General features: G+C 42.5%; 1 protein-coding gene across 1 annotated transcript; it reads right to left on the reverse strand.

Moving 5' to 3' along the window:
* Window positions 1-4,321: 4,321 nt before the first annotated feature.
* Tnni3k (TNNI3 interacting kinase) lies at window positions 4,322-220,498 on the reverse strand. The gene is made up of 25 exons (XM_057793011.1): window positions 220,459-220,498; window positions 219,740-219,848; window positions 209,276-209,361; window positions 208,025-208,122; window positions 201,437-201,547; window positions 163,903-164,001; window positions 160,308-160,446; window positions 155,698-155,842; window positions 155,516-155,620; window positions 149,248-149,342; window positions 148,477-148,626; window positions 133,191-133,277; window positions 132,628-132,684; window positions 131,609-131,701; window positions 131,458-131,515; window positions 131,161-131,355; window positions 130,367-130,471; window positions 87,321-87,373; window positions 86,973-87,025; window positions 84,039-84,171; window positions 66,715-66,824; window positions 44,851-44,910; window positions 41,271-41,440; window positions 6,976-7,055; window positions 4,322-4,398 (listed from the first exon to the last, which is right to left on the reverse strand). Exons 1-25 carry the CDS (start codon window positions 220,496-220,498, stop codon window positions 4,322-4,324), a joined length of 2,508 nt encoding a protein of 835 aa, XP_057648994.1.
* Between the last annotated feature and the right edge of the window lie 10,518 nt (window positions 220,499-231,016).

Genomic DNA, 231,016 nt, shown 5'->3' on the forward strand with positions numbered 1-231,016 from the left:
TCTGCTGGTGTGATCTCAGAACTAATCACATACTCTGCTGATGTGATCTCAGAACTAATCACATACTCTGCTGGTGTGATCTCAGAACTAATCACATACTCTGCTGGTGTGATCTCAGAACTAATCACATACTCTGCTGGTGTGATCTCAGAACTAATCACATACTCTGCTGGTGTGATCTCAGAACTAATCACATACTCTGCTGGTGTGATCTCAGAACTAATCACATACTCTGCTGGTGTGATCTCAGAACTAATCACATACTCTGCTGGTGTGATCTCAGAACTAATCACATACTCTGCTGGTGTGATCTCAGAACTAATCACATACTCTGCTGGTGTGATCTCAGAACTAATCACATACTCTGCTGGTGTGATCTCAGAACTAATCACATACTCTGCTGGTGTGATCTCAGAACTAATCACATACTCTGCTGGTGTGATCTCAGAACGAATCACATACTCTGGCTACTTGAGAGCCTCACAGGAACCCTGAAGAGTAAATGTGAGTATCACTAGGCTAAAGAGCGAAAAACAAACAACAAAACAAAAACAAAAACAAAAAAACCCTGACTCTCCCACGCTCACACACCTACTCCAAAGATCAATGGGACTCTGCAGCTGGTGCTTATTGTTTAAGGCAGAAGGGAGAGACTGAGGGAGAAACTAAGGAAGAAGCGGAGAGAGGAAGAGAAAAATGGAAGGAAAAGAAGAAGAAATGAGAGAGGGGGACAGGGAAAGAGCAAGAAAGGGGGCAGGAAAGAAGGGAAGGGTTCCAAAGAGAAAACTGAGAAACTCTTGATTTTAGATGGGCTGTCTACTGTGAGCATTCCTTACAACGAGCAGCCACACTTTTCTCTTTCCTAGGGAAATGTCAACTTTGGAAATAATTTAATCCAAATATTCAAGCTGTTGGAATGGCTCTCCATGTTGCTGTGGTACCATGGTTCACAATTATAATTAATGGAACATCTTCCGAGAGAGCTCAGTGCTGCGTGCACACAGAGAAATACATAATGTGCTAAGCATACAGAAACATGAGCTCCGAGGTCCATTTCTTACAAGCAGAGATGGGAAGCAATTAGTGAGACAATTTTCAGCAAGAAGGGAAAAAAGTACCCGAAGAATCTTGTTTTCCTGAGACATGCCTGAAGATGAGCCTCGGGCCCCATTAAGGGTGTGGTAATGAAGAGGGCTTCGGAGCCACCGGGTGGCTGTGTGGAAAGGTTTTTCCTTTTCAGGAATCAAGATGCATTAGCCTCATTATTTGCAGATCCTTGTCAAGACAAGAGCAGGGGGAAGCAGGGACATAACAGGAGACGGGAGGGGGAGGAGGAGGCCCGGAGGAGACAAGAACTGGAGCTGAGTCTTTTCTGGACAATTCCAGTCAAAAAGAGGGGTATTTCAGGAGAAAACAATACCCCACACCTGGGTATGACCTCTCCAGTGGAAACAGATGAAGGCATGCCTGCTCCTACCTTGTCTCCAGCACGTCATTCCAACACCATCCATGGTACCGACTACACAGCTTGTCATTCCACCTGCTGTGTTACAAGCCTCCCCTGTCCACCAGATCTCTTTCCAGTTCAGTTATTAAAGACTAGGCCCTAGACTAGCGTAGGCTGGAGCGGGACTTGTTGTCTAGAATAACCCCTCCAAGGCAACAGAGAAGGACTTATGGGCACAGCTGCTCCCTAGCTAGTGCCCATTTTCTCTCCTGCATCTTTCTTTCTCAGGGTTTATGTATAAGCAGTCATCTTTGCTTCCTTGGCTGTGTTCTTTAAGAGCCCTTGAGAACATGTTTGAGGGGACTCAGTACCTGTCACTCTAGAATAATCTAGTGGGAGAATGTAAAGACCAATGACTTAAAGGCATCAAAACCACTGGACTTACCAAGGTTATAATTTATACCTTTGGACCTGCACTGGGTTAGCTGTAAGCTGACTGGGGCTCATAGGGGCTAGAGATTTTGCTATCATAGGTCATAAAAGACAGTCCAAAGGATTTCAGACGTGGGGCTGCTGGTTTTCTTTAATGAGAATTGCTCTCTAGAAATATACTTTCAAACAGCAGGGAGAGCAGAGCCATCAAGGGTCGAGCTGCATGGCTATTCAAGGAGTTTTGTCTGAGTTCATATTAGCTCAGAAGGAGTAGATGCTCCCGAGAGCAGTTCCTCAGAGGCAGCTCTCAATCTCCAACTTGTCTTCTCTGATTTTAGGACAGGGATGATTCTATCTTCCAGGGCACATGGAGAAATACTCAGAGACATATTGTTGTTTAAATAGGGTCTTGGTATATTGTCCAAACTTGCCTCAAACTTACAATCCTCATATCTCTTTACCCAATCCCTGCCTGTGTGCTGGTGTTTACAAATGTGTGATCATTACTTGGAGACAGTTTTGAATGTCATGATTTGGAACAGGTGCATCAGCTGGTAGTTTCTGAGAGAAATACAACTAATGGGAGGTGGGTGATAGATCTATAGGTAGATCAATAACAGAGGATCAATAGATGGACAGACAGCTAATAGGTGTTTAGATAATTAGACATCTATGTGATAGATTATTGATAGATGGATAAATAGCGAATAGATGATAGATAGCTGATTAGATGATAATAGGTTATTGATAAATGGTGGATGATGTTTATCCTTCAAAATTCAAGGTATGCATATCTGTGTATATTACACAGATATATAGATGTATAGATTTGTGCATGTTTGTATATATGAAATGCATGCATCTATGTCCTATATTGTGTCAGCTCATATAATGGCAGAAGTTGAAAAGCCCTGAGATCTGCTAACTTGCTGGTGGGGAATCTCTGGTAATGCAGATCAAAGGCCTGAGAGCTTGAGAGCCCAGGGTGCAGATTCCGGTGTGACTCTAAGACCCTGGACATCAGGACTGCAGGTTCCTTTCCTCACTGCCTGCTCTATTCAGGTCCTGGTGGACTGCAATGCGCTAACTCCCATCTGGGGCAAGCTGCCTTGCAGTGCGCTTCAGACCTGATTCTTTCCAGACCATCTTCATGGACAAGCCTGGAGTTACTGCTTAACTGGGTATCTACATTGCTGACTCAGTCAAACTGACGCAAGGAATGAGCTATCACGGGAGCTGTTCTGACTTCACAGCAAACTGCAAGCCTGCGGCAGTGCCCAGACCAGCACCTCACAGAGAGTTAGACTGTCCAGAAACAGTATGAAGCTCAAAACCCCTTGATTTAGAATATACCAAATTCTTCTTGGCCAATTCCATTTTTCTTGCTGTCCTCAAAAGCAGTAATTATTTCTGGAATTTCAGCATTTCCTGTCTCATATGTCTCCTTTTCTCAGTGGCTGAGCACCTTTATCTGATGCTACCCAGGCTTGAACCTCTAGCATGGAGGGCAGATCCCCTATTTCTTTTATTTATTTAAACTTCCATTTTATCTATTTCTGAGCGTGTGAATATGTGTATACACATAGTGTAGCTTGAGTGTGGAGGTCAAAGGACAGTTCACGGGAATTGGTTCTCTTTCCTTGACATTTGGCTCCTGAGGATCAACGCAGGTTTTCAAGCTTGACCAAATTGCATTCATCCACTGAGCCGCCTCACCAGTCCAGGTCTCTCGACCCATGTGCGTCAAATGCTTCACTTCTTGTCCTTGTGAAATCTCGCCTGGCATCAGTGCTGATTTCATAACTAGTGCCATTTACGACGTCTTGCTAGTAACTAACACTAACAGGTTGCTCAGGCAAAACCCAGACAGATAGCGAGACCCAGGAAAGAAGCTAAAGAACCACACACTTTATGTTTCTGAGCTTTTTTTACCAGTCCTTCTGAAAGGAGATACATTCAGCGGAAGCCCTGTTGGAATAAAACACACTTCCAAACCAATGTTCTGGAACACCAAAGAGCCTTTAATCACAGAATGAAGACCAGCAGTGATATCATGAGGTAAGGCGATCAACAACATTGTGAGAGACCCAGCCAAGAGGCTCAAACAGAAGCCTGCATAGTTTAGTCTAGGATCACATCTGGATCACAACCAACCCTGATACCTACACAGACTTGAATCACTTCCACCAAGCAACGACGGCACCTTATATCTCAAACTAAGAACAATGCCTCATGCACAGTCTGTATTTGCTCTGTGGTGCTTCGTGCTTGGTGCAACTCAAAGCCCGCCCTGCAAAAGGGAATTAAGTGAAAGCAGAATAAACGAGGCGATTTGAAGAGACCCCGGAGAGCAGAGCATGGTAATTGGCAGTGAGCCGGCCATGGGTGGACTCACTGCTGTCAGCCTGTGGGAAATCTCCCCGTAGGTGTGTGTCAGACATGTCAGCCACTGTCCTCGAAGCTGCCACTGCTCTGGCGGGAGTGGAAGTGCATTGGGCTCATGGGATCAGACACGTAGCCTGCGTCAGAAAAGAAGTTCAGTTGTTACTTCCTGACCTTCTCGCACACCCCCCCTGCTTATATTAACCATTGAACCCAGCCCTTCGCGACTCTGGAACTGAAGACTGGACTAGACTCGCCAGTGCTGCTAAGATTTAAGATGGTAACATGGTGCTGACACCAATAGATGTCCGTGACAAACATCTGCCTTGATGGCACCGGGTGGTAGTCAGTGTTTTGAATTTACAGGAGAGCAACACAAGCTTCTGGAAGGAAGCCTGTCATGAGGGCAAAGAGCACAGGTTTTGTGCCAGGCAAACATGTTGTAATCATGGGTCCCTGATTGCTGTCATTTGGATATTTGTCAGCTGAAACCTGTCTGAGCATCAGCACCCTCGTCTGTAAGTGGGAGAAAGGGTAGTTCCTATTGCCAGGCTGCCGTGTGTATCTGAGAACTGGCAGTCACTCCGGAGCAGGGAGTTTCTCCCTTTCCACGTTGGTATAGGACCACCCACTACTTCTGCAAAATGGGCAGTTTATCAGTAGCTGCCGGTGGTTTATCAATAGCTGCTGGTGGTTTATCAATAGCTGCTGATGGCTTTGCTCCTATTGACATCCCAGTTATCTGAGCCAATGGATTACTTTTCAGCCATGTAGCCATATGCATTGAGTACACTGACTTTCAAAGGGAAGATATCTGTCAAAATCTCTTAGAAGGCATGCATGACAAACTCTTTTGCAAGAAAATGTTGCTGGCACTGGTACTTCTGAACATGGGCCCTCTTACTCTCCTCTGTGAGGACTTGACCAGGTCAGAGTTGAGGGCCCGTGTGTCTGTGTGTGTCTGTGTGTCTGTGTGTGTGTGTGCATGTATGCATACTCATATGCGAGCACGCGTGAGAGGGCATGTGTGTTGGGAGGTGAGATGTGTTAAATGAGAGAAAGCCCACTCACATCATTAAATCTTGACTGTCAGTCAGTAAAACAGAACCAACATCTTAGCATGAAAGCATCTTTTTTTTTCACTCGGCACAGAGAGAAAGATGTGACGCTGTGACACCTGGAGCACATTTGCCCCTGAGGAATCCGTTACTGTCCCGGCCGATTAATCTGTCCCGCTGCTGACAGGGGCCGTCTGCATGTTAACATACAACGTGAGAGCAGAGCCCTTTCCTCAGAGGTTCTCAAGGCAGCCGGAGCTCAGTGCATTGTGCCCAAGCAGAGGATTTCCCTTTGTTTCTTCAAGGCTTTCCAATGACTTAGGTAGCAGTTCTCTAAAGATGAGGTGCACAGATTCCATGATGTAGGGTCTCTAGGTACTAGTAGCAGAGAAGCCAGTGTTCTTCCTGAAACATAGCTCTGGGAACAAATGCTGTGTTCAGTCCTCCAAGCAATCAAAGGAAGTGGCCATGAAGAAATGGCTCATGTTCTAATATTTAGATTAATATAGAGCCTCTCTAACTTAAAGACATTATAGGATATCATGGCTCTGGTCATGCTGATGGTAGTTAAAGTAAAATGATAAGATATTTCTAGTAGGAAATATTAAATATATCATGCGTATCTATAGGAATTCTCAATCTATTCAAACACGCTGATGTAGCTAATGGTAAAAGATTCTGTATTTTCCTTTGCTTCCAGAGGCCAGCATCAAACTTTTTAAATTAATTATTCCAAAGAACTGTATTAATTCACCATGGAGCAGTCCTGTGAGACAGACCCAGACAGCTCTCCTGTGCCTCTGCGCCAGCTGTTTGAGGGGTTGGATGGATTGCTTTAGACCCTGTGGTGCTCAGCTCACAGGGAAGAACTTTCCTTTCTGTTCTTCTCCCTGCACACATTGAGGTGGGCTCAGAGACCTGGGTCCAGGGTAATGACGGCAAAGGGTTTATGATGCCAGCAGAGCCACAGATTATTTACATGTAGACCTATATCCTCTTAAGACTTCATTGCGCACAAATTCACACACAGAATCTCTGGACCCTGTATACACTTTCATACAGACATATGTTCATATACATTTAGGATATTCTTTAACATGTACACACACACATCACACACACACACACATCACACACACACACACACACACACACACACACACACACACAAACGAGTTTTTCTGTATGTTTGCCTGCAGACCAGAAGAGGGCATCAGACTGTGAGCTGCTGTATGGATGCTGGCAATTGAACTCAGGACCTCTGCAAGAGCAGTCAGTGCTCTTAACCGCTAAGCCATCCCTCCAGCCCCTGGGTATTCTTACTTATACATACACACATAACCTTGAACTCACATACACTCACACCTAATGTGTACACACTGATGCTCTCACTTATGCACACTCACACCTGCATGCACAGCTATGCTCACACACACTGTGTACACTCACACTCATGCAGAGTCTAGCACACTCTATTAAGCTTAAAGATAAACAAAGAGTTAAAAGATGTCGGTATTAGAGTTAGAATTTGTATAGTATTTTTAAATTACCTATGGCTTCTGGTTATCACAAAATACAAAGTTTTCTCCACCATTAGTACCAAAACGAGTGACTGCCACCTCCCTAAGAGTGACTTCCTGGATGTGCGCCACCTACCGTATTTGTCAATGGTTGAGTATTGGGTAGTGCTGTTTGTTTCCTCCAAAGACAGGCCTGGACTGGAGTGTGTCCCCACACTGGAAGAAGAATGGGACACTGCTTTACATGAGGATGCAGGACTCAGGAAATATCAAAAAACAGAAGTCAGTCACCCAGCAAAGATCCCAAAAAATCTCAACAAGATGTCTACATAATTTGGATTTATTTATATATTGTTTGGGTTAAGCTCAGATCTGTTGAGTAAGTTAGATAAGCCTTGCCCTCTTCCTCATAGGTTATGGTTGCCAGCAGTTTAGCCTTGGGTGTCTCTGTTTATGTATCTGCACAATAAGAGAAGACATGAATATTTCTATCATCTTGTTTTAATGGTACGATATATGTAAACAGAGACTGCTCTTACCTTCCTGGCTGCCCAAACCAAAATAATCACACAGAAACTATATTAACTACAACACTGCTTAGTTTATTAGTTCAGGCTTCTTATTAACTAACTCTTACATCTTAAATTAACCCATTTCTATGAATCAATGTATTATCACGAGATTGTGCCCTACTGGCAAGGTTCTAGGATTTGTCTCCTATGGCAGTTACATGATGTCTGCTTGACTCTGCCTACTCTCTTCCTCTATCTTTTCCAGCCTGGCTATTTTCTGCCCTGCCATTGGCCAAAGTAGCTTTATTTGTTAACCAACAAAAGCAACACATATACAGAAGGACATCCTACATCAGATGTAAATAAAACAGTACTGGAATCTAGAGGTAACCAATACTGCAATCTTTACTTAAAAGCAACCAAGGACATTAATGTCTTAGTAGGTCTATACAAATGCAGCACTATTATGAAATACTAATGGTGCAGACCTGAGTTAGTGTGTCCATGCAGCTCTTACCTCTGGCCTTTTAACTCACTCTGCATCAGTGCATCCCCACCCTCCCAGTGTCTCAGAAATGAGCCTTCAGAGGCCAGGTGTGTCTCATCTGAACTACATCGAGGCCGGGTGTTCTCATCTACATCCCAAAGCCTGCACGCTTACCTGCTCCTCAGGAGTGCATGTCCCTCAGGGTTCCCAGATCCTCCTCTCTCCCCCAATTTCCACTTCAGTTTGTTTAAGAGGTGACTTCCTCCCCGGTCCTGATCACTGATCCCCTCTGTTGCTCACTGCACACACTGCATATCTTCAGGGTTTGCTGCATTCATTTGGTCTTTATTGTTCTCAGAGCAGCTGCCCTGGGGAGCGCAGAACCTCCCCCCAACTCCATCCCCGGGTCCATAGCAGAACTCTTCATACCATCAGCTCCCTCGTCCCTTCCCTGGCTTTGGTCACTGGAGTCAGAGTCAGCCAGTGCCATCGCCAAAATTTCTGGTGTGTACTCCATAGTCTCTCATTGCAAGCAGGGCTAATTTACAAATACCACCATATCCGCATCTCTCACTCTTCTAGCAAGAAAACCTCTTTCTCCTCAGGACTTCCGCAGTTCTCTCCTAATTGGTCTCTCTGCTTACACTCCTATGTCTGAACGATGCGTTCTGTCCATATTTTCCATAGTGTTCATTTCAAAATATAAAGCAGGTTAAGGCAACTGCCTGTGTAAGCTTCCCAGTGAAACCCAGGCTCACTTGGGACACAATGCAAATGCTCTTCTGTCTTCACTAGAGTCTGCTGTCTCCTCTCCAAAATACTTCCTACCTCATTGCACCCCCTCTCCCTGGAGCGCTCCTGTTCGTTACCACCCCAGAGTCTTTGCCTCTCTAACTCGCCCTCAAATACTCCCTCGAGAGCCAGATCCCGATGCTGAGCACCTGTCTTGCCTTCACCTAAGACTGGCTCCTCTGTCATCCAGACTTCATGTCACTTGTCCCTTTCTGAGCCCCTTCTCTGATGGTTATTTCGAAGTAGCCAGTCTCCTGCTGTGGTCACTCCATTTCATGATGGTCTTATTTATTTTGCAACTTGCTTGTTATCTGCTTATGTATACACTGATGACTATATCTTAACTATATCTTATGTGTACACTGACAACTATATCTTAACTATATCTTATGTATACACTGACAACTATATCTTAACTATATCTTATGTATACACTGACAACTATATCTTAAAGAAAGGACTAGTTTCTTATTTCCTGCTGTGACCACAGCCCTCAGAGCAATCTTGGCCCACATGAGAAGATCAACCAACAGTTCTTTTTTTTGGTTTTTCGAGACAGGGTTTCTCTGTGGTTTTGGAGCCTGTCCTGGAACTAGCTCTTGTAGACCAAGCTGGTCTCGAACTCACAGAGATCCGCCTGCCTCTGCCTCCCGAGTGCTGGGATTAAAGGCGTGTGCCACCACCGCCCCGCTCAACCAACAGTTCTGAAGAACGGAATAAACGAATGAATTCTTAAATGATGCTTGCCACTCTCTCCTTCGTTCACTGAGTGCATCTGTAGCAAAACCTTAGCCTGTCCCTGCTTGCCCCGGGCTTTGAAGAGCAGAGGCTGGAGCCCTCTTCTGTTCCTCTCTTTGCCTTCTTTTGCATTCATTGGGTCTTGTATCCACCATTCCTCAACAGCCTCCCCCATCAACTCAAGTTCAGCCACAGCGACTGGTGTTGAATTTTCAAAACATCCCCAAGTATCCTATTCCTCGTGGCTCTGCCTTAGCTACTTGCCCCACTTACGCGAGTGTGATGACAGGTCATCGCCCTCGACAGAAAGCAGGGCGCAGTACTGCTAGGACTGGGCGCTGTATGCTAGACCGCTGGCGTTACATCCTGCACCTTTGCTTTCACTCTATTGCAACAACCGACTGGGGTCTCAGTTACGCATCTCTAAAGTAGGAAAATAACAAGACTTATGTTGGGAGGTTGATTGTGAGTACTGGCTAAAGTCTTTCAGTGCTGCAGTGCTAGGAAACACTCAGTAATGATTGCTTGAGTTTAGTATCCATCCAAGTCAGTCAGTTCTGTGAAGACCTCTCGAGACGCCCTCCTCCACTTCCACACCCTTCAGTACACAGCACTATACTCACAGTGCTACTGTGAGTCTGCCCTGGTGTAGAATTGCCTGTAGTAATGCACTATTGAACTCAGTTACATAGAGGAGAAGCAAGATCCTGTTCAATGCTGTACTCTCACCAGGCATCTTCAGTAGCTCACAATCAAAATGAAAGTGCATTAAATAAAATCAAGAGCTTCAAAAGTGTTCCTTCAGAGAAGTCCGAGCGTTTGGTATGTCAGCTCACTGTTAACTGAAGATCTGCATCTCCAGCCTCACCTCCTTAAACTACAGAGAAGGATGATGTTGTAGAGGGGGGGAATGGTTACAGAGAGGAAAAAATACTGGTTTAAAGCATGACTCAGTTTCATCTCAATTAACATTACATAGTAAACAGCCATAATTCTGGTCAACAAACTGTTGATTCATTTTCCAAATGAAATTTCTTCTCTCAGTGTTGGTAGCCTCCCTAGGACTGTAGCTCCCTCGGAGCAGTGTGTTCTCGGCAGTAGTCTTGGCAACAAGACGGTAATAGGGAATAAATACTTTATCACCAAAATGGCTATCTGGTTTCCCTTGAACAAAAGCCTGTCTCTAGGATGCCCTCGGTGTTCAGTGGCTGAATGTAGTTCATGCCTGGGAACTTAACCTTCCCCAGGAGTGCCACACACAATGGCACTGGGCTCCATTCTAGGATGACAGCCAGATGGATGCCAAGCACACCCAGGTCAAACAAAAGAAGAAACTAGACCCTGGTGAATGGCTCCATGCACATTCCACTCTCAGCAACGGTTTCACAGATCCACAGAGTTTGGGGCATGTGTCAGGGCTTGGGCTAAGTAGTGAACACAAAACAAACAAACAAAAGAGCAAGGCCCCTCCAGTGAGGCAGCGCCCAGAGCAAATGCCTGCGACCGCGAGCCCACGGCAGGTAAGGCGAGCACTGGCTTCAGAGTGTTCCGTTGGTTTCTGTTTCTCTCTGCGTTGTTTGTATTTTGAGGCAGGATCTCAGGTAGCCTGTGCTGTGCTATGATTTACAACGTAGCTGAGGATGGCTTTGAATCTGGACCTTTCTGTCTCTATTTTGCAAGTGTCTGAATGATAGGCATTAGTCACACGTGCAGTTCGTAGCAGTTCAGTCATCACTGAAACTAGGAAGCCTTCTTACGCTAAAAGATGCTATGTCTGTGCACATATACATGTATCTGTGTTTGTATGACTAGGAAATCCCATGTATATTCTTTGTGAGTATGAGGTAAATTTTTGTCTTATAAAAAAAGAACAAGGTAGTTTTAAGACTCTGTGTGTGTGTGTGTGTGTGTGTAATATGATATGATGCCATCTGAGCACGCAACAATTTCTCACTTTGGACCAAACAATTCACATACATTCTGCAACTTGCACAGGCTCAGCTCCCGCTGTTGGCTGAAATAAATGTGACAATGATGCCAATAACAAGACACTATGCAAAAATTATTATCAACTGAAAAATAAATTGAGATATGTGTAAGGCCCCAGAGCCATGGATAACATACAAGTATCTGAAGATGGAGCACATCCCAGCAAGGGTCCACTTCCAGGGCATAGATTATAGCGTCTACTGACTCAGGACATGGGTTAATGGACATTATTGTAGGCACTGCACCAGACAGGCAGGACTAAACTCCTGCATTCTGTACACTTTCAAAATGGCTTAGGTTACTATGGGCCACCAAAGTTGAACAAGAACAGGAAACTACATAGATTTGTTGTATGGTTATGACAGAGAGGAAGGGGAGGCCCTCAGTTAGAACACACAGCTGGCTTCCAGCAGAATGGTTGGACAGATTTTCTCATGACTTGGCCAGTAGGAAAGGGAGACTTGTCTCAAAGGACATGAGATTCGAGGGAATTGTAGTGACTGACTATTCAGAGGTAACTTGGTGTCTGTACCATTCCCTGTGGGTGAGCCTTACGCAGCATGGATAGTTAAATCAAAAGTCAGAAAGCAAATTCAGCTGTTCACAAGGGTTCCTAATCATTCCACCCTGGGAATGTGAAAGCCAGGGCCGGAGCAGCTGTTGGGGCCAGGTAGGAAGGGTTTCTCTGGAAGTCACCGAGGGATGTCTCTGTTGTTCTGGTCCTTATGTGCTCAGAAGGGCTTCGTGGATGACGTGGACTCAAAAGAACCCGGCACGCTAGAGAGTTGAGTGTGGTCATAGCTCCCACGTAGTCAGGAGATTTTGATCTTCCTTATCAGAGTGTGCTCTGACTCTCAGTCAAGGCTGACTGGCTTATTTTCACACACACACACACACACACACACACACACACACACACACACACAAACCTCACAGTGTACCTGGCTATACACTGAATGTGGTGTTTGTAGTTTTTTGTGTACATAGTTCATTTGATCCGTGCCACCTGCCGGAAAGGTCTTTCTCCATTTCTGAAGAAGAGCCAGACTGCCACCATGATGAAGGTGAGCAGTGTGCGGTTTCACAGAAACCCACCATTGCATCTGACGGCCTGGCTATGTCAGGCTGTCTCTGAGGAATGCAGGAAGGCTTTGCAAAGGGTTCTATAGATAATTTTGTGTATATTCATGTTGCAGTGATTGAGAGGTGACTGGAGGGACCCCCTAAAACCAATACTAAGATATCTCTTTACCCAAAAGGTGTTTGATAAGCAAGGTCCAAGAAGAAATAAGAGAGTATTGTCTGAACAGACAGGCATCTCTCCTGTCAGCTCTCAGTAGTCAGGGGATGAGCCAGTGTCACAGTGAATCCAAATGGCCCCATTTGGAGCCTTCACAGTAGACAGAGCTCTTGCTCCCAGACCACAGCCTGCCAAATGCTTTGGTATCAGAGAATGAATCCCGATTCTGGCTATGGTATCTCTTGAATTCTCAGAATATCTCCTAGAGCCATAATTACTTCTGACTGTATGACATTCCAAAGAGACTGCAAAAAATAAAAACAAAAATAAAAACCTTTTTTTTTTTTGTTATTGCCTTCTTCTTTGGGCAATGCCTGTAGCTTTTGGACTATGATTTGGTGAGTTATGATAAATGTATACTGTTATTCATGGCTTAGATGTAATAATGGAATTTTAAAAACAGAGTGAAAGACATAGAACACCTAAGTTCTACCACAATGACTAAGAATAACAATCACCTATGCTTCTCAAGGGCTCTGCTGACTGCACACACTGCTCACTGCTTAGCTGGAACAGTTTGCTGAAAGCCCCCAAGGCATCGGGGAAAGTGGGGACTTTATCTCCACACTAGGAGATGGAGAGTCAGCTCAGATGCTCAGATGACCGGGACCAGTGCTCAGGGTTGGCAAGAGGCTGAAGCAGAGCTTGAATAAAAGGCCTTCAGAGCTTCAAGCCAGACTTTCCCTGGTAAACAGTCTACTTAACTGCAGCATAGACCAAACAATTCTATCACCTAGGAACTCACTGACAGTCACAGGCAAGTACCCTTTGTCCTCACAGAAAACGGAGAATCATCTTCCTTATGTCTTGCTCTGATTGATTTTTCTGAACACCATTCTTTTCCTCTGAACACACCCATGTACCTGTTTCCTTGCAGCAATGTTAAAACATGAGGTACATGCATATACACACACACACACACACACATATATGCACGTTCACCTATACACCCATACACACATGTATGTACACAATACACACTCATACACACACATAAATATACACATACACAAATATACCTGCACGGACACACAAACACAAACACACACACACTGATCTTTTAAAATTCAGTGTTTATGACTCCCACACACACCCCTTGTCTCGGGTAATGTTCAAGGCTGCACACACGAATTCGTGTTCCTGTAAATAGCTCGGGCAACACTGAACAACAACAGGAAAAATCATTACATGCTGCTGTGATTAAACACTCCAGGCCAAATAGTCTTCTGTCCTAATTGGTCCAATTAGGTTTTATGTAGCTAACAATGCCCTCGGGCTACTTGCATCCTGGAAGAATTAGCCATTTGGACTTCACATAAGACGATGCCATCCAGGGCCTCGCAGCTTTGCAAATGTTTTTTGTTTTTGTTTTTGTTTCTTTTTTTTTTGTGGTTTATTGGATCTTTTTGCCATCTGTCAACACTGTGTTCCTATGCGAGGTTATTGGTACAAACTTCCTGGCCAGGAGCACTCCTGTGCACTTCTCCAAGGGGAATACATCCAAAATAGGAGTCACGTCTTTCCCTCAAAAGGAAACCCACTCAGATAACTTCTATCCCAGTTTTAGTTGGTTGACACCAATCTGAAAAACCATTTCAAAGAAAAGGCAGAGAGACGGCAGCTGAGCAGCTGAGTTGCTAATAAAGGTGTTTAGCCTGAAATCAGTGCTCGCCATGGAAAAGGCTGTGAGGGGCTGGCTGAACCTTTTGGCATTTAGCTGGAAACAAACAGCTAGTTCTATTTAAAGAGGATATGCCATAAGGGATAAATGCCTTGCTCTGCTCGGCGGTGTCTTTTCATGCAGCCCATATTTCCTCCTGTGCAAAGGGTAAGACAGCATTTCTATCAGAATTGCAAACACCTTGGCCTAACTTCGAAACAGTCTAATTATACTTTTATTTGTTAATTTATCCATTAACTTCAACATTATTTATTTATTCAAGCCTTTATCCTGGCTGTTTTCAAAGCATTGCTTTGTGTTTGCCAATATTCTGTATTTGAGAATGTCCTAAATTAAAACAAATTTATTGCTGCCGTTATATAAAATGGACAGTCGCCTAGGTATTTATGGAACCAAATGATCAGCGCAAAATCTCTCCTGCAGGAAAATCAAACCCATCAGTTTTCTTTCAGGGGGAAAACAGTCCCAGTCTAGAAAGGCTTGGCGACCAACCAGGCCAGGGCTCTGCTTGAGCCATTAGGCAAATGTCCAAGGTCCCACTCAGCTTCCCTGTTTTTTAAAAAAAAGTAATTAGCCAAAGAAATATGAATAAGGAAGGAGCTCCAAATATGCAATCAATCCTTGACAGTGACTGAATCACCAATATGCTCAGCAGTGACCGCACTCGCCAGCTCTCAGTTCACCTCCAAATTCTATCTGGTGTGTGTGAGTTAGAGATGCCAAGCACAGGGCAGGTCCAGGGCAGGCCTTGACTGCTAAAAACGAGAGGCGTCTTTGAAATTTAGCAAAAGCCTCCCCTGCCCTACACTCACTACCATCTTTAAAATAAAAGAAAAAAGTATATTTTATACCTCAAAGATCTCGGTAGCACAGCAATCAAGAGCCAACTCCTCTCGGCCCCATTTTTCCAGCACTTAATTTTACCAAGAAGGAAATTGAGGTCTTGAGAGGTGAGGTGGACTCTCCATGTTCCTCCAGATTTGGATTTCAATAGTATAGAGAAGTCAGGACCTGTGATACCCAAGTCCTTACCCTCAGTGGTGGGCTTGATCCTGAAGTAGAAAAGGGAAACTGACGTTGCTGAGTTGTGGCTCTGGGCCAAGCACACCGCCAGATGCGTTAAATACAGCAGTAAATTTACCTAACAATCTGCTTCACACGGAGGAAACTAAGTCTGAGAGAGAGTAACTCATGGTCAACCAGATAACATCCAAATCTCTGTTATCTCTGCTTCATCCTATGCTCTCTCTTTCTCTCCCTCCATCTCCTCTTCCTTTCATTCCTCCACCCTTTATTCCCTCTCTTCTTCTCTCTCTGTGGTTAACACCAAGCAACGCACAATGCTGGGGCCGAGACGCACCCTGCAGACACAGACATGCATGTGTTGGACGTGGCCTGTGACAGCTGGTGAGGGAAATGCAGACACAGCCAGCCAAACTCCAGCACAGGGGGAGGTACCCTGAAGTGTGTCCTGCCTGCCAAGACGGAAAGGGGAGAGCGTTTGGGATGGGGACTCACAGTCAGCTGAAGGAAGGGCTAGGCAGGCATGTCTGGAAAGGCGTAGGCGTTCTATTTAGAGTGAAGGATTTTACGCCCTCTCAAGTACAAGGAAAGGCTGCAGCCGCAGTTTGCTGGGTTTGTTCCCCCGAACAGTGTCAACTGTAAGTTGCCAATCAGATTAGCCACCAACAACCAAGAATTTAAATGTACAGCATTGGTCCCTCAGACAGGTTCTAGACTGCGTTCTCAGCTCATACTCATGTTTTACTGCTTATCTTGATAATGGTCCACGTTGTAAAAGAATCTGACTTGATTTACACATTGCATTTAGGTGTTGGTTTTCTTTCATTGCTCTCGCTCCGTAATGATTTCTCAGTCCTAGCCTGACACCTGCTCTTTCTCTAAGCTCTTGTTTCTTTTCAGTGGTAGAAGTTTGAAGGCAGGTTCCTGGTGTTGACTGCACATGGGTGAAGGCATGGGTTTCCGGCTGTCTTCTTGGCAGTCAATTCTAGCAGACAGTGAGAGTGAGCACACGTATGTGAAGGTGTTTGGACTGTGTCCCTTTTCTTAAGTCATAGTTGACATCTCCACTTCCACCTGTATCTAACAGCCCGCCATCCTTTCCAGCTTTCTTTCTTCCCACACTTCTCCTTTCTTTCCCAAGAAGAAACCCGTCTGCCAATTATGTAGGTTGATCTATGCTCCTGAGTACATGCCCCTCCTCTTCCTCGGCACACCATGCAGGAGTTTGCACCATGACACTGCATTTCCTCACCTGGGCTCTGGTACCCCACACACATGTAGATGCTTTCCTTGTTCTCATGATCCAGTATCCACTGGCCTCCCCTGCCCTCGGTGGTTTCCTCCCCATTCTCCTTAGACCCCTAAAACTTAGCGAGACCCCAGCACTGCAATGCCATTTTCATTACCTGCATGCCAGCTCTTTGCATCTGCCTTCACAGATGCCCTCTTCCCCACACTCTTGCTCAAAAATCCCCACATGGTATGCATTGCTGTGCAGATGTTCTTCTCATGCCACGTGGGCCCACGACTGTCCATCCTTCATGCCTATCCTGACCCCTTCTTGGGCTCCGACCTTGTGTGTGGCTACAGCTCCCACTGCCCATCTCACGGATGTTCTGCCCACTGTTGGGCTCTGATTTCCACATCAGCTTTCTCTCCCATAGAGCATCCTTGCTCGCCAATCTTGGGATCCAGCACCATGGAGGAGAAACCCCAGTGTCCTATGGGAACTCTGTTCTATGTGTGCCAGCCAGTGGCCACCACCTCTGATACCATTCTTATTGTCCTTACAATCTTCTTAGACTGTCCCCTTCCTCCTTTGCTACTGAGGAAGCTGACCTAGCTCAGTCCTGCCTCATTTCTTCTGGATCAATTCCATCTGCACTTGCTGTTCCTTTAAACTGGCCCCCCATTGTGGCCAAACAACACCATTTCCATGAAAGAAGCACGTTGCTCATCTTTCATTGCGTTGCTTCTCATGAAACAGAAATGTTAAGGATTAAAGTGTGGGTGACCCTGGAGAGACAAGAGAGACACGTGGCTGCTGTGCATAACTTAGTGTTTATATTAGACGTGAACAGATCCCATCCTCACGTGACTCTCACTGCAAACCTTTGACGAGAGTGTGGTTTTTGTCTTTGGCCTTGGGCTGCTTTTATTGTTACTCTAACAGAAGACCCAATGTGAGCAGCATTGGGGGGAAGGGTTTATTGTATTTCATGGATTGAGGGTGCCATCTGTCATGCAAAGGTGTCATGAAAGTAGCTCTCAGTGCACCAGTGTGAATTAAGATGTCTTGATTATATCTGGGTAGATTATCAAAGAAATAAAAGAAAATCCTGGTGCTCAAACATTGTCTTTTTTAATTCCATGTAGGATCTTAGCCCATGGAATGGTGCCACCCCCACCATCTGGATGTGTTTTCCCTACTCAATTAAAAAATCTTTCTGAAAATAATCTCAGACACACTCAGTCAAGGTGACATGTCCAGTTATGCAGGCAATGAGCATAAGCCACTACAGCTCTACCCATGAGAAAGCTGATCTTTAGAGATATCAACTAATTTTCCTGGACCTCACAGCTTACAACTGATAGAACTTGAACTTGAACTCAGGCCTATCTGAGTCCAAGCTGTCAACCATTTCTTTAGACTATGGATGGTTACATAAATTAAAAATAATAAAACCAATTTTGTCAATGGAATATAAAATCAGCAAGTAGCAAGGCACGCACTGAGTGGCTGTTTCTTCCCCTTCTGGGTGGAGGGAAGTTAAAAGCACATCTTTGTTGAGTTTAGATCCCTGGTTTCCTCTGTGTAAAGAAATTTCATGTTCTTTTGTTCTTTATGACAGGCCAGTCCTAATGCAAAGTGTTTGAAACTCCCTAAACTCTTTGAACAAGTGGAACATTGATCTTCACAAATCATCTGAAACACCTAAGGGAGATTAAAAATTACAAGCAATGTGTGTTTTTGTTTTTGCTTTAAGTGGATGTACACCAAACCACTGGGACCGTTTGCCTCGCTGCACACTACCGACGCTCTCCTTTCTCCTCTGAGCGTTCTCTGCTCTCAGATCCTGCTTCAGATCCCGCTTCACAGCGGCCTGGCATTGCCAGGGTGCCCTGCCACGCTGGTGTTCTCCTGCATTCATACAGGGCTGATGACCCCTTTAGTATGATACGCTGTGACACCTCTTGGAATCCTGGGCGATCCAGGACACTCCCTGCAGATCCTACCGCTACCCTGGCCATCTGGTACACAGTGCTGGGTGGCCTCTGCTCAGTTAGATCTTGGTGGCTGCTTTCATACTGCTGTGCACAGAGCCCTGAGAGGTGGCACACCAGAAAGACTACACCTTTAGAGCAGAGGCTGCCGTTTGTTAGGTGTCCACGCATCCTTGGCGTTTGGGGTCTGGAACAGAGCTCACACGCTTACAAAGTGACATTGGTTGGGCTGAGCTTTCGGTTTTTTCTCTAGTCTCCTCTTTTCTGTATGTTAAGCAGCAGGTTGGAAATATGATAGCAAGTCAGACTGAGCTGGGCTTTCAGCTGCAGCTTCTCCATTGTCTATGGCGTATCTTCCTAGGCCTCACTTTTCTCCTCCACACCACAAGGACAATAGGATCACCTATCTCTGCGAGGATTATACTCAATAGTTTATGTGTAATGAACTCAGAAGAACACATGACACACAGTGGGTACTCAGCAAACAGCAGCACAACACACAGTGGGAGCTCAGGGAGCCCTGGATATCGTCAGGGTGAGCCTTCCCAGCCACTCTACCTGTGATCACAAGCTCCATCTCTTTCTATGCTCTCTTACCCCACCACTGGATTAGAACACTACACAATTCATTCGTCAAGGTTTTGTTTGTTTGTTTTTGTTTTATGTTTTGCTCTTTCTATGATAAGGTCTCAAGTATTTCAAATTAATTCTCAATCCTTTATGTATATGAGGACGACGTGGATGCCTCGTCTTCCTGATCCTATCTTCCTAGTGTTGGGATGACAGCCTTGTACCAACACACCTGCCTTATGGATGTGCGTGCCAGGCTGGGGAGCCTGGTGCCAGGAATCAAATCCAGGTTATCGTGCCCAACTTAGCTGCATGTAGGGCCCACACAATTGACTAAAAGATTATGTCAGCTCATTTTGCACTAGGACAAAATCTTCACGTGTCTCAAGCACTGATGCATTTGATGTGACGTGAGCAGCCGAGAATTATAAGACCTTGATAATATTTTTGTTAAACAGATGAACAAATTAAGAAATAGTTATAGCCCCAGAACTAAGAAAAATGGAAGATCTTTTATGAGCCTCATTCTAGAGGATATTTTATAGTCATGTGCTAATAGATTGCCTGATATTGTTTTTGCAACAGGAAAGATTGTGTGTAGGTCTGTCTTAGTTAGGATTTCTATCACTGCAAAATGACACTATGAACATGGTAACTCTTAGACAGGAAAATGCTTCATTGGGGTTGGCGTATTAGTTCATTATTATTTCAGAGGCTTAGTCCGTTATCATCATGGCAAGAAGCATGGCAGCATGCAGCAGACATGGTGCTGCAGAGGTAGCCGAGAGTTCTACATCTGGGTCAGCAGCAGCAGGACAAGATCTGTGAGCTACTAGGCCTGTCCTGAGTCACCTGCTGCTTCCAACAAAGCCACACCTATTCCCGCAAGGCCACACCTCCCAATAGTACCACCCCCCCCATGGGCATACAGGGCCATTTTCACCCCAACTACCATAAGATCTGATAGGAAGTACCCAGTCGGCCCAAACCCAGCAAAACCAGTTGGATCTCAAGGCAAGATGGAGTCCTTGGTGTGAGGAACAGAAGGTCTTCTAGTGGTCAATGAAAGAGCCAGGGCCCCTCTACTCTGGCAGGTCTACCGAGGCTTGCTGTCTTTGTGTTGTCCAAATTAGCACAAGCTGTCCGGTCACTCTCAAAGCACTCCACACTCTCTCTGCAAATATCATATTGACCATGTGTTCTAAAGACTTCTCCTGTACAGGAAATCACAAAGGATTAAGAAGCAAAAAACATACATTTGTGTGTGGCTGGTCGTGACAAGCCTGCCGCTAATGACACACACTTATTGGTTGAATGCGGCAGGCACACCTTGCTCAGAACTTTGCAACTCACTGTAACTTGTGGGGTTGCCCTTTTCTCTTAGAAATATGGCATAGGTGACATAGAAACCTCAGAAGTCCCATGTAGAACTCCACACCTTTGTATAGCCACGGGATTCATGAAAATTTCAGATAGGTTCGTGTCTGTGAAGCATTTTGAAATAATAATATTGATCTCACATGGTACTTCTTAGTTTCCCCAACAGAATGGAACATGGTATTGTGTTAATGATGGTTTTGCCCAGGAGGGAGTTGTTCGAGGACAGATCATGTCAGGTGCCTGAGGAATGCTGCAGTGTGGTTCACTGTTCACCAGCTGCACAGGTTGTTGGGTTACAGGATGCCTTGTGATGGGAGGCCTGCGATTCTTAGTCATCTGGGTTTTCAGTTTGCAGTCTGGAAGGCGCATCTCTTAGCTCCTCAATATGGGCTTCCAGAATCTTTGCAGGGACAGGCTTATATTTTACATGCCTGACTCTGGTCTTGAATTCCCTCTACAGGCAAAAATTCTCCCAAAGCTAGGGGCGTAAGCAAAGTGGATGATGGTTCAGATCTGTGGAAGTCACCACCTTTAGTTCAGACTTGGGTTATCAGTACCCCCAAGGAAGTGGGCAATACCTTAGTGGGATTTTCTTCCTTAGCCATTATACTCAGGCACACACAGTTCAGTCACGGAGACAAGTACCTCTTGCATTATTGAACCACTTGGGAAAAGATAGATTCCACTGCACAATTCTTTAAGACAAAACACCCTCAGGATGCATCTGTACTGTGGAAGAGAAAGTCATGAATCTCTTACTGACGATATCCCCCAGCCACCTCTCAGGAAGTGTACCTCTCACTGTCTCTTAATGTGAGACCCAGATCTGAAAGGAAGTGGTATCTAGGGACTTGGTAATCGGAGCTATGGCACGTTCCCATAGGAACGCTAGGCCCTCACTTCCTTCATTTATGCAGGCTTACAGCAGCTGCCGCCTTTGGATTCTGGCTCCAGGAAGCGAAGGCAGCAGATCCGAGCGCAGAACCTCCCTGACTGTCTCTCTTTGAAGCCCTTGAGTCCTCAGCCTCCTATTTGTATTTGGCCCCGATTCATCATGGGTCTGAATGCTTCACCTGCACTATCAAGTTTCCAATAGAGCCTAAAACGGATTTCATTAAAAAGGAACAAACACTGGCCAGCCAATCTCAGCATGGCAACTTTGCAAAGAGAAAAGGCCAGGGAATGGGGCTGATGGTAATTATTTCCTGCGTTCGATCACTGGAGGATATTAATATACATATGTCCCTCTTTTTATTTTGTTTTTTTTGTTCTACCAGGGCATCAGCCACCTGCTTGGAAGATTAACAACGGTTGGATGCAGACCCAGAATCATTGGGCTTTGGAGAAGTTATTATTCATTGCAGGAATGACATTATGAATAGACTAGCATGGCTTTTAAAGAAATCCTGACGTATTCTCTGAGATCAGAGCGCTTCACATTTAAACAGAATAGAACTAAAGACGCGTACTCACTCTCTAGCCGCCGGTTCCTTCAGCAGGGCCTCTGGTCTTTTATTATAAAACTCATCATGCTTTGCCGAAATAGTCTGCCCACACTGTGAGGACCGATACTAGGTCTGTACTGTTGATCCGTTGGCCTGAAAACCACTGGGGTTTTAGCAGTCACTTTTTAGATGAAAGAAGGGAGAAGGGAAGCAGAGAAGGGGTTGTAGAAATGGTAGAACTTGGGAGCTGTGGGGATGGCTCAATTGGTAAAAGTTTGCCTTGCAAACATGAGCGCCTGAGTTTTCTCCTCAGAGCTGGGCATGATGCACACCTGCCATCCCCAGCACCCTGAAGGTATAAGCAAGAGGATCAGAAGTTCAGAGTAATCCTTGGTTATGTAGGAAGCTTGAGAACAGTCTGGGCTCTGTGCGACTAAAGATTAATCAATCAATCAATCAATCAATCAATCAAACAAAACACTAACCTGTAAACACAGGGAGGGAATGGAGGGGAAGGTGCAAACAGAGATGTAGAGACGGCTGGCAAGTCTATATTAATGCTTAATGATTCTTCTAGCCACACAACCACAAATCAGACTGCTGTGCTTGATAGGTCCTTTGGAGTCATGTGACCAGTTCATTCCTCCAGCTCCTTGGGGTCAACGTTCCCCAAGGAACACTGTCATTCTAGCTGGGCACCACTAGGTGGGTTGTCTCCCCTTAGCCCTTGAACATACTTCTGCAGACCCATCTCCTAAATCCAGCACTGGAAATAACCCAGCTCCTGCACAGAAATTAATGCAGTGTTGTTTTGGGCACTGGTGCTCAGGGAGGATTTCTCGATTATCAGCCTCAACCCCCAACCCCATGAGTAGGCTGTAAATACAGTTTCTAATTCCTTCACCCTGCCAGGCCCTAAACTTGGGCAGTAGGCCCAGTATTCTGTGCCTCAAGAGACTGTCAGGTGAGACCAAATCATTCTCATGTTGACAACTATTAGTTTTGCCACAGACCTTGACCTCAGGATTTAGATAGCTGAACTTAAAAATCCTTCTCGACTCACAGCCTAGTCTCAGATCCTCTTCTTGTACCCTGGCTAAATTCCTTACATGACTCACTTTCTAAACCTCAGCTTCTTCATCAATTGGTAAGTGAGACTGGTTCACATTGCCACTGGAAACTGAACAGAGCCCATCTGGCAGAGTGGTTGACCACAGCGCCTACATTTATGGAGCCTTACTCTAAGCCCACTGTGGTACCTCTCCTTAGCATCCCTGTACTGATACACAAGCCTGTTCTTGCAGTTGGATCTGTAGACCAACTTCCCATTTCCAGGGAAGGCCTTCTACCCCTAACATTGTGCATTGTGAACCTGTGGGCTCAAGTCCTTGATGTGTGTCGGTGAAGAGTGGATGCAGGAAAGTCCTTGACAGTAATTAAGCATCTTGGGGAAGAAGCTCTGTAGGTCTGTGTGAACTGGATGGGGTGAAAATTCTAATGAAAGTTAATGAGGCATTAACTTACTCTCTGACCTGAGAAAATAGGATAATTCAGTTCTTTTATTCCCATCTGTAAAATGGGATTAATGTTATTAACCTCCTTTAAAGGAATTACACCTTTAGATAGAAGACACATTAAAAATTATACTCAGTATGGAAAGGGATTCCCATTACAGATAATGAGTAACACCTGCCAAACGAGGGGCAGAAGGGGAGCAGGCTATTAATAATCTCTACCATCAGAGCTGAGATGGTGATCTTTTTGTTTGGTTTAGAATGGCTATAGTGTTTCTGTGCTGTTCTCCTCGTGGGAACCCAATGCAGCCAATACTGTCTCCAACAGCTCTGTTGAATTTGGACAGAGGTTCCCAAAACATGGCATCTGTTGTAGAGTTAAAAGTTAACAATTTTATTTATTTATTTTTCTTTTTGGATTTTCGAGACAGGATTTCTCTGTAGCTTTTTAGTTCCTGTCCTGGAACTAGCTCTTGTAGACCAGGCTGGCCTCGAACTCACAGAAATCCACCTGCCTCTGCCTCCCAAGTGCTGGGATTAAAGGCGTGCGCCACCACCGCCGGGCTAGCAATTTTATTTTGGAGAACTAACAATAAGGCCACTTCATCTCTCTAGAACACAGTGACCCTGAATAGTTCTATAAGTAAGTTGCCTTAACTGGTCAGGGGAAGACTGTCTATATTGATTTATAGACTCATAGGTAGCAGGAGAGTGTAGTGTTTGAAGCACTGGTCCATACTCTTCATCATTACTAATTACTCTTTCCCACCCAAGATGCACACTGATTTTTTTAAATAATGTCCTAAAAACAACACACATCCTTTCTGGATTTAGGCAGACTGGATAACTCCAACTTACACCTAGGGTCTATTTCCTAACTCTCCTGATCTGGTTTCCAAACTTAGTCGTAGAGTGCTTGTCTAGTATGCTCAGAGCGCTGGATGTGTTCTTTGCAACTGGGAATTGGGGAGAGAGAGGGAGAAAAAGAGAGAGAGAGACAGAGACAGAAAGACACAGATGCACACATACATGCAGGTAGATGGGTAGATAGATGATAGATGTGATAGATAGATAGGTAGATAGATAGATAGATAGATCTAGATAGATAGATAGATAGATAGATAGATAGATAGATAGATAGATAGATAGGCAGACAGACATACAGACAGACAGATAGAACATGTCTCTGCCAGGTAGCTGAGAACATTTAACAAGAATATGTGTAACGTATAGTAGTCTTAAGTTCTACTTAGCGTTTCCATTTCTGATGACCGATGGGCAGAAGAGAGAAGAGTTTTAACTCTATTAGAGGGAGCCGTTCTGCTCACGCTCCTCCTATGTTCCAATTCATTCTCACAATAGCGAGCAGTCCACAAGGTTCATACATGCCTAGCAGCTGCTTGAAGGTGCCATGGGGTCCCTTCAGTATGTCAGCTTGTGAACCTCTGACAAATACGGAGTTAGGTAGGGAAATATTCTAATACATCTGCCCCTGGCATGCTGGTCAGACTGCACTTATGAGCTGGTATCTCATCCTTGTTGGCAAAAATAAACAAGGACTTAAATGATCTGGCTGTAACGCTCCATAAAATCCGCATTCCTGCACTCGACTCCATGATTCATACAGAAAGCTGCTATTTCGGTGTGTCTGGGTGAATCTGCCTGTGCAAATGTCCAGAAACCTTTGAGAAAATCGAGGAAGCATGGTTATCATTAACTGCCTGACAGTCTTTCCCAGGGAGAGCGGGCAGGCACTGCCGCACCAAGATAACTTTATTTAATTAGTTACTGGAAGATTATTTATTCGCTTCGTGAAACAATGGGCTGTCAGCAGTGGATTCTCTCAGCTCCTACAGATGTGTCTGTGGCTTCTGAAATCTTTACACAGATGCGTCTGAAATATGCTTTCAGGTGTCCTTTATGTGAGCATTTGACAGGATAATAGAATTAGATTTGCTGAATTTCACCAAACTCTGAAGTAATATGTCACCAGCTTCGCTTACTTTTCAAAAAATATTTCTCCCTGGTAATGCTCATCAATCTCGCTCTTCAAACCCTAAATGCGAGACTCTGAGACAAAAAGGATGACTCCATCAGTTAAGCAGCTGACAGGAAGTTAAATAGCGAGCCGTCCTGTGTGTGGTAACAACTGCTCTGGATAAAAGCAGCCTTGCTTAGATTCAGGCAAGAGTAAGGGAGAGGAGAGGAGAGGGGAGGGGAGGGGAGGGAAGGAGAGGAGAGGTACCGAAAGCATGGTTCTTTACGCGGGTGGAGGATGGTTAGGAAGGTCTTGTTGCACGAACGTGGAGAAGAGAGTCCTTTGACTTTCAGCAATGGCCAATGCTCCTGTCTCCACTTTTCCAGGAGCCACTCTGATCAGGATAGTTATTTCACCGGATTAAAGAGAGAAGTGATGTGGCCTCAGTTTCTGAGTCTCAGGGTAACTGCGCAACAAGTGTTGGCAGAGTGAGCAAACCAGAGACCTTTGTATTTGCGATTAACCAGCTTCTCCTCCCAGCACCTCTGCTGTGATCTCAGGCCTGTCAGGGGAGCTTGTCAGTGCGCACAGAGTAAGCACAGCGTTCTGTGGATTCCAACATCAGAACTCTTTGATAGAGGATTTGTTAAGAGTCCAAAAGCCAGCATCAGCCTTAACGTGTCAACTGCGATTGCTTCATGTGTCATGAGGGGCTTTCAGTGCAGTGGCAAAATGCATCATGGATTCCTGTGATAAGAAATTTACCTGGAGGAGAGGCAGAGAAGCCAGTTCAAGGAACTCACTACCACTCTCTCCCCTCCCCCAGTCAGGAACATATTAGTGGGGAGTTCTCCTGGGGCCGGGCATGCTGCAAGGAGCACACATCTTGCTGGAGAACATGTAGGGAGATCTTTGTACATGGGCTGCCCTGTGAGCAGCAGGCGCCAGTTACTATGTTCAGTGAGCCCTGGATGAGAAGGTGCCACCGGACAGGTACTATCCTTGGCACTAAAGGATGGGAATGCCTGGGTGGAGATGCCGTGAGGGCAGAAGCACCATATGACTGAGGTGCTGGGCAATGATTTCAGTAGGTCCTAGATTCACCAGGCACATTTCACTGTGGGAATCAGCAAATGATAGGCTGTAAAAATTGGCTAAGTTATTTCTTTTCTTTTTTTTTTTTTAAAGGTGGCTGGCCTTTTATTTCTTTTCCCTTGTTATTTAAAGAGGGACGTTCGTTAACAGCTGGCTTTCTCAATGCGATAGAGGTGATGGACCAAAAGTCACTTGGCTTGCCCAATTCTGGGAGACAATGCTGTGTTCAAGGTGTACATCAGCTCTACTTGAGTTACTGTATGCCATCTGCATTGCCTTGTTCCCATCCCCCGGTAACTTATGACAGCCACTGCAACACAGCTGCTGGACCCAGGGCTCTGAGTCATGCCGCAGAGCAGTTTCAATGATGACCCCCGCCTGCTGTATCTGGGCCATATTCACATGGGTACCTGTTCCTTGCCTGGGTGGACTGAGATCTTAGTGGCCAGTGAAACTGTGTGCATAAGCAGCAGCTCTCTTCCTTTCCTTTGTCCAGGGATGCAAAGCAGTGTGGTCTCCTCTTGTTTCTACCTCCGCTCATGTTAAATCTCTGCCCACAGTTTCTGCCCTAACTCTATAGCCCTCCAGTCCCCTCACATGGCTTCCTGTCTCTGTGACTTTGCCTCAACGCTCATGCCTCTCTTGCTAATTCTCCCTAACCCTTTCTAGGCCATCATGAGATCATACCCTTGCTTCTCTGACACCTCAGTAAACCATGAGTCTCTCCAGGGCTGGAATGATTGATCATGTATCATTGTCTTCCCAGTGTCTGCTGAAGAATATAACATTTAGCAGGCACTCAGAAGGATGATAAGCACCGATGCTAATGTATCAGTGTAGCAATCTTACAGAGGGCAATGGAATCAAGTAGATGAAGGGGCAAGAACAATAGGGAAACACACAGGTATGGTTGGTGTTTTCTCATTTATAAGTAATAATAATGATGATCTAATTATTTCAATGAAGAAAATATAGCCAATAAAGGAGGATATATGATAGGTATATATGTAGATTTTTCAAGAGATTACAAAAACCCAGCCCATCCAAACACCAGGGTGTCTGGCAGATAATGCTGTGAATCTCGAAGGAACTCTGTATGTATTTGTGATAAGTGATTAAAATCCATTCACTCTCCAATTCTAGCTGTATTTAAATTGCAGACAATGTTCTAGACAGTTGTCTTTTTCCTTGAGGTAGCGATGTCTCTTTATTTATTTATGTGTTTATTTAACTAAATGTATACAAATGGATCTCATTAGCTTTGAACAAATTGCAGCAAAGGGGTTGGCTTGTGTCTTAGAAATGGCTCAGTGGGTAAAGACATTTATCGTAAGCCGGACGTAGTCTAATCTGATGTGGTGGAGGGAGAGGACCAACACCACAAGCTGTCCTCTGACGTCTTCACGCACACTCTGGTGCTCACACATGCATACACCACACTCACACACAGACATATAGATACACATACACACAGGCACACATATGCACGTATGTACATGCAAACACACACTCCACACACACATGCACATATATGCTAAATGCATGCAGATTTTAGAAAGAAAGGTGTTAGCCCAGCTTACTAGTCCGTAATGGGAATGGGCTCAAAGGAATGCTGTAATGTTTCAAATATATTTTTATTCATGTTTTAAAATGTAAAGTATGCCTTAATTTATTAATTGCCCTTAATAATTATGTAAACCTGTTAAACCTTTGTTAATCTCAGACTCACTCGTCCCTTACAAAGGAAAATAGCCATGCTGATGCAGAAACAACAGAAACTTTTCATCAACCTGAAACTCAGTTGGCGGTTGCTACCGCTAGCCACACACACTCTACCCTGTAATGTGTGATGGGGAAACCCAGCAGCAGACATCCTTTCTACTTGTTTCATATTCCTCTAATTTATTTTGCTATCTGTTAGCTGAGTTGGAAAAGAGTCATTTTTCCATGAATAATAAAGGGGACTTTGGAATCCGATAGAAGAGACCCATTTGCTTGAAATCAGTATATTTAGGTGGCTTCTCTTTGAGCATCTGACATCTTTTCCATCTTTGTATTGGCTTTCAGTGGGCACACCCGCAGAAATTAAGTATGCGCCACTGCCCTTCAGTGTTTTCTCTCCTGTCATGTGCTGTATCAGTTGGCCTTACAGACACATGTCACATGGATGTGCTGAAGGGAATTCAGTTAGAAACATCCTCTACTAAGAAGGCAGAGATAGTTTCCAATACAGGTACACCTGGGATTGGGACTACTGAGTGGGGGAAGTGAGTTACGGGGAGAGAGGAAGGTGAGGTGCATCCTAAATACATTAGAGACTGGACTGGCGCACCTGCAGTTTTAATGCACATTGACATACCACATGGCTAATACTTGTTAAGGTGCTGGCTGGGACCAGCTCAGTCTCTGAGGATGTCTTTCCACTGATTTCCTCAGGTGTTATAGCTGCTGCTTGGGGGCCACACTGTGAGCACCGAGTGTGCACTCAAGCGGGTGCTGGCACCCTGCAGAGGAAGGGGTCAAGTGAAGGATCAGTATGGGCGCAGTCCTTGGGTATCCCACTACAGCAGCTCAGCAAGGATGGAAAAGCCCAGAGATTTTGGAGTCAAGCTGATTCAGACTCAAACCATGGCCCTGCCGTTTGCTAGCTGTGAAGCCTCCAGCAGATCTCTCATCCTTTCTGCCTTCAGCCTGCTCATTTGTGGGGTCCTGATTGATGGTTCTTACCTTGTGGAAGAGCTGTGGTTGGCAGTGTTACAACTAGCCTACAAAATACTCAGTGTCTGAACCACAGTTAGTGATCAAATCAGACAATAAATCTTCTCCTTCCATGGTCTGGCCAGTTTGATGTTACCATCCGTGGGCATAGCGTAGCTATTCACTCCTTATCTCTCCCAGAGCTGGGCAACAACCACCTCTACTGAAAGGAGCGGTTAGAACACTCTCTAGGAAGTAAGCAATTGATTACTATCAGGAAGCAAAGCAGATTTCAATTGTTCACTGCCTTTTTGGAAAAGAATATCCGGAAAATGTCTATTCATGAATTTTTCAGACTTATTTGCGATTGAGACCCTTCCCACATCTGCTTGTTAATACAGGCATCCAGCTAACGTCACAGAGATAAACAGCAGATGCCATCCCTTCTCCCATAGCTAATACAGAAACTGTTTCCTTCCTGGGTCCAGGATGTTTTCTGATAGCTTTAATTGCCGTCATTTAAGTAGAAAAAAAAAAAAAAACAACCAAAAACACAGGATCCCATTATAAAGAGATAATAAGAAACAATGCCTTTTGAAATAACAAACATCTTTTTAAAATAAAAGCAAGGCAAAGGAAGAAAAACTGTCACTGCTGCTGTTCTACAGGGGTTAGGCTCAGTCTGCACGGAAGACAGGAAAGGTGGAAAGAAAGAGAATCTGTGGAAAATTAAGGCTGTCGCTCTTGTGCGGTGCCATTGTGTGAGCAACTTCAAAAATCCATTTGGAAATCATGGCTCTTGCATTGCAGTCATTACCGAGACACCAGCATCACCCACTTATTACCGCAAACATAGCAACAGTTGCCATGTGAGCAAGAGATCTGCAACACAAACAGTGGAGACAGTGCTGCAGGGCGGGGCCGACTGGTGTGGGGGCTGAGGCGCAGAGCGCAGCACCACCTGTATCGGTTTAATGAGGCCGGCTGCTCCCTCTGGTCCTCGTGCCGTGCCCTGTCAGACATTTCAGGAGAACAGAAGCAGTCTCAGAAAACGGCATTTTGGATTAAACCTTACAACGGTGGCACACAAGCAGAAGCAAAGGCAGAATCCTGCTCTGATGTGCACGCGGGCGGACCCGTAGCCAGGATTTCTCTTCGTTTGCGGGAATGAAGCCCTCACAGGATGCTTGCCATTAGAAAGTGGGTCCACTTGTTGCCGTCACAATATGCCATTCCTCCTAATTGAAAATGGAGAAGTCTGTCACCATTTACTTAGCAGTTTGCCTCTGGCAAATCTTCACAGGTTCCCTTCATGTGCCTGGGAATTAGTTAATTAGTATTACAAAGCGCATCATGAGAAACGGGCCCTTCAGGTTACCAGGGAGGCCCTTTCAGGCTGCTAACAAGCTTGCCCTGGGACAGGAAAGAGCGGGAATGGAAGCAGCAATGGCAGAACAGCACAGCCGAGGAGGCATGGCTGCTCTCTCTCAAGTGAGCTGTTGTAACCTAAATGTGCCACTTTCTCGCTCTTTTCATGCAAATCTTTTATGTGTGGCAATAAATCCTGGTCCTTAAAGCTTTCTTTTTAAGAGGTGCCAATTTTACGCACGCTGGGGCTTTCTCCCATCTTCCCTTTTATTAATCTCCCATTCTCCCTGCACTTCTTCTGAACAGGATATTTTGTTTGATATTCTTTCTTTGACATTTTTCACAGGGAAAGGTTGTTCCAATCTAAGGGTGGTTTTTAAAAGTCAGGGACGGGATTGACATTTTTCACACACTCCTTAGCTTTGAGCTGTGTGCGGCTTTTAGGTGGGAAGTCTCCAGTCTCTCTGCTCCACTCCCTGCAGTGCCCCCAGTGATGGCGAGATGGCACTAGTGAGCAAGCCGCCCCACAAAGGAGACTAAGGCGCCCGCAGAGGGTTGGCATGCAGGAGCCCAGTCTCCCTGCAGCAAAGCAGAAACACTGAGGGCTGAGGGCAGCAGTTGGCACTGTGGGGTCTTTATTTCAGTTGGGAATTGTTGACAAATGTCACCGTGGTACTTTGTAGACAGGATACCCAGGGCTGCGCCAAACGAAAAGTATTTATGAAAATATTAAGTGACTTTTATAATACAGAGAAATTTTCTGGATTTGTGGACGTTGATTGAAATATTTTTAACATCTGCTTCTTTAATTTTTGTTTTACATCTGTGCTTATGCATGGATGTGCCCTTTTGTGTTTGTGCCTTTGTGTGTGCCGCTGTGCATGACCATGGTGCATGTGTGGAGGTCAGAGGACAACCTCAAGTTTGAGTCCTCATTCATACTTTGAGACAGCTTCCTTTATTGTTTGCAGCTGGCACTTACATATAGTAGGATTGCTTGCCTGCACACTTAGGAAAACTCTCCTGTCTCTACCTACTGTCTTTCTAAGAGCATAGTGCTAACAGATAAACACTTGGCTTCAGGCTTTTATGTGGATTCTGAGGATAAAAAGTCAGATCCCCATGTTACTGGCCAACTCTCTTCTCCCTCGTACTTTATTTGACGTCAGGCTCATGACAAGGAGGCACTCAAACTTACACAGCAGGCTGCATGGCTTCAGGTTTTCTGTTAGTCCCATACTCCATGAAACCAGAAGCATTTCTGCTTCCATTAATTAGGAAAATTCATGGACAACTGAAAAATATTTGAACTTAAAAAGAAAAAGATAAAAGGAGCAGCTGACAGACATGCTGGCACCTGCTTAGATTCTGACTTCTCTTTGCCATTTGTATTTTTGCTACTTCAGACCCTTAATGAGCTGAGTGACTGACCCTGAACAAGTGAGTGTCATAAAAATTATATACTCCAGAGATGACAAATATCCAGGGAAAAAAATTGCCTTGCCCCTAGATTTAGGCGTGTGACATCTTACTCCCCTCATTATACAATAGGGAAGGGGGAGCTTCACAGAGGCATGTGTCCAGATAGTCCTTCTTCTTGGCACCATGGGGCTGGCTGAAGGACTGCAAAGGCAATAATGAGATGCTTAAATAAGCACTGAGCTTCCATGAAAAAGCTCATTAGCTGTGCTTTCAATCAGCCATCTTGGAGCAAGATAAAGACCATTTTTGAAAGTCAATGGCACTGTCTTTTTGTTTTCACAGAGTTGTAAATCTCCATGTGATTCGTGTGCAGCCTCAGTGCTAGGTCCTGGATCCCACTGTGTCTATGAATGAGGAAGTGCAGTGCCTCCATTCCCAAGAGTGAAAACCTTACCAGAAAGACAGTAAGTTTCAGCCTAAAGATTGTTGCTGTTTCTTCCAGATAATGCGAGTGCTGTAGAGGGGTTGTTGGAACAGTGCACATTCTTAGTGCGAGAAGAGGCCTGTGTGACAAAACCTCAGTTCAACAGAGAAATTCCGTTACAGTAGTGTTATCTTCTAAATTAGCCCATATGTGCCCTTCTGGTTGTCAGATTCCTAGAAGGCAGAACTGCTTGCTATGCTCTGATTAGAGCTTGCTGCTTTTCCACATGAGGCTGATTTGGAGCGAGATAGTTGAGGACAATGAAGGGACAGCGTGAGTGCTGGAAAGAGGGCTGAGTGTGTGGAGCTTTGATCCTGTTGCGTTGACAGGCAGCTGATTACAATGTGTCCCTAGGTGGTAAAATGAATTAAGACGGCCAATGTCAGAGTTAGTCAGCAAGGAGGCAACTTCTCTGTGAGCAAAAGTGTGGACTCAGTGACCCAGGTTCCCCTGCATCTGGCCGACTCTTCAGTGGTAGCCCGTTCAGCACCGCGGACAGCTCCTCGCAGAGTCTCAGGGATCTTTAAAGTAGTTGGAGCCTTTTGACCAACTTCAGTCTTAAAAGAAGCAGAAGCCCCCATACAGGCCCAGGTTCCAACATGAACTTATTTTTCCTATGTTTAATAGTTTCATATCCAGTTTCTAAAACTATATGAGTCTCAACTTGTTTTCCTTGAAGAGCGGGGACTGTTAGCAATACTTCACAAGATTGTAATTAGATACCATTATCTTTATGGGAGGCAGCCGTGCTCACTTAGCCATCCCACAGTAGGTATTTAGTACTTATTTGTGCTGGACACTGTCCTAACTAATGCAGCACAGCATTAAAGAAGAGCTGTTTATGAACCAAAATGCAGACCAGAAAAACATTTACACAGACCAGAAAAGCAAATGGCTGGCTATTTTTATCTGAAGTTCTTATTGATTCTTATTGGCCTCAAAGCTGAAATTTATTGGTTTGTGTGTTACAGACACAACATTGACCAAAGCAAGGTAGGCGGTCAGGTGCTAAACACCTTTTAAAAGAGCTATAGTCCTAGGGCTAGAGAGATGGCTCAGAAATACCAATCTTCCAGGGAACCTGAGCTAGATTCTCTGCACACAGGTTGGGAAACTTACAACCCACTGTAAGTCTAAGTCCAACATTTCAATGCCCTCTTTTGGCTTCTTTGGGAACTTGCACATACATGTTATACAGTAAAAATGATACACACATGAATAATAATATTAAAATCTTTAGAAGGTCTAAAGTCCTCAAGAGAAAACCAAGGTTAAGAAAATTAGGAAAAGTAAAATCCACTCTACACAAAAGATGTAGAACCCGAGTGCTCTATTTTTCACTGGGCTCCAGGGAACATGAAAAGAAAAACCAAATAGAGCCCAAAGCACCATCATCACACACATAAAAAACAATAGAATGGGATCATGAACAGTGATCCTGGGTGTTTGTGTCTAAGGATGACAAAAGAGTGAATCAGTTTGTCTGTGAGGTGGCCCACCCAAAACAAGAGGAAGAGAGAAAGAAGTCATAAGCTTTAAATGCCCGAAGAACATACGCCCATAACAGAATTAAGAAGTCCAAAGGCGAGAGAAACAGGGCAGGCAGGAAAGCCAAGAATCCACAAAAATAGCAATGCGGCCAGAACATAAAAACTGAAAAGCATAAGATAAACATTTTTAGGGGGAAAAGAGCAAACATGTCTAGAAGGAAAAGTGCATTTCAAAACTGCCTGGCAAAATTTTAAACAGCAACAAATACAATAGAAAGAAGTTGGAAAGAAATTGAGTTGAAAACAGGCAAGAAGACAGACAGAGCTATTCAGAGAATTAATGATATTTAAATGTGAAAAAAAGTTGCCTAAAGTGCAGCAGAGAGTTGAGGGACAAAAGTTATAGCCTCCCCACAAAGACATACAGAGACATACTTGATTCACTCACAAACATCTTAGACATTTGTAGTTGCACACCCTCCTGACACATATGTCTGTGTGTATATGCCTACTCTATTTGCACATATGTGTTCTAATTAGACATATTTTAAATACACTACATGACATACATCTAATGAGGGTTTTCAAAAAGCATAAAGACATGGTGAAACAATGTTATCCGTGATGGTTGAGAATCATACAGAAGTTCTGAAATCTACCAGACTTTGGCATCTAGGAGTCAGCAAATATCAAGGAATAGAAATAATACTAAACCATCACAGTGCCACTTGAGTGAGACATTGGAGACAAGGAAAAGCTTCAAGGTTAGGAAGGGCAGGGCAGAAACAAAAGGTAGGTAACAAGATTTATAGATGAAATGTTAATAGTGACAGGAACCTGCTGAATACTGGAGTCCTGCATCCACAGAGCATCTACCTCTAAAGAGAGAGGGGGAAAGAATCGTCCCACGTCTGGATTAATACATCTACTTCTGTTACTCTAAATGACACATCTGAGGAGGGAAAACAGGATGAGGAGATAGATCTGACAGGTCAGAGCCATAAATAATAAAACATACATCTGACTAAGTTTAAAGAAACCACAGATTCACAGAACAAAATCAATGTATGGATTTTTAACAGTTACGATGACATAAAAACATTGGAAAGTAAATACATCAATGTGAAGGTAAGCTGGCAGAGAGATGACTTGGCAGGTAAGAGCACACAGTGCTCTCCAAGAGGACCCAGGGTAAGTTCCCAACAGCTACATGGGTAACTCTCCGCTGCCAGTAACTCCATCTCCAAGGGGTTCTGATGGGCTCTCCTGGCCATCACAGGCAACAACACTCATGTGTACAACCCCACCCCTGCCCCATGTGCAAGCATATAATTAATATTATATCTATGTAATTCCATTTATAAGGAATGATTTTAAATCATAGCTGATCTGTGGGTTTTTGTCTTCCATGAGGGTAGTAAACATAGAGATCATGGTATATTCTATGGATTATATTAAAGTTCATTTAAATCAGTGCAAAGATGTACCAGCTGAATGATGGAGACTCAGCATGGGCAGGACATCAGGTCTGCTCATGCCAGTCTGTGAGTTTGTACACTGTCTTCAAACTCTTCTGTGGTAAAAAGATGTGAACTGTTTATAAAGTAAATATGGAATAGTGAAAGCAAAAGCAAAGATGGGCGACAAAGAAGGAATGGGTCTATAAACAGAAGCTCCTGACCCACCCTGTCCCACAGCCATTCAGTCCCAAAAAACACACAGTGGCTTATAGTAATTACAACACTTTGGCCAACAGTTTAGGCACATTCCTAGCTCTCTCTCATGGGTAGAAATCAACCCATTTCTATTGATCTATGATTCACCATGAGGTTGTGGCTTACGGGTAAGTTTCTAGCATCTTTGTCCTTCAGCAGCTACCTAGTATCTCCTTGACTCTGCCTTCTTTCCTCCTCTACCTCTGCTTGGGTTTCCCACTTTGCTTTATTCTGCCAAACCAGCTTCCTTATTAACAAATGGTAAGAAAACGTATTTACAGCATTCAGAGGGAAATCCCACATCTTACAGGTAGAAAGATTCCTACAAGGGCCTCTGGCTCTTAATTATTAAGTCTTAATTATTAAGACCATTGGCTTTGGCACAGGGATAGAAACTTAGCTCAAAGAAACATAAGAAGCTTAAACTAGGCCTATGTAAATGAAGACCCTTAATGTAAAATAAAATAGGTGCCATAGGTCATTTGGGAAAGGGATGTCTGTTCTTACCTGAAAAGGGGGAGTGTGGAAGAGAGTGACCGATCTATAATCAATCATGCTCTCATGCTTCCAGACTCTTCTTCCTGCCTTTTCACCAAAATATTTTTTTTTAGCCACTTCAGTGCAAGGCAATTTATTTTAGAAAAGACCCATAGTATGAATATGCCAGGCAGTTTCCCCTCTCATGTTTCCTAAGTGGCAATTGTCCTGATAGAAGGGTTTTGCTGATTGAATGCTAAATGCCCCCCCCCCCCAATAGGCTCACATATATGAACATTAGATTCACAGTGGTGGTGCTGTTTGAGAAGATTGAGGAGCCTTTAGGAGGTGGACTAAGGTTTTGCGACTGTGTAGTTCATTTAAAAATATAATGTATAATTAAGAAATATAGGTTAATAGTCATCTATAATAGTCAAGCTTAGAGCCGTGTTAGTTAGGTTTTCTAAATTTATAGAGACACATTTCAGTTAAGTATTCTTCAGATATTTCAAAGACCTTAAGAATATGGCATTTAAAATGTTTTAAGAACTTAGGACTTTTTCATGACGAGACACATCTGCTCCTGGCAGCACCAATCTACTTCAAGAGGAATATGGGCAATGAAGAGGCTCCTTATGGAGTTGGTTAGCCATTTGAGCAAGAAACTGCTCTTGCCTGGACTACTTGATGTTATATTGAATGAACTAAACATGCAGGACCCACAGAGAAATGTCTGCTGAACTTGCCTAAATATGAGACAATCTTTCAGGGTTCCTGATTCATGAAAGAGTCTGCTAGACATTCTGAAAGATACAGAAGAAAGTGACTGGCAAACTGCCAATATAAGCAGAACTGTCTTTGAAATTTCCGGCTTCATAGAAAAGTCTGCTGGATACTATGGGCCTGTAGGCTGAAGATGGATGCCCCAATGGTACAGAAGAACTTTGGGTCACTGTCCAGGTAGTGAGATATTTCTGTCAATTCTAGAGTTTAGGAAGTTGCTTACAATGAACTTATTGTTTACTTAAATAATATTATATCCTTCTGGAGTCTTTGATGAAATTGAAGAACTTATAGTTTTCCTTAGATATTATAAGAAATAAAGTAGATATAAATATTGTAACTGTAATTCTGATTGATACCTGTTTTGTTATATGTAATTTTACTGTGTTAAAGTCAAAACCTTCGTTTTTATTTAAACAGAAAAGGGGAGGCAATGTGGGATTCCCCTCTGTATGCTGTGAATACCATTGGTTAATAAAGGAACTGCTTTGGGCCTAGAGCAGAGCCATAGTGGAACAGAGCTAGGTGGTGAAAACTAAACTGAATGCTGGAAGAAAGAAGAGCAGAGTCAGGGAGAAGCCATGGAGCCATTGGAGACAGACGTGCTGAAACTTTGCTGGTAGGGAATGACCTTGTAGTGATGCACAGATTAATAAAAATTGGTTAAATTAATATGTAAGAGTTAGTCAATAAGAAGCTAGAGCTAATAGGTCAAACAGTGATTTAATTAATATAATTTCTGTGAGATTATTTTGGTTCTAGATGGCCGGGACAAACAAGCAGTCCCCTCCAACATTTTTTCAGGAAATTTTGTGAAGGGTCACTTTGAAGTTTGTAGGATTACCCCAAATTCCAAAATTTTAGCTCTAGCCAGTAGTACCTTTAGCCATTAAGACTACAATAAATGCTTCATATGATGTCTGCAGAGTAGAGTGCTAAGGAGAAAGGAGAATGTGGCCACTCAGCTCAGAACCACTGGGATACAGGCTGAGAATGTGTTAGCTAATGACGTGAGCACCCAGGATGAAGCTCCACCCACTCTTGGAGGTAATGGAGAATCACTGATGGCTTCAAAGCTCTACCTGAGGAATCACACGCTGGTGCAGAGGGTGAGAGGGGTGTGGAGTGGTCACAAAAGGAGAAGGGCAGGTCACAGAGTGGAGGAACTGACCCACGTGTTCATTTCATGAACCTATTGAAGTGTACCATTCCGGTATGCTAGGACAGTTATGTGTGAATTGAGACTTTTGTACATTATGTGAACATTGTATAAGTTAAAGTATGTTCTGAGTACACTAGGAAAGCTATTTAGAGGTGTCCTTGGGTGGGCTCTTTTGTATTGCTGGAAATTAATCCCAAGGGTGTCTATTTCAGAGCACTGGAATCTGGGTCCCCCGTGTCTTCTCCTGGACAGCTGACTGTGTCGCAGTTCTATTCTCGGAGCTCAGCCCTACACAAACACTAATTGGTTTTTGCATCTGAAAGGTTGTTCATCACTTGGTCGCTTCTAAATTTAACGTGATGTAATCTGCGCACAAGATGGGAGATTTCAGACCCCGTGGGAGGAGCAAGTGCCACATGTCAGGTTTCTAAATATATCTGGACACGAAATAATTTAAAAGAGGCAGAATTTCAAGAATGGCTTCCTTAATCTCAGATTTTACCCGATCTATGATTTTGGTCAGAATTAGTGATTTCCTGTTTTTCATGAAGGAAATACCTGACACACCTTCCCACCTTGAAGTTTAGTTTACACAGGAAAAGATAGTAACAATAACTAGAAACAAGTATGCATACAAACAATGGAAACACACATCAAACCAACAGTTACCAAATTCCATCCTCTTGGCAACTGGCATCATGACTAAAAGTGTGTGTAAATTCACTGATTAAATGCATTCCTAAGAGACCCAGGTCTACACAATTATGGAAACCACATGCCGAGCCTTGTACACGTTTTTCAGAACACAGTGAAATACACAAAATTACAGTTTCCTGTGTAATTGGGTGAGTTACTTAGGAAGCCCAGTGCCGAGACTAAATAGCACGAGGACTCAATCATCCTTTAGATGATAACCAAGACAAAGGGTGCAGTGCGTAGCCTGGTGTGGTTCTCTGTGGTCAAACTGTGATGCTGGCAAGGTGTCCTCTTCTATGTGTGCCGGCAGTTGCATCTCCTTCCCACAGAGACCCTCAAGTAAAACCATGCTTCTCTCTTCAAGCTTTATAGTCTTTCTTTTTTTCTGTGTTGAAGCTATCCAGAATCTTCAAGGTTTTCTGCAGCCTAGATGCCACCCTGATGGGCTTTAGCTGGCCCTAGGCACTGGTCCTTTGCAAGTTTCATAGGTGATTCTCACACGCAAAGTCGAGAACCACTCTAGGCAGCTCACCCCATGGCCCTGCTGGTCTGAGTCCATCAGTTTCTGTATCCTTGGGCTCTTTTACTTTAAGAACTGACTCTTGCCCATCCCCTTCCTCTCCTTCATAAAAACAAAAGCTGGAAAAGCAGACTTGCAAGGACTCCTTGAGTCCATTCCTTGATCAACTTCCAAAACAAACTGGGAGAAGTCCAGAAAACACAAGCATTGGCAAAACATAACAAGTTTCTGGAACCCGCTGCCTCCCTTGCCAGGGGAATTCCGAAAGCACGGCAAAGGCTCTTGTGGGAATCCAGCTCAGCCTCCCCTTGTTTCCCATTTACTCAGGAGAGTTGCTTATACTTCCTGAGCCCCGGTTTATTCATCTACAAAAACTGAAAGGCCTGCCAATTAAAACTTAATTACATGACTGTCAAAGTGTTTAAAACAGTGTCCGGCACTTCACAGGTGTTTTGTGACGGCAGATGTTTACACAGAAAGTGAAGAGACAGAGCCCGCTCCCCGATTCCACTCTGCATTGCTAATGATCACCACGTGGTGAGTCAATTTATCCCATTTCCATTCTTTATCTGCTATACAAATATTTGTTACATAATGGCCTTATGTCAATCAAACTGCAAGATAGTTGGATGTAGTAATGCATAAAAAATACATGATTCTTCTCTTGTCTCGTTGTGTATTTTCATTGAATGCTTCACTAGGACATTCATATTACAGATCTCAAACAATTCATGTGGCTTTCTGGGGGTGAGACGATCAATAAACTATCCTTCAGTTCACCAATGCTGCAAATGCTCAGGGAGGGAAAAGAAGCTAAAATAGAGTCCTAACCCACCAGAGAGGGGCAGACAGTGGCAAAGAAGCCGTGGAGTCTGTGTGAGGGAGCTGCGCAGAGAACCAGACCAGGCTACGCACTGATGAGTCCTTAGATTCTTACTGTATGGAGAAGCCAAGTTCTTCCATCCAGTTCTCCACACCTCCTGTGTGTTTCCTGTTCTGTGCTGCTGTTGGTATTTGATAGATCATTCTCTCCTCAAATTTATAGGCTGAAGTTCCAACATCTCACTTGGCTTCACTGAAAACAGGGTCTTTGGGGTGGTAATTAAGATGAATTAGATCTGAGGGTGGGGTCTGGAATTAGGAGAATTGATGCTTTTTATAGGAAAGTTCTCCAACACAGAGAGGACCAGAACCCAATCTTGCATCTGTAAGGAAATATACCCAGTTATTGAGTTATTGAAGCCATTTTTATTCCATTCCAATCATCATATTAGTGAGGCCATACCAAACAGGGACTCTGTAGATGTTTGCAAGGTTTATCCATATTGTATTTCTTTTTGTGGCTGAATAATGCCCTACCACATGGGGCCTCCCAACATGTTGTCTCTCCATCCTTTGATGGACAAACTCTTATGAACAAGGTTGCTCTAAACATTTGTGTGGAAGGTTTCTTTGAACGTCTCTTTCCAGTTTTGTGGGGGTGTATCCCAGGAGTGGAGCTGCTGAGCTGTGGAAATGCTTACAACTCTGAATGTCTGATGCTCCACAAACAAGACTGTTTCCAGGTTCATACAAAGAAATCCTTTCTTGAATTCTACAAGACCACCCCTGAACAGTGCAATGATTCAGATTCGCTTTGCCACAGACATTTCTGTTGATGCTAGATCTCACTGCTATTACTGATAACTTATAGAAGAACCTAAACTAAAGAAGAGTGAAAGTTTACTTTTTTTTTTCACAATGTAAGGAAATTGAGATCAAAATTCTCCTTCATTGTTTTCCCGAGTGCTGTTCAGGCTCCTCTAGATAGCCACCATCCAGGTGACTTTCTCAGTCAGGAGTTGAAATCCGGGTTCACAGTAAGATCCTTGGTGACAACATCACTTACCTTTGGGACCAGGCAGCATAGGACCTTGCATTAAGGGCATATTCCAACTCAAAACGGCTCCGTAAAGCTGCCACGTGGCTCCGGCCAGGCCCTCCCCGGCTCACCAGGCAATCAGAGGAAGAGGAAGGTGACAGGGAACCACTGCTGTTACTTGAGGCAGGAGACATGAGCTGGATGGAGAAGGCATGGAAGTCCTTGTTTACTAACTCCAGCAGGCACCTGTACTGGGATGTTAGAGCTCGGGGCTTCTACACTGCTTCTAGCTTTTCCCTTTGATCTCTGCTGCTAAGATCTGCTTACATTGATCTACTTTTTGCCCATTTCTATTTTGATAGCTGGCCTTATCCTTATTCCTATCTTCCTCAAAGCACTGTAAGCCCAAAATGAATTTATAAAATGTCTGTTAGATGATTATTACGTAATGATCTAAAGGTTTGCCACCTTCTTCACTGTGGTAATAGGAACCACCAGCAGAACTCCTTCCAGCTGTAGCTAAATTGTTCCCCGTGATGCAACACGGTTTACACACTAGTGTCCTTCCCTATGGCTGTGATAAGACTGCTCTGACTAAAGCATCTTATGGGAGAGGGGTTTTGTTTCAGTTCACAGTTCGAAGCCCAGCCTATCTTGGTAGGAATTCAGGCAGCATGCTCTTGAAGCAGCTGTAAGTTTGCATCCACAATCAGGAAGCAGTGATAACACATTCTGCTCAGCTCACTTGCTCCACTTTATACCTTCCAGGATCTCAGGCTCAGTCTGGGGAATGGTTCTGTCCACAATTAAAACGGGTCTCCCCATGTCAATGAACATAATTAAGGTAATCAAGACAATCGCCCGGAGACACACCCAGACATCCATTTCCCAAGTGACGTTAGATTCTACACATTTTGTGAGATGGAACATGGTTTGATATCTGGTGAATGTTTTTCCAAAAAAGAACAAAGCCAATCTCATTGCTAACTGATGGTCCTTTAGATGTTTGATAATAGCCCTCGGGCTCATGGTGATTTCCTCAACCTTCAGGCAAAACTCCTTGGTTCCTCCAAATGCTCTTCATAATATACAATTTCCACTTTTTGCCATTCTGATTGCTCTCCACCACAATGCAGGTGGCAGCTTTCATTATTCTCTAAAGGCTGAGAGTTCAATTGGGTCCTCTTTTGTTTGCTCATCACAGAGGGGAGATGGTCAGATCTTTTGTTCGGCAACAAGAGAGCGTCCTCATGCCATAGCTCCCTTGAGCTTATCATAGCACTAGCACAGTGATCTTGAGGCCATGTCCCCAGGTCCTCCTTTGACTATTGTTTCTATGGCTCTGAGAAGAACAGTATGTTATCCCTTTCAAATTTATTCTTGTTAGACATGTGCTATTATTTCCTTTTCCAAGATATTCTAGATTCTTGCCTTCAAATGTTTTCTAGCCCTCTCAACATTGTCACATTTGCCAATGTGGCCAGCAGGTACCCTTTAACCCTGATGTCAGCTTGATGGAAAAATTGAATAGAGGGAGGACAGAGCCCTATGGGATCCCACAAGCCTGGATCATTAGTTAATGTTATCTGTCCAGTGAACTCTCTGCATACAAATGTTTTATCTTTCTCCTAGGGAAGAGTGTTCCCAATGTCCTGATCAGTGGGACTGACCAAACTTGTTTTCTAGATCCTTTCATTGTCTCTGTTTTGAGGTATCTTACTTAAGGGTTTCTATTTCCACAAGGAAACATCATTATCACTAAGAAAGTTGGGGAAGAAAGGGTTTATTTTGCTGTTCATCATTGAAGGAAGTCAGGCCAGGAACTCAAAAGGGCAGAAACCTGGAGGCAGGAGTTGATGCAGAGGTCATGGAGGGATGCTCCTTCCATGGCTTACTACTCTTGGCTTTCTTGGCCTGCTTTCTTATAGAGCCTAGGACCAAAAGTCTGGCGATGGAACCATCCACAGTGGACTGCCCCCCCTCCCCCATATCAATCACTATTTAAGAAAATATCTTGGATCTCATGGAGGCAGTTTTCTCCATTTAAGTTCCTTTCAGATAACTCTTGTTCCTGTGCCATGTTGACATAAGATGAGTCATCACGAGAGGTAATTCCTATTCCCATCTAATGATCTACAGTCCTAGACTGGGAGCTACCTTGTCTGGTTGAACTTCACATTCACATAAGAGGTACTCGGAGCTCAGTCTCCGAAGGTGTCTTGTAATAGTCGAGTCCTCTAGAGGATGCTTTTGTCAGTAAGCAGCCCTGTAACCTAGACAGCTACTCTCCACAAAGCCATAACTTTCTGTGTGTCAGAAGGATGCCTCCCTCTCAATGAAAGGCTTCCTCTCTGGGAGACTTTGTGAAGAATGAGATAGAATGACTAGTGCCCGTCATCCTGGAAGCATTTCCCAATAGAGCAGGTTCTAGGGACTCTGAGCTGAGATTTATTTTAAGGAGGGAAATGTTTCTTGTGGAAGGCTCTTGTTGTGCAGACTCAGGACGTGTCTCATGGCTTTGTCCTTTTCATGTACATGGGCTACAAATCTGTGTAAAGTCCTTACCTCCTCCTGTGCATTTGAAACATATTATTTTTGAATGGGTGCTCTTGTTTTAGCTCTTTTTTTTTGCCTATTTTTCAATGCTATCTCATGATCAGGTATAGCAAATTAAGGCAATTATACAGAAAATTAAAACAAACAGCTCCTCGATATTAAGGGAATATTTTCATTAGCATCCATTACTCTGTTACTCTGTGTCCTGCTATATGACCATGCGGTCCAGCAGATTTGTGTACTGTTTGAGGTATTGTTTCCTTCCTTTCTGAACAAGTGGACAATGGCACAGTCTTCTATCTGGCTCATCACTTGTGTACAAATTTGTAAAAAAAAAATTATTAGATATTTACCTTTAGATATATTTGTTATAGTTATAATTTTATAGCTAAAATTTTAAAGATTCATTCTCTCTCTCTCTCTCTCTCTCTCTCTCTCTCTCTCTCTCTCTCTCTCTCGTGTGTGTGTGCCTATAAAGACCAAAAATTTATTGGATACCTTGCAGCTGGAGCTACAGAAAGTTGTGAGCTGCCTGATGCAGACCCTCAGATCTGGATTCTGGTCCTCTGAGAGAGCAGTACCCACTCTTAGCTACTGAACCAACCATCTTTCCAGCTCCCATTCTTTTGATTTGTTTTTTTACATATCTATTTTTAAACTCAGCATCACTGCTGCCATTCTCTGGCCTGATTATTTTAGAATCACAAAAATTCCATATGAATTCGCCTCTGCCCCAAAAGAAGGAGCAGAAAATGTTCTTTCCAGGGCCTTTCTTTTTCAGAAGAGCACGTAAAGGAGTCACGGGACCTCCTCCTCCTTCCCAGTGAGCACTTGGCGTGCTTTTCCTCATCTGCTTTTATTTGTGTGCTTAGTTGGGTCCTAGCGCCTCTAAGACACAGTCTCTGGCCCTGATGGTTCTTTTTGGGTGACACCGGGTCCGATTTTATATTTTGATTGTGTTGATTGTGAGCCCAGGCTTTAATGGCTGAGCCATCTCTTCAGTCCTCGAGCCCTTTTTTAAAAACAGACTTCTCAGAAGGTCAGCACTTACCTCCACGTTGCACAGACATTCCTCCAGCTTCCTCACGACTTCAGAAAACTCGGGTCTTCCCTGTAAAGCAAGAAAAGACTGTTCTTCTTCCTTAAGAATGAAATAAAGGAAACTCTTTGGGTTTGAAAATTGAGTATTTGCATTTGTAAAGAACGAGATTAGCAATAAAGTATATTTTTATTTAAAGTGCACTTGTATTGAAGGGCTAATTGAATGCTCATTTACTGTTCGTGGAGGGATGTTTAGTCTTTCTGTGATAAGAGTTTTAAGTCAGAATTTGGAACTCCATTCAGATAACAAAACAGTGGAAAATCTTTAATTAGCTTTGCATGTTTTTAAATGGCAGGGTTTCTTCTTCAAAATGAAAGAATAATTGAGAATACTGAAAATTGTTAACTCTCCTGATGCCTGACAATATGCTGTCCACATCCCCGGGGAAAGCATCCCTGCCTCTCATTTTGTAATTAGCTTTTACTTTGAGAAAGACATTTCAGATTTACAGCTAAGGCCAAGGTAGAGACTTCACAGTGATGCCCTACTTTTGAGTTTAGACTTTTGACTTCAAAACCTGACATGGAAGATATTGGCTATTATGAACTTCAAAGCCATATAAGTTCAGTTAAGTGGTTATTGTGTCTTTTTATATTTCAAACCTTGTTTGAGTTCCAAGAGATATAAAAATGAATGAGGACCTACAGGAAAAATTCTTGAAATCTTGGAAAGTGTTGGTTTCCTTTAAAGAAATAATATGTTTCCTTGTGCGGGATACTAAGGACTGTGTACCCCACCACTTCTCCCTTTATGAGAGTTTCACTGCCGGGAGGGGAGAGGTCGATTGATGGTGCAGGCTCAGCAGCCAAATAATTTAGAATCTTAGCAGAACAAGGGATTCTCCCTCTCTATCCCTCCCTCCCCCAGGATGACTTTCCTCTAGAGCCCTCGCTAGCAAGCGGGAGCTGCTCTGTACGGAAGTTCTGCTCCTCTGAGCTGCTGGGATGGTAGCAGAGTGGCTGACCAGCTATGTCCTCCTGGCTCCCTTCAGAGCATCAAATTATCACACTTATCACACAGACAGTCTGCTTTCCTTGAAGTTTTAAAGACTGGTTGACAGTCAAGCTCTCTACAGCATATACCCTTACGTGTACAGGCAGAAAGTTCCCAGCACCCAGGCCTTCCCCAGTGAGTGTACCCTCTCCGTTCACATGGTCACTCTCTCTGGAGTCCTTTGTCCCTCAAATACATCTTTTCAGTTGACTTGAAGCCATCACTGTTTTAGGCTTGGTCCCTTGGTTCTCCTCTTTCTCTCTAAATTTTAATGTTCCCCAGGACAGTTATTTTGAAACAATTTGTTGACAAATTGCAGCCTCGTGTCTGTAAAGTACAACTCCTCGTTTTCTACCTCAATACTATTTCTGAGCACAAGTCCACACATGCAGTTGTGTGTCCTTAGTCTTTTCCATTTCAGTCAGTGACAAATGTGTCTACCTATAAGACTCTAAAGCAGAGAATAATCTTTGACTTCTTTCTTCACTGGGTTTGCATCCAGTGTACTGGGAAATTATACGGTTTCTCCTTCAAAGTTTATACAAAACTTCTATGATCAAAGTAGCTTATGCTATATAAACCTACCTACAGATAAATGCTGTAAGCATGTCCTGGTAAGAAGATACCAGGGCATGGGCAAAATAGGTAAAACCTACAAGACTCAACAGAGAGGAAGGACCAAAGGAAGTCTTATGCTTTTGTTCTTTTACTAACAGCTTTTATTCTGAGGATGGATAACCTAAATTCAACACAGGAATTCATATTGCTATAGTTGTTTGTTTGAGTAACTAGAGAGCAGAATTCAGGTCCATCATAATACGTTGTCCATTGCTGTATAACAAATGATCAAGAGTCTCTAGCAAAATGTATGTTTTTTTTTGTTTTTACCTTGTTTCTATGGGTCATAAGCCCAGCTCAGATTAGCTTGGTCCTTTCTTGAGAGTCTCATCATAGTGAAATTAAAGTGCTGGATGCCATTGAGACTCTTACTTGAGGTTCACTGATTACATCAAAGATCATTGACAGTTGGTAGAACGTGTTTTCCTATGCTTGTGTGACTCAAGTCTTTGCTTTCATATCGTATTGCTCAGGAATGGCCCTAGACTTTCAGAGGATGCCCACATCTGCCTGATATGGGTAGTTCACAAGATGGATGCTTGGTTTTCTCCTGGCCACCATGTGTTCATATCCCTGAGTGTTTCCTCTGTGGCCAGCTATAAATAATTGCTGTGCCCGAGTGGGTAGCCCCCACGGGACAACCTTCCTCTGTATATAACAGAGGAGAATCATAGATACAGCATCTCCTAATCTTCACATACTCTGTTCACTCTCCTGGAGAGGGATATGTGTGTGTGTGTGTGTGTGTGTGTGTACAACAGGTGAGAATGTTATGGGTGGTTCTGGAATCCTGCCTATCACAAGGACACAGTAGAGATCAAAGGGATCCTAGGGGAAATCCAGTGAACTGTCGAACTGTCTGCATAAGCTCTGGACTACATACATGGGCAATCTTCTGCTGCACAGTAAGGCCACAAGAAATGGGCCGAGGTTATATTTACAGCTCATAAGGCCTTGTTCTGGGTATTTTCTCACAGAACAACTGTGTGACTTTTATGCTCAGCCTAGAGAAAACCGCCACACTCTGCAGATCCAGCTAATAAACTGCATCCTTCTGGCCCAAGTGAGTCCACAAAATAGCTTCCCATCTTCTACTCAATTTGTCTTGATCTTCCTTAGAGCCAGTGAATACATATCAACTATAGCTATAAGGGATTTTGAAAGTGAGCAACGTTTTATGTGTTCTTGAAGATTTAGCATTGTCTGCCAGACTGATTTGAGTTCACTTTTGTAAAGTCAAATTATATCATTAAAATAAAAATATTCTTTTTTAACCTACCTACCTCTCTACTGTCAGAGGCACATCCGGTCCTGCTGACATCGTTCAAATCGTCTACTATTAGTGAGGCTTCTCTGCATGTTTAAAAGTATGATCCAGAAGCAGTCAAGGTAATCACTTAAGCACGCACCTCAGAACAAGCAAGCTTTCTCACTAAAGCCTGTAATCATGCCCCATCTCATTTGCATAAGTGAAGAACAGCATCCTGGCATTCTTCTCTAAGGTAGCAGCCTGTCATGTGATCTCTGACCCTTCCTTCTCTTGCACAATCCTATCTGGCCACACACAGCCTGTATGGGGCTCACCACATCCAATCAAAGCATCTGACCTGTGCAGTCCACCATACCCCTTGTGTGTGGCTAAGTTGACCCTCATATGGATGCCGTCCACCATATCCCTCATGTGGGGTCACTACTCCACCCTGTGTGTGGTACACCACACCCTCACGTGCAATCAGCCACACCTCTCATCCACATGGATTATGTGTTTTCGTGCTCACCTGCTTATAACATATGTCACAGCAGAGGACAAATGTCCAATGAGGCAGGACTCCACCTACATTCACAGGATCAGGGCCTTCTATCTGAACAGTTCACTAAAACTCTTACTGAAACAGGGATTGAATTGATAATGTCCACTCCACCTTTATGGGTGGTCGGTTCACTCCACCCTCATGTATAATACACTGTACCTCTCATGTGGGGTACACCCTATGTATCATCTACCACACCTCTCATGTGCAGTCCACCATATCCCTCATATGGGGTCAATTCCATCTTCGTGTTAAGATCCCTACACGCTTCTTGTGGGACCTACCCTACCTTTCGTGTGAGGCCCACCACGCCTATAATGTGGAGTTCACCATACCTTTAAGGAGTTCACACTTGTCTTTCTCCCCAGAAGAATTTCCTGTACCTTTGCTCTCTATAGCAGTTTATACTTAAGGGTCACTTTGCCTGAGAATCCTTGTCTGCCTGGTTAGTGCCCTGGGCTGAGCCTTTGCTGTTGCTTTTGTTCCACGGCATCATTTAGTATCAGGTGACCTGATACGTGATGTGGGATTCCCCTCTGTATGCTGTGAACACCATTGGTTAATAAAGGAACTGTCTTATGCCTTTGATAGGGTAGAGCAGAGGTAGGCGGGGAAACTAAACTGAATGCTGGAGAAAGGAGGTGGAGTCGGAGAGAAGCCGTGTAGCCCTGACAGAGCTGGACAGAACTTTACCTGGTAAGCCACAGCCATGTGGCAATACAAACATATTACTAGAAATGGCTTAAATTAAGACATAAGATCTAGCTAATAAGAAGTTAGTGCTAATGGGCCAAACAGTGATTTAATTTATGCAGTTTCCGTGTTGTTATTTCAGGATCTAGGTGGCTGGGAAACGAACAGGTGGCCTCCTACTGCAGATTTTATTTTCATGTTCACTTGCCTGCTGCTTTGTCACACCATAGTACGCTCCCCTGTGTCTCCATTCCCAAAGTACAAAGGCCATGATCTACCTGGGCCGTGAGTTTCAAATATGTGCCAAATTTCTTATTGAGCCAATAAATAAATTAATGATTTTATATTTTATTTTGTTCTCAAACTATTACATATTTAAGGCCTTCATTACAGACTGCTTCTGTGTTTTCCACCGAGAAACTCCTTTTAAGTGTCCCCTTTGAAGGGTGCTAACGTTTCCCTGGGGAAGCTGGGAAAGGCAGCATCATGGCGAACTTGAACATTTATTGCATTTAGAGCCCCTCATCTAACTCTGTGTGGCTGATAGATATTTTTTGTTGCTGTTGTTTTTATTTAATACAGGAAATGCAGAGAATATGAAAATGAAGTGATTTATGAATGGTACCATGGCTGGGCAGTAACATCTGAGTCCATTTCTGGGCAGAGCTAAGGTCTTAGTCCAGCTCCATTAACTCTCCCTCCATGGGCATCTGGGTTTGCAGCTGTGTAAGGCTGGGAGCCTGAGACTCTTCAACCTGGGAGACATCATCAGCTTAAAGCCTTGGGTTCGCTCCTCTCCATGTGACTCTTATCACACTCAGATCCCCTTTCTCTACCTCAAAGTAGATGCAGAATTAAAAGAAATAAGAAATAAGGCGATGTTTTGGGCAGAAGTGCTGCATCCTCTAAAGAGCTCTGCCAAGAACCTAAGCAACCAATAACAGGAATTTATGATCAAATATGGTAATAGCTCCCTGTAAACTCAAAACACAGTTGTAGCTTTCTATGTTTGCAAGGACACGGCGGTGCTCTTTAAGAAGCAGCCACCATCAAAAAGCTGAAATCCAGGTGGCAGGCACCATCACTCTCAAGGCCACCACATTCTGATGGGTCTTCACTGTGCTCTCTTTTCAGGTGGATGGCTCCTACTCCTTGCCTTCATGTTGTGGGCGACAGTGTCCTCCCTGCATCCCGTGTGGTGTGCACCCAAGATGTAACCGTGTCACCAGTTAACTTACACAGTAGGTAATAAGCTCGTATTGCCACATAGCAGCGAGTGATGTTGCCATCAGACTTCCTGCCGAGACTGCACTATGCTGTGAGAACCACTCTGAGGTCATCCAGAGGGGGACACCCTCTGAAGAAGCAGGCCATCCCTAAGGGACTTGTAACTTCTTACTTTCTGTCCCTAAAGGTTAGTACCTTCAGGATCAACTGAGATATTTTTATTACAAAAGAATTATCTGCCACTCCTAAAGCTACATACGTAAAAACGAAGAAACAAATTTAGATTATGGAAGCTGAGTTTGTCCGGACTTTGTGTGGATTTGAACCTTACCACCAACTGAAGGAAATGTAAATGATTCTGAATCCTGACCTGCAATGTTCAGCATTCATACGATTAACCAATGTACCAACAAAACCGATTATTAACAAAGCCCATCTCATTTTGAAAGTCTGGTCGCTCTCTCGCTCTCTCTTTTTATCAGTGGTAAATGAGCTGTAGAAATGCTAACAAGAAGTGCTGCCTGTGTTCATTACATATTGCTTGCTTAAGTCAACAATTTAATAAGACACCTTATTAACAAATTTGAGGAGAATGTGATTTACATCCTGATATTCATGGAAGGGATAAACAAGCTATAAGCTCTGTCAGTAGAAAATTTTCAAAAATGAGACCAAGTGAAGACAGAGTGGAGGAAGGTAATTTCATTCGTTTCTAAAATCCCAAGACTGTCTGGGAATTCGGAGGTAGCCGCTCTCATCCTGTTTGAAATGGGGGAGTTTCCTGTCAGTCGGAATGTGAATCGTTCCTGGTCAGTTCCTGGAAGCAGCCACGATGTGTCCTCATCCCATAAGCAGACTCCCTGGTGCAAGATGCCCTCTGCTTTGGGATGTGCCTGAGAGATGGCAGAGTTGGTGCCCCCTCCCCCCTGCATCCTTGCTCTTCCATGTAACCTCACTCCCAGGATGCCACCCAATGTGCGGCTAGACTTCCTGAACACAGAGTCAGAAAGGGGCTGGGTGGTGTTTGTGTCTCCTAGCTGAGGAGGGGTAATTGAGAGACATCAGAGCTTTCTCAGCGAGAGTCTGAAATCCCCAAGGCACTGGGCACCCAACAAACAAAGAACCTCCCCCAGGTCCTCTCAGACATGGCAGTGAGAGAGACAAAATGCCAAACCGGCCAGAATTAATAGAATTTAAATAATCGATAACAGATGCTTTAGAAAGTGCCCTGATTCAAGCTTCTGTGTGCTGTCAGGAGAGAGACAATTCTTCCCAGACAAGGCTAGCTGGCTTTGTCTTTTAGGTTTTATCGCTTTGTTTCAACCATGCAGTCAGAATTTCCCAGGAGGACTGGGATTTGCTTCCTCTATGGCTGGTGCTTCCAATATCACCCTCAGACTTCCTGGGGACAATGGGCTCCTTCATTCTCATGATCCTATCGTCTGCAGTCAAAACAACTTCAGCATGATAAAGATGTGTTAGAATGACTCCTGATGGCAATGCATCTTCATTGAGTTAAAATGCTTTGGTTACTAATGACAGAGCAGCCATGGCTCAGAGGTGATTATGGGGAAGGATTTCACAGTTGGAAAGCTTGAGTGCCACCTGTCAGCACAGGATGGACCTCATTGGAGGGAACAGATATCAGACAGGAAGCCAAGATGGCCCCTACCTTAATAAGAGTCCTGCTGACACATCCCTGGCTGTTTGGAGAAACTCTAGATATGATCAAGTTGACATCTGATCTAGTTAGCCCGCAGCAAAAAAAGAAAAAGGAAAAGAAATGAAACTGAATTCCTCTCCACTCCCCGCACATTTATGTTGGGGAGGGGGGATAAAGCAACTTATTTGACTTCCCAGCATAAACATCCAAGCTCTGGGCTTGGGGTGCAGCTCCACAGTCAGGACTCAACCCCAAGGGAGGCCTGAAAAGCCACCTTCAAAAGAACTTCAGTGTGGGCAAGCCGCCAAACCAATTAAGTCCGCATAGTGAGGAACACATGGGTTTGTGTTCCTTAAATGAGCATGTTTCCAGGAACAGCGGAGAGAGGTAAAATCCACCATTGTTACGGCCAGCTTTCCCCAAACTTGCAATGGTTTCCATCTTGCTTCTTCCCATCCATGTGACACATCTCCCTTTGTTCCTTCCTTGTGCACATATCTGCTTCTAGCTTCTACTTTCTTTCCTACAGCAGCCCCTGATCCTTACTGATGGAAATCTCTCCAGCCTTGAGAGCACCGACCTGACTCTCCTGGCTCACCTGGCCCTGCTCTCTCTGAGCAGAAATGCTATCTGTGGAATTCAGGAAGATCCCCTGCATGGGGTCACCATGCTGTGGACCCTGTCGCTGGGCCACAGCCACATCCCCTGTTCTCTGTCCGACCACATCTTAGCAAGCTGGGAAGCTTGCAGGTCCCGGTGCTGAGTAACAAGGTCTCCTGCACCCTGAGAGCAGCCTGGTTCAGGAACACCAAGGCCCTGAGCAGACTCCTGCTGGATGGAAATCAGATCACTAACCTCACACAGAGTTCTCTTAGAGGCGTGAACCTTCACAGACTTAGGCATCTGGACTTATCCAACAATTTTATTTTCTTTATTGAGAAGGATGCCTTTCAGTCTCTACCCCAACTGCAGGAAGTGGACCTTTCTAGAAACCTGTTGGCTCACATGCTGGATGCCTTTACCCCCCTGAAGCACCTAAGCCTTCTGAACTTGGAGGGGAACCAGGGGAGCTGTACCTGTGACCTCTACCTGCTTGCGCCTTTTAAGAAATTTCATTAAGTCTCCGCTTGCAGGTTCTATAATACGAAGGAACTAAACTGACAGGTATCCCCTCCGGCTATGGCTGCTGCAAAGAGCATGCTGAGACTGTCTGAGACCAACTGTGACTCCAAGGGTCACAACCTCACTCTGGCTCTAAAGGACAGGCGTGCCCTCCTTCCGGGGCAGGACGTCGCTCTGATGACTGTGCTTGGCTTCGCAGGTATAATACCAGGGGAAAGTAGCCCCCTTCTCTCGCCCCTCTAGTGTGTATCCTTGGAGTACCTGAATCCTTTCTCCAGCAGCTGGGGAGAGCGGGTGGGTTGTGGAAGGGAGAGGTTGGTGAAGGGGGTCTCAGCAGACCTGGCACGAGCTGCAAGCACTTTCTGTTGAAGAACAGTGCAAGGCAAAGACAGGGGCCTGAGAATGAAGAAATCTGCTCTGGGTGTGATTAACATAACCTGGAATAACTAACTTAACTTGTTACTTAGACTTCCTTTCAACATGGCTGTGACATGGGATAACCAATCACCAGACAGCACTGGAGTGTTTACTAGGACCCTAGGAAAAGTTTCAAGGACCTGGTGAGCAGCAGACTCTTCCCTTGGGACACTCCCATCTAGGCACGTTGAGAGATGATAGCTCAGCGAGTAAAGACACTTGCTTCCGTGTCTGATGGCCCCAGGCCTGTTTTGCAGGACCTACATAGAGTTGTATGGCTTACTCACCCAATATTCATTCTCTCTCTCTCTCTCTCTCTCTCTCTCTCTCTCTCTCTCTCTCTCGTGTGCAAAGTAAGTATTTATAATTTTAAAACATTACACATAAGTGTGGAATTTTCAAAGACTAAAGATGCTATGTTTAAAATTTTCCAGTGGGCTTTTCCAGAACCACAAGAAGGTGTCAGCAAGGCAGGTGTAGGCACCTCTTGTGCAGAGTGTGGGGCGCAGTCAGCGAGTACTGAAGCCTATGACTCTGCAGCTTTGAACCCTGTCTGCCCCCAACAAGCTGTATGACTTAGAACAAGCGACTGTGCATAATTGGCCTGTTTTCTCTTTTGGTGGCAGGCTCTGTGTTCTTTGAGCACTCGCGTTTCTCCACCTCTCTCATATCCTCGGCCCAGGCCGACAAGAGGGTAGCTAACCTCTCAAAGTTTAAGAGTAATGGAATTTTAAAATGCTTCGGCTATCATGACTTGTCAGACGAATGATATGCAGTACTTTCATTAATTGAAATTTCTTGAGCTAATTTATCTCTCTGTGTGTTTTAGAATGATCTCAGTGCATGGTGAAAAGTTTACATAGGGCAATGAGGAACATGTGTGTCTGTGATTCTGGTTGTGTGTGTGGGCACATGTATCCCTCCCTCTGTGTGTCTGTGTGTTTCTAATTCTCTCCCTCTGTCTCTCCCTCTCTTTCATCTCCCCCCTCTCTCATCCTCTCTGTCTATGTCTGTGACTGGGTGTGTGTGCATCCCTCTGAGTGTGTCAGTTTATGTTTCTGTGTGTGTGTGTCTGTGATTGTACACACACAGTGTTCTAAATCTGGAGAACAGAGGCCCACCAGTGGAATCCAAGGCTGAGCAGTAGATCCTTTGCTATAAATCATTATGTGAGCAGAGGTTCCAGGTGAATGAATTGGGTACCAGCTGTTTGACTTCTGGTTGTACTTCTAATAGGAACCAGCCAATATAGTGACCACCCAGACTCAAACTCCTCCAAAACTCACCAGAAAAACAAATTCCTTTGAGATCTGTATAACAACATCAGTAATATAAAACTCAAAGCAATTTACTACAAATGACAAAACATCACAGTAGCAGCAAATGTTCCCTGGATGTGCCCGAGTACCCAGTGGATAGCTGACAGGTGTTCCAGAGGAAACTCAGGCAGCTGCACAGCCAAGTAACAGGTCACAGGGATCAGGGGTTCAGGCTGGATTGGGAGGTATCAGGTCGTATGGCATGAAGCAGGCATGAAGCTGCGATGTTCATGGCAATGCCTGCACAACTTCCCACGTTCCAATGAATGTTCCCAGCTTTAAGAGGAGGGGTCCCGTGAGCACTGGCTCAGCCTCTGCCTATAGTGAGTTTCAGCACAACACTCTGTAGGTCGCCGCTTGGGGGTCCCACAACACGGTATCTTCTAGAACTATTTTTAGAACCAGACACTTAGAAATGTGTTTTGAAAGGGAACGGCTCTTTATCTGTATAGATGGGCTTAAGTTCTAAAAGATTCCAAAATCTTGTCAAAAATAGCAGAAAGCTTAAAATATATAGGTCACCTCTGGTTCTGAAGCACTAAAATTCTCACGAAGGTGTCCAAACAGAATTTAAGGGTTGCTTGTCTTTCATTGCTACTAATACTGGATCACTGGCATCTGTCTGGATTTTCTATGGGTTCTGGGGGACCAAACTCCAATCCTCACACCTACATGGCATGGACATTATCCACAGAGTCAGCTCCCCAGCCCAGTTGGAGGATTTTTGCCTGCAATTTCGATTCTCTTTAATTTTCATATATAACAATGTTGCCTGACATCCCCCTTTTCTATCAAGTCCAAAATCATGTACTCATTAATAGTGTCGTTGTGAAGGCCATGAGACACGTGCAGCCAACTGCTTAATCTCAGCCATAACCTTTATTTCAGAGGAGGAACTGACTTGCTCAAAGTCATACAGCAAGAAGCAGACCCTCAGTCCAGCCTTATTGGTCCTGGGCCTTCTTTCTTTCTTTCTTTCTTTCTTTCTTTCTTTCTTTCTTTCTTTCTTTCTTTCTTTCTTTCTTTCTTTCTTTCTGTGACAGTCAACACATGCTTCTGCAGTACCATCCTTGTGCCTGGGTTTTAGGCTTTGGGGTTAGGGTGATAAAAAAGACTAAAGATTCCTGTGTTTGCAGAATGCTTAGTTCTAGCAGAGGAGGCCAAAGGGGGACAGGCAGAGTGAAGGCAGCATGGACACAGTGACCCACTGTGTCATAATGTCGGAAACAAAGGAAGTGTGCATGGTTGGCAGTTGGGGACTCAAGTAACTAGGTGGCTGGGAATGCTATTCATCAAGATGGGAAAAGCGAAGTAGAAATCAGAAGAACTTTTCCCAGCACTGCAACCAAGGGTCTCTTTCAGCTCTATGCAGAGGTCAATCTACATCTACCTACATCACAATAGGACAATGCCAGGCCCTCTGAAACTATCTATCTTCCCTTTCAGCTCACAAGAAACACAGAATCCTTTTATAATATGAGAGAAAACAAAATTAAAACAAAACAAAAAAAAATCACGTTGCCAGATTTTGAAAAAACAAAAACAAATGAAAACCTAAACACACAAAAAACAGAACAACATTGAGGAATTTTGAAGGTACTGATTTAAAGTTTAAAGGACAAAGAAACCAAAAAATCAGAGTGAGAAGGTGCCACAGTAAACATGGCAGAGACTGAAGTGCTCCTTAAGACAAGTGAACGCTGGACGTATCAAGCTTGGAGTAGGAAGACAGAAAGACAGAAAGAAATTCAGGCAAGGGAGGAGTCTGGCCTTTCTACTAGTTGGCTGCCAATGGTGATGGGTCTTCAGGACTGGGTAAAATAAGCCAAAGGCATGCGGGGTCAGTTTGTCATTGAGGATTAGGGTCCTGATACGTTCAGGGTATCTAACAGCTATCATTTTTTATTATTTATGATTACACGAAAAAGGTAAACTAAGAATTAAAATTTCGTTTTCATAAGCTGAAAATAACCCTTTGGTGTTGGATGAACTACAGCCCTACCTAAGGGACTTCAGGTGTCTTTACAGTTGTTTTAAATAATGTCGTGTATATATGTGTTGTGGTGTAAGCCTGTATGTGTGTACACGGAGGCTAGAGGATGATGTGGGGTGTGGTACTCTATCAATCTTTACTGTATTCCCTTGAGACAGGGTCTCTCACTGAACCTAGAGGCAGGCTGGCAGCCAGCAAGCCACAGTGGTCTTTCTTTTCTGTGTCCCATAACTCTGGTGTCACGGTGCACATGAGGCCGCACCCAAATTGTCTCATAGTGCATGGAATTTGCACTCAGGTCCCTCTTACTCAGGGAATCCCCTCCCTGACCCTATAATTCCTAAGATACAAACTGAGAAGTAGACTGAAGTAGTGTAAACAGCCTCGTCTGGCGTGATGGTTTCCCCGTGGTGACGGGTGCCTTCTATACCTTCGCCTGTGTGAGAGCCACATTTCTCCCAGGATGCTCGTCTAATGGTCTTTCTGTTTGTCACAGGAGTCGTTGGTCTCACATGTGCAGGGCTAGTCATATTTAACTGGAAACTCCAGCAAGGCAGAGCTAATGAAGGCACATCCAAAAACCTTCGCAGCAGAACCCGCGATGAATCCCGGTGTGCTCGTGAAGACAGAAATAGCTGTGCCGTGGGGTGCTGTAACTGCCACTTAACTCGGGAAAATGAGACAGAGGTCATGCCCCATGTGGGTCTCAGAACAGAAATACCACATAGACAGGAAAGCAGCCATCAAGTAATGCTAGCCTCCAAGTCCACAGCCCTGGATGCCTCCCTCAGGAAGCTCAAAGGGAGAGACCATGGTACAGACAGCGCTTGCTCTTGCCTGAGTGATTCACTGCTACCGGCAAGATGCTTGGGGCCTCCTGGAAACAAGAAATCTCTTTATGATTCAAGCTTAGTTACAAGATGTCCAATGACAGCCAAAAAGCTAAGCAACCTGAAACATGGAGAGGTCCAGACTCAAATCCTGCCACAACACGGAACAAGAAAAATAGGTGAGCTTGTCAGTTAAAAAATCCCACTGTGCTTAGTTTCTCAGGAGAGAGACCGCTTTTCAATTTCTCCAACAGAGAAGGGCTGTAAAACTCACTTTAGTCTGTTTCTTCCTTTTCTGAAGATATAAAGGTTCTGGGAGTGTGTGTGTGCGCGTGTGTATGTAAACACACACATGTACATATGTATGATTGTATGTGTATAAACATGTACATGTCTGAGTACCTGTGTGAGTGTGTATGTGTGTGTGCATGCACACACATGTGTGCAAGCCTATGTGTCTCTGAGTGAGAGTGTGTTCCCGTGTATTTAGGCAGTGTGAGTCTCTATGTCTGAGTACCACATCTGGGTGAGCTGTCCGCTGCTCCTCCTCATCCTCTGGAACTGAGCATCCCTCCCCTGCCTGGAAAGAGAATTTTGAGCCCCAACACCTAAGGAGGGTTAAAAAAAGAAAGAGAAGAAGCCTCTCCAACAGGAGTATTGCTATGATTTATGAGAGGGTGGTTACCAGCATTCATCCCAACGTCCTCTGAGTTCTGATGCCAATCTGCAGTAAACAGCCTACCCAGAGCGTGGCATTTGAGAAGAACGGCCTCTTAACGCCAGTGATTCATTTCAGGAATGATGTCAAGAAACTCACTTTGCTTGCTGAGCTGTCAAGGATGATAGCTTCTCAGTTCTGGGAAAGCCAGTGCTTAATTCACTGTCCCACATTGAGAGCCCAGTGAACCTGGCCGTGACACCTACCTGCTGTCCAAGGGCAATGCCAATACTTAGGTGGAGGCAATGAATCTAGCATCTTCCTTTCCTTCCTGAGTTCTGGGGCAATGCTTTCAATCCCTGCAGTGCAAACTTACAGCTGCTCAGGAAGGAGGCTCTGCCACTTGTTTCGTGGTTTGGACGAAGCAAGGTTTTCTGTTGGAAAATGAATGACAGAGGAGCCAGGGGATGCACTTACTGTAGGAATCTGGCCTTAAGGCTGGATTTGGGCACCACAGGATAAAAATGAAACTATATTTTATTTCCTATGTGGCACAAGGCAGACCGTCAGTTTATCTGACTGCATTTCTTGCTGGTTCCTTGGTTTGATTCTAGACAAAGATGGCCAAGAAAAAAAAATACAGCTGCCATAGAAATCAGAAAAGATTGGTTTTACTTTATAAGAAATAACGGCTCAGCTTTTTCATTTCCTCTTCGCAGCATCCAAGGCCTCGCTTTGTATGCCTGAGGGGAAGTTCTATACACAAGGGGACATGGCTCGTTAACCCTCTGTAGCACTGTCTCCTTGCTTCACATGGGACCACAGGTCTGTCATGTCCATGGGGACCTTGAGGAGACAGACACCTGCAGTTCTGCAGCACCTTGGGGTGGGAGGGAAGAAGTCAAGCAAACAGTCAAGGCTATACTTGGTCCTGAAGAAAAGTCTGAGTTTATGCCTGAATCATGGGACTTCAGAATAGATTCCTGGGGTAGAGAAAGTGGCTAGGTGGCATCTTGTTGAATAGGTTGAAGGTTGGCCTTAGGGTGTGCGACACTCTAGCCTGGAGCTTTGCCCTAATAGAGGGAAATTTTTCCTTTCTTTTTATCTAACTAAAATGATTTCATGAAACAAGTGAAGCCAAGCTGGTGAGGCATACTTCTGTTCATTGTGGGTAAGAGTCAGGTAGACGGATCCAAGTCCTGATGCATCACTGGGGAAAACATTCAACATCTAAATGCCTTCCCCTGCCCTTAAAAGTCACAAGAGGACAGCTCTTCTGTCATAGACCATGGCTCCTGTGACTATCAAATGAGATAGCAACTGTGTAATATTTAACATTCCTACTAGTTCTTCCTATGAACACAACCAATATTAGGGTTTAATTGATATTATTGAATGTGTATAATTGATAGTATATTTACATATGCCATTTAAAAGTCACAGGCAGATATTGCTACCAGATAATATACTAAATTACCTACTTATTAATAAACCTTTAGTGGATATTGCATTAAGTTGCAGGAAGTAAAATAAGGTATGGCCGTCTGCCTTCATTAAGGCAACAAGCATTTCTTTTTGTACTGTCTAGGTTACTCTGAGTCATGAACATTGCTTAATATTTCATATACATTTTTCCAAATTTATATTCTAAAATGGAAAATGAATAATAAAAACTTAGTATGCCATTTGAAAAAGATTCGGATGTCACTCATCTTCAAAGCTAACATAACCATAACTCAATCTAAATATGAGTTAATATGAATGTCATTTAATTCCTAATGCCACAGTTTCTAAGTCAGCATCACAGCTGATTGGCAAATGACTCCAAAGAATACCATTGCTAACACACCAAATAGCCAAAGGTCCTCTTTGGTGTTGGCAGGAAATTAGGAAACACCCAGAAATTATGATAATTAGAGAAATCATCTCACAATTTTCATAAGGTTCCTAGGTCTTAACTTGTTAGGATACTACAGCTATGCCCAGTGGTAAATTCCTGTATTTATTCTTTAGCAGATGCGAGCAGTGGCACATTTGGAAGCAGATATGTGACATCCGTGTCAACTTTGGCAAGAGAGAGTCTCGGGAAGCATTTAACAGACAAATCATGGCAACCTCCAATAGGAAAAGGAGAGAATGCAGCACAGCTTCCTGGACAGAGCTCATCCTCCAAGCTATGGGAGCCAGAGGAATATGCTGTGGGAAGGATTTCCCACAGACACAGAGGGGGATGTAACGGTCACTATGGCCTCTTAAAGCAGAACAAGCCTATAGATGTCCATCCTAGCTCTCCTCTCACCTGCAAATGTGTGTCCTGGGATGAATTTCACGATTGTATGAAAGAGAAGAAGTCACATCACAGAGCACGCACCAAGTCGGAGAAAGAGCAAATCCGAATTAGCCGAGCAATAGAAAAATTCCTCAGGACTCAGGGGAACAAAGACAAATCAAAGCTGTCTGCAAAAATCAAGAAGTTGTGTTCTACAAAGAGGGTTAAATTCCATGATCCTGATTTAGTTGGGGGGAACAGGTTGGTAGTGACAGCAGAAACACCAGCCTCCAGGAGACAGCTAGAGAGTGAAAGTCTTTACCCGACTTTGTTGGATCTCAAAAATTGTTCCAGCCTGGAGGAGACCAAGGAACCAAGAGGATGGCTTCCAGAGCAACAGGTTCCGAAAAAGAAGAGACTCAAGCAGTTCCATCTGAGTGAGAAAGGGAAGGGACAGAACTTAAGGATAAAGTTAGATCTTCACCCCTTTGTAAAAGCTAGGGTACACCCGGAAGAAACCCCACAAGAACTCCCCAAGAAACATAAACAAACAGGGTTACGTCCCAAGAAAGCAGCCAGAACTTCTGAGAGAAAATTCAAAGCAACACCCATGTCTTTTGTTAGTTCTCAGCTGCCAGACAGGCGCAGCCGTGCTAAACTCACTTGTTCAAAGGTGCCACTGGAAAGTGCCTCACAGCAGACCCCTTACCAGGAAAGGAATGGCCTCCACGGAGCTGACAGCTTATCTGTAGACCACGTGAGCTCTGTACAGAGTGGGTGCTGTCCGGTGGGCCACATTCCTAAGGGAAGTTCATCAACAGTGCAGCAGTCTACTGCCAGGATTGCTGAGCACCAGAGCACCCTCCCTCCCTTCTCAGCTGTGCAGATGGAAAATGTCACCCAGCTACAAACGGAAGCTACGGGTCCCTCTGCAGCCTGTTTGAGAAATGAAGAGGGCAGTGTTTCATCGCCTCAACATGCGGCTACGGAAACTACTGACCATGTAGTAACGGTGTTGACTCAGTGTACCCACCAGGACAAACTGAAGCTGAATGAGCTAAACCAGTTCACTGTGTCCCCCAGTTACCAGGTGATTGACACCTTCAGGGGGGATCACAGCTTAGGTAAAAATCAAGCTTTACAGCAGGAAGAGCAAAAACTAAGTCACAAACAGCTTGGAAGTGAAGAAAAACCATTAGTGAGAAAATCTAAAATATTACATCAAAGTGTGGAAAGTCGTATTATGGATGGGGAAGGAAACGGCGGGGAAAACAAGAGCTCTTGCATAGAGGATTCGGACTCCTCTCCCGCTGCCTGGATACAACCCCACAATAACCTGCCACTCACGAGGCCACAATCTATTCCACACCCCGAAAGAGCAGAACTGGTCAAGGAGATCTGCTCATCTCCCACTGGGAGGCAAGAAGGCAAAGCTGACACTGAAAATGCACCACTAGGAGATAAACATGGGGCAGCACCAGGAACACAGGGACGGATGACAGAACAGAAACAAGCCCTCGAGGAGAGAAAGACAGATTCTAGTTCAGGAACTCCTATGACACAAACGGGTACCACAGATGAAAAGCAGCAGCCAAGGGAAGGTAGGGGGAAGGAGAAACCTACATCGTGCTATCCCGGCTATGACAAGGAGATAGTTTCCGTTAAAGACTTGAGTAAAGGCAAAACCAGCGCAGTGCAGAGTGAGGTAGATTCTCCTACTCTCAACTATGAGTCTTATTATAGAGACCTTGGAGATAAACACCCAGATGTCGGGGCACGTGGGGCAATGCTGGGACAGTGGGGATGCCAGGAGTTTCTTACCCATCATGGGAGTTGAATACCACTCATTCTGAGGCAGGAAACGGGGTACCTCTAGTTCCTAACAGAGAAAACAGAACTGAAAACCCTGCTTGCAAAGCTGCATCACACGCACCATCTCCAGGAGACTCTGATCCACCACCTTTAGAAGTAGAGGGTCAGAGACAGCAAACAGTGTAACGTGCATGTCCTGCACAGGCTGCCTTCTGAAGGATCAAAAGCATATCTGGCCATTGTGTATGCTGAACATGCACTGTTTAGGGCATAAATGCTCAGTAATTCTTCATTTCCAGTGAAATAGAAGTTCATAGTCAGCTACAGTACAAAAATGGAAGATAGAGCCAGGAGAATGTTCCCTACAATTGAGTAAACAGGCTACTTCAGGGAATGGAATGATGAAAATCTTCGCCTAGTCTTAGAAAATTGACCAAAAAATCCCTCAAATGAATGAAAGAGTCAACATGAAAAGGACATTTTGCATGTGATGTATATTTTATGGAAATTGTTATACACGTCTCAATTAGTGCTATTACAATTTTGCTTTCTACACCGATGATTATATATTCATGTGTGCCTGATCTGTTTTCCTAATTAGGTATAATGAAAATTCAGCTATGTTTGTTAATTGTACTGCAGAGTGGTAAATTTTGCCCATTTGTAATTTCTCTGTCGATAATTTTCTTAGAGAAGTCTTTAAAAATCTGCCATTCATCTAAGAGAAAAAAATTGAGGGTTTCCAAGTCAACTGTAAAATTTGAAAAATCCTCTAAGTCCAGAAGAGGGCGATCTCAGCTTCTTTCCTTTCAGAAGAGCAAACAGGTTTCAGAAGCAACACAATGGCTCAAGAACAAAAGGAATTTTAATGAGCTTTATTGCCAATTGTTATTAATATAAGGCTTTGAAAACCAAATAACCCATTAACATGGATCTTTGGAGGTTTGATCTCTCCAGTTGAGCTTGCTGCGCTGTTTGCTGAGAGCACCCTCCTTGCAGAGAGACCAAATGTGCACATAAACACTGGATTCGTGAGCAATCGTGAATAAACCTCTTTGTTGCAAGTCACATTTACCTGAAAACTACAGGTCTCGCCAGGCAATTTATACTGATAACCCAGTAAGATGTTCAGCCCTATGCATTCACAGATCAGAAGACATTCTTCACATTGTCTGGTGGGGGTAGGGGAAGACGAAAGAGAAATAAGTGTTTTCTTTCCCATCTTTCTATCTATCCCAGCCTCTGTGTCCTTTAAGCTATATTTGATATTTATAATACCAAACAGACTTAACGGATTGCTCAGACCTTGCAAACTCTGGTGTCCCACTTCTGTTTCCCGTATGGCACTGACAGCAAATGATGAACCGTTCTAATTTCGAAAGTCCTTCACCCGCTTCCTCTGTCTTGCGGAGAGTCAGACATCTCTGGCTCTGCTTTTGCCCTCTCTGTTTCCATTTGGCCTTTCTACCTCGTTCTAGTCCCATGACATCCTCCTGTCTCTCCAGATACCACTTCATGGTGGGAAGCACCTCTGAGGTAAGAGAAGCATCTGCCTTCCTGTAGGGTTGGTTTCCTCTGTTCTGACTGACAGATGGAGGGAGATGTTTTTGCATCTCTATCTTTCATTTTCCTAATGTTTTAAACATCCTGTCTCTGCCATGAAGCTTCCTTAACTTTGTTCTCTTCCCTTGTTGTCACCAGTGCTCCAGCAGTGCAGGGGCTAAGCCTCCCTTCCTCCAGGCTGCCTTTCAGAAGGCAGCAATGATACCCCCTTGTACACACACCGCCTCCCTTCCTTAGGCTGCTTCCTTTGCAATAGATCTCAGCTTTGCCTTAGTCCGCTGAGTCCCCATGGCAACCGCACAAGTGCCTGTTAGAATCAGCCAGATCACAGTGCCAGCAGCCCCTGGGCTGTTCTGACCTGAGAACATTTCTTTAGTTTTCACGCTTCAGATTCGTCTCTCCTGGGCATGAGCTGCTACGGTGCTTGCTGAATGTGCAATTTCAGCTTCCATCCTAGGGATGCTCATCCTGTGGGATGGGGACGGGGTCCGAGAATCTCTGCTTCCACAGACACACTGGGTAGGGTGGATAGTGTGTTGTGAACTCTAAAGTTAATTCATGAACAGAGTTACATGGAAAGGTCTCAGTAAATGACGAGAAAACCTTTATACCCAGCAAGTATATTTCTAAACAAAATTTCTGTTATATAATATTCTTAACATTCTAGAGCCAAATATAAATTTTCTACAATTCCATGTATACATTCATATTGCGGTTTCTGAGACAGGTCTGCATTACAAGTTCCAGGCCAGTCATGATCACATAGACCCTGCTGATGTGGAATTCCCCTGTGTATGCTGTGATTACCATTAATGAATATAGAATCTGCTTTGGACCTATAGCAGGGCAGAACTGAGCTAAGTGAGGAAAAGTAAACTGAATGCTGGGAGAAAGGAGGCAGTCAGAGAGAAGCCATGAAATCCCACTGGAGACAGACGCCAGAACTTCAGCCAGTAAGCCACAGCCACACAACGACATACAGATTAATAGAAATGGGTTAAATTAATATGTAAGAGTTAGCCGATAAGAAGCTAGAGCTAATGGGCCCAGCAGTGATTTAATTAATACAGTTTCTATGTGATCATTTTGGTTCAGGGCGGCCGGGACAAACAAGCAGCCTCCTTCCAACACCCTGCCTTCAAAAACAAAATAAAACATGCGTCCTTGTGTTTATGGTACTAACTGGAAATGCCTTAGCCTGGCTGGACACTTAAGCCAGTACCAGAGCCTTTGGAATATTGGGAGTTTGAACTGCGCTATGTTAACAAAGTAACTGAGGGTGAAGTTGAAGAGGAGCAAGGGGAAAGTGGAAATGATGTCTATACAGATCTCATGTCTGAACATCTCAAAACTGAGTATGAAAATGAAGAAATGGGCAGGATAACATGGCATTAGTCTTTTACACCTCAAAACCTTTAACCCAGTGGTACCTGGGCGTTAGCCTGTCAGGGCTTCAGTGTTGTCAAGATGAGCAAGCTCTTCATCTCTTTGCTCACAGTGAGTTTGCACATTTTCTCTTTCCTGGAGAGATTTGGTTCTCTCACCAGCCCCTTATCCAGTGAATTCTTGTCTTTGGATTTTGATCTCTTCCCAAGTGTCACATCTGGGAAGATTTCCATGACTCACACTATCTCTCTGTACCCCAACTCCCCGAAATTCATTTGGTGTGCATCTTAAGATGCACCAGGACCAAGACCAAGACCAAGACCTAGACATGGAAAAGAGGTTCCCACAGAGGCCTTTGTCCGTTTTCTCTACAGATATTGTTTTTGAGCATTTGTAACACGTGGTTCTGAATGCTGGGGTTATAACAATGGACAAGACAAGACTGAACAAACAAAACAAACTCTGCTCTTATGATGTCAACCAGTTATGAGATGATTCTAAATTCAACACAACACACACTGGATTGAATGGCCAGAAGAAGATGTTGTCCTCTGAGACCCTCAGCATATATCCTGTGCAAGCTTGCGCTTTTTCTCTAAAAATTTGTCCATAACATAGTTGGTTGGACAAGGAACTTTTGGCGTTGCCTTAAAAAAAAAAAAGACAAACGGTACCTTTTCTTTTAGATATCTAAAGTGGGTCTTAATCTATCTGTCCTTTGGGGGTATTTTCTGAAACAGTAATAGTTTGCTTTCTTGGGGAGAGGCTTAGGAAGAACAAACAAGGCTGTTGAAGAAAAGACGAGATCAGAGGAGCTGTCATGAACAGTACCTGTCTTCTGGTATTTACATCTGAGTATCTTAGAACCCAGCTCACTATTCTCTCAGGGAGACCCATGATGTCTTGACCAGATCTGAGCAACTGGGAGAAGACAGGAGCAGAGAGATCCATAGGCATTGCTGCCTCCTAGTGCGAGAGAGGCGCTCTATACTTTGAGAACAAGCACGGGGGCCAACAGCTACCCGTGGCTGGTGCAGCCAGATTTAGGTAACTGCTGAAAACCTTGTCCCCTGGAGTCTCCTGCAGGCTGGCTTCATCACGTGAAAAGCCAGCTCGAGTCCGACTTGTGCCAAAGCTTTTTCTCTAGAAAAGACTCCGCGTGGCTCACGCCAATTGAACTGCAGCTGAAGAGCCATGTGTCTCCTCTCAAACCCTGGTCTCTCTTCTCCTAATCAGCTGTGAGCAATAGCTCAAAACCAGAGAGCAGCAACGCAGAAGTCCAAACTGCTCAAGCCTCCCAGGGGCATTAAAAACACAGGGGCAGCTCAGTGTCCCCACCGCACTGTTCTGGCACACATTGGAAAGTAGGTGTTGGAGCCCCAGGCTGTGACACGCTTTGAAACATCACACATTTTCTAAGAGGAAACAAAGTCACTCACTTCGGGACAGGCGTTCCAGCCCCGCATCAGCAGAGATGAGATGGGCTTGGGGATGGAGTAGCCGATGGGAGGTCTGATGTGGTGGTAAGCCATGTCTGCCGCCGCAGCCGCTGCAAAACAAGGATGCAAACTTCACTGACCTATTCCAGAAAGGCGGAAAGAGACAAGACCCATCCGAAGGCAAGGACCTCCAAGCTGACTTCCTACCTGACCAACGAAGAGTAGACAACTAATGCTAACTTTACATTTATTATTTCCCATCCATTTGACAGTTGGGTCTGTGTAGTGAGCAGATGGAATTCATGGAGGAATCGGGGAGCAAGTACTCAGGCTACCTGAAGTACACAGATGTGCACAATACTAGGAAACTGACTGGAACCTGGGCAGCTCAAACCTCCCCAGTGCCAGGTCAGCAAGTGGGGAGAGGAGTCTGCCTCCAATCCCGACAGTCTGAGTTTGATTCCTGAGATCCACGGGGTAGAAAGAAAGAATTGTCTCCTGCAAGTTGTCCCCTGACTGTCACATGTGCTCCATCTCATGCTCATATGCTATTTATTCACACAAACTCATAAGTGTAACAATTTTCAAGGCTTCACAGAGTCATACACACAGGTATTTAATGCATTTGTGTTATGCACCACAATGCATGGGTTACCACTAGACTTTGCATGTTTGGGGGCATCTGTACTGATTAAGAAAATTATATATTAGGTTTAATTGTTTTGTTTATTTTTCCAAGGCAGGGTTTCTCTTTGTAGCCCTGGCTGTCCTGGAACTCTCTTTGTAGAGCAGGCTGGCCTTGAACTCAGAGAGATCCAACTCTCTGTCTCCCAAGTGCTGGGATTAATAGCATGTGCCATCACTGCCTGGCTAAGTTAAATATTATTATTGATATAAGAACATTGAAATTTTGGATTTTAATCCTGAAAAGCTACTTGTTGGCTCACTGCTTTGTGACTCTCACCCACGGTTACAACTGGAATTATTTCCTGATGGAATCCCCTTGTTCTTCCTGGGAGGCTGGCTTTCCAAGTCGTGCTCACCTCAGACTCTGTACCACGGGGTTGTGTTATGGGGATTTCTGATTTCTCTGTGTTTCTCTCTTTTTAAGCACTGATTGTCACACTGTCTTTTATATCAAGCATCATGGTACAGACATAAATTCAAGGCCTCTTGACAGTCATTCAAAGCAGGTACTAATGTCTGAGCCCAGGACAAGTTTATAATTTTTATCCTTTAAATAATAATTCATAGCTTTTATTCCTGAGGCCACCCTTGGTTTGATACATGTGATAATAGAAATGATAACACATACTGCTCTGTTTGAGGCTTAAAAATGGGCCACTCCAGAGGGCTGAAAGACTTTAAGTTATTCTACACCCTGACTCTAGAATGTGGTGATGGAGCATGGGCTTATATCTTGTGGCTTTGAGATATAACTCCCAACAAGTGCATCTTCTGGACCAAAGTTCAAGTCCATGTTCACTGAATTCTGTTTATCCATCTAATTCCAGTAGATCTAGTGAAGTTACCCTCCAAGTAACTTAAATTAATCACTTTTTGGATTATTATGAATCAAGACCCAATTTTACCAATTGTAAAATTAATTTTCATTATTTGTAGAAATTGAGAAAATTAAGGGAATTTTATATAGAAATATATAGGAAATATAAAATGCAACTATTAAGGGGAAAAAACCTATTCTGTTCATATAATGAGTTAAAGTGACTCGAGTCACCTCATGCTGAAGCTTTAATTTAGGTTCTAGTATTGATTATAGAGAGCAATTCTCTGCTTTGCTCTGAGTCTGGAAAAGCAATTACAGGTGAAGGATCTTTCTCAAAATATTTGTTAAACTATTTGGAGAATTTCTCCTCTTTTCCATCTATGATTGAGCCTATGTTGACATGTGATTATGTAGTTCCTTTTTCATAAATTAAAGCATTAAGCAATTAAGCATTTTCCATATTATTAAAACTATGTGTTAACACATTTTAATGACTGCATTTACTGTAAATTACTTAATCACGTCTCAATTTTAGGTTATTTAAAAATTTTCAAAAAATATTTTTAATGGGGATTTTTGTATATTATAGACCAGACATGGTATATTAAGGGGTGAAAATAACATGCCAAATGACATGAATACTTTTTTGACTAGCTCATATTAATAAGCTATTTTCTAAATAGTTGTATTAACTAGTGCTCTCACTAGTGAGTCTAAAGGATGGTCATTACCACCACCATAGAGAAATTTTTTTTTTAAAGCCAGCTTCCAAGCTCCTTGCTGTATAGACTGTTCTTATTTATCGAACCATCCTTCTGGGTCCTCGAGTCCCTTTGTTGGTTATTCTGAACTATTTTCAGTTCCTCCAAGGATCAAGAAAGTCAGAGCCACCAAATCAATAGTTTCTTACTCATCATTAATTTTTTTTGTTTCTTTGTTTGTTTTTCTTATTTATTTATTTATTAAAGATTTCTGCCTTCTCCTCGCCACCGCCTCCCATTTCCCTCCCCGTCCCCCGATCAAGTCCCCCTCTCTCATCATCCCTAAGAGCAATCAAGGTTCCCTGCCCTGTGGGAAGTCCAAGGATCACCCACCTCCATCCAGGTCTAGTAAGGTGAGCATCCAAACTGCCTAGGCTCCCACAAAGCCAGTACGTGCAGTAGGATCAAAAACCCATTGCCATTGTTCTTGAGTTCTCAGTAGTCCTCATTGTCCGCTATGTTCAGCGAGTCTGGTTTTATCCCATGCTTTTTCAGACCCAGGCCAGCTGGCCTTGGTGAGTTCCTGATAGAACATCCCCATTGTCTCAGTGTGTGGGTGCACCCCTTGCGGTCCTGAGTTCCTTGCTCGTGCTCTCTCTCCTTCTGCTCCTGATTTGGACCTTGAGATTTCAGTCTGGTGCTCCAATGTGGGTCTCTGTCTCTGTCTCCTTTCATTGCCTGATGAAGGTTAATATTCAGGAGGATGCCTATATGTTTTTCTTTGGGCTCACCTTCTTATTTAGCTTCTCTAGGATCACGAATTATAGGCTCAATGTCCTTTATTTATAGCTAGAAACCAAATATGAGTGAGTACATCCCCTGTTCCTCTTTTTGGGTCTGGCTCACCTCACTCAGGATAGTGTTTTCTATTTCCGTCCACTTGCATGCAAAATTCAGGAAGTCATTAAGGCACAGATTCTTTGTTTTTCAAGACAGAGTTTCTCTATGTAACCCTCATTGTCCTAGAACTCGCTCTTAGACCAGGCTGGACTCGAACTCACAAAGATCCACCTGCCTCTGCTTCCCGAGTGTTGAGATTAAAGGTGTGTGCTACACTGCCCAGGTTATCATTAATTTTATGAATAAAATCTGTTACCCAATCACTGGGTCATTCTGACCAAGCACCAGGACATGCCCAGAAATCAGCCCAGTAATCATGAGCAAGTCTCCTGGTGGGGGGAGCGAGACTGTGCTCAGAACGGGTTAAACTGATGCCTCAACCCCACAGTCCTTTAGAAGTCTCATATTCTGAGATCAAGCAGGAGAGTAATTTATTTGCTTCTTGGTAGTGTGTCTGGGAAGTCCATTTTGATGAGCGAACTTTGATTCTTTACTGTTCAAAGCAGGTTCTGGAAGCGTTTGGAGTCTCTCTGCTCTCCTTTTGGTTGTGAAGGTGCTCATTGTCACCTCCGCAGGAATATCCGCACTGGGCTCCAGGGTTGGTCGAAGTCTTGCCTGGGGAATCTCCTGGTGCTCAGATCCGGGAGGATGAAGGTCAGCCCATTCATCAAATACCTTCTTTATTGTTATAGAAACTATGTTAATTGATTCATGAGAATGTTGGATTCTGCTTTCGAAAAGAAAGCTTTCCATGCAAAGAGGGTAAAAACAAATTTAAAAACGAAAGCAACCATTAATTGTGTAATTATTTTTAAAATTTTACCTGAACTAATGAATTTCTTGAACTATAACTAACTTGCACTGTACAGTGTTGTTTCCAGACCTCTCTGCAGTGTTGGGAATATCCTTCTGCACTGTACAGAGCTGCTCCTAGACCTCTCTGCAGTGATATAGGATGTCCTTCTGCACTGTACAGAGCTGCCTCCACGACCTCTCTGCAGTGATATAGGATGTCCTTCTGCACTGTACAGAGCTGCTCCCAGACCTCTCTGCAGTGATATAGGATGTCCTTCTGCACTGTATAGAGCTGCCTCCACGACCTCTCTCTGGTGATAAGGATGTCCTCCTGCACTGTACAGAGCTGCCTCCAGGACCTCTCTGTGGTGATAAGGATGTCGTGCACTGTACAGAGCTGCCTCCAGGACCTCTCTGTGGTGATAAGGATGTCCTTCTGCACTGTACAGAGCTGCCTCCACAACCTCTCTGTGGTGATAAGGATGTCCTGCACTGTACAGAGCTGCCTCCACAACCTCTCTGTGGTGATAAGGATGTCCTGCACTGTACAGAGCTGCCTCCACAACCTCTCTGTGGTGATAAGGATGTCCTGCACTGTACAGAGCTGCCTCCACAACCTCTCTGTGGTGATAAGGATGTCCTGCACTGTACAGAGCTGCCTCCAGGACCTCTCTGTGGTGATAAGGATGTCCTTCTGCACTGTACAGTGTATAAGCAGTAGACCCTTAGGCACTGAGAAACTGAATTTGTAATCTGGATGGTTTCAATTAATATGTTTTTTTAAAATTTATTTAGTATGTATACAATATTCTGTCTGTGTGTATGCCTGCAGGCCAGAAGAGGGCACCAGACCCCATTACAGATGGCTGTGAGCCACCATGTGGTTGCTGGGAATTGAACTCAAGACCTTTGGAAGAGCAGGCAGTGCTCTTAACCGCTGAGACATCTCTCCAGCCCAATTAATATGGTTTTTAAAGAGCCATGCTCACTTGTCTCCATATTGAACAGCACTATTGTAGAAAATAGTTTTCCCCACTCACATTATTTTAAGTGATGAGATTTAAACATAATAATATTATAAGTCAGCCCTGAGGGTCTCTTCTACCAGAGAGCCAATTAGAGGTCTCAGATTGTTCTATTATAGCAACACCTGCTCAAGATAGAGAATATACGGACGCAGTTCATTAGTGTTATCTCTAAAAACTGGTCACATACAACCAGTGACAACCCTCTTCCACAATTCCTTCATCAAAAAGTACTTAGGGTCCTGTTAAGACCACTCAGCTGGTAAAAGCTCTTGCCACACAAGTCTGGTGACAATTTAAATGTCAGAACCCAGAATGGGAAGACAAAGCTGATTCCAGGAAGTCCCCTGATCTCCACACAGATGCCAGCACTGCCCACTGGCACCCACACACACACATGATAGTAACACGTAAAAAAAATCAAAAGACATAGGTTAGTCTCTATGGGCGTGACAGTCTAAGTAGAAACATGGTATTGTTGTCTTCAATAAAATATGATAAGCAAATGGGCCATTAAGAAATTAATCACGCATTCACCAATATGTTCATGTTTCGGTTGTAAGTTCTATGATATGGCTTGTCTAACCAACTTCTCCTCTGTGGAATCTGTTGTTCTGGATGTCGGCATAGATGTTCTCTTGGATTCTTCCTAATCTCTCCTGCAGCACCTCACACTATGGTGACACCTCCTGAGCCACACTTCATTGCCTGCTTATATGTCTGTTTCTGCAGCACAGTCACAAAGCTCCTGAGGTCAGGGACTACATCTCCAGCTGGTGCGTCAGAGAGCATAGTGTAGTATGTGGCAGACAGTAAACACTCAGGAAGTCACAGATTAAGTGGACAGAGGTGTGAGGAGTCAGGGTGACCTCACAAGAGCTTAGTGCAGCTCCCTTGGACTCCCCAACATCTGATGAATGCATGGAAGGATGGGCTAATGTGAACGATTACTAAACCCATCATTATGCTTCAGAAAGCCCAATGCCTAGAATCCAGAGGCATTGTGGGATGTATATTTTGTCCAGCAGACTATTAAATTGTAGCACAGGCGTGTGAATTGTTGAGACCTTGTGGAAAACTCACTCAGTAATCTTTTATCCAGAACCTTTGGTGAAGGCTTCTGCAAACAAGCATCACAGCCTGTGAAGAAATGCCCTTCATGGGGAATTGGAGGCTGGACTCTAAGACTGGCTTTGTTCTACACTCCCTGGGAGGTCCAATTAAGCAGTTTGTCTCAGCAAAAAATAATTTTGCCAAGCGTGAGTTTCAGCAGGGAAGAGACAGTTTGATGGGGACAATGATTTGCTCAGGGCCTTGACTGTGCCCTCACTCCCATGTGACATCCATGCCTGTCCTAACAAAACCCAAAACAGGTTTTAGTCCTCACTGACACCTATCTGAGGCACCCAGCATGATGCTGGCTCCCAATAAGTGCTAACAGCCGATGTTATTGATAACAACAAACCTGAGAGTTTAAGCAGTCCTTTGTAATCTGAACCTAGAAGGCGAGATGATACAACACCACCGATTGTTTATGGCCTTATTTAGATCATGAGGTCTTTCAAAGGTCGTCTTTGGGTATGAAGAGAAAGTCAAATGTTCCAGAGAGCTACCACAGATTTCAAGTCTACAAGTGCCTTCTGTACACCGGTTCCAGCTCATGTGGCGCACGGCCCTGTGGCAGGAGTGGTATCACAGCCTCCCACAATGAAATGAATCATCTCTTTCTTATTTATGCTTAATTATATACTGGATTCCGAACTCCTAAAATAATCCCTCATTGACTTATTTTGTAAAATTAAACAAAACATTTCTGTTGTAAGGAGAAAAAAGGGATCCGAGAAAGGAGGCCTGCATGAACACAGTGGACCTGAGTTCAAATCCCCAGCGTCGTGTAAAAGCTGCACGTAGTCACACATTCTTTGCAGTTCCAGTGTCGGGTAGGGCAAACTCTCAGGAACTTGCCTGTCACCCAATCTAGGCAAAATAGTGAACTTTAGTTGCAGTTAGAGAGACCCCGTACCAAAAACAAAACAGAGAATGGTTGAGGAAGACACCCAGGGTCATCCTTTGTCTTCCATGCACGTGTGTACAACACAAAAACACAAATATGACACACACACTATACATACACACACCGTACACACATACATACACACTATACACACCACACACAAACTATGCATGCACACACCATATATCACACAGCACACCATAGACACACACATGCATGCAACACATAGATTCATACGCTATACACACATACACATGTATGCACGCACACCACACCGACACCATGCATCACACACACACAACAAACACACCACACACACCCATCACACAAGCATGCACACACATACCACATACACATGCAGACAGACACCACACACACATGTACTCACACACCATAAACACATATACATATGCGCATATGCATACACATACCACACACTACAGAATCCATGTATGCACACACCAAATAAATACACATATACATATATGCACATACCACATACACACTGCACACCACACACACACACACACAGTGGGGTATGGGAGAAAAAAGAAAGGAAAGTAAGTATCTGTCAGTATTGACCAAGATAAAGTTTATAGGACATTTTTAATTTTAATTGTGTGCATATGTTCTTCAAAGTGCAGCTGATTGCATACCATCGTTTCTAACGAGGCAGGCTATAGTCAAGGCAATAGCGTTCTGCAACCCAGGAAGAGCTGAGACACAGTCTTTGTTAAAGTTGCACTTTTCAGCAGCATTTGCTGGAGTGGGCAGGACTGGCGGGGCTATGATATTGCACTCCTGGAGTGTACTGTCTTGGTGTGGGTTTCTATTGCTGTGAAGAGACACCGTGATCATGGCAACTCTTATAAAGAAAAACCTACAACTGGGACTGGCACACAGTTCAGAGGTTTAGTTCATAATCATCATGGTGAGAAGCATGGCAGCATGCAGGCAGACGCGGCGCTGGAGAAGGAGCTGAGAGTCCGGCAGCAGAAGGAAATTGTGCCACGCTGGGCATAGCTTGAGCATATATGAATGACCTCAAAGCCTGCCCCCACAGTGACACACTTCTTCCAACAAGGCCACACCTCCTATTCCACTCCCCTATGGGCCACACATTCAAATACATGCATATATGGGGCCATTTCTATTCAAACCACAGCAAGCGTGCCTTAATTTTCGAAACATTCAATAATGTCATTGCCCATCTCGGTGCAATCTCTGTCATCAGAACGGAGCAGCAGAGCGTTATTGTCAGCTGCAGCCATGCCAAGGTCAGCAGCTACTACACCAATGCGATTCTTCCTGAGATGCCAGCAGTGAGCAGCTGGCTCGCCTCATTTCAGTGATAAACTGATGAAGATTAGCATGGCAAACATGGGATTTATCCCACTAGATTACCCCTGCTACATGTCCATACTATCAGTGTGCTTATCCAGTCAGATTATTATATTCAGGACGTCTTAGGATCCAGATCATGTTGAGAGATGGACATAGTTAACCATTATTGAAAGAGGCGTGGGAAACTCAATGAATATACATGTGCAGCCCGTGGCATAAGCATGTCTCTAAGTAAGCTGCCATTCATATTTTTAAAGGCTATGTGTGGGACATCCCTCCCCCAGGTCCATAGGCTGATTTTAGTTTTGAGATTTCCAGCTCATGATCCTGAATTAAGCTTTCGCTATGAAATCTCTCCCCAAACTTGGCTGCAATGAATTGTCAAATGTTTTCAATTTGCTGTTGCTTCCCAGACCTAGCGAGAGCTCAGCATCAAGGAATCCAGGGCAGAGTCACATTTCCTTGTGAGCCAGGTGGCACCATGCTGGAAAAGAAAACAAAAAAGACTGTTCTCTGGACTCAAGCTGAGATGTCACGATCTGCATGGTCACCTGGGTAGCTGGGACAACATAGGATTAGGTAAAGGATGTGTTCCTGGGTTAACTGATCTGGCATCCTTTCCTTGTTGCTTGTGATGCGTTAGAGAAAACAAGCCCAGAAGAGAAATCAAATTGGGGAACCGGGTGTTGATGCCTTTTTACGATCGCATCCATAGCAGCTCTTCCTTCCAGGTGAACAAGCCCCTCATCATGCTCAGCTCACTTTCTGCTAGGCTCAGCATCTCAGCTGTTTCTTTCTCTAATGGTCTCTCTCTCACAGATCTTATGTACATGGATATGTATATCCTATCTAATGGTCTCTCTCTCACAGATCATATGTATATGGATATGTATATCCTATCTAATGGTCTCTCTCTCACAGATCATATGTATATGGTTATGTATATCTATCTAATGGTCTTTCTCTCACAGATCATATGTATATGGATATGTATATCCTATCTAATGGTCTCTCTCTCACAGATCATATGTATATGGTTATGTATATCTATCTAATGGTCTCTCTCTCACAGATCATATATATATGGATATATATGTATATCTATCAGGCACCTTCGACATTTTACTCCCCGCCCCCATTCCCACCTCAATCAATTGGACAATTTTTGCTCACACCTTCCAATCTTCTAAGCCAACCTTCCCATTTCCATCCAAGATACCACTCCAGTTAGACTGTTCCAGATTCCTAAAGAAAAGCTGGTCTGATACTTACTCTGATCTAGCCTTTGCCAACTAATAATAAAGAACAGTCTAAATTCCTTCAAAAATCCTTTGTTGTCTTCCAGTGTTTGTATGCATAAGACTTCTGGCACTATTAGTTTGGCTTGCTCAAGGGATGACAGATAGATCACAAAATGCTGTATCTGGGTATGTCACAGTATTTCCAGATGAGACTAGCATTGTGACAAACAGATGCAGCAAAGACAATCCACTCTTGCTTCAGGCAGGTGTCACCCAGTCCGCTGGGAGTCCAAGAAAGTGAAAAGGCAGAGGAAGACAGGTTAGCGTTTCCTTCTGAAAAGGGGATATCAGTGCTTTCTGCCCCTGGACATCAGGACTTGGGTTCTTGGACACATAACCTGCTAGACACACAGTTGTCCTAGTGCTTCTCAGTGGTTTGGACTTAGATTGAATCACATACTCGCTTCACAGAGGGCAGATGGCAGACTGCGGGACTTTGCAGAATTCAAGATCATGGGACCAAAGTTCCATCATAACTTTTCTCCTGTTTATTTTTTATCTCAACTATCAATGTATTACTTATCAATCATCTACATTATATCACCTTCAATCAAATGAAATCTATCATCTATTAGTCTAAATCTATCAAGCATCTATCATCTATCTATCTATCTATCTATCTATCTATCTATCTATCTATCTATCTATCATCTATCTATCTATCTATCTATCTATCTATCTATCTATCTATCTATCTATCTATCTATCTATCTATCATTATCTACTATTCTTTCTACCGATGGACATCTCTTATTGATTGATTCTATGTCTTTAGAGACCATGACTTATGAAGGGCTTTACCATATGTCTCCAACTTTCCTTAGGTAGCATGCGTTTTGTAAACACTGTTTTGTATCCTCTACTTCCTCCCTACTTAATTTCTGATGCCTTTGTCACATGTCTGGACCTTGCTGACCCTGCTTTCTGTTGGAATACCTGCCTCTTATCACTTCCAGTATCTATTCCATTGATGAGAAGTAATTTTGACAGATGGAATTCAGGTGGGATGTGGTCTCAGAATCCTTTCCACTCTTTCCTCCTCTCAGTCTGGTCAGGAAACTCCTCCAGGAAACGCTCTTAGTTCTTTGGAGTTATGATTTGAATCTGAAGTGCCCCCCCCCCCGACTCGTGTTTGGAAGCTTCTTCCACAGCTGGTGTGCAATGAGGGAAAGCCTGGAAAAATGGAGTACAGCTGGGGGGACTGGGAGAACTCATGAGGGATAACTTTAAACGTTAGAGCCTGGCCGCCAATTCTGACCTTGCTCTCTGCTCTTGCTTTTCAACCAAGTAATCAAGCTCTGACACCTATTCTACTGCCCAGCGCTGAGTCACCGTCCATGCTGTTCCCAGCATGCCATGCACAGAGCCAGATGTCCATGCCTTCCCCATCCTGAGAGCCTAAAATCCTCTAGAACCATGAGCTGAAATAAATCTTCAGGCTTTTTTTTTTTTTTTTTTTTTGCTCAAACGTTACTGGCATTATCTCATTATTTGCTGCTCTCTCCCTGGGATTGATTATTCTACCGGGGTATTTTTTGGAGCCCCCTCCTCACTGTGAGTAGTTTGAAGGCAAAGAAACACTTGGATCCTCTTTGCTGTCTTATGCTGACAAGTTCCTGGCCCACAAGGAAGCAGTAGGAAACTTGCAGCGGGTGCTGACTACCGCCAGTCATTGTTCCCGCCCTCTGCTTGTTGAAGGTTATAAGATGTGCCTATGTGGATTCCTTTACATTCCTGCAGCACCAGTTGAGAAAGCTTTCCTTCAGAAAACTAAATGGGTACGAGCATTTAAAATCTCTTTGACATCTAACGAAATAAATGATCTGAATCAGTTCATCTAATAACAATGAGCCTACACACCTGTGCTGCCTGACGCTCAGTGGGATCTGGCAGCATCTGGGAAGTAGCTGCCTTTGGAGGCTAGCATGTAGTCCCATGGCCATCACACCCTGTGTCTGAGCATGTTCCTTGACTCTCCATGTGCTAGAAGTGATGGGGTTGTCAATCCTTATTAAAACTTGGATTAAAAGCTAAATTTGAATGTGTGTTACTGAAAGAGATTCCCCCATAGCTTTGAATTATGGATATGTGCATCTATCACAGTGTTAGAGTCAATGCTAATATTGGAGTTACAGTTTTAGATTTCCAGAGGGTTAGCATGCTGCACAAGGCAGGAGAATGAGACCCCACATAACTGACAAGGCTGCATCAGAATGTGTTGCTTCTCATAAGTGGCTGCAGTGTAGCCACACTGGGTCAGGTTTATATATAGTTCGTTACTGAGCATATGCTAGATTGCCTAACCACCATGACGATATTAGAGTCTCATTCCTTGAAGCATTGTCACTGTTCAGCTCTTAAAAATTCAGCATTCATCCTAAGTGAATTCTCTTTCCAATAAAGTACTCTAAATTTTAGTCTCTGAAACACTCGAATCAGGTTGGTCTTGGGCAAGACTTCTAACTTTTATATTAAATAGTAATTTTCTCCTAAAAATAGTATTTATTTCTGGAGGAGGAGTCTTAAGTTCCTTCGGTTGTTAATTTCAGGATTAATAAAGTTTATGCAAGAGAGGAAATTACTAGACTAAGGAACATCAAACAATAATTACAGCAATCATGGTGACATGGGGACAATTCAGTACACTTAGCTTGATACTAGGGAAGTAGAGAACATTGCGGAGAAGGACTTTTGTTAAGCCAGAAAAGACCCACCAATACGCAAAATCAGTGCAAACAAAGTAGAGGAGAATGATTCAGAGAAGAAACGGCCAAACCTTCTCTGGGAAGGGGAAGCGGGTGGAGCAATGACTAGTGATGATGAGAACAGTGGGAGGAAGACTCTGGGGGAAAGCAGAGTTAGAAGAGCTTTCCGCGTGGTTTATGTATATGTTTTGCTCCTGATTAACATGTAGTAATTGTGCACATTAATGAAGTATGGTTGGAAACATGTGCTCATGTCGGGCCCTGCACCGACTGAATAGGGTAGCTACCACTTCCCTCTCCTTATTTTCTCCATTTTTAGATGCTTCAAGGGTCTCTCTTTCATGTCTTCATAAAATATGTAATAGCTTATTGTGAATTATAGCCACTTGGCGTGCTTTGGAAAAGCATAACTTATTCCTCCTGTTTTGTACTCACTACTCAACTTTCTTTGCTCTCCTCATTTCCTGCCTTCCTAAATCTGTCTTATTTCACAGGGCATAATGTCTTCCAGTTCCTTCCATTTTGCCGGAATGACAGGATTTCATTCTTCTTTATCACTGAGTAATATTTCACTCTGTGTGGGGGGTAATCCCATTCCCTTTATCCATTTATCTTCACACTGGTGCTAGCTCCATATCTCAGCATTTTGAATGTTGCTGCATAACACAGGAATGCTGGTGTCTCTTTAGCACACTAAAGAGATATATGCCCTATTCAGGGAACACAGAATAATATGGTGGCTCTATTTTTAGTTTATCAAGGCATTTCCATGATGGCTGTAATAATTTATATTCCTACTGAAAAGGTGTTTAAGCTGCCTTTCTTCTATGTCCCCAACAATAGTTATTACTTTTTGAATTTTTGGTAAATCCATTCTAATAAGAATTGTGTTATCCTCTTTTAAAGTATTTTCCTCATGGCTAAGGCTGTTGGGAATTTTGTTTTCATGTAGTTGTTGGACATTTGTGGAGATGGTTGTATTAATTTTGTTATTGTGAGAACTCAGAATAGACATCAGGGATTTCAAGTGAGGGATTCCATTCAATTAAACAAGAAAATTTAGAATGCTGAAACTTACAATTGGTGAAGAAGAGATGACGGTCAAAACTGGTGACAAGGATATTGCTAGGATATGTCCTAGGTAGGTTGCTCAGTGCCAGTCCATTTTCCAAGCATGTTGAGGACCTATGATTAATCCCAGTAATGCAAACCAACCAACAATCGAACAACAAACCAATTGACAACCAATTAACCAATCAACCGCCAACCAACCAACCAACCAACTTCTAACAAATAACCAACCAACAACCAACCAAACAAACAAAACCCAACCAACCAATCACCAACTAACCAACCAAACAACCAACCAATCAACCAACCAACAATTAACCATCAACCAACCAAACAACAACCAACCAAAAAACTACCATCCAACTAATAACCAATCAAATAACCAAAAAACAACTAACCAACCAACCAACACTGTGCAGTAAATATTCTGCATAAAAAGTGAGGAATATGCCTTGTAGAGGAAATGGAAGTAAGCAGCTGTATTTCAGAGATATTTGGAAAATATTATTAAAAATAACAAACTAATTGCAAAAAGAAAGAGGAGAAGAAGGAAGGAGAGGGGAGAAAAGTGAGAAAAAAGGAAGGATGGAGGATCTCTCACAAATAGCCATCTCTAGATGAAGAGATTCAGGCAACCAATGAATGCTAAGAGAGGGAGAATCCATTTTCTCCAGGGTTGAGCTCCTTGCCAATCATTTGTGGTCATCCCTAAACACAGGTTCATATGAGCAATACTAAATGTACTTAGTGTGTTGTGCACAGATACAAATACGTACGTGTGTGTGTGCATTATGTATATGAAATGATAATTAAAGAAGAAGAAGAAGTATTTATATTTTGGAGGGAATGGAGGCACAGGAGGTGTTGAAAGGAGTGAGGGGTGGGAATTATGTGATATGGTGCTCGTATATGAAATTTTTAAATAATTAAAAAGTAACAAAATGGCACTTAAAAGCAAAAACTTCATGGTTAAATCTAGAAATTGGTTAATATTTGCATAACATTACAAGCTCATTAAAAAATTAAAGTAGGTCTAAGCAAATGGAGAGACATACTGTGTTTCCTGAGAACAATATGATTGAAATGTGAATTCCTCTTGAACTAGAGTGCATTGAGGTCTAAGGAACAAAAGCACTGTGCTTCATTCCCCAAGCTTCCTTTTACAGAGAGGAGAAGCCGCTTCTAAAATCTATAGTGAAAATAAAAAAGCAACTTTTATAAAGAAGGACAAAGGTGGAAGACTGACCTCGGCGGGTGGCAGCTATTAAAGGAGAGTGGTCCTTATGTATGTGTGGACAAAAGTTGATTTTGATGTGGATAAAAATGTGTCAGAAATAATATGCATTGTTTTGACTGATTCTTGACAGATTACTAAAGTAATTTATTACAACACTGTAGTTTACTTCTACAAATCATACTGAAATAATTGAATGCTGATATTTAAAAAACAAGTAAACAAAAAAATAACAAATTCATTCCACACTGTAGACCATAGAAAACGCAAAGCAGATCTCATAGGCATGAAATCTAAACCTGTCAGATCTTCATAAAGCATGTCATAGAAAAAGAAGGTATCTCTGTGAGGTGTTAGAGAAGATGGTAAGATTACATAGAAGTCTGATTAGAGGGAATTTGTAAATGAAAATGGTCTTCTTTAAAGGCACTGCTAAGCAGATCATGGATGAATGTCATTGCAACTTCACACTGGATTCATCTGGATACAAAGCATTTTTAGAGATTAAATACTAAGACAATATGAAGATATGAAAATACTTCAGGAAAGAAAGAGCAATGGATGCCAAATATGCATATCAGTACATTATGAAAACCAGCAATCATAGGGCAGTGTTAATAACAGCAAAAAGCTGCAGGCACACCCAAGCTTCAATGGCCAATAAGGTCTGTATTTATACCTACGTTGTCAGACATTGCTGGGTGACTGTGTTGTTTTACAGAACATGAGGAAGTTTACCCTTACATCCAGGACGCAAGCTCTTAGTATTTGAACAAATGTGTAAAAACAATAAAAACAAGTACACAGGCTCTGAAGAGCTTTGTAGCCCTAGAGCTGAGTAGCCCAAAAGGTCACCAGCTGGTCTCCGCACAGTCAAATTTATTAGACAGAACTGAGAAAGAATGGGCTAGAGATAAACAGGGAAATGTGATTCCCTTTCTGAAATATTCTGGGAGAAGTAGAAGTAGACTCTAGACACAGAAATCAGCTCAGCAATGGCGGGTGCTGGAGCTGGGGAAAAGGTATTGCTTCAGGGAAGTGCACGGAGTTTTCTGCAGTGTGGGGAGGAGCTGGATTTGAGGAGGCTGTAGTTATACAAGTATACATATCTACTAAAATTCACTCACTGTTAACCTAAAAAGACAACTTTCTGTTAGGCCTCAATAAAATCGACTCTGAGGATACTACAGCAACAATTTAAACCAAGTACTGTAGCTTGAACCAGGCAGGTGATGAAGAGTAGACAATTCCAAGATAGAAACGAGCAGTACCAGGTGAATGGCCTGCCACCTGGGATCAGGACACGTCAGCTGTGCCTCTCTTTTGTAAGAGCATGTCACATGCACCTGGAGTTAGGATCAAATTGTTCCATGCCCAGATGTCTTTACAGTATGCACCCTCAGGACAAGACAGCCACAAATTATAGCAACGTCCTCCAAAGGGGATCGGTGGTCCAGTTCACAAGAAAGCTGACTTCCTTAGCATAGTAAGGAGTGGTTACATTATAGTTGACTCCTAAAATATACAAACACCAGAATTCATGGAAAACATTGGAATACTCTGGGAATTAACACAGTGAAAAGAGCACAAGACCTGGGCACTCCCTCTGTGCATTATCACTGATGTTTACAGTGATCTTGGTCCTGCTTTTTAACACATCTTGGGTGTCTCTGTGGTATATTTTCCAGGGTGACCTTCACAGCAAGTACCAATGTGATTCACTTAAGATTTCTATCGAATTTCACTCCACAGTTTTTACTTCAAACAGGTTAGCTCTGGGAACACAGGGTCTTTAACTGACTTCAGGTCCAGTCTGAGAAGACAGGAGAACATTGTAAATAATAATAAGATATGTAAATGAAGTTGCTCTTGGAACAGGAGAAATGGCTCATCTTTTAAGAGCCATTGTTCTGCAATCCTGAGGCCTGGAGTTCAGATTCCAGCAGCCCTGCAACAAATCCAACACGCCTGTGCATGCCTGCAGTTATGACTCCCCTGCAACAAATCCAATACCCCTGTGCATGCCCGCAGTCATGACTCCTTAAAGGGCAGAAAGAGGAGGGTTGGTGGAGTTGACTCAATTTCAACAAAGTGAAGATACAAGCCCTAGGTCCAGGGAAAGATCCTGCCTCAGGGAATAGGCAGGGTGTGATGGATGGGGACACTCAGTGCCTTACTCTGTCCCGTGACTGTGCCTGCACACACATGTGCATGCAGTTGACCACACTTTGCCTCGGATTAGCTGCTTCTTCTCCACATCCTACAGGCGAAGTGAGTATAACTTATACTATCAGTGATAATTATGCTCACTCAAAAAGCATGATTTTTAAGAACATAGCCACACCTAATATAAATTATTAGGGAGTGTGTTTCCAGCCTTGACAGGTTACTTCTGCACTGACGCCTCCTCATCCCAAGATACAGATTTTAAAGACATTTTTAAAATCTAAGCTTGAATAGTGTACACATTGATCACCTTATTGACTTGTTTATACTCAGGGAAATTTGCTTGTTTTATTAGAAATAGATAAACCGAGGGTCTAAATTTGAATAAAGCACTCCATACATTTAGGCACCTATGTCTAAATCCAGAGTGAGGCCGTACCACTTTCTGAGTGGGATGCTCTTGCCTCCCACTAGAATAATTATCGTTGTAGGGAGAGGTGCAGTCCAGCTATCTGTGAATCGCGCTGGGAAGCAGAGCTGCTCTGGTATGGCAGGTCCTACCTGGCTTGAGATGTGCGAAGGGAATTTCTCCGGTGAGGAGCTCCCACAGACACAGGGCGTAGCTGAAGACATCCGCCTTGATGGTGTAGCGTGTGCACTGTGTGAACACCTCGGGGGCCATCCAGCGTAGGTTCTGCACAGACCAAAGGTAACCAGAGTAAGCCTCTGAGCCTGTGCTGGAGAAGGTTCTCCGATGCTCTCAGACGGCGTGGGCAGGAAGTGACTGTACCTCTGCTCTCGCCAATGCAACAAAAACAGCGCATCTTCTCATGTGGGTCAGTTCCTCAAGGAAACACAAAACCGTTGGAGGACCTTAAAATCTGCCTCACAGGGTAGCTGTGCTTTATTTCCTTGGTCCTTCTTCCTGCTCCCAACCACCATCTATGACCCAGGCACCCTGCTGTCTTCGGAATCCACCAAGGCGCCATCCCTAGTAGTTCCCTTGGCTTGAATCACACTGTGGAAGACATCTTCCCTTGTTCAGTCTCTGGGCTCCAATTAAGTGAGTGACTCAATTAGGCCCACAGCTGTGTGTTCTCATGACAGAGGACACAGTGAGCCATGAAGAAGTCACCCAGCATGCCTGTGATGGAGATTTCTTCCTAGTAATATCAGGCTCTGGAATTTCTTGTGTTTGCCCTGATGTGAATTTCATGAATTCAGTGTCTGCAATATTCCAGAATGCAAGCTAATAAATATGTAATAAAGCAAACCCAGCCTCATCTATGTGAACTACACTCTTTATACTAGTGATCAGAAATGCAAACAATTTTCATTTCTTTGCAGTTCAAAGGCCAGAACATCAGATGCTGCTTTATGAAATGGATGTTGCACCATTCCACAAGGTAACTGGGCAGTGTCTCCCACCTCAGGGGTCCAGCTCTGTGGTCTCCCAGCTCTGCCTCCTGTCAGTGGCCTTTCCCAGTTACCGTCCTAGGGGAAGGTGGGAAGTTGATCCTCCATGCCATACCTTGTGTGTGGTATTGCTACTGACAATTCTTCTGACTGTTTGGCCTTATGCTGAAATCACGCAGAATTAACCCTAGAACACCTTTATCCTTGGCATTATTAGACACGGTTCCCCTGCACAAGCTCCTGCAATCCAAGGAGTCTTAACTCACAGAGGAGGTTAGGCGTGTGCCCCAGCGGTGTGCACCTGAGAGCAGGTTGACGGGGTGTGTGTCTGCAGTGTGGAGAGCAAGTACAACATAATTAGGAATCTTAGATATGGCCTTATGGCTAGTGCAAGTTAAAACAACACCAGAATAATTTGAGGGGAGTGTTATACTTAAATCTATGCCGTGAAGCAAGATAATTAATGTCACTTGCCGGGGGGTGAGATTCGGTTTAATTCTATGCATTGGAAATGGCTTAGTCAGAGGGAATCAGCTACTTTCGCTGGAAATTGCTCAGTCAGGGCAGCGACAAGATGCAGGTGCCCGAGACCCACGCAGCCATGGTTTTTCAGGGTCACACTCAGGCATTGCTTATTCTCATTTTAAAACCTAAGGTGATTTTAATTGGTCCATCCATTGATCAAGCTTCTTCTCTGTCTCAAGGTTTAGATGAGGTTAATATAGCCCTTCCGCAAAGTACACACTCCACCCTTCTGTCACCCCATTACAGCTGTTTGCCCTCTCTCATACTCTCTGGTCACTAGCTTTGCACACTCCAGGAGCCCTCTTATTTCAAAGTCGCTGGACCCACACTGACCTCTGCCTTCCATGCCCACCAATCATGAGGCTGTTTCCCCCTACTAAGGCTCTTGTGAAACACTATAGGTTTTCACCCTAACCTCTCTGTGCACTAACTCACTCCTTGCACATTTTGACGGCTTTGATTTTTCTCCTTAGCACGCACCATTGGATTTGTTTGCTCCTTTGTTCACTGTCTGCTGGGCGTGAACCAGAACTGACTTAGTGTCTCTGTGTAGAGCCAGCGGCTGACGACCGATGCCTGCCTCAGGTGCTCTTGCGCTTACCTGCTGAAAATGGGCCTCTCTCTGAAACTGGAGCTCACCAGTTCGAGTAAACTGGCCTGGTCAGTCAGTGAGTCTCAGGGATCCTCCTGTCTCTACCTCTCAAGCACTAAAGTCTGGCTTATTATGTGAGTTCTGGATATCTAAACACAGGCCCCCATGTTTGGTTCACAGAGGCATCTCTGTAGCCCGCAGTTTGGATCACTGTAAATCTTAGACTGTGTGGGTTGGGGTGTTACACACATTTGTTGGGAGAATATGTGAAATCTAAAGGGTTGTACGTTCAGATGTGGATGAGTCTAGCGCCCAAGGATACACTTGGCAGTACGCTGATGCTGGAGAGAAGCCTCAGGAGGCAGGGCTGGATGAAGATATTTCAGGCACCTGGGGTCCTGACAACTCATTAGGAGGTATCGCTGTCATTCCTGTGCCTCCTCCACTAGCTCTTGTGAGAGCAAGGCTGACCTTTCCCCTTTTCTGGCTTCCCATTTGGTCACGTGAGCACAGCACACCCTTGCTCACCCTGCTGTACGTTTCTAGGACGTGTTGCAGACTGAGACAGTCCCCGCTAATTTGTTTTGCTTAAGCATTAATGCTAACCTGCAGGACTTGTTACCTGATAATTCTGGCGGAGAGCCGCGAGTCCTGAGCAGGGGCTGCCGAGGCATTGGCCACCTGTTAGCACTTCCCCTCCACAAGTTCATCACTGTGGCAGTCAATGACAGTGCCTGCCGGTGCTTACGGGTTACATCTGGAGTGTGTTCACCGAGATCTACAACATTTTCTAAACAGGGACCCCCTCAAATAATTATTTTGGGGTCTTATGAAAATAAAACCCTAAACCTTACCCTGCTACTGAGACAACACTTCCTGGCTAAGGCCACTCCTGCCTTCCTTCCTCCCACACTGAGTTTACAGATTTTAATTGTTTAACAAGGAACAAGAAAGCCACAGACCCCTGGCTGTTTCGTCATGTTGTCTTCATCCAGAGACTGCAGAAATCTTGATTCTAAAGGGAAGAGAAAACAAGTCCACGTCAAAGGACGAGTCCCAAACCCTAGGTTGAAGAGCACAGCAAACATTTAAAGACCAAGGAAGCCTTTGTCTTATCCAAATTTTTACGTCCCTCTTTGCAGCTTTGATAGCAAAGAAAACTTAAGTGCCTTCAAAGTGCAAGCTCAATCTGAAATTTAAATAGACATACCAAGGGGTGAAGTCTGTTTCCAGACTGTTGTACACTATCAGGCAACAGGTGTGAATGAAGAAAAGGCTGCTACTTAGGGGTATGTTTCTGGGAGTCTTACCTCCAAAATCTGCCACCACCGCATGGCCGTCCTCGTAGAGGAGAATATTGTGACTGGGAAAGAAAAGACTTTGTGTGAGCTTGATCAAGATTGTCCCTCAGGTCATCATTTTCTCACCACAAAGATGAAATGCACTAACTCTGATGCTCTCGGTTGTTGGTTCAGAAAAGGGATTTACAAAATGTGGTCATATTCTAGCTCCTATTGACCTTGTGAAGAATTCCTTCCTACAGGAACCATCTAAGCTTGTCAATAGGCCTTCTTAGTTGCTGTACAGCTCCTTAGCTCACAGAGACCTGTTTGAAAATGCAGCTCTGGGTAGAAATGCTATGGAACGTTCTAGATTTGGAACTAGCTGTGCCTCAGGCATGGTGAGCTTTCCATGTGAGGTATGCATTGAGTGAGTTAGAACCTGGGATCTACGTGATGGATGGGTAGGATTCAGCCCTGTACGCTTTGCGTGTGCTTTGTGACCTGTGTATGTACACACCCCCAGCTCCTCTCACTAAATACATGTAAATTTTTTAAAGGAAAAGTAGGGAAGGTATCCTGGACCCGAGATACCATTTTAATACAGCAGAGTACGTCTAAGGCCTGTTAAATGATGTCAGGTAAACCTCAGTTTAGAAAGTGAGGTAGACACTAAAACCAGAACAAATCCCTAGAACATCAGGAAGAGCATCAGAGAATGTCTGAAATGTTCTTAGCATAAGATAAAAGGGAACCATGTGAGGATGATACACTTGTCAATCATTTCTATGTACAAAGTAGATGTCTGTGAATAAGTTAGACATCAGCATCCCATGACACTTGGTGAGTATGTATGCCTGGGGTATTGTCAACTTGTCCCCATAACATTGAGAAAATCTCCCTTTTGTGTGGTAAATGAAAGTTAGGCTAGTCTAGGAGCGGTCAGCCCTCCCTAGCAAAGAGATCTGGCGTGTGCAGCAACTCCTGGAGAAGCACACAGAGATGCACATTGTTCTTGAGGACCATGCTTGTCTTTAACTCCCAACTAGTGATCATGTGGTGCCCAATCCAATGGATACGATGACCAGACACACCCTACACCGAAGGCTCAGGGGTCATAGCAGCTGAGTGGACAGAAAGATGTTTAAGAGCTAGGGGACCATGAAGCCACTTCTCCTAGAAATGCCAGAGAGGCTACGCTTATAAAGTCTCATCAACATGGCTGCCTAACGTAGACTTGAGCAAGAAATACAATTTTGGTGTTCGACTTAATGCTGAGTCTGTGTTTGGCTCATGTAGGAGGCATTTCCAAGTCAGGAGGTAGCTATATTGGTTTTGGTACTCAGTAAGAATAGGGTGATTCTCATTGATTTGTGCGATGCCTCCTGATGCTCCCTCTATTTTGCTAGCAGATTACTCTGGAGAGTCTTTTGTGTTTTGAATGAACTTGGAGACTATACATAATGAATTTATAGATGCTAAAGTTTAATGTGTGTTCAGAGTAGCTTCAGATGAGGTGGCAGAGTATAGGAGTAGTTGAGCATGTCAAAGCTGGAATGTCTGAGATGCTATTGTTAGCCCCAAATTACAAATTGGCAGGTATGATGAGGACAATGTCATTATAACCAAAAAATCTCAGACCAATGGGAAGAGCACACATAGACACAAGGCTCATTAGATTAGCTGCACAGCCCACGGCCTGTCAAAGGAGTGTGGGTGTTAGACATTCACCCAGAACTCTTAAATATATGTTGAACAAAGTTCCACCAGCCACAGTAAAGTCATGGGTAGCCCCTGTGAATTATTTTATTCTTAATTCCAATTAGTGAGTGAGAAGAGCAATTGAAGCCTTGTCTTGAACATCATAAATTTTCTTGGAAAGTTTTACAAGTGAAGTTATTCTAGGTCATTGCATGGAAAGACCATGGAACCTTTGTGTGACTCTCCAGTGTAAGGCTTGAGGTAGTGCTGCAGAACCAAAGCCACGACTCCAGAGCACTGGATAGTCACAATTCATTAGTTTAAATTTATTCTCATGTAAATATATGTTACTAAGAATAGCTACGCCAGCTAGCAAGACTTGTGGTGGAATGGTTGAGAGAAAAGTAACACCTGATTAATAACAGGAGCCTTGGTGTTGAGTATGACCAGAGAAGAATTTGGCTTCTAGTCTGCTTGGTGAATTACGGTAGGGGAGGGAAAGTATCTGAAGGCAAGGATTGAATCTTGTTCACTGATGACCCTCTAGCGTCTTCACTGGTTTGCATGTAAGAATGCTCAATGTATATGTGCTGAACAAACAAACTGTTGTGGAATAATCTTTTTGTACACTGTGAAGATGTGTCGCTCAGACTGGATTAGTGAAAAGTTGAATGGCCAATAGCTTGGCAAAGAGGATGCTGGGAAGAATGAGGAGAAGGTTGCCTGTCAGATGTAGAGGAAGCAGGATGTACAGGAGGAAAGGTAACAGCCACAGCCCATGCAATAGGAGGCAAATTAACAGAACTATGACTAGGTTATAAAAACTAGTTAGAAGCAAGCCTAAGCTATTGGCCAAGCTTTCATATTGAATAAGAAGTCTCTGTCTCATTGTTTGGGACTTGGCTGACAGGAAAGAGAAAAACCTACAATAAGCAGATTCAAAGATACTGAAGATAGACTCTGCTACCACAGACAAGAGCCACACTTCGATAGAGTCAAGGTCAGGTCCTGAAATAATTTAGTGCTTGCTAAATACCACTCATCACTCTGCAAATGAATATTCAACGCTCAGAGAATGCTGAGGTTTATAGAGAGTACAGATAACCTTGCTTAGTTCTCACAGAAAAGGTGGAAAGCTGAGAGTGCCGGTGTATCAACACAAACTGAAGAGCTGCAGAGTGTGAGCCTGGCTTTCCTTGTCATTGCGTTAGCACCTCAGATGTTAGAACTGTCCCCAGCAAGTAGAAAGCAGTCAATGACTGTGTATTTTATGAGTCCTGTCCATGCGTTTTTTTCCAAGTGTGTATTTTATGAGCCATGCCTATGTGCTGTCCTTCAAGACATGGCATTTGCTTGCTTTCTGTTACATGCCATTCCAGAAGATGCAATGTGTACATGTTATAGATTTCTTCTTCATGAAATTGATAATCTGCTCATGAAAACCAAGATGAATGTTTTCAGAGAAAATAGCGAAGGTTAAGAAGGGGATTAGCTTTGAAGGAGGCTTGGAAGAACACTCAGCCATTATGTACACAAATATGTGCTGAGACTTTGTTGGGTTCTGGGAAGTTTTCATCTGCAAACCAGGCAGGCTGACACCACGTCCAAACTGTCATGAGGACACTGTGTCTTAGGAAGAGCCTAAGACAGGATATCTGATGTGGGATTACCCTCTGTATGCTGTGAATACTATTGGTTAATAAAAACAAAACAAAACAAAAAACCAGTTTGGGCCTATGGCAATGCAGAATAGGGCAAGGCGGGAATTCCAAGTAGCTAGAGGAGGAGAGAGTAGGCGGAGTCAAAGAGATGCCATGTGGGTGCTGCAGGAGACAGACACACTGGAACCTTGCCAGTAAATCACAAGCCTTGTGGTAAAATGTAAAATAATGGAAATGTGTTAATTTAAGATATAAGAGATAGCTAACAATATGCTTAATCTATTGGCCCAAAATTATTGCAATTAATATAGTTCTCAAGCCTCACACTGGAGCCTGGACTTGAAATCTTTGTTGCAGGTGAGAAAAGACAATCAGAGGTCCAAGTTGGATGTCCCACATTTCTATTGCTAAAAGGTAGAACCAGCAGTTAAATTTCACGTTTAAAAGTCAACCAGCGTCCGAGGAAGACCCGCAAATACTCAGTTTCAATAATGAGGTAATGAGTCAAAGGGAACTGAGCTAGTACATCTTTGTGCCAGCAGGACTCCATGGGCACAGACCAAACCCTCCTCCTCCCCGCAGCTGTGCTGAAGCCAAGGCTCTACCAGGAATGTGCGGATGAAGGGAAATCAGCTTCCACAAACAAAGGCGTGGGAAGCTGGTCTAAAATGGTGTCAGACCCTGGCAGCCATCAGCAGCTTTCGAAGCTAGAAGTAAAGGACAATGATGGGAATTCTGTGTTTCTCCCTCCCTGCTCCCTGAAGACCACCTGTGAGGAGGCTTAAATACAAAGGCACTTTGTCCAGGAAAAAGCCTCATATGTTCTACGTAAGGGGTGTCTGGGAAGTAGGGTCGCACTTCCAAGAGAACCAATTTTACTGTGGGATGTTTTCATCCCACTCCTAGAGAGTCTTTCCTGCTATCCCCACTGTCTGATCTTGCAAGGCTGTTGATATTAACGGAAAACATTACTTCACCTCACCTAAAACCATCTTTGTTCCCCCAGCCACACTGATGCTGCAGGGTCTGGACCTGGAGCCAGCTTTGTCTTTAACAGTGAAAGCACAAGATGAGTTGACTGTTTGCACAACAGACGTATTTGTCTCTTCGAAGTGCCCGTTCCTCATAGATTACTCCCCCAAAGCTCTTTAACCTCAACAAGGCAGACAATTTACAGAATATAAAACACAACCTAAGACAAGGTTTAGTTCATTCAACTAAGCCGAGAGAGTAGAAACCATGACCTTCGTGACTTTCTAGTTAGTAGCATAGTCTCAGAAAAGAGTAGGTTATCTGCAGGTATGTGTGTGTGTGTGTGTGTAAATGTGCATGTATGTGTGTGTAAATGTGCATGCATATGTGTGTGTAAATGTGTGTGTGTAAATAGTGTCAGAAAAGAATAAGCTCTCTGTAGGTGTGTGTGTTTTGTGTGTGTGTGTGTGTGAGAGAGAGAGAGAGACAGAGAGACAGAGAGAGAGAGAGAGATCTTTTAAGAGTTTTCTCTTTGCTAAGAATGAATAGAAGCTAAATTTCACTGGTTTCTTTTCCATAAAGGAAAATTTTCTTCAACCTCAGAACTGAATTAATTTAATGAAGCCATTATGTGAGGATCAGGAGTCCTTTCATTATAATTGCCTGTATTGAAAATTTATCTAAAGTGCTCAAATGATTCATAATCAGTTGGTTATGTGCTGTAGCCCAATGCTAATTGTCACTATTAATCAGACTGGCCTGATTATTAGGCCATTTCCCAGTTCTGATTTCCTCCCGGATCTGGACTGAAGTTCATGGTTAATCCTGGAAGGAGCAAGGTGACTGCACCTCTCCCTCCACTACCATCAAGCGCTTTTACAAAAGTCATTAAAAATGCATAAATAATAATTCAGTTTTTTTCCTGAGTTACAGAGCCATGTAATTGCCTGTGTCCGTTGCTACTGAAAAACACGGGTTTAAGGTTACCACAGAAAACCTCTCGGCGTCCTTATTTGGAGAGACGAGTGCCCTGATGAGTAAACAGAGTAGCAGAGCAGAGCTCCCCAGACCAGCTTCCTGAGACATCCCTGAAGGTGATTAACTCATGATTAAAGGACTGGCAGCCGGCAGGCCTGGAAGCATTCCAAGGGTTAAGTCAGGGGAAACCTAATGGCCTCGTTTTCAATCTCATCACACTGTGAAAGTCATTCGTTTACAAACACATCTTCCTGACAAGCCATCAATCACACCCTAAGCCAGGAGTCCTGGATCTGCCACCAGCCTGCCTGCCTGCCACACCTCTTCTGCCTGCAGTGACTGGGTATGGCTGGGTCTCTTCCAAGTCCAGGCTTCTTACAGAGGAGTCCTACCTCCCTGACCTTCAACACAGTCAGTTACACTGCTCCCCACTGAGCGTGGGTCCTGTCAGGCTGAATGTCATCTCAGACAGGACCCAAATATCCTGAATCTCTTCCAGTGGCTCTAGTGTAATGCGGTACACTGACTAAGCCTTTAATGTGAACACTATTCAAAACTACTTACTTTGTAACTTTGTGTCTTTTGGAAACATTATTTTGGAGTCCTCTAGACCAGTTCTTGGTAACTACATGTTTGCTCTTTTATGGCTTTATTTTAATCTCTTTGTGCCTCCAATCTGGATTCCCTTTGTTCCTAGCTGTGCCTTCAATTTGTAGCTTGGATTGCCTTTGTCCCCGTCTTTGCCGCCCTGACTCTGTGTCACACACACACACACACACACACACACACACACACAGAGTCCTCTATTTCTTTCAGCTACTTAGGCAGTGGCTAATGTCTACATTATCCCTTCGTGGTAGAAGTCCTAGGTTGATCTCCACTGTAACACAGAAACACATGTAGACTTGGGAACTGCCCTGACAGGTATTCATAGATGCTAAATGGTGGCTGGGCCCTTGGGAGCCCCCTTGGTTTGGGCAGTGCGGTGGTTGGAATAAGAAGTGTCCTCTACAGTATCAGGGATTTGAACACTTGTCTCCCAGTAGACAGCTTTTTGGAGAGGTTATGGGAAGGGATGGCCCGGCTGGAGAAAGTACGCCGTGGGAAGGGTATTTCTGAGCGTTCAGGCCTCACCCCGCTTCCAGTTCCCTCTTTTTGCTCCAGCTTTGTGGCTGAAGATGTGATCTCTCAGCTTCCTTCTGTCTCACCTCCCCCACTGTTATGGATCATCACTTTGAAATCCTACGTGCAAATCAACTTTTTCTTCCTGCAGTTGCCTTTGTGGTGACATTCAGTCACAGTGACAGAAAGTCACTGACATAGGCTGCTCACAGGAACCTGGTCACAGCTGTGAGAGAAACCTGGAGCTCTGCTTCAGAAGCCAATAGGGGCTTTGTTACCTTCTTGAATCCCTCCTTGTTTGTTTTTTGGATCTCACCATTATACACCCAAAGGCTCTTACTGTACCCACAAACTACCCCAGGATTCCTACTGTGCACCCCCACATTCAAGGATTCCTAGTGTGTCCAAACAATTCTTTGTTGTTCTTTTGCAAGGTAAGTAAATCTCGTGGAAATCCCTTACAATGATTTTATTTCACCAGGGTCCTCTGTTCTTCCCAAGCTCCCAAGAACCAGAATTTAGGTTTCCCTATTTGTCTCTTAAAGACATAGAGTGTTACGCTTACATGGAACATCATTCTGAAACTTTTTTTAAGGGTGAAACTGACCTAGTTTGGTTTCAAACAGACTGACTTTGTTGTTTCCAAAGGTTTGCAGAAAGAGCTTTTTCACAGTCTGGTAGTCCGCAGGTGATCGGGGATGACAATACACAGGTCCGAACATAATCTTAGTGAGAAAGAAGCAGCTTTCCCAAAGCTCAGAATCATGAACTTCTAAACACCAAAAGCCTAATTCCACTCAACTCTTGGAAACCATGGAAACGGAGCACTCCAATAAATGCAAAGGATTGCAGAGCCTTGACTCCTCCTAAAACAAACTTCCGTCTGTAGGTAGAAGTATATTTGAAAGCTTACTCCAAAGCCCCTGGATTTGTCCCAATGCCAGTGGGATTGAAGATATAGATTATGAGATCTGTATCATACTTCGACCTGCTTATTGAGGGTAATGTAAAAAACACATTCTCTTCACTCAACATTTGCTCAGAACATGAAATCCAAGTGGGAGACCCTTCTAACTGAGATAATCTAAGGATCCACATGTGACCCAGTTGAGGGAAGTATGTGAGTAAGTGCCCTACAGTCAGCAAATGATTATTTCCAGCTTTGAACAAATGCTATTTCTTGGCCATTTTAACAGAGATTAGTCTTATGGGGACTATTAGGAACAAAGCCATAAAGTGGAACATTCTTGAATTCTGAAAGAACTGTTAGGGAATTCCACAAATGACAGCTGAGAGTTTCTCACACAAGGTCTCTCTGAAATGAAGACGGAGGAGGGTGTTAGGAGACATCGCCTTGTCTGCGTTTTCTTTGTATCCAGCATACTTCAGCGCACTGGGACCACGGATGAACAGGGACTTCTGATTTCAGGTAGGGGTCTAGGAAACCTAAATTTGGAAGGTGTGAGCAGCCAATGCAAGAATCTTTTTGTGCAAAGTCCATAGGTCAAAAATTTAAAGAATGAAGAAAATGGCAAATAATCAATGGTATCTATTTATGTAAAATGAAAGGTTAGCTAGCCTGATTACTAAAAGAAAGTTAGTATTCTGAAATAATTAAAAAAAAAAACCCACTTTGACCTGAACATGGTTTCCTCATCTCCTTTCTGAACTCATAGTTGGAGAAACATGAAAGACATCAACTTTCCCAGAGAAGTTCAAGTCCAAATTTGAGAGGAAGCCTAGGTGTTCTAGAACAACACTTGCAGGTAAGAAATGTCAAGGTCTCGGCAGCAGGAGTGTGACTTGGACAGTCATGTGACATGTGCTGCAAAAGCTATTCAGGAAGTAGAAGCTGTCCTTCTTAGCTTTCACTGACAGCTTGGCATAGACGAGAGACACCTCTGCATGGAATCTCATTTGAGAGGGTTTATTGATCTGGTCTTAACTGAGAGGGTATCTTGATTAGTAATTGTTCCACAAGGTTCCAACCCACTGTAGGAGGCACAGTTCCCTAGTCAGGTAGTCCTGGGTTGTACAGAAAAACAAAACAAAACTAACAAACAAACAAAAAACGATGAGCCCAATGAGTCTAACAAACATCCTCCATACAGTCCCTGTGGTACTTTCCTGGGCTCTCTGGTCACAAGTCGCTGTACTGGAGAGAGTGGAGGCAGATGGATCCCAGAAGGCAGACAGACAGGGAAAGAGGTTTTAGGTAGATCAATGTGCTTTTCTCTTCAACATTGAGATAGCCAGCTTTCTGGTATTCCTTCTGCCAGAGGGAAGTATTGGGGGTGGGAGAAATTTCAAATCTCCCATAGGAGGTAGACTACTGTCTGGCTAGGAACCAACCAACATCTCCTTCTCCATCTGGACTATTTGATATTCTCTCTAGCCCCAGTTGGCCAATTTTGAGGGAAAAAGGAAGCCAATTTTCCCCTAAATCTATGAAAGTTTGGGCTCCACCAGACAATTCAGATTCTTGGCCCTGATTCCTTCCCTCTGACTCTGTGTGCTTTTTGACTTCAATAAAACCTGAATGAATGTAGAATTCTCCTGTCTGCACATTCTTTGTATCAGCAGAGGAAAGAAACCCACCCCAGGACCCTGGGTGACTATATTATAACAGCATCGTGCATGCCTTAAGCAGACGGAGGCAGTTCATAGAATTAGCATTTGGGAAGCAGCGGGGCTTTATCAGCAAATTCAGTTTCCTGTGCTTAAGTGAAGCAGCCCTGGGCTTGGGCAAACTCTTACGCAGGCGAGACTGCGCTATCACTGGCCAGCAGAGGCCTTGCTCTTAGATAGCTTCACCTTCAAGGAGTGTCCTCCCACCTCTCCGCAGCCTCCACAAGTAAGTGGTTTTAAGAAGTTTTGGCTTCAGGGGAATTTGTATGCGGCTCTTTAGGAACAAGGATTAGGATTTGGGAGAGAAAACTGTTTGCCTACTGGAGTATTTGACCTGGATGCTTTCCCCATGGTACCTTCATCCCTGCCCAGCAAACACAGGGAAGCTTAATGCTCTCGTTTCTACAGGAACACAGGTTAAAAATGTACTTAGTCTCACCGGATTTCCATCAAGGGCACTTTGAGAATTCAGAGAGAGTGGACAAGTGTATGCTTTAAAGACTCACTGAGCCACTCAGTGTCTCTGCGGCTGTCAGGAAGATGCACTGCGGATTTCTTTGCAGACACTAGGCAGTCTGTTCCTGAGGCAGGGGTATTAGTCACAGGGATGTAAGCTAAGGGCTGTGGTGGCTGAGGGCTGGAGTGTGTGACTGTCTTATGAATAACCGAAGCTCCTTCTTCCTGTCTTCTTCCCTCTGCATGTGCTGCTCCTTCCAAGTTAGAGCCACTTCCATTTTCCCTCTAAATGAATATTCCTTGTTTTCATAAGCCTGCTTGATTCTCTTCCTGGTTCTCAGATCATGTCATTTATGATCAGTAAGATCATAGGACCCCCCGAAACTAGAATTATGAGTCAGGTAATAATTTTAAATTATTTAAAATTTCTTTTTGGGAGTGGTGAGATATGATATTATTTAGGTCAGGCTTACCTCAGATTTACTATTTAAATGAGGATGAACATAAACTCCTGATCCTCCTACCTAAACTTCTCAAGCCCTGGGATTAAAGACATGTTCTACCATTCCTGCCTCAGAATGTCTTCCTGATACTGGAGGAATACAGGTAAGAGAGAGAGAGAGCCAGGGAAGTTTCACATGGTGGTTACATGCTAGGGTGTCTATCCGTAAACTCTTTAGAATGGAATTCTGAAATTTGTTCTCACAAGATTGTTGTTTTATATTTTTTGTAAGTATTTACGTTTGTGAGTCAACCCTGTCGGATCAACAACGTTAACCTCCCTTCTTCAGTCTTATGGGTATAGTTTCTCTGTGGTCAACATTTCTCCAACAAGTATTTGAAAGACACTTATTTGACTTCAGTCTGTGGTTGGATAGTGTGCAAGAGACAGCTTTCCAAACAATTCACCTTTATAGTAAAGATAAAGACCGAGTCCAACGCATTCCACCCCCTCTCTGTAACCACCCACCGGCCAGTATTAGCCAGACTCCCATGTCTTTCTTGACCAGATAACTCCTAGCCCTGTCTTAGGAACCAGCTTAGGGACAGCCTGCTTTTTAAAGCCACTTCGAGAAACACAATTCCCACCAATGGGTCTGAACTGAATATGTGCCTCTGCGTTCACTCTTAGGTTCAGCAATTACTACACGCTCTCTTTTCAGATCATTTTGTTGTTGTAGGTGCTATAGGAAAGACAATGTAGGACTTACAGTATAGCCTATTTCCCCGGGTTATTAAAAACATTTGTAAGTTACTCTGTACCTTTTATATTTTTATTTTTTACTTTGGTTTTGGTTTTTCATGACAGGGTTTGTCTGTGTAGTCCTTGCTGCTCTGGAACTCATTCTGTAGAACAGGCTGGCCGGAGCTAAGAGCTCCATCTGCCTCTACCTCCAGGGCTGAATGCGGAATGCTGGGATGAAAAGGTGCGTGCCACCACCGCTTGCTTGTTCCTTGGTCAAGGATTAGGCAGTTTCCAGCAGCTCAAGAGGCATTTAGGATGTGACCAGCAGAAAGTCTTTGTTACCTTTTCCCAGTGACAGAATCATCTCCTTCTTCTCCAGCAGTATTGCAGGGTTTGCTGCATTGATATCTTTCATGATCTGCTCTCTTCACCCCATGACAGTTGCTCCGTCCCGACTGTCCCCTCAAACCCTTCTGGTAAACTGTTGGAGTTGTCTCACCAGGTGTTTTGGTGTTCATACCACGGAACACTGTTAAGTAGTTCCTCTTGGCTGAAGCTGATTCCTGGTCTGTTGTCGCCTAACAGCATTATTCAAGTCACAAAGTCAAAATACAGAACAAGAAAGAAAAAGATTGGGTCTTCCAGCAGGTGTGCCTGCACTTCAGGGTTTTAAACACTAGATGGCGCACCACCTCCACAGGATTCAGGCTGCGCGACCATTTCCAGCTCAAACAGCTCTTTCTTGATTCTTAACAAGGGACTGACTATATTGGCTCCATTGGGAAGATAGCTTGGCTCCTTTAGGACAACGGCTCTTCCTTTATGACTTCCAGGTCACTGCCCATTTCCGAGACTTTAGAATGCTGAACTTGTGAAGGACTGAGAAGGCGGCCATGTCAGAGTGCTGGGGGTGAAGGCTTCGGTGTGACTCTGAGTGTCCAGCACATTCCCCTCTGGGTCCATCCTGTGTCCTTATTCCTGCCAGCTCACCCGTCAATGTCCACATTATTGCCCTTAGTAATGGGCTTTAACGCCTTGTGCTGTCTTCCAGGATCTCACTGTGAAGTCACAATTCTTTCTGGTTTAAATTATGGCACTCAGCAGGCTGCTGTGTACTAGAAAGGGAAGAGGACTCAGAAAACCAAGATTTCAGCTGTGGTCCAGTTCTATTAATAAATATTTTAAGAAGCATTTTACCTCAAACTGCTCATTTCCCAGTGCATTATCTCAATTTCTCTTATGTGTGAGAGCCATTTTGTCAGGTTATTGAGAGGACTGAAGAAGATGTTACTCATACCCTGAGGATTCAGAAGCTGTAGGTAACAGGGCTGCTGAACCTTCATTCCACTCTCCACCTGTGGCTAGACGCACCTCAAGAGCGGTAATCAACCATTTTTAACTACTTAAAAGTTTAACTGATTAAACCTTTGGGACTCAGGGCTGATGAAGGTCTGGTCCTCTTCTTTTGCAGGCCCCTTCATTGCCTAAGTTTACCATGCTGTAGGGCACAGCAGGTGATAGAGCCCTTAAATGTCACAGCCTTAAGAAAGCGCCAATACTGGCCCTTCCACTTAGAAGCAAATGCATAACTAGTTCACTATGCATAGAAGTAAAGTCTATTCAAGATATGAAAAACAAATGGAGCTGATGAGATGACTCAGCAGGTAAAGCCATGGTTTCTAGTTCATACCCAAGACTTACGCATCCTCGATATCCACAGGCATGCTATGGAATGTGAGCATTCACACACACACACACACACACACACACACACACACACACACACACACACGAACCAAACAGATGTAATACATTTTTAAAAGAAAAAGCAAAATTATTTTTAAATAACTGTTTTTACTTTTAATTATTTGTGTGCATATGTGTTTATGAAGAGAGTTGATTTCAGCAGTCAGAAGAGGGTGTGGGGTCCCCTCAAGCTTGAATTATGAGTGGTTCTGAGTCACCAGACGTGGGTACTGGGAACTGAACTCAGGTTGTCTATAAGACTGTCTATAAGGTCATCTGTAAGATCGTCTATCTCTTAAGCTGCACAGACTATGTTTCAGTCCTTTAAGGTGGCATGTTGATTTGAAGTCAAATAATTTCTTCTAAAGAAAGTGATGAAAGACACACTGCCAACTTCTAAGTGTCTACATTTTGTCTCTGACCCTTTTGCAGCCATCTCTGCAAATGACACTTATGTGGGACTGTCTCAGAGCTCACCAGTCCTTGCAAGTGCCCACTGAAGCTTGTGGAAGCTGTTTTGCAGCATGGTCCAGAATTCTAAGGGCCATGAGGCTGCTTGTGGTGTCCCATCCTTGGGGATGTGACATACGCTGCATGTTGATGCTGAGGGCTCTGGGAGCTTGGCAGGCTACGGGTGGCTGCAGGACCACTTGGAAGATTCTCCCAGATCCTGCCTGTCTTCCAGGGAAAGAAAATGTCAAATAAGACATGATGGCCAAGAAAGGAAAGTCAACACTAACTCAGGAACCCTTCAGAACCCTCATTATTAATTCCTGCCTTTCATTCTACAATTAGATGCTTAAGATGGATTTTTGAAATCAACCTCAAAGCCCAGCCCCAGTGACACACTTCTGTAAACAGAGACTGCGCTTGGTTTCCCAGCTGCCCAGACATGAATACTCACATAAAAAGGTATGTAAATTACAACACTGTTTAACTGATGGCTCAGGCATATTTCTAGGTAGCTCTTACTTTTTAAATTAACCCATTTCTCTTATTTTATATTTTACCATGAGCCCCGTGATTTGTTGAAGTGCCTATAAGAATAGCCGAAGGCTGGTCATTGCTGGAGCACACCATTTTATCCCAGCGTTTGGGAGGCAGAACTGGCAGATCTTTGTGAGTTTGAGGCAATCCTGATCTAAAGATCGAGTTCCAAAGTTACACATGGAAACCTTGTTGCAAAATACAAAAAAGAAGAAGAAAAGAGTAGGGTGCAGAAGGTTGTTTGTGGGGCAGGACTGCGCATTTCAACCTTCCTGTGCCTGTGACCAGAGAGCTGGCAAAGGCAATATAAGAAAGGGAGAGTTCGCTCTGACTTACGTGGTTTTATGAGAAACAGCCCATAAGGGTAAAGAAGACATGGTGGCAGCAGTAACTTCCCAGCTGTGTTAACAGGGTTGTGGGGTAACTGGGTCTCATCATGTCACCAGTCAGGAATAAGAGAATCAACAGGAAGTAAAATAAAGCCAGACTACACGCTTTACGGACACACACCTGCTTCCTCTAGCTAGGATCCACATTCTAAGGCTTCAAACCTCCCCAGATATTGACATCAGCTGGGAATAAAGTGTTCAAACATGTGAACCTTTGGATAGCATTTTTTGTAAAAAACCACGACAGGCTGCAAGGCAAGTCCTCCGTACTAGACCTTAGTTCAGTGAAGGATTAACTCACATCTCTGTTTACATTTTAAGGCTATGAGCAATGTTCTTTGCTTTGAAAAATTGCCAGTTTCATAACATTTAACATGCAAATAAAGATAGGTAATGTACACTGTGCTACAATAAGCTCTTCCTGAAAACACTCGTGGAATTCAATATCTCTTAATAACTTATTGAAGATTGATGTCAGCACTGAGAATTCTAAATTAAATTGCCACCAAGGAGGAAGAAGATTGAGCGGTACTCCCTAAATAAATTCGGGACACTGAGTGCCTGGCTGGGACTTTGCCTCTTATTCTCCACCTCTGAGTCCACATCAGAGCCAAAGCTCATTCATGCATGGTGCCTTATTCTCCCGGGAACCTTGACTCATGACCTAGAGTGGCCAACTAAGATTGTGGAATCAGAATTACGGTTCAGGGAGCCTTGAAGGGTGCACAGAACGGGAGTGTACGAGGAGGCATCTCTTCATGCCTGCTTGCACTACCCCTTTCAGAACTGAGGGGAAAGGTGCTATTTTAAGCTGAATGAGAACTGGACTGGTTGCAATGTGAAACAAACAAAATGCCTCCCTGGGATGTTGGACAAGGATGTGGAAACTGTTGTCTCTTTGATACGTGCATTGAGCTTGTTGTGTCTTTTCTTACAGATTTTTTTTTTAACTTTTTATTTTATTCTACCCCAAAAATTTTACTCTGGAGACTTTGAAAGCATTTAAAAGCTTTTAAAGAATAATACATAGGGATGTTGCTAACTCAATGACACTCTCATTACACCAGCATGCAATGTCTTCTATCCATAATGAGTAGTTTTCAGGCTTCCTAAATTTGGTTACCTTTATAGAAGACTCATGAGTCTTCAACTGGTAGTTCCATTTTGTGAGTGCACAGCTTCTAGGAAGGGGGGCCTTTCTGACAAAATTAGGTCAATAAAGTAAGGCCTGTTAAGGTCATCTCTGACACTCATTACTGCCTACTCTCCCTGCTCCCTACACTGCCATGACATGAGAAGTCTCTTGTTCATGTTCCTTCTTTGATGGACAGAAGTATTGCCACCATGTCTTCCCTCCATGATGGACACGTGTCATTCTAAAGCTGTGGCCAAAGCACACTCTTTATAAGCTGTTCTGTTTGAACATTGGTCACAGTGACAATGACCTACAACATAAGAGCAAAAACGTCAACTAGGTGGTGGGATGGGGAAGACTGGAACTCAGAAGCAAAACCTGTGCCAAAGATGAGCAACTGAGATTTGAGTGAAAGTCAAGATACCACTTTGCAAAAAGCCATTTAAGTGGACAAACAAGGTGGAAGCCTCAATTGCTGCACACAGCAGAGACTCGAGGACTAAGAGATGATCTGTGGCAGGAGGGAGAGTCCAGATAGCGTGGTTCCCATTTTTGTTTGTTTGTTCCTTAAAGATAGCTCATATTTAAATTTTTTAAAACTTCTTTTTTTTTTTTTTCAGATAGAAACTTGAAAAGAGAAAGGATTCAGATACAGGGCCTACCAGCTGTCTGGAACTCATAGACAGCTGCTGTCAATCCACAGTGATGCTGTCAGAAGCTTGGGTCAAGAAGGGAAAACAACATTCCAAGTTACCCAGCCCCATCATCTGGACTGTGCCTCCCCTTTATTTATGTCTCTGTGTGAATAAACTCTACCCATCCTGCAAGGTCAGATTCAAGTCCACCTTCTGTATTGTGGCTTCTCACTGCCGCTACCAAGTGCCTGGAAGCACATTAAGGAAGAACGGGTTGATGTGGACTCAGATGTAAGGCATGCAGCCCTCGTGCAGGGAAGACATTCTGGCAGACACATGAGGCATCCCATCACATTGTGCCTGCATCAGGAAGTAGGGAGAGACAAATGATGGTCTCATTTCTTTTCCTATTAATCTGATTCGCTTTCTCCTATTTATCTAGTTCAAGACTCCACTTCAGGAGTTGGTGTCAGCCATTTTCAGGACGAGACTTTCCTGTTGTCCCAGAAACACCCCCATAAGTGTTTCCATGTTGATGTTAAGTTGTCAGTGAAGATGATCTAACAATGTCATCTCCATTTCTTCTTTAAAGCCTACTTCCTTATTTTATTGTTATCCCTTAAGACTTTCATATTCTTCCTTTGAATAATTACTTGCTTCTGTTCTTTACATACTGTATTATTACTTTTCTGTGGGAGATAAAACATCATGACCAGAAGTAACTTAAAGAAGATAGTGTATTTTTTGTTTATAGTTCTGTATCAGTGGAAGAGAAATGGCAGCAGGTACCTAGAACCGGAAACTGAGAGATCACACCTCAGCTACAGAGAGGAAGCTGAGAGCCTGAACTGACTGGAGGCAAAGCCATAAATCTTCAAATCCTCCCCGACCCCAGCAAGGCTCCACAACCTGAAAGATCCAAACCTTTCCAAATAGTGGTCCACTGAGGAACAAATGTTCCAACACGTGAGTCTATGTGGGGCATCCCTCACTCCAACCACCGTAGCTACCTTCTAGTTTCTAGAGGGAAAGGATTGATTTTTATCTAAATTAGTTTCCTTTAGGGCAATGACACATACTAGATAGATAGTAAGGAACATTTCATAAGTAACTGGACTGGCAGAATTCTTTATTTTGAAACAAGAAGTATTAATGTGTCTGATGGGGAATCTTTCTTCAGTGCATACAATACATTTGTTCCCTATTCGACCTACTAGCAAGACCTCTTATTGGCCACATTCCTATAAGGACCTTTTATTGAGGATTTTCTCATGTTGATGCCTACAAAAGCCAATGAGTTTTGCCCGTCTTATTATCCTTCCTTTAAAAGAGAAGGTTTTTTTTTTTTTTTTTAAATCAGGGTGTCCACACTTAGCTGCATTCCAAACGCTTTGAAATAATAATTAGCATTTAAATAAAACCTCACCTGTTCAGGAGTTACAGCCATGCTCATTACCCAATGGAATAGCCACACTATTATATTCCATTGAAAAAAAATCTTCAGATATAATATGTTATGACATATTAAAATCGCAAAAGCCCGGGGGTTAGGGCATCACGGGTGGTTTGCCTTTGCCGGTGACGTCAATTGTAGGGTATGAAATTGACGCATGCCCGACTACTCGTACTTTTCCAGCCCCCAAACTGAACATGCAATGTGCAACTCTCAGCACAACTGCGCCGACAGAAATCCCTTCCACAGTAACTGCCATTTGACAAGGAGAAAAATCTTTTCTTCTCAAAAGCATCTTGATCGCCGCAGGACAGGAGTGAACACTAAAGAGAATCAGTCTGTTTGAAACGCGGTGAGATCATTCAAAGCCGGTCTCAGGCTGTGCTCACTCATAAAACACTCCTGATTTTTGAGAGCACCATAAGAGAACAGTTAGGCCTTCAAAGAATAAATCTCAATTCACATTCCCCATTGGCTTCTGACAGTTAGCTCATCATCTTCCCATTACAGGACTGTATCTTGAAGGAATGCCAGGATTTTACCTTTTATTCTCTTCAGAGATGCCAAGTATATATTTCTAATCTTCCATGGCTAAATGTTGTTATGTGGAAGTCAAGCATTCACTCTGAAATTCACTGTTACCATTATAATATTAATAAATTGTCCTTGTTTTTCACAAAAGTTTACTTTATAGAATAAGAAAGAAAATTAAATAAAATAGAATGCCCTAGTCAATTTCAAGGGCTTTGAGGGGGAAGGCCTGTTCTTCCCTAGAAATTAAAAGGATATTACAGCAAAAGACTAGTGTCTATCAAAAAAAGAGCATAGACTTTACATTATTGGATTGTCCTAAATTGGCAATTCAAGTAGCATTAATTTCTAATTCCCCAACTTTTTCCTGTAACATACACACGCAGTTCAAGTCCCTCAAGTGGAGAACACATGTAACTCTGGAGGAGAGAGAACAGCACAGGGCAGATTCACTAGTTTTATATATATACATGGCAATGAAAGTTGCAGCTACATTGCAAACATAATTGTGAAGTTTTAATTATATTGTCCCCATTGGGACCTTGAGGAAAAATTTGGGAAATATAATGCTACTTAAATTGTTCTTAATATTTGTTAAAATGATTCATTTCATAGAATAGGTACCTAATTCATATTTCCATCCATCCAATGACATTAACTATCTGATATAACAGAGTGGCCAAAATATTGCAGCAAAAAGATGCCATACAGTTATATCTTCCAAAGTATGAGTGTATGTGCCAGAAGCCCGTGACACATTCACCATATCATTAAAGGTTACATTTATCTGCATAGAGTGCTCAGTTCCAGTGGGAAGGAGAAGGGAAGGGCAGCACTATCCGTACACCTTCCAGCTATCTGATCTCCCTCATTCATGGCTTTCCTGGAATAGCGTGCTATTCAATATATGTACTAATCTGGAGCCATCATAGGCTCAAAACCAGCTCAGATTGATAACTGTTTTATTACTGGAAGGCTTTGACAGAACTGTGCTCTCACCCAGATCTAACGGCAGTGATCGGAGAGAGAGGACCCTGAGAGAGTCTAATGTATGTTGTGTTGAGGGCTAGTTTGCAATCCAGGGCAGAAGCAGAGATTCTGCAATGACTCTGGCAGATGGCAGTGACCGAATGGCCACTCAGCAATGGCTTGTCTTGGTACGTGGGTCAACTTTCCAAAGATATCTGTACCTTAGCTAGAACCTTTGAAAATGTCCACTAAACACTCGAAACATAAAAACAAACAAAACCCAGAGACACAAAGTCTGCATAGATGTGACTAGATATACTAACGTTTAAGCCAGTCGTGTTCTAGATACACCAGTTGGGTTCAGTGCAATCACCAAACAAGAGCAGAAGTTATATGATAGAAAAGCCAGAGAACTCATAGGCATGAGAGGGTTTCAAAGTGCTTTGTCAGCACTGAGCTGCAGTCCCTGTGCACTGTAGAGACACCCCTCCTAGGAATAAGGGCTTTCCCAGCTGGGACTGAGAGGGGGAGTGGACATGTCAGCTAGCTTCATGTGACTATTGGGAAATACCCGCAGCAAGTATAGAAAGGGGAAAGGTTGATTTAGCTCACAGTTCCAGGGGTTCAAAGGCAGCGTGGTGACTAAATTGGATTGGTTCTATTGGACAGTAGATCATGACCGAAAGTGTCAGAGAAACAGTCAGAGAGGACATGAAAGGACTCCTCAGTCCTTTACAAAGGCCATCCAGTGACCAAGTGACCCCACTAGTCCCTGCCTCTGCTGCTTCTTACTTAGGGGAGGGAAGGACCTCCAGGTCATGGTCCATCCATGCCTAGGGTCACCTGAGAAGGGAGTCTCAATTGCCCAGATCAAATTATCCTTTGGGATATTCGTGGGAGATTATTGTAATAGTTAAAAGATGTGAGGGTCTCATCCCACTCTGGGTGGCAACACACCCCCCTTCCCAGGAAGGTGACCCTAGGCATGTCAAACTGACAGTTAAAGACAACTAGGAAATCACCCTAAAGACTTAAAAACAGACGTAGGTACATCGGTCATGCTGATCAGGCACAATAACCAAAGGATGAAGAGAACGGTAAGCTATGAAGCCACGCATAGCCGCACATGCGTGGAGAAGTAGAACAACCCCAGGGGCTACAGGCAAGAACTTCTGCAGTATTCTTCAGCATTCGGCTACTGCTTCCTGCAGCAGTGAGTCTGCATAGCTCTCCTGGCTATTGGAAGTATGGATCCTGATATAAGCTCAGCCAAGGGATGGGAGCTGGGTTCTTCACTGCCTTGTTCTTAGGCGAGACATGCAGTCTTTCTCAATTTCTGTGTCTATTTCCTAACGTCAGAAGCCCAAAGCCATCAGTGTAGCTCGAGTGGAATGACACTGGGGAGGGAGCCAGACTTTTAACAGACGCACATTACTAAATAGAAAGGACATAAAGAAGACAGGGGAAGATTCTCTTCCTCACTCAAACGGTAATGAGCAGAGAAAGAAGGCAGCCCACAGCACGAGGGATAGAGCTTAAAAACCGACTGCTCTTCATTATCCATGGGGCTGTGATTAGCATGGAGCTCAGCCAAGTCTTTCAATGATGCTTCTTCAATGATGCTGAGTACTAGAGGGCTCAAGGAGGGGCGCCATTCCCAGAGTGCGTGTGTGCTGTGTGCTTCCAGGGATCCACATGGGAATGAAAATCCAATTACCTGCCTTGCAAAGGTTGGCCCACTGATTTACTCTCACCTTGTTTGCATGGATGTTTGGCACCCACAGCTAGCACGGTACCCTGCCCTCTAATACATGCCACTTGTTTGAATCTGTAGATCGAATGACTTGAAGGCCACTTTATGTCAACGGTGGCTAATTAAGATAGTAATGAGATGCTCAAAATTTGGCAGCTGTGCAGAAGAGAAGCAAATGTTATTCCAATTCAGAACGAGGTCTAACCCAGTTTGTTGCCGTACGGAATTGAACCCGAAGTTAGTGTTGGCAGGTTACGGTGGCTTTAACAGTGCCTGTGAGTCCCACTTCAGATAGTTGCTGAGAACACCTCCCTCTGGAAGGAAATATACTAAGCAGGTTTTGGATATGAATCTACTTGGAATGTGAGAGTCCTGACCGCTGATGCAGGGAGTCGGATCACTTGATTCCATGCTTGGAGAACTAATTGGGGGGGGGGGATTTAGCTATTACAAACAAAGAAATAAGTCACAGAATATGGAAGGTGAGAACTTTGAGTTATGAAAATGGAAGCTTATTGTTTACTGCTTAATTTACACACCTAAACCTCGGATGAATTTTATGGTACAATCTACGGTAGAAATGATAAGAATGGGGGTAACACTGCATGAGGTGCCTGTGTATGAACAGAAGCTTGGCTGTAACAAAGGCCCCTGCTGAAGAATTTACTACAAAAACAACATCAGAAGGACTCAAGGTACCTGTATAAACCTTTATTGTTGGATTTTATGTGGGAAAGATGAATCCTGTCCTATAGGATACTTAGCCACTTCCTCTGGGTTAACTGTTGTTACCTTTCAACCTCCTGATAAGAGGACTGTATTTGGGCAGTTGACACCCCAGAACCTTTGTGAAAACGAGGGCAGCAGTCTGAGACTATCCCCCCCTCTGGAACTCATTAGCTGCTCTTGTACAAGGTGTTCGTCTAGAGTGCAGAATGTTTGGCTTCCCTCTGACTGAATGGCGGGCGTCCCCAAACAATTGGGGAGCTGTTTATATGTATTTTCCTTTGCATCCAAGCCAGACAGGCACACACCTTTCCACAAACGGAGCTGTGAGGAACAATGGACTGAGGGAGAAAGCCAAGGATCAAAAACAACAAATAAAAAATTTTAAAACATTTTACTTTTGGCTATGCATACAATTAAAATATCTTATCAGGACATGAAAAATATGGCATTTGTTGCACCATAGTGTGTATGTGTGTGTGCAAGAGAAATGATTGACACAGGGATATCTGTCTATCCCTCCATACAAGCTACATTGGTGTGCAAGAAGGCCTCCATGATAGCTGAGCTCACTTTCTCTCAGTGAGAGAGTAACTTAGACTCTGCTCTACAGCATTACATTTATCAGTTGCCAGGAGTTAAGAAAAAAGTAAGATGTCTGTGTCTAATTAGTTCCCAGTGTACATGTGGTGTCTTTTGTATATCTATACTTACGTTAATATACATAAAGATTACAGGCTTAATCTTTTGTGTAAATTCATGTATAAAATAGTAATGCTGATATATTTGTAGAATATAAATTTCTAAACCAAAATTATAAGATCACAGCCATAACCGACAGCAATTATTTCTGGGGTGTCATTGAAATTTGGGGTCAATGGATGTGTACTATTATTCCTATTACTCATTATATTTATTTTTATAATTAAAAATATAGTTTAAAAAAAAGAAAAAAAGAGAAAAAAGTAAATCTTGGATCTAGAAGTCCATAACTTCCTGATTCCTTTGCCCTCTGTTAGCTAGGAGATAGCAAAGTCACCTCCTCTGAGACCCTCTTAGGCATTAAAATTTCTGGGACCATCTCACCCTTCCCTTTTCTTGCATTAGGAGATTGAAAGGGTCCAGTCCTGGACTCCCTGAGATGTCTCTGCAATGAGCTGAGATTTTTCCCACTCTTTCTCTCACCAGAAGGCTTTAGTAAGTCCACCCTACCTTTTAATCAACTCTTCTCCTGTTTGTGGAACATGAGAGCATTCATCTGAGTGGTCTGGGATGTCAGCGAGGATCTCGTATAAATCCCCACACTGCTCCAAACTCCAGCCTCCCTCAGCCCAGCAGTGCTGAAGCTTGCGGTGTCTCCAGTGCCACTTTACCTCCTGTCCTCCTGCGCCTTCCACCTAGCTCTGCAGGGAGTGTCTATGTGTTCTACCACGGGGTTGGATCGGCCTAGTTTAGCTTTAGTCAGTTTTAGTTTTCTAGCCATGCATTCTTATTTCTTGAAGTCCCACCGGCCACACTGTGTGCCTATGAACCACTCCCCATTCTCTGTGTAAAGTCTGTTATGTCTTCTGCTTCTTCCCTGTGCTCAGCTTATTGCAAGCCAATCTTGTCTTCCTGATGGACCAGTCCCCTGTTTTAATCAGAATGGAATCTCCTTCCACAGAGCATAAGAGATTCTTACTGATCTGTGAATAACACACTATACCAAGGAAATATCTCTGTCATTCTACAATTTTTCCTGGAGTGATTTCTAATCCACCTGTCCCAATCCCTCAGGGGCTGCTGGAGTTACTGCTTGGCCTGCACATTTGGATAGCTATTTGTTTTTGTTTTCTTTTGTTTAGCATGAAAGTATAGATTTTTAGTTTTCCTTGGGTATCTCCCCTCCTCTCGGTAGAACTAAGATTCCACAGTCGTTCACAGATTGTCTGAATGTTCATAACTTCATGATTCTCTGTCTCTCAGGACAGAGTTAGGAATGAGTATGCACACAGCTCGGCCAGCTGTGTGGCATGTGCTGTTATGTATAAACAGAAGACCTGGTTCTACCAAAAGATCAGCTGCATGCTAGGACCTGGGGACGAAGCCAGTGACCGGAAAGAGATGAGGTAAGAAAGCCGAGTGTTGACAGCAGTCTCTACGGCGACATCCGGAATTCTACGTCTTGTGCTCCCACAACATTTGCTTCTGCATTTCTGAGTCACGTTAAATAGAAACTATTTCTTGTTTTGCTTAAACTGCTCTGAGTGAGTTTCTGCCATTTACAGCTTCAGAAGTGCATCTGACTCCTCAATCTGGACTCACGTTCGGCTTTTTCCAGATTGCAAATTAGATAGATATGAGCTATGCATATTTATGCTCTTCTTTTTTCAAATGTGTGGAACAATACTATAAGAAAGCATATAGTAGAATTATTTATTGCATCTTTAGCAATTTGCATCTGTACCCTCTTACTGATGGACCCTTTACTGAGGATTTTTGTAGCATGATTTCTAATTGATCTTAATAATAAAAACTCAGATTCTAATACTGGGGTCAATACTGAAAGATCAAAGAAGTAAAGGAACCAGCCACTAGAGAGATATTTTACCTCTACCAAATCCTCAGACCGAATGGGGCATCCTATTTCTACTAGTCCTTAGACTGAATATGGTGAGTTCCTGTTTCCTCCCGCCTTATATTCCTCTCTCCATCCAGCCTTATACCTTCCTGTCTCTATCTCCCTAGTGCTGGGATTAAAGTCATGTGACTCCTTAGTGCTGTGATTAATGGTGTGTGCCACTACTGCCTGGTCTCTATGGATAACTAGTGGCTTAAGCTCTGCACTCTGATCTTCGGGCAAGCTTTATTTGTTATAGCACAAACAAACTATCCCCACAGACTTTAATACTAAAGAAACTCTCTCACTTGCTAGTGCTCATCTAGACATCTGAATCTCCATCAGTATCCAATAAGTACTTATTGATTGAGCTGCCTTTGAAAGTTTCTTTTGTGCTTGATTTTCGTTCAGTATAGAGTTGTGGGAAATCTGATGTGGGAAGATCCCTGCTAAACAATGATGATTCAAATCAGGGCAAGAGGAATCTAAAGACTAATTTCAGCAAATGAAAACTCTGTAATGTTAGGCTAACTATGGTAGAAAACCACAGATGGGATACAGGGAACAAACAAGGGTCCTATTGGGTGTACCTATTGACACGGGATGTAAAATCTTTATTACCATGTACGAATGCAGAAACTAATGAGGGTAAGCGTGATATTTCCATCCATGAACACCGGACACCGATCATATCCCACTGTCATTTCCATGCCTAGTCTCTAGTAGTCTTTCCTTCTCTTGTAGATTATTTTTGGATTCCACATGTTGAGACAGAGAGCAGAGCTAGTCTTGTCTTCTTGTGTTTGGTCTGTTTCACTCCACACGATGACTTCCACTTCTACCTGTCTTGCTATTTTATGACTGTAGCATGCGCTGTTGTGCGCCTGCCTTGCTGTCTTTACTCATCTGTTGATAGGCAGCTGGACTGATTCCATAGTTCAGTTCTTTGGAATAATGCTGTAATGGACATGTGGATACTTAGATGTCCTTAGCATCTCATTTGATTTCTCCTGCTTATATACCTAGAAGTAAGGGTCCCAGACCATGAGGTAGGCCTATCTTTAGTTTTCTGAAGGCCTGCTGTACTGTTATCAATAATGGCTGTCCACGAAAAGGTCACTCATGAGAATGTGCAACCAATGTACTAGATGAAGAAGGCATGAAAGTAGTTTTTGCATAGTCAGGGATGCGACACGAGTTCCCCAGCCCCCACTCCTACTCAGCATTGCACAGAAAGTTTACCAAGAGCAATTACACACAATGAAACAAATAAATGAAATATAAATAGCAAGAAAGAATGTCAAATTATCATTGTTTGCAGATGAAATGATTCTATGAACAGGAAAACTTAAAGATCCCGGGAAAGATAACTAGATCAGATGAGCTCAGTAAAGCAGCAGAACACAAATGTAATACATAAGATATTAGTAGCTTTTCTGGACTCCAATAACAAACCCTCCAAGGAAGAAACAGAGCTAAAAAAATGAACAACAATGAATAAACCTAAGAAAGAAAGTGAAAGGTTCCTGTTGTAACTTGTGAACGACACTGAGAAAACAAACATGTGGAAAGGTCTATGGCTTGTCTTGGAAGAATTAGTTACAAAATACTCAAATCAATTTAAAAAATCAGTGACATCCCTGTCAAGAAACCAATGACATCATTCACTAAACTATACAAACAATCTAAAATTCATATAGCACTATATTTAATGGCCAAAGAAATCTTAAGCCAAAAGCATAAAGCTGGAGGCATTCAAATACTTAATTTCAGTGCATATTACAGAGTCACAATAGTCCAAAAGGCATGGCACTGGCATCAAAACAGACATGTGGACCAGTGGGATAGAACAAAGTCTGTTTCTACAGTCAGCTGACTCTCACCAAAGATGTTCACCGTAGAAAGGGCGGCCTCTGATGACCAGTGCTGAAAAACGGGGGATCCACACGCAGGAGACTTGGCCTCTAGCTATCACTGTAACTTAACTTGATTTATGCCCTGAGCATCTGTGCCCTGAACTTAGATCTTAGACTCTGAAGCAGTTAGCTGAACTCAAAGAGGAGGCAGCTCACCCTGTGAGCAGATTTCATGTAAGTTTTCCCATGAGCTTAAACAAAACTTTGTTTCAAGTTCCATGACACCATCAATTATCACCATTTGACTAAAGGTCACGTTTGGCCATGGTCTGCTTCATGGACTCTAGTTCAGCCTGATCAGACAGCTCTTTGATGGTTTGAATCAGAATCCTCGCCCTGCACTCAGGAATTTGAACACTTGGCTCCCTGTTGGTGGCGTTCTTTGGGAAGGCCTAAGAGGCTGGATTTGCTGGAGGAAATGTATCACTGGAGGTGGGCTTTGAAAGGTTTAAGCTTCACACCACTTTAGTTCAGCCTCTCTGCTCTTCTGCTTGTGTTTGAAGAAGCCTGTTCCAAGTTTCCTGCTTGTCATGTCTGACCCAGGCTCCTATGCTTCGCTGTCACTGTGGACGCATACTTCCTGAACTATGTGTGCCAACAAACCCTTCCTCACATAAGCTACCTTGGCACAGTATCACAGCAATAGAAAGGTATCTAATACTGATATTGAATAAATCAGTGTTTTTTTCCCCCCTTTTAGTTTTTCAAGATAGTGTTTCTCTGTAGCTTTGGAGCCTGTCCTGGAACCAGCTCTTGTAGACCAGGCTGGCCTCGAGCTCACAGAGATTCACCTGTCTCTGCTTCCAGAGTGCTGGGATTAAAGGTGTGTGCCACCACTGCCCAGCCAATAAATCAGTTTTTATTGCTCCTAGTACCCATTATTTTAAAAGAAGTAGACATGTATCCTTTGTAAAAATGTTTTGGTTTACTTGTTTTAGCTTCTGGGCTTAGACACGACCTGCGACAGAAGCTCCCCTTTCCATGTGACTCATGGGCTGTTTCTGCAGCAGCTGTTCTCTGTATGAGCGCAGGTGGATCTTTCCCCACTACCGCATGCGAAGTCGCTCTCTTTCCATTTCCGTGTTGACGCAGACAGTGAGTCTGGTCTGTGTCATTGCTTTTATTTGCAATAAAAATTGAGCTCTCTTGATTCAGAGGCAAAGCTTGTCAACAACCTGGCTTTTATTTCAAGCCTTTTTGTCCCTCTCTATGCCCATCTAACCCATTGTTCCTTCCTTTCCCTACCATTTTAATTACCTCGATATCATCTCCAGTGTAATTGAAGAAAATCGCCTTGCAATTATGAGAATAAAGGAAATATCAAGCCAGGGCCCAGTTCCTTCCACCTGTGGCTGCAGCCCCCGCTGCGCACTGTTTGCTGGGGATGGGTCTGAAGGGAGCTGTGCAACTGTTCACTGTCTCTGAGGACTGTGCTCTGTGTCTTCACGTCCCCAGCGGAACACAGGAAATAGCTAGGAAAAGTCTGTCTCAGCACAGGGTGCTCCCCAAACTCTAGCTGCAGTCTATTTAGTTCCAGAAGACAGCTGTATACTATATGGACTGTATTCATACTTCCAAGTTTTGCAAAATTAAAGTTTGAAATTAAACATTTCATTGACGAAGTTCCTCTGCAATCCCTGCCATTTTTTTTCTTTTTCTTTTTTTTTTTAGACTAAGCAGTTCATTGTTATTCAACGCCTTCCCTCTGCCAGCTCCCAGTCTAACTGCAAGGACACTACACGCTGGGTTGAGTCCCATCCTGCAGCTTCAATTTCTTCTCTACCGTGTAGTTCACTGGCAACACTGGATCCAGCACCCCTACCTTGCATATCCCTTCCCCAAATGCAGCATTCCACCCGCACCCCCATTTCTCGGTTGCCTAAGACTTCAAAGCGTCCCTCAAACATTTTGCTTGCTAGATACTCTGATCTACTTACCAACATTCTTGGGCTGGGCTGGAAAGCAGTAACAGTGCAGTGATGCTCATAAGCACCCCAAAGCTGCCGTTGGCTTGACTACATTCCAACACCAGTGACGCTTATAAGCACCCCAAAGCTGCCGTTGGGTTGACTACATTCCAACACCAGCATAGCCAGTCACCTAGCAACTCCAAAGCAGATGGATGTGAAGATGGCGGATCCTTCAGAAGTCAACTGGAAAACCGTACTGTGTGGGTTGTAGTTACAAGTAGTATAAAGCATTTAAGCAGATGGAGGCTGTTAGGCACTTTCTAAGTGATGACGCTGACCATGAGAGTTTCCAACCATTTACTGGGACCTTCTAGGGGACTTGTGTAGTGATTTCTTATCTTCACAGGTACAGAGGATGCTTCTTTTGTCTTCATTGCATTCAAGTTCTCCATTGTTCTTAGCATAGTGAGTAGCTCTTTATGAATTAAAGCATACTTTTCTTAGCTCCCTAGACACTGCTTCCCCATCCTTTTCTTCATACCCCTTTCCAGGTGTTCCTGGTCTCTCTGACGGCGCTGACTCCTGTTAGGTCTTCTCTCACCACTGACTACCCCCTTCACTCCACAGTTATGAAACCGTCTCTTTGCTGAGACTCTCAGACATGAGGTGATGCCCTGTGCTGAAGATTTCCATTAAACAGTCTTCTTGAGGCTTCATCTCAAATATCAGGAACTTCAAGTTAAAAGCAGCTATAGAAGACCTCCAGGTTTTTTCAAAAATGTTTTCCTTGTGCTTTGTGGGAGCCTAGCCTGTTTGGATGCTCACCCTCCTAAACCTGGATGGAGGGGGGAGGACCTTGGACTTCCCACAGGGAAGGGAACCCTGACTGCTCTTTGGACAGGAGAGGGAGAAGGAGGGGGGTGGAGAGTGGGGGAGGGGGAGGGAAAAGGGAAGTGGGGAGGAGGCGGAAATTTTTAATAAAAAAAAGGAAAAAAATAAACAGAGAATGATGAAAAAAATGTTTTCCCAACTAACACCACACCAATGCTGTCTTCATTGGCTGAAATCTTATTTCTCCAGAATCATCTATCCGCACCCACTAGCAACCTGATGGAGTCTATCTGGAAAACATACCAAATCTGTTGACTTCTCTGTCTGCAGGGGCACCATCTTTGGGCAGTCCTGACTCATGTGTCATGTGTAACAGCACTAGAGACTCCATATTTGCTCAAGTTAATCTGTTTTCTGCAATACTTCAACATGTTCTTTGTTAAAATTATCGGTCCTCTTAAGAGTGTAACTCCCCATAGAAACAAGACCTGTTTTCCATCCTCAGTGTTTGCAGTGGCAATGGAGGAGCTGGCTCATAGTATATTCTGAGTAAATACACAAACAAACACGTTTCTCTACACCTGGGGCTTCTTCAGGCGCTATGTGCATTTTTTGTTCTTGTTTTGTTTTGTTTGTTTTTAGACAACTCACTACACTAGTTAAGAAGGCTGGCCTGGCTGGCCAGTGAGTCTCATGGATCTACTTTTCTGACTACTCTCCAGCTATGGGATTACAGTGTGTGTAGACACACCCATCCTTTTTACCTGGTTCTAGGGATTGAACTCTGATCCTCAGGCACTCATGGCAAATGCTTTATCCACTGAGCCATCTTCTCTCTGCCCTCATTGCATTTATTTTGCAGCTTAATTCCATCCATGGACTAACTTGGATTGTCCCAGCATACTTTCGAAATCTGGGTTAAACAGACATTAGGGATCAGGGTGGAAATGGAAGTATTCTCCCAGGGATTACTGTGCACTGCACCCGTTCACTTTCTGAGGTGTTTCTTGCACCTGGGTTCTATTGTCTGTCTGTCTGTCTTACTTCCATGATCCAGGTTATGAACTCTCTGCTGTATCAGTTTTGATTAGAGCTTGCATGTGTTTCCTCTCATCAGTGTTCTCTAACAAGGGAAATCTCCTTAGCCAATTTACTGCAGCACGCTGACCATCATACACTTGGTGACTCCAATGCTCTGGAGACCCCTCAGTCCCTTCTCAGATGTTATAGTTCCTATGCAGCAACAGTGATATGGTCACATATCTTTAACCCACCAGTTTTGTAGTGGGACATAGACACTTTATGCCTTTTTGTTGGTCAATGTATATATCTGTATAATCAGTAGAAGCTGGCACTAAACAGTCCAACATCATATGAGAACCAGAGAAAGTAGACAGAGGGCAAATGCATTTTTCAAGGAAGTACTCACTCTCCCTTCCTGTTCTTGCCCACAGTCTTGACATCGAACACTCAAATTATCAGACAGCTACCTTGACCTGAGTGTGTGCTATGAGTGTGGATTCATTGATAGCCCCTGAGGAAACCCTTGTTTCTCCAATTAGCTATGTTCATCCTTGGTTTTAATATCTACAATGAGATTATTTATCAAATCATTCTTCCTCTCTATTAAGGCTACGAAAAGGTCAAATATGTTTTGTTTATGACTGGGACAGTTCTGATTCCTCTAACTTTGCATATCCTATTTCAGAGAGTTTGCTCCTCTCTATTCTGTACCTACATTAGACAACTTACCTTTTACTCATCTGAGAAGGAGGGACTTCATCTATTTAAAGGCTATAACTTGATGAATTTAAACAAGTATAAAAATCTCATGGAACTATTAAAATTATGGTCTCAAGATAGATGGTACCATCTCTAGCCCAGAAATATTCCTTGACCCTCTTAACATTCATCCAGTTCTCAGCCTTCAGCCCCAGAAAACCATTAATCTTGTCTACGATAGGTTAATCTGCAGCCCTGCAAACTTCAATGCTGTTGTGGGTGCAGCAGAGTGTCTGAATGCTTTCTTATCATATGCTATCTAGGACTGATTCTCCAAGACAACAATACACATACACGCATGTATATGTGCACATGGGTGTATGTGTATGAGTGCATACATGTCTGTCTGTATGTGCAATGTATATATGTATCTGTGTATATCTCTACATATGTGCATATATGCATTATGTATATTATTGTATATATTTTTTGTTTTACATGTCAGAAGTAAAATTTAGTCATTGTAAGATTGTGGCCATACTTGAACATATAATTTAGATGATTCTGGTCAATTTGGAAGAGTGAAGAGGGACTGAGAAAATGAACACTTTTATCTGTGTTCAGGAAGCATCATACATGATTGCTTTTGAAACCACAAGGATATTTTATAAAGAAACAAAATGATTCTTGAAGAGTTACTTTTTAGTAAAAAATATTAAAACTTTTCTATTAAAGACATTCAAATAATCCTTTTGCTTAAGAAACCAAGCATCACCAAAAGAAACACTTTGAAGTGATTAATTTAGATGTAAAACCGTAACATGTGCAGGAAGCATTGCCTGCCACTGTTTCTGCAGATTCACACGAATCTGATTTGGGTTCCCACACCCTTTTCACAGGGATATTTAAATAATTTGACTGTGACAAGCCACACTGTTTTGAGACCTCATTAAAAGTCAAATGAAAACATTAATCACATGCAAAAATATTCCAGTCAGGCATAGAAATGCTGCAGGTTAGGAAATAATTATGTTGCCTATGAGAAGAAAAAAATCAATCGACTTAGAAAAAGCAAGTGTGGACTCAAGTCTACACGGTGAGCATTGACTGGAAGTCACCAGGGTTTCAGGGTTTTGTTTCTGGCTTATGAATAAACAGATAGCCCTGAGCCATGTCCATACTACACAATAAGTTTGTGTGACTAACTTTCACCTGAGAAAATCAGAAAATCAGATCAGCGGAACTACTAATTATTTTTCCTTTGTTTCTCACAGTTTTCTTCATTCAAACTTTATCCTTAACACAAAATATCCAAGCTAGTGATTTATACATTATTGATAGCAATCAAGCGAAAGAACAACTTTGATATGATGAAACACCATGTCTGTACTGAGTGAGAATTACTTTCTCATGGTTGTTCTGAACTCTGCAAAGTGAGGCAAACTGTTGAGTGCGTTGTTCTGTTATTCTGTCATGTTTGTTCTGGTTAATTGGGACGAAGTATCAATTTATACCTGTGTTTTGTACTGTATAACTATACAACATGAGTAACAAACTTAGCCAGGCATAAGATTTATTGCCTTAGTCATTTTGTAAATCTCCTTAAGCCTTTCATCCATTTTCTGTTTTAAAATATCCTCAAAGTCAGAAACACTTAGCTAGACAGGTTGTGAAACACTGAATTGGGCTGAGGGACAGAACAGTACAGCATGCACAATGCCTGCCCTGACAGAGAACCTCCTATCCAATAGGGAATGCACTGAGTCTGGAGGGATTTTAACCAGGCTGCGACATTCCTGGAGGAGGCACTAGGGGTAGACAAGAGTCAGTTAGGGGCAAACAGCCCAGGGTACCATCTATGTCCAGTATGTTTTCAGATAGACGCTAGAGATGTAGCCAAGCCAAAAAGACGAACGTTGAAGCCATAAGGAAATTCTTAGATTTTCTCTCTGCCATTCCAGAGCTAAAGAAGTTACTTGGTGATTAACAGCTCATTAGTTTCATATTTAGGATACAAAAGGAACTTTGTCAAGGTTAATAAGAGTTCAATGTGAAACATCTGCCCGCAAGGCCACGCACAGCCAACAGCAGGATCCGTGTACCCTTACTCTTTATGTGAAATGAGAAAAAAAAGCTAAAGAAAGTGGAAGAATTAGAAGATGTCTGTGATCATTACCTCCCTTCAAAAGCCCTGCTGAGTCAGGAGGCCTCTGGAGGATGAAGCTTCCTGAGACCACACACAGTAGAAGTCTATTAAAATGTGCTCCAACCTCAAAGAAAGGGGTCACCCAAGAACCCTGACCCTTTGCTCTGAATGGACTAATGAAAGCAGGCTGCTACTCCAAGAATTCAGACAGAGGGTTTCCCTCCCCAAGGTAGAGAAGGCCAACATCACAAGAGTCCTGGCTATTTCATCCACAGCACTGAGTGCTTTTCACCAACTTCCGGAGGGGTTCAAAGCCCTGATGTGGAGAGGGTCTAGTGACTGGGAGTACAACTCTTCATGGGAAGGCACTAAATGTAATTGATATGAAGACTGCCACTGCAGCATTCAAGAGCTGTGAGTGTCCTGTGAGGCTGCCCTGATCTTCTCCTCAGCTGCTGCAGGTATCAATAAGCCTTTGAGAGAAGTAGCATGCTGTCCCTGCACTGTCTAGTCACCTCAGCGCCGTCCACCTTCTGCACGGAGGTGAGGCCGAGTGCTCTCCTAAACGGAGAGACTCTGCATCTGAGACCTGCAGGAATTCTCTGCTTGCAATGAACAGGACTTAAGGGAGCAGACAGCGCCTGTGTGGGGTGGAGTGGAGGAACCCTACCTGTGTACAACACCACCAAGGCTGTCTGGCTGCGTAGATCTCCTGTGGCTTGAGAGCTGTTGTGTTATGGGTACAGAGTCAGGTATCTGGATCTAGCTCAGATGTCCGGGGAGATATTTAGTGCCCTTTTCTTTGTGGAGCTCATGACTGTAAGGTAAAGATCATCCAGGAAGATCGAAACAGAACTCTGGCTTCTACTCACTGAAGGCCAAGAAGTCTTAACACCCAAGGCTGATGGCAGAGATGTCCCTTTTTGGCTGTAAGTGGCTGGCCTGCTGTTTCCACCAATGTCTTAAAGCTATCTTGATTTATGACTCTGTCTCATTTCTATAAAAATGCCATGAATCTGTTATCACCTCAGAACATGGAGTTTGGGAGCTCAAAATCTGTGTTCCATGGCCATGGCCACCCATATTTTGGCTCTACCATAAACTGTCGCTTATCCCTTTGAGATGAGTGCTTTCTGATTTGACAATTAAAAGAAGATTTTTTTTTGTGGACTCTTCCTCTAATGTATTTATGACCTGACTCTACCACTCACCACAGAGGTGTTTCTGTGAACAGGGACACATAGCTGATACTGACTCCATTTTGTTCATGAAGAACTTGGATCAGAAAGAAGAGAAGTAAAGCCACTCAAGTGATGTAATGAGGATGAACCAATGGGAGGGATGGCGAAGCCAGTCATGCGATGTAACAAAGATGAACCAATGGGAGGGATGGCAAAGTCAAGTGATGTAGCAAGGATGAACCAATGGGAAGGATGGTGAAGCCAGTCATGTGATGTAACAAGGGTGAACCAATGGGAGGTATGGCAAAGCCAGTCATGTGATGTAATCAGGGAGAACCAATAGGAGGGATGGCAAAGCCAGTCATGCGATGTAACAAAGGTGAACCAATGGGAGGGATGGCAAATTCGAGTGATGTAACAAGGATGAACCAATGAGAGGGATGGCAAAACTATTTCTTTCCTGTCATTATTAAATAAAGGACAGAGTAAGCTTCTTCTCATTAATTTGGGTATTTACTGGACTGTACTGCTGAGTGAGCTGATTGGCCCCGGGAAGAAGAGCTGTATAATGATCCTGATGCCCCATACAGTCTCCAAGAAAACACAGCTTAGTCTTCCTGACTTCCAGAAAGTACTTCCGATGGCTCTACCTCCCCATGACGCTTGTTACCCAGCTGCTGCATAAGGGGAATGTAGGCATGATCACTGTGTGAATTAGCCCTGCAGAGTCACGGAGGGGGACTCTGCACACAGGACACTCACATTCTGCCCCAGCTATGAGTCTGTGTAATGGGACTGCCAATGGAATCCATGATACAGAGTTCAACCACAGGCCTCTGTGAAGGCAGGAATGTGATCTGGGTCCTTTCTGCAGTCTTCACAGGAAGGATCCATATGCAGTTTAGGTATTTCCCAAAGCCTTGGGGAGGGAGTTATCCGATAACAGGGTGGCAAGCATAGCCATAGTCATACATTTAAAAGGGAGACAGACAACCAGAAGCACACTTGCCACTGAAGAATACTAAATAGTACCCTAGAGATGGCGCAGTGGGGTCCTGCACCTGCCTCTAAGGTTAACGAACTGAGTTCCATCCCCCCCACACGTGGCAGAAAGAGAGAACTGAGTCCTGCGAGTTGTACCCTGGTATCTACACACGCATTGCAGCGTGTGCACCCCCTCATACAAAATTAAAGTATAATTTAAACCTTATTAAATAGTAAAATATTCTTCCGGGAAGATGATAATGATTGCTAATGTATTCTTTCATTTAAATCCAAGAAGTCATATAACTGTTACCTGAAAGTAATGATAAGGAATGTTTCATTGACACAGGTGAGAGAAGATTCTGTGGGATGGGATTATTTACACACACACACACACTGACTGGCATCTGTCTGTCAAATGCATGCCAGAGTAGCTACTGGAGATATGGTCAGGTGGAAAGAATTGCCCAGTTATCAAGTGTCCCCCTGCTTTTAACTATTAATTCTGATTCTGGGACCTTCCGCACATTGTACTGGACCTTTAGCATCCTAAGAATCCAACATTAACACATTTGAGCGTGTTGAGGTTGAAAATGATCAGGTTGGAAAAGCAGAGATGCCAGAGGCAGCGTTAGCATCGTTACTGAAAGGTTAGCTGTTCAGGAAATCGACAAGGCACCAAGCAGGCATCCACCGAGTCTCCTAAGAAACAAGGGCAGAGAGAAATGAGGCCAGACAGAGGGAAACTTTTGTTGACATTTTCAAAAGCCTCCTTTGTACAGGCTGGGACTCTGGAGAATGGAAGACAGCCAAGCAGGGAGCCAGTCACATGAGAAAACTGCAGGTCAGTGAGCCCAGTAGCAGCCTAGGGAAACACGGCAGAGAGGCACCCCTTCAACCTCTTCACACTCTGCTCTTCAGTGAGGGAAGGAAAGGGGGTTCCAAGAAGGGAAAGCACCCCTGCTCCCTGGCTTGGAAGTCCTCAGGGGGTGGTTATATTGTCTTAAGGAAAAGGAGCAAAACAAACCACTTAGAAAAACAGCTCTGAAATTTTCTGTCAAACAAAATGTGGATTTTTGCATCTTAGAGTTCCTGCTCAGAAATTTCTGTGCTCTATTAAAGATTCAAGCCTCTCACATGTGGCTTTAAACCTACCTTTGAGTGTGGGAGTCAGGACCTACTGAGGAGAAAGGACAAACTGAGGTTCTGATGCCATTCACCCAAGAGATCCACTGTGGCAGATCTGACCACACCTGCCAGTGGAACAATGGATAACTTCAAAATGACCCCTCAGATTAGAAGGGGTTTAATGTTGAACGGAAGTTACTTAATGAGGTGTTACATAAGAGAACTATTTTTAGAACTAGTGAGCACAGTCAAGATTAAATGAATCATTCTAATGGGGGCAGGTAAGAGAGGAAGGATTTTAAGTGGCCCTCAGAGGACATTTTAGTTATTTCTGGGGATGCACAGAGAACTAGCTGCTCAGGCCTTGTGCGTTACGGTGGTGCAGTTGGGAAATTGGGAGTCAGGCTGCAAAGCTGTTCCTAGTTAGGGAAGCTAAAGCCAGATGAAACGTGCTACAGGTACTTGTGATGTAATTGGCCTCCATAACTGAGCAGTGAGGACTGTGGTGGGCGGGACATCCACATTGAAACAGGAAGAGGAAGATGGAGAACGTCTGTGTAGGTAATGGGTAGGAACTGCAGAGTCCAAAGAAAATCATTGTTTTTCTCTGCAAGTTCTGGGAGCTGAGGACAAATGGATAGATTTCCAAAGCCTCTGTGTTGGAGTAGAGGCCAGGCAACCTAATCTGAGTGAATTTACACAGAGGAGAGAGTGATTCGTTGAGCAGGAGGGCTGAGGTACCCCTCTGCTGCATGTGACACAGTGAGGCCCTCTGAATGGTAAAGTCATAGTCTGTGCTTCAATTTTTGCTCTCAAAGATGAAAAGCGTGTTTGTATATCTTGTCCAATGCAGGCTGTATTGATGTGTGACTGACTCTTTTAGTCTGAACAGGGCAACTTATGCTCCTGCACTCAGCTGGTCATGCACTTTGCCGCTTGGACCATGTTCTGGTCCGGGAACATACGTCCCCGCTTTCCCAAAGGCAGTTTTATGTTTCAAACCTATCAATAACTGGATTAGAAGATTAATGGGAAAAAAGTAGGTTACGTATGGCACAGTGGAGTTTTGTTCAGTCAACAAGACAAACGATATCATGACGTTTGCAGGAAGGTGCAGACCCACGCTTGTTAAGCACTCACCACAGCAAGCCAGTACTACATATGTTCAGTGTTAATGGATATACAATACATATGTGTACATATACACAGGTTTTAAATGCACATGGATCCATTGCACACTGAGCATCCCTAAGCTGGAAGTCTGAAATCCCAAACACTCCAGAATCCCTAAACTTTAGACCTGAGATTCTCATATATGCTAATTTGGGCACTTTGTGCTTGGATTTCCAAGCAAAGACTCCTAAACTGGTAAACTCCCTGCTACTGCTCCAAATTCTGGAACATCATAAGCCTGAAATTCTCCTGTTCTATGCATAGATGTATTCAATCATCATCAGATTCTGCATTCTACTTTGGTCTGGGATCTTGAACATATCCATGAATTATGTCTGATATGGAAACACTTCCTCTGTTTTGGCTGCTTGTGAAGAATACACATTCCTTGGAGACTGCTGTCATTCAGAAATCAGGGACTATACCTCAGCATCCACAGTGTAGGTTTTGAATCTTCTTTAGAAACTGACGAGTCTTGGCACCTATTCTCTGGCCCACAGAGCAAGGACTTACACACATCTGACTTCTTCATTACTCCTTGATAGGATGAACAAATAACTATATTTTATTTAGCACAATAATTTCCAAAGTCCCATATTGCAATGTTTGTGTGATCATGGATGAATCATTGGTCTTCCTCAAACCTGCCCAGCCTCAAGCTCATCCTGAGGCATTCGTAATTAGCCCAGTCTATGGTTGAAATCTCCAAGGCTATCTTAAAGTCTGGGACTCCATATGATACTCATACGTTTGGGATATATTCCTTTAAGTTCTGAACTCTGCTAGAAAACTCCTCGAGCCCATTATTCTCACACACAGCATAGCATAGGCCCTAGGTAATTTCCAACATTCAAAAAACATTATTTATGCAGTTCAAAAGTGGAAAGGATTAGAAAAAAATGTTTAAAAATCTTGTGAAGACAGATTTAAACTAGACAACCACAAACCCAGAGCTGTCAGCAGCTTCCTGATGTCCACAGCTTCCTGTGGACTTCAGAGATGTTGCAGCTGAATCATGTCTTTGGTCTATATGTAGGCATTAAAGTCCTCAAGACAGCATTGACCAACAAGTGCTAAGATCCTTCTGTATCACCACATACTGCAATGGGCAGGCACTCAAACTACATCCCTGCAAACAGGAACCATGCCTGATGGATAATTAGGAAAACAATAAATCACTTTGTTTGACTGTTGTGTTTTTTAATTGCAGTTTTACATTTTGTATTCAATTGAAAGGCAAATGCACATGTCAAGTTAAAAACAACTATTAAAATTTCTCCGTTTTTTCTTTGTTATTTCCTAAAATCTTTGCTAATTTATTTAAATGTCATCTTCAAAATTAAAATCCATTTAGCCCTTACCAGGCTTGTCTTTTTAAATTACCTGTCACTCATCACCAAAAAAGTTTTCTGCTTTTAAATTATCTGTAATTATTTCCCATCATATTTACTGGAATAAGATGGTTCTCAAAATACCAGCAGAGTCCTCTGGTTCTCAAAATACCAGAATTACACTGAAGACTTAGTTTTAATTTATGAAAAGAAATATTTGCTAAACATGATGCAAAGGTTTTTGTTTTGTTTCATTCTGTTTCACTTGAAACAGGGTCTCAATGGGTAGTGAAAGTTGGCCTCAAACTGTACAGCCCAGACCTCTAATATAATTCTACAGCCATCTCCTAGGACCTGAGATTACAGGCATGCATCACAATATAGTACCTAATGGAGTTCTTCTATAATCCCCTTCCTTTCCTATATAAGGGAATAAATGAGGTAATAAGAACAAGATGCATATCTGTATAGTGCTTAATAATATACAAAATGTATACTTAGGTCTATCTGTCTATCTATCTACCATCTATCTATCTATCTATCTATCTATCTATCTATCTATCATCATCTATCTATCTATATCTATCTATCTACCATCTATCTATCTATCTATCTATCTATCTATCTATCTTCTATCATCTATCTATTATCTATCTGTCTATATATCTTCTATCTATCTACCTATCTATATCTATCTACCATCTATCTATCTATCTATCTATCTATCTATCTATCTATCTATCTATCTATCTATCTATCTTCTATCATCTATCTATTATCTATCTGTCTATATATCTTCTATCTATCTATCTATCTATCTATCTATCTATCTATCTATCTATCTATCTATCTATCATCTATATCTATCTATCTATCTATCTATCTATCTATCTATCTATCTATCTATCTATCATCTATCTACCTATCTATCTTCATCTATCTACAGTATATACTCATATAGTACATTCATATGCCCACTGTGAAGCCAGGTGTCACTATTCAGTTCCTATGGTTCTGTAAAATGCTGCAGTAGACTTATCTGGAGAGAAGACCGCCCATTTAATGGACATCTATTTGCAATGATGTCACCGATTTCTAACATTTTAGAAATATTCTTTTCCAAATGTTTTAAAGCCCTTATCTGACATTGTGACCTTAAGCACTTACTTCAGGGAATGGATATGTAAATAGGGTTAAGGTTTAAGTTGATCCTTAAGCAATTACAGCATTCGTGAATAAACCTGTGAGTAGTTTAGAAATATCTAAACACTATGGACCGCTCGCAGGGGACTGCATCTTCCCTATCGGTTTGCTAAGACAATCCCCAGAGATCCACCCACAGACCAGAGGACGTAGACCATCCTCTCTGGATTCTCCTCAGCTACTTTTAGGTGGTACCATTTGATAACTAACGTTAATCCCAACAAATAACATCACTACCAAGCATTCTCTCTCTGTCCTCTGCCATGACTCTCTACTCCATTACAGTGTGCTGTGAAGGCTGTGCTGAGCGGGCAGCTGCAGATTGGCCTGTCCCTCAGGCCGTAGCCCATACAACGAGATAAACAGTGCTACAGATGCCAGGAGAGCACGCTACTTCTCAGCAGAGCTCTCCTATGCACGGCCAGTGTTAAACAGATGGTAGCTTACCCCTTCCCCGTTCTCACGTTTACTGGAAAAATAACTGTTTTGCTCATCATGTGAACCTTCTCCTTAGTATATACTGAATAATAAAATTAATGTTAAGTGTATAATAAAATGACCCAGAGAGACCTTGTTTTCTTTTTTCTTTTGCTAAGTAACAACCTCCATCCCCACCATACAAGTGCCCCCTTTCTGCAGGCTGGTCAGCCGTATCCTCCACCTACCTTCCTTTACAGTTATAAAAGCCCTTGAGTGACTCCTCAAGACCCCATCCAGAAGTCGGTATAACTATATATATATATTAAGCCTCTCCACCTTTTTAAAAAAAACTCTTTTGTTTAACTGCAGTGGCTTCCTTATAAATGCCCCAAGAATTTCTCTAAATACACATTGATTGAGCAACATCCACGTATGAATACAAGGCTGTAATCTCAGTAGGTTGGGGAAAGAGCAGGATCTCGGACTCTGAAACTCTGTGATGTCTGAAGCAGTTGAGGAGATAAAAACATAAGCTATCAACACTCACACCAATCCAAAGGCAAACTGGCATCTGAGCTCCCTCTGCCTGCCCTAGGGAGACATTCTGAGGACTGAGGAAATGCATAGGGTGGATTCTTAGGAAAGATCCACACCTGTTTTTCCAGCTTTGCATCCTCAGCAAGCTTTGTGATCTTGACTTGCTTAAATTCTCTTGAAAGCTGCTTACAGATCATTTGGTACCGTCATCTTCTACCCAATGTGGAGACTTTAGTTGCTTCCTTTGTGTAAGACTTATTGTATATAAAAACAGATTGTAGTAAGTCCCCTATGGTGTATGAAGCTTGTGACTTTGAGTCATGTACAATGTCATATACATATACATGTGTGCGCGCGCATGCGCACACGCACATACACACACACACAAAGTTTTATTGTAATTGTTTGAAGATGGGTAGAAACAGTTTGCTAAAATAGATGCAGTAGTTAAGTTTCTATTACTGTTTCATAAAACTTGAAGAGTTTTGGAAAATTTAAGCTCTATGGTTAGATGATTAAGTAAAATAAGTTGGTTTCTCTTATATAATAAATGTTTCATTTTCATATCTATCCAATGTTTGTATCTTTGGTCCTGCTAGGTAACTGATGGTAACTGCTTACACTTACTAACAGAATAAACTTTGGGAATGAAGGTTGTTGCTGGAGAAAATCGGCAGTCATTACTTTTGCTCTGCCTTCACGCAAGGTGACAGGAACAGATGATAGGAACACAATGTGAGAGCCTCCCTGCTCAATGTCCCCAGTTAATTGTCATTTGACATTGGAATCTTTCTCCTAAATATTGTTACTAAAGCTCAAAGAATAAAAAATGTTTATTGGCAAAAATTTCTTGAAAAGACAAAGAAGAAGAACTAATAACTAACAAGGAAGCCATGACTGCTAGTTTAAAACTGAGAAACGATAAGTAAGCTCTCACACTATTTGCAGACTCTCCCAACTCTGCTTGGGCCATTTTCTCTTTCCTGCTTTTCAAGTCTATCTTTCCACTCCTCATTTCCCACTCATGCTGCTCTCTTGCTAATGAGCTTCTGGCCTAGACAGCTGCAGTAGCTGTCTCATCTGGTTCTTGTCTGAATCCTCGTGGAGAATCCACCAAACACAGGTTGGTCTTTTCACAGCAAAACCCTGGGTTTGTGATGGCAGCAGAAACAACCTTGGGGTTCTTCCTCACACACAGAAGAGCGCCGCACCAGTCTTCCTTGTCCAGCATGTGCTCATTTGTTTCTTCCAGGTCCACTTTTCTCTACGTCTTTCCCAGTGTTCAGCCTTGGACCTCACACACATGCATGTCTTTATTTGTTTTAGGGTCCTATACATATGTTTAACCTTTTGACCTCTATCCGATAAGTCTCTCCCTACCCTTGGGATGTTCTTTTAAATCTACTCATTCCTAGGAAAAGAGCAATGTGTCACTTCATCCATGAAGCTATCTCGAAATGCCTCTGAGCTGATTAACATTCTTTCTTGAATTTTATAGAAAACTTCACTACTTGTATTTTATAGAACTTGCTACTAAATATATTTGCCTTGCTTAAAATATATTTGGATAATCATTTTTTTGTCTCTGTTGTGATGCAAAGGCTCTAGGGAAGTTAGAGTGTAGGATGTGTGCAAGTTTCATTTTACACATGGAGATGTGCCAAGTGTAACCCGCTGTAAGCACAGCCCATGCCCATGGCGTTGTTGATCAAGTGATTAAATAAAGTGATCCCTTAATATTTAAAAGTTTTAAATAATACCCAGGATTCATATGACTCGCGTTCACAGTCAAGAAGTGGGATTTGTTGGTATGGAATAGACCAGTGACTGTCTACTTGTCTGCACAGCAGACTGGAGGTTCCACCAATGTGACTGTGGATCTGATGCCTCCGCAGTGAGAAACAGGGAAGTGAAGGGAGTTTTCCACCCCAACATTCAGTCTTCAGACAAAACTGCTCTATTTTGTATAGTAGCCTTGGTTTATATCAAGACCTTACTTAGAGAAAGTTTTCACTGTTTAAGGAAAGCATTGAAACTTCTTGGAGATCCCAGTTCTGTGAAGAACATTGATTCTATATTTGTCTCAGGCTCTATTCAACATGAAAGCCTTTTGCATGAAAAGTAGGTAAGTATCCTGCTGTGGTTTGGCTGGATTTACTAGCCTCCCCCAGAAAAACAAATGGCAGCACAAAGGGGCTTGTCAGTTGAGACCCTCTCATCCCCTGCTTTGTCTGAGACGGGAACACCCTTCGTAGTACTGGGGTTACTCGCTGACAGCACCACTAGCCTGAGAATTCCAATCACACGCTTGCCTAGCAGCAGGCAGTGGCTGTCAATGTGTTTAGGAGACTTTGTCACAGTGTGTGCCCATGCACAGCTCTCGGTGGTATTGGTTAGACCATACGTGTGGCCCAATGACACAACTAAGAGATGCAGTCGATACAAGATGCATGCAGCCTCTGACAGCATAGCATGCTGCATTGTTTTACAATAAGTGTTTTGTAATAAGCCAAATGATAAAATTATAAAATATGGTAGCCATTGTAATGCATCAAGTAAGTAAATCTTATTTGCAACTTATTTGTAATTATCCTTATCAAATCCCGAGCACTGTAGATAACCACAGGTGCTGGGTTTCTGTCTGGTTGGCAGCCTAGAGTATTCTGTTAGTAAGGCCAGCACTTACTGACTTCTGTGAGCCACAGTTATCCTTGATGGAGACATTACCACATCCCATATCTTTACACACGGCACCATTATTTCTGGACATTCCATAGGTTCAGACGGTCCCCGAGACAGCAGCCACACAGTTTCAGATGTCTGTGAGACAATGAACGTGGCCTATTCCCTTTCTGAGTATGAAGAAAACTCTGATCTAAGATAAAGCTAAACCATGTCCTTGGCAGGTCACGTTGGACTTCTCATTAGCTATCAAGTCATAGGTTCATCATTGGGAAAGCCAAGTACCTGTTCAGGTCGCGGTGTATGATTGGCTGCGTCAAGCTGTGCAGGTACTCCATGCCCTTGGCAACGTCTACAGCGATGATTAACTTAGACTGCAAGTCCAGAATCCTAGAGGAGAAAGTAGACAGGATAGAGATGAGCTGGCTGAAGCCAGCACTCAGCATGTCTTGCAAGAGAAAGCAGAATGAGGATTATTCTCTGCAGCTCTAATTTTTGATTCATTGAAGATGGAGCTACAAACTCAGCCTGACAAATGGTTTTCCACAGTTGGGAACTGCTTCACTAGAAGTCAATCCCGACATTTAAAAATAGAATACCTGATTTTCTAATTTATTTGGGTCATACAAAAATTCATGATAGCAACACACAAATGAAATGCTCTGGAGCCACTGAGGGAAATCACTTCCTAGTTACTATGGATAGAGATCTTGAACACGAACTCAGGTTAGAAATGCACAAAAGCTTTCTTTTTTAAAAACTTTCTCTGATCAGCACTGTGAGCCTAGATGATTGTTTTATTCTGAGCTTCCAAACACCCAGTTTGTTGTCATGTCAAGGTTAGTCTATTTATAAGTTTCCGTTACCAACTTAAAGTCCTTGAATCTGTCACCTTTGGCTTTCTGTGAAAAATCACTTTATTTTACTTCTTGGAATATAAGAATTACTCATAAATAATCAGCTGTGTTTAAATGCTGAACATGTTAGCACTCAGAGATGTCAGAAGGCCAATGCCCTGGGGATGGGGCAAAGGTGCTTCTCATGCTGAGATCAAGGTGAGTAAGGACCAGAGCCAATACCTCTTCTGTTCATGAAGGAGGGAGAACAGGGACCCTCCTGATATGTACTGCGTGACAATGGCAAACTGGCTGGGGTCATCCAGGCAGGCTCCCACAAACTGAACCACGCAAGGGTGGTCGAGCTGACAGAGGATAGACACCTCTCGGCAAAACATATCCACGTCTGACTTGGAGCAGTAGGTGTTGGCTCGGTATCTAGGACGAGAGTGGAGACAACTTCTCGTCAACAGCAGTTTGGGGCGGCTGCCCCTGCTCTTCCCAGCCCACGAAGCAGATCTCTTTCCTCTGCCCACTTACCGTTTTATTGCCACTATTTTATTCCTGCATCGCCCTTTATAGACTTTCCCGAAAGAACCTAAAATTGTTTAAGAGAAGTTGGTAAATGTTTGCTTGCCACGGCGAGTTAGAGATTGCTACACCGTCGCTGAGCGCTGGTTTCTTAACTTACCTGAGCCGATAATCTCATGGAACTCAATTTCAGAGAGCTGGAGATGGAACCGGGAGGGCAACCCAGCCCTCAGGAGGAGAACGTCGGCTTTCTCTGCGAACAGTAATTGCCTTTCTTACGTGGGGGCTGTGCACACGTGGACGTGAATACACAACGGGCTTGCTCGGCGCCAGGGGCTTCTCCACAACCACTTCCTCCCAACTGTAATCTATCACTTGGAGAGGCAAGGACCTAAGCGCATGCGCTCCCAGGGCCTGCGTTACCAGAACCATGTTCTTACGGCTCAGATGCTCAGTCTCAGTGATCAAGGCTGAGCTTATTGCTCATCTGATCACCAGTTAATGTGGCTGGAGGACACAAGCCACTCTCCAGTATGACTTGCTTCATAGCCTGAGAAAACCAGGCAATCCCTTCAACCTCCATCAATACGGAAGTCAAATATCTATTGACAAACTGGACCTTTAGGGGATACCCATTAAATGGCAGGTAATACGCATAGGAATCAATCTGAAAAAATACCCCACACCAAAAAGGACTTTTAAAACTACAAATTCCAAATGGTTAAATATTAAAATGTCATGAAATTGTGTTTTATACCTTCCTGGTTTAGTGATGTTAATTTCAACATTCTGCATGCATTTAAAGAAGTATCTGAATGTCTATTATTTTAGAGATTTGAAAAAATAATAATTTATTAATTTGAATCTTTTCTAAAACAAATTTATTTTAAATTCTTCTAATAATATTAGTATTTGTAATTAATATTTTGTTAAAAATGTAAACATGTAAATTATACTGTTTGTCTGAGCTTTCTTTAATACTCATGAATGTCCTGCTGTTTTTGTAACTGGACTGAAGAGTGTAAAGTCAAGTCTAATTATGAGAAGAATGGACTACAGGCGGTATTGCTTAGACTGGTGAAGTAGTCATGGCTCACAACCAAACCCAACACGTGGTTGTCATAGTTAGGCAATAATCCCTCCCAGCAACAAAACAGCAACCCTCCCATTTATAAGTACCTTTTGTCATGCTTTTAATCTTTCCCAAGGGGGATGGAACAGACACATAGGAGCCATCTAGAATCAAATTATACAGCAGAGGTGAAGGCAGAGATCCTTTCTTTCTCCTTAACATTCAGCATGATAAAAACGAAGCAGTCAATGAAGACAAAGGAAATAGCTCAAGGCTCAAATCTCCTTTAGGGTAGGAAGGTGTACTGAGCATGCTTGTCTAGATCTGCACAAGAAGATTCTAACTATGTTTTAGAAGACCCCAGCAGATGTACTTTGTATCTTTCCTTGTCTTATTAAGTTATCGAAAATGACTGTTCTCTGCTTTCCTGGGATTTCTAGTCTTGTACAAGCTCTGTGTTCATTCAGTCCAAGAAAGGCTAAGCTTGAAGAACTACAGGTTGATGATGGTGACTATTCTTTGTGTATCCTCACCCAAATACAAACTTGCCAGAGATGAGTCTCATGGCTTGGCTACATCCTCCTTCCTCAACTCTCATGGACAGTAACACACACTTAACATTGCGTGCAATATTGCACAGCAATGAAAACACAAGAGGAAAGAGGAGTACCTCCCCCAGGTTGAGAATATTCATTACACGGCAGCTCATCCTGAGGTCTTTTGTAGTGCTTCAGGAGTGTGACAATGGCATCATGTCCTTCATGGAAAGAAAAAGAATGAACGTTAATTTTATCTTTGCCTTACTCAGCAAAAACACCCCCCCAAACAAAACAAAACAAAACTGGAGAATATTTGTAACATAGGTTACTCCTCAGGAAGTAATATGATACAACATGGATTTAATACTTTATTCATTTAAAATAATGTACTGATTGTCACCTGATAATTTACAGTGGGCAGAGGCAATACAATGCACACAGGACTCTGCTCCTATTTGTAAGAGGACTTCAAGGTAGTTGAACAAATAGCTACAGGAATTGTGAGATAGATGAAAACTTAACCATATATGAAATGGTGTAAGAATATGTGGTTAGAACATGATTAAATGTCTGAAACACACATAAGCTAACTGAGAGAAAATGGCACATGCTGAGACTGGGCATGGTACTTGGTTGGCAATGCCAGTAACCCAGCACTAAGATGATGGCATGGATTTCTGTGGTGGAGACAGCAAGCTGCCCATAGACGCCTGTATTCCTCTTCTACAGTGAGTCTGTCATTGGGAATGGCTGCTTACACTGGGATCTTCCTATCCATCTTCCACCCAACTGTGGCTTTGTGACGATAGTCACAGGGAGCACAGAGGTAATGCCGTTACCTTACCAAGCCTCTACCTTAAATCACAGGAACGGTTACTCTCTCAGCTGCCAGCTTCATGCTCAGGGCTCTAAGGTGTGAGGGGTTGGGAAGCTTCTCTATCACCCTTGTCACCAATCCTGGAATGTCACACGGTTGAGAGACACATTTTGGATATAAGGCACCACCACTAGCATTCTGGACTTATTAAACGTGCCAACACTTATTCTTGCAGAAGATAAAAAACTGTTAAATGCTTTTCAGAGAATATCATTGATTTTCAATAGAATTGAACCTTGACACTACTGTATGCTTTCACTGAAGCTAATTTGTAAAAGAGGAAGACAGTTGACCTTAAAGATCTTCACTAGAGCCTTGTGAAATGCAATCAAACCCACTGTACAAATGGCCAACTTTAGAATCCATAATGAATAAATATTTTCCTATCACAAATGTCTGACAGTTAGGATTGGCTTTGCCACACGAGTTTACATGTAGGGAGCCCACAGTAGAGCTCACTTATCATGTTTTCCTGTTAAAAGAGCCCAGTGAATAGTAAGGTCTGTCCAAGAACACAGGATGGAGAAGTCAACACACTTACTAACACTGAGGCATTTTCCTGAAATGAACATTCTAGATACAGACTCCTTAAAGAAGACAAACAATAATGTATACAAATAATAAAGTTTCTAAGCAAATCTATATATTAGCTCTCTAGATGTTAGCAACTAGGGTATCCTTTTTTTTTATCATCTTTAGATTTCTGTTTGTGAGTTGGGAGTTTTCCATTTTCCTAAACCACAGATACAAGCTGTGTTGAAACGATGAGGGCCAGTCCTAGTTATTATTACTTGTTTGCTTGGACACATGCGACAGGGATCAGAGAAACTTCAGAGTCCGAATGATGTTAGCCAAGAGGCACATTTCTAGCGAGAGCCCGACGGGAAGGGGTAGACCATGCCCTGTTCACGACTAAAGGAGGCAGGCTGGGATTAAAGGTGTGTGCTACTGCCATCTGTTTTGTTTTGTTTTAGCCACTGAGTAATACTCTATTGTGTAAATATACCACAATTTCTTTATCCGTTCTTATGTTGAGGGACATATAAATTGTATCCAGGTTCTGGCTATTACAAATAATGCTGCTATGAATATAGTTCAGCAAATGTCCATGAGGTATGATTGTGCATCCTTTGGGTATATGCCCAAGAGTGGTATTGCTAGGTCTTAAGGTGGATTGATTCTCAATTTTCTGAGAAACCGCCATACTGATTTCTAAAGTGGTTGTACAAATTTGCACTAATACCAGCAATGGAGGAGTGTTTCCCTTACTCCACATACTCTCCAGCATAAGTTGCCATCAGTGTTTTTAATTTTAGCCATTCTGATAGGTATAAGAAGGTATCTCAAAGTCATTTTGATTTGCATTTCCCTGATGGCTAAGGATGCTGAGAATTCCTTAAATGTATTTCAGCCATTTGAGTTTCTTCTGTTGAGAATTTTCTGTTTAGAAATGTACCCCATTTTTTAATTGGATTATTTGGTTAATTGATGTCTAGTTTCTTCAGTTCTTTTTTGGAGATCAGCCTTCTGTCAGATATGGGGTTGGTGAAGATCTTTTGCCATTCTGTAGGCTGCCATTTTATCTTATTTACTATGTCCTTTGTCTTACAGAAACTTCTCAGTTTCAGGAGGTCCCATTTATTTAATATTGCTCTCAGTGTCTGTGCTACTGGTATTATATTTAGGAAGTAGTCTCCTGTGTCTATGTGTTCAAGGCTACTTCCCACTTTCTCTTCTATCAGGTTCAGTGTAATTGGATTTATGTTGAAGTCTTTGACACGTTTGTAGTTGAGTTTTGTGTATGGGGATAGATATGGATCTGTTGGCTTGTGGTGTATCGCCTTTATTGTGTTTAGGTATGTTGCTTATATCCCTGATCTCTCCAAGATATGGGGTATTGGATTTTGTTAAAGGCCTTTTCAGCATCTAATTAGATGATCATGTGGCTTTTTTCTCTCATTTATTTATATTGGGAATTACGTTAGGAGATTACATAGAACCATTCCTCCATCTCTGGGATGAAGCCTACTTGATCATGGTGAATGATTTTTCTGATGTGTTCCAGGTACAGCTGGGACATGTGGCTCCAGTGATGATGTGATGGGAGATGGGGCTGTGGTCAATGGGGGATGGGGTCTTGCATGTGCCCCCGAGGGCTAGGACCTAGAGAGCAGGACTGTACAGTCAGGAGCTCAGACCCTCACCTCTTCCTCCAGGTGTAGGTGGGGTATATGGCTCCCATGGTTGCTGTTGTAGAAGCAGGGGGAAATGGCTGGGTCAACATTTCAACTCTTAACATCTACGCCTCAAACACAAGGGCACTCAAGTTTGAAAAATAAACACTACTGCAGTTTAAATCACATATTGACCCACATACACCGCTAATGGGAGACTTCAATTCCACTTGCATCAATGGACAGATCATTCAGACAAAAACTAAACAGAGAAATACTGAAATTAATAGACATTATAAACCAAAAGGACCTAACAGATATTTAAAGAACATTTCACCCAAATAAAAAAGTATATACCTTTAACTTGGAACTTCATAGAACTTTTTCCAAGACTGACTATATACTCAGTCAAAAAGCAAGTCTCAATAGATACAATAAAGCTGAAATAACTTCCTCTATCTCATTAAACTACCATGGATTAAACTTAATATCAACAACAACAACAGAAACAAGAGAAAGTCTACAAACTCAGGAAACCAAACAAACCCATATTGAATGAAAAATGGGTTAAGATAGAAATAAAGAGATATAAAGTCTTTCTAGAATTCAAGGAAGATGAATACACCACATGCCCAAACTTATGGCACACAGTGAAAGCAGTGCTAAGAGAAAATTTCACAGACTAAGAAATTTAGAATTAGACATCTCATACTAGCAACTTAACAATACATATGAAAGCTCAGGTACAACACTTGAGAGGAGTAGACATCAAGAAATAATCAAAAGGCTGAAATCAATAGATTATAGATATAAAAATAATTAAAAATAGGATACAGTTCTAAACAGATACTTCTCAATAGAGGAAGCTCAAATGGCTGAGAGACACTTAAAGAGATGTTCAACATCCTTAGCCATCAGGGAAATTTAAATCAAAACTACTTTGAAATTCCATCTTTCACTTGTCAGAATGGCTAAGATCAATAAAATAAATGAAAGATCATGCCACTGAGCATGTGGAATAATTCATTGCTGGAGTAAGTGCAAACTTGTACAGCCACTATGGAAATCAGTGAAGTGGTTCTTCAGAATGACAGGACTCAATCTTCCTTAAGACCCAGATATGTCACTATTGGCCATAGACCCAAAAATCCTTCAAGCCTTCCACAAGGACAGTTGCTTGATGTTCATTGTGGCTCTATTCATCATAGCCAGAAACCAGAAGCAATCTATATGTCCCTTAACCAAAGAATGAATAAAGAAAACATGGTACATTTGCACATTGGAGTATTACTCAGATGAAAAAAGACATCATAAAATTTACAAGCAAATGGATGGAACTAGAGACAATCATCTTGAGTGAGGTAACTGAGATCCACAAAGATAATTATGGTATGTATTCACTTATAAGTGGATATTAACCATGAAATAAATGATACCCAAGCTACATTTTGTGCATCTATAGATGTTAGGCAAATAGTGGGTCAAGGGAGTAAACAGGGATTTCCTCAGAAGGGGGAAATAGAATAGATTTTATGGGCAGACTTGTGGCAGGTGAGGGCACGAGGGGTGAATCATATAGGAAGAGATATAGTGAAGGAAGTGATTGTGGGGAATGATGACTGGGATTGAGGGCATTTTAAGGGTGGTGTGTAAGCCTATAGCAATGGAACCTTCTGGAATCTATGAAGGTGATCCAAGTGAGGCCCAGTAATGGGGGATACAAAGTCTGAACTGGTCATCTCTTGTAGCCAAGGAAGGCTATCAGCGGTGGGACTAAGTTATATTCAATTAAGTTGTTGGCCAAAAGAGTCCCCTGGAAATCCTCAAACAACATGAGCAATTACTAAGATGAAAAGTTGTGCTCACCAAACCGACAGCAGAGTCCCATTGCTGAGGGCAACACTTACACAACTCACTGAACATGGAGAAGCCGAGTTGGTGCCTACATTGAGTCCTTATCATTACACTACAGTCTCTTTGGTGTGGGAAGGTACTATGCCATCTACTGAAAAGAAACATGGATGCCAATCCATGCACAAAGTCTTTGACCTACGATCTACCTTGCCTTTAAAATATGCTAGAGTAATTCTGACACAGAACTTGTATGAATAGCAAACCAATGACTTATTTGACATAAGGCCCACTTCATGAGCAGGCACTTATGCCCAAACCCAACACTGACTGGGTAATCAAAAGCCAGATATACTAAATATCCAATAGACCTTGGGTGAAACCAAACAATATATATATATATATGTAGATATAAGCAATGACAATATACTTATAGATCGGTGCTTTGGTCATAGTGTCTTTTCACAGCAATCAAACAGTAACCAAGACAATATATTTGAAATATATTTGAAATTAAATCATCATGTCAACTCTCTCTCACTACATTCATAGGGTCTGAGATTTGTCCTTGACCCTGTGATCCTGTATGAATTTGAAAATCTTTCTTTTAATAACTTTATCATTATGGATTACAAATAAAACAACAAAACCAAATCAGAATTTTTTTTTTATTATTTTTGTTTCTCCTAGGAGATACTCCCCCACCACCACCCTAGCATGTATGCAGGTGCAACAGAACCTAGCTCACACACACCCTTCCCCATCCCTCAGGCACCTCTGTGAACTGACTCTGATAATGGGCAGAGGACCTAGGTGCTTCCCCCGTGGAGGAGGATGCAGCATCCTGAACCCTAACTGCCTGTGAGAGCAGCAGATCCCACCCTTCATGTCCCTCTCATTGTAAAAGCTCTCTGGGCTCCATTTGCTCTGAGCAGTTTCAATTTCCTGCCAGCATGGTGGCACAATTTGCTGGCATTTTCTTTGTAATACTTTCCATCAAGAGCCTAATGAGCAGCTGAGTTCTGGCTAGTGATAAGCCAGAGGCTGCTGGGAAGGTGCCAAGAGGCCCCTCTGCTCTGCAGAACGTCCCTGCCTCACCTTCCTCCTGCTGGCAGCCTTGGAGGCATGAGAGTAGCAAATGTTCTTTTGCTGGGGGAGCTCTGACAAACCGGGAGCAAGTCAAGGAAGGAACCATGAATGCCAGGGTGTTCTCTGCAACCTTGGTCAAAAGGAGTGAAGGAGAAACATCCCCTTGTGAACATCGCCAATCCACTCATCAACCTGAACCCATGCAGTGGAAGACAGACACTAAAGTCACACTAAGACATGTTCAGACATAACCAATCTTCCACTAATCAAATAAAACATTTTCCTATAGCTAAGACTTTCACGTCTATGCTCAAATGTCTTAAACAGAGGGTAGGGCTGTGTTGGCAGCTCCATTACAACAACAGGCGACACTTTTGGAGCTTTAGTGCTGGGTCAGGGGGACGGCAATCTTCTTAACTTTCACCCTATGGAATAGTTATTTTACTTTCTAGGTGTGCAAGGTTCTAATCCATCTCCAGAGATGTTAGGGCAACAGCTCGGTAATACATCATGGCCATGGACACAGCTGAGACTTCGTGGCTCTTGAGGAAGAAATTTTTTTCTTCTCATAGCATCTCTCCTTATATTATAGCATTATTACAGCATCTCACCATCCTTATATTATAGCATTATTACAGCATCTCACCATCCTTATATTATAGCATTATTACAGCATCTCACCATCCTTATATTAGAGATTATTATAGCATCTCACCATCCTTGTATTAGAGCATTATTATAGCATTTCACCATCCTTATATTATAGCATTATTACAGCATCTCACCATTCTTATATTATAGCATTATTACAGCATCTCACCATCCTTATATTATAGCATTATTACAGCATCTCACCATCCTTATATTAGATATTATTATAGCATCTCACCATCCTTATATTATAGCATTATTACAGCATCTCACCATCCTTATATTATAGCATTATTACAGCATCTCACCATCCTTATATTATAGCATTATTACAGCATCTCACCATTCTTATATTAGAGCATTATTACAGCATCTCACCATCCTTATATTAGAGCATTATTATAGCATCTCACCATCCTTATATTAGAGCATTATTATAGCATCTCACCATCCTTATATTAGAGATTATTATAGCATCTCACCATCCTTATATTAGAGCATTATTATAGCATCTCACTATCCTTGCTTACTCAACTAGGAGTCGAATGAATGCTGTTTCCATTTCATGTCTGAGTATTATTTTAAGAACTACCTGTGGCCAGATCCTCCACACTCACAATCTTGGGGTTGGTACACCCTCAGCCCATCAATAGGGCCAGTTCTACTGTGATGCCCAGGGGAGGTACAGGGCCTAATTTCCCAAGTGTTGTAGTTGGTAAGGGGGAGGAGGGAACTTCCTCACCCATTTTAGGTGGTAGGGGCACTGGGAAGAAATCCTTCCCTTGCCCTTGCCATCACATGGCAGATGAGGGGGTGTGGACAGTCTCTTCATGATAGAACCATGGCCTTCCTCGGCGCATGAAGATGCTGTCTATATTGCACACTGCTCCACCTCAGTTCCTGGCTCAGCACCATTGCAGACTAGCTGCCAATGCATCTCTGGGAGGAAACACAGTATAGGGATGAGAGCTACACTGCTGAAATGCAGATCTTCCTTTTATAGTAATGCTAGTTATCAGCAAAGGAAAATACCTCTCTTGTTTACACTATACACATTATTTTTATTTTATTTAGCCAAACATGAGGAAGAAAAGCAGAAGATGCTGTAAGTGGGTCTCTCTGCAATGTCCTGCTGCAGCCTGGGGAGGAGGCTAGGGAAGGCTATGGGATCAGTTACAAGCTGAACTTGAACGTTGAGTTGAGTTTATTAAGCGAAGAGAGAAAAGGATTCTGGCCAGAGTAAGAATGGCCAGTCCAACTGTTTGTTTACTTGAATATGAGGACTGTCCTAGCTTTGTCAGCTTGCCACGATATAGAGTTATCCTTGAAGAATCGCCTAGCTCAGATTGGTCTATGGGCACATCTGTGGGGGATTGTCTTGATTGTCAGCTGGTGCAGAAGGACTTAATTCACTGTGTGTGGCACCATTTTTAGCGCAATAATCCTGGGCTGTATAGGGAAGTCAGCTAAGCATGAACCTGGAATCAAGGCAGTGAGCAAGGCAGCAAAGTGTGAAACGAGAACGCACAAAAGCCTATTAGTGAGTTTATTAAGGGGCGCAATGAAAAGATGAACACACAGATACAAAACAAAGCAGACGCTGCCGCTGATCCAGCTGCCTTCTCTTGCCATAATGCCTAGGTCAAGAGCACCAACTGCAAGCTGCCTCTCCTCTGCTTGCTCCAGCTTTGATCACACCAAAAGAACAGGCATGTGCTCCTTCCCTGGTTTATGGTCACTACTTAGAGAAAACCACACCTGTGGCAAGTTAATCAAATGTCATTGGCTAAACTGATTGAGTTCCCACAACAGACGCCTGCTACATCCTGACTTCTGCTCTGACTGTGCTATGAAACCGCACAAGCAAGGCTTCTGTTGTTTGCTTTCTCTACATTCTTAGCTTTCAAGCCCTCATGGCAGAAGCTCATTGAGCTTTGAACATTCAATGTCTTTCCTGAGTCGCGGACACTCCCATAGTCCTTCCACAAAACAGCATGGTCTGTTGCAGCCACATTCCATGCCTGGAGCCCATTTCTATTCTAGTGTTCTTTCTGCCGCTCTGATGAAACACTCTATCGAAAAGCAATGTGTGGAGGAGAAGTTTGCTTGGCTTGCACTTCTAGGCCACAATCCATCACTGAGGGCTGCCCTCTGGCATGCCCACAGGTCTATCTAATATAGGCAATTCCTCCGGAGACTTTCCTCTCAGAAGACTCCAGACTGTGTCAAGTTGAAAATTAAAACTAACGCTGACAGGAATTCTGCAGTTAAGCCAGGTTTCCTACTGGTAGAAACAGCTACAAAGGCAATAGAATAGTGATAGGATTCCTGAAAACATCTCTCACGAGACCCCAGTGATGGTGCACGGAACAGATTGCTATGTCTAATGGCTTTTTCAACAAGTTTGCCCTGAACTTCTGTTAGGAGTCGGCCACTGAATTTAACTTGTTTTGGAAGACGCAGACTAACAGCTCCCAAAATTTGTTATGCGGAAGCTGGAAATGTGTTAGAGATGAATTGTTTTAGGGTGAACGGAAAGCAGAGATAGAGTATATGGGTAACAAAACAACACATTAAAAGGGGGCATTGATGAGGCTGGGATGTCAGACAAGACCTGAAGACTTCACTATGCATTGGAGAAACTTTGCAGAGTGACTCATGCATCCAGCATTTCTCGCTTCTGTTCTTCCCTAACCTCCATCCCTCAGCTACATTTTATGGGCTAGAATCTGTAGGAACTCATGACTATGAGATTTCATTACCGTTAGAGAGTACACGATACCACATTTACTATAAATAATTCACACCATACCCCACCTGTCAGAAGGAATAAGCAAAGCATGTATCTCAGGACAGGAACCTCTATTTTTATTGTTTTGCTCACTTACTACTAATTCTCCAACCCCTGCTTCTTGTCACTGTGAATTATGGCACCTCTGCCGTATATAAGTATTGCATTGTGGGTAATTAAATATTGGGGAAGGTGCCTCTGTAAATTACTTTAACTGGTGTCAGCTCCAAAGCAATCAGAAGGTTTTAGTTCTGTTTCTACTTTGGGTTATTTTCTGACCCAAACAGCCTGACATAAAAGAGTACTTTTCTTTGTCAAAGGCAGCCTTTTCAAATTTAACTGCCAGACAAGTCATTGAACTATGGGTTCAATTCTAATTGGCTGAGATCTTTTCGTTTGGCAGTTTCATCTTTAATGCAATGGATGTAGGATTATGTGCAGATCTTTTCAATGGCTTTTCCATACTGGTGCTTAGGGCAGAGGATTTGAACATAAGCAGGCTGCTGGCTATTTCTTCTGGACAATTTAAATTGATTCATATAAGTCCTTTGTACCCCAGGGAAAGGGCAGAGCAAATCCAGGAGGGACTCCTATCACTTCACTTTCAGACAGAATTGTAGAAAGAGGAGGAGGGAGTCCTGGGAAGGAGGAGCACTCTAAATACTGTAAAATTGGAGCTTAGTTCAGACTAGAAAAACATGGTTAATTCTCAACCGTAGATTTCGGTGCAGAACTGAGCTCACTAGGGATTTGATCTTGGTCTCCATGGGATAAAAGTTTCATCTCTATAGACAATATCCATCCTATATGGTCCCACAAAACCAGGGTGAATCAACTCTTCAGAACATATTCCAAAAGAACAAATGACTTTTCTAAAACCTTAAAACACCCCTGGAGTTACTGTATCAAAATATTGCAGTGACAGCTCACTAAAATTTACTTTGCATCAAGTAAAATAGCTTAGCGTCATTATATCATGAGTGGTATTGAGAAAGGTGAAATACTGTTCTTCTTTATTCATTAACCAATAAAAGCAACACATACAGCAGGACTTCCCACACCATTTTTCTCTGAATTTGTCAAATGTAGATGGACTAGAAATTGTTGACATATTTATTGTCTGTATATATTGTATATAGTCATTGTACTTATTTAGTTTTCTTATTTAGCTATAGCCTTCCTATTTCTTTCTTTTTTTTTGGTAAAAAGGGGAAATATAGTGGCATTTCCAATGTAGTTTAATAAATAAAGACTGGTGCTGTGGGAGCCCCTTCAGTCACTAGCCTTTAAAATACCAGCCCACTTGGGCATGGTCTCTTATACTATAATTCCTGAGGTAAAGCATGTGCTTACTCTCTGTCTTGCTTCTGGCTGCTGGATTCAGTTCCTGTTCCCCATTTGTGCAGAGATCTAGGACTGTGATCTGTGAGTCTACCCCTAAATAAATAAACCTTTAATATACATAATTATGAACTACTGTGGGATTATTTTGTAACTTTCTTCATTATCTGGCGCCTCACTTTTTGTGGCATGAATTTATAAAAAAGCTGTTTGTCTGAGGCTTTTTAGCTACCAGTTAAGGCCAGGGCTGGGATTGGAATTACAGTTCTAGGAACTGGAACCCAAACCAAGTTACCTGGGTTCAGGAGAAAAACTAATATTCCCATCTGTCCCAGGTTAGCTTCAGAGATGGAAAATACACAGACACTCTGGATACTGTATGTTATTGTATTGTCTTTGAATTGTTTGACTGCTGAGGAAGGAGCAATAGCTGCTAAAGGACATTTGATTATAAATGCTGCTGGCTTAATTTTGAAAATATTTTGACTTCAAAATTTAAGTCAAAATATATGTTACTTTGGAGAAGAGGTTTTGTTTTTGTTTCTACAGGAAACAAACATTTCAGAGGACCTCTGTTGGAGTTTTCTCTGAGTTCTGAATCTAGAATGGCTTCAAGACTGCTGACTGAGATGATTGAGCCTCACAGAATATTCCAGTCAGAACTTGACCATAATCCCAAATTTTCTGTAGGTTCTCAAAATATTATCAGTGCCCCCAATCAGCAGGAAGTAGCCTGGAAAACCTACACCCACATTCCCCCCAAAAATGGATTATGGATATTTTTCTTTGCTTAGTGTGTTACTTATACATTGTTATGAATAATGGGCAGGAAAAAAGCTAAACAAAGGAAATTATATTCAGAGTTCTTGTTTTTTAAAAGAAGCCGGGGGAGTGCTGTGGGACAATGGTCTTGTATCCTGTAAATATTTATCTCTTGTACTCGTTTAATAAAATGTTGATTGACCAGTAGCTAATCAGGAAGTATAGGTGGGGTGACCAGAACAGGACAATTCTGGGAAGAAGAAAATCTCAGTCTATAGTCCTCACCCAGATGCAGAGGAAGCAAGATGAGAATGCCCCACTGATAAAAGGTACCAGCCCATTTGGCTGACACAGACAAGAATTAAGGGTTAATGTAGATAGAAGAGTTAGTAAGAAGCCCAATCTAATAGGCCAACCAGTTTATAATTAATGTAGACCTCTGTGTGTTTCTTTGGGACTGAACTGATGCTGGAATGAGGAGGACAGAAACATCTGTCAACAGCTGACAAACCAGAATGGATCTGTTTCTAAACCCTTCTGATCTGTGAGAAAGAATGTTGCATAGATCTCACTGTTTCCTCAAGTTTGCATTGCTTGCAGAAGAATAATTTTGAAAGTCATAATTAATTTGGTGAGTCCCTCTCCAAGGGACAAAAGAAAGCATATCTCTTTGGAGAACAATCAGAAACTTTGTCCTGCTGACAGCACTAACAAGGCCAATTCAGTCTTCACAGAGCACATGAAAACAATGCCCCAGAAAATAGCAACAGTGTCATCTTGCTGGTCTGACTTGCTCTTCCCAGAACATAGGCAAACCATCCGTCTGTCTCCTGAACACTAACATTTCGTTTGCTAACATTCACAGTAATTATGGGAATCCATGCTGGTTTCTGGTACATTAGTTGGACAGAGAGAGGTGACAGACAGGACTGGTACTGGAGAGATGAGTGGGCAGGCCCACTGAACTTCAGGGTTTCTGCCATAAAAAAGTCTCAGGAGCTGTGCAATGATTTATTGTTCTGTAAGGAGTAGATTCAAATGGAAACTGCAATAAATAAAGCCAGATTTCGGCTATCACTCTTGATCAACTGAAAACAAACAAAGTCAAGCCCAGTGAAGAGATAGCTTCAACAGCAATTCCAGAGCTGCCTTCTGGAAGACAAATGCTTGCTGAACACGGTTCCTCTTAATCTCGCAGTCCTTGAGAAAGGCTGTGTGACAGTTCATGAACAAACATGATCCACTGAGCAACAGGAACCCAGAGAGGCCTCCAAGCTTCAGGCTGTGAAATATTCCCCATCTGATGCTTACAGAGAGAACAACTTATAGCCTTTTAGTGCAAAGCACAAGGCCATGATACCAGAATTCATATCCATCAAAGCACGCACACTGCACACTCTAAGTGAGTTCCATGGCATGGTATTCTTAAAAGCTCTAAGCACATTTCCAAGGATGGTAGAATATCTAAATGAGTTGTGGTGCCTCGACACACTACACTAGGCAGTGATATAAATGGATGGGCTACAACTGTTTGTAAAGAGATGGGTAGATCCTGCAAATTGTTGACCAACAGAAACCAGGTGTAGTAGAATATACTATAACAGTCCAGTCCATAAATCAGAACAGGAGGCTGTGGTATACTTCTTGGAGAAGAGATTGGAAGAGAAGGTCAGTACCGTTTCTGGGGTTTGAGAGCTGGTACATTTTTCATATACCTTCTGAGTGGGTGGGACTTTTGCAGGGATCTATGGTGTTGCCTGTTTCATCACTGGTTTATTGACTCGCCTATCTGATGGAAGAGAAGGGTGAAGAAGGGAATATGAGGGGGGACAGCTGAAACTAAAGGCCGTGAGAAAAACCATATGGGAAGCTACTATGTGGACGCTTTCTAAAATATCTACATATATGGAAGGAATATAAATTAAGTCACCAAATAATAGGGGGGAATGACCTAAATAGACATCTAAGGTACCAACTAAAACCTCCAGTGTCAAGAACTGGTTACATCTTGTCGAGTGGTTGGTCAAAGGGGTCTCATGGAAACCCCCAAATATCACATCTTATTGCCAAGGTTACTGGTTATATTTTATAACGCAGTGGTGAGGCCTTATGGCTGCAGATAATACTTACTTATGCCATCCAGCATAGAAACATCAAGCTTTTGCCCAACTAGAAGTTTCACATTTCCTACTAGTACTCATGGTGCTTTAAGGTACTCTACTGGAGAAGGAAACTAATCAGCAATTCCCTAAGCTACAAACCCTGTGACCTGCATCAGTGACTTGTCTGCAAGATAAATTGGTCTAATCATTGTACACATGTTAAGATAGTGACCAGCTACTTTTTAGTTGGGTTTATGGCTCATTCCATGAGATGGAGCCCATACCGGACACTGCTTTAGTGACCGAAGAACTTGATGCTAGATAGGTCATGGGCCCACGGGGAACCCACTACTGTCATTACTTCTAATGACATGGTCATGCACATAGATCAGAGCCTTTTACTACTCAAGAGAGAAGCCTCTTGATGCGGAAGATTGAAATTAACAATTGAAATGCATCTACAACTGGCCATTGTGCAGAGAGTGAGAGATTTGAGCACTCAGCCCTAAATGGAATGTCTTTCTCAAACCCCTCCCCTCATACTCTAACCATCTATACAGAAGAGGGAGCAGAAGGATTGCAAGATTCAAAGGTGACGGGTGATTACAAGAAAGCAGGGAATTCCAGACACACATATGCACTCAGAGATTATGGCAGCTCACATGAGACCTGCACAAGTTCAAGCTAGACAAGTTCACAGCTCTGAGAGGAGGAGGACACGGGGTTACATCCCTAACCACGAAGGTATGTGCAATTGATACACAGTTGTAAAGGGGAAATAGGTTTTCTCCAATTGAGAAATTGGGTATATCAACCACGCTTCAGGAAGGCCCTAGGACACTTACTACCCATCTCTGTGTATGACCTAAATCCTTGAAACTACGGAGCAACCCCTTTTGATGAGTGTGAACAGCCCCTTGGCTTCAGCCACTCCACAGGCCGGGTGTGGCATCACATCACACCGGAGACCTACACCAGAGGTGCCCTACACGGCTGTAAGCAGCCTGACTGATGACCCCATCAATGCATTTGGAAAATGGTGCAGTTACAACTTTATTTTGTCCTGTGTCTACAAAAAAAAAAAAAAAAAAAAAAAAAAAAAAAAAAAAAAAAAAAAAAAAGAAACTTGATGAAACTATTACCACATTGGAATATGGTATTTGGGATAAAATAAATCTGTGTTTCTGGGTCATGGCAACTCTATTTGGTTCTGGAATAAATTCTCTTATTCTTTTTAACGTGAGAACTGTGTGTTTTGTGTATTTTTTCCTTTGCTTTATTGTAACACTGATGTTCTTAGTAGGGTTTAAGCTGACAAATGTTCCTTCCCTCTCTGTATGTGTGTGTGTGTGTGTGTGTGTAACATTTTTTTCTGGTTTCTGTGTCCTAGAAGAAATGTTGATGTGGATCCAATTTTTCAGATATGTGTGAGTGCATACGTGTGTGTGTGTGTGTGTGTGTGTGTGTGTGTGAACACAGAAACCAGCTGTAAGACTACTCTGCTGTGGTCACCTTTCTCAGTCCTGTTTCTCTGGAGCCTAGAATTTCAGTAGACCTGTTTCTTTTCATTGTCAATGCAATAGCTCATTTGCAGCCCAGAGTTTCTTTCTCTAATAATGGTCGGTTGGACTCTTTGATCCAAGTCCCCAGAGCTTTGCACACAATCTACAGAGGAAGTGGAAGGCTCAGTCATGTAAGCAAAGGGATTATTGATGCACTGGCATAATCTATGCACACAGTCAATGTGTCACTGTAGAGATGCGATGATTAAAAACATACCTTTTTCATAAGCCCACATCAAACACGTTTGCTCATCTTTTTCACCACTAGACCTGCTGGGATCACAAGCAACTAGATTCATATCTGCGCCATTATCCAGTAGGAACTGAACCAGGCGAATGTGGCCATGGTAGCAAGCAGAGTGTAGTCCTGTGAGGGGGAAAGAACAAAAGGAAGGAAAGAAGAAAGAAGAAAAAGGTGCTTTAATGTCGAAAGAGTCATCCCTACAAACAGGGTCGTTTCCAAAAATATAAAGCCATACTTGATACGTGATGCAAAATTATTTTTGTTAATTTTTATTATTGAGAAAACAAGTGATATATTCAGCAATAGAGGAATTGTAGTTAAGGCAACCTTCTATATTGACTATATTTGTTCAGATTGTGATTTAATTTTTTATTACTATTTCTACAGTAGTGGTTAATAACAAATATTATTGGCTTACAAAATAAAAAAATAACCAAGAGCTCAGTCAGTATTTTTCTTGTGCACCACACCAAAAGCAGAGAGATGTCACCAACCTGCTATGATACAGGGAACACAGGGTACAAAGAATGTATGTAGATTTTTATACCAACACTGGAATTTAAAAAAAACTCAACCTGATTTTTACTATTGGCATTAACCATTAATTCTAAATGATTCTAATTGATAACAGTAATTTGGCCCTTGGGACTTGGCCATTCTCGGTATACTGCTCCCCCTTGGCTCATCACTGTTCTTGATAACTGACAGGTTTGTGTAGACATGATATTCTTGGCACAGTCTTACCTGTGTGTCCATCTCTTCCTCGGTGGTTAATGTTCACAGCATTCTGATCAAGAAGAAATTTGACCAGGTCAATGTTCTTGCCATAGGTACAAGCACTGCAGAAGTACAAAATAGGAAAGACAAAAGGTTCTTATGTACTGAGTCGTGTCCCTGAGAAAGCCCCAATTCCCAGGATTTCAGTGCGCACTGTTATTTAGACATACTGTCTCCCAAGATGTAGTTGAAGTACAGCAGGATCCTTAGAACCTAATCCAATAAGATTGGCATTTTTATGTGAAATGCAACTTGGGACAAAGATTACACAAGCAGAAGGCTGGACACAGGAAAATAGAGACAAGTCGACCACCTTCAATCTAAAGAGAGCATCTGCATAGGAGGCCAAAGTTGTCAGTATGCAGATCTTGTAGATTCGAAAGTGTGAAATGAACCATAGCATACATCACCCAGGGTGCTATATGCTAATATGAAAAGCATAACAAATTATATAAACTTGGCTAATCCAGGCCAATCCAGATACTGGTGTGTGTAGAAAAGTAACAAAGAGACAGACATGGAGGAGAAGGGGAAGAGAGAAGAAAGAGGTGACAGAACTCCTGTAGACACAGCTTAACAACTGGAGAAAAATGAAGCAGCGTGTGGAATTCCCAGAGTTTTGGTCAAGTGTTCCCCATGTGGTCAGTTCACCTTCACTCTGTCTAGGCAATACACGCAAGACAGCCAAGTGCATATTCCAGGCAGGTCCAGATAACTTTTCTCAAACCGAGGCAACTATCTGAAATTCACCCCCAGGAAAATGATTATGTATCTCTCAAGGGCTCTGACACCAGAGAGCAAGTGCTCCAGGATGTTACTGTTCTAGGGAGCTCCTCCACAAACTAGCTTGGAATGTGCTCTGACCGCTGAGCTTGAGTTTCCGTTCTTCCCTTTCCACTTGTCTCTTGCTGCTCAGATTTCAAATGAATCCACACTATGGTGTCATAACATAAACTTTGGAACACAATCATGATCATTTCTTTCTAGCTGGAGAGAACACTGACATATTTAAGGACCCAAAAGAGTTAATATTTTTTAATTTTTTTTCTCATTTCTTACATCCCAACCATAGTTTCCCCTCTCTTGCCTTCCTCCCCTCACTGAAGTCTCTTACCCTCAGCTCCCCTCTCCTTCGGACTTTCCCCCACTCCATCTCTCCTCAGAAAAGAGCAGGCCTTCTGGATCAGACAACCCAGTAGGGGGAAAAGCAGACAAAAGAGTCAGAGCCCTGATCCCACTGTTAGTAATCCCACAAAAACACTAAGCTACATGGTTATAACATATGCGGAGGACTTAGGTCAAACCCCTACAGGCTCCCTCATCTCTGGAGCCTCCATGAGTTCTGCTCAGTTAATTCTTGTGAGGCCTTTTTTTGTGGTGCCGCTGACCCCTCCTCTGCAGGACTCCTGGAGCGCCACCTAGTGTTTAGTTGTGGGACTTTGCATCTGTTCCCAACAGCTCTCTGATCTCTTTGATGATGGTTCTCTAGGCTCAGGTCACAGAACGCTCTACAGGCAGGACAAACTGCAGGTTGAAGATCTTGTGGCTGGGTTGGTGTCCCAATAACTCCACTTGAGGTCTTGCTTGGTTACAGAAGATGGCCCATCTGGGCCTGTGTTCCCCATCACTAGGAGTCTTCACTAGAGGTACTCTGCAGACTCTATGGAGTTTTCATTGCACTAGGTTTCCACCTTGCCCCTGAAATACCTCAAGATTCCAGGAATTTCTCTCAATATTTTCTCCCCGTCACTTGATTCCTGATGTTTCAAACCCTACCTGCTTCCAGTTCACCCACAAAATCTATTCTATTTCCCCTGCCCAGGGAGATCCTTGGATTCCCCTTTAAGCCTTCCTGTTACTTAGCTTTTAAGGGCCCTTGGATCATACGATTATCTTTTATTTTACACTTAACACCCATTCATTAGTGAGTACATACGATGCTTCTCTTTCTGGATCTAGGTTACCTCACTCAGGATAATTTTTTCTAGTACCATATATTTACTGCAAATTTCATGATGTCATGGTTTTAACAGCAGAATAATACTCCATTATGTAAATATATCACATTTTCTTTATCCATTCTTTTGATGAGAGGCATCTAAGTTGTTTTCAGTTTCTAGCTATTATGAATCAGTTCCTATGAGCACAGTTGAGTAAGTGTGCCAGTGAAAGGGTGAACCGTTCTTTGGGTACATGCCTGGGGTCTCGAGGTAGACAGATCCTCAATTTACTGAGAAACTGAAAGCAATTCCACTAAAGTCAGGAACAAGACAAGGCTGTCTACTCTCTCCATATCTATCCAAGATAGTACTTGAAGTTCTAGTTAGTGTAATAAGACAACTAAAGGCGATCAATGGGATACAAATTGGAAAGAAAGAAGTCAAAGTGTCATTATTAACAAATGATAAGATATTATACATAATTATCACCAAAAATTCTACTGGGGAGCACCTATAGCTGATAAACACCTTTAGCAACATGGCTGGATATAAGATCAACTGAAAAAAAAAACAGTAGCCCCCTTATACACTAATGACAAATGAGTTGAAAAAGAAATCAGGGAGACAACACCCTTCACAATAATCACAAATAATATAAAGTGTCTTAGGGGAACCCTGACCAAGCAAGTAAAAGTCATGTATGATAAAAACTTCAAATCTTTGAAGAAGAAAATTGAAGAAGATATCAGAAAATGAAAAGGTTTCCTAGATCATCTATCAGTAGGATTGACATAGTAAAAATTGCCATCCTACCAAAAGCAGTCTACAGATTCAATGCAATCCCCATCAAAATTCCAATAAAATTCTTTACAGATCTTGAAATAACAATACTTAACTTCATATGAAAAAAAAAACCCAGAAATTCCCAGGATATCTAAAAGCAATCCTCTACAGTAAAAGAATTTCTGGAGGTATCATCATCCCTGACTTCAAGTTGTACCACAGAGCTGTAGTAATAAAAACTGTATTGTACAGACATAAAAAGACACATTGATCAATAAAATTTAATCGAAGATCAGACAAAAATCCACACATCTATGGACACCTGATTTTTTGGAACAAAGCCAGAAATAGACAATGAAAAAAAAGAAGCCATCTTCAACAAATGATGCTGGTCTAACAGATTGTTGGCATGTAGAAGAATACAAATCGATCCATCTCTATCACCCTGCACAAAACTCAAGTCCAAGTGGATCAAAAACCTCAACATAAAATCAGATACACGGAATCTGAAGAGAAAGCAGGGAGTAACTGCTTTTAATCCATTGGCACTGGAGACAACATCCTGAAGAGAACACCAATAGTACAGCTACTACGATCAATAATTAGTAAATGGGACCTCATGAAACTTAAAAACTTCCATCAGGCAAAGGATACTGTTATTAGGACAGAGTGGCAGCCCACAGATTTTTCACCAACTTCACATCTGGCAGAGGGATGATTTCCAAAACAAATAAAAACTCAAGAAACTAGACATCAGCAAGTTAAATGATCCAATTAAAAAATGGGGTATCAATCTAAGCTGAGAATTTTCAACAGATGAATCTCAGGAATTAAATTCTTATAGATGAATTTTGCAATACGTCTGCTGAACTACTCAGATGGAGTTTTGATTTTCAGTGATTACTGTGAAAGTTGAGGTGCATGGAGGAAGAGTTTGTGTGAGGTAAACACATTGTGTTATGATAGTTGTCTTATTGCTGGGGCAGGAGTAACAGGGAAGGAGGGCTCCTTTTGCTCCCACTTAGAGAGAACAGTCGGTTTTGCAGGGAAGGATGCAGGAGTGCCTGGCGGCAGAACAGCTAGAGCTGCTCTCAGAAAGGGAGGGTCCCAGGCTGGTGCTCAGCTCACTTCACGTCTTTGGTGTGTTTTATTTAGATTGGGAAGGTTCCATTCACATTTAAGATGGGTCTTCCCTTCCCCCAGTTAAATGCTTCTAGAAATATGCCCATATCCGGAGGTAATTTTGCATCTAGCCAGTAAGATGAAAATAAAGATTAAGCGTGACAACTATTAACAATAATTGTCTTGTTTTTAACTAGAAATATCCTCTTTCCTGTAGTTTTCCTTCACAAAACATGATGACTGTTGCCATCCTCCCGAACCCTGGGTAGCTAAGTTTTCTCATCCAGCACAGGGAACAATTGCATCTAACCATGGCTGGAGGAAGGGGACAGGCACTCCGTTCAGCAATTCCCTGGGTCTCACTCCTTCCTCTTCCTGGATGGCCTTGAGGAAGTCATTCTTAACTAAACTGTCCCTGCATTGGACAGCTAAATCCTTCTCCCTTGTGTGATGGCTTCTCTTGAAACAAAGGCAGGGCTAACCGTCTCTCAGGCTTCTTCTTTTCAGTAGGATGGAATGCATGACATTGGGCCTGGTAGTGGACAAGCTTCTGACTCCTTCACATCTCACAACGGGACTCCTTCAAGGAGATAAAGGATCCTGTGGTGGTTCTGTTCCTACTCCAGACCAAGAGTAGGTTTGTAGTAGTTCTTCCTTGAATGACTTGGTGAATAAATCATCATTATCTTTTTTCAATGTATCATATCAGTTTCAACTGTTTACATCATAAATAGGGCCAGCAACATTCTATAGGTCATAGTTCGTGGTCCAAGTTCTTTATCAGTCCTTTTAAAGTAACTAGTTACAAGATATGGCATGTTAAGATGATATATTCATGCATTCACATGTGTGTGTTTATATGAACACACCTATATATCTATGTATGTGTTCATACATATTATGCATACATATATGGACACACACGTTCTATCATGGTTAATTTATACTGTCAACTGATTGCATTAACTAACTCTCGAGCCGTTAGTGAAGCACACCTTTGCACGTGTCTGTGCAGACTTTCACAGAGATACAGTTGAGACCTCTCCTGACTGTAGGTGTCACTATCCCATGGGCTAGGATCCTTGACTGAATACAGAGAGGGAAAGGAAGAGCCAACTGAGTAGCAGCACTCACCCCTGCTTCCTGGCTGCGGATGCAAGGCACACAGCTTCCCCCCTCTCTCTCCAGTCATCATGCCTTTAGACTATTTCACCTCAAACTGTGAGACAAACTAGAGTCTTCCTTTCTTAGCCCCCCCCCCCCCATGGATTTATTTGGCCCAGGAAGAGTAATTAATAGAAACTTGGATTTTCCTTCAACTCTAAAAGAGTTTATGAAAATTCAGTGAGATAATGGACACAATAAGCCGGTGTGGAATCACTACTTCCTCCCCAAGTGGTAGCTTTTCTTTGCAAACAGTTTGGTTGTGAAAAGCAAACAAATCCTCAATTTCATGTTATATTTGAAGGGTTGATGCCTGGGATAGAAGCTCAAGGTTAATGCTGCTTTAGAATTAATGAATTTTTTCCTTTCTGTTATTTGCCAGCACAAACCAAACAATATGCAGACAACAAACGAGTCTGGGATACTGTTTTTAGAGGCTGCAGGTTAGCCGAGAAATACATAATGTTTAAGTAAATTCTCTTTCTATTCAAGGTTTATCAAGGCATTGCTTTTTATAGTAAAATGACAGCCCCTCAGAGCTCCAAGTGTTGTGAAGCACCCATATTCCTCCTGGATGGCTCAGAAGCTGCTGTGTCTCTGAGTTACCAGCAGCTTCTTGCTTCATTTGTTTCTTCAGTTTTTGTGCATCTTTCCCAATTCCAGTTGATACTGCGGGTTGCTTTCCTAAGCACACTGGCGAGATCCTTTAAGGGTTCCAAGAAAAGAGCTACATCTTAGGTATCCCAACACCATCCTGTCTAGGCTTTTAGCAGCTGACAGATGGATATCTTGGGTAGGCACATTTGCACATAAGGTTTAAGAAACCGAGGGAGAAAGTGTCATATTTGATGCTGATGAAGCCTAGTAATGAGATTCTTGTCGGAGGAGGATTATGGGTACAGCCCCTTTTGGCAGCTTTTCACAAAGTGAGGAGCAATATGCTTACAGATGTTGATGGGCCTGTTGCCTTGGCAACATCAGCCCCTGTCATTGTGGCTCCAGTTGGAAATGCAGCATCTGGCTCCAGCCCCATCTGCTGTACTGATGGCAGCGTCTGCCCCCACCTTTTCTTCCTGCATCCCTGAAACCAGATCTCTTGTCCTGTGTCTATGCTCACTTACTAACAGCAACATCTGCCACTATTTGTTACTGCTTTGTGTACACAGCTTTGGGTGCTGCATGGCGTCAGCCAAGCTCAGGGGCTAGTGCACAGACACATTCCTCACCTGTGAAAAGCTGTCTCACTGAAGATGTTTTCCTTCGTCAGACTTTCCGTTCCTGTTACTTGGATGATTTCCTTTGCAACTTCAAAGTTTCCATTGTAGCATGCCCTGGACGGGAAGAAAATATTCTGATATTCTGATAAGAGGACGAGAATTAGACGTGATAAATGCTAAGTCATACTCACAGGTGCAAAGGAGTGTCCCCATAGATGTTGGCCACGTGAGGCTGAACCTCCAAGTCACTCTGGAGAAAGTAGTTGACGATGTTGTGGTGTCCAAAGCGAGAACAGAAGTGCAGAGGGACATGGTCCTCATTGTCCTGAGCGTTCACTGTCAGTGTTGAGAAAGCACAGATGCGTCATCTGGAATCCATTCTTTTTCATCCTTTGTATGCTCAGTGCCATGTGTTTTGCCTAAGTGCCCAAGACACTCTTGGAAATTGCCAATTACTGTTTATAATAGAGGAAATTAAGTGCAACCAATTAAAAACGTTATAATTCTATTCTATTGCCTATTACTACATCAAATAGGCTTTCCTTTAGTGTTTCATAAATTCTATGGAATATAGCTAATCAAATTTGTCTTGCAGTGAAGAAACCAATAAGCACTCAAAGCACCTATGGCCATATTTCCGTAAGTATCCTTTCCAACTGACCCCCCCCTTCCTCTGACGGATCTTAAACTTTAAAAGTTCTGGGCTGTTGAGATGACTCATTGCATAAACCTCAGTTCTATGCCCATGCCCCATGTGGTTGACAGACAAGATTGACACCTGTAAGTCATTCTCTGGCCTCCTCACAGGAGATGTGGCTTGTGCCTCCACACATAGGTCAATATAATTTAAACATTTAAATTAAAGACCGATATCAATCATCAGTCAAGACAGTCTCTCTCAGTCATGGCCAGAGGTCAGTCTGATAATGCCCATTTTTCTACGGAGGTTCTTTCTTTCTAGGTGTCTCTAGGTTGTATCTAGTTTATGGTGCAAACTAACCAGGGAGCAGCCTTTACTATATTCCTTTCATGCCTAAATCAACATTAATTAGTTTGGGATACTTGGGAAAACTCAACTGCAGCTTTATTCCTTAAACGGTCACTACAGGTCCATCACTGTATCAGCGTTAAAGTACACATGTCTTATCAGCCATCATGACTATAACAGAACTGTTATTGGAACCAAACAGAAAACATCAATGAATGTTTGTAAGACATTTGATGTTATACACTTTGTGCACACACACATTTAATGAATATCATTTCATCCTAATTTCTCTTATAATTTTTTGTTAAAACTAATAAACTATAAATACATAGTATATATCTTTAAATAACATTAAGTTTTGTTACAAGACAGGCTTAATAAAAACTAAACATCAAACAGCTCAATTCTAGATCTGACTTTAACGCAATATCTGAAGAATAGAATAGTGGGATCATCTGTTCTAGACACATTTGTTTTTTTGTAATTTTTTTGTCCAAATTCTCTTATTGTTTGATGGTTTTATACAAGCAGAAGAAATACAAGGAATGATTTTAGATGATGAAGAGTCTCAAGGGAACATGATGGAAGATCACAGTGACTCAAAAGTGTGTGTAGCTTATTTTGACTACTGACATATCGTCATGTAGCACTTAATGGATGCGGATTTTGAATGCAGATTTGCCTTCTATCTGCTGCAGCTGCTGACAGCCTCTCTGTTTGATTGTCCCGTAAGGTCTTAGGCAAACAAAGAAGCTTTAGCTGTGTCCTGCAAAGACTGCGAGCAATGGCTCAGGAGAACACACATCCCCCAGAACACCCATCCTTCAGAACACCCTGGTTCTTTGGATTATCTGCTTCTTTATAAATCATTTGATTTCTTTTGTCTATGCTCTGTGAGAAGCCAGGCAAAGTAAACGGCACGAGTCTGTTCTGGAACCCAGAGCATCAGGAGCCTCCCCAAGGGTTCCGGAGTCTCTACTGAAGAATCTAAAGAAGAATGGGAGCCACCTGATGAGGATGCTGGAAATTGACCTCACATCCTGAGTGAGCATTGCTTGCTTTCCGTAACTGAGTCTTCTCTCCAGCCCCATCTTGAGAGATTTGTAAAGAGTTCTGCAGTAGCCTGTAGCACACTAAAGGAGGGTCTTATATTAAGGAACTTAAGTATTTAACAGTGAGTTAGAAAATATTAATGAATATAAAATTAAAAAGCTCCTATTTTCATCTTTCTGAAAAAGATAAATTTTAAGGACTGTTTTAGTATTTCAACATCATTCCATGAGGATTTCTGTTTTTTTTTTTTCTTTCTCCTTGCCTCAAAAGACCTACTAGAGCAACCCTGAGACTTGAAAACACCCGACTGAATAGGCCAGTCTCTTAAATACAGTGAGCTAACGTGACTGTCTTCTGAAGTACATTTTGGGCAATATTGTAACCTGAATATATTCTCATTTATGGCATTCCATTTCCATGGAAACAAACTGTAAACACTAGACAGCAATTTGTTCTTCGTTGGGGGCCATCTATTTAATCTTGCTCATATGTCCATTTACTATGAGAAAAGTCAGAGTTTAAATAAATCATCTTGAGAGTCAACTCCATTTCTGAAAAGGTGAGTTCACTGATGGTGAGTCTCATGCCTTCCATCTCACAAGCACGGTGTACTGTGTTTGCTGCAATCACTGGAGTGCAAAGTGGGCTTAGTATCAAGTGTGCTAGAAGGAAAACAAGAAACTTAAATGTCTGAGCCATGCTGGTTTTTTATTTTACAAGACTGAGTAGGAAGAATGTGGTACTTGTGTGTGTCAGAAAGAAAATGCTAGAAATTATACGGTGCAGTTGAGGTGTACGAGGGAGTGTGGGGCTGCTCAGATTTCCGTGCCTTTTGCAGAAGAGTCTTTTGATCCTGGAGACATGCTGATCATAAATGGCTCTCATTTGACACTGCCAGGCTTTGGAGTTGCGCGGGAGAACAAAAAGCTGAGGTTGGGGTGGATAGTAAGAGGGAGGAGGGATGCACTTGATCCCACGGAAGAGCAAGGCAGTTCCGAAAATGTAATGATGTTGCAGAGCTTCCCACAGCTGCACCTCGGCTCACCTACGCTGGGAGAATGAATGACTGCCCAGGACCACTTAAATGAGGTCCACACCTTGCTTTTGTCCTGACGGCTCACGCTGTTTGTGATGATCCGCTCATGTAGATGCCCGAGTTGTTACATAAAGGCCCACAGAAAACAATGCAAAAGGGGTCGCTCAACTACAAAATGAAGCGGCCGATTCTGACAGGAACTACAAGTCGCTGCACCCCGTTGCAGTCAGTGAGTCACTGGACTTCCTCACCACTGGATGGAACACTGATCAGCTTCAGGAAGTGATTACCAATTTGAATTTTGGACCCATGGAGCTGGCAGCTCTATGTGCCTGACAACTGTGTCCTTTTGGAACTGTGCATCATTCTTGCTGCAAAGGCCAAGAGCTCGCACTGATGCACATTTAATTAGGTCTCTAGGGGGTTGGTGGGAGGAGGTTGGATATGCCTGAGAGAACTTTATGACCAGATGTGGCTCTTAGTGAATCTGTGAAAAATAAAAGTCTAGAAGGGAATCTTCTTTAATGCTCGTTTCAATCAACTTTCCAACATTTATTTAATATTTTTAGAAATTATAAAAACCCCCACAAAACTGATGACCCTAGAATTGTATCCCTATCAACTCTTAGTATAACAATGGAACGTCTTTGTTGGGCAGGCTGTCAGGAGGAAACGGAATATATGGTACACCTTGGGAGACTGTACAGAAATCTTTTAACAGTTCAGCATATGCATACCCTTGTGTTCAGCAATTCTACACTATATATGTATGCAAGAGAGATAAGTACATCTGCTAACCAACATAACAGCATGGTGGCACAAATGTTAAACTGCAGGCGGGAGGAAGTTGGATGTGCAAATGGTAGCACATTTGGAGTCTTCTGCAGCTGGAAAGATAAGGCTCTGCTTGCTGCAGTGATGTGGATAAATGTCAAGATTACCCTAGTAAGCAAAACTTGGAGCTGGGGATGACTCACAGAGTGAAAATACTTACTGAACAAGCATGAGGACCTGAGTTCAAATCCCAGTATCCACGTAAAAAACTTGGTGTTACTCAGGAGTACCTGTAACCCCGCTGCCATTGGTAGCAGAAGCCGGAGGATTGCTGGTGAGTTCTGGCTCCTAACCATGTGTTCTAGGTTCATAGAGTAACCTTATAGCAAGGGACCACATGAGAGTAATAGAACCGGATACAGAATGTTTTCCTAGTATCTACAAGTGACTGTGAGGACATGAGCACACACATAGTCATGCACTTCATACATACACTACACACATACACACAGAAAATTTTTAAAAATAAGGTTACAATAAAACTTTTTTTTTCTTTTTTTTTGTGGAGTTTGAGAAGAGATAAAGGGATCTGGATCAGGAGAGCTTAGAAGATCAGTTACCTTTGGAGCTAGTGGCTCATAATTTACTGAATTTTCTGTCTGTTCGCTATAGCTCAACTGAAGGAAAATATCAGTGAATAACAGTTGATAGGACCAATCTATCTGGAACATTCCTTCTTAACACCAGGGTTCTGAGTGTGAGTGAAACTAGTTGAAGGGTACCAAGAAATATTCTCATTTGATTTTAACAAACTTTCAAAAATGAATTATGACATGTGGAACACATTTGTTAGCACACATCTGCATGAGCAGTCATGTCCACGCTTCTCCCTCGGAGAGCAAGGGGAAGATGCAGCAGGCGTGGCATGCAGTGGGGAGACAAAGCCTTACCATCTGCCCTGCTCCCCTCTTCTGTCAGGAGTTTAACAATGTTGAAGAACCCTTTGGCAGAGGCCAGGTGCAGGGGCCTGTCTCCAACTTCTCCACTTACATTGACATCCGCGCCAAACTTCAAAAGGACACTAGTCACCTAAAAGAGTCCACCATTTGAAATTAGTTTGGGAAAAAATATCGTATGTTCCTTCGGTTACACGCCTGTAAGCTCAGCAGTTGGGGCATCAGAAGGTAGAGGCAAAAGGATTGAGAGGTCATCCTTAGCTGCAGAGTGAGTTCTTGGCTAGCCTGTGATACTCTAAACTCTGTCTTAACCTGCCCTCAAACACCACGAAACACAACGCAGAACATTCACTGTCTGAAATGACTATGCTATCTCTTTGTCTACTTTCACCCCAAAATAGCAGAAAATCCTAGACCAATGAGTCAAAAACAGTAGAGTTTATCACTGAAAAAAGTCCAAAAGTAAAGCAATTTCATTCTGGGATTCCTCTCTAGAGAATGGTGCCACCCACGGCAATTACACATTTCAATTAACAATTAAGACAATCTTCCCTAGACAGGGCCACAGGCCATCTTTTAATAGACGATCCCCCATTGAGGTGCTCTTCCCACTTGGTTCTACAGTGTGCCAAGCTGACACTTCAAACCACCCAGCAGAGTGTCACACACTGACTAGAAGTTAAGATCCAGGGGACAGGGTGGGTAGCTGGAATCTGTCTGACCTACGTAGGCACTGGGTTCTTCAGCTGAGTAGTTAAGTAATCACCGCCTGATGTTTGCAACATTATGGCTGGAACCCAGGACCTCACACTTTCCAGACAAGTGGAAATCATGTCAGATTTAACTCCCAGGTTGTGATGAGCACCAGAGGAGATGATATATTTTATTTAATGTGCAAAGCATAGTGGCCGACATATAGTGCAATAGACTCTTAGTAGTTCTCAAGAAAGCATCATCTGGTGGCAGATGGGGAAAGACCTTTCTGTTAAGTGTACCAGCCAAGAGCAGGGACTTGGAGGCCCAACTCATACACCTTAGCAATGTCACTGTGACCCAACAAGCTAATCTTTAGAGACCTCAGTTTCTTCGCTGTTAAAATGGGAACAGTAGTTCTCTATCTCTTCGAGCTGCTCTGAGGATAAAGAAAGTTAGTACTTGTCAGATATGCAGAACAGGGCTTAGCCCTGAGCATCTATCCAGAGAAATGCCAACACATCCAAGAAATGTGTGCATTTTTACCCTTCTTTCGGCTAATGGGAAGATCTACACTTGCTTCCAGACCATCAGAACTTTGCTACCTAAGCAGATCTTCCGACACCCGCCATCTCTGTGACTTCATAACAGCTTAAGCTCTCCGGGAAGTCAATTGTCTATTAAGTGCTGTTATTCCCCACGTAGGAAATACTGCTCTTGCTATGAGCACCTATCACTCCACTTAAAATTAAGTGAATAAACAAAAGACAAGGACCAGGGTGCACCAGGCACGCTCGTAGGCTGAATTTGCCACTCTCTGTGTCAGCGTATTTTAGCAAATGAACAACAGTTTCTGTAAATTGCTGGTACGCTGCCTTCACTCAGAAAGTGAGTCCCTTATCATAAAAGGGCCATCCACATTTTAGCATAATTCATATGGCGGTGACTGTATTTTCAGGAAAAGTAAACAAATTTAGCTCTTCACTAAGTACAAAGGCTCTTTATCTCTCCTCTGGGTGATGAGGTTAATCAGTAAAGTTGATGACTCCACAAAGAGCATGCGTACTACACATCCTGCTCTTGCCCAGATCCAGGATGTGAGGTTTTACCAGCGTCCGACTTTTGGAGCCTGCACGATACTGTGGCCAGTGACTGACTCCCCAGGCACATGGGTACATTCTGAGTAACACATGGATGGACTGCCAGACAAGTGGAAATCATGTCAGATTTAACTCCCAGGTTGTGATGAGCACCAGAGGAGATGATATGTGGGCCATGGCTTCACAGTCTCAAGGGTGTGCAAGCATATGCCAGCTAGCAGGGTCACAAAGGTATGATGACCAGAACGTCACAGGACGAGGACGGACTCCTCAGGGAGCGCTGTGGAAGAGTCTACAAGAAGATGAAGATTAAGCCGGGCGGTGGTGGCGCACGCCTTTAATCCCAGCACTCGGGAGGCAGAGGCGGGCGGATCTCTGTGAGTTCGAGGCCAGCCTGGTCGACAAGAGCTAGTTCCAGGACAAGAACCAAAAGCTACAAAGAAACCCTGTCTCGAAAAATCCATTAAAAAAAAAAAAAGAAGAAGAAGAAGATAAAGATTACACATCTGAAGGGCAGCAGTTTTATTTGCTTATCTCCTTACTTTTGTGTTTCTGAGTTCCTTTCAGCTTTTTCCCCCCAAACTAGGTAAGGGGTAGTGTTTGAAATCAGCACAGGAACTGCTTGTCTTTCACTCGGCAGAGGTGGGAAATCAACAGACTTCAGAGTCAGAAAACATTGCTTTGAAATCTGACTTCACTGTTTAGTTAAATTGCCTGGTTTGATGAATTTCTGCATGGGCTCACAGAGACACGGACTGTGGCCTTGCAGAGAAAGTACATGGCTAGGGGATGGTCAGTCTGGATGCATAATCCAGCTCTTCTGTTCTGAGCTGTCCTGTGACTGGAATATAACCTGCCCTGCTGGGCTGTGGATGTTGCCTTGGTAACTGGGGGCAAATGACACCCACAATAGGAAATATTTCTTAAGAGCTATGCTCCCCGATAGCTTCAGGTTCTTACTTGCAAGGCTCCTGGGAGGGCCTGGCATTCTCAGCTCTTCCCCTTGTGACTTGGGCCTCTCAGGCCCCTTACTTCCTTGTCCACAGGCTGACTCTCATCCCCCCCCCCCCATACAGACAGACCCTGGAGAACCATCAGGCCTGACAGTAAACCTGGGGCAAGCTCCTGAAAATTTTAAAGCCTCTCACAAACTCCAGTTCCTTTTAAGGCAAATCACAAGCTCAGAGCCAGAGCAGGCATGGGTTTCAGGAGGGAGTTTTTCAGCCCCTAACATTCCCTGAGAGGAGAAAAGAGGAATTCGCTTCTGAAAGACAACTGTTTCAGAGAGCCGCTGGAAGGGCCTTTGTGGTATGTCTTGTGCCTGCTCTATTGGTATCTTAACAGGGGTATTTACTGCATGTCTCCCAAGGAACTCTATTTCTGTGTAAAGGCATCCCTAGGAAGTCCGGATCATAAATATTTTTTCCATTAAGAAATGAATATCAGAGGCACTATATAGACTATAGACAGCCATAAAACTGCAAAATATTTCCCCCCCAATTTAGGCTGCCCGATTCCCATTTCTGCAAACCATAATGCATACTCTAGTGTCTCCTTTCTGCAGTAAGGCAGTGGCGACGAAAGGCAAGGCGTTGGAATGTTTATGTGGGTCTACAATATTGTATAAATTACCCGGGCAATAGTGAGGTGCAATCCCAGGACTCCGAGCATATGACACAAAGCCTCTATCTATCACTGAGCTACGAGGAAGCCCCAAAGGACACCCTACACATCCTTTCATTGAAGCAGGCCCTGCAGCAGCCCGCCAGCAGCTGTAGCTCACAGTTTAGACCTACCTGCTCATGCCCGTAGTAGGCTGAGATGTGCAGGGGCGTGAAGAAGACAGCATCTTGAACATTGACATTGGCTCCATGTTCTAGCAACACTTCTGCAGCCTAGATGAGAAAGAGGTACGTGTTAGGGACCTCTCCTAGGCCAGCCAAACATCTGAGCTTAGTTTGTCAGTAACCATGCCTAGCTCCCCGTCAAGATGTCCATTCTGAAACACAGCTTTCTTCTATGTCCTCTTCCTCATGCCTTTGCCTAGGAAACAAACTCATATGATAATTAAGGTCCCCCTGAGTCTAATAGTATTACTTGTTTATTTCCTGTACACATGCATGTTTCTGTGTTCATCCATGCCAGGTCAGAGGACACCCTCTACAATGTGGGTCCCAGGGATGAAACTGAGGTCGTCAGGCTTAGCAGCAAGTGACTCTATTTGTTGACCCACCTTGCAAGCCCTGATGGCATCCTTCTGAACATGTCTCCCAACACTCTCTTCCTATTCTCATCAGTCAGAACTCCCTTCCTGCCTACAAAGATTTATACCCCATCCAAAATCCCATACTACCTCTTATCAGGTCTCCTCGGTTTCTTTCTCTTCATTGCAGTCTGAGTGGCTGAAACTGGATTGTCTCTGCTTGTCTAGGAAAGCTTTATTTCACAGATTCTGCTCTGCTATGGTCTGAATACAAATGCCCCACTTGGACTCATGATTACAAAACTGATCCCCAGAAGGTGTACTGTTTGGGGAGGATTTGTAAGCTAGGAGGTAGGGATGAATGAAGTGATGGGGGCAGGTTCTTGGAGTTATCTTATCCCTGATCACTTTCTGTCTTGCTTTCTTCTTCCTAGTTGGTGATGGGGTGGACAGTACTCTTTCTCTTCCTCTGGCATCCATGAGGTCCTGCCCACTCACGTGGACTTTTAAAGGCATAGATTGGACCCTTGGGAAACAAGATCTCAAGGGAACAACAAGACGCCTTGCCTTCCCTTATGTTTTCTTTTTGCTGCTGCTTTCAATTGTTTTCCTTTTATGCTTGGGTATTTGGCCACATTGACGCAGCAGTACCTATCACATGTGAATCTTTTCTGGGTTATTATGGGTGGGTGGTAACTGTTACCCACAATGTAAAGAAGGAAGAAAATATTTTTACAACTTTATTACTTCCTCACAGGTAAACAGAAAGAGAGCAGGGCTTTGCCTTTCATTGCATCTCCATTTTCTCTGTCATATCTTGATGTCCCCAAGTAGCTTGATTTTGAGTACCCTTTTCTACTGTCTTTTATGCCAAGCCTGAAGATTCTCCAGGTCTTTTTCACCAGAGACTGGCCTCAGACATATATATATATATATATATATATATATATATATATATATATATATATATATTTTTTTTTTTTCTGGATAGTATCACATCCGTTCCTTAAAGTGAATTTGGTTTCAATGAGAACTTCCTTAATTTATAGGCTGGTCTTTGGCTGATACACAGCTGAGAAATTTTCCCAAAATCTATTAGATGGGAAACAGGAGTTCAGGAGGCATAGGCTCCTGACTCCTTACATGTTCCAACAAGCAAGCATCCTTACATGAGCCAGGGATCCTCAGAGCTATAGGAGACCATGAGATTTCCAACCACAGATTTTAAACCTAGATTTTAAAATGGAAGTCATTGAGAAATGTGGAAATCAAGAAATGTCTGAAGGACAGAAGTTAGGTCAGTATCAGGGTGCAGTGATTCTCTAGGCTCATCCCCAAGCCTTCCTCAGGTTCTCCAAAGAGAAGGAGGTTATGAGGTAGATGACTCCCTAGGTCACTGTTGTTTACGCACTCACTGTTACAACAGAACTAAGTCTGAGTGCCATACACCAGAAGGAAGAGATACAAGACTGCTTTTGGACTTCTGAGGTTCTGAGTAGGTCCAAAAATATAGGCAGGTGCTTCATTGCTTCATTTTTAGACATTTCCAGAATTGATCATTAGTTTATGTTTAAATTGATGATCAGGAAAGCATATTGTATACACAGTGAGTTGTTCTCCTAATAAAAGTTGAAGTTATAGCTTTTATTGACAGAAGGTTACCTGTCAGGCACTGAAGTTTTTCAGAGGACCTTAGAATCTGCTGTGTTTTGTGCCCACAAACAGAAAGATGGACATTGCTCTCCCAAATTAGTGGAATCTTGGAGTGATGAAGTGACACACGGTCAACCAATCAGGGTGAAAAAGAGACAGAATACACGTCACGTTCTGTTGACTTAAAATTTTACTTACACCAGGCTGGTTCTGTGGGCATGATCTCATTAGCATTAAGCAAAGGGGACAAATGACTCAACCCAGACCAGAAGAAGTCAGCTATCTGTAGGACTCCGTAGATCGGTTTGGAAATGAATGCCAGCGTCATTAGTGTGGCATGTCTGGTATCTGAGGCATCCAGTCTCAGGAGCTCTGAAATGAGGCTGTTAATCAGCCAGGGAGATGAAGCTCTTTATAATTTCTGTTATTTTAAATATAGCATAAAACAAAGTAATGTCATGAATTTTTACTATTAAAAGGACTCTCAAATATTAACATGCAGAGTCAATTTCTTGGACATGGTTCCATAATTCACTTTCCTGCTAGAAAGATAAATAGTCAAAAGCAGATTTCTACCAATCCAAGTTTAGACTCATCCAGCCACAGAGAAGGTCGGCATTGGATTGAGCATCCTTTAATTATGTAGTACTGGCCTTCTGAGAATTTGTCAGAATGTGAGTTTTAATGAAAGCACATGGAGTCATTATTGAACTGTAGGCTTTTAATAGCTTATTTTTAAATATAAGAAAATACTTAACCATTGAGGGCACTACTTGTGGGAAATGTGTATTTTCAGGTATATGAGATTATTTGATGTTGTGCTTTCCAGTGCCGTTCTATACAGAACTTCTTTTAGGACTCAGGGGAATATGGGATATTTGGTGCGCAAACATGTCTACCAGTTGGACTAACACAAATATATTTATGTAGACATTTAAAGAAAGAGCAGGAACTCATCTTAAAATCATTTTACCCAAGCTTCCTCTACCCAGAACAGGAGAGTGCTGATAAACCTACTGTATAAACTTCCTACTACAATCCTAGGGAGTTGGATATTTACTCCATTCTATTTGCTGCCATGGAAAATAGCAGAAAGTATATGATAATTGTAGATATTTACTCTATTTTAATCAAAGAGAAAAATAGGAAGATATATCTGCTATCATGTACAGGGGCAGAATTTAGGTAGGTGGGGAAAACAAAGCTGAATGCTGGGAGAAAGAAGGGTGGAGTCAAAGAGAAGTCAGGTATCCCCACCAGAGCCAGACAGAACTTTACCTGGTAAGCCATGTGGTGATACACAGATTACTAGAAATGGGTAAAATTAAAATGTAAGAGCTAGCCGTTAAGAATCTAGAGATAATGGGCCAAGCAGTGATTTAAATATATTATTGGTTTCTGTGTGATTATTTCAGGGCTAAGGAGCCAGAACTAACTAGTGTCCTTCCTTCAGTACTGTTTCAAATAACTGTAGAAGAATACTGTCTTAACACTTTTTATCAAAATAGCATAATAAAATTTCTTGCAAAATAGTAAACTGGAAACAGGTATTATCACTTGAGCTCTGAACAGTCTACAGGCTGTGAGCCCTATCAGATTTAGGTGAGAATAGTCAACAGAAGTATAATTGGAGTGGGAATCTAATAGAGTCATTGTATCTGGAGTCAACATTAGAATGTAATAATTGTTTCTCACTGTGTCTAGGGTAACAGGAGAATGTATGAGTGTTTGTTGATGGTTCCCAGGCCTTGAAGAAATCATAGTAGAGAACTGTAAATGGATATTTCTCTCCTGTGCAACCGTTCTGGAATAATCACCCAGAGTCTTAATATTAATTATAAATGTTTGACTGATGGCTCAGGCTTATTACTAGCTAGCTCTTACATTTAAATTAACCCACTTTTATTAACTTAATTATATCCACATAGCTAATGCTGCCCTGTCATTTTGCCCAAAGTCCATGAGAATCAACTGCAAGCCATGCTCTCTGCTGCTTGCTTGCTTGCTCTTGCCCTGAGCACCCAAGAAGGTGACCACTTGACCTCTGTCTCAGTTTTATTTTGTCATGTATTCAGAGAAAACCATGCTCATAGGGCAATTGCTTTGATCTGTGCATGACTTTCCATAGGAAACATGCTCACATCTGCAAGCCTCCTACCTTGGCTTTTACCTACCAATGACCAACTTCTTCACACTAAGGCATTAACTCCCCGAGTAAGAAAGAAATAAAGCCAGTCAGATAAAACCCTGAGGCTACAGGTCAGCCAAGTATGAGCAGTGGATGATACGTGCTGTGAGAAATAGGTGTTACCCAAGTAAAATTCTGAACAAAGTTACAAGTTTCATCCATCTACTGATTGAAGATGAGGACAGAAATGGAGAGGAGAGGAAAAGAAGATATTAAAAGAATTGAAAGGCCGGGCGGTGGTGGCTCACGCCTTTAATCCCAGCACTCGGGAGGCAAAGGCAGGCGGATCTCTGTAAGTTCGAGGCCAGCCTGGTCTACAAGAGCTAGTTCCAGGACAGGCACCAAAACTACAGAGAAACCCTGTCTCGAAAAACCAAAAAAAAAAAAAAAAAAAGAATTGAAAGGCAAAGGATATTGTTAGTGTCTATGGCCACATCTCTGGGACCCCATAAGGAAAAGGCTAGAAATTACAGGCATATTCATGGAGAGGCAACAAAATGAGTTAGATAATTGCTGGTCCAAAGCTGGAGAATGGGCCTTTGAATGTCTCAGATATAGAAGTATTGTCAGGAATGGCAGTGGTAAGGGATGGGAATGAGAAGACAAAGCTGTCAGCAAATGATTATTGCTGCAGTAGACAGCTTAACGAACCTAGGCAAGATAGGCAGGAATATCACACTGTGTAGGTTATGACTTCCAGAGTAAGAGCACCTGTAGTATTATCTCCTCAATTAACCACTTTAATTCTAGTTGCTTCTAGTTCTTTCTAGGCAGTTCATTGCCCTTGTCCAGAACAGTTGGCTTCCATTGCAATCAACCATTCATTGAAGAGTTGAACACCATTTTCCAGTTTTCAATTAAAGCAGCTGTGTCTTAATGGAAGTGTGTGCTCCTGGTAGAGCAGTTTAGATGAAAGCATGGGGTTTGTACTTACTAAGCTCCTCTTCATTGTATTTTCTGTAGGCTTTCCCATTTAAAATATAACATTTGAGATCTTTTATGAATGTCATATGAATAATCTTTCTATCCAAGATTCAGAAAACTGTGAGGTTATCATTTCTGCAGGTCATGTAGCTGAATGTGGGGGTCACAGAAACACTGGTACCAGGAAAATCTTTCACTGCAGCCTACATTCTAAACATGTGTTCCTTGTACTGTCTATGCCATCACACCATGTGACAGCAATGAACACTGAGATGTCACAAACCAAATTGAAGTCTATTATTGGCTGTTCACTGAAATGTTTTACTTTGTATACACTAGAAACATATCTTAATACCAAACAGGACTTTTAATATTTACCTATCATTCCCAGCATGCCAGTATCAAATTATTTTACCTTTCAATCATATTACGTTAGACAAACAGGAATATTTACTTTATTAGTATGCAAATTTGCTTGTCTTCAATAAATGGTAAAGTTATATGTATGCCAAATAATTTCTTTGAAATAAGCCTCTTCATGATTTATTTGTTTTTTTGGTTTTTTTTTTTGTTTTTTTTGTTTTTTTTTGGTTTTTCGAGACAGGGTTTCTCTGTGGTTTTGGAGCCTGTCCTGGAACTAGCTCTTGTAGACCAGGCTGGTCTCGAACTCACAGAGATCCGCCTGCCTCTGTCTCCCGAGTACTGGGATTAAAGGCATGCGCCACCACCGCCCGGCGTCTCTTCATGATTTATGAATATATGTCTTATTTGTATATATGTTTGTTGCAATTGTACACTCAGGTTTGCATAAAAACCCCTTGGGTGCAAACAAGTCACGAATGAGAAAGGTCAAGAAATCATGCACTATATTCTGTAGAGTTTGCCACTAAAGTCATTGCTGAACATTTCTGTAATAACCTTTGAGAACCTGGCACAGCTCTAATTAAGTGTTTGACTACAGAATCCTATTGGAAAATCGTTTCTCCGGGCTGTCACAGAAATAAGGTTTCCTTTCTGCAATCTTTCCTTATGACTTCACATTAAAATTAAATTTGGTTTTAAAATTATCCAGAAGGTGATTTCACAGGTAATTATCAAAGACACTAAGGAAATCACCATTTTTAAATTTTGAAAGAAGTTTAAAAGCACAGTTGTGTGTGTATTTGTGCCTTGTTTATGTGTGTTAAACAAACTCTACTAAATATGGTTTTTTAAATATTTATATATTATATATACAATATTCTGTGTATATGCCTGCAGGCCAGAAGAGGGCACCAGACTCTGTTACAGATGGTTGTGAGCCACCATGTGGTTGCTGGGAATTGAACTCAGGACCTTTGGAAGAGCAGGCAATGCTCTTAACCTCTGAGCCATCTCTCCAGCCCATCAACTAAATATGTTAACTGACATTTTTCAGGGAGTGATGGGAACCCATGAAGAAAAGCAGTGGCTGAGGAGAGAGGTACCATATGGATCAGAGTAGTGGAGCTGATGTCTTCTTGTCCTTACTAAGAACAGTATTATAGCAAGACTAAAGATGCCTAAGCTATGTTTCCATGGAAGTGAAAATTGAAATATCTCCCCACACACAACACACATGAGAAAGGGACCAGCAGTAGATGATGGAGGGCCTAGGAAGGTTTTGATGAGGTGAATATGATAGGGTACAATGCAAACTGATGACAGCATTTATTCTGTACACTGCCAAACATCACAATAAAATAAGGGTATCTTTGATGAAATTACAGCAGAGGAAGGGGAGATACACACATGACATTTATGACTAAAACTTGAGAGGAAGGGAGCCTGAGAAGGAAGTTGTAGCTAGGCAGGAAGAGTACCCTAATGAATAGCTTCCGAGGGAGCCTACAAAAAAGATTTGTAAGTGGAGGGCTCACACCTGCTACCACCACTGTTCAACCATCGCAGTGCTGTGCTGTTGGTTCCCTAAGACACAGGCCTTTCTGATCACTTCTTCACATGAGAGTCTTAATTTAGAATCCCTGGCTGATAACCCAGCTTTCGGCATCTGCTGTAGGAACACAGTGTTCTATGTATTTCCAAAGCCTTGATCTTTTCTTATGAGATTTATTTATACAGCTTGCCACAGGCCCCACATTTTCCACTGTATTGTGACTGCTAAGACTTGAAAACTGGGGTAAGCGTTACAGTTTTTCTTCCCACTGATGTCCTCAGACCCATTGGCATGCAGCCTGGACATCATATGGAAGAGGAATTCATACCTGGCAAGCAATTTTCTCTGGACTTTTTTTTTTCAAGCTGACCCTCCTCCCATTTCTTTTTCTACTCGAAGAAAGCTCCTTTGGAGAAGTATTTGGAAAACAAAAGTGGAAATGGCTTGGTGTGAGACTTCATTCTATTTTGCTGGCAACTCAGCTGAGGGCACAGAAAGAGCGCCTCTCAGACAAGGCGAAGTGGTGTGAGTCCTCCCAAGGAATTATGGCAGTAATTAATGGATTCTAGCAGCTCAGTTTAAATACAAAGGAGACAATGTGAACAATGAAGTTTCAGGGTCAGTACAGCTGTAAGCACACATCTAGAACACCCAGCAATTCCTTTTCTGAGCTTTCCCACTAATTAACGCCAGAAAACTGACTGACTGATGAACTGCAGGATACGACGTTAATTTGCTGTAGGACAACAGATGTTAGTCGTCCATTGTTCCTTGAGGGTTCCTTATTTAACAGTAATGCTGAAAATGTTGCCTCCAAATACCTCAGAGTGTCACAGTGAGATCAGCGTGCCCACAGGTGTAGAGACGCTTCAGCCATTAGGAACGCCACAGTCCGACAGGTACAGAAACCGTGCATAAAACAGATCATGTGCTCTTTAGACTAAGAGCCTGTTACAGCAAACACCTCCCACGTGTCATCCAGGGATATGTTACAGGACAGAAGACACATACAATAAACCCAGAAACCATCCTAAGCCCTGTTCACCCAAGTTCAGGGGTGTAAACAAAAACTCCAGCGACTGTGAAACAGAACTCAGATTCAGTTTTTGCTCCCGAAAGGGATAAGCTATACCCATGGCTTGGGCTCAGTCTTGGTCTTTCAAAGCTCACCCCGTGGCTTGCACATATTAGAACTTGGGCACAAACAACCCTTGGCAGGTTTGTTCCAATATCCACAGGTCTAATTTATGTTGCTGTTGAAAAACAACAATGAATTTGCCGAAGCAACACTGTACCAGGAATGCAAGTTTTCTCATTTTCAACCCTTTCTTTTTCTGTATGTAATAAACTCGGAACTCACCCTAAGTTCTGTGGTAGAACCGGGCTTTGTGGTATGTGCAGAGGTTTATTTAGCAAGCTCCCTGAGTGACCCCTGAACACTAAGGGCACCAGAGAAACCCAGGTGAGATATACGAGGAATCCCTATTCTAAGCAGGACTGCCGTTAGCTTGGAAAAGTAGAATTGCCCCTGGAGCTGCTCTCAAGTTCTTCCCTGCTTCTCTCTAGGAAAAGATGGTGCTAAGCATGAGTCTAGCACCACGCAAAAATCACGTGCTGGATCCCCATCATTTAGACATAGCAAGCCGTCTTCCCACGCATCCCTGCACCTGTCTGTCAGAGTCACTGATACATAGTACCCAATTATATAATATAAATGGTATTGGTTATCCACAAGGCTAATTCCTTTGAGCTTGGCTGACATAATGACTTATTCCTAGCGTCTACGATGAGGCAAATGTGTGCAGTGCCATTGACAGTCGTAGGGAAATCAGATTGTGGTTTCACTCGATACATTCTTTCTGATCTGCTCCTTCCCTCTTTTTCTAAAGGAAGCACTATGCTTGGTTGTGTGAGCCATCTTAGGAACAGGACCACAGAGCACTGGACAATAACAGTACATTGTAAACCATGGGGTTTGTGGAGGAGTGTGGAGGCAGATCCTCTTCCTGTCAGTAACTGAGATGGCCACAATCCTGCCTAACACGCTGCAGTGTTTAAGACTACTCAGTTCAGGAGACTTGGATAGCTCACCCTCATATCTAAGACATGAAAATCATGAAAGATGCAAATGTTATTTTACAAGTCACAAAAATGTTGGTGCACTCCCTAATGCAGCCATAGGTAGACCAAGCTTTGGAATAAGCCCTCACATAACCACAGATAGTTCAAAACATTGGTACAATCTCTAATGTAACCATAGATAGTTCAAAGGTTTGGTGATTTAACCAATCTGGTTGGACATCAGCATTGAATGACAAAGTCCACTGAGACAGGACATTCAATGAGCCTTGCAATAGGCACCAGTGTTTTCAGATCTGCAAGCTGTGGCATGCCAGGGAATGCTCAGACGGTTACTAGCCAGTTCCTGGAGATGAAAGGGCATTTGGTTTAGAGGACGGAACAGTCAGATGGGTAAAGGATTGTAGTTCCTAAGACAAAGTATCGAAGATATGTGGACTCCACAAAGGAAGAAGTCCATACACATGCAGAAGATGCCCTGGAGAGCTACTGCTGGCCAGGATGAGAACCATGGAGTTTACTAATAACATTGTCCAGAATCCAACAGGTGTGATGGCAAGGCCGCTTCTCCAGTCGGAATGAAACACCTTTATGATTCATGGGCATTGGGTGAGAGGCTCGGCAGAGATGGTTGCAGCAAGAGGCGACGAGCTCCACCGCGGGTCCCCTTCAGTCTTGCCATCTAATTCTTTAAAGCTGACCCTGAATGAATCACAGAGACGAATTACCATGTATCCAAGGGCATTCGTGATTTGTGGCATGGTGAGGGCGTTGACAGTACGTATAGATTCATATCCATCAGAATTCAAAACATCCAGGAAACAGTCTCATGGTATTTCCAGTGTGCAGACTCTCATCGGGAGTGAGTAGGAATACAGAGGCAGGAAACACGCCATACAGTGGAAGGAATAAGCGGTCAAGTCTTACCCAGAACTGAGAAGGTCAGAATTGCCAAGAGGGATAAGAAAAATAGATACTGAAATATCTCTGTGTGGTTAGACATCTCAAAAGAGTCATGAACATGTAATAAAGACCAATATCCAAAACACAGAGATGAAAACTATAATACATAAAGTTAAAATATTTTAGATAGTATAAATAGCATACATTCAATAGAAGAATAGATCAGTAATATCGATAGCTTAGGAATCAATGTGTACAAGAAACATGGAGAGGAAAGAAAGCCCTGCACAATGAAAAGCGTCGTTGAGACCAGTCCATGTATGTGGTGCCATCCGCACTTCTGCGTGTGTGTTGACCTCTTCTGTACCCTCTACCATCATCTCCTTTACAGAACGCTTGTCCAGCTCTTTGGATCACAATAATATTTGATTGAAAGAAGTTTATTTAACTTAGAACTTTATTTGTATTTAGAAGATATTTCACTGGGACTAGAATTTTAAATTATGCATTCATTCATTTGCACTCTTTAAAACTATTATTCTATCTTCTCATTTCCATGTGCTCAGACAGGGATTTTGCTGACCTCATCACGTTTGCCCCCAGGACATGCGAGCCTTTATTCCCTCAGCTTTTGACTTCTATGGTTTTTTTCCCTTATCACCCACTTGAGCAGTTTAGTGACCATGTACTAATAATATCTGGATTCCTTTCAACCTCTACTGTTCTGAGCTTATTGATTTTTCTGTATAAGGGAGCTTATGCATTTCATTAAGTTGGGAAAATGTTCTTATTGTTTAAATACTGTTTATCTTCTCCAATTACACATATCCTTGAACAATTGAATACTGTGACCATCCCCTATACCTTCTTTGTGTCCTGATTCAAACGAATTTCCCATGAAAGACAGACAACCCTGCAAAAATTCCATAGGCAGGAGCATGCCAGGCATAGTTGGAGAAGGTCAGGTAGAAGAAGGATTAAGAAAAAGTGAGGACAGAAGTGAGCATGTTTGTAACACAGGAAGGTGTGGAGCAGCGTAGGGACGTGAGCTGTGACCCATGTCACCACAGACTAAAGGAGGAAGGACGGAAGGGAACCAAGGCACTCTCTTCCAGACACAGCCACATAGTGACCTCCTTCACTTTGCCACCCTGGTGACTTTATATTGATTCCCATGCCTGTCTCTTCCCCTAGGAGATGCCCTGCAAGCTGGCAATCATAAATTCTCTTCAAGCCCTGAATCGTCTGCACCGAGCAGAGAAAGGACCTTGCTGTCTACTAGCTGTTCAATAGACATTTGTTTAATAATCGGGTGGAGGGAAGGTTGAATACCCCACCTCGAAACCCGTGATTTACACTTCTCTAAGTTTCCACTACTGTCCCTGTCCTTGTGGATCTGCATTCGATAAATCTCACTGGCATTCTTTGCTGCTCCGGCCCAATGTCTTCACATTCTAGGGCATGAATTTCTCTGAAGAAAATTTGTAGAATAGAAAAAATATTTTCTAGAACATCAAGGTTCGCTTTTTGAAGTCTAAACAGCGGACACAGACTCTCAAGGTTTACATATTGCCCAAAACTAAGCTCACACAAGTGAGAGCCAGTGATGAATTTCCCTGTCCTTTGGGAAATAAAACTTGATAATAGAAGTCTATTTATAGTCATAACTGTAACATGCCTCTAGGAAAGTAATAATATTGGGGCAAGCTATCTCGATTCCTTAAAAAAAATCTAATTAAAAAAAAAGAAATCTCAGTTATATTTGCCATCCACAAAAGGAAACAAGCAAGTCTATAGAATTCACAAAATCTGACCCCAGTCCTGTTTCCTCATGGGGACAAGAGCACACAGACACGTGTGTTTGGTGGATGAGCACACACAACAGTGATGCATTGCAGTTGCTTGGCAACACTTGGTGAGTTTTAAATACAGTTTAATTTATTCTCTAGTGATTGCTTACTGGGCTGAAATTTTGATTTATTTTTATAGACTAACAATCACAAAAGAATCTAAAGCAGAGCAATAATGGAGACCAGCCTTTGGATGGTTTCTCCTCTAAAGACACCTTTACCTGGAAAACTGGAGTTTTCCTTTTCCGTCCAGCAAATTCCCATGACTAAGTGAAAACAAAACATGGTTTCTCTCCTGCACTATTTGCGTGTAATTTGAGGTCTTATAGAAGATTTATATAGCACAGAGGCTCCGAGGTGGTGCAGTTTTCCAAATCCCACCTGCAGTACACAGTACGACCAGCGTTCGTGACGACTCAGAGGGAGGCAGTCTGTGTTTCTGTCTGCACAGGACAGACTGCAAGTGAGATGGAGATTTAAAACTAAACAAAGGTTTTCCCTCCTTAAGTCTATTTCTCAGATAAAAAAACTTATGAATGCTCAAAATCATTTTGCTAAGTTCTAGAAAATAACAGATGGAGTGTTTCTATTTCATATAACTAAGTGTTTATTTTACTCCAAACCATAGTAGAATTGTAGGCAATTATTATCCATTTTAATTCATCTACTGTTACAGTTAATCTTGGTTGCCATTTGGAATCGGCATGGAAATAAACCTGTGACGTCGTCTAGGTTAGGTCCATTGGGAAGGGAAGACTCAAATTCAATGTAGTTGGTTCCATCCTATGGGTTCGGGTTCTGGACCGAATAAAAAGAAAGTGAGTTGGGTACCAGCATGGGTCTCTGCTTCCTGAATGTGGATGTGGTGACCAACTGCCTCAAACTCCTGCCTGTAGTATGGAGCTGCGGGCCTCTTCCCACAGCCCGGCTCATGGTTGCCTGGCTAGCTTATGCCCCAAAATAACGACACACAAACTCTATTCTTTTAAACACTGCTTGGCCCATTTCTGTTCATGTATGTAGCACCCCAAGGAGCGCTTACCGGGAAGATTCTAGCCTACGTCCATCCTGGGTCAGAGCTTCATCGCATCTGCCGGGGAGAGGGGAGCATGGTGCATGGCGTCTGCTCCAGAGAGCAGAGCTGTCGAGTCTGAGCTCACTTCCTCTTCCTCCCAGCATTCTATTCTGTCTACTCCACCCACCTAAGGGGTAGCCTATCAAATGGGCCAAGGCAGTTTGTTTATTGACAAATGACCTTCCTCCATCATTTCCCTTTTTTCTGTTTAAAAAAAAAAGGAAGGCTTTAACTTTAACATAGCAAAATTACATATAACAAAACAGTTATCAAGTAAAAATTACAATATTTACATCTCTTTTATCTTTATCATAGCTAAGGAAAACTATAACTATAACTATCTATCTATTATTCAACTCCATCAAAGACTCCAGAAGAATACAATATTACCTAAGCAAACAAAAAGTAAGCAACTTCTAAACTCTAGAAATGACAGAGACATCTCGCTACCTTGACAGTCACCCAAAGTTTCTCTGTACCGTTGGGGCATCCATCTTCGGCCTAAAGGCCCATAGTTTCCAGCACACATTTCCATGAAGCAGGAAATTTCAAAGGCAGTTCAGTCACTATCTGCTGTGTCCTGCAGAATGTCTCACATGAATTCATGTCTCTTTCATGAATCAGGAACCCCAAAAGATCATCTCACCCTTAGGCAAGTTCAGCAGTCCTCTCTCTGCGGGTTCTTTGTGTCCAGTTTATACAATAGTCCAGGCAAGAGCAGTTTCTTGCCCAAATAGCTATCAAACTCCATAAGGTGCCTCTTCGATGCCAGTCTTCTTTCTTCTTGAAGTAGATTGGTGCTGCCAGGAGCAGAGTGTCTCATTGTCATGAAAAACCCTAAGTTATTAAAGCACTTAAAATGCCATATTTTATAATCTTTGAAAGATATGAAGAATGTCTATCTAAAATATAAGCATGCACATCTAGAAAATCTAACATGACTACAAACTTGACTATTATTGATAATTATCCATTAACAACCTATAGACATTACATTTTTAAGTGAACTACACAATCACAATACCTTAATCAATATCAGAAATACATATACATATAATAAAATTGACCTTAAATTAATATCAGTAAACCAAGATTCATATCAATGCAAATTATTCACATCTATATCATCTCCCCCTTTAAATGTAAAAGAACATTTATAAACAATATATGGGAACATGGGCGCAGTTTTTTCTCTCCAAACTGCTTCCTGCTGAATGGGGGCGCTGTTATTCGGGTCTTTTATGGGATAACCTGTCTGCTAGGTTCATCTCAGTTGGCAGTTGAGCGAAGCAATTTTTTAAGGGTGTTCACAGCAACCCTTCAGGAGGGCGTGGTCTATCATACCATATCGTGATCAAAGAAGCAATCCACAGTGTCTCATCTTCTGTGAAAACAAAAGAAGAAACTCTTTTCCAAAGTATCATATCCTTAGATCCAAATTCTGAAGTCAAGGTATTTTGAAAATATCTATCTTGGATTAGTTCAGCAGCATTTATAAACAAATATCTTTTAGCAGATGTTGCTCTTTCCTCAGCATTCAAACAATTCAAAGAGAGCATAATAGCATACAGTATCAAGATTCTCTGTGTATTTTCCATCTTTGTGCAGCTTTATTTTAACTCTATTTTGTTTACTTTTACTTTTATTTTATATTTTCTGTATATCTTCGTCCTGGAATAACTCTTTAGACCAAGCTGTCCTTGAACTCACAGAGATCTGTCTGTCTCTGCCTCCCAGGCAGTGGGATTAAAGGCGTGTGCTACCACACCTTGAAGTCACAGAGGTCAATCTTCGTCTGCCTCCCAAGTGTTGGGATTAAAGGTGTGTACTACCACACCCAACTACTTCCTTATTTTTGTTTTTTTACTTTTAAGAACTTTATCTTTCAGTCTGCATATATTTTTAAACACACTGTAAATCACTTAAAGTTTTCTTTGTCTTTGAATCTCTCTTTACTGTATATCTCTCTTTTTCTGACCACATGAGTCTTTAATTTACCAAGCAATATCAGTAGGATGAAAGCCGTGGCTTTGACGGCTGGATTCAGCCATTCCTTAGCTTTCCAGCCTCATGGCTGAGGTACCGGCTGTAGCCATGTTTACCACCACAACTCTGTGGCGTTTCAAGGTCCTTGCCAGCAAACAAGCTGCAATACTATATCCACAGACAACATTCAACTCCTCTCTCTGTAGTCAGCCCTCCTGCCTCAAACAGTCAGAGTTTGCCCTGGCAGGATGGCCCAGAAAGCCGGCATTTTAAAACAGCACAATTTTTTTCCTGCTATGGCTGAAAACCGAAAAGCATGCCTTCAGCTTTTCACCAACACCGTTTTAAGTGTTTCATGGCAGGACCTCTTAAATGAGCTGCAAGGTTTCACAGCTGAAGCTGAGTCAGGAAGCCTCTCTTAGATGAGAGCACTTGCTTGCCTCTAGCAAGCAGAGCAGACCCGAGAAATTGCTGCTACCAAGAAAACACGCTTTACTCTATTCTTTCCCAAGCTTTCTCAGGCTTTCTGTGGATGCAGTTATCCACGTGGGCGCCATCTGTAGTAGGGAGCTGCGGGCCTCTTCCCACAGCCCGGCTCATGGTTGCCTGGCTAGCTTATGCCCCAAAATAACGACACACAAACTCTATTCTTTTAAACACTGCTTGGCCCATTTCTGTTCATGTATGTAGCACCCCAAGGAGCGCTTACCGGGAAGATTCTAGCCTACGTCCATCCTGGGTCAGAGCTTCATCGCATCTGCCGGGGAGAGGGGAGCATGGTGCATGGCGTCTGCTCCAGAGAGCAGAGCTGTCGAGTCTGAGCTCACTTCCTCTTCCTCCCAGCATTCTATTCTGTCTACTCCACCCACCTAAGGGGTAGCCTATCAAATGGGCCAAGGCAGTTTGTTTATTGACAAATGACCTTCCTCCATCACCTGCCTCCATACCTTCAGTACCAGGATGGAAAGCAAACCCAAGCTGTGAGCTAAAATAAACATTTCAGACTTTAAGTTCCATTCTTAGTGGGTTTTTTTGTTTGTTTGTTTGTTTTGTTTTAAGGTCAGCCACAAAAGGAACAACTAATGCATATATTATGTCATCTCTCAACATGGCCTTGGCTGTCATCTTAGCATGCTGCTGCTGGGATAATGCACCACAGCCCAAAGAAAGTTGAGGAGGAAAGGGTTAATTCCACTTGCACTTCCACATCACAGTTCTTCATGAAAAGCCATTAGGGTAGGGACTCAAGCAGGCAGAAACCCGCAGGAGTTGATGAAGAGGCCATGAAGGCGTGCTGCTTGCTGCTTGTTTCCTATGGCTCACTCAGCCTGCTTTCTTATAGAACTCAGGACCACCTGCCCTCGGTGGCCCCACCCACAATGGACTTGTCCTTCCCTATTAATAACTAATTAGAAAATGCCTTACAGGCTTGCCTACAGCCCTGTTTTAAGAAGACATCTTCTCCATAATATTATTGAGGTTCCTAACTTTCAAATGACATTAGCTTGTGTCAAGTTGACTTAAAACTAACCACCACAGTGCTGTGACACCAAGGGAGTTTGTGGAGTGTTCTCCTGGGGAAGTATCATAGTGTCCCACATCTCATGTTTGTGGTGGTCATGGGTAGTATCAAAGCATCCCACACCTCATGTCTGTGGTGATCATGGCTAGTATCAAAGCGTCACCTCATGTATGTGGTGATCATGGGTAGTATCATAGTGTCTCACACCTCATGTCTGTGGTGATCATGGGTAGTATCAAAGCGTCACCTCATGTATGTGGTGATCATGGGTAGTATCAAAGCATCCCACACCTCATGTCTGTGGTGATCATGGGTAGTATCATAGTGTCCCACACCTCATGTCTGTGGTGATCATGGGTAGTATCATAGTGTCCCACACCTCATGTCTGTGGTGATCATGGATAGTATCATAGTGTCCCACACCTCATGTCTGTGGTGATCATGGGTAGTATCAAAGCGTCACCTCATGTATGTGGTGATCATGGGTAGTATCAAAGTGTCCACACCTCATGAGCACATTGCCACACAAAGTTCCCAGCACAGGAAGTCTAACATCAAACATCTTCCAAAGCCAGGAGCAGAACAAAGAGGTTCTAAATGCTTCCAAGAATAAAGAAAGTGTAGAGCCTGTCAACCTTAAATGCTATTAATTTTACAGTCACGGAAACATAACATAAAGCTCCCTAGTCTACATGTTAATTACTATCAAACCTCGATGCTGGGGACTTGTACATTCCTTCACAAGACACCTCCACTTTTTGAAGGACTTTTCATGAGGAAGGAAGGATTTACTGCAAACAGAACCCAATACGTTCAGAGAAGAGATTCAAACAAAGAGATTGGAGGTGGAGGCTCTGTCATTTTTCTGTCCTCTAAGCCAAGAGTCTTCAAGTCAGTTCAGAGAACAAGCACTTCTCAATTTCACAGATGCCATTTTCTTTATACTTCAGAAAATCTACCCTGCAAACTTGTGAGACGAAGGCCTCACGTGCACTTTGTACAGCTTCAGGTTGCGTAGTGCCGTGTGTTAATATATTTCTAGCTATCTTCATTTGAAAAACAAAAATCCCAGTTCAGTAGAGCCACGGGAACTTATAATTGGACTAATGACTTTTTTCAATAAGGAGGAAGCTAATTAAGCAATACTCAGTTTCAGGAGCCTCCATTGCATGACAGAATTTTTTCCCTGACAGCTAGAAGCCTACAAGTTCTGAATTAATTTGTCTGGTTATGAGAATGGCAAACTTATTAGTGTATCTCACTCTCGCTCCTAAATTGTTTCATACTTGAGGAAGAATAGTAATGATTAAAAGTTCTATTTTCAAATGTTCAACAGCTCCAAGTTTGGCATACAACATAGTCCAAAGGCAACGATCCTTGCTTTTGGAGGTTGTGAAAAATGGAAAAGAATAAAATGAACTTGTCCAAAATGAAGCAGAATGTCCCTATTGGGGTCAAAACTATGCCTCACTGGGGGCCAGGTGACTCAGAGCTGCCTAAAGTTTAGCCTTGTTTGGGCTGTAAGTAGTTAAGGAACACTATTTGCCCTGTAAAAGGGGAAAGCACAAAGCCTCAAAACACCACAAAAAGAAGTCATGCTGGTTGCTGCAAGATGGACAGGAAGAAGGGGATTTCTCTGGATGCCATTTGCAGTCAATCCTCCAGAGGCAGATTGTAATCCACCTATCTCTGAGCTCTGAGGTGCTGCAGGAGCTGGCCCACTTAGTCCCCAAAGGAACAGCTGTTTGTTCAGCAAGCTGAGCACGGTTTCTGCCTCACAGAAGGATTTCAGCTGTGATCAGCTTCTCGAATATTCTTCTCTCCAATGTGTGCTCTAGACCTTTAAGGGGTAATCATATTAAATTAAATAATTAAATAAAAACAGATGAGCACCTCAGACAATTCTCAACATATAGGAAAATTAATCGGACATTCCCAGCAAGATTTAGCTGTGAAAAGAGCTGCAAGATGTGATGCGGAGATGCTAAATACATCCAAGAGGAAGCCTACATCTGACAATGCCGGACACCTTATTCATCTAATTTCTGATTACTAAAGGAAACAAATAAACTGTGTGCAGAACACAGCAGTGCCTCTTGCTCTAGGATGTGGGTGAAACAAAATGCCCGAAAGATGGAAGACCAGGAGAAGCTGTCCGTGATCATGTGATCAGATGGCTTTGTGTATCTGCTTAATTCAACAACAATGAAGCGATTAACTGTAGTTGATGTCATGAGTGTTGTTTATGAAACAAAGGAATGCTGTCATCTGGATCCTTACGTTTCAGGAAAACCTTTTATCTCCATGACAGCGTGTAGGTGTATGCTAAGTTAAAATATTGAACTAGCGTATTTTTAATGTAAGTTCTCTACTTTTAATATCTTTCTCCAAATAGTCATAGAAATCTCAGTTTGGGGAGAAAGGTCTCTGTGTTTGGGAGAGCTAGTCCTCACTCTGCTGAGAGGACTTCTGAGCAGCAGCAGACAGCAAGGTCCTCATCTGTTTGCCTTCAGTGCATGAGAACTCACCCAAGGGGGCAGCCTTGTCTATTCATATGATCTCTTCAGGGAACAGCCAGTGTCTCCAGGGTAGTGAAGTCCCACATTTAAGCTTGGCTGCTTCATTGTGTGTTGGGAAGCCCTTAGGAGTCATTTTGGATCTAGTCCTTGCTATGGGACTGACTGAGACAGCCTTTTCCCTCTTGCTTCCTTCCTCTCATCCTTGTTCATCCTCAAAGTTTGGGGCAATAAGCACTGCTTCCTACAGAGCTGTGCTGCTTGAATCCAGAAGTCCATAGTGGTTCTGTATTAACTCAGCCTCTTGAGTACCTGCTTGCAGTCCCCCTGAGCATCAATGCCAAAGCTGACTGTCAGATAGCCGTATCGCCCACAGGTCATTCTCTACCCTCTCTCCACTGCCCACGTTCCCATGAAGCTGCTCTCTCCAAGACACGGAAGTGGTTATCAGATTTCCTCCCCCAGCTTCTGCTGTATTCTTTACTACATCGTTATTGTCAGCATCTTCGCAGGGTAACACCAGCTGTGTAACCCGCTCAGGTCACAAAGTGGTCTTCAAACCTAACCATACCATAACCACTTATCAATAACCACTAGGCCAATGGCATTTCAGATTACCTTTCCTCCACACTGGCCTGCACAAAGACTGCAGTAAATGGTTTCCACAAGGGCTCACTTCATTTCAGTAGAACAAAGGGGTCAGTGCCTTAGCAAGTGGTGCCCACGTGTTCAGAGGTGGTATGTGGAAACACTGGGTCTTTCTTTCATTGGTTTCTTTTCGCACACAAAGTGACATATGGAATTCACTTTTCCCTACATGTCCAAGGTAAAGGCCAGAGCATCATTGTTCCATGCCAGAATAACCCTGAGGCCTCACTCTATAAGACACAGTGATCAGTTCTTTGCCACCAAGTGTCTTTGAGGGACCTGTGACTTACCTATTGATTTCGTTACTGTCCATTGAGCCTTCCATGTGCCGTGTTCTCTGTCTATGTGAGTGTTCGAAGGGAAGTCTGCTGCTGATACCTCCTCTGTCCTCAGAATGACCTGGCTTACCTCTAGTCTTCTCTGTCCTATCTTCCTGCTTACTTAGGTAAGGAAGAAGGAAACAAGCATATATTTTTATAGTGGTCATAAACTCAGCAAATTCCTTGGGTACATTGCTGTTAAAACACACACACACACACACAGTACAGCATGTCCCAATGCCCCAGGGAACAAAAGGTCTTTATTAAGGTTGGGGCATGAAACCCTGGCGCTCCACACCCCTCCGGGAGCTCTCCTGACTCACTTTGTCCTCTGCTATGTCATTTCTCAGGCCTTGTCCCCCAAAGAAGTCACATGGCTCCTGGCAGGTTAGAAGATGAATATGCAGAAAAATGGGTAGAGTTTTTACTGACATCCTATCAATTTTTAAACTCTATATATTTGCTGCAATTCCAGGACCAGCAAATAATTTTGTTTTCAGTTAATGTGATATAGCAAACCTCAGGTCTCCTTCCTTCAGCTGAAGGACAAGTGTACAGAGAAACACCCCTGCCTGCCCTCTAATACCCAATGTCTCCTGCTCATCCTAAGTGAAGCTTCGGAGTCCAGACAGACAGACTCACCCACAGTCACCCTCTGCCACAATGCCTGTGAGAATCTGAGTATGCTTCCTGCTGCACTTTGAATGTGCCCATATCCAGGAGCGTGACACCATTCTCCCCACTGTAACATCAGGACTGGGGAAGATAAAGAGACAACCAATAAGAACTGTTCAGAAAAGACCTGGTATGTTGGCATGTTTGAGAAATAATTTCTCAACAACATGTGGCCTGGTATGTGTTGTATTTTATTTCACAATATACTGGGAAAAGAAAATCTGCTGTGAGCAAATTTAACAGAAAATGTTTTCCACATTGCCAAAGTCTACTTGACATCCAAGTTGATGAGAAATTGGACTCATATTAACGGTAGGACAAGATAGCAAAGAGGAGCAGAATTATGCTGATGAATTGATAAATCATGTGATTGAAAGCAAAACTCACAGAATAATCATTCTATCATGAAGATGCAAACATCGGTCAGCCTGGGCAGCAAACATGGACATCCCTGCTGCCGGCATACTTCAGGCAAGGACTGCTATGCTTACAGTGGCAAGAAATTTGACATGTTTTATTAAATCCATGCTTTGGGAGAGTTTTTTTTTTTCTGGCTGTATTTTTTCCTCTGAAGAGCAGGACCTCACTCTGTCTCTTTCCACTTGTGATATAACTCAGAAAGAATAATATCGTGTCTTAATTTAAAATGAGTGATGTGTGGAGTTCCAGGCCATCCATCTCTTCAGGGCTGGCGGCCCCTTTCAGCACTTATCTTATGTTCCAAACCACGCTTAAATTAAATACATATCAGCAGTAAATCTGTCAGTGGCTGTCTTATTTATGACATTATTAGAAGAAACATTGATGCCCTTTTATAAACTGGAGAGCATGTTCTGATTCTTTGGGAACCAAGATGAAAACTGCTGAAATCTGTGATGAACTCTGTTTAGGCATCGGGTTCTACTGCTTTTATGACCCTCAGGACGGTTTACTAAAAGTAAACTCACACTCCAATACATGGTCAGCATAGTATGCTAGAGAAAGATCTCCATTTTTGTGTACCAAACTTGGAAAATACGAAACTATAATATGACTTGAAGATTTGAAGGAAGGGAAAACAGTATAGGATGGTTTAATCAGAGCTCTAGAATCTAACTCAGCCTAGATTTATGATACCTATAAAATTTGGATGATTTAATTTTCACAGCTGAAAGAGAAACAATACATAGCATGCTGAAGTGTTTAACCACCAGCCTGCAGTAGGGCAAGCATGCACACAACCAGCTTGCCTTGATGCAAGGAAACACACCACAAGCCTGCATTAGTGCAAGCATACACACTACCAGCCTATAGAAGTTCAAGCACCACACCACCATCCTGTAATGTTGCAAGCATGCACACATGACAGCCTGCAGTAGTGCAAGCATGCACACCACCAGCCTGCAATGGTGCAAGCATGCACACCACCAGCCTGCAATGGTGCAAGCATGAACACTACAAGCATGTACACCACCAGTGTGCAATAGTATAAGCATGCTCTCATCCGGTCTGTAGTAGTGGAAGCAGACACAGTGACAGCCTGTACCAGTGCAAGCAAATATCCTAAAAATCACACATGCACTCACATATAAGAATCAATGCATAGTTGATTCTATAATTCCTATCCAAAATCTTTGAAAGTGATCAAGAAACCTGTCTACTAGCAATCCTTGTTCTTACTGCTCTTCCTGACTGGGATATTTGAGTCTTAGTGACAGCAGGGATAGGTTCTGCCTTTAGAATAAGCATTCGATTGTGGATTTCTGTGTGTATTCCCCCTGTGTGCTGGGTGAGTTAGAGACAGGCAGCTCTCCTCTTTAATAAATTCAGAATCAGACTAAGACACGACATCACAGAGGGTTGGAACTCTGGGGTTCTCACCTTCCTTGGACCTGACAAGAGCCTGTATCAGCATGAGGCTCTCGAATGAGTCTGCTAGAATGGGTAGGTGTATTTCCCTTGGGGAGTAAATAATTTAGAGTTAAAGGGCAGATGATAGAGACTTTTAAAATATGGTAACAACTTGCTTGACACTCACCACTGAGAAGTCGGGAAAATTTCTCCTCCTTTTAAAACCAAGTGGTTTTGATTTTCTTGATTAATAGAGTTCGGTGGGGGTGCTTTGTAGCTCTTGAGGTCATAAAAGGCCATGAAACTTCTGACTTATTTATTGAAATAGAAACACTTGTAACCCCTTGGCACTTCATAAGAAATATGACTACTCTAGCTTGTTGTGAGAAAATCCAATCCAAAATAAATGAAAGTAATATATTGAAAACATAGTGCACCCTAAGTCTAGTGTAGCATGGTTCACAACAGCTAAGATATGAAGCAACCTAGCTGTCCATCCACAGGTGAATAAAATATGGTTAAAAATAAAAATATGGATAAAGATTATCACACACGCATGCCCGTGCGCGCGCGCACACACACACACACAAACACACACACACATACACAGACACAGTGGGGTTTGGGAGCCCAGCATCAAGGTGCTAACAAGGTCAGGTTCTCGTAGGGATCTTCTTCTTGGCTTCATGATGACTCTTTCAAGCAACCTAATTACCTTTACAGTCTTCCTCCCCAGACACTATCGAGTTAGGGATCTGGGTTCCCATACAGAGACTGTGGGAAACGTCAGGGGCGGAGCATTCTGCCACCACACATGGAGTGCAGGTGAGGTACCCAGCTTGTGGCAATGAGCCCAAGGATTTGATGCAGTCTTCTAGCCTAAGCGGACACTGCAAGCATATGCAAATGTACAGGCAAACACTCATAGACTTAAATTTAAAACTCTGGTGGTGAAAACTGTCATTTTTCTAACCACAGCAGAAAGTGTATGTTTAGCCTATGTACACATGAGGAAATAATTTTAAAACATTTTACTTACTTTCACTTTGTGGGTATGAGCATTGTGCCTGCATACATATATGTGCATTGTGTGTGTGTTTTGTGTCTGTGGAAGCTGACAAGGGTAACCAATTCTACAATGTGGGTGCTGGGAGCCAACCTATCTTTTGCAAGAGTACCAAGTGTTCTTATGCACTAAGCCATCCCTGAAGCCCTAGAGGAAAAAAATATTTAAGGGAATATTATTAGAGGAAATTCTTCAGGCTGATACAAAATGATTCTAACAACAGTAGGGACATAGGACAAAACAGAAAATATTGGGTGCATGTTTAATCCAAAAAATATGGACTGTATTTGAAAATAGTAACAACTTGAAGCAGTTTAAATTCCTAAAGAATTAAGAAAGAATACATCTAAAGGTAGGAAATAAAAAATTATTAAAAGTGTTCAAAGATATTCCTCAGTATTTTGGAAATTGGAAAATTTGAGTATACTCTAGGAGGTAGTTTGTATCAGATTTCCAGTGGGCTAAGAATGTCTAGTATGACCACTGGGTATTTTAAAGCTGCCATTCCTTATTGTCATTTGTTACTATGGGGACTTTTAACGTAAGAAGTGAATACATGGAGCTTTTAAAAATCAGACATTGAAATAATATTTTAACACAAAAATATCCATGAAATCAAATATAAAGTTTAAATGTTATTAATCTTCACAAAATGTAAGAGATGTTCCTTAATTAAAAATAAATGGAAATGTGGGAACAAAAGCATCAAACAGAGTGTCTAACATGCCATGGCCCTGCTGGCAGAAGAAGCAGACTTTCAGGCAAGGGGTATGAGCAATAAAGAGGAACGTTTTATAATGACCAAGAGCTAATTTCACTGGAAAGGCAAGGCAGTTCTGCAATATATCATGCACACCTCATTAACACGAGCCCAAAATAGAAACAAAGCATTGAGAACTGAAAGGGAACAGATATCCACGTCTACAGCGCGGGGGTCTAAAGCAATGGCCTCCTTAACAGATAGAGGAGACGCATGGACCAGTCAGTACCTGGTCTCCATGTTCAGAAAAATGGACCCTGGTGGCAAGTGCAGAGCTATGGAGGAACATCTGCCAAACTGACCATATGCTGAGCCCGGGAGCAAGTCATTCTAAAGTTCAAAGCCGCTGCAATTCAAGCTGAAATCTCGGACCATAGGGGAGTCACGTTAGAAATTAATTGTAGAAAACAATACCTAGCCACTCCCCAAATGTTTGGTAATTAAGGAGTGCAAAGTAATGAGCGCAAGAAGGATTGCAACGACAAAGAAAGAAACCACATAGAAATCAGAATCTGTCCTGTTGAGAGTGAGGTTCTGTGCACACTGCACATGATAGCAGGGGCAGCATGTGTGGAGATGCCCACAGAGACCAGAGTTTATCAGATTATCCCAGAACTGGAGTTTTACAGGGATGTCTGTTCTGGACACCAAAGTCAGGTCTCTCCTCTGGAAGAGCAGCAAGTGCTCTTAAGTCCTGGGCCATCTCTCTGACCCCCTCCTTGTCTTAATGACTGCCGTCTGGACTGGACTGAGATGGGCTCCCAAAGTCTAAATTTGCATTTCTCTGAGGAATAAGGATGCTGAGTACCGTTTCACGTGTTTACTGGTGGTTTGCCTTCATCTCTTGAGAACAGTTTGTTTGTTTTATTACTGCATTTATCGGCAGGATTGCTTGGTTTCTCAACGTTTGACTTCTTTGAAGGGTCTAGATGTTAGTTCTCTGTCAGATGTATAGCCTGCAAGGATTCTCTCCTGCCCTGAAGGATGCCCTTTCCCTCTGCAATTGCCTTTGTTGCACAGAAACTTTTTAATTTTATGTAATCCCACCTGTCAATTGTTGGTTTTATTTCCTGAAGTATTGCATTCCTTGTAGGAAAATCCTTGCCTAGTCCTGTGCCTTGAAGTGTTTTTCTTGAGAACTTTCAGAGTTCCTGGACTTAAATTAAAGTCTTTGATCAATTCTGAATCATTTTTTTCATTTAGGATGGGAGAGAAGAGGCTTCATTTCATCCTGGACATGTGGAAACCAGTTTGGTCAGCACTCTTGCTTAGCAGGGGCCTTTTATCTAGTTGCATTTTAGATAACTTTGCCACAAGTCAGAAGTCTGTAAGTATAGGAGCTGAGTTTGGAGCCCTCTCCTCTAGTCCACTGGTTCATGTCATTGCTCTTATGCCTGTGGCCTGCTGGTTTTGTGGCTTGGATGGAAATGCTGCTTGAGGTCCTCGAAGAAAACTTCTTGCAAGCCCTGTTTGTCTTGGGATCACATCAGCTAACACATATTGATTCATGCAAGGAGGCTAAGAGAAGAAAAGAACATGGCGTTTACTGAAGTGGATGGAATTCTTAGATTTTTGTCTGTTTTAGTTAAGGAAGCATTTTAAGTCTCTCTGGCCTTACCTCCCATTTGTAGTGAAATAAACCCCAATACCAGTGAGTTAATAATGTTTACATTGAAATGTCACCACCATTGAAGGCAGAGTCAGAAGTCTATCGCAGTAGGAAGATAAGAAGTGTAAAATGGCAGGCTGTGTGAGGTAAACAATGTACCACGAACATACATCTGAGCCTCTTGTGTTTCAGGTGCTCCGAGGGCTTAGCCTGTTGACGGTGGCTACTTTGCCGGGTGCATGCAAAGGCCTTACCTTCTGGCAATGCCTACAAAAGTTTAAAGGTGTTACTGGGGACGGGGGGGATGAGACATCAATCCTCAGAGAAAATCTGGAGGCTTTCACTGTAATCTTTTATCATTTCAGAGCTGGGTCTAGATCTTCAGAAGGTTGTGTTATTCCGGTGTACCCTCTTCACTTCTAAACCAGTGACTCTTCCTTGTTGGACCAGAGTGTTTACACCACTAATTGATTGAAAAGATGCAAAATTTGAAGAGAAAGACTGATTTAATGAAGTTTTATAAGTGTGCAGTTACTGAAGAATGATACACACACACACACACACACACACACATTCATTCTCAAGATCTTGGTCTCCCTTGACAGTTTATAGTGGATGATGCCAGGCTGTTAGTGAGGAGGCTGCATGACAGAAGAGATTTTACGCTAGGGAGAAAGAGTCTCATGTTAAACTAACGACATTATTGATTGGAATGGAGGCGAGAAAACTTTTTCCATCACATCCCAGAGAGATTGGTGCAGACCTCCAGGATGACTGATGTTCCCCGTGGAGTGACAGACTTGGAAGACATCAATTCAAACCCAGTTACTGTGTCTTTTTAGGGGAAAGTTAGGTGACGTCAAGTTTCCTCCTCCTCTTTTAAGGAGGTCAAAAGTATATTAGAGGAAAGGAAAGAAATGGGGTAGAATTTAAACAAAGAATGTCAGGGCATCCCTAGGCCATACTTCAAAACGACAGGAGGCTCTACAAGTCAATTGTAAAAATGGGATTTTCTAGGTCTCTTTCCTATTTCTTTACTCCAAAGACATCCACTTAAGTATTTGACTACTTCTTTGGGGGACTACATATACACACACACACACACACACACACATATATATATATATATACATACATATATACACACACACACACACACACACACACACACACATATATATATATATATATATATATATATATATATTGTATTGCTATGCTCTTCTTAAAACCATCCTATGTGCCAGATGAAGCTGGGAGCTTTCCCCTTGGTCCTCTTTCCACTAACGTATAAGTTTTCCACATCTTGCTAAACATAAATTCTTGTTAGATCTTTAAAAAAATAGATTATGGCTTCATTAAGGTGAAGTGACAGGCAGGGTGGCGGCAATCAGCCAGGAAGTAGAGGTGGGGCGACGAGAACTCTGGGAAGAGGAAAGTTTCAGTCCGCAGTTGTCACCCAGACACAGAGCACGCAAGTTGTGACTGCCTCGTCAGAAAAGGTACCAAGCCACATGGCTAACATAGACAAGAATAATGGGCTAATATAATATGTAAGAAAGAATTAATGAAAAGCCTGAGCTAATAGACCAATCAGTTTATAATTAATGTAGACCTCTGTGTGATTCTTTGGAACTTAATAGCTGTGGGACCAGTAGGGACAGAAACCCCTGTCAACATATAATGGTCATCTAAATTTCTTCTTTTTAAAAAAAAATAATTTTTTGAGTGTTTGGCTTATTTTTATCTTGGTGTATCTATTGGTCATTTAAGAAGTTGATTGAGATCCTTATTAATTTTTGATATTAGCCTCTAGTCTCTCATTAGATATATGATTAGCAAATTTCTTCTATGTCAAAGAATGCCTTCTTTCTCTCAACTATTTTAATTTGGTGTGATTTCCTTTTCTAATTTTAATTATTTTCCCTCTATGCATCACAAATTCTAATTGGTCTTAATTATAAAATCCCAGGGTCAGATATTAGGGGGTGAAGGCTGAAAGTTCAGAGAAGCAGCCACTAGCATTCTTACTTCTACAAAATCCTCAAACCAAAAAGGGTGAGCTCCTGTTGCCTCCACCTTAGATTCCTCTCTCTGCCCAGCCATATCACTGTCTGTCTCCACCTCCTGGTACTGTGATTCAAAGGTGTGTGCCATTATTGCCTGGCCTCTATGGTTAACTAGTGGCTTAGGTCTGCATTCTCATCTCCAGGCAATATAAATTTGTTATAGCACAAATAAAATATCAGCACATCTCCACATTGAGATTATATAAAAAATGGATTAAGATGTTATCTATGTGTTCTTCTAGTAATTTTTCAGTGTTGCATCTTAAAGAATAAGTCCAGTCTATTTTGAGTTGATTTTTACCATTTGTGTGTAAGCTTTGTTTTGTTTTTGTCTGTTGCTTTTGTTTTTCAAGGCTTGGTTTCTCTGTGTAGGCCCGACTGTCCTGAAACTGGCTCTATAGATCAGGTGGGCCTCCAACTCAGAGATTTGCCTGTCTCAGAATTGCTGGCATTATAGGCATCTGCCAGCACAGCCCAATTCTTCTTTTTCTTTTACTTTTGCTATATTACTTTTAACTTGTATAGGTGGGTCTGTCTGTATTCTAGTGTGTGCACAGGAATTCATGTGCCTGCAGAGGACAGAGATGCTGGATTCCCTGGAGCTGGAGTTTACATGGCTGTGAGTCTCTCCATGACATGGGTGAGGAAAGTGTAACTGTCATGCAGAAGAACACCAAATACTCATAACCACTGAGCCATCTCTGCAGTCCACCCTTTTGATGGTTTCAAGTTCTAGTCCTATCCCTCTACGTGTAAGTCGATAGTTTTCTCCACATAGTGTATTGATAGGACAGCCTTTCCCCTTCGTGTGTTTCTGGAGCCTTGGTTCAGACAGCACTACCTTTGGTCTCTCCTCATATGTAGAATGTTGCTTTCCTTCTGGTGTTGACCACATTCTTCCCCTTGATTTCTGAGAGTTTGGTCTTAAACTATCTGAGTTAGAATCTCTTTCTGTTTAAGATTTTTTTTTTTGGATAGGAATTCCCTTTTTCCTTTCCAGATTAGTTTTCTGCCACTATCACTGGAAATAGGCTGTTTTCCTCTTTTCTTTTAGACCTCTGCTATGCATGTCGGGGTGCACACCACAGCATTGCTAAAGAACTATGCACTTTTTTCTCTTTTCCATTGTTTTTTTTTCCTTCCTTTTTCTCCTCTGACTAGTTGGTTTCAAATGACTAGTCTTTGAACTTGAGGAATTTTTCACATAAGCTCCTAAATCTCTCTGCAAAGTTGTCTGTTCCAGTCACCATGTTCTTTGAGTTCCTTCATTTCTATTTAGCTCTTGGGTTTCTAGGGTGAGCTTTTAGTACTTTGAGTTTAGTTTTTGTTTTATTATTTGGCTTTCATATCTCTTCTTAGGTGACTCTCAGCTTCATTAAGTGATTATTTTGAGGTTTTTTTTATCAGCGAGCATGTAGATGTTCGTTTTTTAGTGTCTGGTTGGAGATATTATCTTGTTGCTTTTGGAGCATCACAGTCTGCACTCATCTGTGGTCCTTGTGGCTTTGTGAGGATATATGTATATTAATAGAAATAGCATCTCTTCTGTGATTTAGGAATGACTTATAAGTGTGAAGTCCTTAACACTTCAGCCTGCCCAAGGATTCTAGGATAGCCAGCTAGCTGGTTAGATCACCATGAGGATTTCTGCTAGTATTTATGCAGGCAGTATATAAACAGACTTGGTGCCTGGGTCCCCAAGTGTCCATAGTCCGTGTCTTCTTAGGACCATGTCTGAAATCCAAGCCAACTGGTATAGGCTTGTGTCTACATGAACAGGCCTAATGTCTTGACCTATAATGCGGTAAGGGGTGTTAGAATTTGGATCTCCAAAAGTCAGCCTGGATTCATGGCCTATAATGACTGACATGCATCTTCAGATATTTTAGAAGCTTGGTGTATTGGTTCAACTTGAAAATTCAGCTAATGGAGACATTCTGGCTTTGGGGTTGGACTAAAATAAAAATTGTTAGGAGTAGGACTAGAAATCCTGGTGATGATGGAGCCTCATCTGGCCTTTGGCTTTGAACCTGAAGTTTGGAAAAGATGGCCTGGCACTGGGGCAGGACAGGAACTTGGGAGCACAAGGGTTTGCCGGATTATGCTGCCACTGAGGTCTATTGTGAAGAGGAGGTTGCCCCCATCTTGCATTTCTACATGGAGTGTCTCTCTCCTATTCTGTACTAACTGTGACTGGGGTTTGGGGTGGGTTATTCTCCCCACTATATGAAATATGAAATTGTCCTCCCTGACTTCCTCACTGCACTTCCTCTTAATGCAGCACTCCACTCTGATGTGATAACAGCTCTCCTGGAGCCCTAAGATTTTGAAAAGGTATTTTCTGGTATGAATGGTTGTTCAGATTGATATTTCTGTGAGGGAATGAGCATATGGAATTACCATTGTTCCATCCTGAATGTCACTTGAGTATTTTCTTTGTACATGCTGTGATACTCACTTGCATTTTGTGTTTTTTAAAGATTAATATGTATGAAGGTATTTATGAAAATTGCGTATGATTTCATACACTCCCTTCTTCATGAACAGTGTCATTATAATCTATCTTTTCTGCCTTTAAGGAAAAGACAAACAATTTTCTCCATCCTGTATAATTTCTAAAACACTTCAGTAATCATAAGTTTAATCACTTAGCAAACACTTATTAAAAATCTACTGTAGAACTAGGAATGGTGGTGCTTGCCTATAATCCCAGCACCCAGCACCCAGCAGGCTGAGTTAGGAAGATCATAAGTTCAAGACTGGCCCTCATGGCCTCTGTCTCAGAACAGGAAAATAAGGACAACGATCTAATATACACAAATGCCTATTACCTGAACCTGTGAAGTCTATGAAGACCTTTTTAAACACACCATTCAAACACTCCAAAACATATGCAATAAAGGACCCAAACAAGTCACGTTTCTGAGGCAAGCAGGCTTAAATGCTAGCAGAACGGGAGCAAAAATGATGTCCTTGATTAGAAGACAGAAATACTTCAGGCTAGAGGGACCCAGTGTCTATGGTGAATACAGCTTTTTATCTAGGCTTTGAGGAGTCTTAGGCGGCAAAGCATAGACTTCACTATGATGAATGCAGGGAACATTAACACAGGGAGATTTAATTCCGTTCACAGCAAGTCGTGCAAAATAATGACCATGAAGGCTCTTAGCTGTGAAAGAAGAAGAGGCGGGTCGTCCAGCCAGGGTGTTTGATTGGCAAGGCTCTGTCAGGCAGGAAATTTTCTTTCCCAGCATCTTGCTTGTTTGAACTAAAAGTTTTCAGGAGGTTTTAGGATTAAGTGGAATGTGAGCATTCTGATAGACCAGGGCATTGCTCCATTGTGAACGCAGAGGAAATGAACACCCAGGAACGTTCTGGACAGCGTTTCCAGTTGTTGTCTTTATCTTGCTAAAATTTCCCCACATCTCCTGGATAGCTCAATAGGTATCGTGTTGCGGTGAGGGGTTTACGTTCATGAGTTTGGTTGTGGAAATATCATGGTTCTTGGAAGGCTTGCTGTGGAGCCGAGAGAGTTAGAATCCAGCAATTTCGAGAGCACAGGGAAAAGGAAAAGACGTCAACATTTTATGTCCTACAAAGGTCCCACAGAGCTGCTTGTCAGGATAGCTCCAGAGGCTTAGTGTAGCAGTCGGAGAGCATGCTTTATGATGTCTGACTTGCCTGATACACCATTGCACAAGAATGAATAGGAGGTCGAGGCAACACAGGCTCCTGAGGAACGACTTAGAAGAGAGAAGCCCTGACAGATAACAGCTGTGGAGATCCTGGCATGGTGCTCTAGACTTTTACCTCATCTGTCTCAATCTCAGTGATTTTCTGAAGGCTGTCTAGACATTTCAGAGAGAACTATGGAGAACAAGTCCCAGGATACTCTTAAGAGGTCCAAGTGTTTCATCACTGACTACCGTTCATGATAGAAGCGGGACAGATCTGACTGTCTACTACAGTATTCAAAGGTCTGGTAGAGAAAACTGATCTTTCTGTGGCTGCATGATCAACAGCTAGAAGGATTATTTCTACTTTGCTGATATATTACAGGCTGTGTGAGTATGTGCACATGTGTGTGCATATTTGCATATGTATACACATGTGCATATGTGTGTGCATGTTCATGTAGGTATGCTTATGTATGTGTGCATATGTGTGTGTGCATGTGCCTGTAGGTATGCTTATGCATGTATATATGACGTGTGCATATGTGTATGTTTCTGATCACGTGTGTGTTTGTGCGTGTGTGTGTGTCCACGTGTGTGTATGTATCATATCTGCATTTATAGGATGTAAAGAGGACTGAGAATGTATGAATCAATATTAGCACCTAGAAAAATTGGGAGAGAAGCAGATTTTCACAAAATATTAACTGGTTACAAAGGATGTCTCCTTTTGGGTTGATTTGATTAGCCATAATCTTTGAATCTAATTTCTCAGGTAATGTTTCTTTCGTCACTTTCCGGGGTAGCAAGCTGATTAACATCTCATTTACATTTTTATTAGCCCATAAAGCTTTGCTGGCTTGTGTCCTTCTATGTCACGCCCAAAGCAATACTTACTGTCTAATAGTAGTTAATGCAGGCCATGTCAAAGGTCTCAGTGAACGCTAGGGCTCTCTCATTTCATGTCTTACAGATGTTAAATGTTTGAAGCTTTGCCGATGGGAGTGTAAAATAAGCCAATTATGAGGTATAACCTATTATCCTGTCTCAATATCCAGACCAAATGCCTAGACAGCAAGACGTGGTCCCTACTTTAATAAAGGAAGATGCTGCAGCATGGGACACAATAATTGGGAACACAGACTCTCTGATTTCAACTTATGAGAAAAGCACTTTTGAATGCTGCAGAAGACGGAGTCCTCCTAAATTGGATTTTAGCTATTTAAGACGGTATGTTCAATAAAGGTCTATCTTCATAAGCTAACCACGTGACACAAAGGGATGTCAGATTTGCCACCAGTGAGTGATGGCTCAAAGCACACATGGAAATATGTACAATTAATTCTGGCTTATGGGGATCAGACAACTGATGAGACTCACTGGTGTCATATTTAAGAATAACTTGTATGTGAGAACAGAGTTCACTGCCCACGCTGGTCTCTATCTGAATTATTGTGGTCTACAGGGTTCAAATTTCATGGAGAAATTTAGGATTTATTTCTTGATCTAAATTTTTTTAAAGAAAGAATTAGCAGTCCATACTAGCACCCCATGAAATAACAATATTTGGGTCCATTTTAGTGTTTGTGTGAAATAACAATATTTGGGTTCATTTTAGTATGTGTGTGAGAGAGACTCTTCTTAAAATACCCACGTAAGATGAATTCTCGTATTTGATAAGGTAATTGCTAGGGTCTGAACTGCGCTTACCCCAAACTTGTATCTTGAAGTCCTAACCTCTCATACTCTAAGGTTTGACTGTACTTAGAAATTATATATTTAGCAAATAATTGAGTTACAATGTGATTATGAAGTGAGCTCTAATCCACTGACTACTGTTCTTAGGAGATGAGGAACCTGGGACAGAGACAGATACTGTAGAGGCAAATGCAGAGAGGAGATCATAGCGACTGTGAGAAAGCCCCCACCTGCATACCAAGCATGAAAAAAACCAACATTTCCTACCCCGTGGATTGGCAATTAAAGGTACTTCCCCCAGCACTCATTCCGTCAGATGTCTCTTTTAAATCTCACTGATCCTAATAAATTTCAGGGCAGTGTCTCATAAATTTGAATGTTTGGGAAGTACCTAAGATAGGAGGGTCAGTAAGACAGACTGACATCTGAGGAATATGGATCTTACTTCTAGAGGGATGAACATGCTCTGAACTCAGATTGTCAGGACATCAGCCAGACCGAAGCTCACCTGGTTAACATCTGCATTATCTGAATTCCCTGCACAGTGGTCCTCATTCAACTTTCTAATCCTTAGTTTCTTCATTGTGCAAACTGAGACTGACATTAGCTATTCTCAGAAGAGACTAAAGAGCACATTACAGCCACAACAGAAAAATAGCAAACCTAAGCTATTTCTTCTATTTTCCATGATCAAGAGATTGTGTGATCTCTACCCAAAGAGAAGAGGGTTCAATGCATGTTTATTGATTGTTTGGGCCTTGAACGAATCAATATATGCATATGAATTGATAGATGGATAAATCAGAGAAATATTGGAGCCAAAGACAACCAATATTTTCTTCCATTTTACAGCACAGTAAATTCACATCTGAACCTCAGCTTGCAGTCCACATGTCTGAGAACCTGCAGCCTGTGCTGTCTTCCATTATTGAAGTAGACAGCTGCCCAAGTCAATGGAAATTTCATTGTAAAATTGTATAACGGAATCCACAATTACAGGAGGGCAAACACACCAGAGGCATTGATGGAAGGTCTGAATGTGATGTGTGGAGACAGAGAGTCCTGTCATGCATTCACAGAGGAGGCCGACAATGAAGGCCTTCACTACCAATGCAAGGCCTCTCATAATCCACTGCCTCAAGAGTAAAACAGAGCAGTGTGTACCTACCTGCACCTGGCTTAGTAAAGAAACTGTGTTACCCACGGCACTCAGCACCATGTCATCCCTGGAATTTCACCCCGTTGGCTTTCCTCAGGGCTGGGACAGCTGTCATTCCCAGCTCCCTCGCACATCATTGGGCCCTTTGACTTAAAGATCCTCTTCAAACTCATTCTTCTATACCTCAGCATAACTTAGCTTTCAGGTATTGTTATTATTTCTACTACAATTTCTGCACATAAAACTTTGAAACAAAATAGATAGTCAAAGGAAACTTCTCCATTAGTTAATTGCCAGTTTAAAAGTTAGCATCCCTTATTCGCAGGAGGTGAGTTCTGTGGCACCCATGGGCTGTACTGAAATTTATGCACACGGCTTTTTCAGACAAGCATGCCTATGGTGAGCTTTGCTTTACTTTATAAACGAAGTGCAGTGAGTAATTAGACAATAGAGAGGCTCCAGCAGTACACTATAGTAAAGCTTCGTCCAACCCTAGGGATTATTTCTAGAATTTCTCAGGCAATGTTTCCAAACTTCAGCTGACTGTGGCCAACTAAAAACTCAGGAAGGGAAGCCATGCTAAAGCAGAGGCCGTGACGTGAATCCCGCACTCTTCCATTGGAAACTCGTCCCCAAAGAGCAGCTGACTCTTTCATGCAGTCTGAGAGCAGAATACACTGAAAATATTCACTGCAATGGTACTTCTGGAAAGCTACAGAACTTTGTATTTTAAATTATACTTTTAAAATTTTAATTTATGTATGTCTGTGTGAGCCAATGGCACATGTGTTCAGTTGCTCAGGTCATATTGTGGCCCTAAGGGTATCAGATCCCCTGGAGCTGGAGTTACATGAGGTTGTGAACTGCTTGATGTGGATGCCGGGAATAGAACTCAGGTCCTCTCTGCAAGAATACTGCTGAGCCGGCTTTCTCGCTCAAAAATTTACAACTGAAGATGGTGATTTTAGGGTTTTTGCTTTGTTTTGTTTCTTTGTAAACAGCGTTTTACTCCCGTTTTTTGACCTGATCAATAATTCAATTAGTATGTAAGAAGAACAAAGATGTTATGTCTGAACCTGTTTCATGAACAGTCAGTTATTGACCATAGGATTCATTAAAGTTTGTACCCTGGGTAAGAAGGAACATTGGGTAGCACACCAAGAAATTAACATGGGTAGAAGCCTTCCTGCAATATTTTCAGGAGAGTTTCCCTGAGCAGTGACATCAATGCAATGTTTTCTCTCTGCCCAATCCATAGCCCCAGAAAACAGCCTATGAAGACGCTGTGAGGGAGCAGCCTGCTGAGCACCCCTTGCAAATACTGGGGCTCACGGTTGACTTTCAGAGGAAGGCATCAACCATTCCCCAGTTCTTCCACTCAGATATCTTAAAATTTATGGCTCTAGCTGAATTTCTTTTTGTATGGGGAGAAGAAACTGCACTGAAGTGAATTTACTGAGATTTTTGTCTCCCCATACGTAGAGCAAACCGACTCTGTGTATTTACAACATCTCTAGACCTCGGGGTTAATTTGTAGTGAGTAAGGTCTTATAGTAAAGAGAAGGATAGCATGAAGGAAACCCCTTTGTTCTTAACAAGACTGTTATATGCAAGGACCTATTGAGTGGCGTTTTAGGAGATACGGCTCAAGTGTATTCCATAGATATAACTCTGTTCACACTTGGTTGAGGGATTGTGCACTCCTGGAAAAAGGTGCAGTGTAATTCAGAATATGATAGTTTTCATAAACAATTATTTAATAAGGAGGTAGAAAGCATCTTTATTACTTTAAAGAGCTTCATGATCTGGTACATCTTAGCAGACTATGAAAGCAAAGGGACATTGAAAACAGTGACCGAGATTCCAGACAGATCTTTAACCTGTAATTGTGAGGTAGTTTCTCTCAGGAGGAGACACAATATCAAATTGAGCAGGGACAATAATAACTACTCTTGACTATTTGTAAAGTTAACCAGATATTGTCACAGTAGTCTGTTTAAAATTTAAGACGTTGACAAAGTTAAGACAAGATCCGGACATGTCCTCATGGCTTTATCTGATGCTGCATCCAGCACACCCCACTGAAGTTGCTGTGGCTCCTCTCACCACTCTGGGCCTTAGTGTGTTAGGTCTCTAGCCTGTGCCCCTCCACCGTCAAGGCTGTCTTCTTCACACTGGGCTCTGTCAGCATCCCTGTCCTTCAGACTCTTTGATATAGATCTTACGTACATGGTCCCTATTTCTCCATCCTATCATTCCATAGCACTCCCTGGTAATTGAAATGATAGACTATTTTCTCTTCTCCACTGTCTGGCTTCTTGTTTCTAACCCTGCTGCACTAAAATGGAGATGTTGTCTGCTGTCTTAGCCCTGCCAGCTCAGCACTCAGAGCAGAGTCTGGGGTATAATTTGTGTTTAATAAATGTTTCTTCAAATAATGAATAAACGAGTAGAGTAGAGAACAGACTTGCATCTCTCTTCACTCTGTAGGAAGCAATCTTCAGAGTATTCTGTGTGGAAAATTTAATTAAACCCTGTGAGGAGTCTACACTTATTTTTTTCAGGAATTGAACCCAGGACCTTGCGTGTGTAAGGTAATACTCAACCACTGAGCTACATCCCAACCCTTCTATTACTGTTTCCAAATAAAGAAAGAAGGTCATGAGCGTCAGTCAGTAACTTCCTCGGAGGTAGAAGAGAAAGCTGTGGAGGATGAGCTGCCTGAATCCAAAGCATTTACTCCTAATTACGGCGCAACACCTCTTACACCCAGACATCTTAATATTAATTGATGTTTGAGAACATGTTATATAATGAGCTGAACTCAGTAGAAAATCACATTTATGCAGCTAAATTTGACTGTCAGAGTAAATGACAGCAAATGGAGTATGTTTAGTAGTTAAATAAAAAGTAAAACAGCTCCTCGGATCTGAAAACCCAGCGTTTCACACAACCAAGAAGATGGCAACATTTTTTTTTCCTTCTCGGGTGAGGGAGGCAAGACTCACCTCTGGGTGACCAGCTATGGCAGCAATGTGGAGGGCTGTGAGGCCACCATAGCCCACTTGCTGGACATCGGCTCCACTGTGTAAGAGGGACGTGATCAGTTCCGGGTTATCCTGTAATGAGATACAACTGGAGTGTTTACTTCCACTAACAGCAGGTGGGGAAGCTATGCTGGTTCTTTGGTTGGGTAACGCTTAGATGCTCAAAGAAAGCCGGAGTGTGACTTCTGTCCCAAGCTCGCATTAGTGAGCAGAACGGCTCAGTGACGACAGTGTAAGAACAAACGGCACAGCAGAGCAGCAGCAATCAACCCTGGCACGTAACCCTGAAAGGTGCAACGGCTCCAGCCTACGACAAGGCTCTAGCAATAATATCAATCTTACAAGTAATTCACGCCAGCAAATATGACTTCCTAGTAACTCAGGTTAACCCCCAAAGAGGTCAAGTAGGCCACGCCAACAAATATGACTTCCCACTAACTAAGATTGACCCTCTCAAAGAGGCCAAAAAACTCACAGGAAGAGTGTAAAGGTTTAAGATTTTTCTTCTTTTAAGAATGAAAATGAAATATTTCTTCTAAGATGAAAATATGACCAGATTGAGCAAACCACAACCACTCTGGGCTTTCATGGTAATTATGCAATTGTTTCTTCATCGTCCAATGGTTCAGAACATGCAAGGGTGATGTGATAGGTCATATATTCACAAATCCCAACATGTCGGTAGAAATGCAAAGTTCTCCATGTTCAAGTCTTCATAAATAAATAAACAAATCCATAAGCTCAATGTCTGTAATACATGGCTTGTGGATACATAGAATGGCAGGAAAGAGGAATCTTGAGAAGATGAGATCATTCATGAACTACATCTCATAATTTTAAACTAAATAATTCAATTAATTTCCATAGCTGAAAACTAAGTTAATGTCTTAACATTATCACATACAAATATATGAAGGTTTAGAAAAAAGAGTTTAAAGCTTAGGCAAAGCTCTTCAAATAGCAAAATCGTGCTGCAAATCTTAGCCTCCACCCAGCTGCTCTAGCAGGAATGTTAAAGACCGTGGAGAGCAAAGCCTGTTGGTCTAGCTTGCTTTTCTGTTGCTGTGACCAAAGTAATGGGAGGAGAGGGTTTCATCGTACTTTTCCAGGCCCAAGTCTGTCTTTGAGGGGACTTACACAGGAACTCATGGCAGGAACCGTGGAAGAATGCTTCTTGTTGGCTTGCTCCGCTTGTTTTCTTATACACCCAAAGCCCAGCTGCCTAGGGATGGTGCCACTCACTCTGGGCTAGCACTTCTCGCATCAAACATCAGTCAAGACAATTTCTCACAGACATGGCCTGCCCACCCTGGTGGAAGCAGTTCTTCAGTGGAGGTCCCCCCTTCCCAAACGACCCTGAATTGTGTTAATGATAAAACCAAACTGGTACACATGGGCTCTTCCCGCTGCACCTAAACACAAACACATAAATAGACGTTGGAATACCCTGCACTTAAGGTTTCAGTCTGCCCTGTCAGGACAGCTCTCTGGGCTTGTTGGAAAATGGAGGACTCACTTTCTCTAAAGGCCCCCTCCCTACCTGGATAGTGTCTGTAGGCTGGGAGGCTCCACCTTCTCTACAAGGTGTCCTCAAGCCCAGATGCCTGACCTGTCTCAAGCATGACCTTGACACAGATTCATGAAGGCTCTTCCCCTGTTGCCCCAAGAGATAATTAGGTTTTGTGCTCCCAGCTGTCTGGTAGAATTCTGCTGCCAAACACAATTTAGATGAAGCCACAGGTGATGCTCCCATCCTTATGTTTCCCCTCTGGAATAAAGCTGAGCTGTATCACTAATGCAGACTCCCCGACGGCTATTTCTGTCACACTCACAAAGCTCCACATGCCACCTCTGCTACCTTTGTCTTTGCAACCTGGTGGCCAATGAACCACAAGGAAAAGAGGCCCAACAAACAGACAAACAGACAACAGACTAACCAACCCTGTCTTTCTCCACCCAGAAAACACCACAACTTTCTTAGATCACAGCATGTCCTCTCAACCCTTGCCTTTATTTTCTGATCTTCTGGGAAGCATTACGGAGCTAAAGAGGGCCAGTCAGCAGTTCCTGTTTGGTAGGTCTGCTCTGCACTCTCTCAAGGGCGAGTGTACATCTGACCAGTTCTGTGCTGTGATTTCCTCCTCCCCAGTCTTGCTTCTGCCTTTTATTTCAGAAGGGGTGACTTGAAGTCATTTTCTTGCAGGTTTCAATCCTTGGATGCAGCTTCTCAGCCATCCCTACAGGCATTCCAGGTCATAAAGGGAGTCTCTTTACTGTAAGTTTAGGTGGAGTCAGAGATGGGAGCTTAGGTATGCGTGCTCCAAACAGCATGCTATTCTGAACCAAGTCACTGCCAGTCTCTGACTCCCAAGTCCTTTCCATGACACAGTCAAGCCCTTGTCACGAGCTTTTCACTGTCACAGGGGAGGGATGCAGCCCTTGCCAGCTATCTTATCATGATACAGTGCATGTGATCACATACAAAGTTGAACTGGGACAGAGTGGGGAAGTGCCCCTCACTCAGTGTGCCTGAGTCTCGGGGTTGGTCCCCATCCTGGTTGCCTTATTTCCTAATATTCATTTATTCTTTTGTCTTATCACTGTAGACGTGGACTGGAGACTGTGAGCCCCAGCATAGAATAAGTACAGAGATGAACCAGGGATTCATATCATGACTGTGAGAAATGGTTACAGAGACTCAGCTAACTCAGCCTAGGGAGAGAAGGTACTCCAGAAAATAAAGCTGCCTGATGTAAGAGTTGAAGGAACATAATATTTGTATATTAGTGGTTACTCCAATTTGTGAATGTAAATGTTCAGTTAAAGTTGGTGTCCATTTGTAAACCCTGTTTTAAAAAGTCATCATTACTTGGAAATTTGAGTTACGTATGCCAAAAAATTAACGGGATTTCTTCTCTTAGATTTTTTTCCCTTCTTCTTCAGAGATATTACTCTCTTGACAAACTCCCATTTGGGAAAAAAAAACACAATCGTTAGTCCAGTCATTTGTACAAATAGAAAGACAACTTGTATTAAAAAAATCAATTTAAGTTAATGAATCTTTTAATCTCTCCTCTAAATCATTGGTTCTTAATTCTCGTCTTGGGATTGAATTGTCTTTTTGGTTGTCAAAACTGTTAATGAGGGCAATGACTAGGGTCGTGTTTAAGAAAAAAGATAGGGGTGCCCCAGAATGCTTTGCCAGGAGTAGAAAATACCCTCACTACAGGCTTATTTCATATGTGATGTCAAGAATTAAGGCTGAGTAACTCTGGTATGAGAAGAGCCTTTGGAAGCTGTGGGACACTAGTTCTGGGTTCTGTATCTTGAGATTGCTGAAACAAAACTCTCAACTTCTTAATAAAATATATGTGCTAAGAAGGAAGATTGAATCAGGATGAGGAGCTCAGAGGGCACCAGGTGGGAATCTCAGAGGTCTCTGAAAGGTCTGGCTTTGTAGAAAAAACCCAGGGCCCTCTCTCCATTGTAACAAATATGTAAAATGGTTTACCATTAGATCTTGGTAGAGATGTACAGAATGGAATAAAATTAAAAACTATCATCTTTCAACATCAGCTTTTAAGTTATGAAATGCTGGAAAAAGACTTGAATTTAAAAATCTACTGCTTTTGAACCACTAAAGATCTGTCATGGGAAGATTTTCCTGTGAATTGTCTGTATGGGGCGTTGGGGCTAAGTCAGGAGTCAGTTTTTTGTTCATTTGAATTCTGATTTGACCTCTTTCAAACCATATCAAGGTTCACTGTTTTCTTTCCAACATCTGTATTCATTTTAGGTGTGCACAGTATCAAAATATAAAACTAGATATTCAGAGCCTTGCAGAAGGGTTTGGAGAAGAAACTTCATTCTCCACTTACAGCTTAGAACAGGGAGATGTCTGTTGCAGGTGGGTGAGCTAATTTAATGAATTTAACCACTAATCAACTAAGTTTCAAGAAATCAAACCTCACAAAATGAAAATTATCTTCAAAAAATTCCTATGCAGAAAACACACATTGCATACCGCTAACTTAAGCAGCACAGAGATGCGGCAGAACTTAGATTGGTTTGGTTTGCTTTGCTCCGTGAGACTGGGGTTCTCTCCAGGAAAGCACTCTGACTCCAGTAGGATGGAGACATTTGCTGCTGCTCTCCTGAAATGACTCTTTTCTTTGTCTTCTTCTGAGTTATTTTTGTAAATCAAATTTGCAGTCAAGCCACATCTGAAGTACACGTGTCAAAATATTTGCATATGGATTTGTTTCCAAAGAGCCTATTTTATCTGTTAGGTGATTGTTTGCTCAGTAGGTATGTGGACAAAAGCCTGCATAGGGGAACACTGCCTTTACAGAACACTGGAGGAAATCTAACTGCAGGCGACACCTTTGGAGCGATTCTCATCCCTTTCAGCTTGCAAACCATATGCCAAGACCCCTTTCTTTTTATTTTTTGTGTAAAATGGATGATACACAGTGTCTAGTACTTTATTTTTTTTTTAAATTAAATTGCACAATAACGGTTAATTTTATTTACTATTTTCTGCATAATCGCTATTTTGCTAGGACTAAATATGCTCTGTCCTTGTAAAACCCCAAATCACCTAATAAAACAGATAGTTATGCTTGCTCCAGATTTTTTTTCCTCTGGGGGGAAGAGGTGAGACGGGGAGTAAGTCTAAGCGCATTGTGCATGCTCACAGTACTCTGTGCATTACCTACAGCCCTCCTGCTGTGTTCACTCTGCTGTGGAGATGGGAAAGCTGAAGAACAGACGGAAAGATGAGATTTTCTGAAGATGCGACCATAGCCAGCAAGCTCAGCGGCTGGGCTGAGAGCAGTTGTGAAGCTGTGTCGCACCAATGAGCATCAAGGACTGCCTGCAGCAAGGTCAAGATACTCGTTAGGTCCTGCACATGCTTCATTGATCATCCAGGTCCTCCAGGTCCTCTCTGGTGAAGAACCAGGTGGACAAACTCATGCACAGTCCAATAAGAGAATGTCAAGACTGAATGTTTGTGTCTTACCTCCAATATAAAGGTGTTTGGAAGCAGTTAGATTTAGAAGTCGGTTTAAAGGATGTTATAAGGGTGGGGTCTTCATAGTGGGATCACTGTCCCCAAAGGTGTGGACAAAGAGCAGACAGATCTCTCTCTCTCTCTCTCTCTCTCTCTCTCTCTCTCTCTCTCTCTCTCTCTCTCTCTCTCTCCCACACAGCCAGTGAGAAGACTGTCCCCAGGAAGAAGGCCTTGCCCCAAAGCAAATCTGCCTGAACCTTGACCAAGGATTCCTAGCCTCAAAACTATGAGTTGTATATGTCCATCATTTAGCCACTCAGTCTAGGATAATTTATCACAACAGTGCAAGGACTGGGGAAATTATTAAGAAAGAGTAATCACTTGATGGTAAGCACATTTATACAAAAAACTAAAGTCACCTTGTAGGAAGAAATAACATGTCCTGAACGTTTCAAAGATTAGCCTTCAGGAATGGGATTTCTGTTTCTTTCCATGCTTCTGGGTCAGTCTGAAAGTTTTTCTTTGTTATTATTACTATTGTTTAGTATTAATAACAATAATTGATACTATGTCTACATACTAATCTGCTTGTGGACATGTCTATAAAATATAAGAAATGTTTCAGGATATGCAATTATAACACGAATCTTAGTTCCATTTGAAATTCACTTTAAGTGAGAAAATGTTGATCTTGAGATCATGATGGTACCATGGCAGGAACACAAGAGGCCCCTGAAGGAACTAGGATACCATTTGCTTTAGTATTGTATGTGTGGGAGGAGATATTTACTTCTGCCACGAGGGTTAGACCTGCAAACTAAATTGCATCAGAATTTCTAGCTCCTGACTCTTGGATCAATTCAATATAATTTTGATATCTTTTAGCAAACATGAATTTCCATGACAGCCTAATAATAATTTAAATGAATATTGACTAGTATTTCTAAGTTCAATATACTAAAATAAAGCAACTATAACCTGCAAAAGAAAGAAAGAAAGAAAGAAAGAAAGAAAGAAAGAAAGAAAGAAAGAAAGAAAGACAGAAAAGAATCCAGCAGGGAAATGTGGCCCTCTTTCAGCATGATGCAATCTCCTAGATGTTTAGAGAGGGCAGAGCAATCTTTGAACAAGCAAGCAACCGCCTCTTCCCAGACCTGTACACAAAAACTGAAAAGTCTGCATGAAATCGAGGAAGAGCAAATATTCAATACAGCTATGAGGATTGGGGGCTGGGATCAACTGTGGTAGATTATACTCACTTTTCTGATTAACTAGACCTCACTCTGAGCGTCACTGTTTTCTCTGTAAAACAAACACTCAGGTGGCAGAGTGAGGGGAAAACCACTAAGACTTAGAGTGACTAACATTATTTACACATATACGTGTGCATTTATGGCAGTCTGGAGGGTCACTTCCAACACGGAATATCCCAGGGTGCCCACCTCATTCTATGCCAGTTCTGCCTGATTGGGGTGGAGTAGAGATCAGGGCCCATGCTGTCCTTAACAAAGTCTATAGGAATGAAAATGGCAGACCTTGTAAACTGCCAAGTGGAGCGCTGGAAACCCGTTTCTCGTCAGTCTGGATGGACGGAGCCCTTTTAACATAAGGGCGCGGATGTGTGACTTGTTGCCTAGAGAGAAATAACAAAGGCTGATTTATTGCTGGGGCGGACTGAACGACATCATGTCTCCCTTTGACTTAAGGATAAATGCCATCCTGACGTGTGAAAATGTCAGCCCCCCATTCAAGCCCATTCCTCGGCGATTCTGTTCGTTGGCAGTTACTTCACACGCGGGTTTTTATCGCACGGATGCAGCTTTGCACGGATGCTGCTCATTGTGAGCGACTTGGCTCACGGGCTTTGTTTGATTCAACACCACACAGTTTTAACTTGGGAATGTAACTGGCAGGGTGGCGGATGTGTGTAATCTCGGCACCCGGGAAGTTGAGACAGGAGGACTGCCACAAATTTGAGGTTAGCCTGGACTGCAGAGCAGGCCTTGTCTCAAAAATGCCAAGCAAAATAAAACTGTCATCTAATAAACCTCTAGTCGAGAGCAGAGGGGACAGTCGACAATCCTGCGAGGTTCCTCTGCAGAAGAAGCTACTCCTGGCAACCCGCTCCCATTGGAAGGAGAAGACATGAAGGTGAGCCTGTTCCCAGGGTTTGGAACTCAAGGCACCATCAGTCCACTAGTAAGGCAGCTCCACCATTACATGCAGCTCTGCTCAGCTTGAATAATAAATAAATACCAGCTTCCATTTGACAATTCCTTAGCTTAATAGAGCTGATATCATATGCTGAGACCCAACTTAAGTGACTGGGATCCTTGTAAAATCAAGTGAAGTACAAGCAGATAAAGACAGTGCCCCACCCTGAGCATTCCCCCTGTCAGAGTTTACGTTGGTGCTTTCTCCTCTTCACACGCACTCCTGTTTCTTAGAGTAAAGGGTCTGTCTGATCATATGTAAAGGGGTGTCTTAAGGGCCCCTCCATTAAACCCAATCCCTGACTGGCTGCCTATTATTTAAAAACATTTGTTGATTTCCAGGCAAGGCAAGTTACTTAGTTTAGGAAGAAAAAAAAAAAAAAAGATTAGAAATTTAGAGATGCAGAGCAGGGAACCTCAAGGGTCACCACGCCTAGGAACGTCGCCAAGATCCTGGGCGGGAAGCCAGAGAGAAATGGGGTCTTATAGAACCCTGCTGCTGGTCCCTCGGCACACCTCATGTCCCCTGCCACGCGGGCATAGAACTGGCTTAAACAGGTTTCAGGCACTTACCGCCACAAACACAACACAGGTGCAGCAGGGACAGCCCGCTCTCTGTGCGGTAGTTCAGACTGACTTCTCGGAAGGCTTCGTCAGACCTGAAACAGCAACGACAAGCAATCAGAAGCTTGTCTCAGCATCTGCCATTTGTTTGAGAACTAAATGCAGGTCTATAAATTCAGAAATGTATTTTGTTATACGACTTTGCTGCTAGAAGAATTGTGAATCCTTCATACCAAGAACTAAAACTTGATAAAAATGATATTAATCATTGAAGGGATCAAGTTAAAGACTCACATATATACTCTGGGTTCTAATATATTAATATAATTACATAAATATATAATTTAATTTTATCAAGCCCATTATAAGGAAAATACACACATCTAAAAGTAAAATTATATCTTTCACAATCAAACATTCATATTATATTTGTAGACAAATTAAGATATCCATACAAAGAAGAAAGGAGGAAGGAAGGGAGGGAGGGGAGAGGAGGGAGAGAGAAAAGGTTGTGCTGTGTTTGATAAGAGGGTGGGAGAAAGATTACAACCCAAATGTATGACAATTTCTGCCTGCAGCCAACTTTCCTTGTACTCTGACCGGGTCAGCGTCCTCAGATCAGGGAGGTCTGACACCTGGGGAGGTGCTGTGAAGGCTGCTGAGGAGAGGAACGAGGGCTTTAATGAATTCCTTCCCTTTATACTATCAAAGACTTTGCCCCCTAGAGGACCCTGGGAGCCATAGGTATCCTTTCAACAGGAAGTTAGAGCTAAAATTCTTGACCTCTTCAGGTCCTTGGCACTCCCAGGACATTTTTTCAGTAGAAATGAGATCGTGTCCTTGGCCTCTGGGTTGGCTTCAAGGGGCCTTGGGCCTATTTTAATCTTAGCAGCGTTAGAGAAATGCCTGGTCTCCGGTGGGAGAGCCAGAGATTCCCATCACCTTTAAAGCACTTAGACTTGAAAGACTTAATAAACTTGGACTATTTGCATCAAGGCTCCCAGTTAAGAACTTCAAAGGCTATTGGAATTTTGAAATAGAAAAAATTCTATTCTCCAGGGTGCTGCTAAAAAGAGAAGGCCTCTAAATCCAGAAACCTTGAGAGGCCCTAAGAAAGGCTTTAATTAGCAACTCTGAGCCCTGTGGTCTGTTTTCATAGACATGGAGATATTCTCCTGACTGACAATGCAGGCTCCACTGCCCACACTAGCAACGCATTCAGGTCACATGAGCTTGTCCTTGCTCAAAGGGAGGAGGAGGTGGTTTGTTCCGAGCCAAGTGCAGGGTCCACAGCCTGGAAAATTACTCTACATTTTAGATCCGAAAGCGGAAGTCAGATGGGAGTTTTTATAATCTCAAAACAATGCAAAGGTCATAGGTCAGATCATGTAATAAAATATTTCAGCATTACTTTGTAAATTTTGGGTTTTGTGTTTCTGTCTGTAGGTATGTGCCCATGAGTGCAGAAGGGGCCTCAAATCCATCTCACCTGTAGTTACAGGTGGCTGCAAGCAGGCCTGATGTGCAGAAAAGTTCACTTGAGTCCCCAGTATGAGCAGTGTGTGCATTAACACTAAACCCTCTCTCCAGCACCCTAAGTCATTTTGTTGACTCAAGACTGTGGTGGGCATAGAGGATGCAGAGAAGTGGGGCAGTCTCTGCCATAGGTTCCAGCTGTATCAGATGATAGTCTTAGTGTTTAGGTTGGTGAAAGCTACTGGCCTATTGAGCTAATATATGCTAAAGGTTTTACTTGTAATTATAAGGCTATTAGATCAAATGCAGAAGGTGGTCACTAAGTGGCTAGTAAGGGGACTACTTGTAACCCAGGATGATATGGTTCTGGACCTGCAATAGCCAACACTTAACCAGCAGATAAGATTTAACCAGTCAGACATCACTGTAGAATCCTTCCAGTAGGCGTGGCTTTTTGTTTGCTGTTTATTTCAGCTCTCAGGAACTGTGACATGCCCATCCTTTTAAGGCTTTCCTACACCGAAAAAATAAGTTTTCCCATTTTGTAAACATCAACAGCTAGCAGGTTTTGCTGTCTCATTTCTTTAAAATTTTTAATTATAAATTAACTCTATTATATTTGTATGTATGAATTGTACTTGTGTGTGGCTGCATGTGTGTGGAAGTGTAGGCAGAAAACCAAAGGGATAAGGGACAGCTAATTGAAATCAAATATGAATGAACATGGCCTGGAAACAAAGATTTAGGTTAGCCCAAATCTCCATGCTACAGCATAATAGAAATTTGATAAAGCTTTTATAGTAACAGGAGAAAATCATAACTCAAGGCCCTTTTCAAACACATTAGTGAAATATTAGGTAGGCAAATTACAACCTTAGGTAGGTGGGTTACAGCATTGGGGTACGGTGGGAGGAGGACTACTCAGACATTATCTGACCACATTCTTACCCTTTTGGTTGGTTGAAAACTCCCAGAGGATTTGCTTAATGAACACAAAGATTTTCAGTCACATACAAAGGAGGGTAATAAGTATTTTTTAGGGAAGTGAACGTGCCCCGAGATTATTTGTCTCTGGGCTTGTAGCATTCTAACTTATCCACATCACTGAGGGTCTAATAAGCAGACGTTTCAGTGAGTGGTGTGCGTGTTTTCACATACTTTGTTCACAGAGGTCAGAACACTACAAGCAGTCCTAAGTCCCCATTTTTAGTTTGTGGGTCCCGGGAATGGAACTGGAGGGTCAGGCTTGGCGGCAAGTCCCAGTACCTTCTAGTCATCATCCCAGGTCCATTGCTGTATAATCTTAACATCATACATGGGAAGTTAACAATTACCCAGCTGTTCCAAAGCTGACTGATCTCTCAGTATCCTTGTTTAAGTTACGTTCATTTGGTTAGATCAGAAGAAACCCATCCTCCCTTGCTGCTCTTGGGGTGATGACCAGTTATGGAATTCCATACATTAGCAGAGTCCCACCCCCAGCCCACCAACACCCTTTTCCTGTTCAGTGACATCATTTCCATGGTAAAGGAAACCCAAGAAAGTAGTCTCCTCACAGCCCAGAGCTTCAGGAGTGCTGTGCACCAGAATCTTCTCAGGTCTCCTTCCCTTTCACAGATGGACATGGTTCCTGTATATTTTTAGAGAAATGAAAGTCTAGTCTATGACCCCCACACTTCATGGGGACAGTAGAGGAGGAAGGAGAGGAAGGGAGGCAAGTGGAGAAAAAAAAAGAAAAGGAAAAAGAAAAGGAAAAGAAAATCTAGTCTACCTCACTTGAAAAGCTAGTACATGTGTGGTTTAAAGTCACAGACAGAGTGTGACGTAAGTTCTGAAAAAAAAAGCCACACCTGTGTTCTAAGACACTCTACTAAGCACAGTGACTGATCCAAGCTAATGACTGGGGAGAGTGGACCTTTGTTATGCTGGGCTGTCTTCAGCCACCTTAGTGGCACTCACTGCCTTCCTCTGCATCTGACCTAATACCCTTGCTTCAAGTACAACGCTGATACAATACACTGTTTAGAGGCCAACCAGGGGCAGAATGTTAATGTTACATCATTTCTGAAAATTTGTGTGGTTCTTCTCTTGCTACTTTTAAATATTTTCATTTCACTTGCATTGTGTTATAGTTGAATACACACACACACACACACAGTCAGCTTGACACAACCAGAGTTATCTGCAAAAAGAAATGCCAACTGAGACATGCTTTCTGTCAAACGGCTAATGACCAAGCTTGTAGGGCATTTTCTTGGCTTATGATGGATTTGGGAGGGTCTAACCCAATGTGGGTGGTGCCACTCATGGGCAAGTGGCCCTGGGGTCTATAAGAAAGCAGCCTGAGCAAGCCATGGAAAGCAAACCAGTAAGCAGCACCCCTCCATGTCCTCTGCTTCAGTTCCTGCTGCCAGGATCCTGCCTTGAGTTCCTACCCTGGCCTTGGTCTGCCACCAAGATTATTTGAGACAAATAGACTCTTTCTTCTCCAACTTGCTTTTGGTGTGTGCTTATCAGAGCAATAGGATCTTCACTAAGACACTTGCTTTCAGTATGTTTTTAAGTCATAAGAAACTTCAACGCTCTGCCAATGTTCCTGCAAGAACACCTTATAATCAGCTTAAACTTTAATATGAAATTTGAAATGTCACAATGCTAGTTCCAGTAAATTGTAATTTTCAAATGCCAATGACATGTAAAACAGAGGTTTCTCTCTCTATTTCTCTCTCTCCCCTCTCAATTTTAGCCTACTTTGGTATGAAAAAACACACAAGCTCATAATGACGCTATCAAATTTTGAAAGAGATCAGGTATGAAATGTTCAAAGTAACCTTTTGTTCAGTGAGCAGGAGCAATGAGCATGAGGAGCTAGGAAGGGAGACAATGAAGGTGGCCTGAGGAGAGGCACTTTCTATTCAGTCTCCTGAAAGCCCCTCCCGGCCCAAGTCAGCTTTCAGACCACAGCCAACTCTGCAATTTAGCCACTCTATAAGCAGCCCCCTAACCCTGCAAGAGGACCCTGTAGAAGAAGAGGGAAGCAAATCTCTTAAGGTATAAAGAAGCCCTGAAAAGCCATGTGGTCTTCCAAGCAGACTCAAAAGATTGTCTAAAATGTAACATTTTTGTTAATTATCAACAAAATAGAAACGAAACAAAAGCAAGCACTGCCAGAAACAAAGAGTCTGGGATACAAATTCCCATTGAAACAGATTTGCATCTCAAATTCTCTGCATGTTAGTTGAGGGAGCCTCCCTATCCCTGTTCCTCTTCCTTCCAATCACCCTCCTCTGCCACCTCTATCTCTGCCCTATCTCTGCCGTACCTTGTGACCTTACATGCTCCGACTAGTTGTCCCTCTTTCCCTCATCGCCTCCTCCCTCCTAGCCAATACCATCTCTGCCATCCCTTTTCCCATCCTTCTCCTCAGGGTTAAAGCTAAATAATGACATTGAAACTAGCCCAAATCAGTACTTTAGCAAAATAATACTGCTAACAGCTCCTGGTCAAAGTTCTACAGAGTCTAACCCATTTGGAACTCACAAAAGCTTACAACAAGATTATTATCAGAAATATCTAATGTTTAGCTGCTTTCCACCTCCTGCCCTCTAGCTCAGTCACTGTTTATGCTTCCAAAGGGCCTGGATGCATTTCAACCTTCTCTGAGAAAGTTGCAGTCAATTCACAAATGTAGGTGTAGATTGCTCTTTCGTTCCCAACCGCTTAGACATCAATAATCAAACAGAAACTATATCAATTACAACACTGCTTGGCCAATACCTTAGGAATATTTCTAGTCAGCTCTTACATCTTAAATTACCCCATTTCTATTATTATTTTGTATTTTACCACAAGGCTCATGCTTTGTTAACTCTTGCTTCTTGGACAGCTACATGGTGTCTTTTTGACCCCACCTACTCTCTCTATATATCCCTTCCAGTCTGGCTATATTTTGCCCTGCCATAGGTCAAAGCATCTTTATTCGTTAACCAATAAAAGTAACACATATACAGAAGGACCTCCCACATCTCACAAATCACATGAGAAGCATAGTAAGAGAACACTATCATTGGAAATCTACTTTCTATAAGCTAAGTAGGGAGAAACAGGTGGGATGAGTGGAGATAATTCCTATTAAGTTCGGAGCACTGACTTGGAAGATATTTAACAAACATGTTTCTGGATATTCACGGGGATACTCGTTGGGTAAGATCTAATTGTTGACTTCTGCTTCTACTTCTCCATGGAACTCGGAAAGCAATGTATGAGAAGGAACAGCAGGTCCTGTGAATCAGAGGAGAAAGGTGGTCACTTTCTCTCTGATCTTCTTAGATTTTTCTCTACTTTTGAGAAGGTGAATTAATTTTTTAAATGTATGCACCTCACTCAGTGTTTTGTACATCAATATATTATATTGGCCAACCTTCAGACATCTCATTTTAATTATTTCTCACTTGTGGCTGCTGTGTCAGACGTCTCTGAAAGGATGAGGTCATGGATAAGATGTTTAATTGGATCACACAACTGCGTACTTTTCTGAATAAAAGTTAAAGGCTAAGAAAAGAGTCGTTATGCTTTGAGGCAGAAAATAACCTTTAGGTACAGAACTACCCTATTTAATAATTAAGGAAATCATTTACTATTAGAAAAATATTCGTGGGGATGACTTAATCTTAATTAGGAGTTCCATCCAAGCCCCAGGAAGTCCTATGAGCCGATTAGAATGTGCTGTTGTTGGTGAGGGGCATGCATCTTATAAAAATGGAAGGAGAAATTAGAGAATACATCGAGCCCAAGGCATTAGAACATGCAGCCGATGTCAGCTTGTCAGGAAATGTGACACACACGATTCTTTTAGGAAAATTGACAGGAGAGAAAGCAGGTGTTTCCATGAGCAATGATCACTTCAAGATCTTAAATGTTTAATTGCATGTATCAAAACAGAAACATTTGAATAGAGTGGATGGGAACTGAGAATTATGGCTGAAATTTTGAATGAAACTTTTCTTAAAAGATTACATGGCCATTATTAATTTAATCCAGTAATTGTGTTGTTAGAATTACAGTGGACTTCCCAATGCTGCCGCCATCTCCTCTCTCCTAGCTCATTTGTTTTGCCAACCTTAATCACAGATGTCAGCATTCCAGGAGGATGGAATCTGAAAGGACAAAGGCTCTTCAGTGGCATGCCTGGCAGGCACTAGCTCATCAGTTTATCTTTCTAGAGTTAACATACTAGTATTGTTTATAAATACATGTGTAAAGAGCCCATACAAGACAGAGAAGCATCTTTAGTGTCTGCATACACTAGTGAGGAGAGGAGTCTGACCCACAAATGGATTGATGGTATCCTGGAGAACTCACTGGTAACTGTGGTATTAGAGGCATCAGAGGAAATACATGGAACACGAACACACTTCTTCATTTCTTTCCTGCCTCCTATTCATGTCTTCAACATCTACCCAAAGCTATAGTGAAGGTGACCTTGTGTTAGAGGAAAGAACATTCTATTTCTGTTCCCTTCATCCCCCAAATCAAGTTCTCAGTGCGAAGCCACTATAAACTGCCACAGACTCAGGAACAGTGCACCGCTTTGTTTGTTTGTTTAAAAATGAGTTAGCTTTAGTCCTGTATGCCTTACTATAGTGTGGGTAAAAGTCGGGGTCATTGTGTAGTTGACCTGACAGGGATAGAGGCTCGTGGTGTAGTTTACACTCTCTAAACGAATGGGAATAGCACCTACCAATAATTCTGTAGACTAATCTTTCAGCAAATGGACAAGTGAACAGAGACTTAGCAGAGAACTCCACCTGTGACTGTGTTAACTGCACCTCTGTGGACAGGTGAAGCATGAATAATAAAAACTCAGAGAGAGAAATTGAGGTTCAACCTGATGGTCAGAAAAGCAAAACAACCAGCCATTGGCTCTTACCTCGACCTCAGTCTGAAATGGTGATCCCACCTCCTGGAATCTCAGAATGAGATTGTGCAACTGAGAGCTGTCTCCCCCACTTCTTATATTCCTCTCTAGGGCTGGGATTAAAGGCGTGCACCACTGGGAATAAAGATGTGTGTCATTGTGGCTTCTAGGATTAAAGGTATGGGTTATTGTAATCTGGTCTGTAAAGTTGACCAATGGGACTGTTTTTCTTTCAGTTCTTCAGGCAGTCTTTATTTATTAAGATACAATTGAAATGCCACTACAGACAGGGAACCTCCTCTTCTTGCAATATGCATCTTAGCAAAAGTCGCGTCAGGAACCTGGTGTCGCTGTCACCACAGCAATTTGTTACGCAAACCAGAAGTAGAGATGGGGTGTGAAGACTCTCACTATGCGCTTATTGCCCAGGTTCTCAAAGTGACTCTGTGTGATGGTGTATCTTTTCCCCGACTACCCTAACATTTTAGTTGATGAGACAAGAGTAAGACAATTTATACTCTCAGCACAGACTCCTTTTCTTCCCTGTCGTCCGTCATTTTAATCCAAAGAGAAGAAAGTTCTCAGAACTCAGCCCTGGAAACAACTGACGTTCCAGAAAGATCAGTCTGCACTGACAGAATCAGATAACACACTCACTCTCGTTTGTCTCTGGTTTTCTTGACTCCATGGACTGCACCAGCTCCTGACTTTCTGCTAACAGTCCCTCATCGCTTGGTGCCTCACCCCAGGCAAGGAGCTTCCATTGCAACTTTGTCTGTGGACTATGTTCAGATTCTTGGAAGTTATCTATACAGATTTGTGTCCTCTGGTGAGAAATAGACCAGCCATTGACTCCATAACAGATGGTGAACACTATTTTAAGATGAATATGTCTTCGCAATCCTCTCTGTAGCGTGACACCACCCCTTCTGACTCACATTCCTGTCTTCACCCCACAGCACAAGGCTAATGGACACCTGGTCCATAAAACCACCAACTGTCATTCTCAAGAAATTTGACATACATTTTGAGGAGCCTTCTAATATTCATAATAGCCAAAGACTATATGTCTTGTTTGTTACTCAGCGTTGTCCACCAAAATTACTATTATCTACCCCACAGACTATGGTGAAGACCACGTTGTGTTATATGTGAGGTACTGACACTGACCTCTGCATCTCACATCCAGGCTTGATTACTCAAAAGGTCACACTTGCAGCACTCAGAGGGAAGGTTAAAAAGAGGCAGCTGTAGCAGGGTTTGCAAATACAGCCAGTACAGTCTGAGAAAAGCCTTCAAGTCCATTTGTTAAGTAAAATACTTTAAAAGGCACGTATTGTTTCTGCTGGCTAGCCTCGGCATAAGCAAAATTGTTCATTAATCAAAATTAAGTGACAATTTAGAATTCATAAAGTCGAAAAGAATTCCTCCAATAGATCCCATTTTAGTCAGGATACTTTTTGGAATCAGTAAGTGGGGAACAACTTATGAGTAAGGTAGACACCTACACTCCTCTCGTGAAATAAAAGAGGGATACATGGATGTGCTATTTCCAATTGCTCATAACATCCCCAAGAGAATTTCCTAAGCTTCCTGACACCCGAGCAAGAGCTGTGACAAAGTGGTACCTCAGGGGTTTCTCACCCCGAGTGCCAACCTCCCAGCTGCACCCTGTCAGAGCCCTATCTGTCCTGTGGATGGAGTTCAGATGTAAGAGAGGACAAGTGGGTGACATCATTTCCCACCATGTTACATTCACGCACTTACTTCATCTGAAATTTCTTTTGAGAAACATGCCATTTGGGCATTGCTCAACTTTGGTTTTCTAAATAAAATCGAGGATGATCTTTGCTAGGAGTGCAATATGTGAATGACTGCCGAAGTGGACGTAGACGATTGTCGCAGGTCTGACTTCTCTTTGGTCAGTGTGCTGGCTGGGTGTATGTTGACTTGACACAGGCTAGAGCCGCAAAAGAGAGAGCCTCAACTGAGTAAATGCCTCAGTAATAATGGGCAAGAGGCAGGCCTGTAGGACATTTTCTTAATTAGAAGTTGATCCAGGGAGGGCCCAGCTCATTGTGATGGTGTTAACCCTGGCTAAGTGGTCCTGGGTGTTATAAGAATGTGGACTGAACAAGTCCTTGGAAGCAAGCCAGTCAGCAGTACCCTCTATGGCCTTCTATATCAGGTCCTACCTCCAAGTGCTTGCGCTGCTTGATTTCCTGTCCTTGCTGCGTTTTGATGAAAACATGTTATATGGAACTGTGGGTTAAATAAGCCCTTTCTTCCCCAAGCTGTCTTGGTCATGGTGTTTCAGTACAGCAAATAGCAACACTAGCTAAAGCAGTTAGAGAGCCAGCTACACTGGGAGACACCCACTTCCTCAGCACCACATTCAATTTCTCTAGAAGGTTATTGCTGCAAATTAGGGTCCTGCCCCTCTTTTCTACACACTGTGTGTGTTACAGGGTTGTAACACTGGCCCAAGCCGGGAATATTTTTCTTTTTATTATGGACAGAAACTGATATAACCCATTATAAGATTATGAGGGCAAAATAATACTCAGCCCCACTGAAAGGCAGTTTCCAATGTCTACAGTCCAAGAGGGCAGTATCAGTCTCACTGGTAGACAGCCTTCAATGTCTGCAGACCATGAAGCTTGGTAAACCTCAGCCTATCCCTCCAAGGAGACTCATGGAGGGGCTCAGCCACCCCAGGAAATAAGCAGTACTGCTTGCTCGTGGCACAAACTAAAGAATGTAGTGATTAATCCCAGAGCCGGTTACTTGGAACAAAGACAGCCTATATTCAGTGCCTGACCCCCAAGCTCCTTCTCCTCAACTTTTTTGAGGATAGAATCTTGGTTATATTTTACGGAGACATGATCTTTCCATTTGGGGAGCCATATGAATACTTATGAACAGACAGCATAGCATCATGAAGCTTATTCTGGTTATATCTAAGTCTTATCATAGAATTCTTACATCTAAGGATTTATATCTACACAAACAGCATGCCTAAAAGCAAGATAAATGCTCAAGACACATATTCAAAAGAGTAAAATTTCTGACAACTTTACCCAAAGATGTGCCTTAGTTCTTTAAATTCGTTTTCTTTGATCTGCAGGTCACCTTCCAATCTTTCTATTATAATGGCATAAGATTCACTAACTTTCTTCTTCCATTCATCTGGAAAAGAAAAACAAATGGGATGGATTCATAATTGCATTTTGCAAAATATAGACACGGATCATAATACACAAGTAATCAAAACTGTTTTTTAATGTTTAATTCTACAATACTTAATTTAAATGACTGATTGTGGGTTTAATGCAGATGTTTATGTTTATAATGCAATCACTTTGGGATTGTAGTAATTAAGAACCCATTTGATACTGTACAATATATTTACATAAAAGAATATATTTGACTTATTTCATTTGATTTTATTGCATTTTAATTGTAGCAATCTCTTGATGCTTAGACAGTGTCTTTTAACTTTTAAATACTAGATATTTAAGATATAATTCTAAAATATCTATATTCAATAGCATCCTAAAATTTTCTACCGTATTATACCAAGGAACTAAGCTAATATTTTAAGACATTTTCTGCTTTCGGCCAATAACATTTCAGAGCAAAAGAGTGAAGTCAGATAATCTAAAGACTTAATATTCTTTGTGTTCAAATAAGCATACATCTCAGTGAGTTACTGCTCATCTGTATTTACAATTGAATCATGGTGCATGTTAGAAAACGAGGACAGTTAGCATAACACGATGAAAGTCAGAATAGTTACCAGAGCAAGTCTGCGTCGGTCTGGATTTATAATTCCCCATTTTTAAGAAGTGTGTGCTTTTCTGCTGTGCTGTCCTTCGGGGTACAAGATTCCAAGTTCTAGTGCTGCCACAGACCAGTTGAAAGATATTTTGATAGTCTGGCTAAAAATAAGCCAAGTGCCTAATGGAATGTCATGCAAGGATGACAGCGAGCAAAACAGAATGTACCTTCAAGAGGGGCCTGGCGAGGGAGCGGCTGGGTTTGTTTAACGGGAGCCCCACGAAAGACAAACAGCAAACATTTCCGTTGTGGTACTCGCCTCCATCAGTTGACTGACTGTCCCCACACTCCTGCCTTGTAGACCGCTTTCTTAATGAATGAATCTACATGATGATTGGTGACTTCTGAGCACCACTGAAAGAGATTCAGTCCAACCAGGCAGAGTTCGGTGTCTTTTTCTTCTGGGTCAAAAAAGGTACCTGGGAAACAGTTATTATGGTGTAAAGGAAAAGCAGAAATTCCTATCAAAGAGCACTGCGACTCAGAGACCTGGGTGTGAGCTTTTATTTGCGGGGACAGGGGCCTCACACACAATGTGAGCATCTCAGTTGTTTGTTCCTATCCTAAGCGTCACAGAGAAGAAAAAAGACACAGAGTTTTATAAATATCAATTTACAGCAAGAACACTGTGATCAGGAGATAGCCTCTCGGGCTTGCCATTTCAATTTTATTTCATCATACATTCCTAGGCAGAAAACAGAGCTCACATACGATGATTTTTCAATGTCCATTCCAAACACTTAGTGGAGTCTGAAGTCAGTCCCGGGACGACTCATCACTGACATGTGAGCCCTGTGTCATTACTAATGTGCTGTGTTTGGTGTTCTTCCTCGCTCCTTCCCTTCCCTTCAAGCCATTGCTTTTTCTATACACATTTCTTTGGAAATAAATGAACCCAGTGTGGGGTGTAAAATAAATGAAAACAACATGAAAGATTTATTGGCTATTTTCTATACATTTCTTCTAGTTGATCTTACTGTGTATAAAAGATATAAATTCTAGTCTTGAAAATCACACATAGCTTTAATGTATCAAGTATGGATTTCACATTTACTATGGCCAAATATTCAAATAACTCTTTCTTCATAAACAAATGCTTGGATGCATTAAGGAATCTGCACTCCTCTTCCTTAGCAAAGTAAACAAATGGCCCAGGGGTTGGACTGCCCTACTGAGGAAATCCAGCTGGAAGATGCAGTACTTGGCTTTGTACATATGTCTACCTTTAGTGGTTAGAACTCTCCCCTTGCCAGTCCATGCCTGTCATGGATGTGAATCCTTTATACAATGCAGGGTCCTCTGTCCACCTTGAAACTGATTTTCAGTTTCTTTGACATCCGGACACCGTCATTCCTACCAGCTTGTTCCCAGCACTCTGCGGCCCCCATTCAGCTTGCCGAGTGACCCCATGCAGCTCTTTTTAAGTCCCCATTCCCTCCACTTAGTTTAGCTTTCCTCGGATATGTTGTTCTCAGATTCGTCAGCCCAGGCTTCTGACTTCTTCGGTACTTCCCAGTATTAAACCACGCACTGTGCACTGGCAGTCATTCCCCAGGGAGATACAGCAATGTAACATGCATGTATATGGTTTGTATTACAACTTGGGAGTTATTGCATTAGCTCACAAGAAATGGCAATGTCTTTGGAAATAGTTATTGGAAGTAGTTATTGGAAATATTCTTCCTTTTTCAGGTGATTGTCCCATTTTATTAATTTTTGTTAGCATATATTCATTGTGCAAAATAATGGGGCTCATTATAACTTGTGAATAAACAAGGATGTGTAGGTATCTTTTGTATGAAAACTTGAATTTTCAAGAAAAGATGTCATACATTTTGGTCATACTAATCCCCTTCATCACCTTCTTTCTCAGACTGCATGAATTTCCTTAATGTTATCTCTAGTTGTATCTATTTTTCTGCATAAAGCACAACATCACTGCGTATCATAGTAAAATCTCCATCATGTACAAATGCCACTTTTTCTCTGTCCATTCATCTGCCCATGCATTGAGAGGCAGGTTCCAGAGCTTGGTTGTGCACAGCAACACAGTGTACATGAGTGTGCAGGCCTCTCTGCTTGTAGAGTGACTTGAGTCTTCCAGAAAAATACTAAGTAATGATAAACAATCCATTCTCACCACCAGCACGTCAGTGGTCTTTTTGTCTTGAGATCTTATCAGCATTTGTTGTCTTTTTGATGTCGTTCTGACTGTTGTAAAATGGAATCTGTGTCGTTTGTGTTTTCACTCTGATTGCTAAGGATGCTGAACAGTTTTCACGTGTTTATTGGCTAGTTCTTTTGAGAACTATCAGTTCAATTTGTTTGGCCATTTTATTGATTGAGTTATTTGGGTTTGGGGTTGTTTAATATTTTGATTTATTTATACACTTGAATAGAAATCCCCTGTTGGAGGAATAGCTGATAGATATTTTCTCCCACTCTGAAGGTTGTTCCTTTACTCTGTCAAATGTTTCCTTTGCATAAAGTCTCCAGATAAATGCAATCTCCTATGCAATTTCTTGTTGTGATTGCTGAGGTACTGAGTATAATTCAGAAAGTCCTTCTCTTGGCAGTGTATGGAACAGTATTTCCTGTGTGTCCTCCAGCGTATTCAAAATTTCAGGTCAATTTTTTACATCCTTGATCTCTTTCTAATTGTTTTTTCAATGAAGAAGGAAAAAAAAGAATCTAGTTTCACTGTACTGCATGTGGATATCAGAATCGTCTATGAGTCATGCACAATGGCGACCCCTGGGCAGAAGACGAATGGACTGTGTAGTCCAGAGCAATTATTCTCAACCTGATGATGGTGACCCCTGTCGGGTGTGGATAACCCTCTCACAGGGCTTTCTGAGACCATCAGAAAACAGATATTTACATCTTTTTTTGCAGTTATGAAGTAGCAATGAAAACAGTGTTATGGTTGGGGGTCACCACTGCATGAGGAACTGTATTAAAGGGTCACAGCATAGGAAGTTTGAGAGCAACTGGTCTAGAGTTTAGAACTAATTTATAAAAAAAGATATCAGCTCAAATGTATGTTCATATATGAGTATACAAACGGAACTGTATTCCTCAAATAGAATGCAATTCAGTGGTGAAAGGCAGGTGTTATTCTGATGTTAGCTTTTGTTGTTTATATCACTGGATTTAGAATCACCAAGATGAAGTACCTTCAGGTATGTCTGTGATAGTGTTTCTAAAAAGGTTTACATAAAGAGGGAAGACCTACCATATGTGAGGGAGGCATCACGCTGTGAGCTAGGATCCTGGACTTCTTAAAAATGAGAATATGAACTGAGTGACTAAGCACCAGCACCGACGTGTCTCTCAGTCTCTCTCTGCCTCTCTGCCCTCCTCTCCATTTGTTTCCCAACTAGAGGTGCAGAGCACCCTGCTACCCCATCACACAGTCGGTCATGAATCACTACCACAGTGCTCTAAAATATTTTCAACCATAGACCAAAATGAATTGTTTTTCCTTAAGTTGCTTTTCCCAGGCATTTGGTCACAACAGCATAAAGCATATTGCTTTCAGTTCATAAAACTTTGTGGGGGAACTTTCATTTTAATTGAAAATATTTTTCATACAATATTCTGATCACAGTTCACCCTCCCAAAGTCATCTCAGATTCTCCTGTCCTTCTCACCCAATTTCATGTTTTCTTCCCCCCCTTTCTTTTTTTCTCTCTCTCTTTGTTGAAAACAAACAGGCAAAAGAAAAATCAAATAAACCAAAATAAAAAACAAAGAGAAAGTACAAGAAACTCATAAAATCAATAAAAATACAAAATCAATATAACACAAAATCAATAAAAATACAAAATCAGAAAGCATAATATATAAGAAAAGATCACTAAGGCAAAAAAAAAAGTCTAAACAAAGCCAATATGGCACAAAATGGCTGCAAAATTACCACTGAGTTCATTTTGTGTTGGTCATCTACTGATGGACCTGGACCTGCCCTTAAGTGTGGTTTTTACCCAGTGAAATCCCGCTGGAGAAAGCTGATCTTTGTAAGCAGATATCAACTGCACACAGCTGCTTCATTAGGGATGAGAGATCGTGTCCAGCTCATGGAGGATATCTATGGGCATAGTCCCAAGTGAAAGACGTCAGTGTAACTCAGTAACACAGTTTACCAACCCGACTCCATGACATTCTGAAAAAGGCTAATCAATAGATCAGCAAGTTATTGCCAAAAGAAGAAAGAAAGAATAAGAGATGGGAGATTTAAGGACAGACCCTAACGACACTAGCGGTGGAGACACACACAGCATTACACTCTCACAAAACCCTTTGCACTATGTAAAGAACAGCAACGATAACTGTGGATGGTGGGTAATCACAACATGTCCATTCTCAGTGAATAATGGTCCATTAATAATAATGAATGAGCTTCAAAGACATGAATTCATAATGAGGAAGATCAGGAGTAGCAAGGGTAAATAGGAACTTATGTTAAGGATCAATTTTTCTGAGAACAAAACCACTATAAGAAAAATATGCATCCATTTTAAAATTAAGAAAAATGATACACATAAATTCAGCCCTCAAAACTGTACTTTCTGGGCTGATGAGACGGCTCAGGAGGTTGAGGCATTTGCTGCCCAGTCTGAGGACCTGCGTGCACTCTGTGAAATGACGTGGTTGGAGGCAAACACCAGAGTCAGCCCACACAATGTGTCTTTTGACATCCCTGTGTGCTCAGTGGCATGGATGTGCCCTGAGTGCACACACAAATGCATGCATATGCACACACACATGCAAACACCCACACAAACACATGCATATCTATACACATATACAAACACCCACACAAACACATGCATATGCACACACACATACAAACACACACAAAACACACCCACACCTATGCACGTGTACACACACATACAAACACACACATATGCATATGTACACACATACATGCGTACACACATACTACACAATTAAATGTAAAAATGACATACTTTCTTAATGAGATAATTTGAATCTCCAGGGACAGTTTGTGACTAGGGAAAATTGAGGAACTTTATGATATCTAGCATTTCTTCTCCATCTCACTTGTTCTTTCATTTTAAAATGTCAGAGGGATTTGGTTAGCGTCTTATTTTTCCACGTCTCCCCTTTCTGAGGAAACTTCATGTCCTACTGGCACTAATGCGCAGCCTTCCACCTTATTTATCTACACAGAAATGGAGCCGCTCGAACACCCCAATGAGCTGATTTACATTCTCCCCCAAATCCTTCATTTTGAGTTCATATGATTTATTTATCCCAATCTCCCCTTATGCATCTGCTATTTATATTTTATACTGCTTTCTTCATACATATTTAAGAGAATGCTTTCAAGATGAAATGACAAATATTAACCCTGCTCTTGTTTTTCCTTTACCTTTTCACAGCAAAATTATGAAAACGTGATTCTACAAAAGAAATCTGGTGTACCTGAAACAATTTCTATCACATTTCAAATACGAGTTAATTTAGACTTAAAAACCTAGATCATTCTTTCATTGTGTGAGTGGTTATTAATGTATTTCCAGTGCCAGAGGGGCCACGATGTTTGACGTGTTCATCTGATTGGCAGCTAAAACACCAGTGACCACAAAGGTAAGAAGCAAGAATTTCTAACAGTTTAAGGTGAGTTTTCCTTTTCTTTCCTTTGTAAAAGCATGAAGTTTCCCAGTTGGTAAGCAGTAGGTTTGCAATGAAGATTCTCAATTAAAAAACAGTCATTTCAGTAGTGAGATTGTTCCTGGATGTGGTGGCATGCACCTTTAATCCAAGTACTCAGGAGGCAGAGGCAGGTGGATTGATGCATTGAAGGCCAACCTGGTCCACATGGTGAGTTCCAGAAACTTATCATTGCTCAAGAGACATGAAACGAATCTATTTTATACAATTAATTTCATTACAAAGTAAATATTTATATGCACAAACAAACATAATCCACAATGTTGTTATTTGTCAATGCTATATTTCCTCTGGAATATTTGCACTTATAGTTGCCTTCATGTGCAAACATTGCTGATGTAATAGATTAATCCTCAAAATAAACAGGACTTGACAAGCCTTGTGCTAAATACCAGTGTGAGGAGTCACTGGTACGAAGCCTACATAACCATCCTCACTCCCTAACTGGGGGAGCACACTAAAAAGGAAAACAGGAGCACCGTGTTTTTTGGTAGATAAGCATGAAGTAAAGTTTTCGAAGGTTATACACTCAATGGTGCAAGGGTCCCACTTGTTCCAGAGGTAATGATTCTCAGCTATAAGCTGGCCAATTCGTCTACTTCGTGGACATGCACTGTGCCCATGTATTCCAGGGAGTTTTTGAGGCCCAAGAAATCAGGCATATGTAGCATGTAAGCATCCTGTGATAAGGACACAGGACCATGTTTAGAACTCTCTCCAGACACTTCACTGTTAGTAGAACATGGACTCCACGACTCTTCTGCCTGAGAGTTGACTTGCTCAGGAAGTAGCACAGTGTTCTAATTACTACTCGAGAAGGAGCTAATACTGTTCTGGGCAATCATTTCCATGCCTAAAATCCTCTCTCATAGAAAAAACAACAACAGAAGGTTAAAATAAAATTAATTTAATATAACTTACCTTGAGTTCTTCTTCTTGTTTACAATGACCAATCACCCATTCTGTGCTTCTAACTGCAAAGAAAACTAACCTCATTCAGAAACAGCAAATTATTTCAAGTTTCAGAAAGATTCGCCACATTACATTGCTTGCTAGGGAATCCGTGAACATGTAGCTCGCTACTATGTAGATAGTTTAGACAAACAAGTTAGGGAGGCTTGTAGGGATCATTGGGAAGCGGTTTCCCTGTTCTTTTAAACAAAAGACACCAGTATTAGAGAAAACCATAGGCAGCTAAATCTGCTGAGGTGTCCTGTGGCCTCAAAAGATAGGGTAGTCAATTGTAGCAGTCCTTAAGTTTTGGGGAATTCCAAACCCACTCTTTCACACATTCCAGGCCCTGGGACAGAAGAGCATCATGAAGTGGTGAGTCTCATTCTATGGGTGATCCTGAGCTACTCTGCTGAATGCTTCCCCAGGGTGCAGAACTGGTGAGTCTGGTTCTATGGGTGATCCTGAGCTACTCTGCTGAATGCTTCCCCAGGGTGCAGAACTGGTGAGTCTGGTTCTATGGGTGATCCTCAGCTACTCTGCTGGATGCTTCCCAGGAATGCATTGCTCAATGCCCTCAAGAAGAGGCAGCCTCAGTAATCAACCTGTTCCACCATTATCCTGTCCCATCTCCTTGTAATCTTCCACATGGGAAGTTGGTAGCCATGATTACCAGGCCATTTGTGTTCACTCCCTTCCACCACTGGAGCACCAGCCTTAGCATTTGTCCAGATGTATCCTCAGAGCCGGTTGTGCGTCTCAGAGCTCCATCACTCTGAAGTGCCTTCTGCTGGTTTCCCTGTTTCCATTCTCTACTTCAGTTGTGGGGCCAGGCTCTGCAGCTCCCAGTGGACATTTTATACATGTGTTCTTGAAATTCTGAATCACAGTGGAAAGGGCAATGAGGAGTTAGGATTAGTGTGGCTGGTACTGTTGATTTCAACCATGACCCTGCTAGCAGGTCACGGCATTGACTTAGTGAATCAACAGAAAGTACACTTCATGGCCACAGAAATCTCTGCTTTGTTAGGCAGAAACCCTCACCTCTAAATCAAAATATGTAGAGTATTTGCCACAGCAAGTATTTACATACTCAACCAGAACTTCTGAAAAATTTGTGGGTGTATTCCTTAATATTACTGTTTTCTTCTAGTTCACATCACCAAGGACAACCTGTAATCACTGTATGTGGCAGGATCTTTGTTTTTTTTCTTTTTGTTATGAGAAGTTAGCTCTGAGTAAGGGAATGGGCCTCTCTCATAATCTTAGTCCTGAATGTGCAGAGCTACCACTGTTGATTCTCACTGACCCACAACTCCAGACTAACAGGACTATGAGCTTCACAACTGGTCTTTTTTCCTAACCTAGCTTTTGTGGGTTCTGAGAGTCAAATGCAGGTTATCAGATTTGTACGCCAAGTGCCTTTCCCTGCTGAGCTTGGTCACCAGCACCCTCAGGACTTAACATTGTCCAACACCATTAGAATATTTGCACTTGGAATGAGTTTAATGAAGAATAAAGAAAGCAAAACTCCAAAGGAAGTGCTGTGTGCAGTTTGCTCATAGAGACAGCACACAGTCACTGCCTGCAGAGCTTATAACATGGTGTGGCTTGAGCATCGTTCCTGCTGTAAAGTGATGACTGGTGAAGAAACTTGCAAGCTCTGCAGTTTAAAAAGGGGAGGAGCTAAGTTGCGCTAGTCACGGAGTCAGAATTACTGAAATACATCTTGTCGCTTCTAAAGTTGTAAATATCATAGAGGAAAAAGAACTTAAAAACCAACCTCATTTAATCTCCAGCATATGATAATTTGAGAGCTTGGACACTATTTAGATCATTATATCACTTCAGAGGATTCAGAGAAATTATTAAGATCATGTTCATTAAAGTCTCCATTATTGCTCTACACACTAAAACAAATTAAACAAAACTGATGGGACCAAAGCAATTTAAATTTCATCTTGGATTTTTTTTTTCTTGAGAGTAAAAATTGATGAGGCTAAGTTAGGCAAAGTCATAAATACCAAATGACAGAGGAATTATACATAAAGTGGCAGCAATGGTGTGAAATATGAGCATAAAAGATAATAAGTTTCAAGAGGAAAAACCATTAAGCCAAGACAGCCCAGGAGAGAAAGGAAGACCATGGCTATGGGGAGAGAAAAGAACCAAGGAGGGCAGAAGGCAGTGTTTGATGAATGGGAGAAACATGTAAATTACATGTAAATTCATGGCACATCGAGGAAGATGAGTGATTTAAACGGAGACATCCTAATTTTACAAAAAGAAACTCAAATGAAGAGTTTTCTTACCTAAGTCTGTAGAGATCATCTTTGGGATGTAGTTTCTGATGCTGGACATCTATCTCATTAGCATGAAAGAGAACATTTTGATTAGATATAAGGATATGGTTCATGAGACATCTATTCTAGTCTCAGGTGGTCTTGAGGTGCCTTTTACATGTGTTTTAAATAATTTCATTAGAAGTTCCTAGACAGCATAGCTGACAGACAGTATGTTTTCATACATTTGGAAGGATTTTTTTTTCTCCTTTTCCTTTCAAAAATGTCTCTAACAACTCTGTTGACACCCCAGATCATATCACCTGGTGCAGTCTGAGTTTGTCCCCTTGATTTTGGGTCTCACTCGGATGGGAAGAGCTCGTGGCGCTGCCAGAGATAGAGCCAGATTCCTGTCCAGTCTGTACACTTTCCTCTGCTGAGTCTTCTTAGCTGGGAAGATTATATTTCATTTTTATTCACTGAACAATTTTGAAGACAATGTCATTGTTTTATCTAACTTTTGATACACTATCAAATACAGATTTATGTAAATACTTTAATTGTTGAGATGTTGTTTCTGAGAACTGTGATGGAAGGTGTTCGTGCAGAGAATCTAAACACATAAACACAGGTGGACACAATAGCTGCCCCTGCAGTGACATTTCTGTATCAAAGGGATCACCTTCATAGGGAACCTTGAAGTTCCATATACACAATGAAGTTTTGTAAAGACCAGAGGTGATATTTACATCTAAACAAAAACATTTCCTAGAATATAAATTTAAAACTAAACTTTTGAAGTTTAACTTCTCAGCTCAGAGTAAATTTCCAAGCTCCTGATCACTATTTGTTATGCCCTTGTGAGGTCTTTTGATCCCTGCCTACATTCAGTTCTAACTATGCAGTTTATGGGAACCCAGAGCTACTCTCTCCTTTTGATTTTCCACCCAAAGACCAAATCAGAGCCATACTTTACCGTCTTTAGGCCAGTTCTGTGGGATCTTTAGTGAAGCAGCCTTGTTGGTCACTTTTGCTGGCTCCTCTGATGAGGCCCTTCACTTCGTGTGATTCTAATCACACATTTGTGGGACAGTTTTCTGTCTTGTCATCAATAAGGTGAAATATGGATGATATATCCCTTATGTTTATCATAAATGACACGTAATTAATATTTGAAATATATTTGATTTTGTGAAGTCGGAGTCTAAAGCAGTGTCTATCTAATTTATCAATTTCATATGACCTTGCTTTTGAAGGAATTCTTTAAATTCATTTTCTAAGATCCAAATTAGAAATTCAACATAATTTTGTCTTTATGTGCTGCTTTGACTTCCTCTATAAAACACTTACATGGATGCATTCCCACTCCCTCAGGCATCATGAAGATGGGTATCTAATCTTTCATAGAGCTAATGTTATTTGGACTGAGAGGGGTGGGGTCTACATCTTTACCTTGACCCTTTTCTTTACTTTCTTTATAAATGTAACCCTTTTAGGTCATTATTCTTCACACTCATAATATTCCTATAATCTATCATTTACACACACCATCCATTTTACCAAATCCTCTTTACTACAAAA

The sequence above is a fragment of the Chionomys nivalis genome, chromosome 18, assembly GCF_950005125.1.
Source record: "Chionomys nivalis chromosome 18, mChiNiv1.1, whole genome shotgun sequence".
NCBI lineage: Eukaryota > Metazoa > Chordata > Mammalia > Rodentia > Cricetidae > Chionomys > Chionomys nivalis.

Excerpts from the sequence above, each read along its gene's own strand:
- Tnni3k (XM_057793011.1), bottom strand. The coding sequence starts at position 220,498 with ATGGGGAATTATAAATCCAGACCGACGCAGACTTGCTCTG. Across the intron at positions 155,843-160,307 it reads AGAGGGGAGCAGGGCAGATG|TGAACGCTCAGGACAATGAG; the intron begins GTAAGGCTTTGT and ends CAACACTGACAG. Across the intron at positions 41,441-44,850 it reads AATGTCTGTGCAACGTGGAG|CTCATGTCTCCTGCCTCAAG; the intron begins GTAAGTGCTGAC and ends TTCTCCATCCAG.